We start from the raw sequence: 256627 nt of genomic DNA on the forward strand, positions 1-256627 counted from the left end.
CAGGAGATCTTGGTAGTAGAATGAGCTACAGGTAACTTCAGGACAACTTGGGGGGGACAGAGGGGGACTTTTGTGCAGATCCTTAGCTCCAAACGGGCTCAGTAAGGGCTATCAGGTAAAATACCTAGCAAGGGACTATCGGGCGAGAAACAGCTGGCTGAGCAGCTCCTTGGCAGAAACTGTCCGTTCTGCAAAACAAAACTCATTCCTTCCCCACCTTTGTCCCTTCCCTCCCCTCCTTCCGCTGCTGGCTTTCAGCCCTCCGATTTGAGTACCTCCCCCTTGCATCCCAGCCAACAGAACAGCTGAGTGGTGAAGAGTGAGGGGTCTGGGGTCAGACTCCTGGGTCTGGACCCCAGCCCAGCTGCTTACTAGCTCTGGATACGCATGCACGTTGCTTAATCCCCTACGCCTCAGTTTCCTCATCTGTAAAACAGAGAGGATGATAGTTCTTACCACCCAGAATGGTTTTTTGAGGACTAAATGAGACACTATAGGCAAAGCACTTAGATGATCGCCTGTTACATAGGTCACCCTCAGTAAATGCTAACTATTGTCCTACTGCTGTCATCATCATGGTCGTCATTGGGACCACTGTTCTGGGCAGCCAAGCAAACAATGCCAGCTACTATGTTTATACGTGTGTATGTGCATACATTGATGACGAGGGGGCGTGGGGCAAGCTGAGGGCAAAATACAGGCTGGCACCCCCACCCCCACCCCCTCCAGGTGGAATGTGTGTGACATTCCTCGGACAAACCTGACCACCCAAGAACAAAGGGGCTCAAGTGCTTGCCACGGCAACGTGGGCAACTAAGGCAAATGAAAAATTAAATTTCCTTGCTGCCTACAGTCCATTGAGAAGTCCTTGAAACAGAGTGACCTGCCTCTAGGAGCTCAGCTTCCTGGATGATGACGCTTTGCTAGGGGCAAAAGGGAACCTTAGCTTAACTTGTCCCAACCTCGAGGATCCTGTAAGTCCACTTCCTTTATCTCAACTCCCCCAAGATACATGCTGGCCATTATACTCCAAGCTTATGGCCCCCCCGATATACATCTGAAGGGTCTCATGACTGAGGTTTTATTAAACAGTAATAAATGCCATTTCCCTAGCAAGAGCTAGCCCCTCAAGATGCTGGAAACCTTGCTTCCAAAATTCCTTAGAGACTTACTCCATCCCTGACCCCTCCCAACCGGAGGGTATATAACGAGTTGCCCGGCACGACCCCATGCAGCTCTTCCTGCCCACGGGGACTGTCCCCGTGCTTTAGTAAAATCACCTTTTTGCACCAAAGACGTCTTCAAGAATACTTTCTCGGCCATTGTCTCCAGACCACCCCACCATCGCCCCCAAAACTTCATCGTTGAGATGCATGTAAAAAAAATAACGACTCTGGGGACACCTGGGTGGCTCAATCGGTTGAGCATCTGACTTCAGCTCAGGTCACGGTCGTGAGTTTGAGCCCCACATTGGGCTTGTTGCTGTGGGCAACAGAGCCCACTTAGGATCCTCTGTCCCCCTCCCCCTGCCCCTCCCCCGTTTGCACACACTCTCTCTCAAAAATAAATAAACATTAACATTTTTTTAAATGAGTGCGTGTGTGCATAGTTTTTAAAAGAATAAGGACATGAAAATGGCAACCGTATTTCCTGAGACCTTTACCCCTTGCTGTTGCTTATGATCCATTCAGGAGTGATGATGTGGGTCGTTGGACCCAACCCCTCTGAGTGCACGTCGCCCTAAGGTACCCAAAACAGAAGGCTTCTGCAGTCAGTTGTGACCCAGAAAGAGACCAGGGGCTCATCGGGCTTTTCGAACATTCTGAGCAACAAAATCCCGTCTGCAAATCATATCTTCCGAAAAGCTCTATGTGTAACGTACGAAGTTTACGTTAGCATAAATGTATAAGTTCCAAGGTTCACTTGTTAGCAAGGCAATTACGGACAGCAGTGGGGCTCTTCGGATAAAGACAAAACCTTGAAACCTGAAGTTAAATATGACAGACACTGTCTTCCATCAGCTTTACAAGCCACAAAGTTTGATTAGCAGCTGCTCCGGGGATCCTAGAATCCATTAGAAAAACGTTTGGGAATCACTATTAAGTGCTGATGTATTCAGGCTGAGTATCTGCAAAGTGTCACAAAAGTTTCCACCAAAAAAATACCCACACAACACACACGCGCGCGCACACACACACACACACACACACACACACACACTGTGTATGTGTAGATCTACACGCAGAGAAAGAACAAATGTAACAAAATGCTAATAATCGGTGAGTGTGGGTGAAGAGTATACGAGCGTTCATTGTTCAGGTCTTTTAGTTCTCATGGGTTTGAAAATTTTCCAGAAAAACAAAGATATAATGCTAAGTTGGAAAAAATTACTGTAATAGACTATTCCCTGTCGATTACCACCCAGCTCACCACTGCAGCCAAAATGTCCTTGCGAATGTTGGGCAGCCCAGAAAAGAGCTTCCAAGGCGCACGGAGACAATTCTGCTGCAGACAGTTCTAGATTTCAAACACTGATTCTGGTACGTAGGAGCTGTGTAATCTTGGGTAAGCTGCCTGGCCTCGCTGAGCCTCCGTTTCCCCACCTTACTGATGAGGATGGCAGAGATGAAGGCAAGTAATTCGATTGGATCCAGATGCGTGAGACCAGTTAGCACTGCTCTTGTTGTTATAACTGTTATTTCCCTAGATTAAGCCAAAATGCTTGCAGTAACTGAGCATTTCTGGTGCCTACATCTGCTCAGGTAGAGGAAGCCATTGGGTGTCATTGCCTGGGTTGGTGGCAGTGGCAGTCTGGCATTCGAGTCGGGGTTAGGGACAGGAATCGGGCTGGGAAGGAGATCCGATCAAACAGCCCAGCCTCTTCTATCTGAATCGATATCGGGAGAAAAGGTGAAAGCAGGATTAGCCTCTAAGCTATCAGGGAGGCCAGGAAGAACGAGCACCCCAGACATAGAGCGCTTGGGTATACGAGCGGGAGACTCACTACCCCCAGAACTGCTACAAACTGAAAGTGGCTTGCTTTGGTTTTTTTCTAAGTTTTATTTATTTAATTTTGAGAGAGAGAATGAGCAGGGGAGGGGCAGAGAGAGAGAGGGAGGGAGACAGAGGATCCGAACCGGGCTCTGTGCTAACAGCACAGTGCCCAATGTGGGGGCTCGAACTCACGAAATGTGAGACCGTGACCTGCGCTGAAGTTGGAAGCTTAACCGACTGAGCCACCCAGGGGCCCCAACGTAGCTTGTTTTTGAAGGTCCAAATAAATTAGGATTTTTTTTTTCAAATAAATTAGGATTTTAATCTGTTTGGCTGGTCTACCTACTCAAGGAAGTGGTTTTATCCACCCAATTCAGTCTTTATTCCCTGCTGAGGGTCAGCTGTGGCCCACTGGAGGGGCAGAGACCTGGGAGTCAGAGAGACTGGCTGGAAACCCATTGTTGCTTTTCACTAGCTGTCGTGGCCTTGAACAAGCTTCTCTGAGCCCCCGTTTTCTTATCTGTAGGAGACACACGATCGCTATCCTGCAGGGTGTTGTACTGTGAGGATGACATTCCTTCAAGTAGGCAGGCATGGAAGTTGCTTCTGCGGCCTCTCCCTTCCACTCACCTTCACTACACACACACACACACACACACACACACACACGCACGCACTCTCGCACACATAGCATCTTACCTGGCTCACACAGGGAGGTTAAGCCATTTGGGATCTGGTGTTAGAGTTGAGAAAGTGGCCGTGGTGGAGGGCAGGACAAGGTGGCCGGATGGGAGAAGCCGATGGTGGGGAATTGGCACCAGTGGTAGCCAAAGAAGCAGGCAAATAGGTCTCATGGGAGGTAAGACCCAGGAGAGGAAAACATTTCTCAAAGAAAGGCTTTGGAGCTGAGAAGTAAACCTGGAGGTTTCTCAAATACCCAGGCTACCAGCAGCCTGGAGGATTCATGCCAGTCCCCCGGCTGTCCTTTCTGCCCTGTGTTACTCTGTTTCGTTCAAGATTCTGAGTAAACCAGGGGCGCCTGGGTGGCTCAGTCGGTTGAGCATCTGACTCTTGGTTTGGGCTCGGGTCGTGATCTCAGGTTCATGGGATCGAGCCCCGTGTTGGGGTCTGTGCTGACAGCACGGAGCCTCTCTCTTTCCTTCTCTCTCTGCCCCTCCCCTGCTTGCGAGCTGTCTCTCTTTCAAAAATAAACAAATAAACTTTTTTTAAAAAAGATTCGGATTCAACCCTTTTCCCCACGGCACCCCCAAACTCTACTTCCTTTTCCCACCCTCTCTCACGGTTTGAAGAACCCCAGAAGGGGCCAGTTCTGCTGCCCTAACATTGAACCTGAGTCTCTGCTGGTTCCTGCCCCCCACAGCCACCTGTGGAGCTCAGCCAGCGGAAGCCAGGAAAGGACTCGGTACCAGTACCGAGTGGAAGGGTGTGGGATGAAACCCCACACCCCAGGCTGTGCTACGGCCAGCTACATGCCCCTGGGCAATTCACATGACCTGCTCCCCTTCTGTTAAATGATCATACTTCTACCTAGCTCACAGGTGAGTGTCAGGGTCAAATGAATGTATTACTTAAAGGGCACTTTATGATGTATGAAGAGCTATACAAGTATTGTTATGATCAGAGAAAGTGGGAAAGCTGCCACCTTTTATCACCAGCCCCCCCCCCCATCATGTGATGTTACAAAGTTAAAAGAGAAAAGTCTTTGTTCCTGAGAAGTCAGTGAATTTCCAGGTTGCCCGTTTGCCCTTTGACTTCGAAAAAAAGCAGGTGGAAAACAAGGACATTGACTAGACATGTTTTATTATCCCGAAGGGGGAGAACCCAGACAGCACAGAAAGTTCTAAACTTAGCCGAAATAGCTGAATTCCCAAGGAGACAGGGTTCGCCTGGGGCGGCCAAAAATGTCTTCCTGCTTGTACTAAAATGAGTAGGCACCCGCTATTGGTATTTGGAGAGCAGAGCAGGTGAGGCAGAAGAGATGGATGTAAACCAGTGGTCCTCAAACATACATATGCTTCAGAATCCCCTACAGGTCTTATTAAAGCAGATTGCTAGGCTCGGCCCCCAGAGTTTCTGATTTCTAAATCCAGGCTGGGAGCCTGAGAATTTGCATTTCCAGTAAGTTCCCGGATGGCACCGATGCTGCTGGTGGGGAAACCATACTTTAAGAATTCAAAATCTGTGGGGCGCCTGGGTGGCTCAGTCGGTTAAGCGTCGGACTTCGGCTCAGGTCATGATCTCACCGTTCGTGAGTTCGAGCCCCGCGTCGGGCTCTGTGCTGACAGCTCGGAGCCTGGGGCCTGCTTCGGATTCTGTGTCTCCTTCTCTCTCTGCCCCTCCCCCACTTGTGTTCTGTCTGTCTCTCAAATAAATGTAAAATAAAAAAATTTAAAAAAAAAGAATTCAAAATCTGTGAACATAACTTTGTTTTAAACGTAAACACAGGGTCTCCTGCCTGGCTCAGTCAGTGGAACACGTGACTCTTGATCTCGCAGTCTGTGAGTTCGAGCCCCGCGTGGGGCTCTGTGCTGACAGCTCAGAGCCTGGAGCCTGCTTTGGATTTTGTGTCCCCCTCTCTCTCTGCCCCTGCCCTGCTCATGCTCTGTCTCTCACTGTCTCAGAAATGAATAAACATTAAAAAATAATAATAAATAAATAAATTTTTTAAAAGGGTAAAAGTAAACACAAATCCTCGATTCTTTCCAAAGTTATTACTGTGTGTCCTTGACCAAGTTACATGGCCTCTCTGAGCCACCCGTGTTTTCCTCTTCATTCCATAAAATAGGGGAAACATTATCTATCTCACAGGGCTGCAAAGATTAAATAAGAAATGGTATTCAAAGATAGTACTTGAGGGGAGTCTGGGTGGCTCAGTCAGTTAGTTAGGTGTCCGGCTCTCAATAATGGCTCAGGTCATGATCTCATGGTCCGTGAGTTCAAGCCCCATGTCGGGCTCTGTGCTGACAGCCCAGAGCCTGGAGATGCTTCAGATTCTGTGTCTCCCTCTCTCTCTGCCCCTCCCTGCTTGCTCTCTGTCTCTCTCTCAAAAATAATAAACATTAAAAAAAATTTTTTTTTTAAATATCACTGCCTAAATACTGGAGCATGCTGTGGGAAAAATAAAATTTAACTTCAAAATCAAGCTTGAAACTGATTGAATGAAAGATGGGGCAAAACACGGAGAGGAGGGCCTTGAAAGTATGGCTGGAATGGGAGAAAGGATGACAAGGGTTTTTATGGAAACTTCTGGCAAGTGCATTATAACTTAAAGAGGCCGAGAACATGGAGTTGCTACAACTCAGAGCACCTGAGATAGGTTAAGGGGTTCACTGCAGTCTGACTGTAACAGCTTTAGTAGGATCCTTTGAAAATTATGTTTTTATAAACACTTTTTCCCCCAAGGAAACAGAGTCACAACATTAATTAATTTAGGGGAAAAGATTTTTAACCTCAAATGCCTGATCACTGCTATGCTGACCCTGAGTCCTTATTGGATTACCCGTCTGCCCTCTTCTTTTCCAGAACCTGGTGGCCTCCCTTCAGGGAGACTGTGGATTTTCTCAGCAAGACCACAGACAAACCAGAAATGAAGATAAAGACTAAGCATGTCCCAGCACAGACTGGCCGGCCGGTCATTCTACCTGAGCCATACACGGTGTCCCCTGCATGTGGGTATCAGCTACACACGGTATGGTGACCCTCCTGCCCCACCGCCACCGTGACGCGTCGTGGGTGTGGAGGGAGGGGAGTCCTGCTCAAATCGGATGGACCTAGGAGAAGCAGGAAATGGGCAGGCTAGCATTTCCTCCACTTGTGTCTTTGGCTAATGGGGCTGCAGTGGTGACCCCCGAAATGGGGACAGGTGGTTGTAGAGACGGGGAGCAATCCGATAGATGGTCAGTCAACAACACAATTCAAAACTCAAGATGGCCTGAGAAAACATCACATTAGAAGCAGTACATCAGGCAAGGAAATGAGGGAGGAAATACTGCCTCGTCTCTTATTGTCTTGAATCGTGGATTACTGTTCAGCTCTTCAGATTCACTTTTCACTTCAATTTTTTTTAAGTTTATTTCTTTATTTTGTGAGAGACAGAGGCAGGGCGAGTAGGGAGGGGGCAGAGAGAGAGGGAGACAGAGCTGTCAGTGCAGAGCCTGACGTGGGGCTCGAACTCACAAAACCGTGAGATCATGACCTGAGCTGAAACCAAGAGTTGGAGGCTTAACCAGGCGCCCGTTCACTTCAATGTTAAATCAACTTCTGTGATCCAAGGGTACAGCTGGTTATCTTCCGGGTCGCTATATCTTAGTGCCCAGCCCAGCAGCTTGCATGTTATAAATACATAACATATATTTCAACATACATGTTGAATCAATTTGATTTGAGGACGGTCATTCCAAAAACATGCTGAACATGTTAAAGAAAGAAGGGTTCCACGAATGGGCCCAAATTTGTATCTTATCATTTCATCATGGATCTTGGGCGGATGTGGGAATTGACTCAGATTCCATAACATTCCTGGAAAAGAATGCCATGGGCACTTGAACCTCAAAAAGTTGAGACAAGAATAAATTACGTAGAGGCTAACATTGCATTCTGACCCTACGCTCACAAAAATGGTTTAGTAATGGAACAAAACAATCACGCACCAAAAGGAGCTCCTGATGAGTTCAGATGGTGTTTCCAAGTGCGTCTACACAATGGAAGAGGAAATAAATGTAGGTAAATACGGAAGAGTGCCCCACGCTCACACGGCTTTGGGGAAATGACGGAATATAAAATAGGCCCTGTTTTTGTTTTTGTTTTTTTAATTTGTTTGTTTTAGGCAATTTCAGTTTGGGGACCAAGAGTAAGGAAAAAGATATACCCATCAGTTGAGGCAATGACAGAAAGAAAGTAGGTATTTCTAACACTCAGTTTTGCTTTGATCTTTTTTGGGGGGGGGGTGGGGGAGAGCAGAGGAAGGGCAGAAGGAGAAGGAAAGAGAGAACACTTAAGCAGTTTCCACACCCAGCGAGGAGCCAGAAGCAGGGCTTGATCTCACAACCCTGAGATCATGACCTGAGCCAAAATCAAGAGTCAGACGCTCAACTGACGGGAGCCACCCAGATGCCCCTGTTTTGATCTTTCATATCAAGAAGGGAGGTGTTGACACTGAAACTGAACGGACAAAGAGAGCTGGCTGGGAAACGAAGTTCGAGTCACAAAGGGTTCCTTTATAAGAGCTCAAGCATTCTGACTTAAACAAATCACATCTCATGACCCTGACCCAGTTTACCAATGTGACCAAAAGCCAGGCGGTAACCTTCAAGACATTAAGAAAAGTGTAGAGGATGGGGACACGTAAAAGTGTCTTAATTTCTAAGGAGAAAAATAAGGTGGATTCTGGAAACAACACACTCATCCACTTGGATGTGAACTCACGGCAGAATCCTAAAGTGGTTTAATGAAGGGGTCGGTGAGCATTTAGAAAATAAAGCAGCCAATACCGACAAACCTCAGTGGTTCGGCAAAAACTGGCCAGGCTGATCTCGTTTTCTCTTTCGAGAGCATTGTGAGGCAGGTGAGCAAGGAAATGCGGACATGTCTTGGTTTTTGCCACTGGGAAAGTCCTTCCGGGTGTCTGGTGGACAAAGGACTAAAAGTGGGCTTTAAAAGTTGGCTACAGCCGTATACGGTTCTCCCAAAACATAACTTATTGAATAACTACACCCAAAAGGTATTGACCAGGGGCTGCGAGATTCCGTATTTTAGCCTTACCCTAATCAGTATGGATCCACAAGATTAAGACTTCAGAAGAAAAGTTCACCAATTCCATGGGTGACACCAGGCTCGGAAGGAGTGCCAGCCTATGGGACGCAGAATCGTGAATCAAAGGTATCTCTGGAAGCAGCAATGATGCAACAATATTTTAAATTCAAATAAAAAATGAACTCAATAAATTCCAATTTTACAAAATTTCATCGAAAATTCTAATCCTCCACTGTATAGACCCTTGGATACAAACATAGGACGGGGTCTCTGGAAACAAGTCAAGGGACCATCAGACTGTCAAAGAGGACGATAACTTGCCTTGACACAGGTCACAGGAAAAGACCCAGAAGTTATGAAGGGAAAGTGGGAAACGTAGGGTGAAAACAAACTTCCTTGGAGGATGTGCGTGAGAACTGCCTTCACACAGTTGAAGGTCTGTCCTCTGAATGAGAAATCAGACAAGTCCACATAGTCAAGGGGAGACCCCTCCTCGGAGGTCACAGGGACTAGGACTTGGACTCTATTAAAACATTTCTTCTGGGAGCACCTGGGTGGCTGAGTCGGTTAAGCGTCTGACTTGGGCTCAGGTTATGATCTCGAAGTTCATGAGTTCAAGCCCCGCCCCGCATCGGGCTCTGTGCTGATGGCTCGGAGCCTGGAGCTGCTTCGGATTCTGTGTCTTCCTCTCTCTCTCTGCCCCTCCCCCACTCGCACTCTCCCTCTCTCTCAAAAATAAATAAACATTTTTTAAAAATTTTTAGGGGCGCCTGGGTGGCTCAGTCGGTTAAGTGTCCGACTTCAGCTCAGGTCACAATCTCGCCATCCGTGAGTTCGAGGCCCGCGTCGGGCTCTGGGCTGATGGCTCGGAGCCTGGAGCTGCTTCGGATTCTGTGTCTCCCTCTCTCTCTCTCTGCCCCTCCCCCACTCGCACTCTATCTCTCTCTCTCAAAAATAAACATTTAAAAAAAAATTTTAAAGACATTTCTTCTAATCTTCACTATCCAAAACTACGATGAGCTGCTGTGTGAGGTAGTGAGGTCACTGCCACTACGCAGCTGAGTGGCCCAGCCTGATGGAGTGGATGCTAAGACACTGAAGGTTCGAGACACTCGGTGTCCATGCCTGGAGTTCATCATGTGGCTTATTCCCTTACCCACGATACCCATGATCTAATGAGGAGGGCAGCGTGGGGGACTGGTTAAAATCTCAGCACCGACCTGCCCAGGTTCGAGTCCCGGCTCTGCCACTTGCTCACCATGTGATCACAATGACTTTGAGCAAGTTAACTGACCACCACCCCCCCACCCCCGCCCGAACCACAGTTTCCCCATCTGCAAAAGAGGAGGATATGAGCTGCTGTGAAGGTTAAGTGAGTTCATAATGGCCTCACGGCACCCAGACGTGCAACACAGAGCTTGCGATCTATTCTGATTACTCTGCAATCTTTTGGGATCACTCTGAAGGTTCCCGGCTACTGAATCTAGGCACCTGAGCAGACAGGAGAATATCACTAGAAGGTGAGAAAGAGGAGGCAGGTGCTTAGGGATTACTGCAAACAGAGAGAACAGCACAGCAGGGAGCGGGAGGGAGGAGCCAGAGACCTTTCTCCTCTGGTGGAGATTTCCATCCCCGGGGCCACCCTTAAGACGCAAGCCGCTGTCCCGTCTTTTGTGGTCGGTAAGAGTCTGAGGGACGGAGGCTGGGTCTAGGGAGCAGCCTGCACTGAAGTTGGCATTGGCTTCTCGGGCTCCTCTCCCAGATCCATGATGCGGATGGCGTTTTCCTTCTTGGAAAGCCAGAAGGCAGGGTAGACCGGCTCCGAAAACTTGCACTCAAACTTGTGAACCAGAGTCATGGCGTCAGACTCCACGCCGTAGAAAGACAGGATCCCTCCCGGAAAGTCGACGTAGATCCCCAGCCTCCGGAAAGGTCTGGCTTTGAGCGGGGTCTCCGTGTCACTGTGCCAGGCTGTGAACTCCTTCCCATTCCAGTGGAGGCTCCAGGAGAAGTCGTTCCCAGAGATGCAACCGTTGCGCTCATCCCCCTTCCGGTCGATGCCTCTGCAGGTGAGGCCAACATAGGTGCCCGCCCCGGAGGTCTCTACCTCAAAATAGTACCTGTGCAGGTACAGGCTCTGCTGCGACAGCACCTGCCGCCAGTGCACAAACCTGCTGGGGAGGTCCGGGTAGGGATGCTCCCAGGGCGTGGTGTTGGTGACCTTGCGATTGTCCTCCTGCAGCCGGAGATACCTGTGGGCCGTGTCCGGGTCAAACGAGATGTCACATGCATCTGGGGAGGTACAGAAGGGCAGGAACTGACGGCGGATTCGGACGGAACACTTCAAACCCAGCCTCCCAAGCATGAGAAAACACCTCTCTCTGCCTCTCTGTTTACTGGGGCGACTGTCCAGCCCCCCACCCCCCCACACCCCCGGGAAAGAGGTGGGCGAAAACCAAAACAGAAAGAACTCAAATCACTCCACTTCCTTCCTTTCTGAAGATCAAATCGCCGGGCATTTGCTGTATTATTTGCTGAGCTGAATCAAGACACAAAATCCACGGATTCATTCACTCTCTCGCCCATTCATTCATTCATTCATTCATCCAACAAATATGTGTCGAAGGCCAGACACTGTTCTCGGTGTGGGCCAGGGCTGGTGGAAATACGCACTCACCCACCCACACGCGATTCTTTCGTTATGTATTTATTTATTTTTAGATGTGCATTTATTTATTTTGAGAGAGAGAGAGCGAGCAGGGGAGGGGCAGAGAGTGAGGGAGACAGAAGCCCAACCAGGCCCCGCGCTGTCAGCACAGAGCCTGACGTGGGGTTCGAGCCCATGAACCGTGAGATCATGACCTGGGCCAAAATCAAGCGTCAATGCTTAACCCACTGAGCCACCCAGGTGCCCCTTTTCATTTTTTTTTTTTTAATTGACCAATATTTAGCCTGGTGATTGCTCAAACATTCCCTCAAAACCATCCTCTCGTCAACCCCGGAGAATAAAGATAATAATGGCACCTCCAGGCACCCAGTTGCTCAAGTCACACTCAAGTTATTTTTGAAATGTCTCTGCCCCCATCCTCACCCCCCACCTGGCTCCTCCCTCCTCTCCACCCGCCCCCACCCACAGGCAGCATCAAGCCCTGTAGATCCCACTTCTGTCCAGCCCGCTGCTTCACCCCCGATCTAGTCCGGAACAGGCTCTTTGCCGGCCCCTCGGCCGTGACCCCCTTCCGGCCCTTCTCCACAACAGAGCCACAGGGTATGTTTCAGGGTACAGGCTAAGGTAAATCATGTCACCCCAGCTTAAAGACCTTTGATGGGGCCCTCTGCCCACAGAATAAAGCAGTGACCCCCTCACCCCCACCTGCACAGCCACGCGTGACTGGCCCTGGCCCGCGTCTCCAGCCGCATCTTCTGCCCTCTGCCCCTTGACTGCCACACTCCAGCCACCCTGACCTCAGAAGCACACAACACTGAGCCCTTTAGCACAGACCATTTCCATCTGCGACATGATCATCGCCGACCCTGAGCCTAGGTCATTCCTACCGATCCTTTCAAATGGTAGCTAACGGTACATGTCCTCAAAGAGGCCCTCTGTGACCATAATCTGGGGCAGATGACTCCCCATCACTTTCTCTCGGAGCACTCTGGCCGTTTAAACTTCATGGTGCTCAACAAAATGTGTATAATCCATTTATTTGTGTGTTTGTTTCGTGCCTGTCTTCCTTCCAGTCTATAAACTCCACATGTCACATGGGACTCTATCTTGGGCTCTTATATTTTCCAAGTGAATTGGCATATTCAAGCCTATTTAAATTCCAGGGACGCCTGGGTGGTTCAGTCGGTTAAGCACCTGACTCCTGATTTCCACTCAGATCATGATCTCATGGTTTCGGGGGATGGAGCCCCATGTCGGGCTCTGCGCTGACATCCCTGCTTGGGATTCTCTCTCTCTCTCTCTCTCTCTCTCTCTCTCCCTCTCTTTCTCTGCCCCTCCCCTGCTTGCACTAGCTCTGGTTCTCTATCTCTCTTTCAAAAATAAATAAACTTTTTTTTTTTTTTTAAAAGGGAGTCATTTGGTAACTAACCAGGATCTTCAAAAGTGCCAAGGTCACGAAAGACAAAGAAAAACTAAGGGACTGGACCCAGACTGGGAGAGACTAAGGAGGCATGGAAACATTTGTGATCCTGGATCAGACTATGGGCCAGAAAAAGGACACTGGTTGGAGCACTTGGTGAAACACTTGAATAAATTCTGTAGATGAGCTTATAGCAGTGTGCCAATGTCCGCTTCCTGGTTTCGGTCAACGCGCTGTAATTACACAAAGCGTTAACGTTTGGAGAAGCTGGATGAAAGGTCGACGGGAATTCTTTGTCCTATTTTTGCAACGTTTTTGTAAATTTGAAATTGCCTCAAACGTGAAAAGTAAAAAAATAACTTTTTCATTAAATTGTTTATATGTCCCATTTAGGGATACACCTGGGGTTGCGAGAACCTGAAACTTAGTGAGAGATGGTGTTCTTGGGGCGCCTGGGGGGCTCCGTCGGTTAAGCGTCTGACTTCGGCTCAGGTCACGACCTCATGGGTTCATGGGTTCGAGCCCCGCGTCGGGCTCTGTGCCGACAGCTCGGAGCCTGGCGCCTGCTTCGGATGCTGTGTCTCCCTCGCTCTCTGCCCCTCCCCCCCTTGTGTGCATGCTCTCTCTCTCTCTCTCAAAAATAAACACTAAAAAATTCTTTAAAAATTTTTAGAAGAACAAAAGAGAAAGATGGGGTTCGTGCTTCACCAGAGCATTACGCTGACGTCGATGAGTGGGGAAGAGGAAGCTGTTCACAACTTACACTGGAGGAACTGGTGCCGGGTGCTGGGCTCAGGTTTTGAGGTCCAGTACTTGCGCTGGACCACGGCAGACACTTGAGTTCTGATATCATATTCCTCTAGAAAAATCAGAGGGTTATGAATGCACACCTGTCCAGGTGGTCAGGAGAACCTAAGAAGCAGGACCTCCCAGCCACTCTTCCCCGGGCTCCCTGGGGGAAGGACTGGACTCCAGTCATGTCAGAGAGAGCTCTGCCCAATGGGCCACATTTCTCTCATGGGTGAAGCATAATACGCTGGAGAAAGATCCCAGACTGGCTTGGATTCCACTTAGAAGTACAGGCATTCACAACCTCAAAAACGCAAGCCAACTGCACGATGTAACGAACTCGACGTCTCTGGGCCTCAGTCGCAAAATAAAATCATCAAAGTAAGCGTCCATTAGCGACGTGGCCCGGCCCAAGGACGGCTTTGAAAATGAGACACTCCCCCTGATTTCCCCCGCTCTCCCCTGGCCGTCCCTCACCTTCCCCACCAACCACTCTGAGAAACACTCATGCCACAGCCCACGGCCCGGACAGCTTCTCACCCTCCTTGGAGAAATCCTGGAGCTGGGCCTTGTAGTTCTGTAGCAACTGGATTAAGTGATCAGTGGAGTCTGTGATGACCTTGCGGATGCCCGAGAGCTTATCCTTGAGTCCTATGTAAACACTCGGGAAGGCACCGTCCTCAGTGTTCTTAACCTTGCAGTACTCCTGCAGGTGAAGAAAACACGGCAGAACGTGCCTTGATCTCTGCATTTCTGACACTGCTCTCATTACCCCACTGGCTGCATCTGTAAAATGGGTTGATGGTAAGGTGCCCTTCAGAGAGCAAGTCTATGTAACACATCTAGCTCAGGACCTAACAACACAGAAGGTGTTTCTTTCTTAAACCGGGGACGTGGGCTTTTAAAAATCAAGAGACACCGGGGCGCCTGGCTGGCTCTCTTGGTGGAGCATGAGACTCTTGGTCTCGGGGTTGTAGGTTTAGAGCCCTATGCGGGGTGTGGAGGTTACTTAAAAATAAAACTTTCAGGGGCGCCTGGGTGGCTCAGTCGGTTAAGCGTCCGACTTCGGCTCAGGTCGTGATCTCGCGGTCTGTGAGTTCGAGCCCCGCGTCGGGCTCTGTGCTGACAGCTCAGAGCCTGGAGCCTGCTTCACATTCTGTGTCTCCCTCTCTCTCTGCCCCTCGCCCGTTCATGCTCTGTCTCTCTCTGTCTCAAAAATAAATAAACGTTAAAAAAAAATTTTTTTTTAATAAAACCTTGAAAAAAAAAAAAAAAGAATAGGGGTGCCTGGGGGGCTCAGTCAGTTAAGCATCTGAACTTCAGCTCAGGTCGTGATCTCACAGTTCATGAGTTCGAGCCCCACATCGGGCTCTGTGCTGACAGCCTGGAGCCTGCTTGGGATTCTGTCTCTCCCTCTCTCTGCCCCTCCCCTGCTTGTGCTCTCTCTCTCTCTCTCTCTCTCTCTCTCTCTCAATAAATAACTTAAAAACAAAATGTCTTTTTTACAAGTTACACATTTTAACATTGTATGTGGAGTTTAGCACCATACATGAGAAAAGTGATATTTTAAATCAGTGGGGGCAAAAGTGGGTTATTCGACACATGCTGTCGTTTCAAACGGGTCGCAATTTGGAGAAGAAGAAGTTGCCTTTCTACATAAATAACTTACACGCAAATATATTTCATGCATCTTAAAGTTTTTAAGTTAAAGTCCTACAAGGAGGAAAGAAAAAAGAAAAATTCTGTCCTCTCTGGGGAGACTCGCGACGTGAGAAGCCAAACATTCATTCCTAGTTTCTTTGTTTTGATATTGGAAAGCAAAGGAACTGACAAAGACATTCTGTTAGTATTTTTGTCTTTCTCTCCCTGCTTTTCTTTCTCGTTAAAGGGTTAACTATGGTTGTCCTTGGGTGGTGGGAGCCTGGGTGATTGTTTCCTTTCATGTTTTCCAAGAGTTTTTTTTTTTTTCCACAACAAACATCTATATTTGTCGTAACTAGAGGGGAATTGTTTTCAAAAGTGCAATCAGTGGGGCACCTGGGTGGCTCAGTCAGTTGAGCAAACGACTTCGGCTCAGGTTATGATCTCGCGGTCCGTGAGTTCGAGCCCCGCATCCGGCTCTGTGCTGACAGCTCAGAGCCTGGAACCTGCTTCGGATTCTGTCTCTCTCTCTGTCCCTCCCCTTCTTATGCTCTCTCTCTCTCTCTCTCTCTCAAAAATAAATAAACATTAAAAAATTTTAAAGAAAAATTATTTGGGGGCCCCTGGCTGGCTCTGTGGGTAGACCATTTGACTCTTGATCTCGGGGTGGTGAGTTCGAGGCCCACATTGGCCATAGCGTTTACTGAAGAAAAATAAATCAAAACAAATTTTTTTCAGTTATTTTTAGGGATATTAGACTAGCAGGAGCCTCGAAAGTTATTGACTCTGAGCTGATTATCTGGTAAATGAGAAATTTGAGACCCAGAAAAGTTAACTGACTTGGTTATAAGCTGCCCGGCTATCTAGTGACAGATCTGGGAGGATGGAATTTACACCCAGTCCCTGGAAGATGACATGTCCTCAGGTCTGGCCCTAATAGCACGTGGCTTAGCGAATACTGCGTGGCCCCGTGATGAAAGTCTCGTCTCTTCTGCCTGCCCAGCTTTCCTCAATCAACCAGCACACGCAGCCCCTCTCTGAAAGGCAAGAGGTTCCCCAGCCTCACCCCTGCCGGGCATACTGATACCAGCTCACTCCTCTCTCATCTGAAATTCTCCACTGGTGGTGTTGGTGACTTCACATAGAAGAACAAAGTTCTCTCGCAGTCAGATGCCTGCCTGGCCCCGTGAGCCTCGTTTCCATCACTATGTGCCCAGCAGCCCAGGCCCCTCCTTGTGAAAGCACCTAATTCCCCACATCAGTGGTGCTTTCTTTTTTATTTTTTTATTTTTTTTTAATGTTTATTTATTTCTGAGACAGAGAGAGAGAGAGAGAGACAGAGCATGAGTGGGGGAGGGGTAGAGAGCGAGGGAGACACAGAATCAGAGGAAGGCTTCAGGCTCCCAGCTGTCGGCACAGAGCCCGACGCGGGGCCTGAACCCACGAACCGTGAGATCGTGACCTGAGCCCAAGTCGGTCGCTCAACCGACTGAGCCACCCAGGCGCCCCGGTGGTGCTTTCTCAAACCTCCCTGCCTGAGCACAGGCTGTTCTGTCTCTTTGGACATGACTTCTCTTCCATGACCCAGTTCCAGTCTCCCACTCTGGGGAGTCTTCCTTTCCGCTCCTGTATTCCTGTTCTCTGCTAACACCTACTTCTCTCCGGTCCCACAGCGCCCCGTGCACCCCATTTATCGAATAGCAGTTCTAGGGGCTCCCGGGTGTCTCGGTTGGTCGAGCACCAGACCCTTGTTTTAGGCTCAGGTCACGATCTCGCGCTTCGGGAGCTCCAGCCCCGCGTCAGGCTCCGCGCCTCCAGCACGGAACCTGCTTGGGATTCTCTCTCCCTCTCTGCCCCTCCTGCTCTCGCTCCTCTCTCCCTCTCAAATAAAATAAAGAAGTAAGTTTTAAAAAGAGCAGTTCTAGTCCCGCATTCCCCACATCTGGCACAGACCCAGCAGAGCGAGGGTGCTCCCTGGCACCAGGGATGGGTGCCTCGGGCCCCACCCCCGCCTGCACCTCCAGGAAGAGGACGGTGTTACTGATGGAGGCAATGCTCTCCAGCTCCTGCCTCCTCCTCTCCATCTGTGTGCTCCTGTGCTCCAGATGCGTCCGGATGCTGCTGGCCTGGCTCAGTGCGGCTTGCTCCTTCTCCTCCAAGAAGAGCATCACGTCGGTCTGGGCCTTCCTCACGGCAGCAAGCAGCTCCCCAAACTGCTCCTCGGCCACCGCCTTCACCTCCGACACTGACACCTGGTGAGGGAGGGGGCGGCGAAGAAGATGTTAGCAAGGCTTCGACTTTATCAAAGCTTCACACACAGACCCGTAAAGCCGAGCAACCCACAACCTGGGGAGCAATTTTCTATAACAAAAGGCGGCCTTGGGGGCGCCTGGGTGGCTCAGTCGGTTAAGCGTCTGACTTTGGCTCAGGTCGTGATCTCGCGGTTGGGGAGTTCCAGCCCCGCGTGGGGCTCTGTGCTGACCGCTCAGAGCCCGGAGCCTGCTTCAGATTCTGTGTGTCTCTCTCTGCCCCTTCCCTGCTCGTGCTCTCTTTCTCTATCTCAAAAATGAATAAACATTAAAAAAAAATTTTTTTTAAGCAGCCTTGGGGCCCCTGGGTGTCTCAGTCGGTTAAGTATCCGACTTCAGGTCAAGTCGTGATTTCGCAGTTCGTGGGTTCAAGCCCCGTGTCGGCTCTGTGCTGACAGCTCAGAGCCTCCTGGAGCCTGCTTCAGATTCTGTGTCTCCCTCTCTCTCTGCCCCTTCCCTGCTCGTGCTCTGTCTCTTTCTCTATCTCAAAAATGAATAAACATTTAAAAAAAATTTTTTTAAGCAGCCTTGGGGCCCCTGGGTGTCTCAGTCGGTTAAGTATCCGACTTCAGGTCAAGTCGTGATTTCGCGGTTCGTGGGTTCAAGCCCCGTGTTGGGCTCTGTGCTGACAGCTCAGAGCCTCCTGGAGCCTGCTTCAGATTCTGTGTCTCCCTCTCTCTCTGCCCCTTCCCCGCTCGCATTCTGTCTCTCTCCCTCTCAAACGTAAATAAACATTAAAATAATTTTGTTAATAAAAAATAAAAAAAATTTAAAAGGCAGCCTTTTATTCTCATATGAATCCTAGGTTCCTGGAAAAAAAAAGGATTTACTTTTCAGGGTGCAGGTACTTACACACCATCATCTCTCTTACGTTTGATGATCTCTGAGACCCGCCCCCGCCCCCCCCCCCCCAAACCCCCAGCTCTGACAGTCTGGGGTTACTGTTCAAGTTTCTGAAACTGATTTTCCTACCAGGGCAGTGCATGCATACTTGAGAATTACATTTCTGGTGGTAAACTACTAGGTTGGCCGCTTTGTACAAGTCAGTAGCGTGAATTCGCTCTCTCAGGATTTCATTACGTCGGGTTAAACCGCCCGCTGAGCCCATCAGAACCAAGAGCACATCCATCTAAGCGTGTGGTGTCTCCTCCAAGCACAAAATGTTTAGGGGCTTAGGCACCTGAGCACAGCAGGATGAGCATCCGTGTGTAGAACGGAATGTGACGTCCGAGTAAAATACAGACCAAAGCCCCTGTGATGAACAGGAAGGGTTTGCACGACGGTATTTGTGCGTGTCTGCACGTGCCCTCTATCCTTCCAGAGGAGGAACAGCCTTTATAAAATGCCTTCAGTCAATATCGTGTTTCTAACCTCAATCCAAGTGCAAATCGTTCCTCGGCACCGGTGCTGACAGCCCCCTCTGATGCTGTCCCATTTCATCTCATTGCACAAACATGATCACCTTACTAAACTTCATCTAGCGGTCTTGGACACACTTTCCTTTGCTCCTATTCCCTTGACCTCACGCCACAGCCCAGAGCTCGTTCTCTGCCTGCCTCAGTCTCCCCCATTGTCCCCACCCAGGCTGATCCCATCTGAGAGCAATGTGAGCAACCCCTCCAGGTGCTCTTTTCTGTTTCTCCTCCTGAGAGCGAGAGTAAGGACGCTCCCTGGGCATCCACGGGGAGCCAAAACAGGTGCCTCAGCACTCAGTCCCCCGGCAGGGAAGATGGGGGGAGGGGAGGAGGAGAATAAGGGGGGGACTGGTAAGGAAAGGACTCCAAAAGGATGACGCCCTTGGTCCAGGGCATGTGGAAGCCTTAGGTTTGGAGGGAGATGGGGAGAAATGATGACACCAGGTAACAGGACCTCTGCTTGGACAGAGACCCTGCTTGGCCAAGACTCAGGTACGCAGCCCACAGGAATGCCTAGTGGCGGCTGAATCTTTGATCTGATGGTGAAAGGAGGAAGGAGGAGGGGAAAGGAAGCAAGGGCCATCTTAAATTAACTAGGGGTGGGGAGCTGGGTACAGCCTCTCTCTACATTGTCATTTTTATGCCAACTGCCCCATCATCTATTGGCTTCCTCCACGTTGGAGCAGCTGAATGGAACTGGAAACAAATGAGCTGGTAATCGGGGCTAAGTAAGAAGGCAGATGGGAAGGTCTTCTCCAAACTCAAGCACAGACCGGAAAGAGCCCGTGGAGAACAGCAGCTGTCACATACATGCCTGACATTAAGTTTGTCGTCCCTGAAGCGTCCATTTATTTTTATATGTTCATTTATTTATTTTTAAGGGAGAGAGAGTGAGCAGGGGAGGGACAGAGAGAGAGGGAGACAGAGAATCTCAAGCAGGCTCCACAGTGACAGCACAGAGCCCAATGCAGGGCTCACATTCATGAGCCATGAGATCACGACCTGAGCCAAAATCAAGAGTTGGCAGTTTAACCGACTGAACCACCCGGGCGCCCCTGAAGCATCCATTTCAAAAGACATCCGCCTGGAATAAACATTGCCAGCTGTGTGGCACGGCTTCAAGCAAAACAACCAGATAAGGAATCAGGCCACCCTCACTCAGGAAGCTCCCCCTTTCAGAAATCCCTGGCAGAACCGAAATAACTGCCCCTTGAGTGACCTCACTTCTTCCCGAGCCCATATTCCTATTCTCATGCTTTAAATAAGCCAGTAAGGAGTGAACCGCGCATGACACCCTAGACACCACCCTTGACCCCAATAAAGGCAGACCCCAGGTCTGCAGTTTCTCCCCTCCTCTCTCTCTGCCGGCCACCTCATGGTGTCACCATGTGACCTTCAGGCAGCAGTCTGTGTCCTCCATGACCTCCGAGTAATAAATCTTGTTCTTCAAAATTCCCTGATCGGGGGTGCCTGGCTGGTTCAGTTGGTTAAGCATCTGACTCTTGATTTCGGCTCGGGTTATGATCCTGGGGTCATGGGATCAAGTCTCGCATCAGACTTCACACTGAGCATGGAGCCTACTTGGGATTCTATCATTCTCTCTCTCTCTCTCTCTCTCTCTCTGCCCCTCTCCCCCATCCAAACTCTTTCTTTTTCTCTCTCTAATAATAATAGGAAGAAGACAGGGGAGGAGGAAGAGGAAGAGGAGGAGGAGGAGGAGGAGGAAGAGGAGAAAAGAAGAAGAAGAAGAAGAAGAAGAAGAAGAAGACGAAGACGGAAGAAGAAGGAGGAGGAGGAGGAAGAGGGGAAGGAGAAGGAGAAGTAGTAGTAGAACCATGACAAGTTTCTCATAGAAGTCTAAAGACAGACTTCAGGGTCCCAATCCCCTCTCCTCCACCAAGGCCTTCCTGAGAAAGGGCGGTGGAGGAGAGGCCTCAATTGATGTTGGCAGACTGACTCTGCTGCTGTCCTATGTGACCTCTCATTCCTAAACTGTTTCATGGAGAAATACTTCTTCCTTGCATGTAAATGGAATGTGCAAAGCATATCACTTACTGCCCAAATGATGACAAATGAAGACTAAAGAGAGGAGGGGCCACAAACCTACCAAAAAACCAAAGTTAATGGTTTAAAGAGGTTGAGGACGGTGCACAAGCCTGTACACGTCCCGAGTTTCTTAGGTCCAGGGAGAAATAATGCCAGGTCGTCCTGTTCCATCCATCTGGGGGCACCAGGCAAGTCTTGTCATCTGTCTGTGTGTTCATGTCCCTTATACTTGGTGGCCATTGTGATAACTACCTCCCCAAGTTACCACACAATTATGAGACGAGCTGAGTAGGGATCAAACTGTCTGAAAAATAAAGGGCTAGAGAAAAGGCAAGATGCTCCATGTGGTTCTCTAGATTATCCTGAGCCTGGAAATCAACAATTCTGAAGGTGTATAAGACTTTAAGGGAACAACTATCTTTCTTCTTTTATAAGTTGATGTGGATGCGAAAGAGGTATTGATCGTTCACAGCTAGTTATTTGTAAACATTGAGAAGGAGAAAATTAAGTTGAAATGGATGGATGGATGGATGGATGGATGGATGGATGGATGGATGGAAAGATGGATGGATGGATGGATGGATGGATGGATGGATGGATGGAAAGATGGATGGATGGATGGATGGATGGACAGAAGGAAGGAAGGAAGGAAGGAAGGAAGGAAGGAAGGAAGGAAAGATGGATCGAATCATTCATGGTATACAAAGATGCTGCTGCTGACTCACTACCATAGCTTAGGCGTTTGGGGTTCTCTTCTGAGTGATGGTTATTGGCTTTCCACTACTGAGAAATATTTGTGGAACTGTTTGGCTCTATTTACACTGTATATGGAAAATGGCCATATACGAGACAGACTAGAACTAAGTCGCCGGGCACACCATTGGCCGTATCAAGTCACCATCCACTAATCAAGCAGTTCTCCACTCTTTTTTCTGGCTGCCAGGACACAGGACTGGTGACATTCACGTGCAAAACACTCTCCCATGATGGAAGAAACCCAGACTCTGCCTGATTCCTGGAGTTCTACCCCCTCTGCTCCTACACACACCCCTTTCTCCTAGTCAGAAAAGCATATGCAAATGTAAAAACAGGAATGTTGTTATTATAGGATTAGACTTGCTCTACTCTGTATTATTAAAAACTCAATCACTTGCCAGTCTAGAACCTTAAACTAATTTCATAGCAAAAGCTGACAGCGAGGTGAGGCTATCCCGTGGCGTAGCCAATCGTATCCATACCTATAATCCCCATCCGCCGAGAAACGCCAAGGTGCCCATGGACAGGGAGGCTGGGCCTGTGACCCCATGTCCCACAACCCCAGATGGGCCAGCCTTACCAAAACGGATTTGTGGTTGGCTTGGAGCCTGGCGATGGCGTTTTCATTCAACCTGAGTTTCCGTCCCAGCTCTAACTGGGTGTCCCGAAGTTCAGCCTGAGGAGAAGGAAGAACAAGTCACAGAGTGCACCCAGAATGTCCCCCGGAGCGATGTACTATTCACTCTTGTCCCATGGAAAGGAGACTCTGACCTTGGGAGCTGCCTCAGAAGCCAGCCTGGAGGGCCCGAAATCCACAGGAAGGGTAAGCTGTGGGCCAGCACCTCCTGGGGCCGAACTTGGCACAGATCCCCTAAAAAGGCGGTGAGCACGTCTGCTGTGCGGCAACTGGCCGTCACTTCAAGCATTTAGGTGGATCACCTCCTGTCGTCCCGAGCACACCCACAGCAGGTAAACAACCATTACCTCCATCTCACAGATGATACCGTGAAGCCACCTAATCAAGGTCACACAGTCCATCAGTGCGGTGGAGCCCAGCCCCCCTGCCCCCGGAATAACCGTACAAGGAGTACGAGCTGGAGCCAAGGGCAGGGACCCCAGGTTTTCTACTTGGCAGTGGAAAATCTACTTAGCGCCTCTTGACTTCCACTGCCTCACCTGTGAAATCGGGATAACTGAGGCACCTCACTCATGGGGGTTTTGTGAGGATCGAATGACACAGCGGGCGTGACTGTGAACTTGCCCCTGTAGCTGGCACGCTGCTCGTGCTCCACCAACGTCAGTGAGGCCTTCGTGGTGACCCCTTCTTGTCCCGGGTGGTGCCACCATGGCTGTGTCCCATCACGCGCTCATCACACCTGGAGGCAGGCAGAGCGAGCCCTCCCGCCCAAGCCAAGTGCCTGCCCGAGAACCTCGGGTTTGCCCACCCCGATCCCCACCACCTGCTTCACTCTTCCTGCCGGAGACTCCCCGAGCACCTTTCTGCCAAGAAGTGTGCCAACACATAAAGCCGAAACCTTTGCAACCTTCAAAGGCCCGACCACAAGGGCATGAATCGGCACAAAAAGAATAGTTTTAACTGCTTTCAACAGGTTCTGTCTGCGTTTGAAGCTGTGTGTCATTTGGCCCTAAGGGAACTCAGAGGGCATAAATGCTGTCTGCTTTTTCCTACAGAAACTTGGGGGCGGATTCCAGGCCCCCTTGTGAGGGTATAGGGAGGCAGGAAGGAGGCTTTGTCCCCCACTGCAAGGGGCAGGTAACTCCTTTGCTTTGTTTTATTTTGTTTCCTTTTGCTCAGGACCTGGGATGCTGACTTGGAACTGAGGGAGCCTCACGGCCTCCCCACCCCAGACCTATTTGGAGGCGGAGGGAAGGTCTGGCCTTTTGGGAGCAGTCATGGAATCCTGGTCTATCTAAATGGCTTACACAGGGGCGCCTGGGTGGTTCAGTCGGTTAAGCGTCTGACTTCGGCTCAGGTCATGATCTCACGGTTCACGGGTTCGAGCCCCGCATCCGGCTCTGTGCTGACAGCTCAGAGCCTGGAGCCTGCTATAGATTCTCTCTCTCTCTCTCTCTCTCTGCCCCTCCCCTACTTGTGCGCTCGCTCGCTCTCTCTCTCTCTCTCTCTCTCTCTCTCTCTCTCAAAAACAAATAAACATTAAAAGAAGTAAATAAATGAAAGGCTTATACAGTGACCTGTCCCAGGGAAGGGGAGAAATGTGACGTGCTTGTTTAAAGGTGGTAGGAGACAGAGCGGAAACACAGCCTGGCAGCGGACGACACGGGCAGCCCCAACCTGATGTGGAGCACAGGGACGCTCCCAGAGAGGAGCCGGGGAATGGGCCTTCTCCGTTGCCTGCAGACTGCCATAAAAGGAGAAAAGGACTCCTGACTACCTAAGTGGGGACCTCTCTGAGTGAGTCACCCCAGGGGAAGGCGCTGGGATTACCACAAAAGGTGGGGCCGCTTGGGGAGACCTGTATCTCCAGTTAATCCTGTTCCTAGAAAATGACAGGGTGCCCCAGGCTCTGGCTTTAGGGTTTCCCAAGATGTCATCTGTACACACTTCCGGGGGTGGGGGGGCCAGGGTGGACCCCGCACAAAAGCCAGACAGTGGCGTCAATGACTGAAGACAGTCCTAGACAGGATGGCACTGTCTACATCAGCAAGGTAATGACAAATGTACAAGAGGCACAGTATTTGGAGTGTTGAGACCCGCCATTGCTGGTTATGTGATCTCTCCATGTCAGTGCATTTTTTTTTAATTTATTTTGTTTTTATTTTCTTTTTGAGAGAGAGAGAGAGACAGACAGAGACGGAGCGCGAGCAGGGGAGGGGCAGAGAGAGAGGGAGACACAGAATCCGAAGCAGGCTCCAGGCTCCGAGCTGTCGGCACAGAGCCCGACGCAGGGCTCAAACTCATGGACCGTGAGATCATGACCTGAGCTGAAGTTGGATGCTTAACTGACTGAGCCACCCCGGCGTCCCTCCCTGTCAGATCATTTAGCTTCTCCTCTGGTTCAGGGCCACAAGAATAGGTTAACAGAATTGTTCTTGTGGAAGGTAGCACCCAGAGCTCAGGGGTCAGACTTCAGGTCAGGGGTGCAGGTAGGAATAGCGGAGGGAAGGCGAAGGGAGAAGAAAATTCCAGGTGGTGTCGGTTCCTTTGTATTTCCATCCACACAACGTTGGTTGGTCATTCTGGAGAGTTTGCACTTGGTAGCACAAGAGTTCTACCCGGGCTGACTTCATTCCTCAGTGGATTGGTCAGAACCTACTACATGCCAGTCCAGCCAAACAGAACATCCTCCCTGAGATATACACCCTGGTAGAATGTCTAAGGAAAAACAAGTTATGTAATAATACTGAGTCCAAAACATTTCTCAGAACTTCCAGAAGAAATTCTTTTCCTGAGTGGCCTCCAATCATCTGCCTTTTGGCTACCGGAGAATGGGCCAAGGACAATGCTGGTTCGTGTGGCTCACAGAAACTTGGCTCCTGCTCTCCCTGGAGACTGTCCGTGGGCCACGTCCAGTCCTGAGCTTTCTGGAACCAATGCTGAGGCTGAATGTAATGGCCTGTCACTAGTGGACGCATGATCCAAGACAGGACGTCCCCCTCTCTGAGAACCCTGCCCTGGCCTCATTCCTGGTGACAACTCTGTCCTTGGAACATGTAGCTGTTCTGCTGCCTCAGCCCTCTGGCACTCCAGGGAACCGTGGAACACTCCTTGGCTTCCTCGTTAGAGTCCAAGCTCCCCGAGGACAGACAGTGTGGTCTCACGCTTAGCCCATAGGAAGCAATCAATGATGGTTTGATAAGCTTGAGGGAGAACAGGAAAGAAGCACGTGCACTTCCTGGGTCAGGAAGCGTTCACCAGGCATGCACACACGCATGAACACACGCACGCACGCACGCACGCACGCACCCAGTTTCGTTCTCGTGTCAGCATGCCCGTGATTCAGAGAAGGTACGGGAAATCAGCAGCCGGTGCACAAGGCCAACTGCACTGAGAGGCCTCAGGAAGCCGGCCCGGGGCGGAGAGAAGTGTCGAGGGGTCCCCATCAGGAAGAGCCGGGCTCTGGAAGCCCAGCAGGACGGAACATATAGCAAAGAACACCCAACTCCCCGAATCCTGAGGTTTTGCCCCCACTGGCGTAGCCGGAGACCCGAGGAGCCTCAGCAGGGGCTCCCTTGGTTAAAGGAGAAATCAGTGGCTCTGTCACTCTGATGCAGGATCTCAGCTGCTTTTGTGTCCTCGTGGCTGACCCTGTCGTTTGCACTTTCCTGAAACAATGTGCCTGCTTCAGTAATTAGCCCTCAGCACTACCCAAAGTGACCTTCGCTGCAAAGGACTCCATCAGGCCGGCGCTAGCTGAAGGGCATACCAAGCTTCTGGAACCTTAATGATGTCTAGTACAACTTTCAAAATAGTCCCGGTGGCGGTTACAGCCTCATCGAGCCACTGGGTCTTCTGGGCTGGTCTCTTGGGCTCCTTTCGAGAAAGCTTTTGGCTCCTAAGATTTGGTAGAGCCAACAAGAGTCTGGCTGGACTTAGGACGTAGGCTTGCTCTCTGAGCTGAAAACAAGGGCACAGGGTGGAAAGGACAAGAGCTCTGTCGTGCAGACCGGCAAGGCGGAGGTTTCGAACTGGGGCCTTCCCCACAAGTCTGGGGGGTGGGGCTGTTGCATTGTACCTGTAACCGTGACGGCTTTTCGGCACCAAAAAAATGACTCTAGAGCTCCTTTACCGAGTTTTTATTTCACCTTACACAGCTCTCCCCTAGGATGTCTGAATCCGGGGTTCCAAACACGCTTTACGCAACTGTTCCCTGCTCGGAACTACAATTACCCTCCCTGTGGTGCACCAGTTTTCATTGTTTAAGAGCCAGATTGCGGGGCACCTGGGTGGCTCAGTTGGTTAAGTGGCCAACTCTTGCTTTAGGCTCAGGTCATGATCTCACAGTTCATGAGTTCCAACCCCACACATGGTATGGAGGCTGCCGGGAATTCTCTCTCTCTCTCTCTCTGCCTCTCCCACTCTCAGTCTCTCTATCTATCTCTACCTCTTTCTAAATAAACTTTAAAAAAATTTTTTTAAATATCCATATTGTATCCCTTGCCAGTACAGACACAGAATATTTCTGAAAGGAAACAGAAGAAAGTCGAGATAGTAGTGTTTAACTGAGGAAGGAAGCGAAGGGATCCAGGATGGGAGGGAGACCTTTTCCTGATATGGTCTATTGCAACCTTTAGTGGAGACTGGTTTTCAACATGTACACCCATCACTTTTTCCAGGTAAACATAACAATATCCAGACATTTATACCCACAGAGAACAGCAGGACACTTTGTACTAATATCTCTACTATATGTGTGGCAGGATTTCGGTACCAAACAGAAAGTTACAGTATTGTGATCTTGGTTAGGGTCCTTCACTCATGTTCCCCGAGTAGGGTGGCTTCCCAAAAGCTTCCATGCCTCATCCCATGACTCAGTTGCCTGTATGAATTTGGGAAAACGTGGAGGCGATAAAAAGAAATGACACCCCATAGAGTGATCTGAGGATTGAAGGAGAAAATCTACAGAGTATTTAGCACACGGCAATACTTACTGAAGCCCACTTGGCTCAACTATGTAGAGCTTTTTCCTTTGACCTGTTGATAGAGAGCCTCTCCAGGATTACGAAAGAGCCTCATTCATCCTGGTCATGAGTGGCAGTGACCTGCTTTCCTGACTTGACATTCTCTAACCCTGGAAACACTGGAGGCACTTGGCAAGTGCCTTCCTGAGCTGGAGACGGTGACTCATTGACCCCTGGGCTACAGAGCTTTCCAGAACAATTCCCATTAACCCTGGAGAAAATCTGTGCCTGAGAAAGGACACGGAGGAGGGACTCTGGCAAGTAAAGCATTCTTCCCAGAAAGCCCTTCCCTTTGCTGCCCAGGAACATTGGACTGAGGAGGAGTTGTGGTGGGTCTCCAGCCCTGTGTAAACAGGGAGCTGTCAGCAGTATGAACATAAGGAATGTGGGAGAAAAGTCAACTGCACTTCCCTACTGAAGGAAAAAAAATTAAAAAGCGCTCATGGAGAGTCAAAGTATGAGAAACAAAGAATACACAGTAACTAAACCCATTCTCAAGAACTTCTCCAGGCTATCAGCTTTAGGGCAAAGAAAAGCCAGTTGTTCTAGAAACAGTCTCTCTATCTGATGGGAATAAAATTACAGGCTCTGTGCGTGGTGTCTCTCAGCCTCTCCTGGCGCCCCTATCTGATGAGGAACTTCCATTTTCCCTCAGTTAAGCCGTCCTTGACATCGGACCTGAAGGTAAGTGTCCAATTCTATGCTACCTTGGCATTTTTTTAAGCTCTCAGATCAGACTTCACACCGGGGGTCTCTAGAGGGGCACTTTCTACTGGTCTCCCGGGTGGGGTAAAGGGGAAAAGAGAAATCAGGCGAAAGGTTTGACTTTTTTTTTTCTCTCTTGAACTTCTGCCAAGGTGTGCATTTCATTACTTGCCACACAGATCCAGCCAGGAGACGTCACTGCCCAAAGCTCTCCAACGCCAGCACGCTACACCCAAATGCAGATCCACTGCAGAAAGCTGAGAAATGGCAGCAAGCTAGCAAGCGTGGACACACACACACACACACACACACACGCACACGCACACGCACACGCACACACACACCCAGCATGGGGACGGCGGGAGGGAGACAGGACCAGAGTGACCTGTTCCAAGTGCCCAAAGGCAAGTGCAATAGGTATTTACGCTGGACCAACAGCCATAGTGAAGTCGGCAGCCCCAGGAGCTGCAATGCGGGGTGGGGGGTGGGGGGGTCCAGCCTCTCCCCGGGACACCATCTCCCCACCTCCATCTCCTGGATGGACCCCAGCACTCGCCTCCTTGTCCCTGCGGGCGGCATCCAAGGAGACCAAGGCGTGGCCCCTGTGCTCATCCTGGCCGCACTCCTGGCAGACGCACTGCCCATCGGGGCGGCAGAAGGCGACCAGCGGGCTGCGGTGGGCAGGGCAGGTGCGCAGGTCCCGGTCCTTCACGGGCTCGGTCAGCTGGTGGCTGTGCAGTTTGCTGTTCTCCTGGTGAGGCCGAAGGTGCTCCTCACAATAGTTCACCATGCAGGTCAGGCAGGACTTGACCGCCTTCACCCTGCAGGTGCCGAGACAGAAGTCACATAGGACCTCCTCCTCCTCCTCCTCTTCCTCCCCAGCAGCGGCGCTATCTGGAGCCCCCTGCCCTTCAAAGCCGCCGTCCTGTGCCTCTGGCTCCCCCTGGGGGCTCCCCAGGGAGCCCGTGTCCTCTTCTTCGGCCGGGCTGGCCGACCCAGAGTCTGGGCTGACAGTGGCCAGAGGGTGAGCGCTGATCCCGGGCAGTGGCCCTGGAGCCATGAGGTCCAGCTCGGCCATCTGGAAGACTCTGGCGGCGAGGCTGTCCTTCCTCTGCCCCTCGGGCCGGGATCTGCACAGCCCGAGTCAGACGAGAAAACCACGCCTAACTGACTGCAGCTGTCACAGGAGTTGAACTGTTTCCGCCCTCCCGGAGGAAGCCCAGTTAGTCATTAACTCTGCCCGGGGCTTGGCCGGCAGCCAGGGCCGTGATGACGAGGCGAGGCGGCTAGGTTATTCGGGCTGCCCGTGGCCACTCAGAATGTCTCCCCATGGGCTCCGGCCCCTCCTCGGGTCCAGCCCCAAAACTTCTATTCTTGCGTGAATCATTGGAACCCCATGGGCTCAGCCGAAGACCACGTGTGTCTGTGGCTGCTCCGGAAACAGAGATTCCTGAGCTCTGCCGTAAAAAGCCTGCGTCGCTTTACGTGGCTTGACAGGTTAAATTTTTTGTTTGCATTTTGTTTTGTTTTGTTTTTTTGGTTTATTTATTTTGAGAGAGCGCATGCGCAAGTGGGCTAGGGTCAGGGAGGGAGAGAGAGAAACCCAAGCCGGTTCTGGGCTATCGGCGGAGAGCCCCATGTGGGGCTCGATCTCGTGACCCATGACATCGTGACCTGAGCTGAAGTCAAGAGTCAGATGCCTAACCGACTGAGCCGCCCAGGCACCCCTATTGGCATTTTTTAAAGGGATCTAAACTACATTTTTAGAAGTCCTTACAAGGACGTCAACGATATGGCAGGCCCTTCCCATCTCATAGAACCAGACATGAGGCATCTAGGAAAAGGAGGATATACGCCTCTGACCCTGACCTTGGCCACATCACCTTCTCACAAAAGTGTGTTCAGAGGGGATCAGAGAGTCAGGGAAGAATGTGTCTCCTTCAACATAAAGCTCCATTCAGACAGCTCTCCCAGGCCATGCCTCCCACCCCATGGTTCCTAGAAAGAGGTATGTCCCAAGAAACAGCCCCTTTGCCCACTCAATAAAGTGTTGCTGGACACAGCGTGTGAGTTTCCCCACACTGCCATAACAGTAAGTACCACAGACTGGTTTGATATAAACAACAGAAATTGTTTCATGGTTCTTTTGGCTAAAGGCGAAGATCAAGGTGTCAGCTGGGTTGGTCTCTTCTGAGGTCTCTCTCCTTGGCTTACAGATGGCCGTCTTCTCCCTACGTTTTCATATGGCCTTCCCTCTGGGTGGGTCTCTGTGTCCTAATCTCCTCTTCTTATAAGGACACCAGTCATATTGAATTAGGGCCCACCCTAGTGACTGACTCTTCATTACCACTTGATTTTTTTTTAATGTGTTTATTTTTGAGAGAGAGAGAGAGAGAGAGAGAGAGAGAGAGAGCATGAGCATGTGTGAGCAGGGGAGAGGCAGAGACAGAGAGGGGGACAGAGGATCTGAAGCGGCCTCCACACTGACAGCAGAGAGCCCGATGCAGGGCTCGAACTCACAAACCAGGAGATCAGGACCTGAGCTGAAGTCAGACACTCAACCAACTGAGCCACCCAGACACCGCTTCGTTACCACTTGAAAGACCCTGTCTCCAGATACAGTCATCATCTTATGAGGTACTGGGAGTCAGGAATGCAACATATAAATTTGGGAGAGAAAGACACAATTCAGCCCATAACCCATGGCCAGAGGATGAGCCAGGAAGCATCCAACTCCTTAAAAGAAAGGCGCTCCCAGGCATCGCCACTGGGTGGGGATACACATTATTCTTCGTATCTGCCAGATGGGCAGCCGTCCCAAACATTCCAGAAATCCAGAGGCTGCTCGGAGTTGGACAGAACGGAGACTGTAGAAATCCTTCTCAGCTGCAGCCCTGTTGTATTTTCCACATGCATCGAATATTCCCATCATGATTGCCTACAAGCAGCCCTTTCCAGCAATATAAAGTTTCCAAAGTGTCCCTGTCCTGAATACTGTCATCCACTGTTGAAGAGCCCCCCCCCCGCCCCCCAAGAAGAGGTTTCCCTGTATTTAACTGCATGGTTGGTTTTTAGACGCCCTCAGCCAGGAGGGAAAGGAACTGGCTTCTGCGGGTTCACACTGTTCTCAGAACTTTCTCCAGTATTAGCGGACAAGGCTGCCTTCCTTCCTATCCTTTTTGTAGAAAGACAGTTCCACTGCAGCGGAACTGGTCCACCCACAAGCTTAGAGCCTTTGATCTTTCTCGGGAGGAGGAGGGAAAGTGGCTTGCCTGACCCGTTCCACAGCCTCCAGGGCTGATCAGAGGGCACTGAGACAGCCAGCCTGGTTCCCACCTAGCCTCTCTCCCCTGCCTCCCATTCTTTCCTTTGCCTTCTCCTTCCCACCCTCTCTCCTTCCTTCCTTCCTTCCTTCCTTCCTTCCTTCCTTCCTTCCTTTCTTCCTTCCTTCCTTCCTTCCTTCCTTCCCTTTCTTTCTTTCTTTTGAAACAGAGACGGAGAGCATGAGCAGAGGAGGGACACAGAGGGAGATACAGAATCCGAAACAGGCTCCAGGCTCCCAGCTGTCAGCACAGAGCCCGACGCAGGGCTGGAACCCACGAACCGTGAGATCATGACCTGAGCCGAAGTTGGACACTCGACCCACTGAGCCACCCAGGCGCCCTCCACCCTCTCTCCTTTTATGCAGTTTCCCTGCCTGCCCCATTCTCTACCGCCAACCCTAAAGGGCAGTTGTGGGCATACTCAGCCCTTCTCTGCCTCCCCACTGGAGCCTAAGGTAGCAGAGGGTCCATGGCGGCCTGGAGGACAGGAAATCTGAGTTTCAGTCCCAGCCTGGCCTGAGAATATATTTTGTCCCCACAAAACGTGAGCTTCCCCATGCATAAAATGAGCATGTCAGCCTCCGTCAGGTCTAGCAAACAGACGCCTGGTTGGGCTCTCTGGGGGAACTGTGTTGCCTCTGAGTTCACGTCCGAGCTTACTGGGAGAGTGGAGGTCCTCTGGGGGCCTGCGTCTAGCCCTCTGGGGACCACAGGATTCTCCACGGCTTCTAAATCCCCTGCACCCCCCGGCCTTGAAGCAGAACCTTCCAGATGACAGTGGTGGCCCTGAGCTCTGAGCCTTCTTCCTGGGGAGGTGACGCGTTTCACTAGGCCTCCAATACCCTGGCTCAACACTTGGGCACCAGAAGATTGGGGCTGACGTCCTGAGGATCTCTGAAACCCGCAATTCCCTGCTGAACCAAGCGTTCCCCATAACCACCCCTCTCCTCCTGCTGCAGCCCGGGGGCACCCCAATATCCTCAGTCTTTCTCAGACAGTTCCCTCTGCCCATTTGACCTAACTTGCATTGGGCTTGTCCCAAAGTCTCCTGCCACCTCTCAACTAGCTGTGTTCCTTCTCTCCCCTTCACGAGCCAGGGCCGGGTGGGCATCGTCCATGCTCCCCAATCACAACACGCAGACGGCTGTCCCCCCCAGCCCTCCTGTCTACTGACCCCCACACACACACTCAGCCGCCGGCCTCTACCCACCTCTCCGCCATGCCCCTTGTTCATGGGACCCTGCAGCTCCTGGACCACAGCCTCCGTCTCCAACCCTGCCCTGCCGCCCTTCTCAGAGCCTGCACCCCTGCGTGTTTCTGTGGCCACCTCATGGCTGAGGACCTTTTCGTCAGCTGCCCACTCTATGGTCACACGTGGATTTTTTTTTTTTTTTTTTTTTTTTTTTTTTTTTACTGTGGTAAAATACACGTGACATCAAACGTGCCCTCCTTAACCGTTTTGGTGACGTTAAGTACATCCGCATTTTGTACCGCCCTCACCGCCATCTGTCTGCAGACTCCTTCCCTCTTCCCCAACTGAACCTGTCCCCATTCAAGCCTAACTCCCCAACCCTCTGCCCCCACCCCAGCCCCCCCCCGCAGCCAGCCTTTGACGTTCTGCCTCTGTGGATCTGATGATTACAGGTGCCCCCACATAAGTGGACTCATACGGTCTTCCTCCTTCTGGGTCCAGCTTGTGTCCCTCGGCATAAGGTCCCTAGGGCCCATCCCTGGTGTAGCCCGTGTTAGAATTCCCTTCCTTCCTCACCTACGCGTTTTGCATTCACCAGAAACCTCTGTCTCCAAAATCAGGAATGGGAAAGTTTATGCTCTGACTACACCTGTAAGCTCCCTCGCTTAAATGCCCCATGGGGTCGCCTGGGTGGCTCAGTTGGTTGAGCGTCCAATTTCAGCTCGGTGGGGATCTCACGGTTCGTGAGTTTAAGCCCTGTATCGGGCTGTGTGCTGTCAGCCCGGAGCCTGCTTTGGATCCTCTGTCCCCCACTCGCTCTCTGCCCCTCCCCCGCTCAAGTTATTTCTCGCTCAAAAATAAATCAACATAAAAAGGAAAAAAAGCAACGCCCCTTGGAAGAAGGCGCCTCGGGTCCAGCAGGCCAATAATGCACTGCCCCTAGCCAGGTCCTCTTTGTCATCCCCTGCCTCATGTCTTCACGTTCCTCTCAGCTTCTTTTAGATTCCATGACTCGGCACAAGCACGGTCCCCTTTCCACCCTCCATGTCAGCCTCCTGGCAACCCCCAGAATGCCAAATAGGCCCCCTTTCCACCTTCCTTGAGCCTGCATTTCAAGGTGAGGGTCATTGGAGTAAAATCCCCAACTGCACAGAGAGGCACCTGGTAAATTCAAGATGGATGGATCCATGGATCATTAGTTACCCTCCAGCCCCACGCCCCCTCCCACCCCCCATTGCATAGCCATCCTGCTGTGTTCTTCTAGGTATGCTGTCTCTTCCCTCCCTCACTTCTCAACCCTCTTCCTTCTTCCTACCTCCCCTTTGTGCAGAGGATCTGGGCTCATGCTTTCCGTGCAAAGTGCAATCGAAGTCACTGCTCCTGTCGCCTCTCCCCTCCCTCCCTCCCTCCCTCCCTCTGCAGTGGCAGCGCGGTCTCTAGGTCTATAAAAGTCTAAGTCCTTCCTCAAGTGCAACGGACTCTCCCCTCTTCCACTCGCCTTAGCAGGGACTCTGCCCTTCCGTTACACTCCTTCCTGCGCCCTTATTCTGGCCCTCTCCACTGGATAGCTGCCGTCAATTTGCAAACATACTCTAGTATTTTCCATAAAAAGAATTTTTTTTTTCTCCTGAACTTACGTGCCCTTAACAACTCAGACCGACGGGTCTCAACTTCATGCCCCGCCCCCAGCAAAGTCTTGCCAGACCACTGGCCTTTTTACCCCGCCCCCCACTGTTTATCCAGCACCTGTCACTTGAGTGAATGAGTGAATGACTATGTATCATTTGTGCTATAGGTCTGCTGAACGCGTGCATGAATGAATGAATGAATGAGGGACCCTGTATGGCTCGCCTGCCCCTACAGGCTCCTCTGATCTGCCTAAGGTCCCTTCTAACTAGAAGGTGGACTCTTTCTGACCCTCGTCCGTTTCCTGTTCCAGGCTCTTGTGAGGAGCCGGGGCTCTAACCGAAGCCATCTGCCTTCCACGGTCACTGAGAGAGAGTCTTGCTTGACCCCTCCAGCAGCAAGAAGTGACCCCGAAGTTCTGGGTGCCATTCTCTTCCCACTCCTGACTGTGGTCAGTTCAGCTCTGACCTCCAAGTCCTGTGGGGCATTGTGACGGCTGCAGGGCGTTGTGACGGCTCCTTCCACCAGGATATGATTCTACGCAATTCACTGAGATCAATTCAGGCAAAGGGATAGTCCTGTGGCGGCAAGGCTCGGTCCAGGGTTAACTGGACACCACTCACATCCACCCCAAACTTTTGCCCTTGTATATAGTAGAGTGTCTCTCTCTTCTTTACAAAACTAACATGATGTCGCCTAGGTATCCTTTTCTGAGTCAGACCTGCCTCCAGGAATGTGAGAGCCAAGTGGTGGTTTGGTATTCCTTTCCAGAATTAAGGGAGGTTTCACTACCTAGAATTTTGAGGATTTGAATTCTAACAAGCCATTTTCTAACCAATTTGTAGGTAGGCAGGTCATTATTAATCTTTCTTCTCCAGCTGACTTTGTGACAAATAATCCCACAAACTGGCAAACTCCCTAAAAGGTATGTAAACAATAAATGCCAACTGATTCCCTCCAGTTTGCCGGTTTAAGGTCATCACCTTGGGGAATCTGGAATAGTTCAAAAAGAGCTTTCTCAACCCAAGGACTCTACATGGCAGTTTCTGACTAAAGAAACTCCTCAAGCTTTTCTCCTAAGCAAACAGCTTCCCATTTGTCTCTTCAAAAATCTCACCAGAGGCACCTGGATGGCTCAGTCAGTTGAGCATCCGACTCTTGATTTCAGCTCAGGTCATGATCTCATGGCTCACGAGTTCAAGCCCCGTGTCAGGCTCTGCCCAGACAGTGCATAGCCTCCTTGGGATTCTCTCTCCCTCCCTCTCTCTCTGCCTCTCCCCTGCTCTTTCTCTCTCTCAAAATAAATAAACTTTTAAAAGAAAAAACAAAAATCTCACCAGATTTTTTTCATTTGCGTCTCTGCTGAGCCACACAGAGCTGTGATTCACAAATGTAGATAATATCTGTCCATGAGCCTGTAGAAATTAAGAAAAATCAGTCCATCAGACTGAGAAAATACAAATAATATAATGAAATCGTCATAAATCTGAATTTGATTCATTGTAAGGGATTACACTTTATTGAGCTTGTGTCCTGTGCCCTTTTCTGGAATGAAACCCCTCATCTTTTATGAAACTCTGGTGATAACAGCGTGGGTGGAGGTATCTGGAAGAGTTACGTCTAAGACAACCCTCCAAATTCACTCTGCCATTTTTCTGCCAAAGATCCCAACGTCTGGGAACCACGGAACCAGAGGATAGATCATTCTTCCAGAAACCAGCTCACAATGTTCCTGGTTCACCTGGGGATGGGAGCCCCATGGACTTTCTGGCCTGGGATCGTTATCAGCAAACTGATCCCCAGCCCTCCTTTTCTCCTAAAATCAGAAGATGGCCTCTTGGATTGTGTTTGGTGGTTGGTTCTTGCTGGCAAAACAAGAGAACAAACTGAAAGGTAGAACAGAGCTTAAGGACCCGAACGATCATGGCACTTAGTTTTGGCACATGATGGTTATAAGCAGCCCTTACCCCAGCCCCCTAGCCTCCTATCTCTTTGTGGTCTCCTCGGGAAGGAAGGGCTGCCCCAGGGTGTTGCACAAACCTTCTCTAAGTCCCAGGGACATCCATGTTGGTTCGGAAGATAGGGTTGCACACTCAGATAGGGTCTGTCTTGCCCAGCGCCCAGCGAATGCCTGAAGGCCTCCTGCTTTGGCTGGAAAAAAACAGCCCAAATCAGCTTCAACTCCCCTTTACCTACAGACAGCCTCCAACTGTCGGCGACGCAGAATTTCCTCTGCCCTTCAAGTCCCTCTAGCCAGACTAAAAATCAAAGTAACACGAGGCTGATAAACAGGAGATCAAATTAGCTTTTGTACACACGGGGCATCCAGGCAGACTTGGAAATTGCAAAGACAGTCAGGCAAAGTGAGGTGTGTATGTCATTCTGAACTAAGGAAAACGGGGTAGGGAGGAGTCTGGGGCTTAAAGGGAAAAGAAAATGCAATTCAGAGGAAGATGCCAAAGAGTTAGTTAATGTTTGGTAAAGAAGTGTTTGCTGGGCCACTCAGAAACGATGGCACGTAGAGGACTTTGATCAAACAGGTCTTGCCAGGTCCCTCTTGTCCACCGTGCACCATGCCTCCCCATTCATATCATTATGCAGCTCTCTGCTCTCCTGGAGCTTTTAGGCTGAATTCTCTTAGGCAGTTGTGGGGGGAGGTAAAAAGCTTCTCCTGAATCTGCTGGGGTTTTTTACTGCATTTTTTTAAATGTTTATTTATCTTTGTGAGAGAGACAGAGAGAGAGAGAGAGAGAGAGAGAGAGAGCACAAGTGGGGGAGGGAGCAGAGAGAGAGAGAGAGAGGGAGACACAGAATCTGAAGCAGGCTCCAGGCTCCAAGCTGTCAGCACAGAGTGCAAGGCGGGGCTCAAACTCAGAAACCACGAGATTGTAAGGGTTAAACTGTAGTGTAGGGCTAACCTGTAGCTGGAGAGATAACAGCTTCGTTTTGACACTGAAGGTTATGAGATAACAGCCTTCCTTTACTCTTGTAAATTACACTTCATACTCTTTTTTTTTTTTTTTTAATTTTTTTTTTCAACGTTTATTTATTTTTGGGACAGAGAGAGACAGAGCATGAACGGGGGAGGGGCAGAGAGAGAGGGAGACACAGAATCGGAAGCAGGCTCCAGGCTCAGAGCCATCAGCCCAGAGCCCGACGCGGGGCTTGAACTCACGGACCGCGAGATCGTGACCTGGCTGAAGTCGGACGCTTAACCGACTGCGCCACCCAGGCGCCCCCACTTCATACTCTTGTAAATTAGGCTTCACCAGCTAAGGAAACAAAAGTTCAAAGCATCAGAGGCAGGGTCAAGGAGATCCACTAGTTGCAACTTAACGGCAGAAAGTCTAAAATAATCACCCCATCCGGGAACTGTTTCTAACTCATCTGGGAACTATTTCTTTGTTCTGTTCCCAGGTGATGATAAAACGATGTGATCGGCTATAAAAACTCTGTACCCCGGCTGTTCAAGGCTGCACTCTGATCAAAAGTGTTGGTCCCGATCAGTCAGCCTTGCCTCTCATTGCAATAAACTTTGTTGTGACTGTCACTGGTGCCCCTAGCATTCTGTTTCAGGAGTCGTGTGGATGCAACAAGATCATGACCTGAGCTGAAGTTGGACACTTAACCAACTGAGCCACCCAGGAGCCCCAACTGCTTTTTTTTTTTTTTAATTTTTTTTTTCAACGTTTATTTATTTTTGGGACAGAGAGAGACAGAGCATGAACGGGGGAGGGGCAGAGAGAGAGGGAGACACAGAATCGGAAACAGGCTCCAGGCTCTGAGCCATCAGCCCAGAGCCCGACGCGGGGCTCGAACTCACGGACCGCGAGATCGTGACCTGGCTGAAGTCGGACGCTTAACCGACTGCGCCACCCAGGCGCCCCCCAACTGCTTTTTAACTCAAGGTAATCTCCGTGCCAAAGTGGCCCATCTTGGGGAGGCCTGCCCTCGGCCCCTATACAGCAAAGCAAGTACATCAAGGTTGTTTCTTCCCTAAGCCACAGAAGGGCTAGTACTGGGTTGTCCCCAGGCTCCTTCTTGTTTGCCAAAGAGGTGTGGCCAGGGTGCACCTTGACCACCTCTTCTCAAACCCTGGGGCCACCAGGGGCCACAGCTGGACCTCATCATGGGGAGTCTCCAGTGGGCTGGAAATGGAGAGCTGAGGAATTTGACCATACTCCCCGGTTCTTAATAGATTTCAGACCCTTCTGTGGTATACAGTTAGCGCATTCATCTGACTATGCTCTGTTGAATCTCGGTATCAACCTCCGTAACAACTCCAAGAACCGTGGTATAATAAAGCCCAAAGCAATCACGCAAGTGAAATTCTCATGGTCTTCATGGGTTAGGCCTACAGTGGCAAAATAACCTGCCTGACAAGAGAAATAAATCTTTTTTTTTTTTTTAATTTATTTATTTTCAGAGAGAGAAGGGGGGGAGGTGGCACAGAGAGAGAGGAAGAGAGAGATTCCCAAGCAGGCTCTGCATTGTCGGCACAGAGCCTGACATGGGGCTTGAACTCACAAACTGTGAGACCCCAGCCCGGGGCAGAAATCAAGAGCCAGATGCTCAACCAACTAAGCCACCCAGGTGTCTCATGAAATCAGTCTTTTAAAGTAACGAATGTTCTCCCTTGCCCTGGAGATGGAAGGTGGGTTCCCAGTTTGGCTTCCCCAGAGACCCTAAGCCGACTGTTGTTTTGGTTACTGCTGGCTTTCTGGAAGTTAGATAGCCCGTCCAGGCCCAGTCAAAATGGGAGCCGACACACTGAAGAAACAGCAGCTCAGTAAAGCTAATGGCCAGGGCAGTCAGGCTTCTGGACGGGGAGGAGCCAAGCAGTGTGCAGGGCCAGGAAGGGGGGGGGGGGGCGCTCTTTGATTTACTAGTGAGGTGCAGACCTTCAGAGATGGAAGGAACCTTAGAAAATCATCCTCTCCACACTCCTCCTTCCCAACATTTATGAATAAGAAAACTCAGACCCAGAGAACACAAGTGTCTGATGTCAGATAAATGAAAAAGATGTACGGATGGCAACATGGGGGAGCCTCAGCATCCTGACCCCCAGAGAGCAGAGTGAGTGGAAAATAGGGGCACCTGGGTGGCTCAGTCAGTTGAGTGTCCAATTTCGGCTCAGGTCATGATCCTCACAGTTCGTGAGTTCGAGCCCCACATTGGGCTTCCGTACTGACAGCTCAGAGCCTGGAGCCTGCTTCGGATTCTGTGTCTCCCTCTCTCTCTCTGACCCTCCCCAGCTTGAGCTCTGTCTCTCTCTCTCTCAAAACTAAATAAACATTAAAAAAAAAAAAAAGGAAAAGGAGTCAAAGCATTGACCACAGTCTGTGTGCCTGTGGGCATGTATGGGACTAGAAGCGCTGGTTCTGATCAAAGCAGGGCTTAAAAATCACCCAAACCCAGCAACTCCCAGGGAGCTGCCAGTCAGCCCAGAGGTGGACACAGACTTGCCAAGGGACAAGGAGAACAAAAATGGGCATCTGGGCTGTGGAGAGTGAGTCTGGGATGCAGTGGGAGCCCATGTGTCATGAAGGGAAGGAAACATTCTCCCACTACCCTCAAGGTCTCCTGGCTGGACCAAGAATTAAATTTGCATGAGACAGATTAAGGGGGGGGGGGTGCAGGGGAATCAAGGTTTTATCATGTGCACGGGGAGACCCAGTGCACAGTCTGGGTCTAGTGAAACTGAGATCTAAAGAAATGACCAAGGCAGGAAGTTTTTATACTTTTTTTTTTTTTTTTTAGACAGAGACAGTAAATCTGTGAGGAATTGACAGGACAAAGAAAACTTAATTTGGGAGCCTCAATTAGTGAGAAATTCTAAGCAGAATTTGGGCTGGGGGAGGAAATGAGTAAAAAATAACAAGGGTTGTTTATACAGAGTTTCTCGCTCTAAAGTTCCCACCTCTGGTGATAAGGGTATCTCTGACTTCCTGATACAGGGAGGGTGCCTTTCACACAGGAGATTTATTCTGCTTTCAGGGGGAGGGTCCTTCTTGAATAGGCTGTCTCTTAAGTAACTTTTACTTAAAATAACCAATATATCAAAGTGGCACTTCTGGGGGCAGCCGGCCCTTGGTCCCTATAGTTGTCTACAAAGAGAACCAGGCCTGGTCCCATGGGCAAGCACTGCCAGGCACCACACAGACAGGGAAGAAGGGGTTTCCCAAGGAGAGAGGAAGAATGGGAGAAATGGGGTTCCTGCAAGAAGCCAGAGCTGCCAGAAGTTCCAGAACCTTCCTTCATCAGCTCAAGCAGAGAGTGGTAAAGGGGACCACGAGGGGGCCTGGGCAGCACAAATAGGACATTCAAAGCAATCCAGAAAATGTACGGCCCTAAGCTGGCTGATGCATCTCTGCATGTGGGCTTGGATGAGGCTCAAAGTCTGTACACTATTGTTAATACTCCTATCAATATCAGTGCTAAGGGCTTTACGTATCTTATGTGAGCTAATCTTCACAGCCACCTCCAGGGAGAGGTGCTATTCCTATTCCTATTTCGTAGCTGAGGAAATTAAACTAGTAAATTTAAGCCAATTGGGCTTGTATCACCTGCCTCCAGCCGCTATGCTGGCTTCTGAACGAGCCGGGATTTGAACCTAGCAGGCTGACTCCGGAGCCTGTGATGCTAACTGAACACGTCTACAATCTCTTTGAGAATGTGCGTTTTGTTAGCTCTCCCCCAGCAATCTTACAATCAGCTCCATTCATTCATTCATTTATGAGAAAGAGAGCAGAGCGAGGTAGGGGCAGAGAGGGAGAGAGAGAATCCCAAGCAGGTTCTGCACTCTCACCATAGAGCCCGGTGCAGGGCAAACCCACGAACTGTGAGATCATGACCTGAGCCAAAATCAGCCACCCAAGCACCCCTATTTTTTTTTTTAATAAGAAGTAAAGACTACTGACCTACATTCCCTGAACAAAGGAAGGAAAAAAATTTTTTTTTCCTTTCCAAAGCCAAAACCTGCCCCTCCCTCCAAGGATTCTTTGTGGCCATCCGAGGACAATGATTTGGTTTCTCTATAAATAATAAACTCACTGCTTGGGGAAGTCCTCTCCCTGGGGGAAGATGCTAGGTTTCAGGAGCCACTGAAGCTTTCGTCTTAATTCCACTCCCCCTGGGGACCCTCCTTTGCTCAAACGGTTTCAATTTCCACCTCATTGTTGCAAACCAGATGGTTGCAGAATGCTCTGTATTTCTGTAAGCTGACTGGGCGGAGGGAGCCTAACATCTGTGCATTTGGCTTTCCTGGAATTGAGGGGGCAGCCTTCCTCCAAAGCAGGATGCAGACTCAATGACTAAAGAAAACATCAAGAGTGCTCAAAAGAAGACATCGGATCTATTACCTCCATGAGAGTAAAATAAAGACTGTCTCGTGTTTTAGTAGGAAGGAAACAAGCTTATTAAACAGGGGACTTGAGTGTTTTTGTTATGGGAGGAATCCAGATAGAGTCAGAAGTGTCAGGTGGTTAACGGTCTATCCCTCTGGCCTAGCACCTACCAGCTGTGTGACCCTGGTAAGTATTTTGACCTCTCGGAGCCTTAGTGTTCTCATCTGTCAAATGGGGATGCAGTATCTGCTCCTACTAATTTACATTTTTGAAAACATTTTTAATGTTTATTTTTGAGAGAGAGAAAGCGGGGGAAGGGGAGGCAGAGGGAGAGGGAGACACAGAATCCTGAGCTGTCAGCACAGAGCCCGATGCGGGGCTTGAACCACAAACCATGAGCCCCTGACCTGACCCGAAGGCGGACGCTTAACCGACTGAGCTGCCCAGGCACCCCAATTTTGTGAAAAAATTGAAAAAGACATCCTATAAATGCAAGTAGATTTATACACACCAGGTATTTGATGAGCTAAGGCTCCCTCAAAGGAGTTTTGTTAAGCTGTGACACAAGAAACAGGCCAAGGATGACGTTCTGTAGAGGGTTAGGCCTGTAGAGGGTCTCTGCCTGACGTTCAGGCAGAGAGGGTTAGGGGTCCCCAGAAAAAGACAAGACATAGCTTTCTTAACATTTTAGGCCCCCAGGCATTTTGTGATCCATGCTTGACTGCTTGCTGGAACACATTTCCTCCAGACCTTCCTGGGATATGTTAAAATTTCAGAAAAACAGACCTCAGTAATTAATGATTTTAAGGGAATAGAAAAATGTAAAAACAAACAGCCACTACGGATGCAGTTTGAAGCCGGGTGCGGGAGCCAATGGCCAAGAATGAATTCTTGAGCCGTTTTTTGGTGCAAAAAGGTGTTTTTATTATAGCACAGGGACAGGACCTATATGAGCAGAAAGGGCTGCATTGTAAGTGAGAGGACTGGCTGATGATGTAAAATTTTCTATACTCTGGAGGGGAGGGTGATGTTAGGGCTCCAGGAAATTGAGTCTGTAGGTTTCTGAAGGTCTGGTTATTGCTAAGATGGCTTTTTTTCTTGTAAATCATTAAGACAGTGGCAAACTGGGGGGCGCCTGGGTGGCTCAGTCGGTTAAGCGTCTGACTTCGGCTCAGGTCAGGTCACGATCTCGCAGTTTGTGGGTTCGAGCCCCGCGATGGGCTATGTGCAGACAGCTCAGAGCCTGGAGCCTGCTTCGGATTCTGTGTCTCCCTCCCCAGTCCTTCCCCCACCCCCCCCCCTCATTCACACTCTGTCTCTCTCTCTCTCTCAAAAATAAATAAAAATAAAAAGACAGTGGCAAACTGATGGAGATTCATGTCCTGGGTGACTGTGATGTCTATCAGCTGACCATTTGTTTGTCCCCTGCCTTTGTTTTGGGGCAGCCGGGAGTGCCTGAGGAATGTCACACATATCCCACTTGGTTGGGGGGGTGGGCAGGGGGATTGCTGGGTTGCTGGGTGTTAGTTTGTGCTTTGCCCTCAGCTGGCTTTTTGCTCCCTCATCAACTACCAGATCAGGACATACGTAACCAGTATCAGAGACAATAAGTCGGTGGTAACACCGGCCCCCAGTGCTGTTTCAAAAGACTGCCCCTGAAGCACATTCTTGAGTCATTTTTGCAGGATTTAAACGCCCCCTGAGCACTCAAACACCAGACTGACTGGAGCCAGAGAACTGATGTCCCCAGCCCTTGCTGGCCCCACGACTTCAGTCTACCAGGACCTGGATTCTGTCGACTCAGGGCGACTTTTGCCCCAGTTCTAGATTGCCACCATCTATTCATGCCTCGCCATGAATATCCACACACGCTTAGCTTAAGACTCCCCGATTTTGTTGTTCCAGGAGACGCTGCTTTGGGAAATCGCCCCAGCGCTCTCCTTACTTGGTGCAAGTAAAACCCTTCTTTCTCCTTCTCTTTGGCTTGATTGTGTCTTTTGGCTCCACTCCCACCAAGAGGCGAAGCCTGTGTCGGGTGACAAAATCTGGCAACCTAGGTGGGACCTCTCACCTAATGCCCTTGAGCTGTGCTGGCTCCAAACAGGTGACGCGGTGGGCAACGAGAGCCGGTCACCGGGCCACCTGGTCTATGTCGCTGGGGGTCCCGGAGGAAGGGCACTAAGAGAATCCGTCCCGATTGGCACTCGATGTACCAGTCCGTGCAATGGGTTCAGCGGCCACTCTGGACACTGTGATCAGAGTCCCTTCAGAGCGGTGACAGGCAATTACCCCACAAATCCCACAAATCGGCTTTCTGGCTCCGCCCCTATCTCAAGCGGGGAGAAAAGGAAGGGCTTGAGGTCTGGGCAGAGATCTGCTCTGTTCTGGAGGGGGAGTCTGAGGGATCCCAACACTCCTTTGTACCCTCGAGTCCTGGAGGCTGACTGGGGGATACCTGATCCTGAAGGCCTCAGTGAGATAAATCTCAGATTCTGGAGACGGAGAGGCCCCCGTCTGGTAGACCCGAACAATGGAGTGCGCGCTTTTAAATTCTCAGCTGTAAGAGATTTACTTACCAACTCTCTAGAGAAGGAAATTTTCAGTGGGCTAAGAACAGTCGAATCTGTGGCCCCACCAACCTTTATGAGAGACCCCTTGGCAGGTGGAGACAAGCCCTTAACAGAGATCCAAGTTCAGGGGAAAGGTTTTTTTTAAAAGGGGGAGCCTGGGTGGCTCAGTCGGTTGGGCGTCCGACTTCGGCTCAGGTCATGATCTCACGGTCCGTGAGTTCGAGCCCCGCGTCGGGCTCTGTGCTGACCTCTCAGAGCCTGGGGCCTGTTTCAGATTCTGTGTCTCCCTCTCTCTCTCTCTGACCTTCCCCCATTCATGCTCTGTCTCTCTCTGTCTCAAAAATGAATAAATGTAAAAAAAAAAAAAATTTTTTTTTTTAAATAAAAAACAAAAAAAAGAAGAAAGGTCCCCTTGGGAAATGCTCTGGGGGACCGAGTGCTCTGTAGGGTTGAGCCTAGAAAACCTGGTAGAAGGCGGATGACACTATGTCCCTGGAAGCTTGCAGCCCATTCAGGTTACTGGGATAAGAAAATTTTTAGGATTCTATTAACTACGATTTTAATGCTCAAATGGCCTAAGTGAGGATCCTTTGAAACACCTACTAAGCCTATTTGGACACCCAACTCCGGAAAATGGCTGTTAACTAAACAATCCGAGTGGGATGCGTATTCTGCTCGGCGTTTAGAAGCTTCTAAAAAAACACTGACAGGGTACCATCCGTGTAAGAAACTAATAAGAAACTTTCTGAAATAGTGACAACACTGAGCCCCCAAAATATCAACTCCTGAAGAAACATTTACTACTCTACCTTTATCTTGCCCTTTAAGTGAGACACCAGGGAATGGGGCATTAAAATCAAAATCCTTCTCCCTCAACATGATAAGGCAATGATTATCTGTGGCCAGAAATTCGCCAGATTTGAAGGTGATATTCAGAGACCGATAGGAATTTTTCTTAAGACCTTACTCCCTAAGTCCAAATCAGAACTATGCAGAGGGCAAGAAGTGAATTAAAGAAAATGTAATGAGATGGGTAGGTCAATTTCAATGTCATTGAAACTGCAACCCAGCTCCTCGAAGGAGTGAAAAGCCTCTGTCCTTATATCGTACATCTTTGCAAAAACTAGAAATATGGCCCCATTAATAATTCAAAGTCCTTCAACCTCTCTGGGAACTTTTACCCAGATCATTCCCCGTTCCCAAAACTGAAGGAAAAAAGGTGGAGGTGGGGGGTAAGGGGAGAGGCTTTTTGAAAATATAAATAGCTAGGGGCACCTGGGTGGCTCAGTTGGTTAAGTGCTTGACTCTTGTTTTCGGCTCAGGTCACAACCTCGCGGTTCCTGAGTTCAAGCCCCGCCTGGGGCTCCACACTGAATTGGAGCCCTTGGAATTCTCTCTCTCCCTCTCTCTCTCTCTCTCTCTATCTCAAAATAAATTTAAAAATTGGGGCGTCTGGGTGGCTCAGTCGGTTGAGCGCCTGACTTTGGCTCAGGTCGTTATCTCCCGGTTTGTGAGTTCGAGCCCTGCATCGGGCTCTGTGCTGACAGCTCAGAGCCTGGAGCCTGCTTCGGATTCTGTGTCTCCCTCTCTCTCTGCCCCTCCCCCACTCATGCTCTGTCTCTATCTCAATAATATAATAAATAAATGTTTTAAAAATTTTTAAATAAATACATAATAAATAAATACAGAAATAAATAAACCTTAAACTATAATATAATATAAATGGCTAGAGGGGTGCCTGGCTGGCTCAGCCAGAAAAACCTACAACTCTTCATCTTGGGGTTGTGAGATCAAGTCCCATGTTGGTGTAGAGATTACTTTAAAAAAAAAAATGCTTTATAAATGGCCATATAAAAGCCCTGTAAATGGCTAGAAAAGCACGCTTGTTCAAAACCTAGCCCACAGTTTCCATAAGTTACTTGTCAAGGTTACTATAAGGTTTTTGTTTCTGTCTGTGTAAATGTGGTATTTTTCTCCCTCCAGATGGTATGGCTAAAAATTGCCAAACAGTTCTGTAATTAGTTGGTTTGAAGACAACTGCTTACGAGAATTGAGTATTCTAAAACTCAGAGAGATGGAAACTAATCCAAATGTTTTTCAGGCTCACATGATCTGGGATAATCTCTGGTAAATTAAAGTTTACATTTGTTGGCTTAATTCAAATAGGTATGTCTTTGGGAGTTCCCAACATCGAACATAATCATTCCACCCAAATTTATTAGTTAAATTCATGTTGTATCTGTTGCAATTTGTCACCAAAAATGACTTAAAATGATGGTAGATTTTGTCTGTTTCATGAAGTTTTCATGGGTAATTGTTAAAAACAGGTTAAATAAATGAAAAGTTTAGGTAAATTTTTTAACTTCTGAAATCTTCTTAGTAACTTACCTTAAAGGGCTTAAGTAAATAATGAGTTAAGCTAAATTCATTGCAGATCTAGATCCTTTCCAAATACTGTAACATTAATTACTAAATTAGATTTATCAGGATGTCTGGGTGGCTCAGTTGGTTAAGCTTCCGACTCTTGATTTCTGCTCAGGTCATGATCTCATGGTCGGGGGATCGAGCCCCGAGTCTGGCTCCACACTGGATGTAGAGCCTAAGATTCTGCGCCCCCCCCCCCCACCTCTCTGCCCCTCCCCTGCTGGAGCACATGCTCTCTCTCTCAAAAATATAAATAAATAAACATAGATTCATCTACTTTTTCTTCCTATTGCAGAGAAACTAAAGATACCTATCAGTAAACATGGTTTGTGCCATGCCAAGGAATTTACTTTAAAAAGGCATGTTTCTAAAAATTATTAAAGGTGTTTATAAATTTGCTGATCCTAAGAATTCTGGTGTAACAGCTCACAATTGCTTACTACTTAGTTTTTACCAGAAATTAAGGTTTCTAGGCATTAAGAATGCTAATAAATGTAATCAAGACTACCGAAAATAATAATAAGGAAAACAGCTCGGTATGCAAGGAAAGTTAGATCTATGTTTTTGGTAAGAAAGATATAAGAAATAGGAATACATTTTTGTGGAGGGAAAAGAAAATAATTTTGTCCTAAAATGAGACTGGTTGCCTTTTTTTTTTTTTTTTTTTTTTTTTGGTTGTTGTTGTTTTGAGACTGGTTGTTTAATGAGTGAAAATTTAGGACAAAATCTGAATGGCAAAGAACGCTGTAGAAAGTGTGTGAAAAAGGAATCTTTGGAAAGGAATTTTGTAAATGGTCAGAACTGACTAAGATGGGAATAAATGAGTTTTAATTTCAAAAGTACAACACTATAAGATTAGAATTTGGTTTTTCCTTCTGTTAAAATGACAAAGCTTTCTTAGATTATTGGTCTATTCTTGATTTAAAAAATGTAGGGTGCCTGGGCGGCTCAGTCGGTTGGGTGTCTGACTCCTGATTTGGGCTCAGGTCATGATCCCAGGGTTGTGGGATCAAGCCCCATGTTGGGCTCCTCACTGAGTGTGGAGCCTGCTTAAGATTCTCTCTCTCTCCCTCCCTCCCTCTCTTTCTCTCTCTCCCTCTCCCCCTCTTCCCCACTCACATTCTCCCTCTCTCTCTCAAAAAATTTTTTTTAATTTAAAACAAAATTTTTTTTAATTTTTTTTTTTTTTTTGAGAGAGAGAGACAGAGCGTGAGTGGGGGAGGGGCAGAGGGAGAGAGGGAGACACAGAATCCGAAGCAGGCTCCAGGCTCCATCTGTCAGCGCAGAGCCCAATGCTGGGCTCGAACTCACAAGCTATGAGATCATGACCTGAGCCGAAGTCAGACACTTAACCGAACGAGCCAGCCAGGGGCCCCTCAAAAAAAAATTTTTTTTTAATTATAAACAAAGACTTTTTTTTCTTTATCTGCCCAGGATAAACGAAGTTTCTATGTTTTGTCTTTATCAGGTCTTTGATTATTTAAGAAAACCAAATCTTCTCAATATTAAAAGAGCTGAGTTTTGCTAACATAACCTTCTGGAGAATCCTTATGCTTCTCGCTCTGTAGGCCACACAGAAAGATCACTAGTCTGAGACCTCATAATGGAAGCTCCACAAAAATGTATGTACTGTGTTTAAAATGATGTGCAAACTGGGGTGGCTCAGTCGGTTAAGCGTCCGACTTTGGCTCAGGTCATGATCTGAGGGTTCATGAGTTCGAGCCCTGCCTCGGGCTCTGTGCTGATGGCTCAGAGCCTGGAGCCTGCTTCGGATTCTGTGTCTCCCTCTCTCTCTGCCCCTCCCTAGCTCACGCTCTCTCTCTCTCTCACTCTCACTCTCTTGCTCTCTCTCTGTCAAAAACAAATAAACTTAAAAAAAAAAAAGATGTGCAAATGAACTCCCCCTGTCCCACCTGTAGCCAAAGCTACACAAAGAGGAACTTTACCTGGGAAAGACTGGCAGGTACATTTTACAATGATGCCCATCCTGGCGGAGGATATGAATAACTCCTGGCTTCACAGATCCTTTTACCGGGAGGATGGAAGCTTTTCCTCGCAGAACTGAAAAAAGCAAAGGAGGGAGTCAAGGGGTCACTTGAGCAGGTGATTCCTAGGTTTGGTCTTCCCTGAACAATGCAGAGTGATAATGGACCAGCATTTGTTTTTAAAATAACCGCTGGGAGGGGCGCCTGGGTGGCTCAGTCGGTTGAGCGTCCGACTTCAGCTCAGGTCACGATCTCGCGGTCCATGAGTTCGAGCCCCGCGTCGGGCTCTGGGCTGATGGCTCGGAGCCTGGAGCCTGTTTCCGATTCTGTGTCTCCCTCTCTCTCTGCCCCTCCCCTGTTCATGCTCTGTCTCTCTCTGTCCCAAAAATAAATAAAAAACGTTGAAAAAAAAAATTAAAATAACCGCTGGGAGGGGCGCCTGGGTGGCTCAGTCGATTGAGCGTCCGACTTCAGCTCAGGTCACGATCTCGCGGTCCGTGAGTTCGAGCCCCGCGTCGGGCTCTGGGCTGATGGCTCAGAGCCTGGAGCCTGCTTCCGATTCTGTGTCTCCCTCTCTCTCTGCCCCTCCCCCGTTCATGCTCTGTCTCTCTCTGTCTCAAAAATAAATAAATGTTAAAAAAAAAAATTATTAAAATAAAATAAAATAACCGCTGGGTAACAGGCCCAGGCTCTAGGGATACAATGGAAGCTACATGCTGCCCGGAGGCCACGATCATCCTGGAAAGGTTGGAAGATGTAACAGAACTTTAAAGAAAAGTTTAGCTAAAGCTTTCAAAGGACTCAGGAGAACTGGTCGAGGCTGCTCCCCAAAGTTTTAACTGTAGTTAGGGCAGCCTCAAAGGGAAGGCCTGCACCAAGCACATCTGGAGATGCGGATGGCCTTTTCCAAGCAGCTGAGGGAACCTTCATTTGCCCAAATACTGAGACTAAACAAGCAATAAACCACATAATTCAACCAGGGACTGCTGTGGCCGCCCTCAACAATTATGCAAATAGGAGCCTCCCTTTATCAAAGGAAATTAAACTCCATCCCTAATGAGGCAAGCGACTGGGTGTACTTGAACACCTGGCAATGAGGGTCAGCTCGGGATCAGCTCAGCCCTGTCTGGACAGGACCCCACTTGGTGCTGTTAACCACCTACTCTTCTCTTGAGCTACAAGATGTGGCTCCCTGGATTCAACAGTCTCAGGAAGCCCGCAGAGCCAAGTCAAGATGTTCCTGAAGCTTATCCGTGTGAGCTGCTGACGGACATGAAGTTCCTGTTCAAGAGGCAGTAACTGTCAGACAAATACATCTTTGCTCAGATGCTCGGTTGTGCACTGTGAAACTGCGTTAAGTATTGAGGATAATCTTTTTGTGGCCAACAGTAACAGCTGTAATCCTAACCTTCTTCTGTCGCTCGGGGACCAATGTATTCAGTCGATACGTTAACCTGCTAGTAAAATTTGCCTCTTCTCGGATGCAACAGTCCCATATAAATCACACGATCCAGCAGGGATATGAAAAACTGCAGCCCAAACCGTCTAACCCCAAAATTTACACTGGCAGGAGCAAGGGATCTTCACTGCTCTAACCCCTGACAGCAGGAAGTAGCTACAGAAGACTGACCACCTTTTAAGAATGAAGAGGAGAATATCTCAAGGGGGTACTTTGTAGGCAGATAGGGTTAGGGGGTCGTTGGAAAAAGGAAGACGAGACATAGCCTTCTTAACATAAGAGACGAACGAAAGGGGCGCCTGGGGGGCTCAGTCGGTTAAGCGGCCGACTTCGGCTCAGGTCACGATCTCGCAGTCCATGAGTTCGAGCCCCGCGTCACGCTCTGTGCTGACAGCTCAGAGCTTGGAGCCTGTTTCAGATTCTGTGTCTCCCTCTCTCTGACCCTCCCCTGTTCATGCTCTGTCTCTGTCTCTCAATAATAAATAAACATTTAAAAAAGAGAGAGAGAGAGAGAGATGAACGAACATCACTTCCACCAACCCCTCGAGAATGCATTTCCCCTACCGCTCTGGACTCGTGTATGTGGCTTCTAGATCTCTATCAGGTTTAAAACCCTACCTTGCCTGGTTCCCAGACTGACATTCACACTGACCTGTTGGCTTTGTTACCCTCGCTTGAGAACAGGGGCATCTGTAAGCTTCATCTCGGAAATATGGTGTGCGTCCGTCTTAGCGATCTGGGGAAAGTGTGTTCATTCTGTCCCCATAGGCTAGAAACATACCTGTGGGGTAGAACCACGGACCTGGGTAAGGTCAGGTGGGGTTGAGGCATACAGAGCATGCCCTCTAGGGTTACAGGGGAGCAATGACAATTATAAACCTGAGTCATGGGGACTTTAGGTTCTGTACCACTATTCACTCTCTGCGAAAGGGAACATGTGTTTTGGCTTCAGAAAGCAGCATATGAAGAGGGACAGGCAGGCAGGCAGGAGGGTAGTATTTTAAGTCATCTACCCACCATGATGTGTTTGCTTCTGGCAAATTGTTCTGTTTGCTTTCCTAAGATTCTGCCGAGCAATTCCTTCAAAACCAGTTTTTCATTGCGTAATGGCATGAGGAAAGGGTCGAGGTGCATTATGTTTCTAAAGGAAGATTATACGAGGGACGGTACGCCAGGAGCCTAATTATACCAAAGAGAAGAGCTTCAAGGGCATGAGCACGGACACAGGTGGAAGAGGGCTGCACGTGGAAATTATTGCAAGTGGTTACCTTTTCACGCCTTCTCGTACCTCCCAACGTTCAAAATATCAACCGATCATTTACACGAGCGGAGGACGGCACCTGTCAAAAACAAATCCGTGTGTTGACACGCCCCCTCCGGCAGTTCGGTGACGGCATGTTCACGAGTGGTGCCGCCCGGGGTTCCGACGTCAGAAGCCTTGGGTTTTTATGCCAGCTCAGCCCCGTTTATTAGCCACTTAACAGATACCATTTGCTTTATCGGCCCCAGGGTTTTTCCACTTATAAAACTCGGAGTAGTTGGCTTTGTATAACTCACGGGGTGAGTGTAAGCTTCCAGATTTTAGAACAAGGTAAAGTATCAGAAACCTAGATAAACGAATGGGCAACATGCAGGTGACAGACGCCACATTCTCCGGGTGGCCCCCGCGGATGTTACTTTTCAGCCTGCCTTCCCTGCTCCTCTGGTAACCTGGCTGTTAAACTGAGAGGTTCTCTGAGGCCTTAACCCGAGACCTCCTCCTCTTCCCCACCTCTCTCTCTCTCTCTCTCGCTCCCTACGTGATTCACTCATTCCTAAGACTTCAGTTTCCGCTGGTGCAAATGACTCACAGGTTGATGTCTCCAGCCCAGACCTGAAATGCGAGATTCCGTATGACATAGGAGAACCTGGCTTTCTCACGGGCGCCTCGAACCTAATGCATCCAAAATTAAACTTTCCGGATCCCACCACAACAAAGCTGGCCCTCTTCACGGTTCTTTTCTCTGAGATGGCCACCAGCTCCCGGCCAGACGTGCAAACAGAAACGTGGGCGGGCGGGGGGGGGGGGGGGGGGGGGCATCTCTAACTCTTCCCTTTCCCTCATCCCCCATACCCATTCCATTACCATTTTACATCCCAGATATCTCCAGAACCTTTACCCTTCATGTTTTCCCTGCCATGACTGTAGTCCAAACCACCGCTGTCTCTTACCTGCATTATGGCCACAGCTCCAAACTAGGATTCCTACATCTGTTAGTTCTTCCCTCCAGTCCACTCTCCATATTGCATCCAGGGAAAGCTTTCTTAAAAATCACCGTCACTGATGGGGTGCCTGGGTGGCTCAGTTGCTTGAGCCTCCCTCTCTTGATTTCAGCTGGGGTCGTGGTCTCAGTGTCATGGGATCAAGGCCCACATCAGCCTCCGTGTTGAGCATGGAGCCTGCCAAAGATTCTCTCTCTTTCTTTCTCCCTCTGCCCCTCTCCCCGGCTCACACACACACTCTCTCTCTCTCTCTAAAATAAAATGACATAAATTTTAAAAATAAATAAAATCTTTAAAATAAGATAAAATGAGCCTCTTGTAGGCATCATATAAGTATTATTTTTTAATCCAGTTTAATGACCTCTGCCTTTGGCAATGTGGGAGAAGGAGTGGAGTGGGAATGGGGGGGGGGAGGAAGAAAGCTAGTGGATTTCATTAATGGGATAAGTATAATAAGCATAAAATATGTGTAAGGACTTGCCTTCATCTTCCAGAAACTCTGGATGCCTGCCAGGAACCCAGTGGTTCCAAACGTGTGGTCTGGACTCCTGGGGCCCAGGGAGACCCTTTCAGGGAGTGTGTGAGGTCAAAATTATTTTCATGTTATTACTAGGATATTATTCACATTTTTCACTCTGTTGACATTGGCACTGGTGATGTAGAAGCAATGGTGGGAGAAACTACGGGGGGCTTAGCATAAATAAAGGCAATATTACCGAGTTGCACTAGCAGTCACAGGGCTCTCACGCACAAAGAGATCTAAAAATAAATAAATAGGGGCGCCTGGGTGGCTCAGTCGGTTAAGCACCCAACTTTGGCTCACGTCATGATCTCGTGGTTCGTGAGTTCGAGCCCCACATCGGGCTCTGTGATACCAGCTCAGAGCCGGGAAACTGCTTCTAATTCTGTGTCTCCCTCTCTCTCTCTGCCCCTCCCCCACTCACACTCTGTCTCTCTCTTTCTCTCTCTCTCTAATATGAGTAAACATTAAAAACTGTTTTAAGGGGCGCCTGGGTGGCTTGGTCGGTTAAGCGTCCGACTTTGGCTCAGGTCATGATCTCACGGTCCGTGAGTTCGAGCCCCGCGTCAGGCTCTGTGCTGACAGCTCAGAGCCTGGAGCCTGTTTCAGATTCTGTGTCTCCCTCTCTCTCTGCTCCTTCCCTGTTCATGCTCTGTCTCTCTCTGTCTCAAAAATAAATAAACGTTAAAAAAAAAAATTTAAAAACTGTTTTAAGTTTATTTATTTATTTTGACAGAGAGAGAGAACAGGGGAGGGCAGAGAGAGAGAGAGAGAGAGAGAGAGAGACAGAGAGAGAGAGAGAATCCCAAGCAGGCTTCCATGCTGTCAGTGCAGAGCCTGACTTGGGGCTTGATCCCACGAACTGTGAGATCATGACCTGAGTGGATGGAGATCAAGAGTCGGACGCTTAACCGACTGAGTCACCCAGGTGTACTTTGTATAGTATCTCTTAATTGAGATTTGTCTCATGCTCTTCTCCTGATTACACTGGGGTTATGGGGAGGTTTTGGAGGAAGACTTTAGAGGTAAAGTGCCATTCTCACTGCATCCTCTCAAGAGCATGAACAATCAACAGGACGCATCACTGTTGTTGTCACTCTTGACTACCTGGCTGGGAGGCTGTTTGTCAGTTTTTACCACAACACCATTTATTGAACGGTCTCCTTTTTAACTGAAATGTTTAGTCCATTTACACTTATTGTGATTATTGATATGGTTGTCTAACTCTATCTTCTTGGTATTTGTTTTCCCTCGTCCCTTCTACTTTTTCTTCCTTTGTTTCTACTTTTCTGCCTTTCTTTGAGTTATCTCAATATTTTCAGTGCTCAATCTTATTTCCTCTATTGGCATCTTAGTTGCAATTCTTGTTATTATATTTTGAGCGATTTTTCTAACACTAACAATATGTGTCCTTATTAATAGATCAGGGGGCGCCTGGGTGGCTCAGTCGGTTAAGCATCCAACTTCAGCTCAGGTCATGATCTCACGGTCCGTGAGTTCGAGCCCCGCGTCGGGCTCTGGGCTGATGGCTCAGAGCCTGGAGCCTGCTTCTGATTCTGTGTCTCCCTCTCTCTGCCCCTTCCCCGCTCATGCTCTGTCTCTCTCTGTCTCTCAAAAATGAATAAACACTAAAAAAACTAAAAAATAAACTAATAGATCAGGTTCTTTTAAAACCAACATTGGGGTGCCTGGGTGGCGCAGTCGGTTAAGCGTCCGACTTCAGTCAGGTCACGATCTCGTGGTCCGGGAGTTCGAGCCCCGCGTCAGGCTCTGGGCTGATGGCTCGGAGCCTGGAGCCTGTTTCCGATTCTGTGTCTCCCTCTCTCTCTGCCCCTCCCCCGTTCATGCTCTGTCTCTCTCTGTCCCAAAAATAAATAAACATTGAAAAAAAAAATTTTTTTTTTAAAACCAACGTTGTACCTTGTTCCTCTCCACACTTGATTCATGTAAACTATTCCACACTTCCTACTTCATTTCACATTCTACACACTTCACACCTGACTCTGCATTTCACAAATGGATAACCCAGCAAATATTTCATTGCATTTATCCCCACTTTTATCATTGGTGCAATTGTTGTTACATCTTTTACCTCTACATTTGTTATAAACCCCCACCTCACAGTGTTATTGTTTATACTGTAAACACCTTTTTAAAGAAAATGGGGCACCTGGGTGGCTCAGTCAGTTAGCCTCCGACTTTGGCTCAGGTCATGATCTCACAGCTCATGAGTTCGAGCCCCACGTCAGGCTCTGTGCTGACAGCTCCGAGCCTGGAGCCTGCTTCGGATTCTGTGTCTCTCTCTCTCTGTGCCCCTCCCACGCTCGCACACACGCACATGCACACTCTCTCAAAAATAAATAAACATTAAGAAAATATTTTAAAGAGAGAAAACATAGTCTTTTGTATTTACCTACTTTTTTATCGTTTCTGGCGCTCTTCATTTTTTCCTGCCGTTCTGAGTTTCCACTTCATTATCCTTTCTCTCAAGCCTGAAGGACATTTATTATTTTTCATTGTGCAGTTCGTTTAGCAACAAATTCTCTCAGCTTTTGTCGGAAAATGCCTTTATTTTTTCCTCACTTCCACAAACATTTTGTTTTTTAAGTAGGTTCTATACCCGGCATGGGGCCCGAACTCACGACCCTGAGATCAAGAATCACGTGCTCCATCGACTGAACCAGCCAAGCACCCCTCAAAGAATATTTTTTGATAGATACAGAATTCGAGGGTGGCCATTGCTTTTCCGAACTTTAAAAATATTTTACTGTTTTCCTCTGGCCTCCATAATCTCTGATGAGAAGGGAATGGGTTCTTCTTTTCCTAGTCCCTGAATATATATTTTCCTCTGGCTACTACAAAGGTCTTTTTATCTTCAGTTTTCAGAGGTTTATGATGTGCTGAAGTCAGATAGACAGGGAGGGAGGGAGAGAGAGAGAGATCTGTCTTACTGGCTTTACTGAGCTTCTTAGGTCCATAAGTTGGTGTTTTTCAGCAAATTTGGGGAGTTTTCAGTCATTGTTTCTTCAAATGCTTTTTTTCTGCCCACATTTCACTCACTTCTCCCTCCTCCTGGGCCTTGAAGTACATGCATATTAGATTGTTTGACATTGTCCCCCATGTCTCTGAGGCTCTGCTCAATTTTCTTTAATCCCTTTTCTGTGGTTTCTCAAACTGATCTGTCTTTAAGTTTATTGGCTCTTTTATCATCTCTAATCTGCTGCTAAGCCTTTCCACTACATTTTTTGTTTCCATTATTTTTCTTTTCAATTCTAGAATAGAATTCTAGAATATCTAGAATATCAATAGATACCTAGAATATCTAGAATATCAATTCTAGAATATCTAGGGGCACCTGGGTGGCTCAGTCAGTGAAGTATCTGACTCTTGATTTCAGCTCAGGTCATGATCCCAGGGTCACGGGATTGAGCCCCGCATCAGGCTCCGCGTGGAGCATGGAGCCTGCTAAAGATCCTCCCTCTCTGCCTCTGTCCCCCTCTCCTGCTCATGCTCTCTCTTTAAAATAAAATTTTAAAACATTTCAGATAAAGCATTAATAAGCAAAATGTATAAAGAGCAACATCAAACTGATAAAAAAGAAAACTTGTATAAAAATGAGAAAGGGAGGGGCACTTGAGTGGCTCAGTTGGCTAAGCATCTGACTCTTGATTTGGGTTCAGGTCATGATCTTATGGTTCATGGGCTCAAGCCCCGCATCAGGCTCGGCACTGACGGCACAGAGCCTGCTTGGGGTTCTCTCTCTCCCTTTCTCTCTCTGCCCCTCTTCCACTCACTCTCACTCTCTCACAAAAATAAACAAATTTTTTTAAAAATGAGAAAAGGATGGGGTGCCTGGGTGGATCAGCTGGTGAAGCACCCCACTTCGGCTCAGGTCATTATCTCATAGTTCATGAATTTGAGCCCCACTTCAGGCTCTGTGCTGACAGCTCAGAGCCTGCTTTGGATCCTCTGTCTCTGTCTCTCTCTCTCTCTCTCTCTCTCTCTCTCTCTCTACCCCTCCCCTTTTTGCTTACTCTCTCTCTCTCAAAAATAAACATTTAAAAACAAACAAACAAAAACAAACACTATGTATCTTGAAAAACAATGAGAAAAGGAAATGAATGGGCAATTCTTGGGCTGATAAATGTGAAAATAAACATATAAAATGATGAATGCCTAAGAATGCAGTATAATATAAAATATACATTAAAATAATAAAATATTGATAGTATAATGTAGGAAAGAGGACGGGGAAATAGGTACACTGTGAGAGTACAGATTAGTATTGCCAACTCATCAAGATTCTAAATGTATGTATTCTAAATCCCAGCTCTCATGTTTCCAGGAATCTATCCTACAGAAATAACAGCAGGACCACAAAACTGCTTGGATCAGCAAAAAAACTGGACAGAACCCAAATGCTTATCAGTAAGAGTATATATAAATATAGTGCATGCATATATCAGAACACTAAGCATCCATTTAAAAAATGAAGTAGACTTAAATTGCTTATGTCCACAGGATAATGTTGAGAATTAAAAGTGAATTGCAAAACAAAAGAAACAGTAAAATACTAGCTATATGTGTGTGTGCATACACATATACGTAAGAATCTGGTCAGTCAGGTACACATCAAACTTAATTCTAAAGGATAGGAATTGGGGCGCCTGGGTAGCTCAGGCGGTTAAGCGCCTGACTCTTGATTTCAGCTCAGGTCGTGATCTCACGGTTGACGAGTTCAAGCCCTGATTCAGGCTCTACGCTGACAGTGTAGAGCCTGCTTGGGATTCCCTCTCTCCCTCTCACCTGCCTGTGCTCTTTCTCACTCTCTCAAATAAATAAACATTTAGGGGCGCCTGGGTGGCGCAGTCGGTTAAGCGTCTGACTTCAGCCAGGTCACGATCTCGCGGTCCGTGAGTTCGAGCCCCGCGTCGGGCTCTGGGCTGATGGCTCAGAGCCTGGAGCCTGTTTCCAATTCTGTGTCTCCCTCTCTCTCTGCCCCTCCCCCATTCATGCTCTGTCTCTCTCTGTCCCAAAAATAAATAAACGTTGAAAAAAAATTTTTAAATAAATAAATAAACATTTAAAAATAAATAAATAGTGGGAATTGAAGGGGGAACAGAAGAACGCTTACTTTTTATTTTATATACTTCTGTATTGTTTGAGTCTGTTGCAAAAAATATTTCACTTTTGGGTTTCTTTTTAAATTTTTTTTAAATGTTATTTTGTTTTTGAGAGAAAGAGAAACAGAGTGAGCAGGGGAGGGGCAGAGAGAGAGGGAGACACGAATCCAAAGCAGGCTCCAGGCTCCGAGTTGTCTGCACTGAGCCCGACTCGGGGCTCGAACTCATGAACTGCGGGATCATGACCTGAGCCAAAGTCAGACACTTAACCGACTGAGCCACCCAGGCACCCCCCAAAACATTTCAGTTTTGTAATTTAAAAACAATTTGTGTGGGGGCGCCTGGGTGGCCCAGTCGGTTAGGTGTCTGACTCTTGGTTTCAGCTCAGGTCATGATCTCGTGGTTCATGGGTTTGAGCCCCACATGGGGCTCTGCGCTGACAGTGTGGAGCCTGCTTGGGATTCTCTCTCTCCTCTTCTCTCTCTCTCTCTCTCTGCCCCTCCCCCAGCTCGTGCTCGCACGTGCATTTTCTCTTTCTCAAAATAAATACACTTAAAAATAAATGCATAAATAAATAAATAATAAAACGATTTGTGTAAGATTAGATGGACTATTCCAGTCTACTACTACTGGGGAGGTCCTTTAACGTCTCAGCAGCAGGCATGACTGCCACCTGGTGGTCACCTACAGCCATGGTAAATTGCCTAGCTGAGGGTTTTTCAACCTCCACACAATTGTCATTTGGAGCCAGATAAATGGAGGTGGGCGGGGGGGGGGGGAGGTCTGTCCCGTGCATTGCAGGATGTTCAGTAGCACCCCTTGCCTCTATGTTCTAAATGCCAGTGACACCCTGTCTCCAAGTTGTGACAACTGAAAAGGTCTCCAGACTAGTAATTGCCCCCTCCCCCCCCCCCACCAGGAGATAGGGCAAAAAACCACCCTGGTTGAGAACTCCTGATCTAGAATGGAAGTCTCGTGAATATACAAAATGTGCTCATTCATTCACTCACAGAATCACAGTAGACAAAACGTCTTTCTGAGATACTTTGTTGTTGTTTTTTTTTTAAGTTTATTGATTTACTTTTGAGAGAGAGAGAATGAGAGAGCGGGGTAGGGGCAGAGAAAGAGGGAGGCAGAGAATCCCAAACAAGCTCTGAGCTGTCAGCGCAGAGCCCGACGCGGGGCTTGAGCTCACGAACCGTGAGATCATGACCTGAACTGGAACCAACAGTCAGCCGCTCAATCACCTGACCCACCCGGGTGCCCCTCTGAGACACTTCCTAACGTCAGTTGGGATCAGTGATCTCTTACCCATGGTTGCTCTCACACAGAATTCTTTGCACAGCTTTGTGATATTCTGAGGTTTCAGTTCAGTAGCAGGAAAAGCGATTCGCATCCAGCGAATCCCCAAGTGCCTCAGGCAAAGCCTGGCGCACACGTCCCACACTGCACTCACAGACCTATGGCAGGAAGTCACAGCAGCCCCAGCCCAGTGCTCCAGTCAGTGAATGCCACCAAACAGTCAGTAAGCCGGTCCCCTCCTGTCCCTCACTCAGCCCACTGATCTCCCCCCTCTGGAATCATCTCTCTGTCCACTGTACCCATGGCATTACTGCCTTATGGTCTATATGTCACCAAGAAGTATTTGGGAGGAAAAAAGTCTGTAGATGGGCTGCCTGGGTGGCTCGGTCGGTTGCGCATCTGACTTCGCTCAGGTCACGATCTCGCGGTCCGTGAGTTCCAGCCCCGCGTCGGGCTCTGGGCTGACAGCTCAGAGCCTGGAGCCTGCTTCAAATTCTGTGTCTCCCTCTCTCGCTCTCTGCCCCTCTGCCCCACTTACTCTCTGTCTCTCTCCCTCTCTCTCAAAAACAAACATAATTTTTTTTTAATTCAGCTCTGCTATTGACTAACACCCCCCCCCCAAAAAAACACACACAGAAACAAAAACATAAAGCAAACATGGCCTGAGCATATTATTTAATCTCTCCAGACCTCTATCTCCTTGTTTATAAAACACAAGATCTATACTAGATATCTGAAGTTCCCTTTCAGTTCTAAAATCTATGCTTAGAAAGGACTGGAAATGAGCCACTATAGGCTTTGCTATTCCTACTGAAATATAAGTATTTTCTCCAGTAAGGATTTTCCTGTATACAATTAGGCTGGTGTTACTGGAGTCTTTTGTATACTTACTTAAGTTACAGGGTTTGGTGTCCTATAAAATCCACAATGCTAAGCATAGAATTCCAAGCAATTGCTTCACAATACATTGATTGTATTTCTAGAGTTTGTTGTTTGTGCCAGTGTGCATTATCAGATATCAATAATCTATGGGTAGACATTGTCCCAAATATTCCCACTTTCATTATATTTATATGTTCTGTTTTATTAACATCACATGTGCATTGTCTGATGCAGATTAAGGTGAACCGAACACAGAAGGCTTTGCTGTATTTTTAGGATTTCCCTGGGGTGAATCTGCAGATGTAGAGTAAAAGCCTAGCGACGACGGGTCCCCGCAAATTCACGGCCTTTTTAAAGTTTCTTTTCGGTGTGAATTCTCCCACGAAGAGTGAATGAAGCTAAGACCAGAGGCTTTGGCACCTTTGCCGAGTTCACATCCTTCTCTCTGGTGTGAGTGATGGAGTGAAGAGTAACAGGTGTGTCACAGCCAAGGGTCCTCCACTTTTAAGATATTCGCAGGGTTTCTTTGCCGTGTGGATTATTTTATATCAATTAGGTTTCAGTGATTACTGGGGGCTCTTCCATACTTACTACGCTATATGGCTTCTCTCTGGCAAAAGTTTTTTTTAAGTTTATTTATGGGGGAGGGGGATGGCGCTGGGGGCCAGAGAGGGAGGGAGGGAGGGAGAGAGAGAGAGAATTCCAAGCAGGCTCCGCCCTGTTAGCGCAGAGCCGACGGGGGACTTGAGCTCACAAATCGTGAGCTCACTAACGGTGAGACCGTGACCTGAGCCAAGATCAAGAGTCTGACACTCAATCCACTGAGCCACCCCGGCACCCCTAGCATGAGTTTTGGTGTAGAGTAAGATATCTGTCTATATCTATATCTAGACCTACATATATAAAATGGCTGAGAGCTATGCACATATATCATGGCTCGTACGTTATGCGCTATATAAAGAATATATAATGACCGAGCATTACCTTATATTTGGGAGCTAAGCAGCAGTACTGGATTTTAAACCTAACGTTAAAACAAAAACAAAAACACATTACATCCCTAGCATTTGTGCAATTTGGGGCTTTCATGAGGACAACTGTTAATTGCCTGAAACCTCTCTTGAACAAACGACTTCTCTGCATCTTTCCTGAAGTGTTCCTATACATTTCTAACCAGTTCCTATTATCTTCACAGTCTTCTTCTTTTTTTCATTTAATGTACTTTTATTGAAAATGCCAGTAGAGTTAACATACAGTGTTATGTTAGTTTCGGGTGTTCACAGTCTTTTTCAAACATGGAGCCCAAAGAGACATTCCCCAGAATCTTTCCACTACTATTTTCTCCTCTATGGGACTCCAGGGGGGCACGATTCATATAGATTATGGTGCGACTGTCACTTGGATCCTTTAACAGTGGTCCTGCTAACAGGATCAGCTGGAGTTAGAAAATAGAAGCTCTTTGAGAGTAGGGGTTATGGAGACACTCAGGAAAATTTCAAAGTATTTGAAACGCCTACGAAATGCTGCCCTCTTTTTCCTCGTGGTAAGTAGATGGAACTGACAGAATGTGACTAATAACTATTTTTTTTAACATTTATTTTTGAGAGACAGAAAGAGATGGAGTGTGAGCAGGGGAGGGGCAGAGCGAGAGGGAGACACAGGATTTGAAGCAGGATCCAGGCTCTGAGCCGTCAGCACAGAGCCCGATGCAGGGCTTGAGCTCACAAACCATGAGATCATGACTGGGGCCAAAGTTGGATGCTCAACCGACTGAGCCACCCAGGCACCCCATCTCTTTTTCTGATAAAATAGAACCCCCCCCCCCAGTGGTGTGTTAGAGCCACCGGCACCACTCCCAAGAGCCAATCACGCCCATTTCTTCCCAACTCAGTGCTATTGGTAACTTGAAATCAGCATGAGGGGACTATTTGCACCCCAGAAAATGGCAAATACTACAGATCGGTCTCTCCCCACTATCCCTCCTGAGAGCTACTCATTGAAAATTTACCAGTGGGTATACAGAGTGCCACATGTGCCTCTCAGTGAGAGAGGCCACATCTTTGCAATGAAGAACATGTAAAATCAAGATCCCCCAGCTTATATATGTGGAGTCTAAAAAACAAAACAAATGGGTGCCCAGGTGGCTCAGTCGGGTAAGTGCCCGATTCTTGATTTCGGCTCAGGTCGTGATCTCACTGGTTCATGTGAGCCCTGCCTTGGGCTGTGTGCTAATAGCACAGAGCCTAGTTCTCCCTCTCCCTCTCTCTTTGTCCCTTCCCCACTTGCTCTCTCTCTCTCTCTCTCTCTCTCTCAAAATAAATAAATACACTTAAAAAAATACAAATCAACAGGGGTGCCTCCATGAGTTTGAGCCCCACGTCGGGCTCTGTGCTGACAGCTCGGAGCCTGGAGCTTGCTTCAGATTCTGTGTCTCCCTCTCTCTCTGCCCCTCCCCTGCTCGAGCTCTGTCTCTGTCTCTCTCAAAAATAAATAAAAACATATGTTTATTTAAAAACACAAATGTTTTTACGTGGGGGAGGGGCAGAGAGAGAGGGAGACACAGAATCCGAAGCAGGTTCCAGGCTCCAAGCTGTCAGCACAGAGCCTGACGTGGGGGCTCGAACCCACGAACCGTGAGATCATGACCTGAGCCGAAGTCAGACGCTCAACTGACGGAGCCACCCAAAGTTTTTTAAAGTTTCCCTAGCTTCAAATCCTCTAAAATGGAAGCACGCTTGGTTTATTATGTTCCTAAAAAAAGAATCAGGAAGTTTGTCCCCCAGGGTCTAAATAAGGTGAAAGAACATGGTCACTGAAATTATCCTAACTTGCCATCTCTGCCCTCTGTGAACAAGAAGAGATGAAAACACTCTTCCCCTTGGCCTAGATCCTACCCTCATGGTAGCCTGGCCTATCCACTGAGATACCCTTGTCACAATCAGTCCTTCCATTTTCTTCCCCCATTGGCTAAGGGTGCAACACCAGCTGTGGGGGAAGGTAAACAGGTGACTTCTGGGTGGGCAACTTGACAACAGGTGTTCAAAATATGGGTACAATTTGACCAACAAATTCCATTTCTGGGACGTTACCTTAAAGATACAATCAGTTAGGGACACCTGGGTAGCTCAGTCAGTTAAGCATCCAACTCTTGATTTCAGCTCAGGTCATGATCTCACGGTTCAGGGGATCGAGCCCCGGGACATGCTCTGTGCTGACAGAGTGGAGCCTACTTGGGATTCTCTCTCTCCTTCTCCCTGCCCCTCCCCCACTCGTGTCACACAGGCTCTGTCTTTCTCTCTCTCAAAATAAACATTTAAAATGAAAAGATACAACCCGTTCTAGCGCAAAGACGTGCAGAAGTACCGGGCAGTTAACACTCCCAAAGCAAACCTCAACCAATGAGGAATGGAAGTTGGTGAATATATATCCAGCTTCCTGGACCCTCGTTGGGACAAGTCTGAGATCCGTTCTACACAATCTCTCAGGGGGTCCCCAGAGGCACTGAGCCTCAATGGTCCTCTGCTCATTAACTGCTCTTTATAGACTTTTCTACCTGTTTCACTTCCCCAGTCCCTCACCATGCTTGTTAGGATCACCTCCAAATTAACTATTTACCTCCAAACACTTGTCCGAGTCAGCTTTGGGGGAAGTCCATGCTAATACTGTGTGTGTGTGTGCACGTGTGTGTGTGTTTAAACCCAAACCACTAAGTTATTCATGGGTTCTTATACTGACTTATCTTTCTCCTCACCACACACACACACCCAGGAAAAAAATAAGAAGGAAAAAAATGGGGAGGGGGGGGGCCCTGGGTGGTTCAGTTGGTTAAATGTCTGACTCTTGATCTCGGCTCAGGTCATGATCTCAGGGTTCGTGAGTTCGAGCCCCACGTCAGGCTATGCACTGTCCACCGTGTAGAACCTGCCTGGGATTCTCTCTCCCACTCTCTCTCTCTGTCCTTCCCCACTCACACTCTTTCTCAAAAATAAATAAACTTTAAGGAAAAAAAAAAAAAAGGAAGGAAGGAAAAAATGAGGGTTATTTTTTAAAGCATTACTCGATACGAACCAGTCTGTAAAGTTACAGACCAGACCCCACTCATCCCTGAGTGAAGCCCGCCGTGGGCTTAAGGCCAAGCTGGCATTCTTGGTAGACAGACCTTTGGGTTATTGTGCAAACCCAGCATGATTGTGGGGTGCAGGGGCTGTTTGTCTTGGGGGCTGATTGCCTTCAAGAGACAAAACATTGGTAGCCTCAATGCTCATCATCTTAGGTTGATTTCTGTGGCCTAGAAAGGGTCTTTTTGGCTAGGGCCAGCCCACGGTGATCCCTGCAGTCTCTGAAGGCCTGCAGCCCACACAATGGCTAAAATATGGCAGGTTATGCCAACTACTCACTTTGAAGTGGGCCAGGCTCCTAACAGGGCCTGGCGATCCAACCTGGCTAATCACTGGGAGGAGGGAAACTGAGGCAGGAGGCAGATACCTGGGTTTGCAGAGGGATAGGTTCAGCCCAGGCCCCAAACACCCCTACCCCAAGCTATCAAGGTGTGCAGCAGGAAGGAGCTACGCTGCCAGGGGGTGGGACACAACCCAGGCTCCCTCTGGGGTGTTGTTCCCTTCCCCTGTGTTGTAAGGATCCCTCCTGCCTGGGAGCTTGTTCTTCAAAGGGTGCTGGACCCAAAGTGGCCACGGTCAAGTGCTCCCACCCCAACGGCCTGTTACAGGGTCTTCCCTTGGAGGAAGGGGAACCATGCCCCTTCCCTCCGTCTCTGCAATGGGGGGACATTTACCCGGGAAGCAACTGTGTGGCTTCCTAGCCAATCAGCAGGTGTAGTGTTTCCTCCCCGCCCCCCTCCTACCCTCCTAGTCCCAGTTTGGTCTCCATGACAACTCCCAAATGTCCCTCAGTACCCACCCACCCCCCACCACCCCCCCCCCTCCCCGTGCGGTCAAGTCAATGTCAAAGAGCAGCTACGCCAAAACAGGAAAGGCAGGAGAAAGGTGATTAATTTCTGTCTTCATCACCTAAACAGGTAGGGCTGTCTAAGGGGAAATGTGTTTCACGCCTCCACCTGGTTCGTGAACAAGAGATCACAGTGAGAAAGGTTGGGTTCGTCCAGAAACAGGAACAAGACGCCAGTGAACTAAGTGCATGTGAGCATTCTCAAGAAAGAAAACCTGAGGACACATTTTAAAAGTGAAAAATAATCACTAGCAACTCTTTTTCGGGGTCCACAAGGAAAGCGGGCTAAAGGGATACAAAAAAGAAACATCCTCCCCAAAGAGCAGAGAAGTTGGACAACCTTTATAGCCAACAAAGAAAGCAAAGAGCCTTTCGTGAGAGGGAAGGGAACTAAAGCATTAAAAGACACTGCCTGCAACTTGGATCAGCTTTGGAGGAAAGGACTCCCCTAACTCATCTGTGATTTTCAAGCCTTTTCCTCCTCTGTTGGAGACCTTTCCCCTCCTCATGAGCAGGGGATAATGACATAAATCCACACAACCCTGGATTAGGAATAATTTCGAAGCATCACAGGAAGCACAGGCCATACTCTTAAAATGATGAGAAATAAAAGGAAAACAAATCTCAAGGATTTCTGCGTTCTTTTCCTAAGTTCTTGGAATTCATCTCTGGCCTCTTGAATTTACGCCACAGAGATGCCTCTGAATCCCTTCTCATGTGTGGTTATTGCTAGGTCAATCATCAAGTACAAAGGAGGGCTAGGGGCCACGATTCAGAAGGCTCTCTTCAGAAAGAACAATCAGTACTCTTTTTTTTTTTTTTTTTTTTTTGAAATGCAGGGCTTGAACTCACAATCCTGAGATCAAGACCTGAGCTGAGATCAAGAGCCCAATGCTTAACCAACTAAGCCACCCAGCCCCCTGCCTCTACTCTTAAGAGGCTCCTGACCTTGTCACAGTCATGAGTCGTAAGGACCATGTAGGAGCTGTCAAAAACGTTGGCCTCTCTAAAAAGGGCTAGTTAAGTAAATTTGGGCTGTTCTATCCAAGGAAAACCACTCTCTGATTTTCCGGTATGCTATTTAATACCTTATTACACTTACAGCAGTTGCCTAAGAAGGCATTATAACCTGGATTATATTAGAGAGGGCACCTTGGTCCAGAACACTCTCTTTTGGAGCCTGGATAGGAACAAATCCCAGAGAAGACTGTCTCATCCAATGAGGCTCCTTTCGGATGGTATCTTTTTTTTTTAATGTTTATTTATTTCTGAGACAGAGAGAGACAGAGCATGAGTGGGGGAGGGCAGAGAGAGAGGGAGACACAGAATCCGAAGCAGGCTCCAGGCTCTGAGCCGTCAGCACAGAGCCGGATGCGGGGCTCGAACTCACAGACCGCGAGATCACGACCTGAGCCCAAGTCGGACGCTCAACCGACTGAGCCACCCAGGCGCCCCTGGATGGTATTTAATGTGAAGCGCACTCTCACTCAGAGCTTAGCCTCTAAGCCAATATAGAAGCTCTCTACTCTTGGCAGCTTGTCTTCCCTAAGGCTACCGGGTTGTGTAACACGGAGAAAAGCAAGTTCTGAGATCTGTAGTCCCATCCAGTCACTTACGCATCCGCATCCTTACCTAGCAAGTAGTTCCATTAAGTTACCACATGCCCCGGTGACTGGCATGCCCAGCAGCCTTCCTCAACTGATCTCAGGGCCACACATACATCCCACACGTGCAAAGAGGCAGCATCGCAAAAGGGTTAAGAGCCTTGAGCCAGACTACCTGAGTTTAAGTCTCAGCTCCACGCCGCTTCTGAGTAGGCCAGTGAATTTCCTTTTCTGAGCAGTGGTTGTCCCCTCTAGAAAACAGGGATAAGAGTACCTATCTAAGAACACTGTTGGGAGAAATGAATGAGTTGATGCATAGAGGTGCCTGAACAGTGCCTGGAGTATAAAAAATCTTCACAAGTATTAGCTATTACTGCCAGGGAAATCTTCTGAAAGGGGTTTGGGGAGACCTAAATACAAACAAAAAAAACAAATGGCAGTTTGGTCATTGACTTCTACCTTACCTTATGCTTGTAAAAGGAAAAGAATGGATTTTTTTTAATTTTTTTTTTCTTTTTGAGAGAGACAGAACGTGAGTGGGGGAGGGATAGAGAGAGAGGGAGACACAGAATCTGAAGCAGGCTCCAGGCTCCGAGCGGTCAGCACAGAGCCCGACATGGGCTCGAACTCTCAAACCATGAGATCATGACCTGAGCCAAAATCAAGAGTTGGACGCTTAACTGAGTGAGCCACCCAGGTGCCCCAATATATAAATTTTTAAAACCATGTGGGGACACCTGGGTGGCTCAGTTGGTTGAGCACCCTACTCCTGACTTTGGCTCAGGTCACGATTCCAGGGCTGTGGGATCAAGCCCTGTGTCGGGCTCCGTGCCGAGCATGAAGAGCATGAAGCCTGCTTAAGATTCTGTCCCTCTGCCCTGTTCTTGTGCGCTCATGATCTAAACTTAAAAATTAAAAAAAAAAAAAAAAAAAAAAAAGTGTGCAAGTATTTTGTTTAAAGTCAACAATAAAAGACCTAACATGATAGTTACTTTCCTCATGGGGAGAATTGTGTTAAAGCCGGAGAGAAAGCCCAATACGAAGATAGAACTAAAAATAGATTTTATAGGCATATATGAGGGATATAATGAGTGGCACAGGTTTTCAGAAGAGCAGAGTATTTTCAACTGTGGTGGTCAGGAACAAGGTGACACTTTAAGTTGGGTCTTAAAGAAGACTAACTTGCAAATTAAAGAGTGATAATGGAACAACTGCCTCTTTTTTTATTTTTTTAATGTTTATTTTTGAGAGAGAGAGACGGAGTGTGAACATGGGAGGGGCAGAGAGAGAGGAGACACAGAATCTGAAGCAGGCTCCAGGCTCTGAGTTGTTGGCGCAGAGCCCAACATGGGGCTTGAACTCACAAACCGTGAGATCGTGACCTGAGCCGAAGCAGGGCACTTAACCGACTGAGCCACCCAAGCGCCCCACAACTGCCTCTTGATTAAAAAAAACAACAACCCTAAAAAACAGTAATGCCTCCTCAGAAAAGGCAGAAAGCCCTGCTTTAATCAACAAAGATCTGGTCCCGCGATCCTCAAATCAAACCTGGAGTCAACATACAATGAGCTCATCACAATAGTGAAATCTATCCAAGCTTCTTGGAGGAGTTTTGAGATATAACATGTATATTCATTTTCCCTTTATTCAACACAAGTAAGTCAACCATGAGTAGTTTTAACCACATAAATTTGTTTTAACAATATAAACTTGTTCTAAACCAGATTATCTATGATGAGGCCTCTGGCGGTAGGGCAAATGTTTCTCCACAATCCAAACCACTGGCTCCAAAGAAAAGCTTTTGAAAGGACCTTGCTACCTAAGGGGTTATTGAACATTATTTTAAGGGCTCGGTTTCTAGTAACAGATACTGTTATGGAGGACTCTTTTCCCTCACCTGGAATTTCTGAAAGGTACTAAAAAATTCATGTATTTCAATGATTATTTCCAGATGTCACCATTCCATCAGAGTATTTTGTCTTACAATTTTCGGAAGAAAAAAATCCTTTTTTTTTCTCTATCTTCAGTTGTGCTTTTCAGCTCTGAAACTCAAGCCCTGTTGAACTTGAAGCTGTAGCTAACACTATATAAGCACTTTAAGTAGAAGGATAGGAAAGTCAGTGAGAAGGGAGAGTTCAAAGGAGCCCTTTTCGTGAGGACAGTGTTGCTAGGGGTAGGAATAATTGTATAGTAAGGCAAAGATTCATAGAAAGGTCGCTGAATATACGATCCACCATGAGTCGACTGAACTTGGACACGGCAGTATTCCGGTCAGTACAAGGAGGAGCAATGGGCTCAATTCTGAACTAGAACTCCTTTGCGTGTTGGAACAGCCTATCCCTGGGGCCAGGGGGAAAAAAAATCACTTCCTGGTGACATCAGTCATTTTCAGGTACAGATGAAAATACACACATACACGCACACACAGAAAGTCTGACGGTTGGAGTCTCTTGGGCTACTCCAGGTTTCAGATCAGCGTTTCTTCCTGTGGATCTGTGGTATTCCGGCAGCTAATTCTTTGCAGGAGGAAATGGGAGCACTTTCAGCATTTGGAGAAAAAAAAAAAGGATCACAATTATAATAACCCATGAGAGTATGATTCTTTGGTATTTAACAAAGTGAAGAGTCTGGATGACACGTTCAGAGTGACTCTCCACTATGAAGTCTTTGATGCCTAATGAGGGCTGAACTACACCTGAAAGCTCTCCCACATTCATTACACTCACAGGGTTTCTCTCCAGTGTGAATCCTCTGATGTTGAGTAAGATGGGCACTTCTGCTGAAGGCTTTCCCACACTCAGGACAATCAAACGGTTTCTCTCCAGTATGAATCTTCTGATGCTGAGTAAGAGACGAACTCTGGCTGAATGCTTTCCCACAATCTTTACAGGTGTAAGGTTTCTCTCCTGTGTGGATTTTTGTATGTTTTATGAGAGTTGAGCTCTGACTGAAAGCTTTACCACATTCCCTACACGTGTAGGGTTTTTCTCCAGTATGAGTTCTCTGATGGCGAATAAGGGCCGATCGATCACTAAAGGCTTTCCCACAGACATTACAGGTGTAAGGTTTCTCTCCAGTGTGAGTTCTCTGATGTTGATAGAGGTGTGAGCTCTGACTAAAGACCTTGCCACATTCACTACATTCATAGGGTTTCTCTCCAGTGTGAATAAACTGATGGACGATAAGGGACGAGTTGTGGCTAAAGGTTTTCCCACATTTACTGCATTCATAGGGCTTCTCTCCAGTATGAATAAACTGCTGTTCAATACGGGATGAATTGTGACTGAAGGCTTTACCACATTCGTTACATTCAAAAGGTTTCTCTCCAGTATGAATTCGCTGATGTTGAATAAAGTGCATTATCTTAATAAAAGCCTTCCCACATTCATTACATTCATGGGGCTTCTCTCCAGTATGGATTCTCTGATGTTGAATAAGAGAGGCACTATGATTAAAGGCTCTCCCACATTCATTGCATTCATATGGTTTCTCTCCGGTATGAATTCTCTGATGTACTGTAAGGGCTGAATAATTACCAAAAGCTTTTCTACATTCACTACATTCATAAGGTTTCTCTCTGTATTGGGTTCTCTGATGCTGAATAAAAGGTGCATTCTGAATTAAGGCTCTTTCATGCGCGTTATATTCCTTCCCACCATGAACACTCTGACGATGTTTGGTAAGGTACGAGTCCCAGATATAGCCTTTCCTATCTTCATAAGACTTCTCTCCAATATTGGTTTTCTCATGTTCAGTGTGGTGTATGCCATGGCCAAAGGTCTTCCCATACTGATTACATTCCAAATTTTTTTCTCCACTATGAGCTATACAATGTTGCACATATACTGAGTGATCACTGAGTAGTTTACTACATTCATTACACTGAAGAGCTTTCTCATTTGTGCTATCTTTCTGATGTCTTGCTAATTCTGAATTCTGTTTAAAGATCTTTCCCTGAGCATCACATATATATGGTCTTCTTTAGGATGTCTTGATTGTGTAACAAAGTCTGACTTTGGACTAACATGTCTGCCAGATTCAATACATTTGGGGTTACTCTCAGCTACAGAATTTCTTTTCTTGAAGATAACCGTTGCTTCTTTCCAGAGTCTATCTTGAGCATCCTCTTTGAACTCTGTATATCCCCAGGCTTCTTTCAAACTTACATCAGCCTCTGTGTTTTTCTCCATACTTATCCCCTGGTATGATTCTTCTTCAGAAAATACATTCTTTGGGCTTAATTTTCTGGTGTCCAAATCTGCAGGGGAAAAGTAAAAATGTTCCCTGTACTAGAAGAAGGAAATGGCTACAGCAGGAATGAGATAATAATTGCATAAATACTATTGGTCACGAATATAAGTCTAGTAGTCAAAAAATAATTTACGGTGGGCACTTGGGTGGCTCAGTCGGTTAAGCGTCCGACTTCAGCTCAGGCCGTGATCTCAAGGTTGGTGAATTCAAGCCAAGCCCCGTGTCGGGCTCTGTGCTGACAGTTCAGAGCCTGGAGCCTGATCCAGATTCTATGTCTCCCTCTCTCTCTGCCCTGCCCCCACTCACGCTGTCTCTCTCTCTCTCTCTCTCTCTCTCTCAAAACTAAACATTTTTTTAATTTATAAAATTATGAATTTTATTTATAAATAAATAGATAAATAAAATAATTTATTGAATACCTATTATGGGCTAGGACTCAGTGATGAACAAAGACATAGTACAAATCTGTTTTGAGATTTGTAGTCTATTGGGGAAGATAGGTATTAATCAAATAATTTCAAGAATGATGACGCTGTAAAATAATGTGTTATGGAGATTTCAACTGTGAGGTGATCAGTGTAGGAATGATACCTGCCCCTAGCCTCTGAACTGCTAGAATCTTCCCTTGCTTTTGCTACTGTCACCACCAGCAGTCCCCAAGCCCCTCATCTGGAGTTCACTACAGCTAGGGTCATTCTTCAGTGCTACATCTTCTGTTCCCACTGGTCTAGTTCCACAGTAACCCTCTTTGATGATGTCTGAGCTTGCTATCAGATTCAGTAAGATCATTTCCCATATTGTCCTTTGCTACCATGAATGTTACCATTTGCCAGAGATCTCCTTTAGCTTTCACTTTTTTCCTTCTCTCTGGGCCTCCAAAAATACACACACACACACACACACACACACACACACACACACACACACAATCAAAGACAAAGAGGGGCAAAGCTCAGGAGAACGCAGAAATTTTAGGAGGATCTGGGATTAGGCTTACTACTGGTACTAGTTCAGCTTCCTTATAAACTACACATGACATACATTTCAATTGTAAAATTGGGGCTTCGTACTTGGGGATCTTGTAAGTACTTGTTCTACCTTACTAAGGGTCGAACAGAGCATACATGTTTTGCAAGCTGGACCATTTTCAAAGTAATCTTGTATGTGGCTTATATGATGTAGGAAAATGAAACTTAAAAGAAAGCAATGGAAGTTAAGCAGGGGACAAGAACAGTAGCAGGGGGACTAATCCACTATCGGAATAGCCGAAAAGAAGGAATGACCTATTAAGTCCAATGGATACTCTTCAGGTCTTCTTCTCTTGATCTCATAACGCTATGAGCACCTCCTCTCCTTGAAATGTTCTTTTCTGTTGGCTTCAGTGACAAAATCTGACCTGGTTTCCTCCTACTCTGGCCACCCTGTCTTAGTATCCTTTTTAGATTTTCTTTCCTTCATTTACATTGATAAAATTTGTATGACATATCTTTACTGCCATCACCCATTATTAGGGGCGCCTGGGTGGCACAGTCGGTTAAGCATCCGACTTCAGCCAGGTCACGATCTCGCGGTCCGGGAGTTCGAGCCCCGCGTCAGGCTCTGGGCTGATGGCTCGGAGCCTGAAGCCTGTTTCCGATTCTGTGTCTCCCTCTCTCTCTGCCCCTCCCCCGTTCATGCTCTGTCTCTCTCTGTCCCAAAAATAAATAAAACGTTGAAAAAAAAAATTTTTAAAAAAATTATTACCATTTTATTATTTTGATACCATTTTCCTCCTGTGTTTATTTTTGAAAAATTACACAAGTGATATAGATATATACATAGACAGACAGATAGCAGATACTTAAATGTGTATGTTCATTGGGCTTCTAGGTTCTCTTTCAACTTTTCATGCTCTCTTTCTCTATTTTCGTATTTCATCCACTCCCGCGACTTCAATTACCATCTATTATTCTCAGATGATTCTCAAATCTGTACAACCAGTTATGATCTCTTTCCTTCACCAAAATCCATTTGACATCTCTTTCTTATATTTATCTACTTTCCAGACACCCCTATTTAGGCCAGAGTTTCTCAACTGCAGCACTACCGGCATTTTGGCAAGACAAGTCTTTGTGTGAGAGGTTGTCTTGTGCATTATAGGATATTTAGAAGCATCTTTGGCCTCTACTCACTAGATGCCCATAGCACCCTCCCAGTCTTCAGACATGTCACCTGGGGGCAAAACTGCCAGTCTTTCAGAACTACTGGTGTAGACCTACCATCGACTCTTCAAACAACTCAGAATAAACAGAACTTATCTTCCACGCCCATCCCCAAACTTGCCATTTCTCATGCGTTTTCCATCTCAGGGAAAAGAACTTCCATCCACCTACATCACCAAGCCAGAAACCTGGACATCATCTTTGTCTGTTTCTCCCTCACCTCCCACATATACTCAGCAAATTCTATCAATTTTACAACCTTAAAATTGGATGTAAGATCACATTGCTTAAACTTACATTCAAACTCCTTCATACCCTTCATACTTTTTAGGGAGGACAAAAACCAGGTGCAATGAAAACAAAGTAAATGAAGGAGAGACTCCAGCAACTAGACAGGAAAAGGGAATGACCTCATACAATGCCTGGAGTGAGGCACAACAGTGATCTCTGCATCGAGTGTCAGGGCTATAACTTTAAGGAGGAAGTACACCGTTCTTTGAGTCTGGGAAGGAGCAGAGTTAGGCTAACAAGACTCTGATTATGTCCAAATGAAGATGAGACTTGAGGAGGCCTCAACATTTTCTATAGGCCGGAGAATTTGGGGAAGAACCCCTAACTCCTATTTCAAATGATGCTGTCTGCCTTGTTTCCACTTACGTGTGCAGCTGCTTCTCAGTACCTCTCCCTCCTGCATCCATGGATTTACTGCTTGTTCCAACTGGGAGATGATACCAGGTTTAGAAAATGGAAATCCTACTCAAGGAAAAGAAACGGAATGTGATGATCGGTTTCAAAGACCGAGGACCACCCCGTTTTCAACCCTACTCTTGCATTTTTAAGGGCAGAAAACAAAATAACTAATTGCCAAAAGCAATTAAATATTTTCAACCAAAGTGGGGTGAGAAACAGTTTAAGGATCTGCTCTGGCAACTGGAGGGAAAAGTTAACCAAAGCCTCCTTTGTGATCTTCCCCTAACAGGAGCAAGGGAATCTTTAGAAAGCAAGGGCATCCCAAAAGGCCTACCTGAGGTGAGGACCCAACCTTACCCAAGGAGACCAGGTTCCTGTAGTTCTCCAGCATTACATCCCTGTACAAGACTCTCTGCACAGGGTCTAGTTCTCTCCATTCTTCCTCAGTGAAGTTCACAGCCACATCCTTGAATGACACAAAGTCTTGAAACACCGGCAAGTGGTTCTGAAGGGATGGATGAATAAGGCAGAATTAGGGGAGACTGAGGGAAATGGAGAGGAAATGGATCCAACTATGTTCACAGTGTCAAAAGCATACTGACTTGTAGGTTAAGGAGTCTTAAAATGTATATACCCTTTTGACATGCCAATCGTATAACTAGAAATCAATTATAGGGGCGCCTGGGTAGCTCAGTCGGTTGGGCGTCCGACTTTGGCTCAGGGCATGATCTCACAGCTTGTGGGTTCGAGCCCCACATCGGGCTCTGTGCTGACAGCTCAGAGCCTGTGCTGACAGCTTGGAGCTTGCCTCAGATTCTGTGTCTTCCTCTCTCTCTGCCCCTAACCTACTCGCATTCTGTCTCTGTCTCTCAAAAATAAATAAACATTAAAAAAAAAAAAAAAGAAATCTATTATAATAAAATGGTCAGAGACATGACAAAAGGGCTATAAACAGATTCTTATTTATAACTTACGATAGCACAACAGTTCTAAATAACCTAAATGTCTGAGGAGAGTGGCAGAAACTGCTAACTACACTTCCCCTCCTCACCTTTCTAGGTAGACAAACGTTCCCAATCTCCTTTGCAGTTAGATGGGGCCACGTGACTGAGTTCAAGCCAAGAGAACGCACCACATGCAGGCCTGACTCATACATTCCTCCATGCTGCTCTCCCCTTCTGGCTGGCTAGTATGGTGATGAACCCAAAAGTGAATTTGGGAGCCATGTGGTAGAGATATCAGAGCTTCAGACAGCTCAAGGCCCTGAATGGCGACACTATCAACCCACTGACCCAGTCATGGTTGATGAAAGAAACTGATGAAAGAAACAAGAACAAGAAAGAAACTTCTATCTTACCGCAGCCCTTATACATTTGGGGTCTATTGGTGACACCAGTTACAAGTTAGCCAATCCTAATTAATTCAGAAACTAGCACCTTGAAGCGGAAGGTATCATAACAAAAACCTCAAATATACCGGGGCATTGGCTGACATTAAGGCAGCGAGTTTGAAAGAAATGGGTATTTAAGGCTGGAATGATGTAGACTCTTGACACACACTGGCAAAGTAATTAAGAGCCATGAAAGCAACACCAAAAGTTCACTGAGCCTGTAGCTCTGGGGGAAGAAGTAGCAAAGAGCCAGAATGCTAGCTTGTGCAGGAGGCTTCTGGATACACTTGGCAAAGAAAACAAAGACTTGCGCTCTGAAAGGAATTTACCGACTTTCAAGCTAAAATAAAATGGAGTCCCCAAATTGGGGGCTTCACATGGTTGGAAAAGCAAACAGTTTCTACACCTCATACAAGAGGAAGTAAATCTCAGAAAGGCTTTGAGCGACAAAGGCCCATTAAAACTTCTCAGCTAAACAAAGTAACTTAACCCAATAAAAAAGATTGAGTTAAGGATAGGGTGTTCCCATTCAAGCCTATTGTTCAGCAAGCCTTAAGATTATCTTCATTAAGAAAGAGACACAGTAGGGGCACTTGGGTGGCTCAGCTGGTTAAGGGTCTGACTTCAGCTCAGGTCAAGAGGTCATGAGGTCATGATCTCCCGGCCCATGACTTCAAGCCCCGTGTCAGGCTCTGTGCTGACAGCTCAGAGTCTGGAGCCTGCTTTGGATTCTGTGTCTCCCTCTCTCTCTCTCTCTCTATTTCTCTCTATTTCTCTCTCTCTCTCTCTCTCTCTCTCTCTCTCTCTCTCTCTCTCTGCCCCTCCCCTGCTCACCCTCTGTCTCTCAAAAATAAATAAAAACATTAAAAAAAAAATTTTTTTTTAAAAAGAGACACAGTAAGTAAGAAACAGAAGTATACCAAGCTTGAGAATTAAATCTAGGAAAGAACTTTGGGTGTGATTATTAGTACATGGCAAACAGATCAGAAGCTTCTTAAGTTCTTTAAGTTTTTATATCCATGATTTCAATGGACTTCCTTTCTTCCTGTCTCAGAGGAAGCAGTACGTCTCCTCAGTTCTAAGCTGCTTATGTCACTGACTTCCCAAATATTTCTTCTCAAAAATCTACTCATCCTTCAGGCCCCATTTCAAATCTCACTGCTTCTATTAGCTGGGGGCTCCTTAAAAGGGCTTAAAAGTGCCGACTGAATGAACAAAGCCTTCCCCAATCTCTCTTAGCCAGACACACTTGCTCACTCTCCTCTGAAATCATACATTTTCCCTAAAGCACTCGGAGGAGGCTCTCCATAAATTTACTGATCTGTGCCACACAGATTTGTGTTCATGTCTTTTTACCCCACAGAGAACATTCTAAGCAGGTGGATACCATAGATATTTCATGGGTCTTTGCTGATCTAAGCCAAATGCCTCAAAGGGACAAAAGGAGGCCTGACTCTCACCCAACCATGCTCCCAGACCTCTCCCTCCCCATGCCCTCTATTGCCAACTGATGGGAGAGACCATGTCGTTGGCGGTCCATCCCACCCTCTTGATTCCATCTTTTAAAACTACTGATGCGGACAGGGCTGACGAGCTTCATGTGAAGAGAGAGAAACTTATTTGCTTCAGGAATTAAAATGAAGTTTCAGGGAGGACAGGAAAACCCCCGACTCACCTGAGACGTTGCTGCCCCAACAGCAGCCATATTCTCCTCAAGAGACCTCTTTTAGAAAAGGGCAGAGTCCCAAGATGGCAGAACTGGAAGGAAAGTATGAAACAGTAATACAGTTTATTTTTTTAACTTTACTCATTTATTTTGGGGCGGGGGGGGAGAGAGAGAATCCCAATCCCAAGCAGGCTCCGCACTGACAGTGAAGAGCCGGACAAGGGACTCGAACCCACGGACCAGGAGATCATGACCTGGGCCGAAACCAAGAGTCAGACGCTTAATGGACTGAGCCACCCAGGTGCCCCAGGATCCCATTTATTAATATGTATCTCAGACCTGTTATTTTGGAAATAGCCTCTTCTGACAAAAAGTACCTCTGACCTTGGCCTGTCACATGGTTTGAAGGATTCCCGCAGACATCCACATTATGAGGCTTCCCAGATAACCTTAGAGAGTAGACTGAATATGAACTTAGGGAACGGTATGATCATTAACTGGGTTCAGGACATACCTGAGCCTGTTCCCTGAGAATGAGGATCCCTGTGACACACACCACAAAAAGCACACACTGTTAGGCTTGGCAGGAAGCTAGCTTACAGATCTCCTGCCTCCTTTATTCATAAACAGAGAAACTTTCCAACTTCACAGAACAAGAAAAAGGGGCCACAGAGGAAAAGGGCAACGGTACCCAACCTGGCGGTCAAGGGCACCGGAAGCATCAGCTACCAGATCGTGAGTGTTCCAGGCCCCCACCAAGTCTACAGCCATCCTAGGTTCGTTCCATCGCACAGGTGATCCACTGAGTCATCGTCCGTCATCTCAGCCTCCCCTGCATCCCAAACACCCAACATAGTATACCAGACGGCAACAGGCCCAAAGGGTTGGGAATGAATTAATGATCCCCTAACTTCTTTGTCGGACCCCATGCCCATCAAGCACCCTCCTGTTCGCGATTGCCTTCCCCATTTTGATTTTTTGCCTACTGGGAGAAAACCAATAATATTAACTTTGAGCACTTCTTTGAGCTTGTCTCTGGATGGGACGGTTACACACCTATTTATTTTACTCCATATATAATTCGGTTGTCCTAATACTCTACAGTTTATTATTCAACTCTCACCCTCCACCACCACCAAAAAGGAATACGTAAAGCCCCTTGTGGATTTGTTTGGGGAAGAAATAGGAATTTCAAGCCCTTATCAAAAACAGTTTAGTTTCATGATTAAAAAAAAAAAAAAAAAGTATGCCCGCCCCTAAATGTTTTCTCACTAGAACACTGCCTCTGGGGGCCGCCTGCCAGCTTTAAATCCTGGGCTCTGCACGGCTACAGGCAGGTTTCTTCTGTGCTTCAGTTTCCTCACGTGAAAAATGGGAATAATAATAGTATCCGCTGCGAAGCATTGTGCATTAACGTATATAAAGGGTTCAAATCAGTAAGCATTCAGTAAAGGTCATTTGTCAGTTAATTCTTATTACTATTTTCTGCATATCACCACTAACCAAAATTTTATGGGATTTTCTTTCTAGCCTTTGTTTTATGAAAACAGAAGGCATAAGCAATGTATTTGGTCATACCCCAAACCCCGACTTCCCCACAAGATGCCTGTCCCCTCCCTGTGCTGAACGCTGAAAGATAGGGTAGAGACAGGAACCGGTAAGTTTCAGGGCCTTGAGGGGCGCCTGGGTGGCTCCAGGGGGTTAGGCGTCCGACTTCGGCTCAGGTCGTGATCCCACAGTTCGTGAATTCAAGCCCCACGTCGGGTTCTGTGCTGACAGCTCGGAGCCTGGGGTCTGCTCTGGATTCTGTGTCTCCCTCTCTCTGCCCCTCCCTCGCTTGCACTCTTCTCTCTCTCTCTATTTCTCAAAAATAAATAAACATTAAAAAAAAAAAAAAGTTTCAGGGCCTTGAGAAACCAGAGGGGTTGCAGGCAGGATGTCTGAGAAAACCAGACCACAGATAGACCACGGAATCCCCTTCTAACCCGGGCCATCCCTTTGTATCTCCCTCCTTAAGAGAGAATACTTCAGAGAGTCTGAAAGGAGTCCTACCAGAGCGGGCAATGGGCCCTGCAGACACAAGCACCTGAGCTCCCCCAAGTGCTAGAATGCCAAATCAATTCATCAGCCTCTCCCTGCCCATTTCCTTCTCTCCATCCAAGGAGTCTGGCATGCCCCCTTGTCCTCCTTCGGAGAGGCATCTGGTATAACAGAAAGAGGATGGAGGGTGAGAGGTCTTACCCTTTGGAGCTTCAGGTAAAAAGGGAATGATGTTAATAAAATTACTACTACTCACGGCACTCACCATGGACCCGACGCTTTCCATAAATCACTTGTTACAAATGGGGAGGGAAGTTGATGACGCGGGTCAGACCTGCCCACACACATTTTACAAGGCTGCTGTAAAGACAAACCAAAATGAGGTTATGTGCGCGCACTGAAGGTGCCCAGCTAACAGCAGAAGCCTGTCTCCCTTGTAGATCTTACCTCTGTTCTGGGGTTTGCGGATCTGCTGCTCCAGAACCACAGCCTCCACACCACCATCTCCGTAGAGCGACCTCACCCAAATCCTCCATGCGTCCTCCTGGGGATTTACCAACATTCTCCCAGGAACTCCCGCAAGAGATTCTGGACTGAATTCTTCTTTTTCATGCTCTGAGACCCCCCTCGTCACAGTAATCAGGGAGTCTGAAGCAGTCTATTTTGAGCGAAGACTAAAGCCAAGAAGTTCAGCCGTCACTCAGGCTTCAGGAAGCCCTATTCACAGGGGAGTCTCAATGTAACCTTTACCCCAGGGCCCTGCAGAGACAGACACCCAGGAACATAGCTCATCACAGACAAGTGAAGATACCGTTACCAACATGCCTTTAGGACACACAAGTGCAGGCCATGATGGCAAGCGGCCCACCGGGAGTGAAGGCACCCGGGTTCTCATTTCTACTATGTACCAGCTGGCTCGGTGACCCAGAGCAAGTAACTTTTCCTCCCTGGGTTTCTGTTTCTTTTTATGTACAAGTGGGAAGGGGGATACCTACTATTAATAATGGCTACTACTGATCCAGCCCTTACTTAGTGCCTGGCGCTGTCTCAACTGTCCCGTATCACATTTCCATCTAACCTTCACAATCACCACTTAAAAGGTAGGAACAGTAAACTTCACTTGACGGATACGACACGGGGGGATGCAACGTTCGGTATGCTTACGGTTCCATCAGTATGCAATAACCGCTTTCTCGAGCTGTAGACACACAGATCCCTTACGTCCACAGCGTCTCACGTCAACACTGAGTCTACGCAATGGTTCCACCACGCCGTGGGTTGCAAAGGCACAAGGGCAGGCGCGCGTTGGTCTCCGACCTGGGAGCACGGAGAGCCTTGGGCCCTACCTGCCTCGCCTTCCAGCCAAGCGCTTCAGGCCATGCGGGCGCGCAGCCCGTTTCCCAACAAAGGACCTGAGGTATCCCAGACGTTAAGCACACGTACACACCACCGTCACGTACACACAAAAGCCAGAGCAGAGGGGCAGGGTCGAGGTGGCCGAGCCCAGACAGACGGCACCCCGACTCCAGAAGAAGGGATTATGGTCAGGTCAGCAGGCCCTGGGAGAACCCCAGTGGGACGCGGTGAGACCCCCCCCCCACGCCTGACAATCCACTGCTGGACACCCCCCCCCCCCCACCTCGTCCAGCGTCTGCTCCTCCCCGGTCCAGACACCGAGCAGGTCACTTTAAGGGAGCACCGCTAGGACAGAGTTGCGACGAGCAAAGCCCGTGCAGACAAAGGAGCCGGAAGCGGAAGTGTGCGCGGAGGCTTCTGGGAAATGTAGTCCCTCCCTGCCCCGCGCGGGGACGGCCTGCCTCCGCCGTGGCCTCCCCGGCTCCCGCGTGTGCTGCGCTCAGAGACAAGCCGTCGCACGGCCCTAAGAAGGTAGGTTAACGTTGGCGGCCCCGGGAAAAGTGGACAGGAACCATTGGGGGCGTCTACTAAGCCATCTATGACTGTCGAGAGTATTTGGGGGCGGGGCGGGGTGCACCCGAAGAGCAGAGGTCTCGTCCGGTGGACTGGTCCCTTTGGTCACTTGTCATAGAATGAGTGGAGCTGCAGCCCTGCTTCAGAAAACCCGACACAGCAGTCCCACGCGTGAGGTTCCGCGTCATTACCGGAATCCGGGCGGATACCCTGTGCTCTCACATTCTGTGGCCAGATCTTCGGTGGTTCCGACGCTCCCACATCCTCAGCCCAGAGCACGCGGTCGTTTGACGGCCTTTAGGGTTCCTGTCACCCAAGTGTAGTATTCTGATACGTGGAGAAGTGGGACCCTCCCCAGGCGAGGAACAAATCTAACGTGTAAGGCTGTTCTTAGCACCATGACGTTTACATGTCCCTGTCCAGAGATGTGCAGCATTGTCCCCGTTAGTTCCTGTTTCTAGCCACTTTCATAGGCATGACAGCCCTCTGGATCCCTTGGTTGATTGATTTGATATGTATACACATGCAGTTAATTTAATTTCTTGGGGGTAAATTCTACAGCCAACCTCTCCATGATAGGCCCATCAGAATGTGCTTCTACTCGGTTCTACTGGGACAAGACTGAAGCTGGTTGAGCTGTTGGTGTCTTCGTTGTCACTTCCAGAAGCAGAAGGTGCTGAGAAGGTGAATACTCCAACTTCTAGAACAAACCCGCAGGCTTACCACGGCCTTTACCACCCACCCCGCTTCCATAGAGGAGGAGAATCTCTATGCAAATACAGCCTATTCCGTCTTCATATCTATGCCCTGGATCCTGTCTTTCTAAGCTCTTTTCTACCCAGAATACAGTGGGAATCCACAAAAATCCTACTACTGCAAAAAAAGCAAACCATGACATACTTGTGCTGGGATTTCAGAAGAAATGCTGAGGCCTCTGTTATTTTGGGGGAGGGGTGTTTTTTTAATGTTGGTTTACTTTGAAAGAAAGACAGGGAGAGAGCAGGGGAGGGGCAGAGAGAGAGAGAGAGAGAGAGAGAGAGAGAGAGAGAATCCCAAGCAGGCTCAACACTGTCAGCACAGAGCCGGATGTGGGGCTCAAACCCATGAACTGTGAGATCATGACCTGTGCCAAAACCAAGAGTCAGATGCTTTACCAACTGAGCTACCCAGGCACCCCTACAATTTGGGATTCAGTAGGGAGATCCCACAGAACATTCTACCAGCTGGACTCTCTCATCCCCACACTATCTCCACCCCCAAATCCCAAAGCCCCCAGTTGTCTAATGGTCCGTTTTAAATGTGTGAGCTGATGGATGCAACAAGAATGGAAAATTGTTGAAAATTGTTGACAGTGGATGACAGATAAATGAGGGCTTATTAAGCTATTGCCTCAACTTTCGTGTGTTTGAAATTTCCATAAATTTTAACAGTATAAATTAAGTTAAAAAATAAAGCAGGTTTGATCATATCTCTCCTATACTCAGAGAATTTTTAGTTGGCTTCCCATTGCAGAATAAAATCCAAAGTTCATACTACTAAGGGTTCTTGTAATCAGTTTAGTGCCACACCACCAGCATTTTTAGAGTGATATAGAACACAAAAGAAGAAAAACACTAGAGTGCATTACATGTAGTAAGAATATGTCTTGTTCGATGCAGTGTTCTGTGTATTTGCGTATTTGATTATGATGGTGTGTGTGTGTGTGTGTGTGTGTGTGTGTGTGTGTGTGTGTTCTGTGGGTCATATCAATAAAGTTTCAAATTATTGCTGTAGTGATCCAATCTCCAACCTCAAAGCCTGCGTGGGGGAGGGGCAGAGAGAGAGAATCCCAAGTTGGGTCCCTGCCACCAGCACAGAGCCCGACTCGGGGCTGGAACTCACAAACTTTGAGCTCATGACCTGAGCTGAAATCAAGTCGGTCGCTTAACCAACTGAGCCACCCAGGTGCCCCTGCCCCCGCCTTTATACTTTCTTAATAATAGTTATCTCTACTTGACATACATTTGTGGTTATCTGTTTACTACCTTCCTCTCTCCTCTCCAAAGGGAAGCTCCTCCGTTTTGACCAATGTTGTATCTGAAGTAGACACTTAAGAAATATCTGTATTGTCCTGGGCATTCTTTATTAGGTTGACACCTAGGTATTTTTGTTGAGCTTGTGATGGGCGTCGTACAACATTGGCCCCTTCCACCATGTGAGGACACAGCAAGAAGTCCACAGTCTGCAGCCTTGAAGAGGACTGTCACCAGAACTCAACCACACCAGCACCCTGATCATGAACTTCCAGCCTCCAGAACCATGAGAAATCAATTTCTATTGTCCGTAAGTGACCTGTTGTATCCTGTTACAGCAAAACAGGCTAAGACATGTTTGTTTTTATTCTTAGCATTTGAGAAGTAGGCATTATATCAAACATTTAAAAATGATACTTGGTGGCGGGTGGGGGGGCGCGCAGTGCACCTGGGTGGTTCATTCGGTTAAGCGTCCGACTTTGGCTCAGGTCATGATCTCACAGTTTGTGGGTTCAAGCCCCATGTTGGGCTCTGTGCTGACAGCTCAGAGCCTGGAGCCTGCTTCAAATTCTGTGTCTCCTTCTCACCCACTAGTGTGCTCTCTCTCTCTCTCTCTCTCACTGTCTTTCAAAAATAAATAAATGTTAAAAAAAATTCTTTTAAATGATATTTGGGAGTGCCTGGGTGGTTCAGTCGGTTAAGCATCTGACTCTTGGTTTCAGCTCAGGTCGTGATCTCACGGTCATGAGATCGAGCCCCACGTTGGGCTCCACGCTGGGCATGGAGGCTGCTGAAGATTCTCTCTCCTCCTCTCCCTCTCAAAAAGTATATTGGGGCGCCTGGGTGGCGCAGTCGGTTAAGCGGCCGACTTCAGCCAGGTCACGATCTCGCGGTCCGTGAGTTCGAGCCCCGTGTCGGGCTCTGGGCTGATGGCTCAGAGCCTGGAGCCTGTTTCCGATTCTGTGTCTCCCTCTCTCTCTGCCCCTCCCCCGTTCATGCTCTGTCTCTCTCTGTCCCAAAAAAAAAAATTAAAAAAAAAAAAATTAAAAAAAAAAAAGTATAAATGAAGTATACATTAAGTTAAAAAATAAAGCAGGTTTGATCATCTCTCTCCGATACTCGGAGAATTTTTAGTTGGCTTCCCATTGCAGAATAAAATCCAGAGTTCATACCACTAAGGGTTCTTGTAATCAGTTTAGTGCCACCCCGCCAGCCTTTTTAGAGAGTGATATAGAACACAAAAGAAGAAAAACACTAGAGTGTATTAGGTATAGTAAGAATCTGTCCTGTTCTCTCCCTTCTCAAAAAGAAAAATATTTCAAATATGGTCATGGTATGAATATTATTAAGAAAATATAATATATTTTAATACAGCTACACAAAAATCATTACATAAATTATAGAGCCCTCGGCAGCAGCTTTTAGTGTTTTCCCAAAGGGAAGTATTGTATTTCATTGTAGATTATTTTTGTGTTCTACAGAGCCCCTGTGCATACACACTCCAGGAGGAAAAACAATCCGTATTGCAAGTTGCAACTAGCATAGCATGGAATTGTTTTTTTTTTATTTTCACTGGTAGTTTACAGCCAAAAATCGTTTCATTAGGAACAACATACAGAGTCTTGAGTAAGACCATCTTCATCATCCTGAGTTCTATTTTACAAAAGAAATCTATCTGGAAGAAATATAGTGACGTATAGTAGCTTATGGTTTACTTATTTCCCAGATAGGAAAAGAAGAAAGAAATTAATATTTAATGGCTGCTTTCCAAGTGCTCAGTTCACCATGCTTTATATATATATTCTTATTGCTTTATATATATATATATATATATATATATATATATATTCCTTTTTTTTTTTAAGTTTTATTTATTTGAATAATCTCTACACCCTATATGGGGCTCAAACTCACAACCCTGAGATCAAGAGTCACATGCTCTTCCAACCAAGCCAGCTGGGTGCCCCAGAATGTTCCCATTTTAAAGATAGGGCTGAGGTGCCTGGGTGGCTTAGTCGGTTAAGTGCCTGATTTGGCTCAGGTCAAGATCTCACAGTTTGTGGATTCGAGCTGGTATCGGGCTCCGTGCTGATAGCTCAGAGCCTGGAGCCTGCTTCGGATTCTGTGTCTCCCTCTCTCTCTGCCCCTTCTCCACTAGTACTCTGTCTCTCTTTCTCTCAAAAATAAATAAACATTACAAAATTTTAAAAAATAAAGATAGGAAATATTTCCTTTTTTTTTTTTAATGTTTATTTTTGAGAGAGAGAGCACAAGCAAGGGAGGGGCAGAGGAACAGGGGGACAGGAGATCTGAAGCTGGCTCCATGCTACAAGACAGCCCGTTATGGGGCTCGGACTCCAGAACCCTGAGATCATGAAATCAAGAGTCAGACACTTAACTGACTGAGCCACCCAGGGGCCCCTCATCATCTCCTTTTAAAGACAAAAAAGTGGAGGCTCAGGGAGTTACAGTAAATAGTCCAAAGTCACACCAGTGGAAAAAGACATTCAAGCTAAGAACCAGGTACCATTTAATCCACAAATCGTGTGATATGTTCACTATGTTCTGCCTAATTGAGAAGAGATGATCACTTTCTGATGAAGATATAATTATATAGACTATTAAAATATCAAAGCACTTGGTCTGGTTGAGCGATAGCTCATGTAGAGTCCCCTTCAGCTGCCTCCCAGAGACTATTTTTGGGAATAGAGGCACTACTGAGTGTTTAAGAGCCGGGGTTGTAGAATCTGAAAGCTTGCATTTGAATGTGGGCCGCTACCATTAATAAATCTTTCTACGTCTGGGTTTTCTCATCTATAAGACAGAGATAATAGCATCCAACTTAGTTTGTTATTAGGAATGAATGCAATAATACAGAGCTCTTAGCATGATTCCTGGCGTGTAAAAAATGTTCAGTAAATATTAGCTAATTGATTTGTGTAGGAAATTTTATTTTCCAACAGTAAAGGGAAGGAAAAAGCTTTGGGAAGAGAGGAACCTGAATAAAATGCAATGGGATAGAATGGTCCCTGGGATTTAGTGATTAGATGGTAAAGGCCAGCAGTCAAAATGCTGTTATGGGGCACCTGGGTGGCTTAATCAGTTAGGCATCTGACTCTTAATTTCAGGGCAGGTGAAGATTTCACAGGCGTGAGATCAAGCCCTGCATCAGGCTCTGTGCTGAGCAGGGAGCCTGCTTGGGATTCTCTCTCTCTCTCTCTCTCTCTCTCTCTCTCTCTCTCTCTCTCCTCCCCCTTCCCAGCTTATGCTCATGCACTCTCTTTCTCTCTCAAAATAAATATATATGGGGGAAAAAAAAGATTTCTCTATCTTAAAAAAAAAAAAAGACAACCTGTCTTGTGTAGAGGCTTTATATAAAATCAATCAGCAGGAGAACCCCTCCGCATCCAGCTGACCGGCAAAGAAAAAGCCATCCTTCCCCACCTCTTCATGAACTTAGTACCTTCTAAACACTGTGAAGATTGGCAACTTGGGAGTACCAAGAAGTAGAACAGTAGAATAGTCCGTGGTTTTCTTTACTACTGGCAATAATGAGTCTCCTTCAACATTTGAGCAGGCCGTGAATGTTCTCCAGGGGAGCCAGAGCATGAACAGGAGAATGAGGTGAACCCCCACGTCTGGTTTATGCCCGTGTAGCTTCTAGAACCTCACTGTGCACTCCCAGAAATGCCTGGGGTGACCTTGAAGGAGGGAATACAAGAACAGAAGGCAAGAGCAGCAATTCGGGATTATCAATTGTAACATGGTATAATAGCATATCTTCATGGTGTAAGATCTGACACTTTTGGTAGATTTTAATATTTATATTATATACACACATAGGTTTATATAGATGGATATATTGGCATCATGAACTCTTTCTTCTGCAAATTCATTAATTAGCCCCCCCCCCCCCGCCAAATAAATGTAATATAAATGTATAATGCGTTGGGAAAGCGAATTTTGTAGAGCAAAGAATTATCTAAATGACAGAACCCCTGACTTCCACAAATTATCTTTAGGTTGTTAGAAAATAGGAGAAAAAAGAACTCCCTTTAAAAAAATTTTTTTTTAAATGTTTTTATTTATTTTTGCGACAGAGAGAGACAGAGCATGAGCAGGGGAGGGACAGAGAGAGAGGGAGACACAGAATCGAAGCAGGCTCCAGGCTCTGAGCTGTCAGCACAGAGCCCGATGCGGGGCTTGAACCCACAGACTGTGAGATCATGACCTGAGCCGAAGTCGGACGCTTAACCGACTGAGCCACCCAGGCGCCCCAAGAACTCCCTTTTAAAAGCTTATGATATAAATATGACACATGCACATGAATGCATACTGCTTCAAATAATAGTAAAACATGCCCGTGTACCTCCTACCCAGCTTGACATTCTGTGACCGGTATGTTACTTTCTGTGACAGTTGGTGTAGAGGAATGTTACTGGTATCAGTAAACCAACTGAATCTAGAAACTTGGCTAACCGATTTTTTACGGTTTTAAGGATTTGTTGCTTCTTTCAGGTTTTCTCCGTAGATATTCGTATCCTACTACATCATCCGCAAAGAACTAAATAAAATACATGTGAACCCATTTAACCCTCACCTGTATAACTCATTTATCTTCACAACCATCAGCGAAATAGGTATTACTTATTGTCCTCACTTTACAAAAAGAGAAATGAGGTATAGAGAGGTTAAGTAACGTGCCTGAGGTCAGACAGTATGCAGCAGAGTCAAGATTTTAAATTTCAAACCTGGCAGTCTGGCTCTAGGGTCTGTATTTTAACTTCTATGTATATAAGTAATTGCTATTCAAATTTTGTCTTTTCCAGCATCCTAACCAGCCCCTCCTCCCTTCCCCCCCCCCCCTTCCTATACTGGAGAGTACTGTACTCCCTCTTCTGTATTTAACATCAACAGTGCTAACATTCTCGTCTCATTCCCTCCCAGGCTGAAGGGACTACTCCTAAGCACCTGTGTTAAATTCACGTTTGCTCTGGGCTTTTGGTAAATAGATTTTACCAAGTTAAGGAAGCTTATCTGAGTTTTTAACCTAATCATTTATAGATAATGAACTTCACCAAATGAAGTTTCGGCTTCTGTTGATTTCATCATTTTATTTAATCATGTCATCATTTTATTCTTATCCTTTAGAGTCCATTAATGTAGCAAATTGCATAGCTAGATTTCCTGATGTTAAACTCCATTTGATCATGTACCAGACAAATTCAGTTGCCTTAAGATACTGTAGATATAGGATTTTTGCATCTCTATCGAAAAGTTGAATTAGTTTATAATTTTTGTGTTCCACATAGTGTCCTTATCCCTTTTAAGAACGAAGATGATCCTGAGTCACTAAAACAAATGCAGCAGCTTTGTCTCTTTGTTTTCCTGTTTTTAGAACATCTTGTACAAGATAGAGATTTGTTCCTTGAAAGTTTGGTAGAATTTGCAGCGTGGTCTCTTATTTCAATTTCTTTTATGGTAATTGATTTCCTAAAGTTTCCAATTTGTGTACCAATATTTTTTCATTTTATATTTTCCTAAATTTAGCTACTTTATGTTTTCAAATGTATCATTTAATAATTTCCATTGTGTCTCTATTTCTGCTGCTTATTTCATCTGTCTGCTTTCTCTTTTATTCCTTTTTTTAAAGTTTGTTTGTTTGTTTGTTTAGAGAGACAGAGCATGTGCACAAAACCGGGGGAGGGGCAGAGAGAGAATCCCAAGCAGGCTCTGCATTGTCAGCTCTCAGCCCCTACACAGGGCTCAATCTCACAATGAGATCATGACTCAGTTGAAATAGAGCTGGACGTTTAACAGATTGAACCACCCAGGCACCCCCGCTTTCTTTTTTAGATTCATCGTTCTCTCTGGAGATTTGCGTAACTTATTAATGTATTCACCAAACCAGTTTTAGTTTTTGTTTTTTTTTTATTAATTAATTGTTTGTAAGTAATCGCTACAGCCAACATGGGGCCATAATTCACAACCCTGAGATCAAGAGTTGCACACTCTTTGAACTGAGTCAGGTAGGCACCCTACCAGCTTTAGGTTTTGATAATTTTCACTACTGGTTTTGGGGTCTAGTAGTTCATTTATTTTAGCTCTTTATTATTTCTATATTTCTTATTTCTTTGGCTTAATCCATCCTTCTTTTTAGCTCCTTGAACACACTCCTTAGCCCACTTGTTTCTAATTTTTCTAAAATGTGTTTCAAATTATATGTGTATCTCTGGGGGTTCCTGACTGACTCAGTTGGTAGAGCTTGCAACTCTTGGTCTCGGGTTTGTGAGTTCAAACCCCACGTTGGGTGTAGAGATTACTTTAAAAAAATCTCTAAAAAAATTATATGTGTATCCTTTCAAGTATTCTTCTAGTTATGTCGTCCAATATTTTAATGAAAATTTTCAGTGTGGTTCAGTTCTATGTATTTCTTTATTTTTTTTTCATTATTTTCTCTTTAACCCAAAATTTATTAGTAGTATATTTTATTTTGCTCTTAATATTCAGAAGTAGAGAATTTTTAGCTCCCTTTTCAATTTTTATTTCTATTTTATCACATACAAAGAAGAGAGATCTGTGCTATCCAATATGATAGCCAACAGCCACATGTGGGTACGGAGAACTTAAAATGTGCTTAATCTAAATTGAGGCGTGCTCTCAGCATACAATACACAACAGATTTAGAAGCCTTAGGACAAAAATGTGAAGTGTCTTATTAATAAGTTTGATACTGATTAAAAGTTAAATATATTGGATACGTTGAATTATTTAAAAAAAAATTTTTTTTATTTATGTTTTGAGAGACAGAGCGTAAGTGGGAAAAGGGCAGAGAGAGAGGGGGACAGATGATCCAAAGCAGGCTCTGCGCTGACAGGCCGACAGTAGCGAGCCCAATGTGGGGCATGAATTCATGAACCGCGAGACCATGACCTGAGTTGAAGTCGGATGCTCAACCCACTGAGCCACCCAGGTGCCCCTGGATATATTGAATTAAATAAGTATATTTATTTAATGCATTTTGCCTCTTTTTTTTTTAATTTTTTTTTAACGTTTTATTCATTTTTGAGACAGACAGAGACAGAGCATGAACGGGGGAGGGGCAGAGAGAGAGGGAGACAGAATTGGAAGCAGGCTCCAGGCTCCAAGCCATCAGCCCAGAGCCCGATGCGGGGCTCAAACTCACGGACTGCGAGATCGTGACCTGAGCCGAAGTCGCCGCCCAACCGACTGAGCCACCCAGGTGCCCCAATGCATTTTGCCTCTTAAAAAAAACCTTAAAAAATATGACTATTAGAAAATTTTCAATTACATATGTGTCTTGCATTCTATTTCAATTATCTATAATATATGTAGTAACATAGATATCTGATACTCATTTTGTTTATTTATTTATTTTGAATTTTTTTTTTTTTTTAAGGAGACTCCACACCCAGCATGGAGCCCAAATCAGGGCTTGAACTCATGAGTCTGAGATCAAAACCTGAGTTGAGATCAAGAGTCAGGTGCTTGGGGCAGCTGGGTGGCTCAGTTGGTTAAGCATCTGACTCTTGGTTTTGGCTCAGGTCATGATCTCACGGTTTCATGAGTTTGAACCCCGCATCCGGCTCCATGCTGATGGTGCAGAGCCTGCTTGGTATTCTCTCTCTCTCTGCCCCTCCCCCACTCACGCTATCTCTGTCTCTCTCAAAACAAATAAACTTAAAAATATATATATTAAAAAAAAAAAGAGCCAGATGCTTAACTGACTGAGCCACCCAGGCATCCCTGATATCTAATTTAATTGAGGCATCTTCTGTATTTGAGCATATAGTCAGTTTTTCTGAATAATGCATGTATGCTAGAATAGAATGTGTATCTGTTTGTTGCATGACAAGTTGCTGTAAATCTATTATCTTGGGCTTCTTAATCCTGGTATTAAAACTTCTATAGCTCTCCTTCCTCTTGTCTGCTTGGTGTATAATTTCTCAGGGGTTATGTAAAACTTTCCTACTACCATTACTGACTTTTCTGTCAGTCATTCTATCTACTTGATCTCTCATTCATTTTTTTATAAGTATATAATGGGTTCAGACGAGAGGATACGTAGACTGATTTCTCCCTGATCCTTCCTGCTGAGTTCATTATAAGTGCTAGAAATAACAAACGAGAGGTCTGATAGGTAGAAAGAGGAGGGTGGACTGGGTAGAGAGACAGACCTCAGGACTAGAGGAACCCCACGGTGGCAGAGCAACTCACAACCCAAACCTAGCATGAGAAGGTGGCCCAGGTAGACTCATTCTTTTCCCAGATCAAATAGAGGCCCTACCTACAATACCAGAGGAGCCTGATAGCACTTCCTTATTGGAAGGCCCACTGACCATAAGAACCAGGGAAAGCATTCTCTTTCCCTATAAGCCTGACTCTCCTCACCCATCCAGAACACCAGCTGTATGGGGAGCACCTGCAAGTGGGGAGAGGGGAGGCCTGTCACAATCACACAGCCAGGAAGCCTCTTTGTCCCTTGGACCTGAAACTCCCCTCCCCCGCCTAGAGCTGAAGTAGGAGGGCAGTGTCACTTAGAAGAAATGGCACTGACAAGGGGGATCCCACCACTACAACTGATTGAGAAGCTTCCATGTTCCCCCAAGCCTGAGACCCCTCTCACGCACAGAGAGAAAACAGGCTTTAATCTGCACATACTGGGGGATCTGACCAAGACAATCAGCTGGCCCAGAAAGCACTCTCTGTCCCAGCCAGCCCTGGGAATCTCCACCTCCACACCCAGCACACATCCACACTCACATCTGGAGACCCCAGGTGGTTGGACCAGCAGGGGAATGCCACCACATGAAGGGCCCAAACTAGGAAGCACTCTTTTCCCCCGTGAGCTGGAGACCCCTTTCCCCACCTTAGCCCAGCCTGCGGAAGCTCTTTCTACCCACTCAGGCAGCACCAGCAAGGACCAGTGGGAGCCCCAGCCAGAGCCAATAAACCAAGCAGACCAAAATAGTATCACAAAGGCTCTGAATGTTAAATGCTTATTGAAATCACAGCCCACAAAAGTAGGCCAAGACTTGTATGCTAAACCTAAACAGGGTGACAGCGGTCTAAAACAGAAGATTTAAATAGGACCCAGAGTCTCCTAACGTAATCGACAGAATATCCAGGAATCAATACAAAATCACTCATCATACCAAGAACCAGGACAATCACAACCTGAAGGAGAAGAGACAGTTGACAATGTCAGCGCTGAGAAGAATCAGATTTTTGATTCCTCCAACAGGGATTTAAAGGAGCCATCATTTGAAAAAAATATTTCAGTAAGAATTTACAAATTCTCTCAAAACAAATTTAAAAATTTTAAATCGTAGCCAAGAAAAGAAGTTATACAGAAACAAATGAACATTATAAAACTAAAAAATACAAATACTGAAATAAAAACCTCACTGGATAGGCTCAATAGTAGAGTGGAGATGACAGATAATAGGATCTATGAACTTAGGTACAGATCAATAGAATGAACTCAATCTGAAAAACAGAAAAACACACTGACAAAAAAAATGAACAGAGCCTCAGGGACCTGTTGGGACAATGACAAAAGATTAAGCAATGTTAACGTGAGTCCCAAAAGAAGAGGAAAGACAGGGTGAAGCTGAAAGAGTATTTAAGGAAATAATGGCAGATAAGTTCCAAAACTTGGTAAAAGACATAAATTTACAGATTCAAGGAGCTGAACAAATCCCAAATAAATAAACATAAATAAATCCTGAACAAGACACATCATAATTAGAATTCTGCAAACTAAATGCACAGAAGAAATCTTGAAAGCAGCAGAGAAATGTCACATTACCTATAGGGGCACACCACTGAATGACAGCAGGTTTCTCATATTTGGAACCATAAAAGCCAGAAGAAAATGGTACATTTTCAAGTGTGTCAATTTGAAGGGAAAGAATTGCCGACCATGAATTGAATACCCAAAGAAACTATCCTTCAGGAATGAAGAGGCATTCCAGACATTCTCAGATGAATGGTAACAATGAGAATTTGTCACTTAGCAGACCTACCCTTAAAGAATGGCTAAGAGAATTTCTAACAACAACAACAACAAAAAAGACATGATAAAGGAAGGACTCACGGAGCATCAGAAAAGAAGAAAGAACAATGGAAAGAGTAGAAATATAGGCCAATACAATAGATTATACTTCTCATGAGCTTTATAAGTATATGGGGTCCCTCTTTTGTCCATTATGTTGTTTTTATCTTGAGTCTAATTTTATTAATAATAACGTTTTATCTGGGTATTCTTTTAGTTCTTTGCCTGGTATATCCTTTGCCATCACTTTGTTTTTAATACTTCTCTGTTGTTTAGTTTCCAGTGTATCTTTTGTAAAAAATATATTGCTGCATCTTGGGGTTCATGTTAGTTTTTTGTTTGTTTTTAATTCAGAGATTCTCTGCCTTTTGACGGATGGGTGTGACTCATTTACATTTATTGTGATAAATTCTATAATAAGTCATTCAATGTTTTCCCTTGATCATACTTTATTGTTGTTTCTTGTTTTCCTCTTGTCTGGGTTTCCATTAAATAATCAATTATTTTCTTCTGGTTTGAATGTTACATCTACTTTTACTCTCATGGTACTTGTACCTAACTTATTAAAACTCACACCTATGTTTTCCCCCCAATTCCATCCATTTATTAAGCTTGTGAATATGTGTATTCTCCCTGTAATCAAGACAAGTAACTTAATTACCTCACTTTTGCATTTCTACTTCCCACCCTCATCCCCAATGGTATTAAAATTTTAGTACTGGATCGTTGGGTACTGACACGTAGTTGGTGTCACCCTGTCTTACTACCTCTGTTCCTTCGTTAAGATGATGATAAACTCTTTACTAAATTCTTTCCAAGATGATGATAAACTCTTGGCTAATTATTTCTCTTTATTTATATCTTGAAGCATCTTCTTGAATTTTTTCTTCTTGCAGAAATACTTCGTCCAAGAATATTTCCAAGGTCCTGTATGCATAAGAGCATCTTTATTTTGCCTCAATTACATGGTACTTAACTAAAATTCTAAGTTTTATCTTTTCCAACTTGAAAACACCATTACACTTTCTTCTGCAGTCAGTACTACGATTGAACAATCAGATTTATTTATGCGATTATTATTTACTGAAGGGCCACACAATTCCAGGTGCTGTTTTTGACACTGGGGATTTAGCATTGAACTTTGTTTTGTAGGTGATCTGTTTTGTTTCTGGGAGTTTTTAGAGTTTTTTGTTATTTATTTTGGAAGAGATAATCAAGAGTGACTGCCAGTTGAGCTGTGAGTTAGACCCAAACAATGGGAGGCTCCTTGCCCCCTCCCTTGTCCTTGGAAATATATATTCTGCCCACCATTGCCACAGTAAGGGTCATTTTGGGGATGCAGCCTTTAGAGAGTAATGTGTTATTGAGACCATGTGGACTGAATATGTGACTGAACCCAGTTAAGGCCTCTTTATAAACTTTAAAGATTCTGGTGGGTGGGTGCAGAGATAAACTTGTCTTGCAGCACTCAAGACAAGCTGGTATATAAGTTCCTTTGCTTATTAAAATTGCTGCTTATTGGGGCACCTGGGTGGTTGTCGGTTAAGCATCCAACTCTTGATTTCTGCTTTATATGTTATAAATTGTTCAGTTTATTTTCTTTTTATAGCAATAAAATTCTTCAGATATCTCCCCCCCCTCCCCCCATGGGCCCAACAGGTTATAAGCCGATAATAATAGGGAGGGAAGAGAACCAAGCCCTGGAGTGTTTCCTTTATCCTCTTCAACTTACCAGGAAGGGCACAAGCTGTAGATCATACGTTTGTCTGTGGAGATGGCAAGGGGCACTTAGGGGGATTTGAGTTATTTTTAAAGCAGAGAATCTATTGCGGTAACATTTGGGCAAGGTCACTCCCCATATACCACCCTCTCCCTAACAGATTACCTTATCCCTCAGAGGACCTATCTCTACCTCTTTTTTTACAATAATCAGCTGGCTCACTCTGTGTGTGTGTGTGTGTGTGTGTGTGTGTGTGTGTGTGTGTGTGTGTCGGGGTGGGAGAAAGCTGAATAAAATCCTTTGAGATGAATATACTTGCATCTATCAGTACCCACTCTTCTCCCAGCCCAGCTCTAAGGCTACCCTGTGAAATGGTGAAGGAGTAGGCAAGGAATTACCCAGCTCAATGTGAGAGTAGATGGAAAGGACCAGAAAAAAGCAAAAAACAAAAAACACTAAAAAGCAGCCCCACTCCCTATAGCACCTACCTGCAGTCTCCTTTTGGCATCTGTCTTCCACTGCTGCTGCCATTCTATCCCCACCTACACACACACACACACACACACCCTAGGACCAACCGTAGCCATTAGTGTTCCAGAGGGTTTCCAATCAATTTTTCAGTAGTCTCTCAATCCAACAACCTCCCTCCTGCCACAGGATATCCAGGTTGGGTTTGGGGAAAGGAGCTAGACATTTAAGTTAGGATGCTGTATTAGTTAGCTTTTCTTTGCATGACAACATTGCTATACATTTAGTGGCTCAAGACAGCATGCATTTATCATCTCGTACTGTCTTCAGGTGAGGTCTGAGGACAGCTTAACTGGGTCCTCAGCAGCCAGCTATTAAGCTGTCAGCCAGGGCTAGGTTCTCGTGTGTAGACTATCCTAGAAATGATCCACTTCCAAGCACCAGGGGGTTGTTGGCAGCGTTTGGGTTCTTGCTGGCCACCCACAGTTCCTTGTCATGTGGGCCCCCTCCCCAACACCAACCCTTTTTATATCAAAGCCAGCAAGGAGTCTTCTAGCAAGAAGCATTAGAATCACGTCACCTTGTCGTGTGCAATTGTTTAACAGTGAGTCACCGGTCCTACCCACACTCAAGACGGATTACACAAGGGTGTGAATGATGGGAGCTATGCCGGATAACGGGGGCCAGAGAAGGGGTGCCTTCTTGCGGGGACTAAAAATCATTTTTCCCCAAAGTTTTTGAAAACCATTTCAAAAGATTTTGGCAATAAAGTAACGTTATATTCTTGCTTTAGAATGATCCCTGACCAGAAAGTGAGCAGAATACACTGGTGGGAAAGAAAACTTGAGTTAGGGACTTGGAGATAGACCGTGGAAAAGAAGAGTTGAGCATATTCTGGTTCTGGCTTTTGCAGAGGGGTTTGTGGGCAAACGACGAATGAAAGTCATTCGTCGAGATGAGGAAAGGCAGTTTAGAGGTTTTAGAGTTTGGTTAGTTAGAGGTTAGTGAAAGAATACAATAAAAGACTAACCACTCTCCCTTGGGCAAACAACCTCTTTTGATAAATTTCAATTAATTGTTATGGCTGCAAAGAATCTGCTGCTCCCACTTGTTGAAACTGGCCGAGTCTTTTCAACTCATCTATCTCACAGAAGTCAGTGTTCTGCATCACAAGCCGTCTATGGACGCACAAACAGCGGTTTGGGGACACAACCCGCTGTTCCCCAAAATACACCTTTCACATTGTTTGAAGGCAAAGGAGGAGTTTGGGAGGACAAAAATACGGGGAAAGCCACATGCCCTCATATAATCTGACAGCTGAGTCGTCAGGGTTGAAGTCCTCAGCGGCCCTAAGCACTGCGCGGCGGTCCCACGAGGAGACAAAGCGCGGGTACCCGCCGACGCGGCGCAGCCTCTCGGCGTCCGCGCTCTCCCCGGGGAGAGTCCGACACGAGCGTTGCGGCCCGATACTCTCGCGAGAGGAAAGGAGACCACAGCTCCTTCGAGTCTCCCAGCCGCGCCACGTGTGCTCCCACCTGCTGAGAAAAGGAGTCTGGCAGCGCCCAGAGGCTTCTGGGATTCGTAGTTCCGGGGCTGGCTGAGGCCTGCCAGCCTTGCCCCCCCCGCTCCTTCTTACGCATGCGCGACTCCGAGCTGGCCCAAGAAGTTCGTAGCCTTTGTCAGGCCCGGGATGGGAGGTGAGTTGGCCGCTCGCCTGCCGCTCTTCTCCGCCCAGCCTAGATGGTGGCCCCTGGGGCATCCTTCCGTGCCGAGTCGGGGCTGGAGTGCGCGTTTGTGGAAGGGGCCTCGAGGGAGGATCATGAGCCCCATCCCTTCGCGCTCCGGGCCGAATCCCTCCCGCGGTGCCGCCTCCCCGGGACGCGGGTGCGAGCGCGGTGCGGGCGGGGGCGCGACGGGCGGGGCCGCGGGGCAGGCGCGGGGCTTCGGGGAGAGGCCGGAGCGCGGCGGGGTTTGTCTGCGCGCCTGCTACCTTGGCTGGACCCGTGCAGCCGCTCGGTGCCCCCAGGGACAGCTGCGAGCTGCAGGGACAGGCACCTGGCACCCAGCCTCAGGGATGCTCTCCCCGGGTTTCCAGGTTCCAGCCTCGCGGCACCGAGCCAGGCTCGAGAGTGAGGAAGAAACCCGACCCGACCAGATCGAAACCTTTCAGCGGAGCCCCCCGAGGGAAGGCAGGAGGGAGGACGACGAGGCCACGGAGGCTTCTCACTGTTCGGCCCGGAGAAGTCTGAACTGGCGGGGGAGATCGGAACCGGGAGCAGGTGGTGATCATGGAGACCGATGTGCACGAGAAGAGAGGTGAGAGTTGCAGAAGTATTGAACTTGTGTTGTGGAAGGGCCGAATTCCTTCCTCCTGAAGGGAAATCAGTTGGCCTCACAGGAGGTGGCTCTTGGTTGAGAGTGCTGTCCGTCTCCTTTGTCTGGGGGACGGATGGCCTCTTTGAGTGAGCAGGGAGGGCTTGGTGTGGGATCCATGCCCCTTTCCTCTCCAGCTGGGCGCACAATGGACCCTTCAAAGCCACCCCCAAAGTCCGAGCGGAATGTTAGCTTCTAAGGCGTGAACATAGCCTCGATTACTTTTTCACCCACCTTCTTCTTCCCAGATGATTATGCCATCCTAGCCTCAATCATCGGTCTGAGAACTTAGCTTTTTGCTTGGCAAAAGTATTTCCCATACCTTTGATGCCTTTTTGTCTGGACAACAGCCCTATGATTTCAAAAAGCAAGGGATTTTTGTGTTATACAGGAGAAAACAGGCCTAGAAGTCCGTGACTGACTTCCAGTGCTACTAGAACAGTCTTTGTTGAAGTTCGGCTTCCTACATCAGAATTACATGCCCGGGTGCTTGTTAGATTTCTAGATCGCACCACAGACTCAACTAACGATAATTATTTGGAGATGGGATACAGCAGTCTCCGGTTTTCAGTAAGCTTGCAGGATGCTTTTTGCAAACCAGTTGAGTCTGTTTTTCTGATAGGGACGTTCGGCTCAGGGATCAAACGGACTTATTTTGTTTTCGAGATCAGAGAGTGCCATCTTCCAGAATGTGTTATAATTGTAGCAGTGCTTCTGGACATTGGCCGTGACGCTGGGATCCTGGGTTGTTTGGGGCTCCCTTCTGTTACGGTGCTGGTAGGGAGCTTCATTCGTATGGTGGGGTGGGGGGGGGGGGATTTGGCTGATCCGAGTCACAAGATGGATTCAGGCCCTATCATCACTGCTTTCTTGCCCTTAGCTCTGTCTTCCCAGGATGCTCCCCTTTCCCAAGAGCGGAGCACAGAAGAGGGGGAAGTGGCAGCTCTGCGACTCACAGCTAGATCCCAGGTGAGTGGGAGTCCCTACCGATTATTGAAAACGCCGCCTGATTTCTCAGAGTGCACACGTACCCCCTTGTTTTTAGGGTGGGCTTTCGTTGTCCGCTAGAGCTCGAGTAGAGAGCTGGGTTCCAGTTCTAAGAGACTTGCTTGGGTATATAATGCACTCCGTAGAAAATGTCTTCTACTTACCCCAGTACCCTCTCCATCTAGTATTTATTGTCATTCAACAGGCATAGGAGGAGCATTGTCCTTCTTGGACTGTTTATGCTCTTTCTGTGCTTGGTAACTTAGGGAACTTTTTTTTTTTTTTTTTTTTTTTTTTTTTTTAAGGTTTTATTTATTTTTGAGACAGAGAGAGACAGAGCATGAATGGGGGAGGGGCAGAGAGAGAGGGAGACACAGAATCAGAAGCAGGCTCCAGGCTCTGAGCCATCAGCCCAGAGCCCGACAGGGGGCTCGAACTCACGGACCGCGAGATCGTGACCTGAGCTGAAGTCGACACTTAACCGACTGAGCCACCCAGGCGCCCCAGGAACTTATTTTATTTTTAAACATTTATTTATATCTGAGAGAGAGAGAGAGACAAAGTGTGAGCGGGGTAGGGGCAGAGAGAGAGAGGGGGAGACAGAGAATCCGAAACAGGCTCCAGGCTCCGAGCTGACAGCACAGAGCCCCACCGTGAGATCATGACCTGAGTAAAGGTCGGTTGCTCAACGGACTGAGCCACCCAGGCACCCCCTGAAGGCTTAATTTATTATTATTTTTTTTTTTTAATTTTTTTTTTTAACATTTTATTTATTTTTGAGACAGAGAGAGACAGAGCATGAACGGGGGAGGGGCAGAGAGAGAGGGAGACACAGAATCGGAAGCAGGCTCCAGGCTCTGAGCCATCAGCCCAGAGCCCGACGCGGGGCTCGAACTCACGGACCGCGAGATCTGACCTGAGCTGAAGTCGGCTACTTAACCGACTGAGCCACCCAGGTGCCTCTAATTTTTTTAACGTTTATTTATTTTTGAGACAGAGACAGAGCGTGAACAGGGGAGGGTCAGAGAGAGAGGGAGACACAGAATCTGAAACAGGCTCCAGGCTCTGAGCCGTCAGCACAGAACCCGACATGGGGCTTGAACCCACAGACCGCGAGATCATGACCTGAGCTGAAGTCGGACACTTAACTGACTGAGCCACCCAGGCGCCCCTGAAGGCTTAATTTAAAGAATTAGAATCCAGCCCTCCAAATTGATGAATGTTGAAGTATTTTAGAGGTGAACTGTTACGTCTGCAGCTTACTTCCCGATCCACCCCCCTTCCCGAGGGAAAATACTAAGAATTGTTGAATTCGAGTGGTGGTTGGACTGTGTGGGCAAACAGTGTATTAGTCTCTTAACTATTTGTATTTTGAAAAGTTGGGGAGAAGACAGAGCTCCCCATGATGTGCGTGGCGTACCTCAATTAGCCTTTCTTTTTGCTACTATAATCCGAAGCGAAAAAGTAGACACTGGCACATTCGTACTGTTTGAAAAGTGACTTCTCAGGATCCTTTTTTTTTTTTTTTTTTCTTAAAGTTTTTTAGTTTTTTATTTATCTAAGCAATCTCTACACCAAACATGGGTCTCGAACTCACTACCCCGAGATCAAGAGTCACACGCTCTTCGGGCTGAGCACCCCTTCTCATGATCCTTCTGTATACTTGCTTGTCTCCCTTGGTTTCTCCACTGCCTTACATGAATCTCAAAGCGTGTATTAGTCAAGAAGTTTTAAGATGCAGCTCATGAAAACTCAAAACTGGCTTAAGCAAAAAGAGTTATTGACTAACATAAGTGAAACATCCAAGCGTGGTATGGAGTTCAAACAGTATTATTAGAACTTACTCTATCCATTTCAGTGACCTTTTTTTCCCTCCCTCATTGGGTTTTGCTGTCAAGCAGACTTTCTTTTCCTAGTGCTGGCTCCTAACATATTTAGGCTTACATCTTCCCATGTTGAAGACCAGAGGAAAAAAAGGCATTTTCTCTCCTATTCGTTCCAACAAGTCCTGGAATTAACTCTTTAATGGGCACTAGGCACATTCTGGCACCATTATTGGCCAGATCTGATGGTAATTTTCCAATTGGTTAGACCTAGGGGATATGCCTGCACACACCCTTATAAATACATGTCCCACCCATGAGTCAGGGATGGAATACCACCTGAACTATACTAAAAGTAGCCAAGCATAGCAGCCAGAGGAAAATCGGGGTATAGGTACCAAGGGAAAGGTGAGCGCTTTATATATTTCAACACTTTGGTAATGGATTCAGGATTGTTATCGCTTCCGGGTGTATTAAACCTTTTATGGAATTTTTTTTTTTAAATGTCTTTTGCAATGCATTAGATTTTGCTTGATGCCAACTTTGCAACTTTCTTAGTAGAATTTTCCTGGGCTATTTTTTGTCTTTAACTTACTAGATTTCTTAAAACGTTAAAGTTTTAATTCTTGCTCACTGTAACCAGGTGAACAGCACAGACATTTATAAAGATAAAGGTAATATTACTTCCTCCCATTCAGTCCCCCACTTCTCCCTACTGAGGATAACAGTGTGATGTATATTTCACTTCCCTCGCATCCCAACTTTGGATTTTTTTTTTTTTTGAGAACCCTTTCTGTAAAGAGGATGCAACATTTAAAAAAAACAAAAACAAAAAAACCCCACCTTTTTATGAGGTAAATTAACTAATTCATATTAATTACTTGTTATGTTTCAGATTTTTACCACGTGATTTTTATAATTCTGTTTGCTATGCTTTGTTCTTTTGTATTGTTTCCTGCCTTTTGTGCAATAGTTGGCATTTTTCTGTTTTTTTTTTTTCTTTTAATCTGGAAATTAATTCCCGTTGAGTGTCATTTCAGCTATAGATATGCAGATTATAGGACCAAGTTCATTTTTTACTCATAATATCTTGTCTGTTTAGTGGCTACTCAATGATTTTTATTTCATTTTATTTTTCAAGGACAATTCTTGTTTTTTTTTTATTCTTGTTATTTAAATCTCAGATCATTTCCACTTTGGAAACGTTATTTTGAAGTAATTTTAGACTTAAAGAAATGTTGTAAAAAGAGTTTTCAAATACTCTCCATTGAGATTCTCTGAAAGTTAACATTTATCTCACTTGTAATAATTCATTACAGCTTTTATATATTTTGTGTTATATAAACTTAATCCTATGATATTTACAACGTTTATAAGTTATATCTGTGCCTTCAGTTTGTTGCTGGTAGTTTCCAATTTAATGCTTTTTGCCTTGAATTCCATGCCTACCTGGATTTGGTGCCTTTTGCCAATCTTTTCGTTCCGTAACTTCTTCCTTTGCAAGTTTTGCATTTCAGTTCATCTTCTGATTGGCTAGGTTAATTCTTTGAGTTTTTATTGAGGACTCACCAGGAGAGTTATGCAGACATGCATCATTTTTCCTCTGCTCTTTTTTTGTTTACTTTGCCAAATTGCATTGTTGACTCACTGGTTCATGTTTCAGCTCTTCATTTCCCAGAAGAACTGTGGTCTCGATGGAAAAACCACAGTCTGTCTTCTTTCGGTTCTCATATTGAATCTAGGACATAGGTGATACCCAGTGACTTTGGAGTATTCCGAATTTGAATACATGACAAGGCTTGTCATTTATCACAACCATTCCCCTCATGCATGTATTTTACACATCTACTCTAGGGCCATCAGAAATTGGGGGGGTGAAATTGAGTCTGTTGAGTGAAAGATGTGAACAAAAGTATGTTTGTGTCTTAGGCATCAGTGACATTCAAGGATGTGGCCATGGACTTTACCCCAGAGGAGTGGGGGAAGCTGGATCCTGCCCAAAGGGAGGTGATGCTGGAGAACTATAGGAACCTGGTGTCGCTTTGTAAGGATGGGTTCTCATTGTGACTCAAATCTGCTTTGGGGACGTCATTACTTTATTGAAAGTGAAATAGCTTAACAAAGCATTCACTTTTGCATTCAGAAATCATGAAGTATTGATCCCTTTGGGCCCAGAGAAAATCTATTTCTGCCCTTGGTTCTTGGTGAAATGTCTGTGCTTGTTTTATATCAAAATTCTTTGGATTCAAATGACAGAAACCTATTTCACACTAACTTAAAGGGCATAAGGATCTTGGTTCAGGAAATTATAAATATGGTCAGATATCTCCTTTATTTTGTTTTAATCACGTGGCTTGGCTTTGCCCTATATTAGCTTTATTCTCAGGCTCTCCCCATGCGGCAAAGATGGCCATCGGCAGCTCTAAGGTGGCATAAGTCTCTCAGAGAGAGAAATTACTGTCTGGCCAGTGTGGATCTTACGCTCACTTCCGTGAAGGGTGTGTGGGTGTGGGAATGTGCGAATGGGTACTCCCACATGTATGTGTTCTTTCGGGGGTAGAAGGAACTATGTTATCTTCTCCCGGTGATATTTACACATGAACATTCAGAAGTTCTATTTGTATCAGTAATTTGTTGCCATCATTTTCTAATTTAGTACTTTTTGCCTTGAATTAATTTTATGCTTGTGTAATAAATTCCCTAAGAAAGTGGGTTCTGATAAATGAAGAAGGAAGAAAGGGAAATACTATTAAAAAGGAGACAAAAACTCTAGTCGCCACAGGGCACAACTTTTTGGTGCTGCCACTGAGGTCCCACTTTCTCTACCTCTTCCCTAAGCTAAGGACTCACCTGCGGTGTCTCTCTGGAACTTCCTCAATAGAAAAATAAAGAGAAATTGTCTTCTTCCTTTTTAAGTAAGCGCTACACCCAACGCGGGGCTTGAACTCATGACCCTCAGATCAAGAGTCATGTGCTCTCCCCACTGAGCCAGCCAGCCAGGTGCCCTGAGAAATTCTCTTCTTTTTGACCGGCAGATACATTTGCCTTTTCCAGTGCATATAAACTCCTTACCAGACCCAGACTCTTGCTGCAGATATTTTGAGTTCCATTCAAGGTCCATCCTCCCTTATTTCTGATCTTCTTTTAATATCCTATCTTTGTAGATCAAGGGGTTGGGACTGTGCTCTAGAATAGACCTTTGTGCCCATCACAAATAGTTAAGTCCTGTTTCTTTTTGTTGTTGTCCTTTCCTTTCCTTTCCTTTCTTTCCTTCCTTCCTTCCTTCCTTCCTTCCTCCCTCTCGTTCTCTCTCTCTTTCTTTCTGTGAGCAGGGCTTCCAGTTTCCAAATCTGAGAACTACAATTTGGAGAGCGGAAAAGAACCACTGATGCTTGAGAGAAAAGCCCCCAAAAGCAGCTATTCAGGTGAGTCAGATGCATGGGAGTCTTCAGAAACAGTAACGCCACAGGACGGCGAAAAAGTGACACTTTTCCGTGCTTAAAAAAGAATACTGGCAATACCCACGCGCTTTTATTTTTTTAATATCTTATTTTAAATTATACAGCTTTTTAAATAATATGAAAGTTGAGAAAATAAAATAACACATGTGTTCACTGTCAAAACCAGACATATGCCAATACTTTGCTTTTTTGCCTTTGTTTCTTTATTTTGCAATGCAAAATAGAAATATCATAACCGTACAGTTCTTCGAATTTTCGCAAATGAACACGTTCATGTGACTACTGCCCAGATCAAGAAGCAACCTCACCAGCCCGGAAGCACCCTTGTCCCTTCATTCCTTCCAAGGGTGACCTTATCCCAACTTCTAACACCATAGAACTTGTTCTTAAACTTCATTTAGACAGAATCCTATTGTATATTCCAATGTCCGGCTTTCTTCACTGAACATGACCGTGAGATACATCCATGTTCTCGCATGTACTTACAGTTCATTGTCTTTGTTGTGCCATCTTTCATTATGTCAGTATACCAGTTTATCCGTTCTCTTGAGATGGGCGTGTGGGTAGTTTCTAGGTTGGGGCTAAATGAAGAAGACTGCCCTGTATATTCTTTTACATGTCTTCTGGTGAACCCATGCAGGCATGCCTTGGAGATACTGTGGGTTTGGTTCCAGACCACCAGAGTAAAGCAAGTGTTGCAGTAGAGGAAGTGAAATGAATTTTTGGGTTTCCCGTTGCATGTAAAAGCTATGTTTATATTACGCTACAGGGTACAATAGCATTATGTCTAAAAACCAAACAACACGCATACCTTAATTTAAAAATGTTGTCTAAAACTCGTGTCATATGAGCCTTCAGCAAACCGTAATCACTGATCGCAGATCGCCATAACAAATACAGTACTAATGAAAAAGTTTGAAATACCGCAAGAATTACCAAAATGTGACCCAGAGGCACCAAGTGGGCAAATGCTGCTGGAAAAATGGCGTTGATGTACTTGTTTGATGCAGGGTTGCTACAAACCTTCCATCTGTAAAAGGCAAAACACAAGGCAGTATCTGCGAAGCACAATTAAGTGGAATGAAACAAGGTATGTCGGTATATGCATTTCTGTTGGACAAACACACAGGTAGAATTGTTGGATCCTGGGGCCGGTATTTTGGTAGATGGCACCATATTAGGCTTCCAAAGTCATTGTCTTAATTATAGTTACCCTCCCACTAGCAGAGTATGTGAGTTGCCCCACATCCTCACCAGCACTTAATATTGTCTGTCTGCTTCATTTTAGCCATTCTTAGAGGTGTGTGATATCTTTTTAAGAAGTAAAAAATGGGACAGATTTAAAGTCCTTTTATTTGCTCTGTCCCTAGAAGTAACTAGTTGGGGTGAATCATTCTAGTGTGTGTGTGTGTGTGTGTGTGTGTGTGTGTGTGTGTGTGTACTCACACATATACATATACACACGTCAAAGAACAATTGTAGGGGTGCCTGGGTGGCTCAGTCAGTTAAGCGTCTCAGTCTTGACTTTGGTTTAGGTCACGATCTCAGGGTCATGGGATCCAGCCCCGTGTCAGGCTCTGTTGAGTGTTTCCTCTCTCCTACTCTGTCCCTCTCCCCTGCTCACACTCTCTCTCTCTCCCTAAGATAAAAAAAAAAAAAATAGTAATAATTATGTGTGCATAGTATTATGTTGTACTTTTTATTTTGTAATCCAATTCTCTTATAGCTTCACACTGTATTTTGATAGTACCTATCATGTGAATTGTGTTCATACATGTGTTAATACATGTGAATTGTGTTCATTTTAACTGCTGTGGAGTAAGTCCATTGTGTAAGTGAACTGAACAGTTTAATTTCTCTGCTGTTACTAAGACAGTTGCAACGATCATCCTTTTATTGAGTCTTTATATTCGTCTTGAGATTTGGTTTAGGTACGTAACCAGGATAAGATGGACTGAATCTTTTTTTTTTTTTTAATTTTCTTTTTCAACGTTTTTTATTTATTTTTGGGACAGAGAGAGACAGAGCATGAACGGGGGAGGGGCAGAGAGAGAGGGAGACACAGAATCGGAAACAGGCTCCAGGCTCCGAGCCATCAGCCCAGAGCCTGACGCGGGGCTCGAACTCACGGACCGCGAGATGGTGACCTGGCTGAAGTCGGACACTTAACCGACTGCGCCACCCAGGCGCCCCAAGATGGACTGAATCTTCAAGTATCACATGTTTGGCTTCGTTAGGAACTGCCAAGGTCCTACCTTCATCCGGGCCAACAGGTGATGCTATCAGATGTAGTAATTTGTGTCAGTCTGATGGGTGTGAAATGAAATTTCATGTTTTTTAATTTATGGTTCTCTGGTTACGAGTTTTAGTAATTCATATATTTCATTAGCTACTCAGGTTTCCTCTTTTGTAAATTACCTACTTACATTCTTTGCCTTATTTTTTTTTTTTTTTTTTTTTTGGAAATTGGGCCATTCACACCTTTTTCTTGATTTGTTGGAGTTATTTACATATTTTAGATACTAATATAAATGGATTTATCTTTTTTTTAAGTTTATTTATTTATTTTGAAGGAGGGGTGCAGAGAGTGAGGGAGAGAAAGGGAATCCCAAGCAGGCTCCATGCTGTCAGCACGGAGCCAGCCGTGGAGCTCGAACTCACAAACCACGAGATCGTAACCTAAGCCTAAATCAAACCTCAGGCACTTAACCAACTGAGCCACCCAGGTGCCCTGTCTTTTATTTTTTTTTTTAATATACTTTATGCTTTTTCTGAATTGTCTTCTTATTCCAGCGCCAGGAAGATAATCTATACTTTATTCTAAAATGTTCAAGTTTTATCTTGCAGGTAGATACTTGGGGTTTGCATATTGTGTGAAATAGGAACTACTTTTCTCTTTTTCCATGTTTAAAACTGATAATTCAGCATCTTTTTATTGAAAAATCTATATTTTGTCACAGATTTGTAACCCTAACTCTGGTAAACTCTGGTCCCATGTATACTTGGGTCTGTTTCTAGGCTCTCTGGTCTTACTTATCTGTCCATGCTGCAATAATATGTTTTAATTATCACAATAATTATTTTAATTATACTTGATAGTATGTATATCTCCAAAAGGAAATCTTGTCTTAATATCCTTTTTTAAATCCTCTTATTCTTTGGAATACTGAGAGTTCTAAAATCTTCCCCTGTGATTATAGATTCATCTTTTCCCCATGTAGGCATATCACTTTTTGAGCCTTGCGTATTTGTAACCCTTCTCCCTTTTTTTACAGGAGATCTTGCCATTTTCTAAATGAGCTACAAGAACTCTTCATACATGAGGCATTTAATCCTTGTCAGACGTTTTTTCTAGGTTTTGTTCTTCAGTTTTGGGTGCTTTTTAATGTACAAATTTAATGTATTACAATCTTCTAAATATTCCAGTTTTTTTTAAGTTTATTTATCTTTGAGATGGAATAAGCAGGGGAGGGGCAGAGTGGGGGGGGGGGGGGGGAGACACAGAATGCAAAGCAGGCTCCAGGCTCTGAGCTGTCAGTGCAGAGCCTGATGAGGGGCTCGAACCCACGAGCCTTGAGATCACGACCCGAGCTGAAGTCAGATGTTTAACTGACTGAGCCACCCAGGTGCTCCTAAATTTTCCAGTTTTTGATTTGTGCTTGGAAAGATCTCTCTCTGGCGTGCTTGGGTGGCTCAGTCGGTTAAAATCAATCCAACTCTTGGGGAACCTGGGTGGCTCAGTTGGTTAAGCGTCCGACTTCGGTTCGGGTCATGATCTCGCGATTTGGGAGTTCGAGCCCTGAGTCAAGCTCTGTGCTGACAGCTCAGAGCCTAGACCCTTCTTCAGATTCTGTGTCTCCCTCTCTCTCTGCCCCTCCCCTGCTCGCTCGCTCTCTCTCTCTCTCTCTCTCTCTCTCTCAAAAGTAAATAAAACATTAAAAAAAAGATCAATCCAACTCTTGGGGCACCTAGGTGGCTCAGTTGGTTAAACATCTGACTTCAGCTCAGGTCACGATCTCAGGGTTTGTGAGTTCGAGCCCCACGTTGGGCTCTGTGCTGACAGGTCAGAGCCTGGAGCCTGTTTGGAATTCTGTGTCTACCTCTCTCTCTGCCCCTCCCCTGCTCACTTGTGCTCGCTCTCTCTCTCTCAAAAGTAAATAAAACATTAAAAAAAAAAGTCTATCGAACTCTTGGGGCGCCTAGGTGGCTCAGTTGGTTAGGTGTTCAACTTTAGCTCAGGTCATAACCTTGTGGTTTACACGTATGAGCCCCATTTTGGGCTCCGTGCTGACAGCTCAGAGCCTGGAACTTGCTTCAGATTCTGTGACTCCCTCTCTCTCTCTCTCTCTCTCTGTCCTTCCCATGCTTGTGCGCTCTCTGTCTCTCAAAAATAAATAAAAACATTTAAAAAGAGGGGCGCCTGGGTGGCGCAGTCGGTTAAGCGTCCGACTTCAGCCAGGTCATGATCTCGCGGTCCGTGAGTTCGAGCCCCGTGTCAGGCTCTGGGCTGATGGCTCGGAGCCTGGAGCCTGTTTCCGATTCTGTGTCTCCCTCTCTCTCTGCCCCTCCCCCGTTCATGCTCTGTCTCTCTCTGTCCCAAAAATAAATAAACGTTGAAAAAAAAAATTAAAAAAAAAAAAACATTTAAAAAGAATTTAAAGTCAATCCAACTCTTGATTTTGACTCAAGTCATGATCTTGCAGTTTGTGAGTTCAATCTCCGCTTGTTAGGGTCTGTGCTGACAGTCTGGAGCCTGCTTGGGATTCTCTCTGTCTTTCTCTCTGCCCCTCCCTCCCACTCTCTCTCTCTCTCTCTAAAAATAAATACATAAAACTTAAAAAAAATCTGTATAAATAGGGTGGGCCAAATACAGTAAGTCTGAGGGTCAGATTTGTCCCACTGGTCGCCTGTTTGCAGCCTCTATTTTCTCCCACAACCAAATGATCATCACTATCTAGATGAATCCCAAATTTGTATTTCCAGCCTAGACCTCTTCTTGGGCCAACTGTTCTAAACATTTGTGTAACTATTTGATGTCTTTATTTGCTTATGTTAAAGACGCCTCAGTACAGCGTGTTTGAAACTGGTTGCCTGATATATGCCCAAATTCTCCATCCACCCAGGAGAATCCTTTTCCAATCATTGTCTTAATGACACCCGCTGTCTTACCAAATTGCACAAGCCAGAAATCTGTGAACGGTTTCTACCCCTCCCTCTCTCTCCTTTTCCAATTTGTCACTGCATTGATCTAATTTTATTGTAAATATTTCTTCATTCTTAGCCTCCCTCCGTCTCCCTTTTGTTTGCCTGGACTACCCAGATAATCTCAGTTCTACCTTTGCCCCCATAGACTTCCACCATTCTTTATATTACAGTGAGAGTGATGTTTTCAAAATACAAATCTGATGGTGTCATCTTTTTGCTTGAAACATTGAAGTGTCTTCCTGTTGCTCTTAGAAAACAATCAAAATCCTTGAGGTCGACAAAGTCTTGTAAAGTCTGGCTTTTCGTCATCATTCCCACCTTATCTCACACGTACTCTCCCTGTTTCTGTACCCGTAGCAGTTCTTAGGTACTCTGGCGTCAAAGGATCCAGTTTAAGATTATTGAGGACCCTCACGAGCTTTTGTTTATGTGGTTTATATTTACCAATGCTTCCTGAATTAGAAATGAAACTGAAAGCAATTTAAACTATTAAGTTATTCATTTAAAAATAACAAAAATAGGGGACGCCTGGGTGGCTCAGTCAGTTAAGCGTTCGACTCTTGGTTTGGCTTAGGTCATGATCTCACGGTTTTGTGAGTTCAAGCCCCGCATCAGGCCCTGCACAGCAGGCAGGGCAGAGCCTGCTTGGGATTCTCTCTCTCTCCCTCTCTCTCTGCCCCTCCCCCACTCACACTGTCTCTGTCTCTGTCTCTTTCAAAATAAATAAACTTTAGGGAAAAAAAATAGGGGCACTTCGGTGGCTCAGTGGGTTAAGCGTCTGACTTCGGCTCAGGTCACGATCTCACGGTTTTTGGGTTCGAGTCCCACATCAGGCTCTGTGCTGATAGCTCGGAGCCTGGAGCCTGCTTAAGATTTTGTATCTCCTTCTCTGTCTGCAACCCCTCCCCCCCCCACACACACACATTCTATCAAAAGTAAATAAACATTAAAAAAATAATAATAGAAAAAAAATAACAATTACACGGGCACCTGGGGGGCTCAGTCAGTTGACTAGCTCTTGATTTTCCAGGGTCATGCATTTGAGCCCCATGTCGGGCTCCGTGCTGAGCGTGGAGCCTGTTTAAGATTCTCTCTCTCCCTCTGCCCCTCTCCCCCACTCATGTGCACTCTCTCTCTCTCTCTCTCTCTCTCTCTCTCTCTCTCTCTGTCTCTATCTCTAAAATAAAAAAAAAAAAAGGGATGCCTGGGTGGCTCTGTTGGTTAAGCATCCGACTCAGCTCAGGTCTTGATCTCACAGTTCGTGAGTTCGAGCCCCGCATCGGGCTCTGTGCTGACAGCTCGGAGCCTGGAGCCTGCTTCAGATTCTGTGTCTCCCTCTCTTTCTGTCCCTCCCCCACTCGCTCTCTGTCTCTCTCAAAAATAAATACTAAAAAAATTTTTATGTAAAAAAGCAATTATAAACCCATTACATGTTAATGCAAATGATATAATTTTTATGAAAACAACTATTTGCTGCCAAAAAAAAAAGTACTGAAAACACACTGTTTTACATTTTTGTAAACCTGTATTCTCCTGCTTCTGAATGCAGTTTGCTGTGATAATGCAGTTTGCTGTGATATGTTGTTCTGGTTGATTTGTGTGAAAGAAATCCAGCCTCACTCCAATATATAGTTGGAAAAGAGAGGAGTATTTTATAGGTGTTTTCAGATAAGTGTGGCTGTTCTGATCCACACTGAAACTGGACAAGCGGTAGTTTCTTAAAGATGAGATACAATGTGGTATCTGAAATCAGATCCGTGAATTTTTCGTACTCTTGTCAAAATCTACTGATCTTTTCAAAAATAGTGGTTCATCGAGTTATGCAGATCTTCTGAGTATTGAGACATTACATCATACAATTATTTTTAAAATCATAACTTAAAAAAAATTTTTTTTAATGTTTCTTTTTGAGAGAGAAAGCGTAAGCAGGGGAGGAGGGGCAGAGAGAGAGGGAGACAGAATCTGAAGCAGGCTTCAGGCTCTGAGCTGTCAGCACAGACCCTGATGCCAGGCTCAAACCCACGAGCCATGAGATCACGACCTGAGCCAAAGTCGGACACTTAACCACCTGATCCACCCAGGCGCCCTTAACTTGATTTTCTTCTAAATGTTTAATCAGTTGTCATAGCGCCATTTGTTGGAAAACAAATTACCTTTTACTGACTGACTGAAATATCACCTTTGTATTGTTTTTAGCCGCACATCCTTGACTCTTTCGGAAGTTGCTCTCCTGTTTGATTGACCAATCTATTCCTTTGACGCACACTCTTTAAATTATCTTAGCTTTATGAAGTAGTTTTGTATTGGATACAAAAATTCTAATATATTTAGAGAGATCGAGCTTCCATCCCTGCCCTCATCTATTCTGATACTGTCCCCATAGGCAACCATTTTTCCTAGTATTTCATTAATCTGTCCTTGGTTTTTGAAGATATAACTAAATATGTATGTATATTTGTATCTCCCTACCTCCCCCCCTTTTTTCCTACACAAAACTACACAAAAACTATACACAAAAACTATACACAAAACTATACACCCTTACTTGCAGCCTGCTGGGTTTTTTTTAAAATTATTTACTCTATCCTGGAGAGAACTTCATACCTATATATGGAAAACCTTTCTGACTTTTTAAAAAGTTGCCTAGTACTCCATTTTATGTCTACATCATAGCGTACTTAATGAGTTCTCTACAGTAGAATATTAAGATTTTCCAGTTGTATGTCTACATCATCATGTGTTTAATGAGTTCTCTGTTGTATAGGTAGGATATTAAGATTTACCAGTCTTTTGCTGTGTCAACTAGTGTTATAAGGAGGAGTCTTGTGTAAGTATAATTTCATATATTTGCCATTATATCTTTGGGCGATCATAGATTTTTGATCAGAGGTGTATTATAAAAGCATTGTTAGGGAAGATTAGACTGGAAATGGGATGCATATTTGGACACGAGTAGGACTGGATGTCTGGAAACCTAGACGTCATGACCGTCCTCTACACTAAAGTGATAACCGTGTATTTATTACAGAAGTCGATGTTCAGTAAGAATTTGTTTCTCCCTTCTGCTGATCTAGTGTGCTCAGTACCTGCTCATCCAGTGATGTATTGCTCCATCTGAATCTCTCCTTCTCCTGTATTTCTGGTCATCTTTATCCCCTTTTGACTGTCCTGGATAAGGTCTCCTCATTCTCTCCACGTCTGTGCATTTGTTTCCTTTCATTTGCTTCTCTTTGCAAATCATCTTATGAAAGTCAAATCCACCTACTCCTCAAAAGCATGCGTTTCATCTTCATTAGCTGTTACAGAACTGCTTTTTGTTGAGCACTGAAAACGAAGGAAATTTGCATTTCCAATTTCTTTCAGACCTGGAGGCTAAACCCGAGGGCAAAGATTCAACTTCAGCGCAAGATATTTCCAAAGAAGAATCATGCCAAGCCGCAGTAATAGACAGACTGACAGGAAACGGTGTCTATGACTCCAGCTTGGAAACAACTCTTGAATGTGAAAATTGGTTAGAGAATCAGCAAGGAAATCAGGAGAGACCCTTGAGAGAAATGTTCACCCATGTGAATTCACTCCCCGAAGAAGGAGCTCATGAGCATGACGTATATTGGAAAAACTTTGGTCAGAAGTCTGTTCTTCTCACTCAAGACAGAGTTCCCAAAGGATCCTATGCCTTCCATACACTTGGAAAAAGGTTGAAACCGAAATCAAACTTAATGAAAAAGCAAAGAACCTGTAAAGAGAAAAAACCTCATAAATGTAACGATTGCGGGGAGCTCTTCACTTACCATTCAGTGCTTATTCGACACCAGAGAGTCCATACTGGAGAGAAACCCTATAGCTGTAATGAATGTGGGAAATCTTTTAGCCACAGAGCTAATTTAACTAAACATCAGAGAACTCATACCAGAATTCTCTTTGAATGCAGTGAATGCAAGAAGGCCTTCACAGAAAGCTCATCCCTCGCGATACATCAGAGAATTCACATTGGGGAGAGACCGTATGAATGCAATGAATGCGGAAAAGGTTTTAATCGAAGTACACATCTGGTACAGCATCAGTTGATTCATACTGGAGTGAAGCCGTATGAATGTAATGAATGTGATAAAGCTTTCATTCATTCCTCAGCTCTTATTAAACATCAAAGAACTCATACTGGAGAGAAACCCTACAAATGTCAGGAATGTGGGAAAGCCTTTAGCCACTGCTCATCCCTTACTAAACATCAGAGAGTTCATACTGGAGAAAAGCCATATGAATGTAGCGAATGTGGAAAAACCTTTAGTCAGAGCACACATCTTGTTCAGCATCAGAGAATCCATACTGGAGAGAAACCCTATGAGTGTAACGAATGTGGGAAAACCTTCAGCCGGAGCTCAAATTTTGCTAAACATCAAAGAATCCATATTGGAAAGAAACCGTACAAATGTAATGAATGTGGGAAAGCCTTCATTCATTCATCAGCTCTTATTCAACACCAGAGAACTCATACTGGAGAGAAGCCTTACAGATGTGACGAATGTGGGAAAAGCTTTAAGTGCAGTTCATCCCTCATCAGACATCAAAGAATTCATACTGAAGAGCAACTCTGAAAAATTACTGAATGTGAAGAAATGTAAGTTGGTTTTATCACTGTGTTAAATACCTGAGCATTTAGGTGGAATACCCATAAAATGCTGCTGGAGGACCAATCGTGTATGCATCTGATTTTACTTGCATAATACATAGTTTTGAGCCATAAACACAATGTTCCTTCTATCTACTGATTGAATCAGTATGAAAGCTTCTAGCTAGGGATCTCAAATTTTGATCCCCTTCCCCCCCACCCCCACCAAATACCCTTTCGTGGAAATTCAAGAAATCCTTGGGAGTGGATAGCAATATCATTGTGGTGAGATCTGGGTCCTCCCTCTCTTTGTCACATCAAAGCCCTGTTTATAGCTTCTCATTCTGTACGGAAATTCTTGTTTGTTAACTTAGGCAGAGGACCCATATCTTTATCATCAGGAAGGCACAGAGTTGTTCCTCTTTGGATCCAAAGTAGATCTCCAGATAATACAGGTAGTGTCATTTCTCCAGAGAGGGTCATTTCTTTTATATTAGCTATAAAACTTAAAGGTTAAAAGTTGAAATATGCTTTGGATCCTCTCCTTGCCCCAAAGGCTACTGTCTCATTTGATGCACATAAATAGAATGTATTTACAGCAGGTTCCAAGTCGCATTCATTTAAGATTATGCTGGTCATCAGTTTAGATAATTGTTACCCTCTACTGTGTAGATCTTTTTCTACTTCCTTGGAATTACCCTGAAGTTGAGAATGGAACAACCTCTTAACTGTAGTTTTCAGTCAAATGCCTCTTTTCTCATCTTTGGCATTGAAGGAATCCTGGTTGGTTGGTTGGTTGGTTTGTTTGTTTGTTTGTTTGTTTTTATACTCACATGAAGATTTCATTTCTTTACATTATTCTGCTTTCTGTAAACTATGTCACATTGAGAAAAGGCCCCTGGGATGTTGAGGGTCTGAAAAGTTGAGGAGTTCGATGTGTTATTATATTTAGGGTCCCAGTCAAGAGGAATAATTGAAGCAACTGTGAGACACAAGGACACACCTTCCTGTCAGATATGGAAATTAGTTCACAAGGCAGTGACTCATTGGAGGATAAGCAGCCTCCCTCCACAAAGAAGAGGTTGCCATTTCTCTGGCTCTTAAAAGTCTGTCCACACTTTTTGTTGTTATTACTGTTCTCGCTAGATATGTGTTGGTCTTTGCTACATCCCAGAGCCCTAAAGAAGGTAGAGGGGTGCCTGAGTGGCTCAGTCGGTTAAGCGTCCGACTTCAGCTCAGGTCACGATCTCACGGTTCGTGAGTTCGAGCCCCGCGTCAGGCTCTGGGCTGACAGCTCGGAGCCTGGAGCCCGCTTCGGATTCTGTGTCTCCCTCTGTCTGCCTCTCTGCTGCTTGCACTCTGTCTCTCGCGTTGTCTCAAAAATAAACATACATTAAAAAAAAATTTTTTTTTTTTTAAAGAAGGTAGAAAAGACATGAAACCACAATGATAAGATAAGTTACTTGGGTGACCAAAAACCAGCAGTGGGATTGGAAAAGCAAAAGTTGAAATAAATATTTAGCCAAACGCTATGCAAATGTCAGTTTTTATTGTTACTCTATTGTATGACAAGAAAATTCTAGAAAAGGTAGAAGGAAAGTAGTGACAGATTTCTTTTCTCTTCTAACTTCTATCCTTTATGAACATTTCAGCAGCCAGTCCGTGCTCTTGCCTTCTCCACCCTGTCCTTGTTACTGTAATTCCTTCTCTGTAAACCTTCGTTGTATTATTGAAAAAAAGTAGAGGAAAAGAGTTTAAAGAAGTGGTAGTGGAGAGCAAACAAGATGGTTAAGGATGAAGGAGTTAAATCCAGCAGCAATGAAAATCAAAACAATAGGATATGGGGCCGAAAGGGCTGGAAAGAGGTTTTGGAAAGAACAAAAGATACGTTGAAAGGGTGGAGGCTGGTGGGAAGGCTCAAGGTCTGAGAGGTCAGACTAGGGGGCTGGCACCGGAACAAGGGAAAGGCGCTTAATCCTTTCACCACCTCAGTGCTCCATATTCATGGTCTAAAGTAGGAACTGACAGACTGTGGCCTGGACCCATGGACCAAGTCCAGCCTTCTGCCTGTTTCTCCAAACACAAGGCTTAGTTGGATCTTGACCACACTCATTTGTTTATGTTTGTTGGTGCTGCAACGGCAGAGTCAAGGAGTTGCCGTAGAGATTGTATGTCCCGCACAAGCCTACACTGCCTAATATTTCTCAGCGTGCCCAACACTTGAGTGAAAATAAGGTCATAATTTGGGGGCCCAAATTTGACTAACAAAATAAGACCCACGTGGGATTTTCAAAGTTGGGATTGAATTCTGCCACCTTCACTTGGCATTTATGTGACCTTACTGAGTCTCGGTGTCTTTATCTGTAAAATGGGAACAAGTCATCCTTCTCTCATAAGATTGTGAGGATTAGATAAGAATGCATGTAAAAGACCTGGCACACGATAAATTATGTGGAAAACCTCTATATGTATATGTATGTTTGTAAATATATATATATATATATACACACATATGTATATATATGTGCGTATATATACGCATATGTATATATATATATATGTGTATATATATATTTACTTTTTTTTTCTCTTTAATGAAATGCCAGTCCATTTGGGCTGCTAACCAAATAACTCGCCGTAGACTGAGTGGCTTATAAACAACATTCTCACAGTCCTGGAGACTGGGAAGTCCAAGATCAAGGCCTCAGCACATTCAATGTCCGGCGAGGGCCTCCTTCCTGGTTCTGGGACAACCATCTTTTTGCTGTGCTTTCTGGTAAAAGGGCAAGAGGGCTCTCTGGGGCCTCTTTTCTAAGGGCACTAACCCTATTCAGAAGAATTCTGCCCTCGTGACCTTCCAAAGACCCCACCTCCTAATACTATCACTCTGGGGATTAGGTTTCAAGATAAATTTGGGGAGATAAAATCTCAGTCTATATAGTAAGTGGCTAAGCATCAATCAAGCAGAAATTACTTAAGAATGAATGTATCTGACACCTCTCGTTTACCGGTCAAGAACTGTGACCATCCTACTGTCTAGCTCATCATAGAGAAGGGGCTTCTCTATTCTTCCTTCCATCTGGTGCTGCTCCCTACAGAGCCTCCTTGAGACCTTGGGGAATCTGCTTTTTTCCCTTCTGCATACCACTCTACTGGGAACTATCTGACAGTTCCAAAGACTCAAGTTCGTAATCTATTTACAGTTTCAACAGCATTGAGAGACGTGCTCTAAGTTCGTTTTGCTGAGAACTCTGATCCTTTACATTTCAGTATTTGTTCTGTTTATGCTCGATGTTCGACCTGTGTTGTTTGTACTCCAGTGTGATTGTTGGAAGTTTTAATGTTCCATTTTTCAAGTGTTTTTGGTTACGTATAAAACCAAATTGACTGCTCTTACCAGTCCACTGTCAATAAAGATGTTGTTTATATATATATATATTGTCAGAAACTTTTGTAAATTGCTTCGAAGTTTTCCTAATTTAAGCATATTTTAAGAGGCAAAGAAAGACCTACTGTAAAATCCTTCAGGAAAGTTCATCTGGGCTCCACCACTTGTCAGACAGGGGATGGGGGAATTCCCTCCATGGCCCATGGATCTGCAAGAAGGTTAAAGAGTAGAGAAAGGTCGTTTCTACCAACTGGTGTTGAGTCCTCAAGCCAAGTGCAGGCTCCACTCCCTTAGCAGGGGGTAATGGAGAAAAAAGGGACCACTCATTTAGCAAGAGTACCTATAGGAAGTACAGTTACAACTAGACAAGATCAGATAGACCGATTTAGCATAAATCTTAAACTACGTCTGGCTTTTGGGAGGACAGTGTAACCACCCAAAGAATAAAAACAATAGTACTGTATAAGAACACCAAACAGTACTCATATTCATTGGCAATTAACCAGTTCAATTGTCTATTGAAAGTTTCTAATAACTTTGTTTTCCTAGGTGAGTCTTTACTTTTTAATATTTTTTTTCTTTTTTTTTTTTTTTTAATTTTATTATTGGGACAGAGAGAGAGCATGAACGGGGGAGGGGCAGAGAGAGAGGGAGACACAGAATTGGAAACAGGCTCCAGGCTCCGAGCCATCAGCCCAGAGCCCGACGCGGGGCTCGAACTCCCGGACCGCGACATCGTGACCTGGCTGAAGTCGGACGCTTAACCGACTGCGCCACCCAGGCACCCCTACTTTTTAATATTGCAACAGGACTCAACAGGAAGCTCTTTGTCCCTGCTTTGTCCTTTCCTTTACCTTTTTAGGCCCCAACAGGGCAGTCTTGGAATCCAGAACCACATGAGCTATCTCTCACCATAGGCTTTATTGGCAAGGGGAAAGCGTGTGCCCCTCTGGTAATACATATAAAATGACATCTGTGGATTACCTTCTAGTTCCAATTAACGCCCTCAAAAAATCAGATGTTTTCATTGAATTGTTCTTTACATTTTTCACAGTGGTAGCCTCTGTTAGTCCATAAAGCAGATAGTCTGCCCTTTGAGTAGACTGTACATAAAATGTGCATACTTTACTCTCCCCCACTCCTGCCAATTCACCCATAAACGTTACTACCATGTCAGAAAAGTTCACGTGTCTGGGGAATTGAAGGGTTGAAACCAGAGACTCAGGCATTGCTTGGTCAAAGACTTCCATCTCTGCTCTGTTTTTTGTGGGTTTTTTTGTTTTTTTTTTGTTTTTTGGTTTTTTTGGGTTTTTTTCTGTGTGGGCTATATTCTATCTTCTCCAGTGATGACAAATACATCTACTGGAAATCCCAAGTTAGTATGGTTCGAAACATTTGCAATCCCAAGAGGAATACTTCTTTCTAAATAGCTCTGGCAAAATCCACAAGGCTACTTCTCGGCTTTGCTTGAGATCATGCTGATTGATCACCGAGCCATTTGCTGCTTTGAATTGCGATCTTGTCATTGAGCAGGCCGAGTCCCTGTAAAACCGCAGAGCAGGGGAGGGTGAGGCCCATCCCACTCAACTTGCACTGCAGTGGGAAAGGGCTGCTTCCCTAAGAGAAATCCAAGGATGGTAAAACAAACAGGTCCATTGCAATTGGTAGCAACCTTCAGTATGAACAAGTCTCCATCTGTGTCCCCAAAAGAGCTGTTCTTCAAAGATCAGTGACACACTGATAAAAAAAAAAAGGCCAAAACCCAAAAATATTTACAACATTGACTTCATAGGATTTCTGTGAGGGTTGAATATGTGAAAATGCTTTGTAAGCTATAAACGTGTTGCAGAGTTACATTGTTATGAAAATGGTCTATTCTTTGATGTCAGGCTCTGGTATATATACAGTAAGCATGGACTTCTCACCAGAGTGCCAATTATGGTTTTTTGTTTTGTTTTGTTTTGTTTTGTTTAATGTTTGTTTATTTTTGAGAGACAGAGACAGAGCATGAGTGGAGGAGGAGCAGAGAGAGAGGGAGACACAGAATCCGAAGCAGGCTCCAGGCTCTGAGCTGTCAGCACCCAGCCGGATGTGGGGCTCGAACCCACAAACTGTGAGATTGTGACCTGAACCGAAGTCAGATGCCCAACCAACTGAGGCACCCAAGTGCCCTGCCAATTCTGTTTAAAAAAAAAAAAAAAAAAAAAAAAGTTTATTATTTTGAGATAGAATCCCAAGCAGGCTCCATGGTGTCAGTACAGAGACCTACTTGGGGCTTGATCCCATGAACTATGAGATCATGACCTTAGCTGAAATCAAGAGTCAGATGCTTAACCGACTGAGCCGCCCAGGTGCCCCCAGAGTGCCAGTTCTTTTCTTTTTTTTCTTTTTTCTTTTTTTTTAATGTTTATTTATTTTTGAGAGAGAGCACAAGCAGGGGAGGGACAGACAGAGGAAGACAGAGAATCCAAAGCAGGCTCCAGGCTCCGAGCTGTCTGCATGGACCTGAGCCACCCAGGCACCCCCAGAGTGCCAGTTTTTAATGCTAACTTGTCCTATCTGTCTTTCGTGGGTTGGCAAAGAGTCTTTGCTCATCAATAGTTATGTTCCCGAGGTGATATGTTACTTTTACCATAGCAAAAATGTGGTTATTTTACGTGGAGTTGAACTCAATTCCCAATTTTATGACCCATGCAACTCATGTTATAGTGACTTAAACCTACTGAACTACCCAGGACTCTAATCAGTGAAAACCCATTTCAAGCAAGCATAAACAAAAGGGCTACCATGATTAATGTGTTTAAGGGCTAGACATAAGATATGACTGCATCCAGGGGTTCAAAGATGTCATCAGATCGTGCTCCAGATTCGTTTTATTCTCAGGCAGACAGCATGGCAGAGATGGCCATTGGCAGCTTTTGGCTTGAGTTACCCTGGCAGCTGTTGATGCCAAAGAAAATATTTTATTGTCTATGGGGCCATTCAAAGTTTCAAGGTAGATTATGGCTGAATGGCTTGGATCACGAACCCATTGAACCAATCACTATGGCCAAAAGAATTGGGTATTCTGACATGGGGCGAGGTAGGGTGGAATTTAGCCTTATCCAAAATGGTAGCATGGGTTTCCCACAAGGTCTCTGTTACCAGAAGGGGAGAAGGGAATGTGTGCTGAGCAGAAAATAAAATCCACTATCTCAGGATCTAGGCCCACCCAATCCAGGGACATGGGCTTAACTTACTAAGTACAGGATGAGGGCATTATGCCTACTATAGACCTGGAAGGAGGTAGAGTGAGAAAACAAGTAGTGTGAACATGGATTTGTCCTCTTCGGGATCTGTAGTTTCCCTCAAATTTATGGCATCTCAGAAGGGTGGAAGAACTTGGCTTTTTACCTCCAGGGATCTTATTTCAAAGGACCTCATGTACACATGGACATAAATATTGAAACAAAAATCTTTCATGCCCCCACAGAAAAGGACAGATTTAAGTGGATTTTAGCCTCTTAGTTTGTAAGTCCTTAATTACATCTCCTTTTATATTTAGAGCCATGTATACGTAACAACTCAGCTTAAGTCCCATTCTATCGTATGTGACAGGCACAACCGAGGGAGAGGGAAATCTAAGGTTTACCTGGTGGGGGTGGAGACTGACTACATCTACTTCCAGATACTCTCAAGCAGTAGGAATGCTAAGAAGAGAGAGAGAGGATGTGGAATGTGATATTGTCCCCCTGCATTGAGATCAGAGAAAGCTCTCCCAGATTTCCCCCCCTCCCCATCGTATAACTGGATTGTGAGGTTAGCAAACCACAGCAGTATCATTGTTTTCGCCTACTCACTAGAACACCCATTCTCGATGCTTGCTTGTGTGACCTATTCAGTGTGGGCTGGCAGGAAGGTTCTCCTCGTTATAATCATTCAGAAAGCCAAGCTGATGAAGCAGCCATCATCTCAAACACTGCTTTTGCCATGCTAGAAGGAGAGGAAGGGTCTAAAGGGTCTTGCACTGACACATTTCATTTCCACTCACGTTTTATTTCCCTGAACAGGTCATGTACCCCAATCCAACCTCAAGTGAGGACCAGGAAAAACTATCTCCTTTGCAACACTTTCCTGGAAAGGAAGCCCACTCTCCTACTCCACTCGTTGTAGGATTAGTAGAAGGTGGCATGGCATCCTTGTGTGTCTTAAGCCTTCCTCATCACCCCTCATATGTAAACACCTTCTCTGAGCCTCTGACTATGTAGCATTTCTTACCTTTTGCTGCCATCTCTGACTCCCTGCTCACTTCCCCATGTTCATTGAGCCTTTGGTCTCCTATCTTTTACCATTGCTCCCAATATCTACACCCAGGATTGTTCAGCAAGGACTTTGGAGCAACTGTTCTAGGTGCCAGGTACTATATGCTAGGCCTAGTATGTGCTAGGTGTCAGGGATAAAATGAGGAGCCAGACACAGACTCTGCTTTTAGCTAAGAGACTTGGCCAAGTCAACAAGCGATCACAATGTGGTGTGATAAGAGCTGTCATACAGACGTGTGTAAGAGACCCAGCCTTTCTTGGTCAGAGAAGTTGGCATCCAAAAAGCCAGGAAGATGTCACCGTAGCTGAATCTCAAGGAAAGGGAATCACATGCTGAAGAAGTTAAGTGGGAAGGCATGACATTGCAGGCAGAGGGAGCCATGTGTGAGGTAGAGAATGGCGTATTTCAGGAACTATGTGTGGTTTAGCATGTTGTGCCTAGAGCTTAGAGACGAAGAGTAGCACTGGTGGTAATTGAGGATGTAATGACCATCAACAGGCAGATCTTGAAGGGTCTTGTAAGTTCATCTGGAGTTGATTCTGGAGTATGGATATGGAAGGGAGAGAAGAGGCTTTCAGTTGCTATGTTTAGCAAGTGAGAGTTCATATGTGAGAGATTCCCATGACTGTGGTGTGGCGAATGCACTGGAGAGGGGTGAAATTGACGGCCAGGAGCAAGTTCAGAGGTTGTGCAGCGGTAATGTGGGAAAGAGACAGTGACTCTAGATTAACCTTTCTCCCTGTCCCACCCTTCTGAGTAGGGTTATTCATGTTCTTCCATTGCTCGTCTAGGTTTCAAAGCTATGATTAAGGGCTCTTAAAGGTACAGATACACACACACTCCTTTAGACATTATTCGTATTTTTATTATCCCACTCTTGGAACAAAACCGGTGTACGCTGTCCAGTACAGAAACAGAAGCATTACATTTTGCTCTTTTCTTCCGCCTGGGAGACAGGATATGTTAAATTTTTGTTTTTAAGTTAAAAGTATGACTGTTCTATAGTAAGCCTGTGATGAAGATTTATTGGACTCATTAATGAGGGAACTACCTGGCTAATAATGCTGGTTCAAAGATGCATACCAGAGACGGTGTATAAACGGTCAGTGAAGGAAAGCATGTTGGCATAAGCTTGCTAAATGAGACACAAAACTGGCCAGTGTCGTACAGGGCAATAAAACCACAAACTCTGAGGTCATCTTTTCTACCAAGTAGAAATCCTTTGCAACTTATCAAGGGTTTTGCTTTTGTTTTTAACAGGGCAGCAAATGGCTTCACAGAGTTAGGCCCTAGTCAATAGTAAATAGTAAGTCAAACAAAGCTATACTACCCCAAGGAGTCAGATAGCCTTTTCTTTTTTTTAATGTTTATTTATTTTTGAGAGAGAGAAAGCATGAGCAGGTGAGGGACAGAGAGAAAGGGGGACAGAGGATCTGAAGCGGGCTCTGCACTGACAGCAGTGAGCCCAATGTGTGGCTTGGTCTCACCAACCTCAAGATCATGACCTGAGCCAAAGTCAGACATTCAACCGACTGAGCCATCCAGGCGCCCCCTGAAGAGCCAAATCACCTTTCAATGGGCTTTTCAGATAAAGTTGCATTTTGATGTTCACATGTAACCAGACTTTTGCCTTGTTTCCAAGTTTTGGATAAAATTTTCTTAACAGTCTGCCCTGTGTTCATAGATGTTCTCTACAGATTTTTTTTTTTATTAAAAAAAAACAGATTCATTGTGGTTTTGTTACTTGGCTTCATTTACATGGTACAGCTATAGGGCACTTTGTTATGATGCCAGCAAGTCTCAGGCCGTCTGGTTCTGAGCAACTACTAAGGCCAGAAAACACATTTCTCATTGGAGACTTTATAAGGAATTTGGGGTTCCATCCTCAATGGTTTCCATCATTCTAGAGATTTTTCTAATGTTTTTAAATGTTTATTTTTGAGAGAGAAAGAGAGACAGAGTGAGTAAGGGAGAGGCAGAGAGAGAGGGAGACAGAATCGGAAGCAGGGTCCAGGCTCTGAGCTGTCAGCACAGAGCCCAACGCGGGGCTCGAACCCACAAACCGTGAGATCATGACCTGAGGCGAAGTCGGACGCTTAACCGACTGAGCCACCCAGGTGCCCCTGGAGATTTTTTTTTTTTTTAATTTTATTTATTTTTATTTTTTTTCAACGTTTTTAATTTATTTTTGGGACAGAGAGAGACAGAGCATGAACGGGGGAGGGGCAGAGAGAGAGGGAGACACAGAATCAGAAACAGGCTCCAGGCTCTGAGCCATCAGCCCAGAGCCTGATGCGGGGCTCGAACTCACGGACCGCGAGATCATGACCTGGCTGAAGTCGGACGCCTAACCGACTGCGCCACCCAGGCGCCCCCTGGAGATTTTTTTTAAGATTGCTTTTATTTGTTCTTCTGTTCCAGGGCTAGAAAACTAAACCCAATGGATTCATCTCTATCAAGTTCCACCTGTAATACCTGTAAATATGGATGAATTCCGCTCCTTTTGCGGTTCCCCAGATCTGTTACAGCTCCTGTTCTACCGGAGAGTGACCTTCTTTTCGACTTGTAGGGCTGGGATCTTGAAAGCCATAGCATAGGTACCATAGATATTTCCTAGACGGCTTCTCTAGGTATTGATTCTATATACGAAATAAAACATTCTTCCTTAATGGTGGACTGCTCATGGCTGAGCAGGATAGATTCTTAAATATAACTCCAAAGCTGTGTTTGCATAATTGATTTATTCAGTTTTATCTTGGTAAAAAGGAGGACGAATGCTTTTTGTAGTTACTCTATACAAATAACTGCATTGTTATGAAAAGAAAATAGACTCCATAAAAGTATATGCTCCTTAATTCTGAGTGATAATGAGAACAAAATCCCATTTAAGCTTTAAATTTTCACACTTTAAGGGATATTTTATTTCCATTTGCAAAGGCACAGTCTACTAAATTGAGCGTTAGAAACAGATCAAGAAGAGAAAGGGCTTCCTCATATGTCTATCAGATAGAATATTTTTTAAATTACCAAAATGCTCTAAACAGATAATCACAAATATATTTCATCTAACAGGTCATTCATTCCTCCTCAATTAACTCTTTGTCCTCCACTGAATCATCGGTTAACAGTCTGATCTCATGAAGTAATCTGCTTCCAGACAAAAAAAAAAACAAAACCAAAAAAACAGAATCCCGGAAATCTGACAGTTCTCTAAGCAACGTCAGCTTTGGCTTGGAAGTGTGCACCCATGAGTGTGTTCTTTGAAGCAGCGATAGCTGATATCCGGTGAGGTTATTTCCACCGAATGTTTACATCTTCCTTCTTTTTTTAAAGACTCCGTTTCTGGCTTGTAGCTTATAGAAGAACCTTCAGACAAGGAAGAAAGGAAAACATAAACCACTTATTCAGAATCAGACTGGCTAGCCCTGCTTAATTTATTACAGTAACCAACAATATCTCAATAGAGGAGAATAAAATCCTTTCTTGGTGTATAATACATGAGTCTTTCAAGAAGCAGTTGATCAGTGTTTCCCCAGAGGTTAAGAACATATTAAGGGCCATGAGGACCATCTCCAGGGATTTCAACCATAAATAAAGTGTACAACCTCTGAAACATACTTATCTTAATAACATATTTGTATCAAGTTAGTCTCAAGAAGGCTTATATTCTCTTGTATTTGGTATCTCTTCCCATAAGCTGAGCAGCTGTCAGTAATTCTCAGCTAATTAATAACTATGAAACATACCAAACAAACCTAAATATTTCTCGCATTTCTCCTTTTGTGGGTGCCATATCACAGGCTCCTAGGTAAGGGACTATTTGGGGCCTGTTTATTTTTTTTAAATCAAGAGTATGACAAAGTTAGCACAAAGCACAAAACATAATTCTGGTGAGAGACTGAATCTGTAGTATGTGGGCAGATTATGCAGAAAGTTAAGAATGATTTTTCACCTCCTCTTGTTAAGAGCGGACTATCACTGACACAAGGGTATAACCAAACTCTGATGTTATATAAATATAATATTTAGAGTTAAAGATTTTGGGGGCACCTGGCTGGTTTGGTCAATGGAGCATGTGACTCTTGATCTCGGGGTCATAACTTTGAGTCCCACATTGGGGGTAGAGTTTACTTAAAAAAATAGAATCAAAGATTTTGCAAACATATAACGAATAAACCCATCAAAATCAAGCCAGTTTTTGTCAAAATTTTTAACACATTTTATTGCTTCTTTTCAGTATTTGCAGCCATTATAAAGTACAACAAATAAAGTTCACTTTTCCTCAGACCTTCTAAAACTTACTGTATCCACTCTAATTTTGTCTCTTACTATCTTTTCACATCCTAGAACAACCAGACTCTAAGAAAAAAGTATTTGTGCGGCAGCTGGGTGGCTCAATCATTTGAGCTTCTGACTTCGGCTCAGGTCATGTTCTTGCGGTTCGTGGGTTCGAGTCAGGCTCTGTACTGACAGGTCAGAGCCCGGATCCTGCTTTGGATTCTGTCTCCCTCTCTGCCCCTCTCCCACACTCTCTCTCTCTCTCTCTCTCTCTCTCTCTCTCTCTCTCTCTCTCTCTCAAAAATAAATAAGCATTAAACATTTTTTTAAAAGGAAAAATTACTTTTTCTCTTGAAAAACAGAAGCAACATCCCATTCTCTTTTATATATGTCGGGGGGGGGGGCCCAACATGACCCCCAGCCTCAATGATTGGCTAGAAGGATTAACAGGGTTCAGCATATTGCCATACTCGTGGCTGTGATTATTACAGTAAAAGGATACAAAGCAAAATTGGTAAAGGGAAAAGGTGCGTGGGACAAAGTCTGGAGAAAACAAGGTATAAGCTTCCAAGAGTTCTCTTGGCACTAGAGTCACACAGGACATGCCCAATACCCCCTGCAGTGAGTCGTGATAACATGTGAAATATCGTTTACCAAGGGAGTTCACTAGAATCTCAGTACCCAAGGTGGTTTTTTAAAATATTCTTTAAGTTTATTTATATTTTGAGAGTGAGACTGTGCGTGGGGGAGGAACAGAGGGAGAAAGAGAGTCCCAAGCAGGCTCTGTGCCGTCAGCATGGAGCCCAACGGGGGCTTGATCCCACAAACCAAGAGATCATGACCCGAGTCGAAATCAGGAGTCAGACGCTTAACCAACTGAGCGACCCAGGTGCCCCAGTACCCTTCGTTTTTATTGGCACCCTCTGTCTAGCACGTACCAAAACTACAGACTCCTAGAAGGAAAACAGGTGTTCAGCATAAACCACGGTGTTTCTACACATAGTTTAGGCACAGCGGCCACTCTTATCAGCTCTGGGAATGGTGGGAACCATCCCCAAGTCAGAAGCCCCAGACGCCAGCCAAGGGTCTACCTTGTCAGCAGCACTTTCTAAAAATAACAGTCTTGCACTTGCCATGTTAACTATTTTTCTGCACAGTTTTGTTGCCATTATTATTCCAATATAGTCTTTTAACCACTTACATTAATCACAACTTTGCTAACCAAATTACCTAGGAAATAGATGATTGAGAACTCTCTGTTATACACAAGCAATTTATCAGATAAGCAAAATTCACAAACATCCACATTTGGCCTCCTTAGCTACACATCGCTTTTATACCTTCTTAACATGGGAAAATATATTGTTATATATAGATGTATACATACATATATATATTAGCTCTGTCCACTGAAAGGGACTAGAAACAATGACACCCAAGTTGCAGTGAGCTCAGAGCTTGATTGGATACCATTCAACACGAAAAAAGAAAAGAAAAAAAAAAAAAGAACCAGGGTTCCTCAGAGAAATGGCTGATTCCAAGTCTGAAGGAAGGTAGTTACAAGAAGAGTCTGGAACATCTTATTCCAGAAAATAAAGTAGGACTCAAAAAATGGTGAGAGTAGGTCAGAAAGGCAAAGGAGCCAGCTTGGCGTGGCCCTCACTAACCAAGTCTGGGACAAATTGAGTACCAAAACAAGACAGTAATGAATTATTCAACCGTCGGGAAAAAATAGTGCTTGCGTTCACATTGACAAGAAGTAAGTAAACAGGGGCGCCTGGGTGGCCCAATAGGTTAAGCATCTGACTCTTGATTTTGGTTCAGGTCATGATCTCACAGTTGGTGAGCCTGCATCAGGCTCTGGGCTGACTGTGTAGAGCCTGCTTGGGATTCTCTCTCTTTCCCTCTGTCTCTGCCCCTCCTCCACTTGCTCTCTCTCTCTCTCTCTCTCTCTCTCTCTCTCTCTCTCTCATATAGGAAGGAAGGAAGAAAGGAAAGAAGGGAGGGAGGAAGGAAGAAAGAGGTAAATAAACAAGGGAGAGCAGAGGCCCTTGCTTGCAGTAGAATGCCCAATGCAAACTGGTAAATGTGAAACTGGAAAATCATCATTTTGCAGCCATGACAATCAAGATTGGTCAGACAAGAATCATCAATGGGTGGTAAATCCAAAAGGGGAAAGTGTGATGAGGAACAGGATATTTGCATAGTATTAAAGTATCTTCTCCATAAATTGCTCGTTACAATGGGCAATTGCAAGGGAAAAAATTATATACTAATAATTTTATCCTACTATATGGGAAGCACCCTGATTACATGATCAAAATTAATATATTGAACAAGTGGCAGATGGCAATTGTGTGCCTCAGATGTGATACCATGGGGACACAACATAATTTATGTAATATTAGAGAATGCATAACTGGAATCCAATCATGAGGAAACATTCAACAAACCTCAAAATGAGGACTATTGGCAACAAAAGATTGGGGCACCTGGGTGGCTTAGCCAGTTGAGTGCCCGACTTCAGCTCAGGTCATGATCTCATGGTTTGTGCGTTCAAGCCCCATGTTGGGCTCTGTGGTGACAGCTCAGAGCCTGGAGCCTGCTTCAGATTCTGTCTCCCTCCCACTCTGCCCCTCTCCCACTCATGCTCTGTCTGTATCTCAAACATAAATAAAGGTTAAAAAAAATTTTTTAAAGATTGCATTCTTTAAAAATGTTACTGACCTAAAAGACAAAGAAAGGTTGAATCCCTGTTCCAGGTTAAGAACTAAAGACGTGATGACTATATACAATATATTATCCTTAACTGGATCCTACGCAGGAGAAAAAATACTATGAAGGACATATTGGTTCCGTTTTTCAAAAGTGCAATACAAGCAGTAGAGTGGATAAAAGTATTACATCCATGTTAAATTTATTGAAGTTGATAACTATACCATGGTTATGTAAAATAATATCCTTACTATTGGGAAATGCACATTGAAGTATGTAGAGGTAAAAAAGCATAATGCATGCAATTTGCTCTCAAATGATTCAGAAAAAAATATATGTATATATAGAGAGGGTACATGATAACACAAAAAGAATAAGATGTTAAGAATAAGTGAATCTTGGGGCACCTGGGTGGCTCAGTTGGTTAGGTATCTGACTTTAGCTCAGGTCGTGATCTCGCAGTTTGTGAGTTTGAGCCCCACATCGGGCTCTGTGCTGACAGCTCAGAGCCTGCAGCCTGCTTCGGATTCTGTGTCTCCCTCTCTCTCTGCCACTCCTCCACTCATGCTCTGTTTCTCTCTCTCTGAAAAATAAACATTAAAAAATAAATAAATAAAATCATCTTCAGTATTGCTTTCTCTAAGCTCTTAGGAACCATATTAAGTCAATAACTGAACATCGTGGTAATGCCCAGCACATACAAGATTTTTTTTGTTACATTATGCCTAAAGGCAGCTGTAGTTTGAATTAGGCCAAGAACTAATTTATTTTTTTTTTAATTTTTTTTAACGTTTATTTATTTTTGAGACAGAGAGAGACAGAGCATGAATGGGGGAGGGGCAGAGAGAGAGGGAGACACAGAATCGGAAGCAGGCTCCAGGCTCTGAGCCATCAGCCCAGAGCCCGACGCAGGGCTCGAACTCATGGACCGCGAGATTGTGACCTGGCTGAAGTCGGACGCTTAACCAACTGAGCCACCCAGGTGCCCTGGCCAAGAACTAATTTAACTTAAAATGATCTCATTCTAACCCTCTACAAAAATGTGGAATGGTTAGACACTATTTTTTATTATGTTCAAGAGTCTTGTTCATTAAGTTTGACAACAACAAAGCTGAGTAAGAAAAAAAATCTTCAAATAAAAATATAAAAACATGGTTGGTTGACTGGGTGGCTCAGTCAGTTAAGTGTCTGACTCTTGACTTTGGCTCAGGTCATGGTCTCACAGTTTGTAGGTTCAAGCCCCATGTCGGGCTCCATGCTGGCAGCATGGAGTCCTCTTGGGATTCTCTCTCTCCCTCTCTCTCTGCCCCTCCCCTGCTCTGTCTCTCTCTCAAAATAAACTTTAAAAAATATATATAAATATAATTTTTAAACATTTATTTATTTAGAGAGAGTGGGGGAGAAAGGCAGAGGGAGAGAGAGAGAGAATCTCAAGCAGGTTCTGTGTTGAGCCCAATGTGGGGCTTGACGTGGGGCTCAATCTCACAATCCTGAGATCATGACCTGAGCTGGAGTCAAAAGTCTGACACTTAACCATCTGAGCCACCCAGGCGCTCCTAAAAACACAATTTTTAGGGGTGCCTGGGTGGCTCAGTTGGTTAAGCATCTGACTTTGGCTCAGGTCATGATCTCACAGTCTGTGGGTTCAAGCCCCACATCAGGCTCTGTGCTGACAGCTCAGATCCTGGAGCCTGCTTCAGATTCTGTGCCTCCCTCTCTCTGCCCCTCCCCTGCTCATACTCTGTCTCTCTCTGTCTTAAAAATAAATAAATAATAAAAAACATTAAAAAAACACACACAATTTTTAATCCCAATTCCGGTCAAAGTACAGAACAATATTTTTAGAATAAATTTCTCCCACTCTATTTTTGAAATCCTGGTGCTATACAAAAGACTTGGAAACAAGACTTTGGATATACATAAAAGAAGGTGAACATGTATACATGTAAATCACTAACAAAAGTAAGGAAACGCCCTAGAAAAGAACAGTGACTGACGATTGCCATGTCACTTTTTCCAAGGAGTCATATTAGAATGCAAAAGCAAAGAACGATTTCTATGATTTTTTTTTTTAATGCTGGTAACAATCACCTGGAAAGAACTTTAAGGTTGTAAAGTCTTATATGTGTAGTACTTTTTAAAATGCACCTTTGAAAAATATTGGTATCATAGAACCACCTATTTTAAGTGGTCACAAATTCCATTTTGGTGGAACGTGTAGATGATGACCAGGTTGCTTTTCTATAGTTCTAATTATGTGAAATATTTTTAGTTACAAATACGCTGGGGTTATGATGACACCACCACCCAAAAAATGTGATGAAATATTTATGAAAATGGAATCTGATAATTCACTATCGTTTGAATGCCCAATCTGGAGCTACTGCAGACATTTGTACTTCCTGGAACTGGGATGGAGACAGCTTTGACTTTCAAGTGGAATGGATTTGTATGGCACAAGAAACGTACGTATTTTCTACAGAATCCAGGAAAAAAAAAAATCCATCCCCATGCCCTGATGGGTTCCACCATGAAAAACTAATGCCCCTCCTGGGAACCCAGCTCCTCGTCTCTGAAACGAGCATCCGAGGTTTTCTCAGCTATGGATATTCCGAGCAGCTCTGCCACTGCCAAGGTGCAAGAGAGGACAGTCCTTCTGATCCTTCTGTGCCTGGCAAACCTCTTCATGCACTTAGTGTCTGCACATCTTCAAATAAAGACCGTCTGTCGCCATTGCGACCAGAAGGCACTTGCTTGACTCTCTACTACATACTGGGAATTTTTTTTTCTAGATCATCTATTTTAACCCATGATGTTTCTCATTCTTTCACTTTTAGCTTCTCTTCCAGTTTCTCTGCTTTAAATTATTGTGTCATCATCAAATAGTTTTTGGTTCATCTTCAGGAAGAATGCTATCACACTTTATATCTAACAATATGTTTTCTTGTTCCAATGTACCTTTAAATTGCAGTACAAGGGGAGAAACATGAGGGGAAGAATTTTTGCTGCATTGTCACTGATTAAACTCAGATTCTGGATTTACAGTTATTTTCTTTCAGCACTTGAGAAACGTTGTTTCACCTACTTCTGGCCTCCATGTTTCCTGATAAGAAGTCCACTATCATTTGAATTATTTTTCTGTTGCTGATATGGTATCCCTTTTCTCTTGCCGCTCCCAGGATTTTTCTTCATCTTTTTTAGTTCTCAGAAGTTTGATTATTAGCTGTCTTATTAGACTGCATATCTTTGTGTTTATCCTGCTGGCATTTTCTTAGATTCTTGAATCTGAAGACGTATGTCTTTAGTCAAATTTGGAGACACTTTTGAGTACTATGATACTCTGGATTTTTATGTGAATCTTGTGATTTAGCAGGCTTCTCCTGACATCACTCTGGTGGGAGAAGGAAGTTCACCACTGAGCTGTTAGCATTAGGTGGGAATGGAAGTCCAAGATACTCAGCTTCTTTTGACAGCTCTGGGGAGGGGAATTTGTTACTGCTGGGCAGAGGTCGAATTTCAGGCTCCCTATTAGACCACCACCACTAACAACACCTCGTTGAGGATGGAAGAGGCATTCTCTTACCTACCACATAGCTGTCACTGACACTGTGTGGGGGGAGGCTCAATACTACCAGCCGGGTGCAAATGAAAGTCCCAGCTCCCCATACTGTCTTCTCTGACATTATCCTTGCAGGGACAGAAGAGTCCCTCATTGCAATCTTTGCTGTTGGGGATGAGATGGGTCCACAGTTTTTTCTGTGGTGTTTGGCTGGAGTAGAGGTTATTTTCTTAAAGGTTTTCTGTCATTCTAGACTATCCTTTTCTTGGTCCTTTGGCTGGAGAGAGACAGGCTCTTCTTGGAGCCTTTTTTTAATCTGCACCCACTGGCATATTGTGTTGCCAGCTTCTCCAAGCACCCAGGCCAGAGTATATGAGGCAAAACAAAAATGTAGAAAAGTTATCACTGTGTCTTTCTTCACGTTGCACGATTCCTAGCTGGCCTGCCTTTGGTCCAAATTTCAGAGTCTTCTTATATGTGTTTTATCTATACAATATCAAGGGTTTTTAGCTATAATTAATGGGGGATACAGGGAGAAGCATGCCTATTCCATCTCAGCCCATTATCTGTTCACCTTCATATATGACACTATTTTAATGGGTATAAATTTCTGGGCTGACAGGGTTTTTTGTTTTTTTTTCTTTTTCCTTTTTTTTTTTTTAATGTTTTTATTTATTTTTGAGAGAGAGAGAGAGAACGAGTTGGGGAGAGGCAGAGAGAGGGAGACACACAGAATCTGAAGCAGGCTCCAGGCTCTAGGCTATCAGCACCAAGCCTGACCCAGGGCTCAAACTCATGAACCACAAAGTCAGAAGCTTAACGGACTGAGCCACCCAGGTACCCCTCTTCTTTCTTTCAGTACTTTAAAAGTGCTCCACTGTCCTCTAGCTTGCTTTTTTTCTTTCTTCCTTTTCTTTTCTTTTTTTTTTCCTTGTGAAAAGTAATTATTTTAGAACCCAGTAAATACAGACATTTTCTCCTCTGTTTTTAAGATTTTCCTTTATTAGTGGTTTGTAACAATTTGATTATGATGTGCCTTGGTGTGATTTTTTCACATCTTTGAATTTCACTGAGCTTCTTGGATGTGTGGGGTTATAATTTTCATCAAACTTTGAAAGTATCTAGTCATTATTCTAACTAAAATTTAAATTAAAAAAAGGGGGGAAACAAACATATTCAGTCATCCCTCACTCTCTCCTTTCCTTCTAGGATTCTAATTGCACTATAACTCTCTGGTGCTCCATTCATTCTCTATTTTCTCTCTGTGTTTCATTCTGGGCAGTTTCTATTTTTATGCCTTTGAATGAGTGATTCTTCTCTTTTGCAGTGTCGAATCTGCTCTTCGTCCAATTTTTTTTTTTCATTTCAGCTATCATATTTAGTATCTCTAGTAGTTTGATCTCCCGCTTATATTTTTTTCCTTTCACAGTTCAAGAGTCCCTGCGTTATGTCATATTTCCTCCAAAGGTATCCATTGGCTCTTTGTGATCCCAAGAGCCCCCCTTTACAGGGTTGCTTCACGGAGATTTATATTTCCCTGCAGATCCCCATAGGTAGGGGCTCACCCTGGTGGGCCTCACACACAAACAAAGCAGCAGAGAATCCAAGTCACAGAGCGTAGGGGCAGGTTAGGAAGGAAACGGTGTCATTGAGGGAAACTGCTCTACAGCCCCAATGGAGTCTGTTTCACTATAGAAAATATGCCCTCCGAGTATTAACACCACGGAATTGAGGCAAAGGAAAACACGCCTTATAATATATATATTATAATCTAAGATATAATAGCCTTAATATAAAGACTTAGAAAAATAAATGTCTATTTAGATTAATATCAATCTCAATATTAGTTAAACTTTTGTTTTTATTATTTTACTATTACGATTTGGATGCGCTGATTAAGGAAGCTCTAGTTCAAAGAGCCAGAGATTATAAGGAAGGCATCATCGCTTCTTCAGTCAAGAACTTGAAAGACAAGCACAAGGGTGCACACGCGCTCACCAACTCCACCGGCATCCGAGGTTTTCGCTAATTTTCAAAAGGCCCGTATCTTCTATCAATGACTGGGCCTTCAGCCACACTGAAATGGTCAGTGGCAAGAGCTGGCGTCATTCTTTTTTGCGTCGCTCGTACCTGATGGTAGCGCTTGACAGGTAGTCGCGGCCTCTCAATACAAGTTTGTTCGATTTGATTGGATTTTTTTTTAGGTCACCCAAATTGTCGACAAACACAGGCCCATTCCCGCTTAAACGCAGACAAGAGGGAAAAGGGGGAGGGGGAAAAAGGAAAAAAAAAAAAAAAAAAGCTCTGGCGCTGAGGATTCTGGGCGCTGGAGTTCTGGCGCCCCGGCCGCGCAGGCGCATTGTCTTGCCTGGCGGCCGGCCCCGCCAAGCCGGCGCCATTGCTGGAAGCGTTCCCGCCCTGCTCTGCGAGTGCCCTCAGTTGTCCTCAGTTCGGCAGCCAGGTACTCGTTGCCCCGGGCGCCGGGCCCCGGTTCCCCGCCGCCCCTCCCTCGGCGCTGGGCTCCTGGCGGCGTCCGGGGCGGGGCCGTTCCCTCCAGAGCCCCTGTCCCTGAGCCGACACGCCCACCCGAGAGGCGACTGGGGCTGGGCCTCCTGCCTGGCTGTCGGCGCGGTCTCCCCCAGGCTTGGCTCCGGGGCTGGCGGTGCCCTCGGCGGCGGGCGCGGCGCTGGGGTTGGGGAGCACGGGGCGCGGCCGTAGGCTCAGTGGGGTTCGACTAGGGCCTGCTGGCCTCTGACCTGACTTTCCGCCTCTTCCCAGTCCCGCGCCTTTGATGGAGGAAGCGGGGGGACCCCGGATGGGCACTTAGGGAAAAAGGGCGAGGCTGGAGGAAGGACAGTCTCCGTCCTGGCTTCTGAACCCGCAGGGATGGAACGATTTCACACCTGATGGCCTGACAGGTGGATGAACTCCTGTCCTTTCGGTAACCGAGGCAGCTTCCCCCCCTCCCCCCGCCCCGTCTCATTTTATGGCATTTCACGGAATCACTTTCAAATCACCTGTCTCTCCCAGACCTGACAATGGCATTATTGCTTTGGCTGGGAAGTGCTGGATTGGTCCGAGGCGCTGAAGTTCTCAACAAGAACATGGACCCCTTCGTTATTTTAAAATAACAAAGCTAGCTGAGGACCCACAGCAAGTGACGTTTTTCAAGTCTTTGATACTTCCGCAGTGCTTGGGAAGACAGACAGGGACACTATCCAGAAAAAAATATCTAGGCGATTACGACTATGGAGAAATGTCGGCCTGGATTAGATATCTTCTGCATAATGGCAGAGGTGAAAGGAGAAACAGTGCGGTAAGCCTCATTCGCTAATAACGTGTGCTCAAATGATTTTGCCAATGGACACATTTCTACAGTAGCTAAACCAAGGTTAGAACCGGGGGGAGGTGGACAGCCACTCTGGAACTTTATTACTACACCAGACTCCTATGTATATGTAAATACTTCTTATTGTCTACTTGGAAAGTGTAGAAAAGTAGGAATGTAAACATCACAGGCCCAGGTCTCCGAGGTCACAGTGGACTTCCGTTTGTTGACTTGCTGTCTTTTTCTCTATGCGTTCTTTTTTACACAATAGAGATCAAGCTGATCTCGATTAAATAGCGTTGGCTATTCTGATTATAAAATTTAAACAGATGCTTATTGCCCAGTTTGGTATTAAACGTATTTGACTAGCATTATCTATATGGCATATTGCCAAGGAGGAGTTCATTAATCTTTAAAAATTTATGGGATGCCTGGGTGGCTCAGTCGGTTTTGCATCCTACTTCAGGCTCGGGTCATGATCTCACTATTCGTGAATTTGAGCCCCGCAGAGGCCTGCATCGGGCTCTGTGCTGACAACTCAAAGCCTGGAGCCTGCTTGGAATTCTGTGTCTCCCTCTCTCTCGCTCTGCCCCTCCCCACTCATGCTCTGTCTCTCTAAATAAACAAACAAACGTTGAAAAAAATTTTTAAAAAGAAGAGTATTTAATTTGGGGTTGAGGAATTAGTTTGCTTTAGGACAATATTTATCAAGGTAAATGTTTGAGGTGCTTGTTGACAATGTAGATTTCTGTGTCTCATACCTAGAGATGGTGATCAGATCTTGGATGGAGCTGAGGAATTTCCTTTTTTTTTTTTTTTTAAGATTTTTTTTCAGTGATCTCTACACCCAAGGTGGGGCTTGAACTCTCGACCCTGTGATCAAGAGTCACACACTCTACCGACTGAACCAGCCAGGCGTCCCAGAATTTCCTTGTTTTTCTTTTCTTACTTTGAGAGAGAGCATGAGCAGGGGAGGGGCAGAGAGGGAGAGCAAGAATCCCAGGCACTGGGAGCACAGAGCCTTATTCGGGGCTCAGTCCTGCGAATCTTGAGATCATGACCTGAACTGAAATCAAGAGTCAGATGCTCAACCAACTGAGCCACCCAGGTGCCCCCAGAATTTCCTTTTTAATGAGCTTTTTGCATCCTCAGATTTAAGATGTGGGAGTTTTCTAACTATATGTAGGAGTTTTCTGGGGAAAAAATCATTTTCATTAGATTTGCAAAGGAACCCATGACCTAAAATAAGGTAGAGAAACACTGAAGTATGGGAAAAGCACTTTTATTAACTCTGAGACTTAACTATAAAAATCAAGAGTCAGGGGCGCCTGGGTGGCTCAGTTGGTCAGGTGATCGACGTCCGCTCAGGTCATGATCTCACAGTTTGTGAGTTTCAACCCCACGTCGGGCTCTGTGCTGACAGCTCATAGCCTGGAGCCTGCTTCGGATTCTATGTCTCCTCCTCTCTCTACCCCTCCCCTGCTCACGCTCTGTGTCTCTCTGTCTCTTAATAATAAATGTTAAAACAGATTTTTTTTTGTTACATCAAGAGTAAGATGTTCAACTGACTGAGCCACCCAGGCACCCCAAGAAAGACTATTTCTTTCTCATGAAAGTCTGAGTTTTCAGGTGACTGGCAGTGATAAGGGTGGGTAGGGGTAGGCAGCTCTATGGCATTAGGTCATCTAGAAACCCAGGTTCCATTCCTCTTTTTGCTTCAGCACCTCCTAGGGGCTGTTGTCTTTCCTATGGTAGAAGCTGGCTCACTTTCATACTGTTGCATTACAAGCCTTTTGCAGGGGGTGGGGGGGGTAGGGAACAAAGAACTGGAGGACAGACAGCTCCCTGGTAAAGATGTGATGTCACCTGGGGGCACTTGGGTGGCTCATTTGGTTAAGCGTCAGACTCTTGATTTCGGCTCAAGTCATGATCTCACAGTTCGGGTGTTCGAGCCCTTCATTGTGTTCCGTGTTGGGGTCCATGTTGGGCTCCTTGCTGGGCTCCATGCTGGTAGTGCAGAGCCTGCTTGGGATTCTCGCTCTCCTTCTCCCTCTGCCCCTCTGCTGCTGACACAGGTATGCTCTCTCTCTCTCAAGATAAATAAGTAAACTTTAAAAAGATAAACTAAAACTCCTTTCAAAAAAAAAAAAGATGTGATATCAACCCTTTTATTCAAATCCTGTTTGTTATAATTTACCGACCTGGGCACATCTGCCTGCAAGGTGGCTGGGAAATGTCTGTAGTTGGGTGGCCTTGTGGCCAGCTGAGATTTCAAACCTTTGTCAAGGAGAAGGGGAGACTGGATGTTGAAAGGCAATTAGCAGTCGCTACTGCATTGGCCTGCCTAAGTTTTCTGCTGCTTGAGTCAGTCTTAGAATATTTTTTAACAAAACTTGTTCTTTGGAAAATTTTAGTTTTATTGACCTACAATTTTAAGATGATTTATATGTTATAGCCCCTTTGTTGTTTCTATTTTTGGTTTATTGGTATTTTTTCTTCTTTAGCCAGTGGCTTATATGTTCATTATTTAGAGAATCACCTCCTTCCGTTCTCAGCTGTTTTGTTTTCTAATTTATTAGTTTCCTTGTTATTTCTTCCTTATGGTCTGCTTGTAAATTATTTTTCTTATTTAGTTGGATGTTTAATATTTTTATTCTTTAAAAACATGTTAGTTGTGGGGCACCTGGGTCACTCAGTCAGTTAAGCATCCAACTTGAGCTCAGGTCATGATCTCAAGGTTCGTGAGTTCGAGCCCCACGTTGGGCTCTGTGCTGACAGTGTGGAGCCTGGAGCGTCCTTCAGATTCTGTCTCCATCTCTCTGCCCCTCCCCTGCTCGTGCTGTCTCTGTCTCTGTCTCTCTCTCCCTGTCAAAATATAAATAAACATTAAAAACATTTTTTAATGTTAGTTGAATGCCTTTAGGGATATAAATTTTATCTTTTTAAAGTTTTGGCAGGAATCAATGAGTTTTTAATCTATTATTCTCTCACTTTCTAATTCACTGGCAATTAAAGTTCTGTCTTAGACTTAATAGGTATTCAGGAGGGTTTATTTTATTTTCATTCCCTGGTGATTGAGTTTTTCCCTTCCTCCCTTCAGACTTATGTTTGTAATTCTACCACATCATGGTTAGAGAATGTCATGTATTCAGTTTCTTGGTTTTGATTGAGATTTTCTTTATTGTCAGTAGTCTTTGCAGTATATGATTAATATTAGCAAATGCTCCTTGAATACTTGAAAATAACTTTTGAATATGTTCCAGTATACTCCATATTTATTTTAATTTCATCTCTAGAATTTATAACAGCCATGCTTTATACAGTTCTTGTTTTTCAGAAGATACTGGTTAATTATTGCAAGTATCATTTCGGATGAGCTGATTGGCACAAACTTTAAGATTAGGTTAATAACGTTCTGCTGTTTATTAAGCCAAAGCTCCTCAATCTTATGTGAAGTAAGGTGTTCATTCAGGACAGGAGGACACTGAGCATGCTTATTAATCATAACAGAGTCCCTAACTGAGGGTCCATGCAACTGCTGGTAACACATTTTGCACAAAGTAGGGTTTCAGAACTTGGTATGTCACTGGCCTTTTTTATACATGAAACTGCTATTACCATGTTGGATGAATTTATATTAACAATCTGTACCATTGGGTGTAAGGAAATCTCATTTATCAGGCACACCTGGTTCTTGAACCAGACTCCGCATTAGCAAGGTCACATCCTCATTTAAGAAGGGGGCTGGGAAGGGAAACGGTGCCTAGGTGTCTCCACTGGCTTAGTGGATGGTCATATATCTAGCCATCAGGTTGCATATGTTTGTTTTTTTGATTCGCTACCGGTCAGCTAAGTCATATTTGTAGATAAGTATTCTCTTACTTTTTATTATTTGTACCTTTCTGTCTCATCATAAACCTGTGGCCTTTCTCTGTTAACCATATTCATTGTTTCTTTCTCTTTTTATTATATTCTGTATGTGTGCTATTCTTCTTCTTTCCACCAACTTTGATGAATGCTATTATATGTTGTCATACCAGTGTGTTTAAATTGCACTGCCAGTCCCAAATTTAGGTGTCTTCATTTTCTTTTTGTTGTTGTTGTGAATTGTGGCTTGAATATTTTGGAATGTATCCTGACATAATGATCTGTTTGAGTGTGTGTGTGTATTTGTAGTGAGAGCTTTCTTTTGTTCTTTTTTTAATCCACAAATATACTTATTACTTCATTTTTTAATTGAGATATAATTGACATATTATATTAGTTTCAGGCATACAACATGCCATACAGCGTGGTTCAATATGTGTATATATTGCAAAGTGATCACCATAAATCTAGTTAACGTCCATCACCACACCTAGTTACAAATTCTTTTCTTGTGATGAGAACTTTTAAGATTTACTCTCTTATCAACTTAAGATATACAATACAGTATTATTGTGAACTTTAGTCACCATTATATATATTACATCTCCAGGACTTACTTATTTTATAAGTGGAAGTTTATAGCTTTTGACCACCTTCTTGCCACTGTTGATCCCTGCCTCTGGCAACCACCAATCTGTTTTCTGAACCTATGAGTTCAAGTTTAGGTTTGGTTTTGTTTTGTTTTGTTATATTCCACATAAGAGTGAGGTCATACTTGTTTACATCTGTCTGACTTGTTTCACCTAGCATAGTGCTCTCTTGGTGCATCCATGTTTTCACAAATGGCAAGATTTCCTTCTTTTTTTATGGATGAATAATAGTCCTGTGTCTGTGTCTCACATTATCCATTCATCTGTCAACAAACACTTCCATTCCTTGGCTTTTGTAATTAATGCTACAGTGAACCCATGGGTGTGGATATCTTTTTGAATTAGTGTTTTTGTTTCCTGTATGTAAATGCCCAGAAGTGAAATTGCTGGGAAATGTAGTACTATTGTGAGTGAGTGTGTGTGTGTGTGTGTGTGTGTGTGTGTGTGTGTGTGTGTGTTGGGAAAATGCAGTACTATTTTTGAGAAACATTTAAGGAAATTTTAGGTATTATTTCTAGTTTTGTGAAAAATGTTGGTATTTTTATAGGGATTGCATTAAATCTGTAAATTGCTTTGGGTAGTATGAACATTTTAACAATATTGGTTCTTCCAATGCACGAGCACAGAGTATTTTTCCATTTAGTGTCTTATGGTTAAATCTTATGTATAGATCTTTCACCTCCTTGGTTAAATTTATTCCTAGGTATTTTATTCTTTTTTGATAAAATTGTAAATGAGATTATTAATTTCTCTTTCTTACAGTTCATTGTTAGTGTGTAGAAACACAGCTGATTTTTATAAGTTGATTTTGTGTCCTGAAAATTTACTGGATTTGTTTATTCAACAGTTTTTTGGGAGAGTCTTTAGGACTTTCTATATATAATATTATGCCATCTGCAAATAGTGACAGTTCTTTTCCAATTTGGATACTTTTTATATCTTTTTCTTGCCTAATTTCTCTAGCCAAGACTTCCAATGTCATGCTGAGTATAAATGATGACAATGGACATCCTTGTCTTGCTCTGTTCCTGATCTTAGAAAAAGTTTTATCATTTCACCATTAAGTGTGTTAGCTGTGGGCTTGTCATATATTGCCTTTATTATGTTGCATTATGTCCTCTCTATACCCCCTTTGTTTACAGTTTTTATCATAACAGATGTTGAATTTTGCCAAATGCTTTTTCTGTGTCTGTTGAGATGATCATACGATTTTTATTCTTCATTTTGTTAATGTGGTGTATCACATTGATTGCCTTGCAGATATTGAACCATCCTTGCATCACTGGAATAAATCCCAGTTGGTCATTGTGTATGATCCTTTTGCTATATTGTTGAATTGAGTTTGCTACTATTTTGTTGAGGAATTTTGCATCTGTGTTCAACAGGGTTATTGACCTCTAATTTTCTTTTCTTGTGTCCTTGCCTGGATTTGGAATCCAGGTAATGCTAGCCTTGTAAAATCAGTTTGGAAGTATTCTTTCCTCTGTTTTTTCAAAGAGTTTGAGAACAGTTGGTATTAATTCTTCTTAAATGTTTGATAGAATTCAGCAGTGAACCTACCTAGTCCTGGACTTTGTTTTTTTGGGGGAGATTTTTTATTATTGATTCCATCTCCTTACTAGTAATCGGCCGTCAGATTTTCTCAGTCTTCACGATTCTGTCTTAGTAGATCACATGTTTTAGGAAATTACTTGTTTCTTCTAGCTTGTCTAATTTGTTGGCATGATCTTTTTTAGATCCATATTGCCTTCAGCTTTCATGTGTGCATATGAATCAACTAGGGATCTTATGAAAAAGCTCATTCTGATTCAGTAGGTTCTGTAGTTGAACCTCAGATTTTGTATCTTTCACAACCTCCCCAGTAATGTTCATGCTGCTGTTCTTCAGACTACCCTTGTGAATACAAACCTCTTGGATGCATATTCTTTTTAAAAAAATTTTTAAGTGTATCTATTCATTTCAGGAGAGACAAAGAGAGCAAACGGCTGAGGGGCAGAGAGAGAAGAAGAAAGAGAGTCCCAAGCAGGCTCTGTGCCATCAGTGCAGAGCTTGATACAGGGCTCAAACTCATGAGCCACAAGATTATGACCTGAGCTGAAATCAAGTGTTGGACACTTAGGCTGATTGAGCCAGCCAGGTGCCCCAAAGTGGTTCATTTTTAGATGAGTCGATGATTGTGGCAAAGGAAGATTGAATTATTTTTTTTTCACATCACACAGCAAATTGATTTAGTGGAAAAGGTGTGAGCATTGGAATTAGACTGATTTGAGGTCATATATGGCCTCAGGTAAATAGTGTAGTTTTTCTAAGCCTCATTTTCTTCACAGTGGAATGGGAATATAATTACCATTGGGTTGATGTGAAGTTCGAATAAAAAGGTATTTTTAGGGGAACCTGGCTGGCTCAGTACAGCATGCAACTCTTGATCTCGGGGTCATGAGTTCAAGCCCAATCTTGGGGGTAGAGTTTACTCAATAAAAAGTAAATAAATATTTTTTTTAAAAGAAAAGATATATATATATTTTTTTTTATTGTCAAGTTAGCTAACATACAGTGTATACAGCATGCTCTTGGCTTTGGGAGTAGATTTCCATGATTCATCATTTACCTACAATACCCAGTGCTCATCCCAAAAAATGCCCTCCTCAATCACCCATTTTCCCCACCCCCTGGGTCCCCAACCCCCATCAACCCTCAGGTTGTCCTCTGTATTTAAGAGTCTCTTATGGTTTACGTCCCTCTCTGTTTGTAGCTATTTTTTCCTTCCCTTCTCCCATGATCTTCTGTTAAGTTTCTCAACCTCCTCCTATGAGTGAAAACATATGATATCTGTCTTTCTCTGACTTACTTCATGTAGCATAATACCCTCCAGTTTCATCCACATTGTTTCAAATGGCAAGATTTCATTCTTTTTTGTTGCCAAGTAGTATTCTATTGTATGTATGTGTGTATATATATATACACCACATCTTCATCCATTCATCAGTTGATGGACATGTGGTCTCTTTCCATAATTTGGTTATTGTTGATAGTGCTGCTATAAACACTGAGATACATGTGGCCCTATGAATCATCACTCCTGTATCCTTTAGATAAATTCCTAGTAGTGCATTGCTGGGTTGTAGGGTAATTCTATTTTTAATTTTTTGAGGAACCTGCATGCTGTTTCCCAGAATGGCTGCACAAGTTTGCATTCCCACCAATAATGCAAGAGGGTTCCCCTATCTCCACATGCTTATCAATGTCTGTTGTTTCCTAAGGTTTTAATTTTAGCCACTCTCATTAGTGTGAGGTGGTATCTCAATGTGATTTTGATTTGCATTTCCCTGATGACAAGTGATGTTGAGCATTTTTTCACGTGTCAGTTGGCCATTTGGATGTCTTCTTTTTTAGAAGTGTCTATTCATGTCTTTTGCCCATTTCTTCACTGGATTATTTGTTTTTCGGGTGTTGAGTTTGGTAAGTCTTCATAGATTTTGGATACTAACCCTTTATCTGATATGTCATTTACAGATATCTTCTCCCATTCCATTGGTTGCCTTTAATCTTGTTGATTGTTTCCTTTGCTCTGCAGAAGCTTTTCATCTTGATGAGGTCCCAGTAGTTCAATTTTGCTTTTATTTCCCTTACCTTTGGAGATGTGTCAAGTAAGAAGTTGCTGTGGCTGAGGGCAAAGAGATTGTTGCCTGTTTTCTAGGATTTTGATGGTTTCTTGTCTCGCATTTAGGTCTTTCATCCATTTTGAATTGCAAGAAAGTGGTCCAGTTTCATTCTTCTGCATGTTGCTGTCCAGTTCTCCCAGCATCATTTGCTAAAGAGACACTTTTTTTCTATTGGATACTCTTTCATGCTTTGTCGAAGATTAGTTGGCCATACATTTGTGAGTCCAATTCTGGGTTCTCTGTTCTTTTCCATGTGTCTGTTTTTGTGCCAAATACCATACTGTCTTGATGATTTCACCTTTGTAGTACAGGCTAAGGTCCAGCCAAGATTGTGATGCCTCCAGCTTTAGTTTTCTTTTTCAACATTACTTTGGCTATTTGGGGTCTTCTGTGGTTTCGTACATATTTTAGGATTGTTTGTTCTAGCTCTGAGAAGAATGTTGGTGCTATTTTGATTGGGATTGCATTGAATGTGTAGATTGCTTTGGGTAGTGTCAACATTTTAACGATATTTGTTCTTCTAATCCATGACCATGGAATGTTTTCCCATTTCTTTGTGTCTTCAGTTTCTTGCATAAGCTTTCTATAGTTTTCAGTGTACGGATCTTTTACCTCTTTGGTTAGGTTTATTCCTAAGTATTTTATGGTTCTTGGTGCAATTGTAAATGAGATCAGTTCCTTGATATCTCTTTCTGTTGCTTCATTATTGGCAAATAGAAATGCAACTTGATTTCTGTACATCGATTTTATATCTTGTGACTTTGCTGAATTCATGTATTAGTTCTAGCAGTTTTGGGGTGGAGTCGTTCGGGTTTTGCATGAAGAATATCATGTCATCTGCAAAAAGTGAAAGTTTAACTCCTTTGCCAATCTGGATGCCTTTTATTTCATTTTGTTGTCTGATTGCTGAGGCTGGGACTTCCAACACTATGTTAAATAAAAGTGGTGAAAGCGGACATTCCTCTCGTGTTCGTGATCTCAGGGGGCAAGCTCTTAGTTTTTCCCCATTAAGGATGATATTAACTGTGGGTCTTTCATATATGGCTTTTACGATGTTAAGGTATCTTCCTTCTTTCCTGACTTTCTTGAGGGTTTTTATTAAGAAAGGATGCTGTATTTTGTCAAATGCTTTTCCTGCATCTATTGACAGGATCATATAGTTTTTATCCTTTCTTCTGTTAATGTGCTGTATCACATTGATTGATTTGCGAATATTGAACCAGCCCTGCAGCCCAGAAATGAATCCCACTTGTATTTTAAAAGATCCTTGTACAATGTCTGACCTACTAGTTGTGACTACATTTAATGGTATTAAAATGTCACAATATCCAGGAGCAAGGATCTTTTTTTTTTCTCACTGATCTTGGGGGTTAATCTTGTGTCCTTTAGTCATGCTTCCTTGTAATGTCAGGATTCCAATGAGGTAATTCTGAGATTTCCAAGGCAGGATTGATTTTCATTGCTTATTTCTCTTTCTCAGCCATGTCTTTGCAGGACCCCACTCTCGGCAGAGAGGGGAACACAGAGGAAGAGATTATGGCTGCTGTGGTTTTTTCTGTTGGACCTCTGGTAAGTTGGGGTTTCCTCTAGTCCTGACCTGCATCTTGGTTTAAGAGCATGTCTATTTTTCCTGAATTCTGTGACTTCTGTATCTCACCCAGACCCCTTCCGGTAACTGAATCAGATGGTTTCCCCCATGAAAATTGGGTTTATCATAGTGAAGCTTGTAATCTGTAAGAAGTTTCACTCTACATATGGAACCAAATGTCAAGACACATGATCTTTCAAAAAATACTTTCGCTATTTTTTTATAAACAGTCTAGGAAATTTACTTTTGATGTTAAATTTGTATTGTTCCCAGGAAATTTCAGTTATTTGTGGGGTAAAAGAATCGAATATTTTAAATTGGAAATATTGCTTAGGAAATTTTGGGGAAAGTATGTACACACAGACACACCCACACCCTCTTAATTAAGAGGGACTGTTCCCCTTGTGCCCACTCTCAGTGATCTCCTCTTTTCTACCCATTAAGAAGTGACCAAGCTTAATAGATGACATGGAGAGAAAGAAGATGTTTAAGACACAGAGCTTGGCTGTAGGGTGCTTACAGTCTCATTGAGGTAAGGCCTACAAAAGAAATAGTTACATAATTTTTTTAGGTGAATGATAGTTCCTGCATCTGTTGCTAGGAATTTTGCTAATGATGCTTAGCTGTATGATAAACATGATGAGTGCTATGTAAGAAAAGAAATGGACATTAGTATGGGCAAAACTGGTCACAGAAAGCTCATGAGGACAGTTAGACTTAGGTAGTACTCACAAGTGGGATTTAAGTTGTCGTAAAGTATTTATAAGGGTACTTCAGTTGAGAAGGGAGTTTAAGGGCAAGAGAACAATGGGGTGAGCTAGTGATTCCAGCTGGAAAGCATGGAAGATAGTACTGGAAATTAGATATTGAAGCTGAATCTTTTAATGTTTCCCTGAAGACATTTAAGTATATATATATATATATGTATGTGTGTGTGTTTGAGGTGGGTGTCAGTGAGGTACAAGCCGTGTCTTAGCAGTGACTTTTTGAAATAGATTCCGAAGAAAGGTAATACCAACAAATACAATTTGTCTAGTCGTGATCTGCGGTAACCTATAGTAGTGACCTTTCACTCTTTATAGCCAGGATGTATAACGTGTAAATAGCCCTTAAAACATACCCTTGAAAAGGTAAATAAAAACCAAAATGTTACATTTGATCAGCATATCTGAAATATTTGTCTAGTATTGACATGGTCAGACCCATCCCTAATTACCAGAGGTTGATGTTCACATCATTAATTTTCTGGAAGCTGAATGTTTTTATTTTTTAGATAAGAACTTGGAAGGGGAGAAATAAGATAACAGTTTTTCTCAATGGACTTTCAGTAGTTTTATTACCCATAGTTTTTTTAAATGGCACACACAAAACCTAAAATCATAAGTACTAATCGAAAGAGGTAGTAAAATACCATCTCATTTATAAAATCAGGCCCTCATAGGGATACAGCTTATAAGGTTAAGAAAATAATGTAGTGAGAAGTCCCTGAAATGCTACCTGAGTAACTACAAGACGTTCCCCCTGACCCCCCACAACACTGAAATGATTTTCAACTGTACAAAGTACATAGTGTTAGTAGGTTTTGAATACTATTCTTAAGTTAGATACTTTCTGAGAAATACATTTCAACTCTATATGAAAAGGGAAAATTATGTAGGATCTGAAGGCCTCTTACTATAAATCTATTTTTTTTGTTACAATAGGTTCTTTGTTGGAAGCCTCCTTTAAAAACTATGCGGTTGTATCTTTCTCAGTCTTGTGTTTGTCATTGTCTCAAACAAAGTTGAAGAAGATGATTGGATGTTACTATGGGACGGTAATTTCAGCGCTAAATTAACCAATAAAAGGGGCCACCCTGTTAATTTCAGCCCTAAATCAAACAATAAAAGGGATCATCCCATGTATGCCACATCCACAGTGGACCGTTGGTACTTGAGGCTCTGCTGAGTCATCAGCAGCCTATCACTGAGTGATTGTATCCTGTATCCCTTCAGAATCCTGAAGTTTCCAAGCCAGATGAAGACCTTCACCTTCAGGCTGAAGAACCAGAATTGGAAAAGGTAATGCCTAACATGTTACATGACGGGAATAAAGTGCCTCTTTTACTGTGCCTGGTTCTTAATGTTCCTAGTGCCTTGCAAGTTTGCAGTGAATATCATCTTGCTTGATAGGTGTAGTAACCCCAGGGCTGGCCGCATCAGTTTGATGGATTTCATTTCCCTTGGTGGCAGCCCTAGTGTGGCAGGTCACATTGTAACTACTGATGATAAAGTATCCTATATCACATGCTCTGATTCTTGCTTTGCATCGTGAGACTCAACACCATAAAAATATCAAGAATACATGAACATCAGTGGAGATATTTAAGGTGTGTTTAAATTGGTTTAGGTTTTTTATTTCATTATATTGTTAAGCTGACTTTTTTTTTTTTTAACGTTTATTTATTTTTGAGACAGAGACAGAGCATGAACGGGGGAGGGTGAGAGAGAGGGAGACACAGAATCTGAAACAGGCTCCAGGCTCTGAGCTCTCAGCACAGAGCCTGACGCGGGGCTCGAACTCACGGACCGTGAGATCATGACCTGAGCCGAAGTCGGCCGCTTAACCGACTGAGCCACCCAGGTGCCCCCTGACTTTCTTATTCATGAGTATAGAATTCAGCTGATTTTTCCAGGAAATACCAAAGTCAGAAATGTATGAAATATGTTAAGAAAAGTTATCTAAAACTTAGAAATAAGGCAAAAGGTAAATGTATGCCCTTTCAGTGTCCCATTAAACCATTGTCTAACCAGCCTGTGTAAGGGTCACCTGACATAGCCCGGAGAGTTACGTTGTTTGATGTACTAGTTACTGTTGGTTAATACCCAGAACATTGAAAATTTGCAAATTATTTTACCTAGGAGAAAAAATAACCCCCAAATTTATGGTTTTATTGTCCTTGTAGGACATTCACCAGGTTTCTAACTAATTTTGCAGTCTTATTCCAGCATTCTTTTTTCTGCAGTCAGTAGACAGCTGTTTTTGTGTCTCCTTTGAACCAGGTTTGTCAGGCAGCTGATCTCTCATTAATGACCTAAGTAAATCTTTGGCATGTGTTGACAATACTTTTAGAATTACAGGGGTTAAGTTTAAAAAAAAATTTTTTTTGAAGTATGGTTGACATACAGTATTCTATTAGTTTCAGTTGTACAGCATAGTGATTGGATAACTGTACATCACACCGTGCTCATGGCAATAAGCACAGTTACTGTCTGTTACCATACAAAGTTATTACAGTGTTATCAGCTATACTCTCTGTGCTATACTTTTCATCTCTGTCGTTTATTTTATAACTGGAAGTTTGTACCTCTTAATCCCCTTCACCTATTTCACCCATCCTCTCACACCGCCCCCAACAACCACCATTTTGTTCTCTGTATTTAGGAGTCTGTTTCTGTTTTTTGTTCTTTTGTTTTCTTTTTTAGATTCCACTTATAAGTGAAATCATATATTTATCTTTGATTTATTTCACTTAGCATAATAACCTCTAGGTCCATCAATGTTGTCAGGAATGACAAGGTTTCGTTTTTGTTTTTTCTTTCTTATGGCTGAGTAGTAGTTCAGTGTGTGTGTGTGTGTGTGTGTGTGTGTGTACGTGTGTACATACCACATCTTCTTTATCCATTTATCTATCAGTAGACACTTGTGTTGCTTCTATATCTTAGCTATTGTAAATAATGCTACAATAATTATAGGGGTGCGTTTATCTTTTTGAATGAGTGTTTTTATTTTCTTTGGGCAACAACCCCGTGGTGGAATTACTAGATCATATAGTAATTCTAGTTTGAATTTTTTGAGGAACCTCCACACTGTTTTCCATAGCAGCTACACTAGCTTGCATTCCCACCAACAGTATACGCAAGTGACTCCTTTTCTCCACACCCTTGCCAATTCTTATTATTTCTTGTCTTTTTTATTTTAAATTTTTTTTTTTAACATTTATTTATTTTTGAGACAGAGAGAGACAGAGCATGAATGGGGGAGGGGCAGAGAGAGAGGGAGACACAGAATCGGAAGCAGGCTCCAGGCTCTGAGCCATCAGCCCAGAGCCTGAGGTGGGGCTTGAACTCACGGACAGTGAGATCGTGACCTGAGCCGAAGTCAGCCGCTCAACCGACTGAGCCACCCAGGCGCCCCATTGTCTTTTTTATTTTATTTTATTTTATTTTATTTTATTTTATTTTATTTTATTTTTTTCAACGTTTATTTATTTTTGGGACAGAGAGAGACAGAGCATGAACGGGGGAGGGGCAGAGAGAGAGGGAGACACAGAATCGGAAACAGGCTCCAGGCTCCGAGCCATCAGCCCGGAGCCCGATGCGGGGCTCGAACTCACGGACCGCGAGATCGTGACCTGGCTGAAGTCGGACGCTTAACCAACTGCGCCACCCAGGCGCCCCCAGTTTCATTCTTTTATATGTAGCTGTCCAGTTTTCCCAACGCCATTTTTTTTTGAAGAGACAGTCTTTTTCCCATTCTTGCCTCCTCTCTTATAGATAATTGTGTTTTTTTTTTAATTATGTAGAAGTTCAGCTCCTTTTTTTTTAGAATTACGTTTTGAAGTTTTTTTAAATTATACTTTGAAAGTTGGTTTTATTCTAAGAATGTTTTGTGTAAAACTGGGCTTTTCTTTTTGCTTTTAGGAGAAAATACATTCTGACACTCAGTCGTTCACATAATTTTTATATAGGTTTTGTTTTTTTTTTTAATTTAGTACTGGGCCAATCATCCTTAAAATTGTCCTTTAACATATGATAGTTTAGACTTAAAATTTTTAAGGTAAAAATATTAATAGTTTCAGACTTTGAGTCATGAACTGTAGGAAAGTGCCATTATTTTTGACCTGGTGAATAATTCATATGGTTTATTTTTGTTCTTCTGACAGGAAATCCCTGACAGAAGAGTAATTCTGTGTGGCTCTTTCTTAAATTCTACATCCTGTTGATAGGTACTGAACTTAGTTTTATTTAACTTAGTTTTATTTAACTTTAATTCTAGTAAAACCAGTTTTTCAGTGATAATTTTTAACATTTCCATATCTGCAAAAGGTGCAAATAGAATTTTCAGGGGCGCCTGGGTGGCTTCATTGGTTGGGCGTCCGACCTGAGCTTAGGTCATGAACTGATGGTCTGTGGGTTCGAGCTCCGCATCAGGCTCTGTGCTGACAGCTCAGAGCCTGGAACCTCCTTCAGATTCTGTGTCTCCCTCTCTCTCTGCCCCTCCCCACTTGCTCTCTGTGTCTCAAAAATAAATAAGCATTAAAAAAATTTTTTTTAATTAAAAAAAAAAGAATTTTCATAGCACGTGTATTGAATCTGTTGATCAATTTGGGAAATATTAAAGTCTTAATATTAAGTTTTATAATAAGAATATGGAATGTTTTCCCATTTATGTAGGTATTCTTCAGTTTCTTTCAGTGATGTTTTGTCATTTTCAGTGTACGTGGCTTGAATATCTTTTGTTAAATTCATTCCTAAGTGTTTTATTCTTTTTGCTATTTTATTTATTTATTTTTTTTTCAACGTTTATTTATTTTTGGGACAGAGAGAGACAGAGCATGAACGAGGGAGGGGCAGAGAGAGAGGGAGACACAGAATTGGAAACAGGCTCCAGGCTCTGAGCCGTCAGCCCAGAGCCTGACGTGGGGCTCGAACTCATGGACCGCGAGATCGTGACCTGGCTGAAGTCGGACGCTTAACCGACTGCGCCACCCAGGCGCCCCTCTTTTTGCTATTTTAAATGGATTTTTTTCTTAATTTCTTTTTTGGAATGTTCATTGCTAGTGTATAGAAATGGTTGACTTACGTATATTGATCTTGTGTCCTGAACCTTGCTGAACTAGTTTATTGTTCTAGAAGGGTTTTAGTTTTTGTTTTTGTTTTTGCATGGGCATGTGTGTGGATTTTTGTTGGGTTTTCTATATGCAACATAATATCATCTGTAAGTGGAGATTATGTCATTTCCAAATAGAAATTTACTTCTTCCTTTCCAATCGGATATTTCTTTTTCTTCTCTAGTTTTTCTTGCTAAAACTTACAGTATAATGTTGAATAGAAGTGAGGAGAGGGGACATCTTTGTGAGGTTTATGATCACAGAGGGAATGCATATGGCCATTCACTATTAAGTATGATGTTTGATTTGGGTTTTCATAGATGGTCTCTATCATGTTGACGAAGTTTGCTTCTATTTCTAGTTTGTTGGGTTTTGTCACATACTTTGTTGGGTCTATTAACATCATTGTGTGAGTTTTCTTTATTCTATTAATATGGCGTATTGCCTTGATTGACTTTAAGATATTAAATGAACTTTGTACACATGGGATAAATCCCATTTGGCTATGGCGTATATTATGTTTTCTTTGTTTCTGTTTTCAAACTGAATCAGACTGAATTAATTCTGTCTCGCTCTTCCTTAAATTCTACATTTGTCTTATTTTGGTAATACTGGCCTTACAGAATGAGTTGAGAATGTTTCCTTGTGTTTTTTGGAAGAGTTAGTGAAAGATTGGTATTAATTCTTGAAATGTCTGGTGGAATTCACTGAAGCCACTTGAACCTGGGTGTTTATTCGTGGGAAGTTTAATTATAATTTTCATATTTTGTGTCTTCTTGAGTCACTTTTGGTAGTTTGTGTCTTCCTAGGAATCTGCCCATTTTATCTAGGTTTTTCTAATTTGTTGGCATACAGTTGTTCATAGTATATTCTTTTATAATCCTTTTATTTCTGTAAGGTCAGTACTAATGTCTCCTTTTTCATTCCTGATTTTAGTAATTTGAGTCTTCTCTTTTTTCTTAGTCAGTCTACCTAAGGGCTTTGTAATTGTTATCTTTTCAAAGAACTGACTTTTGCATTAGTTGATTTTCTCTATTGTTTTCCTATTCTCTGTTTGGTTTATCTCGATTCTAGTATTTATTATTTCCTTCTGCTTTAAAAAAAAATTTAGTTTGGGGCACCTGGGTAGCTCAGTCGTTGAGCGCCAACGTGGGTCATGATCTCACGGTTTGTGGGTTTGAGCCCCACATCGGGCTCCGTGCTTACAGCTCGGAGCCTGGAGCCTGCTTTGGATTCTGTGTCTCCCTCTCTCTCTGTCCTTCCCCTGCTCATGCTCTGCTTCTCTCTCTCTCTCTCTCTCTCTCTCTCTCTCTCTCTCAAAAATAAAGAAACATTTAAAAAATGAACAGGAGGGTCATTACCTTGGTGAAGTGTCCCTTTAAAAAAAAAATTAGTTCACTCTTCCTTTTCTAGTTCCCTAAGGTATATATTTAATTTTTTATTAAGTTCTTAATTTAAATTCCAGTAGAGTTAACATACAGTGTTATATTAGTTCATGCCTCACTTTTCTTATTAGCACCTTCCTTATTGTGAGGATTCAGTCATTATGTAACAAGCCCTTATTAGATCAGTACCTGACAAATATTATGCACTATACATATACATGAATCCATTTGCACCTGTTGCCTGCCTCCCAATAATTATTGGTCCATGGATAATAATCATGTTTCATTTGTAATCTTACCCTCTCTCACTAATTATTTTGAAGCATATACAAGACATTATATAATTTATCTATAAAAATCTCATTATATATCTATAGAAGATGTGTTTTAATGTTACATATACTATCATGGTTACAGCTAAAAAAATCAGCAGAAAGCCTTAATATCAAATGTGGAGTTGGTATTTGTTTCCCCAATTGATTCACATGTTATGATTACTTAATGTTGTCTCTTAGGTCACTTTTAGGCTAGAGGTCCCCCCCCTTTTTCCCCCTTGTAATAATTCATTGAAAAACCACGTTATTTGTACTTTAGAACTGTGTTGTCCAATACAGTAGCCACTAGCCACATGTGGCTTTTGAGCACATGAAATGTAACTAATCCAAACTGAGATATGCTGTCAATTTAAGATGCACATCACTTCAAAGACTTAATACAAAAGATGGAATCTCATTAATAATTTTTACATTGATTGCACATTGAAATTATATGTGCACTAGTCTGAATATATTATTTAAAATAATTTCACTTGTTTTCTTTTATGTTATTTATTTACTTTATTCTGAGAGAGAGAAAGAGAGAGCATGAGCAGGGGAGGGGCAGAGAGAGGGAGAGAGAGAGAGAGTCCCCAGTGCATGGCTTGAGCTCAAAAACTGTGAGATCGTGACCTGAGCTGAAACCAAAAGTCAGACACTTAACCAGCTGAGCCACCCAGACGCCCCTCACTTGTTTTCTTCTTAACGGGGCTACTAGAAAACCTTACATTACATATGTGGCTTGCAATATACTTCTTTGGACAGCATTGATTTAGAATTTCACACGATTTGGATTTTATTTATTGTGTCTCCATGGGGATATTTAACATGTTCGTCTGTTCCCTGTATTGTTAGTTAGATCTAGAGGCTTTATCAGATTCCAGTTTGACTCTTTTAAAAATGTTTTTGACAATAGTATTTCATGTATCTGGTGTATACTACCAGAAGGCACCTATGCCTGGTCGAGAGGCCTCTTTGATATATTAGCAGCCACTGATGACCCTTTAATTCGTTAAAGGTTACAAAATGATGATATTCTAATTCCTTTATTTCTTTTCATGTATTAGCTGGAATCCTTCCATAAAGAGAAATCTCTCCTCATCAACAATGTGATCATACTTGATAACCATAAAAATTATAATATTTTACATGGGAAAAGGACAAAAGGTTAATTCTTTCTCTTTATTTGCCAGTTTCAAGGCATCCTCCAAAAATGATCAATGAGTATTTTTATAGTATTATTATGAAAGCGTGAGCTTAAAGGTATATTTTTGAAATCCATTGTAATTTATTATTCTTACTGATGTTCAAATTGTCCCAGTATTAGCTAGGGGGAGACTCTTCAAATAGTGTTTGATAGCTTGTTTGCATTTTGGTATCGCAGAAAGTTCCAGGCCCTGATTCCTTTTAGTGGAAGGTAAAGTCTAGCTTACATAATGTTACTTTATTAGCTATTGTTTTTATTTTTAGGACTTTTCAGTGGATGAAGCTAGGAAAAATATTTTTCTTTCCTAAAAAATAAAATAATTCATGAGTTTATACTGATACTTCCAATTCAAATTTGGATCTATGGAATTACTGTATAATCTCATCAGTATTACATTTATATCTTCTTTCTCCCCTGCCAAATTTATCTCTTCTCAATGACAGCAACATAATAATTTGTTTTATCAAACACTACACACATAGCAGTTACAAAATACCATTTTCATCATTACCACCAACAATCAGGCTATTTATTGAAAACATACAGTTTTTGCAGTACTTTTTCTTCTTGGGGTATATCTCACAAAGGATGAACAGAAAAATTGCTATGTTTTAAAGTTACTTAAAATAATTTCTCTTTGATGAATGCATATACTTCTAACTGGTTGCCTTTTACTTTTAATTTTTGGGAATGACTTTTTAAATTGGAGATTTTTCTTTTATAATAATACATTTACATGGTTCAAAAGTAAAATGTAAAAAACAAGAAATATTCAAAAGAGTCTAGCCTCTATTCCAGTCCTCTCCATTTTCATGCTCAAAGTGAGAGCTTACAATATTCTGTATCTGCAATCTGATTGATAAACTGCATCTTTTATGAAGCCATATTCTATAGATTTGGAACTGAAAAAGAGCTGATATTGTAGATACCTGTAGATAAGCCAGGGTTTTGAGGGAGAAAAGATCATTTGGGTAGAAACTACTAGCTGTTATCAATATTAAGACTTTCTAGAGAAGGAGGAAACCGTGCTGTTTGATTCCAGATAATGTAGTAAGACCAATATTTCAGAGTTAGAGAAAGCCAGATTTGAATTAGTGTGAAAAGAACATTTTCACAGGAGGAGTAAAACTCCTCTTGTGGTTTTGAGTTCTTGTCACTGGAGAGATTCATCCTTTAAGGGCTGAACTGGTTGACTTCAGTGGTCATTTAGTGGCCATGAGTTCCGGAAGTTTCCTCCAGTTTTGTATGTGTTATTCTGCCCAACAGGTCTTATTATATAGTCCCCAGGTGACCGTAGTGTATTTATTTTAGGATTCTGTGACATTTAAAGATGTGGCTATAGACTTCTCATTAGAAGAGTGGAGGTTGATGGACCTTTCCCAGAGGAACCTGCACAAGGACGTGATGCTAGAGAATTACAGGAATCTTGTCTCCCTGGGTAAGAATAACTTCTTTGTTCGTTTACTGACCATTTGACCGGGTTTGCTGAAGACAGAGAACCTTCAAAGTACTTAAATGAATTTGGGGTTAGAGCTTAGGCATTAAACTGTTATATTGTGGGGATGTTGCTGGGAGCCATGCCATCCCTTGTGCTTAACTAAGGGGTCTGCCCATTGTAAAGTAAGAAATACACATTTCGTTGGAATCTTGGAGATTGTTGACAGTCCCCAGATTTAGGACTAAAGTGTTTTCTGATCACGTTTATAAGTGAGGGCTCTAGTTATCAGTACCTCCAGAAAGAAAGACACAAATGCATTCATTTTCTTCCTAAACTCAGATTACTCCCATGTTCTATTATCCCAGAAAACCTGGGATCATCGTGTTGAACTCCTTTGAGATAATGTTTGTAATTCTCTATAACTCCAGTGTACAATAGAATGTTCTGCTGTGATGGCAATGTTCTGTATCTGTGCTCTCCAATATGGACACACTAGCCACTTGAAGCTACTAACAGCTTGAAATCTGGCTAGTACAACTGAAGAACTGAATTTTAAATTTTACATAGTTTTAACTAATTCAAATTTAAATAGCCACCTGAGAGTACTGAAAAGTGTATTGGACAGTCCGTCTCTAGAACTTACCATAATAGCCACTCTGCACAGAGGATTAAGAGCTGAGACTGAGTTTGGCAATAGTTCTTACTCCTAAACACAGTCAAATCCTATTCATTCTTCTCTAACAAGGGCTTGCAGTTTCCAAACCAGACATGATATCTCACCTGGAGGATGGCAAAGGACCGCGGGTGGTAGTGAGGGAAATTGCAAGAACCCCCTATCCAGGTGAGTTCAAAAGAACCAGGAGGATTGGATTTATTGCAAGTTAGTAGGTTATGGCTGGAGCAGAACATCTGAAATACTTGGAGCAGTATCATCTCTCCCCCACGTTGCCTGCTCTCTCTTTTTGCCTCTCTCTCTGTTCTCTACTTTTGGTTCCTGTCCCATCCTATGTTGCTGTCTTGAGGACATGATTTTCATAATTATTTCTTCACTCAAACATGCATGAAACCTCCCTTTCAGTTCTATCCTCTCAGTTAACTTTACATTTTTCTCATTTGTTTAACCATTATCTGACCTTTCTTCCTTCGTTAATCTTCCTAAAAATGCTTTGTTAAGGGTCACCCCTGATTTTAATGTTTATTTATTTATTTTTGAGAGAGAGAAAACACAAGTGGGGGAAGGGCAGAGAGAGAAGGAGACACAGAATCCAAAGCAGGCTTCAAGCTCTGAGCTGATAGCAGAGAGCCCCATGTGGGGCTCAAACCCACGAACCGTGAGATCATGACCTGAGCCAAATTCAGACATTTAACCTACTAAGCCACTCAGACACCCCTCTGCTGATTTTTTTAAAGTTTATTTATTTTGAGAGAAAGAGAGAGAGGGAAAAAAAAACGAGTCGGGGAGGGGCAGAGAATGAGGGAGAGAGAATCCCAAGCAGGCACTGTCAGCACAGAGCCTGACACAAGGACTAGATCCCACAGACCGTGAGATCATGACCTGAGCTGAAACCAAGAGTCTCATGCTTAACTGACGGAGCCAACCAGATGCCCCACCGTGATTTCTTTTAAGCTAAACCTGTTTACTCATTATTTAACTTGCAGGTGAACCTGCAAGCCTGCCAAAACTTTGGGGGAACCCTCCTGTTCTCCTCCAGTTTCTTAACTAATTGAAAATACAAACTAGGTATCAGTTGAGAATTAAATACAGTATTTATTCATATATTTAATTGATATTTACCAGACATCTCTTTCCTGCGTACTGGGTTAGGTACTAGGTCGACAACAATGAGTAAGATGGACCAGGTCCCTGCCGTCATGAAGATTATATTTTAAGAAGTTGACAAGTATATAAATAAAAACAAGCTAAATAGCAGATATAACAACCTTCAGTTATGAGATAAACTGGGTGAGATATGAGATATGAAAGAGTGACTGGGATGGGGATGAGGGTACCTCCCTCAGAGAGTGTGGTCAGAAGGCTTCTGAAGAGGGGCTTTTAAGCTGAGCCTTGAAGATTCAGAAACAACCGGCCAAAGGAAGAGGAAAGGAGAAGCATTCCAGACAAAGGACCTGACACAGAAAAGAATGAAATGTGTTCTAGAACTCGAAAGGAGGCTGCTGTGAGAGGGAGGCTGGTATCAGAGCTAGGCAACAGCTTGCCCATCCAGGGCTTTGTAGGTGACGATAATGAGTTTGGATTTTAATCAGTGAGTGTGAAGGCATTGACAGACTTTAATCAAGGATTTTAGGAAGTAACTCTGCAGAGACTGAACTTGAGGGCATAAATCAGGTAATCAGTTAAGAGGTTGTTACAATGGTATGAGCAGAGATGATAACTTTGATTAAAGTAATAGTGGAGATGGAACAAAAGAAATGGATTCTAGTTCACTTGAACATTCATTTTATCATGATGCCGTGCGTAACTCACGTATGTGTTACATATATTCTTTTCATATGTCAATATGTATTTTTTGTTCAACTATAATATATAGGTTTCTTTTTATTTTTTTATTACGTTTCTTTATTTTTGAGAGGAAGAGAGAGCCAGCATGAATGGGGGAGGGGCAGAGAGAGAGGGAGACATAGAATCGGAAGCAGGCTCCAGGCTCTGAGCTGTCAGCCCAGAACCTGACGCGGGGTTTGAACCCATGAACCGAGATCATGACCCGAGCCGAAGTCGGACACTCAACCGACTGAGTCACCCAGGCGCCCCAACATATAGTTTTATATGAATTTCAGGTGCACAGTATTATGATTCAGCAATTCTGTACATCTCTTAGTGCTCGTGAAGATAAGTGTATTCATAACCCCCTTTATCTATTTCCTCCATCATCTCACTCACCTACCCTCTAGCAACCACCAGTGTGCTCTCTGGGAGTCTGGGAGTTTTTTGCCTCTTTTTTTCTTTATTCATTTGTTTCTTACATCACACAATGAGAGAAATCATATGGTATATGTCTTTCTCTGACTTACTGCACTTAGCATTATACCCTCTGGGTCCATCCGCATTGTTGAAAATGGCAAGATTTCACTTTTTTGATCACTGAGTAATATTGCATTCTATATATACACCACATCTTCTTTATCCATTCATCTATTGATGGACCCTTGGGCTACTTCCATATCTTGGTTATTGTAAATAGTAGTGCAATAAACATAGGGGTGCGTGTATCTTTTCAAATTAGTTTTTTTGTTTTATGTGAGTAAATACCTAGTAGTTGAATTACTGGATCATATGGTATTTCTGTTTTTAATTTTTTTGAGGAACCTCCACACTGTTTTCCATATTAGCTGTACCAGTTTGCATTCTCACCAACAGTGTGTGAGGGTTCCTTTTTCTTCACATCCTCACCAACATTTGCTATTTATTGTGTTTTTTATTTTAGCTGTTCTGACAGGTATAAAGTGGTATCTCATTGTGGTTTTAATTTGCATTTCCCTGATGAGTAGTGGTGTTGAGCATTTTTTCATGTGTCTGTTGGCCATCTGTATGTCTTTAGAAAAATATCTCTTCATGTCTTCTGCCCATTTTAAATTACATTATTTGTCTTTTGGGTGTTGAGTTGTATAAGTTCTTTATGTATTTTGGATAGTAGCCCCTTATCAGATAACGTCATTTGCAAATAATCTTCTTCCATTCAGTAAGTTGCCTTTCTGTTTTGTTGGTGGTTTCCTTTGCTATGCAGAAGCTTTTTAGTTTGGTGTATTCCCAGTAGTTTAATTTTGCTTAGATACCCTTGCCTGAGGAGACAGATCTAGAAAAATGTTTCTATGCCTGATGTCAGAGAAATCACTGCCTATATTTTCTTCTAGGAATGTTTCGGTTTCAGGCCTCACAGTTAGGTCTTTAATCCATTTTGAATTTATTTTTTGTGCATGGTGTAAGAAAGTGGTCCCGATTCATTCTTTTGCATGTAGTTGTCCAGTTTTCCCAGCACTGTTTGTTGAAGAGACTGTCTTTTCCCCATTGTATATTCTTGCCTCCTTTGTTATAGATTCATTGACCATACAACCATGGGTTTTTTTCTGGACTCTATCCTGTTCCATTGATCTAGGTCTGTTTATGTGCCAGTGACATACTGTTTTGATTACTGCTGTATCGTAATATATTTTGAAATCTGAGATTGAGATACTCCCAGCTCTGTTCTTTTTCAGGATTGCTTTGGCTATTTCTGCTTTTCTGTGGTTCCATACAAATTTTAGGATTATTCTAGTTCTGTGAAATATGTTGTTGATATTTTGACAGGGATTACATTGAATCTGTAGATTGCTTTGGGTAGTATAGACATTTTAACAATATTGGCTCTTCCAACCCATGTATCATCTTCAGTTCCTTTCATTAACGTTGACTGTTAAAAATACTATATATTTTTAAAAGAGTGAATGAAAAGTAGACATTGGAGACAGTTTTAGGTGACTCTTTAGAGAAGGATTTCCCCCTCCCCCCATGAAGAGGGAAAGAGAGATGGGGCAGTGGCTACAGGAAAGTGTGGAATGAGGGAAAAAACTCTTGTTTTGTATTTAAGATGGGAGTATTTATGGCATGACTGAGTAATAAGAAAGATACCCTGATGGAGAGGGAGAAATTGACTTTGGAAGACCAGTGGGCTCACTGAAGAGTTCACATGTCTGAGGAGGTTAAAGAGGGTAAACTCAAGAAAGGAAAAGGAAGGAGGGCTTCACCTCTGATAGGCAGAGAGGCCACCTTTTCTGTTATAACACTAGGAAAGATGGAGAAGGCAGGCGTAGATAAAAGGTCAAATGGTGGTGAGAAGATCAAGGCATTCGATTTTAATAGGCTCTGAATTCTCAGTAAAATATGAAGCAAGGCCACCAGCTTATAGTGAGGATAAGAAAGAGTTGTAAGAGAGGGAAAGATACATATAAAAAAGCTTAAAATTAAAAACAAAAAGATACATAGATTTCACTAGGGAAGCCACATTGACCTCATGCTTTTATTAGGGAAGGAGTTTAATTATAGTTTCTATTCCTTCTGTAGCTATAGGACTATTAACATTTCCTATTTCTTTCTGTTTTAGTAAATTATATGTATCTGGGAATTGATCCATTTACTCTAAAATTTAAATTTATTGGCATACTGTCCTCTCCTTTAAATGTCTATGTGGATCTGAAGTAATGTTTCCCTTTTCATTCCTGGTACTGATTTTTTTTTTTTTTTTTTAATCTTCTCTCTGTTTTCTTATTCAGTCTGTGTGGAGCCTGATGTGGGGCTCAAACCCACGAACCAGGAGATCATGACCTAAGCCAAAGTGCCCCAATCTTATTTGGCTTTTAAAATAACTTTTTTGTGTATTTGATTTCTCTATTATTACTTTCTTCTCTTTATTTTATTATTTTTAACCTTTTTAGCATTTAATTTGCTGATCTTTTTTAACTTCCTGAGTTGGGTACTTATATCGTTGATTTTCAGCCACTCTTTTTTTATAGCTTATTTAAGGCAGTCTAGACTGCATCACACCCCATTAAAAGACAAGAGAAAATTCTTTTTGACAACACCAAAAAAAGAAAAGTAGACTACATCACATCTTTTTTTTTTAATGTAGCAACTTCATAATTATTGAGTTCAAAACATTTGATAATTTCCATTGTGATGTCTCTGTCCCTTGTGCTCTTTAGAAGCATTTTTCTTAATCTAGTACCATCTGGGATTTTCTAGTATTCTTTTTTTTTTTTTTTTTTAGGTTTATTTATTTATTTTGAGAGAGAAAGAATGAGTGGGGGAGGAGCAGAGAGGAAGGGAGAGAGACAGAATCCCGAGCAGACTCCACACTGTCAGCGAGGAACCCAATGCGGGGCTCGAGCCCACAAACCCGTGAGATCATGACCGGAGGCAAAATCAAGAATCAGGCACTCAACCAACTGAACCACCCAGGTGCCCCAGGAAAACAGATTGTTATGAACTTATGCAAAGAACTATAATTGCTATGAAAGAAAGAATACACACTGAGATATCTGAACTCTGAAGTTCAGGGAGTATTCTTGTTACCTTAATTTTTCCTGTGGTCAGAAAACATGCTATGGATGATTTTAGTCTTTATAAGTTTCTTAAAATTTGCGTTACCACACGGCCAATTTTTGAAAACGTTGTATGTGCACTTGGAGAAAATGTGTAGCCTATTGGTACTAAGTGCAGTTTTAGTTATACCAAATATATTATGTTGCTAAAATCTATGTGCTTACTGATTGTCAGCTTATTCTGTCAGTTATTAAGGTTTTTCAAAGTCTCCCAGTAAGACTGTAAACTTGTCTGTTTCTTATTTTAGTTGCTTTAATTTTTGCTTTATGTATTTTGAAGCTGTCCTATTAGGTAAATACAAAGTTATAACTGCTACATCCTTCTGTTAAAATGGACCTTTTATCCTCATGAAGTGTCTTTATCTCTGTACTGGTTTTGCCTCATCCTAATATTATAGCATCTTTCTTCTGGTTATTGTTTTATCGTATATCATTTTAATTCTGTTCACGGTCATCTTTTATATATCCTTGTATTTTGTTTCTCTGATAAGTAGCATATTGTTAGATTTTTCTTTTAACCAATCTGACAGTCTGTATCTCTTGGAGTATTTAGTTCCTATACATATAATTCAGTTACATAATGTTTAAATCTATCATCTAACTGTGCAAGTGTCTTGCACGTTCTGTATTCTTTTTTCCCCCATTCATGCATTTAGATTTATTATCTTATTTTTCTATTTACTTGGTAATTATAAATTTCCAAAATTAGTTGTGTAGTGGTTAACTCTGAGATTAAAGCATGCATCCTTCATTCAGCAGCCTAATGTAAATTGTCCTTCTTCCTAAACAACACAAGAATCTTACAACCACTTATTTCATTTAACCTGATTTATATGTTGTTGAAATTATGTATTTTAACTGTGTCTATATGTCAGATCTCATAAGAGCATTATTAATGTTCTGTTCCGTCAGTGTTCATTTAGATTTGCCTATGTTTTTGCCTATATTTTCTCCTCCTATTTCTCTTCATTTCTGAGCTTGTATCTAGGATTATTTTTCTTCTGTTTAAAGAGTACCCTTTAGGGGCGCCTGGGTGGCGCAGTCGGTTAAGCGTCCGACTTCAGCCAGGTCACGATCTCGCGGTCCGTGAGTTCGAGCCCCGCGTCGGGCTCTGGGCTGATGGCTCGGAGCCTGGAGCCTGTTTCCGATTCTGTGTCTCCCTCTCTCTCTGCCCCTCCCCCGTTCATGCTCTGTCTCTCTCTGTCCCAAAAATAAATAAACGTTAAAAAAAAAAAAAAATTTTTTTTAAATAAAAAAAATAAAAAAAAAAAGAGTACCCTTTAATATTTTATTTTACCCACGTCTTCTAGTGTCATACTCCCTCCATTTTCTTTTTTGTCTAAAAATATCTTCAGTCTTCATTTTTAGATAATAGACTTCTAGGTTGGCATTTACATTCTTTCAGCATTTTGGAAGGTATCATTCCATTGTTTCCTGTCTTACATCGACTCCCTTGACAAGTCAGTCATCTGTCTAATTCAGGAGTCAGTAAACTTTTTTCTGTAAAAGACAAGACAGTAGATATTTTAGGCTTTGTAGAGACATAATACCTCTGTTGCAACTACTCCATTCAGCCATTGTAAGTGCAAAAGCCTCCAAAGACGAAATGTTAACCAAAGAATGTGGTTATATTACACTGAACTTTATTTAGGGACCCTGAAACTTGAAATTCATAGTTTAATGTGTCACAATATATTATCCTTTTAATATATTTTTCAACCATTTAAGAATGTATATTCTTATCTTACTGGCCACACAAAAATGTAATGGGACAGATTTGCTGTAGTTTGCAACTTCTGATCTGTTGGTGCTCCTTGATAGAACTCTTAAAATTTTTTGTTTTTTAATGTTTATTCATTTTTGAGAGAGAGAGAGAGAGAGAGAGCAGGGGAGGGGCAGAGAGAGAGGGAGACACAGAATACAAAGCAGGCTCCAGGCTCTGAGCTGTCATCACAGAGCCTGACACGGGGAACTGCGAGATCTTGACCTGAGCCTAAGTCAGACACTCAACCCGCTGAGCCACCCAAGTGCCCCCAAAATCTTTTAGTTTCCATTATTTTTTCCTTGTATTTCTCCCACTTGGAATTCATTTGGCTTCTTTTTTTTTTCTTTTATTTATTTTTTCAATATATGAAGTTTATTGTCAAATTGGTTTCCATACTTCATTTGGCTTCTAAAATCTATGGCTTGGGGCGCCTGGGTGGCGCAGTCGGTTAAGCGTCCGACTTCAGCCAGGTCACGATCTCACGGTCCGTGAGTTCGAGCCCCGCGTCAGGCTCTGGGCTGATGGCTCAGAGCCTGGAGCCTGTTTCCGATTCTGTGTCTCCCTCTCTCTCTGCCCCTCCCCCGTTCATGCTCTGTCTCTCTCTGTCCCAAAAATAAATAAAAGTTAAAATATATGGCTTGATATTTTTTATTCTGTTTTGGAAAATGCTTCAGCATTATTTCTTTGAATTTGATTTCATCCCATTCTCTCTCACTTCTCTTTCGAGCTTTCTGGGACTCTTTCACATCTGTGATAGACCTTACCACTCTATCCCATGTGTCTCTAATGTCTTTTGAAATTAAGTTTTCAAGTTTTTCATCATTCTGTACTTCAATATGCATATTTTCTACTGACCTGTTTCCCGTTTTGCTAACACTCATGTGTCAAATCTGTGTTTTTCAGCCTATCCTTTGAGTTATTTTCCAGTTCTAGAATCACCATTTGGTTCTTATTTTATACTTTCCAATTATTTGGTGAAATTACTGGTCTTGTCTTATTTTCTTGAATATACTAATCATGATTATTTTGTAAGTTTATGTCTGAGACCCCAACTGTCTGGATTCCTTCTAGATCTGTTTCTTCTCTTGACTTTTTTTCTAATTAGACTTTTGTCTCCTTGTATGCCTATTATTTTTCACTGTCAAGCATTGATATGAAAACCTATAACAATAATTTGAGGTTCTGGATTGTGTAATCTTTTTTTCATAGAGGATTGTTTGCTTTTGGCAGGCTGCCAGGATAAAGGTTCTAACAGTCCTCAGTTACCTTAATTCAATTAGACATTTAAAAGAGCTGGGTTCTAGAGTTGTCCTCTTTGGTGGCCCTAAACCTAAAACTTGGCCTATTTTGAAAAAGATTACACTGCAGGGTGGTGGTCTTACAACTTGTTTGTATATACAATGTAAAATTTTACTATTATATTTCCTTTAAATTTCTAAACATGGGTACCTGCATGGCTCAGTGAGTTAAGTGTCAGACTCTTGGTTTCAGCTCAGGTCATAAACTTGCAGTTCATGAGTTTGAGCCCCACATTGGGCTCTGTGCTGACAGTGCAGAACCTGCTTGGGATGCTCTCCCTCTCTCTCTCCCCCTCCCCCCCCCCACTCATGCTCTCTCTCAAAATAAACTTAAGAAAAATTTATAAATTTGCAAACTATAAGTTTGCAAATTCTATAAATTTGCAAACTCATTTACAGGCAATTTTTTCTCAATGTTTAAAAAAACAAATTGGATCAAAACCTTTTGTGGATAGTTTTTTACTTTAAAATTCAAGGTATAAGTAGTTTTGATCCAATTTTTGACAGACATACAGGAATGTTGTTAAGATATAAAAAGGTTTCGGGGCGCCTGGGTGGCGCAGTCGGTTAAGCGTCCGACTTCAGCCAGGTCACGATCTCACGGTCCGTGAGTTCGAGCCCCGCGTCAGGCTCTGGGCTGATGGCTCAGAGCCTGGAGCCTGTTTCCGATTCTGTGTCTCCCTCTCTCTCTGCCCCTCCCCCGTTCATGCTCTGTCTCTCTCTGTCCCAAAAATAAATAAACGTTGAAAAAAAAAAAATAAAAAAAAAAAAAAAAAAAAAAGATATAAAAAGGTTGCAAAACTACCCTCGGTGATAATTATTATCACTATTTAGAATATTCATAGCTATAAATACTAATTTTTACTAACTTACTGTTAAGACTACTTTTTGAAGAATCAAAGTATCTTTTTCCATAAACATTTGATTTAAAAGTACATACAAAGACTTGAATAAGCTGATCTCACATGAAAATTTGAGAAAGCCGTCGTACAAAAAAAGCTAGCAAACAAAGAATGAAAACAAATAGAAAGTATGGTTGGAAACAACTGCCTGGTTTGTAGAGTAAATGGAAAGAAAGGAAGTAGTCGTGACTATGAAGAATGCTCTATAAATGCTGACTATAAAGGAAATGAGAAAAGAAGTATTTGAGAGGCTTAGATTCTAGGGGGTTACCATAAATGAATTTGTTTAGTAGGGGAAAAACTCTGAATTTGTTACTTTGGTTCCTGGCTCAACCAGTCTCCCTCAAACCTGTCTCCTCCTTAGAAAATAAGGCCAGTTTAGAAGCAGTTAAAACTTTATATTCGTTATCAGCTCATCTTTCCCTTTTATTATCCTGTTTACTGAGATCTTCCTAACTTAGGAAATAGGAGTCATTTGATTTGATTTTTATCTTTTTTCCCCCCAGAGCTGGAGACCAAACCTGCAGCCAAGAATGTTGTATCAACAGAAAATACTTCTGAAGATGTATCACAAGAGACCATAATAGATAAACTCACAGAGAACAGTCTGTGGAACCCCAGAATGGGAGGATTATGGAAATGGAATGAAAGGATACTGAGATTGCAAAATAGTCAGGAAAATCATTTGAGTCAAAGAATAGTTACTCACAAGAAAATTTCCACTGGTCAAAGAGGATTTAGATTTGGATCTATTCTTTTTCCAGAAGCGGGAGTTATCACAGAAGGGCCCCACGGCAAATGCCAAACACGTGAAAATTTCACTGAGAATTTAGATTTGATTACAGATACCCATCTAGGAAAGAAAATCTGCAAGGATACAGAAGGCAGCAAAGCTGTAAGGCCTACTTCAGAACTTACTTTAGGAAAAAAATACAATAATAAAGAAAAACCCTATAAATGTAGTACCTGTGAAAAGTCCTTTCGTTACAGGTCATTACTGATTCAACATCAGAGAACGCACACTAAAGAAAAACCTTATGAATGTAATGAATGTGGGAAAATGTTCAGCCAGCCTTCATATCTCAGTCAACATAAAAAAATTCATACTGGAGAAAAACCCTACAAGTGTAACGAATGTGGAAAGGCCTTCATTGCTTCTTCATCACTTATGGTACATCAGAGAATTCATACTAAGGAGAAACCTTATCAGTGCAATGTCTGTGGAAAATCTTTTAGCCAGTGTGCTCGCCTTAATCAACACCAGAGAATTCAAACCGGAGAGAAGCCCTATAAATGTAGTGAATGTGGGAAAGCTTTCAGTGATAAATCAAAACTCGCAAGACATCAGGAGACTCACAATGGAGAGAAACCCTACAAATGCAATGATTGTGGGAAAGCCTTTAGGAATAAGTCCTATCTTAGTGTACATCAGAAGACCCATACTGAAGAGAAACCATATAAATGCAATGAATGTGGGAAATCTTTCAAGAATACCACAATTTTTAATGTTCATCAGAGAATTCATACTGGAGAGAAACCCTTTAGATGTAATGAATGTGGGAAAGCCTATAGAAGTAATTCAAGCCTTATTGTACATATAAGAACTCATACTGGGGAAAAACCTTATGAATGTAATGAATGTGGGAAAGCATTCAATCGTATAGCAAATTTCACAGAACATCAAAGAATTCATACAGGAGAAAAACCCTATAAATGCAACGAATGTGGAAAAGCATTCATTAATTATTCATGCCTTACCGTACACCACAGAATGCATACAGGAGAGAAACCTTATAAATGTAATGAATGTGGAAAGGCCTTCATGCGTTCTTCATCCCTAATTATACATCAGCGGATTCATACTGAAGAAAAACCTTATCTATGTAATGAATGTGGGGAGTCTTTCAGAATAAAATCACACTTAACTGTGCATCAGAGGATTCATACTGGAGAGAAACCGTATAAATGTACTGACTGTGAGAGGGCATTTACCAAAATGGTAAATCTCAAGGAGCATCAGAAAATCCATACTGGAGTGAAACCTTATAAATGCTATGATTGTGAGAAATCTTTCAGGACTAAGTCCTACCTTATCGTACATCAAAGGACCCATACTGGGGAAAAACCATATAAATGTAATGAATGTGAAAAGGCTTTCACTAACACATCGCAACTTACCGTACATCAAAGAAGGCATACTGGAGAAAAACCCTATAAATGTAATGAGTGTGGGAAGGTTTTCACAAGTAACTCAGGCTTTAATACCCATCAGAGAACACATACTGGAGAGAAACCATTTAAATGTAATGACTGTGGGAAAGCATTTAGCCAGATGGTACACGTCACAGAACATCAGAAAATCCATAGTGGAGAGAAACCCTATAAATGTGATGTCTGTGGAAAAGCCTTCAGGAGGGGTTCCTACCTTACAGTGCATTGGAGAACACATACTGGAGAAAAACCCTATACATGTAAGGAATGTGGAAAAGGTTGTATCACTCTATCACAGCTAACTCTTCATCAGAGAATTCATACTGGGGAAAGGCCCTACAAATGTGAAGAATGTGGAAAAGCCTTCAGAACCAACTCAGATTTTACTGTACATTTGAGGATGCATACTGGAGAAAAACCCTATAAATGTCACGAATGTGGAAAAGCCTTTAGGAGTAGCTCAAGCCTTACTGTACATCAAAGAACCCATCAGAGAGAAACTCAATTAATATAAAAAGTAACAAACCATTCATCCAGATGTCAGCTCTACAAGGAGAATCTTATAAACTGTGTCTTTTATGAATGTGGGAAAACTTTCAGGAGCAATTCACCAGAAAACACACACTTAAGGGATACTTTATAAACATAAAAATGTGGAAAACTCATATTAAATCTTAGAAGTCACAAGCAAATTCACAGTAGAGAAAAATAGTGGACAAATGAAAGCCTTCACCCAGATTTCATACTTTGTTCACTTAAATTATCTTCAATGAATTGCCTATAATTTTTTACCTATTTTTCTATTGGTTTGTCTTTCTTACAAATCTGGAGGTGCTCTTTATATACTTGAAATATTAATCCTTTGTCATGTGTGTTTGAAAATTTTTTAATCTAGCATTTGTTTTTATGCTTTTTTATATGGTAAAAGAAGTTGCCACATTTTAATTTTTCACAGATACTTATTTTCCTTTTTAGATTAATTTACTCTTTTAGTTAAAAGAGTCTCCTTAATCCCTAGGTTATACATAGTGTTCTAAATTTGTTTCTAAGATTTTGTTAATTTTATATTTTATATTAAAGTCTTTAATCTGTCTGAACTAGATGGCTAGTCATAGAAGAGCAAATTGCCATTAATCTCTGAAAATATTATGAACCTAAGGTAGTACTCAGGGAAATGCAAATTAAAACAACCAATGAGATGTCACCTCCACTAAATGGAGTTAGCAAAAATTAAGAGATCTTTTGGTAGTTGGATTTGGGAAACCATGTACTCTTAACACAAACGGTTATATCAACTTCTATTTCCACCAGCAATTAAGCAATATGTATACAAATATTTTAATAACATTTCAAAATAAAAATACTTTGACCTAGCAGTCTCACTTTGGGGATCTTCCCCACAGAAATAACAGCATCAGTGCATAAGAATACACATAAGTCAGGATTTTTGTTGAAGTATTGTTTGTAGAGGCAAAGTAGAAAACCAAGTGGAGACTAAGTGAATGCCCATTAATTGGGAAATGGTTGAATAAAGTGTGATATAGCCATTCTATGGAACAGCATGAGAGTAATTTTTAAAATTAGTTATATATACACTAGTTGATCTCAAGGTATTGCCACAATTTTTAATAACTAATTGCTTTATTGCAGAGCTTTATGTGTACAGGATTTCATTTTTTGTTAAATGATCATTCCCATTTATGTATATATGTGTATGTGATGAGCATGGAAACAAGTATATATACTTGGCTGAATATATACCAAGCTGTTAATATTGGTTACCTTGAAGGAAGGGAGAAGAGAAGTAGGGGAAAGGACTAGAAAAAAAAAATTTTTTTTAATGTAAGTGCAGCATGTATGGTATAAAATTCTATATAAAACTGTATTTGTATGAACTTTTGAGAACTACGAATGAAGGATGGTCTCCAAAAAGTTAGATTGTTTTAGAGTTGGGGGAGTATGCAGTACTTTTTGTCCGATTACTGCACTTCTATGTATTTTATAAGCTTTCCTTCCCAACAAGCATGTGATACTTAACATAAACAGGAAACACCTATTTTACTTGTGAAGGTAATTTACTGGACACCTGTTATGTACCAAGAATTACCCTAATATATTGGCAGGGTAGGGACAGTCAGGAATCTAAGAGCATGGGAATTTGTTCTGATGCTGCATAGATTCCAAACAAGTTACCCAGCACCTCATTACACCCACCCTCTCAGTTTCATTTAGAAGAGGTAGTAATTTCAGACAAATGAGAAACGTACCCAAGAATATCTGGAACTTGTGTTCAGGCTATAAACCAGAAAACTGCAAGCCTCAAGAGAAGCTCCACCTTCAACATGGCACCAAAGAAAAGGTCACAGTGATGAAAAGTTCCATGTACAGCCTCATAGAACATTACATGATGGAATAGAGAGAGGGGAAACAGCCAGACACCCAAGTCCATAAAAAAGGAAGTCTTGGGAGTTCTGGAAATACTAAGAGTCCTGGAACAAAGATGAGAACCAAAAGGCTATGGCCCTGATATCAGAAGGCCATAACAAACCATGGACCTGATACCCAAAAAGGACAAGACATGATGAGCTATACTTCAGTGGAGGCTGAAGAAAAGAGAATCCCAGTACTCCTCCCACAATGTTGGAATATGTATATATCCAATATTGGGGAGGAGATATTGGATAAATGATAGGAGCTACCTCCCATTACAAGTAAATAATTTGACACTGGTTAAAATGACCATTTCTGATTGAATTTTAATAATGGAATTTATGAATTGTTACCAAGAGACATACCTCCTTTGGATGTAATGTATGGGTTTCTGATTGGAAAGTTTAGAGTTACACCTTGACATACTATCCTTAAGAAACCTTGCTGTTAAACAGTTGACATGACTTGATGCCTACTCTGTCAGCTGCTTCTTTCTACCTCCTAACCCTCACCACACATAAAACCCTCTGCCCTGCTTTAGAGCCAAACATTTCAAGAAGAGGAGCATCGTCAGCAGGTTCAAATGACATAACTGAAAAGTGTCCACAGGATTAGGGGACGGAGATGGCACAGGCTACCTTTACAAGAGCAGTTTCGGGGCACCTGGGTGGCTCAGTCGGTTAAGCGGCCGACTTCGGCTGGGGTCATGATCTCGCGGTTCGTGAGTTCGAGCCCTGCGTCGGGCTCTGTGCTGACAGCTCAGAGCCTGGAGCCTGTTTCAGATTCTTTGTCTCCCTCTCTCTGAACCTCCCCCGTTCATGCTCTGTCTCTCTCTCTCTCAAAAATAAATAAACGTTAAAAAAAAAATTTAATACAACAGCAGTTTCAATGGAGAGGTAAGCCTGGTTCTAATGTATGGCAGTATCTCATTATAGGTTGAATTTGCATTTCCTTTATGGCTAATGATGTTGAGTCTCCTTTTAGGTGCTTTTTGAATATCCTCCTTTGAGAAGTGCCTGTTCAAGACTTTTGCCCATTTTGGGAGGCACCTGGGTGGCTCAGTTGGTTAAGCGTCTGAGTTCAACTCAGTTCAATGGAGTGCAGCCTGGAGCCTGCTTTGGATTCTGTGTCTCCCTCTTTCTACCCCACCCCCGTTCGTATGCTGTGTCTCTCAAAAATAAACGTTAAAAAAAACTTTTTTTAAGACTTTTGCCCATGTTTTAAATTGGGAACTCTGTTCATTTGTAGGATTCTTTCTATATTCTGGGTGCAAGGTACCTTTTTTTAATATTTTTTGGGGGGGAGTGCAAGTGGGGGAGGAGTAGAGCGAGGGGGACAGAGGATCTGAAGCAGGCTCTGCACTGACAGACTGACAGCAGTGAGCCCAATGTGGGCTTCAAACTTGCAAACCACAAGGTCATGACCTGAGCCGAAGACAGACACTCAACCAACTGAGCCACGCAGGTGCCCCACAAGGTACTTTTTAGATAACTTACATCACAAACATCATCTCCAGCTTACCTTTTCACTCTCCAAATGATGTCCTTCAATGAACAGATGTTTTTAATTTTAATAAAAAATAATCTATTCGTGCTTTTTGTGCCTAGTTTAAGAAATCTTTTCGTAATCCAAGGTCACAAAAGGTATTTTCCTACATTTTCTTCTACATTTCTACTATTTTACTTTTAATTTTTAGGTCTACAATCCATTTGAAGTTAATTTTTATGTGTGGTCTGGGGTAGAGGTCAAATTAATATTTTCCATACAAATATACAACGTATTCAACATCATTTATTGAAAAGACATTCTCTCCTCCCCCTCGGGTTGTAGTGGTATTCTTACGATAAATCAAATGATTATGTTATATGGGGGTCTATTTCTAAATTATTCTGTTACATTCTAAGGAACACCAGATGTTTTTAGTGTAAGCAGATTTATAGCAAGTCTTGGTGTCTGGTGGTGTGTGTCTTCTAATTTTGTTCTTGTTCAAAGTTGCAATTCTAGGTCCTTGGCATTTTCATGCATTTTTGAATGATTTTTTTTCAATTGCTCCACACCAAAAAGTTGAGGTTTTAATGAGCATTACATCAAATACATAATTGTGGAAGAATGCATACTTTAACAATATTGAGACATCCAGTCTGTGAGCATGCTTTTCATTTATATACATCTTTTGATCTCAGCAATTTTTGTATTTTTTCAGTGCAGACGTTTTGAACATTTTTATTAAGTTAGTCCTATGTATTGGGGGTTTTGATGTTATAAATGCTATTATTTTAGTTTTCTGATTTTTGCTAATATTTATTAAATACATACAGTTGGTCCTTGAACAATATGGGTTTGAACTGTCCAGGTCCATGTAATAGATGGGTTTGTTTGGTTTTTTTCCCCAATAAATGTATTGGAAAAATTTTTAAGAGACTTGCAACAATTTAAAAAACTCACAGATGAACCATGTAGCCTAGAAATAATTGAAAATTTAAGAAAAGGGTACAAGTGTACAAAATATATGTAGATAATAGTCTATTGTATCACTACCATAAAATATACACAAATCTATTGTAAAAAGTTAAAATTTATCAAAACTTCTGCACACAAGCAGACCATACATAGCACCATTTGCATTCAAGACAAATGTCAACAAAAAGCCGCAGCAGCAAATGAGAACTGTGTAAAATTAACTGTAGTACATATTTTACTACTGTAATAATTTCGTAGCCACTTCCTGTTGCTGTTGAGTTGAGCCCAGTGTAGTGAGTATCCACTTAAAATGCCTGTGACACTAATCGTCACTGAGCAGTTCATCTCCCAATAAGTTGTATATCACCGTGAAAAGTCATCTGTCCTACTTCTCACATATTTTTCATCATGTCTAAGTGAAATACTGTAAACCTGGAGTAATACCAGGGGACCCATATGGAGCACCACTAATGATGTGGCAGTGCTCCCCAAAAGCAAAGAAAGGTTATGAAATTATAAGAAAAAGTTGAATTTCTTGATACGTATCAGTGATTAAGGTCCACAGTTGCAGTTGCCTGCCATTCCAAGACAAATGAATCCAGTATAATCCTCAGGAGGAAGGAAGGAAGGAAGGAAGGAAGGAAGGAAGGAAGGAAGGAGGGAGGGAGGGAGGGAAGGAAGGAAGGAAGGAAGAAAGGAAGGAAGGAGAAAAGAGAAAGGGAGGCAGGGAGAGGAAGGAAGGAAGGAGAAGAAAGAAAGAAAAAGAAAGAAAGAGAAAGAAAAAAAAAAAAACTTTCATGAAGCCATCACTGCCCCTAAGCCAGCCAGTGTGAGGACTTTGCACTTTTTGTGAAATATGTTTTTATCCTACTGAAAATAAAGCTTTTTTTAAAAAATATTTTGAGAGAGCACAGGGGAGGGGCAGAGAGAGGGAGAGAGAGAATCCCAAGCAAGTTCCGTGCCATCAGCACAGACCCCGATACAGGGCTTAAACTCATGACATCATGACCTGAGCCAAAATCAAGAGTCAGATGCTTAACCGACTGAGCCACCCAGGCACCCCAAAAATGCAGCTTTTATGTGGGTGTAGAATTGTTAAAAGAAAGGCATACCTATAGACTCTACTATGATTTGAGAAAAAGCGAAGTCCATATGGCAACTTTAAAAAAAAAAAGAAGGTGAAGGATCTAAAGCTGGAGAATTTAATGCCAACAGTGGATGGTTTGATCATTCCAGAGATTTGGCTTTTAAAATGTCAACAGAAGTGGCTTCTGCCTACCAAGAGGCAGTAGATGAGTTCCTAGACACCATTAATGAAATCATCGAGAAGAAAGAATGTCAGTGAAACTTTTTAATAAAGACAGAAGTGCCCCATTCTGCGGGGGCGGGAATCCACATTATTAGGAAGAGAATCGAGCACCAGGATTTAAGGCATGAAAGGGTAGGCTAACTACGTTTTGGGCAAATGTAGTTGGGTTCATGATCAGGACTGCCCTTACCTATAAACTGCTAACCTTTATTGTTTTTTTAAATGTTTGTTTATTTTTGAGAGAGAAAGTGTGAGCAGGCAAGAGGCAAAGGGAGAAGGAGACACAGAATCCGAAGCAGGCTCCAGGCTCTGAGCTGTCAGCACAGAGCCCCACGCGGGGCTCGAACTCATGAACCTGAGATCATGACCTGAGCCTAAGTCGGATACTTAAGCAACTGAGCCACCCAGACACCCCAAAGCTGCTAGCCTTTGAAAAGCTATTTAGCAGCTGCCATTCTTTTGGTTGTACAGCAAGAAGGTCTGGATCCCCCCCTTTTTAAAAAAAAAAAAAACTTCTTTTATTGGTTCCAACAGTATTTTGTCCCTGAAGTCAGGAAACACCTTGCAACTAAGGAAACTTCCTTTTAAAGTTCTTTAGAGGGACACCTGGCTGGCTCAGTCAGTGAAGCGTCCAACTTCAGCTCAGGTCATGATCTCACAGCTCCTGAGTTCCAGCCCTGCATTGGGCTCTGTGCTGACAGCTGGACCCTGGAGCCTTTTTCAGATTCTTTTTTTTTTTTTTTTAATGTTTATTTATTTTTGAGAGAGAGAGAGAGAGTGCAAGCTTGGGAGGCGCAGAGAGAGAGAGAGAGAGAGAGAGGGAGACACAAGAATCCAAAGCAGGCTCCAGGCTCCAAGCCGTCAGCACAGAGCCTGACGGAGGGGCTTGAACTCACGACACGCGAGATCCTGACCTGAGCCGAAGCCTGACGCTCAACTGACTGAGCCACCCAGGTGTCCCAAGATTCTGTGTCTCCCTCTCTCTCTGCCCCTCCCCAGCTCATGCTCTGTCTCTATCTCTCTCAAAAATAAAAACATTTAAAAATTTTTTTAAGTTCTTTTTTTTTTAATTTTTTTAATGCTTATTTATTTTTGAGAGACAGAGCACAAGTGGGGAAGGAGCAGAGAGAGGGAGACACAGAATCCAAAGCAGGCTTCAGGCTCCTAGCTATCAGCACAGAGCCCAATGCAGGGCTCACGAACCATGAGATCATGACGTGAACCAAAGTCAGCGCTTAACCGACTGAGCCACCCAGGCACCCCTTAAGTTCTTTTGATACTGGACAATGTCCCTGGCCATCCAGAACCCCATGAGTTCAACACTGAAGGTGTCTAAGTGGTCTTTTTTCCCCAAACACAACAACATCTAGATCAGGGGGTCACAAGGGCCTTTAAGGCTCATTGCACATGGTACTCTATGGAAAGGATTGTCAGCTGTGGGAGAGTCCCCCAAGAATAGAATAAAAATCTGGAAGGATTACACCCCTGAAGATGCCATTGCTGTTATAGAAAAAGCTGTGAAAGCCATCAATCCTGAAACAATACATTCCTGCTGGAGAACCTGTGTATCAGCCTATCATCACAGGGAAGTAATTTTCCAAAAAATGTAACAATGTTTCCAATACTGTATCATGGATATGACTGTAATACTCTATGTCATAAGAATTTTATAGCAATTTATTCAGTAATATACAAGCTAAGCTACCATGAAACAATCATGCTGGGCTACCAATAAGGCGATCATATTGCTGCTTTTTTGTTTTCAGTGCATGATTTGTAATACCTGTAAATAAATGTACATTTTTTTTTCACATTTCATTTTTGAGATATGTTAGTAAAGCATATAGCATCACAGTGTTTTGTATCCTATAAGACAATATTGACAGGTACTGACAAATGATTCATCTTGTAAACAGACCATGTAAACTTACAGTATCAGTAATTTTAGTTCTGTAAAGGTATTTTCTCTTATGATTTTCTTAACACTTAATTTTCTCTTAGCTTACTTTATTATAAGGATATAGTATATAGTATAATATACAAAATATGTGTTCATCAACTGTTAATGTTATCAGTAAGGCTTCTGGTCAACAGTAGGCTATTACTAGTTAAGTTCTTGGGAGGTCAAAATTTATATGTGGATTTTTGATTGGGGGGGCAATACCCTTAACATCCACATTGTTCAAGGTTCAACTGTATAAATGATATACATATTTTATATATTACATATTGTAGTATATTATATATTATAATTTATTATATATAACGTGTAATAGATTCATATTATACCCAAAGGAATGAACAAAGCTACGTAATAATTATAATTATTATAACATATTATATTACAAACTGACCTTCTATCCAGTGACCTTGATAAATTCACTTGTTAATTATAATTAAGTTTATTTTATTGGACTTTGTATACAAAATGTCATCTGCAATAAAGTAAAATTTTTTATTTCATCCCTCCAATTTTTATACCAGTTTTTTTTCTTGCTTTTTGCACTGGCCAGGGCCTCCAGAAGTAGTGATTGTGGGCATCTCTGCGTTTTTCCCAGAATCTAAAAGAAAACCCTAGACGTTTTACCATTAGGTGTCACATGAGGTGTAAATTTGTAGATAATTTCTATCAGATTAAGAAAATTTTCCTCCAATCTTAGTTTGCTGAGATTTGTTATCATGGGGAGGGGTTAAATTTCACTAAATACATATTTTGCATCTATTGATGGTTTTCTCATTCTGTTAATGTGCTTGAGTTACATGGATTGATTTTTTTTTAATTAAAAAAATTGTGAAATGCACACAACATAAAATTTACCATCTCAACTATTTTTTTTAACGTTTTATTTATTTTTGAGACAGAGAGAGACAGAGCATGAACAGGGGAGGGGCAGAGAGAGAGGGAGACACAGAATCAGAAGCAGGCTCCAGGCGCCGAGCTGTCAGCCCAGAGCCCGACGCGGGGCTCGAACTCACGGACCGCGAGATCACGACCTGAGCCGAAGTCAGCCGCTTAACCGACTGAGCCACCCAGGCGCCCCTCAACTATTTTTAAGCCTATAGTTCAATGAAATTAAGTGCATTCATATTGTGCAACCATCACCATGATCCGTATCCAAAACTTTTCATCTTTCTAAGCTGAAACTCAATACCCATTACACAGTAATCCTCTGTGCCCCCTCCCCTCAGTCTCTGGAAACTACTGTTCTATTTTAATTATTTTGAATTGGACTACATTAGGAACCTCATATAAATTTTTGTTCTTTTGTGACTGGCCTTATTTCACTTACCATAATGTTCTCAAAGTTTGTCCAATGGATTGATTTTTGAATGTTAAGGCAATCTTCCATTCCTGGAAGAGATACCATTTAGTCATTGTATATTATCTTTTTAATATATTATTGGCACCTGGGTGGCTCAGTTTGTTAAGCACCCAACTTCGGCTCAGGCCATGATCTCACCATCTGTGGGTTCGAGTCCCGCGTCAGGCCCTGTGCTGACAGCTCGGAGCCTGGAGCCTGCTTCGGATTGTGTGTCTTCCTCTCTCTCTGCCCCTCCCTTGCTCAAAAATAAGCATTTAAAAAAATTAATATATATATATATATATTATTGAATTAGATTTTTTTTTCAACGTTTATTTATTTTTGGGACAGAGAGAGACAGAGCATGAATGGGGGAGGGGGCAGAGAGAGAGGGAGACACAGAATCGGAAAGAGGCTCCAGGCTCTGAGCCATCAGCCCAGAGCCCGACGCGGGCTCGAACTCGAACTCACGGACCGCGAGATCGTGACCTGGCTGAAGTCGGACGCTTAACCGACTGCGCCACCCAGGCGCCCCTGAATTAGATTTTTAAGTTTTTATATAGGATCTTATGTCTACGTCCTTGTTGTTTTGTATGTTTCCTTTCTTGTAGTAGCTTTGTCAGAGATTAGTATCAGAATAATGCTGGTCTTATAAAATTAATTGGGAATCACTTCCCTTTTTTGTCCCCCAGAAGAGTTTGTGTAAGACTGTGCATTATTAGTATTGGTATTCTTTTTCCCATAACTATTTTCTGTAAAAATCATCAGTAAAGCCATCTGGGCTAGGAATTTTCTATTTGGGAAAGTTTTATGTTTTTATTTTTATTTAAAAAAATTTTTTTTAAGTTTATTTATTTGAGAGAGAGAGACAGAGTGAGCAGGGGAGGGGCAGAGAGGGAGGGAGTGAGAGAGTCCCAAGCAGGCTGTTTACTGTCAGCATGGAGCCCAACACGGGACTTGAACTCCTGAACCATGAGTTCATGACCTGAGCCGAAACCAAGTCAGATGCCTAACCAACTGAGCCACCCAGATGTCCCTGTGTAGAAAAAATTTCAATTATACATTCAATTCCTTTGATAGACATAGGACTATTGATATTTTCTGTCTCTTGTGTCATTTTTGGTAAATATCATTTAATCTCCATATCATTTCATTGAAATATCTAATTATTAGCTTTAAATAGTTTATATCTGCTTGTTATATTTTTAATATCAGTAGAATCTAAAGTGATATTCTCTTTTCTGTCTCAGTATTGGTAATCTGTGAGGTCTCTTTGTTTTCTTGATTAGGCATTCTAGGGATTTAACACTTTATTAATCTTTTCAAAAGGTCACCTCTTAACTACTATATAATTGATTTCTTTTTCAGTGGTTCATGCTCTTTTCTAAAAACAACCTAATTCAAGTGAGCAAAACTTGCAAATATTTCACAAAAGAGAAATATCAACGACCATTAAACACACGAGCCTTTCTATTTGATTTGAGTTTAATCCACTGGGGTTTTTTTCTAGCGTCTTGAAATTTAAGTCTTAGATAATTGATTTTTTCCAACCTTTCTTTTTGGCTAATATTTTCATTTAACAATCTAAATTTCTCTATACGAATCCATTTCACTGCATCCGGTAGAGGTTTTTATCACCTTTATTGAGTCATAATTATACATATAATAAGTTGCACTAAATTTAACTTTACATTTTGATGAGTTGGGGTAAATACACACTTTAATATAACTACCACTAAAATCAAGAAATATAACATTTTCGGGGCGCCTGGGTGGCGCAGTCGGTTAAGCGTCCAACTTCAGCCAGGTCACGATCTCGCGGTCCGTGAGTTCGAGCCCCGCGTCAGGCTCTGGGCTGATGGCTCGGAGCCTGGAGCCTGTTTCCGATTCTGTGTCTCCCTCTCTCTCTACCCCTCCCCCGTTCATGCTCTGTCTCTCTCTGTCCCAAAAAAATAAATAAACATTTAAAAAAAAATTAAAAAAAAAAAAAAAAGAAATATAACATTTTCATCACCCCAAAAATGTTCTATATCCCTTTCCAGACGATTCTCCCCACCTGACTCCAAGAAACCATTAATCTGCTTTCTGTCACTATATGTGAGAACTGTCTTTACGAGAATTTTATACCAGTGGAATTACATTGTATATACTGTTCTGTGCCTACTTTCTTTCACTCAGCTTAAATTTTGAGATTTATTTATGTTGTGTATGTCAATATTTCATCCCCCTTTATTGATGAGTGGCATCCCATTGTATTAATATGTCACTATTTATTTATGTACCCATTGATGAACATTTGGATTGTTTCCACCTTGGAGCTACTATGAATAAACCTGCTATGAACACTCATGTATAAGTTTTGTGTAAACATATTTTCATTTTTATTGTATAAATAATATACATCGCTGGGTCATATGGTAAATGTATGTATATCTTTTTTTTCTAATTTTTTAATGTTTATTCATTTTTGAGAGAGAGAGCACGTAAGTGGGGGAGAGGCAGAGAGAGACGGAGACACAGAATCCAAAGCTAGCTGTAGGCTCTGAGCTGTCAGCACAAAGCCGGATCTCGGGCTTGAACCCATGAACTATGAGATCATGACCTGAGCTGAAGTTGGGCACTTAAATGACTGAGCCACCGAGGCATCCCTTAGAATAGCCTTTTATTTAGTTCTGACATTTAGAACTATGGGGATATTTTACAAATGCAAAAATTTAAAGAAAGCAATGAAAAACAATTGAGGTATGTATGTGCATGTGAACCTGAAATGGAATACAGAAGTAACAACAGCCTACTGTATTACAAATGAATAACATAACCAAGAGTGAAGGGCTCAGGAAAGAGACCTAACTGAAATTATTTTTGCAAAACAATGTCCTGTCTGTAAAGCCGAAGACATCAAGAGCTGTACAAATGTAAGGTAATCGTCTTTTTTCTTAAGCTATTGTGTTGGGTTTTTTGTTTTTTTTAATTTATTTTGCAAGAGAGAGAGCACAAGTGGGGTAGGGGCAGAGAGAGAGGGAAGAGAATCACAGGCAGGCTCAATACGGGGCTCGAACTCATGAACTGTGAGATCATGACCTGAGCTGAGATCAACGCTTACCGGACAGAGCCACCCAGGTGCCCGAAGGTAATCCTTTCAATGAATCTTTTCTTACAGGTATACACACGAGTAATTCTGAAACACACACATACGCACACATGTATAAATACACAGGCATACATATACGTATATATTTACAGTAAGTACATACATTATAACTAATGAGAGCTGGGCTTCTCAGGGTCAAAGAGAGAAGTCACAGATAAGGAAAAGGGAAATGACTCCAAACTTCAATGGGCACACCTGACACCCAGATCTTGATTTCAAACACCACTCTCCAACAAGAACCAGGGCCCCTAGGAGAAATGGTTGATTCCAGGACCCACAAGGGAAACATACAAGATGAACACGGCATATCTTGTGCCACCAAGTAACGAAGTGCTCAAAAGAGGATGGTAGGGCATCAAGCAAACAAACAAAAAAACTCCTGAGCCAACCTGAAGGAGCTCATGACGACCAAAGCTGGAATAATATTGGAAACAAAATAAGAAATGATATTCTGTGGATTAAACCCATAGGATTAAAGAATCCCCGGGCGCCTGGGTGGCTCAGTAGGTTAAGTGACCAACTTCAGCCCAGGTCATGATCTCACGGGTCGTGGGCTCGAGCCCCCGGTGAGGCTTTGCACTGGCAGCGAGGAGCCTGTTTCAGATTCTCTCTCTCTCTCTGCCCCTCCCCTGCTCTCTCTCTCTCTGTCAAAAAATAAACATTAAAAAAAAATACATAGGGGCACCTGGGTGGCTCAGTCGGTTGAGCGTCCGACTTCAGCTCAGGTCACGATCTCGCGGTCCATGGGTTCGAGCCCCGCGTCGGGCTCTGGGCTGATGGCTCAGAGCCTGGAGCCTGCTTCTGATTCTGTGTCTCCCTCTCTCTCTGCCCCTCCCCCGTTCATGCTCTGTCTCTCTCTGTCTCAAAAATAAAAATAAAAGGTTAAAAAAAAATTTAAAAAGAAAGAAAGAAAGAAAGAAAGAAAGAAAGAAAGAAAGAAAGAAAAAGAAAGAAACCACAAGTCTGTATTGATGCAAATGAGTAATGGAGTCTATAATGTGTTAAGTAAATGGGAGAGAAGAACCAGCTCTTTCTTATGGAAGGATTATGATGATAAATGTAGAAGGAAAAAAGAAATAGAAAATCACCATGAGGCAAACACCACAGTAATCATTGCTGCAGTCAAGATGCATGATAAACATTAGCAGGTGCAAGTTGGAGGAGGGAGAGGATATTTGCGTGGTTTCAGAGCACTTACCCCGAATAGTTTTGTGGGTTTTTTTTAACGTTTATTCATTTTTGAGACAGAGCATGGGCGGGGGAGGGGCAGAGAGAGGGAGACATAGAATCCAAAGCAGGCTACAGGATCTGAGCTGGCGAGCACAGAGCCAGTCCTGGGGCTCGAACTCACGTAACCGTGAGATCATACCCTGCGCTGAAGTCCGCGGCTTAACAGACTGAGCCACCCAGACCCCTCTACCCCCAGGTGGTTATTAATTACAAAGAGAGAAACAGCATAACGGTAGAGAAACAGCAGAAACCACGTTAAGTAAATGATCTAAGTCATAAGACACACTGGGAGGTACTGAGGTCACGACGTCATTTCATTGGGGTTGGGGGGACGCTGTGAAGGGAAAAGGGAGGGAGGGGGAACCACCAGCCGATGAAAAGCGACTTTAACATCAAACCAAAGGAAGCTGCAGTGTTTACGCATGCGCGTTTGGGTGATAACAATATACAAAAAACTTTTTTTTTAATCTTTATTTTTGACAGAGAGAGCAGAAGCAGGGGAGGGGCAGAGAGAGACGGAGGCACGGGATCTGAATGAAGCAGGCTCAGAGCCATCAGCACAGAGCCCTGAGCGGGGCTCAAACCCACGTAGGGTGAGCTCGTGACCTGAGCTGAAATCAGACGCTCAACCGACTGAGCCACCCAGGCGCCCCTGGGTGACAAAGGGTGTAAAGAAAAGCCGGGAAGTGATTAGCATAAAGGCGGAGAGTGGTTGCTGCCGCGGGGAGACGGGGCGTTCGTGGACACCCGCGGACCTTGCGGGTGGCGGGCAGTTTCTGTTTCTTGACCTGGCTGGCGGTGGTCAGGGTGTCCTCTTGGCGATGATGATTCATTAAGTCGTGCCTTTGTTTTGTGCAGCTTTCTGAAACGGTGGTGCACTTAACAGTCACCGAGCTTTAAACGTTGGGCATTTGTGCGGAGCCGGGAAGAAGGAAATGGAAAGAAATACTTCCAAAGACTCTCCAAGAAATCATGGGTTTCAAGTTTTATTACCCTTTTCTAGAAGAGCCAAATTTTCAAAACTGAGACTTCGTTTCATAGCTGGGGGCGGGGGAGGGGCTCGTGAGCATTCTCTCTCTATGCCAAGTTCCAAAGTCACTCGGGTTTTTTTTTGTTTTTTTTTTTTCCCTTTACTCCTGTCCGTGGGGACGAGCGTCCTCCCAACCCTCGCCTCTTGGCGCTGACCCGGTTGCGGGTTGTGCGGCCGCTTCCTTCCAGCTGCCCGCCCCCCCGGGGACCGGGCCCCCGCCGGGTCCCCAACTCTGGTGGCCCCCGGAGACAGCAGCCCGGCCCGCTCTGGGGCCCCTGAAGCCGCCTGTCCCAGGCGGAAATCAAGCACCACGACCGGCAGGTGGCGGCGGCGGCCGCGGCTCCGGGGATACTGGCCCTGCGGCGGGGGAGCCCTGGGCCTCGCGGGGTGCAGCCCTCGGGCCGCGCCTGCGCCCTGTCCGTCCTGCGGCCCCTCCCGGGGGGCAAAGGAGCCAGGCAGGTACGAGGCCGGGAGGTGTAGGACGGAAGAGTCTTAGAAGATCAAAAGTCACGGGAGCCCGATGACCTCGTGGCGCAATGGTAGCGCGTCTGACTCCAGATCAGAAGGTTGCGTGTTCAAGTCACGTCGGGGTCACGGCTCTCCGTTTTCTCTCCAACGCAAGGAAATACGAGGTGTGTTTGTAATTCCGACCCCTCCTTGACTCCCGGTCAAATCCCGCTCCTTAATTCCTTTGCAGCAGACCAGCCAGAGACCTGAGCTTCAGGAGAGGAGCGGTGTCGTTTTCCTAGTTCGTGGGGGCTGGTCTGGGGACAGCAGGAGGCGCCGCTCGGTGGGGACTCCCCTGAAGGGCACCCCGGCCACTTCCCGGTGCACCTTGCCCCCCCCCCCCCGCCACCCCCTGTCACAGAACTTGCCACCAGAAGAGAGGTGTTTTTTTTGGTTTTTTTTTTTAAGGCCAACAACAATAGAAAACAGGTACAGGACAAAACTAGTTATCAGAAAATGAAATGTAAATTGTTTTTAAACATAGGAAAAGAAACAACTCCCATAAATAAATAAATAAATAAATAAGCTTTCAATGAGTTCTTTTTAACCTATGAGGTTGGCTAACCTATGATCAAAAAACTCTCATTAAATCGCATTGCTCACGACCCTGACGCGGGGACGGAGAACAAGGACATTAGCCCAGGAATGGAGGAAACTAAAATAGTTGTAAGAAATAGGTTTCATTCAGCCATTTTAGTAAAGTTTTCTGCTGTGTTTTTCCACTTTGCTTCTGTTCTTTTTTGTTCTAGACTTTTCCCATAAATGCCATCCACCCCTCCATATGGTGGCTAATTAGCACCATGTGGACAGATACTTACGCTTCTCTGTACTCTGCATCTGTAATCTCTCAAAGTGTTTCCTGTGTTTTCCCATTTTCCCCACATTTGGGGGGTATCTTCTCAGATTTGTCTGTCATCCGGGATTCCATTTTCTGCAGTTTCACTTCTGCTCTTTAAAGAGAGGGCATTGTGGGAGGCCTGGGTGGCTCCGTGGGTTAAGCATCTTGACTCTTGATCTCAGCTCAGGGCTTGATCTCAGCGGTCGTGAGTTTAAGCCCCACATCGGGCTCTGCACTGGGTGTGAAACATAATTTTTTTTTTTTTTAAACAAACAACACTTGCTTTTACCTCTTCCTCACTGAAATTAGACTCAGCAAGTCAACTGGGAATGTGGCTAGCTTGGTCCTGCTCTCCGCCCTTTCTCAGACTGATCAGCTAGAGGGCAGGTTGAAGGTGGAGCTCTCAACCCCATTTCCAGAGTTTAGAAGCCACTGCCCTAGGGGTGCCTGGGTGGTTCAGCGGGTTAAGTGTTGGGCCTAGGCTGTGGGCTTGTGGGTTGTGGGTTTGAGCCCCTCATCAGGCTTCGTACTGGTTTTATTGCAGTGATATCTTCTCCCCCTTTCCTGTGTTGTCCCCTTGCTGTTGTGAACCAGTAAACAACCACGAAATCAGTACTTGAGATCCCGCATCTCAACATGAGTTTTAACTTGAACGTCTGAAATGGATCGTACCTCCTTGGCTAGGACAGAAAACACCTTTCTGTTCACTTAAATCTATAATTAGCATTTTAATTGAACGCAAACAAAAACTTGGAAACACCTAGGTTCCTTTCAAGAATTTTACACCCAAAGAACCTCTTTTGTAGATATTACAGCCTAAGAATTAGTTCCGTGCAAACCTTATTAATCTTAACATTTTCCCAATGCCCTTCAAGTCTCATGTGAATCAACAAAATTCTCTTTTCGTACATTTATGAATCAAATTTTAAAAGGTCTACTTGTTAGATAACATTTGACCATGACAATCTCCTTTTGTATTATAAAAGCAGCTCTTCGGCCATCAGTTTTAACCCTCAGCTCATTTATTGCAGATGAACAAGTACCTATTCCTCCAACATTGAGGAAACAGAATCAGCGTAAACTTCTAGAAAACCCGAGGCAAGAGTATTTTTTTTTTTTTCTGGGCAAAGTATCATTTCCTAGAAAGAAAAGGTACAGAAGAGTAGGAAGACAAAGTTGGGGAAAATGCCTTACACTTACTTTCAAAGGTTTGTCCCACCTGACCCAACACATTGGATTTTTTTCTTTTTTCTTTTTTTTTTTTTTTTTTAATTCCTCTAGGGACGCCTGGGTGGCTCAGTCGGTTAAGCATCTGACTTCAGCTCAGGTCATGATCTCACAGTTTGTGAGCTGAGTTCGAGTCCTGCATTGGGATTCTTTCCCTCTCTCCTTCTCTGTCCCTCCCCGACTTGCGTGCTCTCTCTCAGAATAAATAAACTTAAAAAATTTTTGTTTTTAATTTTTTTAAATAAAGGAAAGGAATGGGGCGCCTGGGTGGTGCAGTCGGTTAAGCGTCCGACTTCAGCCAGGTCACGATCTCGCGGTCCGTGAGTTCGAGCCCCGCGTCAGGCTGTGGGCTGATAGCCTGGAGCCTGTTTCTGATTCTGTGTCTCCCTCTCTCTCTGCCCCTCCCCTGTTCATGCTCTGTCTCTCTCTGTCCCCAAAATAAATAAACGTTGAAAAAATAAATAAATAAAATAAAATAAAATAAATAAAGGAAAGGAAAGGAAAGGAATGGAAAGGAAAGGAAAAGAAACTTTAAAGATGGCAGAGTATTTCCACACAGTATTTGATCCATTTTGTGGCCCGTGGTCCCTCCCAGTGAGGGTGCTTACTTAGCTCCAGCCAGCCTGGGACTCGGGAACTGCTTCTTTAGCCAGAGAAATGCTCTCCTGACACGACCTAAGCCAACTGCTTTTGAGCTCCAAGGAATCTGGATTGGATATAAACGGAACTCGGTATTCGCTTTGGAGGGCGTTCTAAACGGGCACCGGCGTGAGATAAAAATCATAGAGTGACTTTGTTTTCTATCATTCCTTAAAATATGTATGGTTTGCTAGTTTCCCTCACGGTGACGGAGCGAAAGGGGGGTGGGGAGAGGGGAGGGGAGTGAGGGACAGTTGCCACGAACTTTCTGGTCACTTTGTGATGAGAACCGCTCCCCAGGCTATGACGACAGCATCCATCCATCCGTGTAATAGTCAGGGCAGGTAGTGTCATCGGCAGGGGATCCTACTCTTGGGGACTCATGGAATTTGGAGGGACCCCCTCCGCGCCTATGTTTCGCTTAGCCCGGATGAACACATTTTTGTTTCAGCTGCTTGTTCTTTATTGGGTCAACATCTAAGTTTGTCCCCTCATAGATGTGATCGGCCCTCCAGGCTGCCCCTGTAGATAGCACCTAAGAAGGCACACAGATCATGTCTACACCACGAGAAGAACTCGTGTGTCTCTTGTCTCCCAGTACGTCCCCCCAAAGGTACGCAGACGCCTTCTTTCCACCTGACTCTCTCTTGCCCATTAGGTTTCCTAAGCAAAGATATGCATCAGGCCACCGAGACTCCCAAATCCTGCGGACACATACCAAGCTGTCCAGGGGCACTGGCCTAGCCCCTCTCACTAGGTCCGAACTGTGGCGTGAGCAGCCTCGCCTCCCCTTTGGGCAGCTCTCTCCCAAAGTTCAGAAGCCACATTCAGTCTCTTCTCGGATCCCTTCGATGCTCTCAGTATGGGCGAGGACCTTACTCGGCTCACGGTTTCTCGGCCACTACATTTTTTTTTTCTTTTTTTGCCAGTTCTGCGGTGACTCACCCCTCAACTCACTTTAGCTCTATGTTCTCTCTTGTTAGAGTCTCAGCACAAGCTTCCATTTGAACAGCGTGCTGCACTTGAGCGGTGGAAGGGAAGGACTGGGGTGGAGGCAGGGGCATTTCTCTTCTCTGCACAGGACCGGGGTCCCCCCAGGGGTCCAGGCCTGGCATGCTACTCCGGGAGGGCAGTAAGAGGGTCCTAACACGTACATCTCCAGCTGTCTACCCTCTGCCTCTGCCCGGTCAGCAGAGCAGGGCTGTGCTCTGACAGAGGAGACCCTCAGTGACCCTCCACCTTGCCTCCCGGACCCAAGCTCTGGTGGAGGGAGTGAGGACACCCGTTTTGGGGGGGCTCAGTGCTGCGGCATCTCGGTTCTCTCCACCCTCGAAGGAAGTGGCCCACTCTCCATTTCCACGTGGCCCGAAATCCAGACCCGGGCCACACAGACCCAATTATTGCCAGCGACCCTCCACTGCCCTCAGCCTTCTGACCACTGGGCCTTTGAACCAGAATCTCCTGGGGAGGCCGACCTTCCCTGAGGAGGCCCAGAGAGAGCCAATGGCTCTGTGAGAGACTCAGAGGGTGAGAAATGGAGCAGAGCCCCCCCTTCTAGAACCCACTTCCTAGAACAGGTACACAAAGGACATCCTCACCAACCTCAGACCTTTCCGAGTTGTGAGAAGGGGCTGGACCTAAGGGAGCACCTCCCACTTTCTAGGGACTCGAGAAAATTCCTCAATTCCTCGCCCGCACCTTCCAAGCCAAAAAGACACCTCCTCTAGTCCCAGCCGACTCTCAGCTGCGTGGACACTCCCATCCCTTGCCCCCAAGTCTAGGCAGGGAGATCATTCAGGCATCCCCAGTGAAGGGGAGAGAGAAACTCTGGATCCAGACTCTTGTCCTGGAGCGTGTCGATGGCAAGGTTGCCTTGGAACTTTTGCAGAATCTGGATGGCAGAGATGTTGGGGAGCACGAAGAAGACCAGTGCAGCTCCTATAGGCAGCGACCAATTCAGAAAGGAAGGGGCTAAGGGAAGCCAGCGTGGGAGCTGATGGCTACCACCGAGCCCCCCAGTACTCATCAGCTCCCCTCTCCCTGGCTGCCCCTGGGACACCACCCCACACACACACACACACACACTTTGCAGCAGTCCACACTTCGCACCTCCTTAGTTGGCATCAGCCAGCGATCAGTGTGCGACCAGAAGGGAGACGGGGTCGTGGTCGAGAAAAAAGGGTTTGGAGAGAGTGTCCCAAAGGAGCCTGCATCTGGCTCTCAGGTGGCTGGGCAAGGGTCGCTTCTAGAAGCCAGGAAGCTGGGGCTCCTGGGTGGCTCAGTCGGTTAAGCGGCTGACTTCAGCTCAGGGCATGATCTCGCGGTCTGTGAGTTCGAGCCCCGCGTCAGGCTCTGGGCTGACAGCTCGGAGCCTGGAGCCTGGAGCCTGCTTCGGATTCTGTGTCTCTCTCTCTCTGACCCTCCCCCATTCATGCTCTGTCTCTCTCTGTCTCAAAAAATAAATAAACGTTAAAAAAAAAAAAAATTAGAAGGCGGGAAGCTTCCCAGGGGGAACGGAGTCCAATCACCACCAGGTGGCGCTCCAGTGGAAGACTCCCGCAGGTGCAGGATTGCTTGTTTGTTTGCTTCAATATAATTTATTGTCAAATTGGCTTCCATACAACATCCAGCGCTCATCCCAACAAGTGCCCTCCTCAATGCCCATCACCCATTTCCCCTCTCCCCCACCCCCATCAACCCTTAGTTTTTCTCTGTATTTAAGTCTCTTATGGTTTGCCTCCCTCCCTCTCTGTTTGTAACTATTTTTTCCCCTTCCCTTCCCCCGTGGTCTTCTGTTAAGTTTCTCAAGATCCACAAATGAGTGAAAACATATGATGTGTGTCCTTCTCTGACTGATTTATTTCACTCAGCATAGTACCTTCCAGTTCCATCCATGTTACGGCAAATGGCATGATTTCCTTCTTTCTCATTGCCAAGTACTATTCCATTGTATGTATAAACCACACCTTCTTTATCCATTCATCAGTTGATGGACATTTAGGCTCTTTCCATCATTTGTCTATTGTTGAAAGTGCTGCTATAAACATTGGGGTACACGTGCCCCTATGCATCAGCACTCCTGGATCCTTTGGGTAGATCCCTAGTAGTGCTATTGCTGGGTCATAGAATAGTTCTATTTTTAATTTTTTGAAGAACCTCCACACTGCACCAGTTTGCATTCCCACCAACAACGCAAGAGGGTTCCCCTTCCTCCACATCCTCGCCAGCATCTATAGTCTCCTGATTGGTTCATTCCAGCCACTCTGTCCGGGTGTGAGGTCCCAGGATTGTTGAAGCATCCCCAGGACGAGGTTTTGTAAGATGGGGTATTGCAAAGCATGTTGCTGGACCCTCACGGCTTGCATCCTTCTTTTCCCGGGAGACCAGCTGGAAAGACGCACTTCAGAAGTCCTAAGTCCTAAGCCACACACAGGCGAGGAGGTAGTTCAAGCCTTCACCCTCATCTATGTGGATCGTATTCAGGACATGCATTTACTTACTCAAGAGGGCAAGTCCTTGGTGGGAAAACATCTTGATATTAACCCAGGGCCAGACGGTTATTTTGAAATGTGTAATTTTGTTACGCCTTAATATAGATCACGTTAACAACTGACTTGATGTTTTTAATTGAAAATTGTGTTTTCCCCTGCTTCATTGAGGCATCATTTGCAAATCGTTTTGCAAACGTTTTTGTTTTAATTTTTTTAACGTTTATTTATTTATTTTATGTTTTTATTTTTTTTTTATTTTTGAGAGAGAGAGAGAGACAGGGTGAGAGTGGGGGAGGGGCGGAGAGAAAGGGAGACAGAATCCGAAGCAGGCTCCAGGCTGTGAGCTGTCAGCACAGAGCCCGATGTGGGGCTCAAACTCACAAACTGCGAGATCATGACCTGAGCCGAAGTCAGATACTTAACCAACTGAGCCACCCAGGTGCCCCAAGATATACTTATTCTTAACATTTTATTCTTTTTGGGTTATCATGTACCCTTTTTATATATACATATTTTGTTCTGAATCATTTGAGAGCAAATTGCATGCATTATGCTTTTTTACCTCTACATACTTCAATGTGCATTTCCCAATAGTAAGGATATTATTTTACATAACCATGGTATAGTTATCAACTTCAATAAATTTAACATGTATGTAATACTTTTATCCACTCTACTGCTTGTATTGCACTTTTGAAAAACGGAACCAATATGTCCTTCATAGTATTTTTTCTCCTGCGTAGGATCCAGTTAAGGATAATATACTGTATATAGTCATCACGTCTTTAGTTCTTAACCTGGAACAGGGATTCAACCTTTCTTTGTCTTTTAGGTCAGTAACATTTTTAAAGAATGCAATCGTTATTTTTTTTAATTTTTTTTTACGCTTTATTTAATTTTGAGAGAGACAGAGCATGAGTGGGAGAGGGGCAGAGAGGAAGGAAGACAGAATCCGAAGCAGGCTTCAGGCTCTGAGCTGTCAGCACAGAGCCTGACACAGGGCTCAAACCCACAAATCACGACCTGAGCCGAAGCTGGATGCTTAACTGACTGAGCCACTCAGGCACCCCATTTAGCAAAAGTTTTTTTTTTTAATTTTTTTATGTTTATTTACTTTTGAGAGAGAGAGAGAGAGAGAGAAAGAGAGCATGAGCAGGGGAGGGGCAAAGAGAGAGGGAGACACAGAATCTGAAGCAGGCTCCAGGCTCTGAGCTGTCAGCATAGAGCCTGACGTGGGGCTAGAACTCACAAACCACAAGATCATGACCTGAGCCGAAGTTGGACGCTTAACCGACAGAGACACCCAGGTGCCCCTTAACAGAAATTTTAGTTAAGTATTTGGCATTGTTATTCGGCAATTTCATGGCTATGAAAAATCATAACATGTAAATGAAATTAATTTGTGGGTTCTGTTCCAGACACAGCAATAAAGTCAGCCACATGAATTTTTTTGGTTTCCCAGTGCCTATACAAGTGTGTTTATATTATATGTAGCCTATGAAGTGTGCAATAGCATAATGTCTTAAAAAACAACGTATATACCTTAATTTCAAAATACTTTATTGCCGGCCACCTGGGTGAGGCGTTAGTTGAGCGGACGTCCGACTGTTGACCTTGGTTCAGGTCATGATCTCACGGTTCATGGGTTCAAGCCCTGCATCAGGCTCTGAGCTGATAAGAATTCTCACTCCCTCTCCCTCTCCCCAACTCGAGCGCTCTCTCTCTCTCTCAAAACAAAATAAATAAGCTTTTAAAAGTATATGAAAATACTTAATTACTAAAAATGCTAACCATCATCTGAGCTTCCAGCAAAGCAACATCACTGCTCACAGATCACCACAACAAATATCACAATGAAAAGGTTTGAAATATTGCAAGAATTACCAAAATGTGACACCAAGACAACAAGATGAACAAATGCTGTTGGAAAAAATGGCATCATTAGATTTGCCACGAACCTTCAATTTGTAAAATACACAACATCCACAGGGGTGCCTGGGTGGCTCAGTCGGTTAAGCATCTGACTCTCGGTTTCAGCTCAGTCTCAGGTCATGATCTCACGAGTTGGTGAGTTCGAGCCCCACATCAGGCTCCGCACTGACAATGCAGAGCCTGCTTGGGATTCTCTCTCTCTCTCTTTCTCTCTCTCTCTCTCTCCCTGCCCCTCCCCCCACTGGCATTCACGCTCTCTCTCTCTCCCTCAAAATAAACTTAAAAAAAATAATTTAATACTGATGATTATAAAATAGACACACAGATAGATGTGGAATGACCCCCTCATAAAGGAATCAAGGGCCAACTTGTAAACTTGAGGAAATTACTAGTGTTGGAATATTATCGCTTTGCCATCATCATAGTAAAAATGGATCATGCAAGAATCATCCATGAATATTAAACGTTAGGGAACCAGCGGGAAATTATACTGAGGAGCAAGATGTTTATACTGTCTTGAAGTATCTCAAACACACACTTCTTATTAGTTGCAGGCAAAAAGACATTATAACTTATAGATATGGGATAAAACTTTCACTGGGTAATCAAAGTTATTACCAAGGAATTTTTTTTTCTTTTTACCGACTACCGTGAGGGACAGATGGACGTCGTGTTCCTCTGTAGGCGAGGCAAAACTTTACCTCTACCCTCTTAGAGTCTTTGGCTGGACCTGAGAATTAAATTGAGACAGATTAAGGGGGGTGGGGGGATGCGGATTTATTTAATGTAAATTTCACGTGCCCCCCCCCCCCCCAGCTCTCATAAGAAAACAAAGACCCAGAGAAATGGCAAAATCTAAATGCTGTTTAACTAGGTTAAATTGTGGAACAAAGACAAGCAATTGTGGAAAAGTAGCTAAAATGTAGGGGGAGGTTAAGGGAAGATAAGAATTATCAACAAGGTCTGTTTGCAAAGAATTCTCTCCGCCTTGACTCCCAGTCTGTGGTGCTAAAAATGTCTCGTTCCTCCTCCTGTAGGGAAGATATCTTTCACATGGGTTTTATCGTCTATTTCCAGGAAGAAAGGGGGGGGGGGGGTAAGTGTCAGAGTCTTATACCTGCTGTTTAGCAGCATATTTTGGGTGACATATTCTGCCGCCCTTCACTTCCAATTGTCAAACCCTGACAAAGAACCAGGATCACCCATCTTGTCTTTCTTTTTTTTTAAATGCTTATTTGTTTTTCTTTTAATTTTTTTTTTAGATTTATTTATTTTTGATAGAGAGACAGAGCACAAGTGGGGAAGGGGCAGAGAGAGAAGGAAGACACAGAATCCGAAGCAGGCTCCAGGCGCTGAGCTGTCGGCAGAGAGCCCGACACGGGGCTCGAACTCACAAACCATGAGGTCATGATCTGAGCTGAAGTCGGACGCTCAACGCTCAACCGACTGAGCCACTCAGGCGCCCCAGAATTTTCTTTTTTTTTTTTTTTTAATGTTTATTTATTTTAAGAGAGAGGGAGTGCGCATGAATGGGGAAGGGGCAGAGAGAGAGAGAATCCCAGGCCAGTTCTGCACTGCCAGCTCAGAACCTGATGCGGGCTCAACCCCACAAACTGTGAGACCATGACCTGAGCTGAAATCAAGAGTCAGACACTCAACCCACTGAGCTACCCAGGCGCCCTATAGTCTATACTGGGTTTTCACCTCTCCGATCAATGATCTGAGATCCCTCCCTCTTTCCATGATAGCCTTCCAGCTTATTCCTACAGTCCCAGGTTCTCTGACCACATGGGAACTCCCAGGGCATTGAATTCACTTCTCAAGAACGAGTTCCCACCTCTCCTCTTTTTTATTGCCCACTTTCATCCACAGTTATCTGGAAACAAACTCTAAGTGGACCATGACCTCCTTTTGAGAGAGTTCTTTTTCCCCTGCGTCCTTTGACATCTCAGGCTCCTGACTGTCCTCAAGCTACCATAAACACTTCTTGCCAGTGTCTGCTGCAAGGCCCGTCTCAAAAGGACTAGTTGAACCATTCCAAGATTGTCCCCACCCCTGTGCTCTCCTCCGACTATACAGGATCTTGGAAATCTCGTGCATTTCTTCAACTGCGTCAGTTTCTTCCATTGTTATCTCTCTGGTGACAGGGTCTAAACACTCAGGTTTATACTTCCTTCCTGCAGTGCTATATCTACACAAAGTTAAAATGAAATGTATCCCAAACTGAACCTTAACTCCCTCCTCTACACAAATACAATCCACCGCTGCTGTTATCTCTACACAGAGCTCTATTGTGATCAGTTCATTTCCACACCGACACCCAAACAGTTCTCCCACCCCATGTTCATAACACCTCTTGGGTCTCAGATTCAACGTCAGCTCCTCGAGCAATGCAATCGTTGGTATTGAAATTTAAAGGATAATGTTTCAACCTCCAAAAAGCAATTGGAAAACCGATTTCACCCATTTCTTTTTCACATGAGGGAGTGGACTTGGTAACATAATTTCTAACCACTACCGGTCACAATGCCTCCCCCCCCCCCCCCCCCCAAGAGAGAAAGCTGAAAAGCTGAAATTAATGAAGTCATCTGAGATTGTCACTGGGTCATGAGCAATCTTCAAACATGTCAATCGTGGCAAGTGAACACGAGGTCAGGTTAAGAAGTATACTTTTAAAGTAGTAATTGATGAGTTTGTTTCCATTAAAGCCAGGAGGGTCCATTTATTATCAATTTTCTTTTGCTATAAGCTGAATTTAAAATCACGTGACTTTTAAATCCTCTGCCTTTGCAACTTTTCAATCCGTTCCCAAGCGCTGCGGCGTTCCCCCCTCTGAGAGCGCTGGGCTCCCCTCGGGTTCGGGGCTTACTTGGGACGGGGAGGCACGACACTTCGCCCACTCCCGCCACCGCCGTCCGCCCTGCTCCCCACTCTGCATTTTGCAGACACTCCCAGGGACGTTTTTCCAAAACAGCGAATGCAGAAGCTTTTATTTTTCTGGAGTGTCCTCGTGTGTCCTGTCGTATGCTTCCTCACGTCATAGTTTATCAAGGCTTGCTTTATAACAGCAGCCGTTCACCGAGGCGTGTGAGACGAGGGACAGAGCCCCGCACTCAGCCGCGGGGGCTGGGTGGACGGACACCCAGCACTTTCCTCCTGTCCAGGGGACAGAGCGCCCAAAGCCCTGGCCGAACGCGCGGGCGCGCTCCGCGGATCAGAAAGGGCGAGTTCGCGCGCCCTCTTGTGGCCGTCGGGGCTCAGCGCACGGAGTTTTACAGTGTTGGCGTGTGCCCCCTGCTGGCTGTCTGCTGAATCACTGGACCTGAACTTTCCATTTCCTCTAGAGGACTCCATTTGTGGGTGTGCGTTATTCACCGTAGTCTCTTACAATCCCTTTCCGTCGTGTAAAGTGGAAAGCAAGCATGCGCAACCGTTTCCCCCAAACATGGAGCCTTACCTGAATCGGGATGAGGGAGTGGTGGGTTCAGGTGGGGCTACTGGCTGTGCCCCTGCGTGCGGCCTATCCGCATATCCCACCCCCCACCCCCCAAGCGTTCGCCTGCCCTTCACTCCAGGAGACCGTCAGGCAAATTTTTACCTGCCAGGGACTGCGCATCTTCTACCAAGACTCTGTGGGTGTGGTGGAAGTCCTGAGATCGTTGTGCTTTTACGTGGCTTTCCAGCATCCAGCTCTGATTGGTACGAGATTTGGAAGGTCCGACCCTAAGGTTTCATCGAGTGATCACCCTTGATTTCCCGAGCTTTGGCTTTAGTGACAAACGGAGACCACATCACTATTCCATATTTGAGCACGCCAGCATCGTGCAGGCACGATGTGGCCCCTGGGGGCGACAGAACCGCAGGGTCAAGCTTATGTCTCCTGATTGTGGAGATATCGCTGCTCAGGAGCCGCTCTGCAGGTTCGGGCAGAATCGAGCCGGCGGACTTACCATCAAGAGACTCTCTGTCAAATGGAGGTATCTTTGCTGAGACTCGCCGGCGTCACCTTCTCCAACAGCTTCTCCAGGATGGGGGTGTGCTCTCACCCCTCCTCGCGCGATGTGTTCTTTGTATTCTCTCGAGGTCTCACCCCCGTCTTTGCGCCTGCCCCTCCCCCCTCCCCGAGGGTGAGCCGTGGGACATGTGGGCAGGGATCTGCCACAATAACGGAAACTTAGTTGTCGATGGTCTCTTACAGGACATCCACCAGAGGAGCAACTTTAGAAGACCCTGGGTGGGAGCTCTGGCTTCTGTGACGATTCCCAGACTGGTGATGAGCATATAGTAAAAAGCCCGCCGATGCTCAGGCTAAGGATGGCCCTGACAGTCCGCCTCCATTCTTCTAACATCTGAGCCAGGGTATGGACTTGCCTTGGTGTGCTATTAGAAAATCCTGATGAGGGGCGCCTGGGTGGCTCGGTTGGTTAAGCATCTGACTTCAGCTTAGGTCAGATCTCGTGGTTCGTGGGTTCGAACCCCGCTCGGGCTCTGTGCAGACGGCTCAGAGCATGGAACCTGCTTCAGATTCTGGGTTTTCTCTCTCTCTGCCCCTCCCCCCTCATACTCTGTCTCTCTCTCTCTCAAAATAAATATTTTTTTAAAAAAATTTAAAGAAAAAAAGAAAATTCTGATGAGCCCTACTACTCACAGCTACAGAAAGACGGACGTTCCTAAAAGTCTTTTTAACAATTCTGTGGACTTTTCTGGAATATTTAGAAATGTTCATTTCTGGCCCAGCCTCGATAGGAATCCTATGGTAAAGAGTGAGGAGAGGGTGTCTCCTTACCCGTCCTCAAATGGCATTAAGGGCACATGCTTTTGTAAGTTGTCTAAGCAACACAGCTTAGTGACAGTGACTCTCCCTTGTCATAACTTTGGATTTCATTCCATCAGCTGCTTTTTTTTTTTTATGTTTATTTTTGAGAGAGAGAGAGAGAGAGAGACAGAGCATGAGTTGGGGAGGGGCAGAAAGAGAGGGAGACACAGAATTGGAAGCAAGCTCCAGGCTCTGAGTTGTCAGCACAGAGCCTGACATGGGGCTCGAACTCACGAACTGTGAGCTCATGACCTGATCCAAAGTCCCATGCTTAACTGACTGAGCCACCCAGGTGCCCCTCAGCTGCTTTTAACTATAGGCATTTTGTGGATCTAGGTTTGGGTTTGAATATGCAATATTCTAAGTATATTTTTAGACTCTGATATACCTGCATCCATTATATACATATTTTTAAGGATACTAAACCAACAGACATCCTGGTAGAGTAGTGAACCTCATTCGCCAGGTTTAATTTCTGAATATATTGAATTAAATCCAAACTACGGGGCCGCCTGGGTGGCGCAGTCGGTTGAGCGTCCGACTTCAGCCAGGTCACGATCTCGCGGTCCGTGAGTTCGAGCCCCGCGTCAGGCTCTGGGCTGATGGCTCAGAGCCTGGAGCCTGTTTTCGATTCTGTGTCTCCCTCTCTCTCTGCCCCTCCCCCGTTCATGCTCTGTCTCTCTCTGTCCCAAAAATAAATTTAAAAAACGTTGGAAAAAAAAAATAAAAAAAAAATAAATCCAAACTATGTACAGAATTTCCTAAAATCACAGGATGTTAAGGGCCAGTAACATCCGTGCCAGAGATTTACTGCTATTAGCTAATTCTAACAGCAAATAACAGTCTGACTCTTCATACGTCAGGGCTTGGAAGCAAGTCCCTCCTGAGCTGGAGGGGGAGGGGATTGTTGTATCGTCCGAGTTACCCTGCTGAAGGTGCATGGACTCCTTTTACGATGACTGCTTAACGTCTCATTGGTTGTCCTAGAGAAGCTTCCTCTTGCAGCTCAGTAATTCCTGTACTTTCCAGACAGGAAAGTTCCAGAAACTTTAAGAATAATTTCTGAAAGGCCTGCGAGCAAATAGTGCTGAATACTTTTGTTTAAGCCACAGCTTCACTGTCTTAGTCAAAACAGGATGATTGAGGGGCCCCTGGGGGGGGGGGGGGGCTCAGGTCAGGATCTCAGGGTTGGTGAGTTCGAGCCCCGCCTCGGGCTCTGTGCTGACTGCTCAAAACCTGGAGTCTGCTTCAGATTCTGTCTCCCTCTCTCTCTCTGCCCCTCCCCCACTCGTGCTCTGTCTCTCTCTCAAAGATAAACATTAAAATTTTTTCTTAAAAAAAGAGGGGCACCTGGGTGGCTCAGTCACTTGAGCGTCCAACTTCGGCTCAGGTCATGATCTCAAGGTTCACGAGTTCGAGCCCCGTGTTGGGCTGACAGCTCAGCGCCTGAAGACTGCTAAGGATTCTGCGTCTCCCTCTCTCTCTCTCTCTCTCTCTCTCTCGGGCCCCTTTCCCACTCATACTCTGTCACTTTCTCTCTTTCAAAAATAAATAAACCTTAAAACAATTTTTTTTTATTTTAAAAAAGAGTGAAAACAAATGAGAGGTGGCTTGGGGAAGGGGGGGAGGCCACGGGGACAGAAAGACTACAAAAGCGTCCCTAGGAAACATTTGAGGGTGACTGTGCTGATGGCTTCACAGGTATGTCCGTACATCAATACCGAAATTGTGTATTTTAAGCACATGAAGTTCACTGCCTGGCAATTATGCCTCAGTGAAGCTGGTTTTTAAAAATTCTCACCAGATTTTCTGATCATTCATTGCAGGCACTTTCATGAACCTGTGGACATAAGATGTACTTATACGAAAGGTAAGTCAAATAATCACTCGCAAACAAAAAACGAGAAGAAAAAACGAGAAAGAATTTTACAAGGTGCAGGCAGTTCGGACCCCTGGGTGCCCCAGACTGAGCCTGGGTAGTGGGAAGACTTGCTGAGCCCCCAGCAAACGGGTCCTTCTCCGCCGCTGTGGGCACTTCGAGGGATTTTCTGCAAAGGAAGTGTCGCTATTTGAGCTGACTTTAGAACTTAAGTCTCTATAAAACAGCCTTTTGTAGAAAAACAAATTTCAATGCCGTGACTGCTGGGATCACTGCACGGATGGGTGTGAGAGCTCAAAAGGTATCTTAATTCTTCTCCTTTTCCTGTTTCGGGCTCACTCTGTCAGCCCCTGAATCCTGGTTATGGAGGAACACACCTGCTCCCACGGCCTTACACAGCTGGAAAGGGACGATGGCTCCAGACGTCCCCAGCCTGGATGCTGGCCTTGCCCCTTCTGCCGTGTGGCTGTGGGAAAGTCCTCGCCTCTCTGGGCCTCCTGTATGAAACGGAGGATCCTTCCACCTCTGTTGCAGGGTTGATGTCAGACTAGAAAAAAAAAAATTGGTGAGGATTTGACAGGGTACTAATCCTGCCACCCGAGCCAGCCGAGTCGAAATCTACCTGCTGCACCCAGGTTGATGCTGATAACCCAAGCTATTAAAACCTAGTTTTGCTTCTATTTCCATTGACAGGGACGGAGAAATCGAAGCTGTGAAAAACGGGTCTCTCTTGCAGTGGAGGGCGGGAGGCCAAGCTCCGTGGTCCATGGGAGAGGGGCGGGACTGGAGCTGGGACAGAAGCCTCACAGGTACACTGACTTCTGGAGTTGGTATATTTCCATTCTCCATCATTACAGCTGGGAATTTTTCCTGGGTTTTTAAAAATTTGCTATCTAAGCATTCTAGCGTCTCCTCTGACCCTTCTTTTAATGAGTGCAATTGATTTACCTCCCGTTCCCACCGAAGGCACGATGGCCACGTGAGAAGATTTTCCAAAGCCACCGTGTTTGTAGATACGGGTAACCAAAAAAAAAAGAACAGGGCTAGGCTTGGAAGTAGCACTGCAGGGTTCAAGGCCGGGGTCTGCACCTAAGCCCTGGAGGTTGGTTGAGTCACACTATCTCTCTGAGCCTCCCTTTCCTCCGTCTATAAGTGGGATCACCGCCCTCAGCCTACAGCATGAAAGAAAATGCATTGATTCAGTCTCATGACTGCACAGACCTCACATCTCAGGAGAGGAAGGGAAACAGTTTGCACCCATGGGTCCTCACCTCCCTGGTCTCTCACTTCCCCCCTGGGAGGCGGCCCTGGGCCCTAGTGCTCCTGGGAGTTGAGTCAAGGCTGCATCCATTTCTACCAGACCTCCATCTAATCTCATCATATGAAGTCTCTGCTGAAGTACGGGCACATAATCCCTAAAGACAAACACTAGGGGAAACATTGTCCCGTCCTACCGAGACGGTTAGGGACCAGGGGAACCAGCAGCCCCAAGCGGTAAACATCATACATCTGGGGCGTTTGATGTTGGGTATTACTGCTAAACAGCCTACCTCTTAGAGAGAAGCAGGATGCGGGCCCATACACAAGCCGAATTTAAAACGGAGGCTCGGCTCCAAAAACCACCAATGAGCTGCCTGAGTGGCCTGCCAATAACAACCAATCGGGGTGAGGCCCTTCTGACCAATCAGGACGAGGCCCCTCCAGCCAATCAAGACAAGGCATTTTCCTCTCTCCACCCCCCCCCCTTATTAGCATATGGGACGTGTAGTGGGAATTTTCTCTACTGAAGCAGAGCGTGCCCAGGCCAGTGCCTTAGATTCGGGGGCGGCCCCGTTTCAGTCGTTGGGCGCAAGAACCTGCCTCTGGTAACACTACCCTAAAACTTTATGTTTACAGCCTTTGGGTGAGGGTGAGAAGGTTTGGGGTATAATTGATGTTGTTCTGATGAATTAAAGGGCTCACTAAAATTTTTACCATATAGGCTTTCTCTCCATTATTTTATTTAATATTTTTTGCTCTCTGTTATTTAGATAATCTTTAATGTTTCTCAAAATCGTTGACTAGTTTTCTCCATAAAGTGTTTGCCCAAACGGTGTCTTATTCATGCCTTCCTAGGTTCCTATTTTTGTTTTTATTCTGCAACTTTTTCTTTGGATATAAGGTTGAAATTCTTTCCTGGGGGGAGGGGGAGGGGCGGCGGGGGGAGGCACCTGGGTGGCTCAGTAGATTAAACATCTGTCTTTGGCTCAGGTCATGATCCCTCCGTTCAGTGGGTGGGTTCGAGCTTTGTGTCGGCGGAGCACGCTTCGGAACCCGCTTCGGGTTCTGGGTCTGAACACTGACTAGGATCTGGAGATGGGGCAAAAGATTGTGACATTGGATTAACCTCAGCCTCTTGATCATTCATCTTTCATTGCATTTGATTGTATATAATGAAGCACTAGCCCCTGTCGTCTGCCCGTATGGCTCATGCCTGTAGAGACGCCACACCCTATTGTCCCCACAACTCTCTGAAGATAAAGCACTCTCCCCTTCCACTTTTTAAAAAAATGTTTTATTTATTTTTGAGAGAGAAAGCGCACGCGCTGTAGGAGGGGAAGGGGAGAGAGGATCCGAAGGGGGCTCTGCAGTGAAAGTAGTGAGCCCCACGTTGCAGGGCTCAAACTCATGAACCATGAGATCATGGCCTGAGCCCAAGTCTGACACAACCGACTGAGCCACCCAGGTGCCTCATGCCAGAGTATTTAAATCCTGTCTCACAGGAGTGTGCTCCTTTTCGTTTTCTTTTTAATAAGAAAGCGACATTCTATTTTTTTTTTAATTGAGATATAATTGACATACAGCATTATGTTAGTTTCAGGTGTAGGACATAATGATTCTATATTCGTAAATTTTGTGAAATGGTCACCACAATAAATATAGTCCATCCATCATGGACTATATCCATCCATCCATCATGACATAAGTACAACCTTTCTCATCAGAACTTTTAAGATCTAGTCTCTTAGCAACTTACAAGTCTACAACACAGTATTCTTAAGTACAGGTTCCATGCAATACATGACATCCCCAGGACTTACTTATGTTATAACTGGAAGTCTGTGCCTTTGGCTAACCTTCACCCATTTTGCCCATCCCCACCCCCACCCCCAATCCACCCCTTACCAATCTGTTCTCTGTATCTCGGAGTTCAGATTTTTGTTTTTGTTTTTTTTTTAGATTCCAAATATAAGTGAAATCCTATAGTACTTGTCTTTCACTGTCTGTTTCACTTAGCATAATGCCCTTAAGGTCCATTCATCTTGTCTCAAATGGCAAGATTTCCCTCTTTTGTGTTTTTTTTAAAATTCTTTTTAATGGTTTAATAATATTCCATTGTTTTGTATTTATAGAATACATATATATGTACACACACATACACATACACCACAACTTTTCCATCCATTCATCTGCTGATGGACCCTTGGGTTGCTTCCATGTCTTGGCCTTTGTAATTAATGCTGCAATGAACATGGGTGTGTAAATATCTTCTTGAGTTAGTGCTTTTGTTTCCTTTGGGTAAATACCCAGAAGTGGAATTGCTGGGTCACGTGCTAGTTCTGTTTCTAATTTTTTGAGGAACCTCCGTTCTGTTTCCATAGTGACCACACGAGTTCATATCACCACCAACAGTGCACAGGGTTCTCTTTTCTCCACATCTTTGCCAACATTTATTTCTTGTGTTTTTGATAATAGTCATTCTAACGGGTGTGAGGTGATAGCTCATTGTGGATTTTATTTGCACTTCCCTGATAATTAGTGATGTTGAGCATCTTTCCATGTACCTGTTGGCCATCTGTATGTCTTCTTTGGGGAGGTGTCTATTCAGATCCTCTGCCCATTTTTTTTTAATTGGATTGTGTGTTTCTTTGCTATTGAGTTATATTAGTTCCTTGTATATTTTGGATATCAACCCCTTATCTATGGTTTGCAAGTGTTTTCTCCCGTTCACTCACTTTTCAATTTGCTGATGGTTTCCTTTGCTGTGCAGAAGCTTCCTAGTTTGATGTAGTGCCACTTGTTAATTTTTGCATTTGTTGCCTTTATTTTGGTATCAAATCCAAAAAAAAAAAAAAATCATTGCCAAGACTGATGTCAGAGAGCTTACTGTCTCAGTTTTCTCCTGGGAACTTTATGGTTATGGGTTTTAAGTTCAAGTCTTTAATCCATTTAGAGTTGGTTTTTGTGTATGGTATAAAATAGTGACCTACTTTTATTCTTTTGCATGTGGCTGTCCAGTTTTCCCAACACCATTAAAGAGATGGTTCTTTCCCCATTGTACATTCTTGGCTGCTTTGTTGAAAATTAATTGAAGGGCGCCTGGGTGGCTCAGTCGATTAAGGTCTGGCTTCGGCTCAGGTCGTGATCTCACGGTTTGTGGGTTCGAGCCCCGCGTTGGGCTCTGTGCTGTCAGCGGGAGCCTGCTTCAGACTCTGTGTCTCCCTCTCCTCCTGCCCCTCCCCTACGTGTGCTCTGTCTCCCTCCCTCTCAAAAATAAACAAACGTTAAAAAAAATTTAAGAAAATTAATTGACCATATCTCTATATGTTCCTTTTCTCTTTTTTTAAAGATATTTATTTCTTTTTGAGAGAGAGAGGGCACGAGAGGAGCAGAGAGAGAGGGAAACAGAGGATCTGAAGCAGGCTCTACACTGACAGCAGAGAGCCAAGTGCGGGGCTCGAACTCACAAACCATGAGATCGTGACCTGAGTCGAAGTCAGACGCTCACCCAACTGAGCCACCCAGACGCCCCTATGCTCCTTTTCAGTAAGTTCTCCAGCACTCGCTATATGTTCTGCCCTCCTTGATCCAGCCCCCTCAGGATCCAGACCCACCAGCTTCAGAGGATATTCCTTTTCCTACCTTATCAGGACCAGAATTTCTCCTGTTGGGTTTTGTGGTCACCTGACCCTATTAATGGATCTAGTGGTCAGGAGGGGAGGAAAGGACAGATCCTCAGAGGGGCACAGGCTTTATTGCAAAGGAGAAGCCTCTATGTGCATCATCTTCAAGCCAGCCTGGAGGGAGTGGGCCACTTTTGCGGGCCCAGAGAATTCAGAGGGATGGGTGTTTGCAGGTGTTTGCCTGTATCAATCCAAATGTCCCATCCTGAGTCTCGGGGCTCTACAGGGGTACTGTTAAGTAGTGTTCTCTAGAAAAATAACCTGTAACGGAGTGATGTAAGGAGGACTGGGCCCAGGAAAAAGTTGAAATGCTGTATGATTGCAACCGGGGCCTCATCTGATCCTACGGGAAGCTCAAGCCAGGATGGCCCTTTAGAGAAATTGCACGTCGAAGCAAGGGGACCAGGTCTTCGAACCCCTGCAGTGACGCCACTGGGTGTGGACTGCTCTGGAGGGGAGAAACCTGGGACAGGCAGCTCTGTTCAGCCAGGACAATTCCCAGAGAGGTGTTCTGTCATGAGCTGTTGGCAGCCAAACACACTAGCAACCAAGGGAACAGGTGCCCCAGCCCTGAAAGGGGATCCTGGCAGCCCAGCACGGTGGCTCTAGAGGGTGTGTTAAAGTTTCCAGCTTCAGTTGTTAATTTATGTTTTGCGCCCCGCAGTTATCAGTTACTGCTGGTATCTCTTGAGGCCTTATCGTTACGGACATACCTCAATGGTGGCTATATCGTCTTTGTCAATTTTTTTTTCTATAAGTGGATAACATGCTTATGTATTCCCTTGTGATTGTTTAAAATTCCATCTTGTCAGTTATTGGGATTATTACCTGTATCAGTCAGGGTTCAGCCACAGAACAAGAACATATATGCTAAGAGATTTTTTTTTTTTTTACAAGGGATTGGCTTAATTGTGGGGGCCAACTAGGCAAGATCAAAATCCATAGGGCAGGGGCGCCGGGATGGCTCAGTCGGTTGAGCACCTGACTTGTTACCGGCTCAGGTCATGATCTTGAGGTTGTGAGACAGATTCCCATGTCGGGCCCTGCGCTGAGCATGGAGACTGCTTGGGAGTCTCTCTCACTCTGTCTCTGCCCCTCCCCCACTTGTTCTCTTTCGTTCTCTCTCTCTCAAAATAAATGAAATAAACATTTAAAAAAATCCATATGGCAATCCGTAGGAAGGGCAAGCTAGTAGCTTTGTCGACAGTTTCTTCTTCATCAGAGAAACCCCAATTCTGCTTTTAAAAAGGGCCTTTCGGGGTGCCTGGGTGGTTCAGTCGGTTAAGCGTCCGACTTCAGCTCAGGTCACGATCTCACATGAGTTGAGCCCCGCATCCGGCTCTGGGCTGATGGCTCAAAGCCTGGAGCCTGCTTCCGGTTCTGTGTCTCCCTCTCTCTCTGCCCCTCCCCCTTTCATGCTCTGTCTCTCTCTGTTTTAAAAATAAATAAACGTTAAAAAAAATTAAAAAATAAAATAAAATAAAAAGGGCCTTTCAACTGATTGAATCAGGCCCACCCAATTTATCTAGGATAATGTCCCCTCCTTAATTCAACTGAGTTTGTGGACTTTAACCACATCTACAGAATACCATTACAGCAACACCTAAATTCGTGTTTTGCTGAATATCCGGAGACTGTAGCCTAGCCAAGTGGACACATCAAAGACCATCACATTCCCCAGTTTCTTTTTGTTCAAATGTGCCTATTGTGGTAATATTAAGACTCTATGACACTCCTCCCGTCAAGAGATGGAATCTACATTTGCCTCTACTTGATTCTGCACAGACTTATGACTGCTTTGATCAAATGTGTAACAGAAGTGATGCTATGTGACTTCCAAAGCTATGTCGTCATCAGCCATGGAGATTTCTTATTCACTAGAACATGTGCTCTTGAAGCCAGAGACACCATGTAAGAAATCCAACGAGCCTGAGTCCTTCACATGGAAAAGGCCACTGTGTTCAAATCCAAACTGAGCTCATCCTTAAGCCATCTCAGCCCATCCATAATACATGTAAGTGAAGAGGCCATCTTGGAAATGGACCCTTCCTGCCATCAAATCATCTCCACTGAGCCCCCAGACACAGTGGAGCAGTGAAGAGCCGTGCCCACTGTTCCCCTTCCAAATTCTTTACCAATGAAATCCATGAGCATAATAAAATGGTTGTTCTTTAAAACCATTTAGTTTTGGGTGGTTTGCCAACACAGCAGTAGACAACAGGAACACCTGGAATGTTTTTCTATCCTTTTATTTTCAAGGGTTTTATGGGGGTTTGTTGTGTCTCTATAAACAACACGCTCTCTATCCCTTTTTCCGATCTGAGTCTCAAGATCAGATTCCTTAGGAGGGACTCAGAACATTTAAGAGTGAATGTGTACACACAGTAAAGCCCGAAAACGCACTTTGGGTTGTTCTACCTTTAGACCCACATCTTGTCTGCCCATCCTTCCTGTAGGAACTCTGGCACCAGGTTTTCTCTAGTTAATTAGCACGGAGCTTTAACCACCCATCCGCAGCCGCCTCGCCCAGATGCTAGCTGCTCCCCGACCTCCCAGTCATCTACCAGACCTGCTTCTGACCAGGGAAACTTTAAAGTTCCCTTCAGACCCTTGCAGCCTAAACGAGCAAGTCGCAGTGATGGGTGGAGGAGGTTACCATGGAGACAGGTCCAAGGAATGAGGCTCCGGCGGGAGGGAGGGCCGGGACGCGGCTTCCGATTGGCTCAGCGGGCGCGCAGCGTTCTCCTTGCGCACATGCGCAGTGGCGCTGAGGCGAGGTCGCGGCGGAGCCGAGGCGCGGCGCGTTCCGGGCCAGGCTTCTCAGGAGCGGGCTGGAAGGTGAGGCTCCCGGCCGAGACGCGTCGTGCTTTCCGGGTTAGGGAAGTGGCGGAGCCAGAGGCCCCTCTGCAGCGCGGGGCTGAGCTCGCCACGCAGGCGCCCGCGCCCCCGCCGCCATTGTTGCCCCGGGCCTCTCGGGCCGCTCCGGCTGCGCGTCCGCCGGGTCCCCGCGACAGGTAATGATGTCGAGGGCGCCGGGCGCGAGTGTCCGCGCGGTCAGGCCGGAGCCCCAGCCCGTCCACGCGCGGGAGCCCGTGCTCGCGGCCTGCGGAGAAGACGAACGCGGGGTGGAGGTTGCTGTGGGGGGCCCGGTCCCAGCTCAGCGCGTCGTCGGGTCCCCACTCGCTCCCCCGCTGCCCGCGACCCCCCGGCCGAAGAGGTGTTAGGGAGACCCGACCGGGAAGGGCAGGCGACGGGTGAGGCCGGCGCGTCTCCCCTGCAGGGCCTGGTACACAGTTGGCTTTGGTTACACGACTGAGCTTTGAGGAGGGCTCAGAACTGGGGCCCGCGGACAGGTGGTGTCCGTGCTCCAGGTCTGGCCTGTTCCGAGGTTTTCTTCGGGAATCCCGGTTTCATATTTATTCCTAAGGAATTGTCTCCTGTAGAAGCATTTAAAAGGGCTTCAAATCACACCAGCCTCTTCTACTCCCCCCCCCCCTCCGCCCCCCGTCCTACCGGCTTGTCTCCCCAGCCCTCTGATAGCTAAAAGCTAGAATAGTCTGGCATTAATATGCAAAGCAGGTAAATGGCTTGCCCTTTTTTCCTTGACAGTTTCCTAGGGAACCTTGAGCACTTTATTAAGAAGAAATTCTCAGGTATCGTTCTAAGTACCTAATAGATTCGCTCTGTTGTTCTTGAGAGGTAGTTCCGTCCTTTACAGCTTCTGTAAGTAACAGAAAAATACTGAAGCTTTCTTGCCCCCTCTGTAAAAGTTTAATTTCTTTTTCAACAAGTTAAAAGTTTGATCTGTTGTTTGGCTCATGATCCAGGTCTTTGCTTTTATGACCACCTTTTTTTTTTTTTTTTTTTTAATTCTTTAGAAATATTTTTTTTTAATGTTTATTACTGAGAAAGAGACAGAGCGCGGGTAGGGGAGGAGCAGAGAGAGAGAGGGAGACACAATCCACAGCAGGCTCCAGGCTCTGAGCTGCCAGCACAGAGCCGACACGGGGCTCTAACTCAGGAGCCAGCCGTGAGGTCATGACCTGAGCCCAAGTCAGACACTTAACCAACTGAGCCACCCAGGTGCCCCTCTGTTACCACCTTTTGATGGCAGTCCCATCCGCTGTCCCCAACAGATTGCACTTATACAAATCTAAGGATGTAGGGGAGGAAGACCAAGGTAAAGTCCGATTGTGTTTATCTGCACAGACTGAGTAGGCGATCTCTGTTGGTGTATGCGCATAGCAAAGAGCACCAGGAATTCTTGACTTTGTGGTCTGTTCTTGTGTTTTAGGGTCTCTTAACCATCCCTGCAAGTTCTGGGCTCCAAATTTGTAACTAAGGCTGCTGACTCTACCTTGACCTTGTTCTGCCCCTGGCTGCAGCAGCCCTTGAGAGAATGTCTTTGTGGCTCTAGCATGAGACTTCAAGCAGTTGGCTCACTACTGGAAAAATAAAGGATACTGCCAGACTGACCTTCCTGTCTGTGGCAATGTTCTCCCCGTGCAAGAGGATGACCAGTTCTTCACGCTCCCAAATCCTTCTAATGTGGAAGCCAGACAAGGTTCAGAGTGGACCCCACAATGTGGAGAAGGAAACGCATGCTTTGAGACTCTTGCGTGACACTGAGACCTGTCGACAGAATTTTCGAAATTTCCCATATCCAGACATAGCTGGTCCTCGAAAGGCATTGAATCAACTCCGAGAGCTCTGCCTTAAATGGTTAAGACCTGAGATTCGCTCCAAGGAACAAATCTTGGAGCTGCTGGTGCTAGAGCAGTTCCTGACCATCCTGCCTGGGGAGGTTAGGACGTGGGTGAAGTCCCAGTACCCAGAGAGCAGTGAGGAAGTGGTGACTCTGGTGGAGGATTTGACTCAGATTCTAGAAGAGGAAGGTGAGGATTGTAGGGCAGAGAGGGGAAGAGTCCTGGGTGGTTGGAGAAGACTAACCGGGACTGTCACAGAGCAGCCCTTCAAAGAAACCGGCGAGAGCAGAGCTCAGTGAGTGAGAACACACTTGAACGTGCGCCCCGTCCTGCCTGGTGTGCCCCTGCCAGACTGCTGGAGACCACACACACATATTACCCGAAGGCTTAAACCAAATTACCCCTGTGGGAGCCCTCAGGAATTTCACCTGCAGAGGTTTGAACCATTCTGCAAAGAAACCATTTGCTTTTGTGAATCAGGTTTTACAATAACATGCTTGCAGAAAGGTAGAAAAGGGTCCAGAAAACATTTCCTTGTTCAGACACAACACACAAAATTTACATCACATGACGCTTTAGTAGAAAATTGTGAATTTAGTACGTATCCTTAGCCGTCCCAGAACAGACTTGTTTTTGAAGCCTGGTTTGACATCTTAGGACAAATCATCGGCCCTTCCCTCTGCTTCTTTGAAGTGTGGGTGCTGGTTTTGGTTTCTTTCTCACTTCTCACTGTAGGAAAGTGTAGGCATCTATCTGGTGAAGAATTTCGTAGGCTGTTCAAACAGGACTAATCTCCATCACGGTCTCCCTTCTTCCCTAGCTGCTCCTCAGCATTCTGCCCTTCCCCAAGAGACCCCAGAGGAAGACCCCAAAGGAAGACCTGCTTTCCAGGCAGGATGGTTAAATGACTTGGTGACCAAAGTAAGTGTTGGTTTCTTCTGTGATTTTAAAATGGCTTATTAAGAGGTGTATGTATGAGGACGTTTTCTGTCCTGGCCCTGTAACTTCTTTGCCTCCTAAAGCCCAATCTAGGACTTAAACATCAGTTTCTCTCTTTAAATCCACCCTGTTTGTTAAGGTAAGTGACTGCCCTGTGTAGGAAATAGGCTCCCCAGAGCCTTCCCCAGATATGCCCTTCCTCACTTTTTGACTGTAAGGCAACAACCATAGAGGTTAAGGGATTGACCTCCACAGCCAGATGATCAGATTGGTTCCTGGTTCTGAACCTGTGATTTGGAGCAAGATACTTGACCACACTTGGCCTGAATTATTAAACTCTAATAAATAGCATTTACCTGTTAGATTGGGAGGATTAAATACTATGCGACTTGTGGTTAGCCTGGACTACAGTAAGCCATCAATAAGCAGTGTTGCTAATGTTATTTTTCTCATTAACAAGTAATTAAAGGCCATGTGTTTCGTGGTATAATGTTGATCGTAAGTCTGTTACGTCAGGCCATCTTAAGAGAAAGTTTTACTGTAAAAATACACACCTGACACTGGCAGCCTGGGGCCTGCTTCAGATTCTGTGTCTCTCTCTCTCTACCTCTCCTCTGCTCGTGCTGTGTCTCTCTCTCTCTCTCTCTCTCTCTCTCTCTCTCTCTCTCTCCAAAATAAATGTTTAAACATCACTTTTGTACATACACATTAAAATCAGGCAGATGTTAAGATGAAATAAAAGATTCCATGCACAGGGGCGCCTGGGTGTCTCAGTCAGTTAAGCGTCAACTCTTGGTCTCAGCTCAGGTCATGATCTCATGGCTCATGTGTTCGAGCCCTGGGCTCTATGCTGCTAGCATGGAGCCTGCTTGGGATTCTCTCTCTCCCTCTCTCTGCTCCTCCCCTACTCACTCTCTCTTTCTCTCTCTCTCTCTCTCTCTCAAAATAAACTTAAAAGCAAAAAAAGATTCCCCACCCCCAAAATTTAAGATATCTAGGACTAAGCATAATATAAATTTTATAGTACATCCATATCGTGTATCATTCTGTAAGACATGAAAGAAGCTTTAAATACTATAAATCGTCTGTTCTCCCGAAATTATAAATTGAAAATGTTATTCGAAAACCCAATATAATTTTTTTAAGAAACGTAAAGTTCATTTGAAAGACATGGAGAAGTAATCAGTTTTGTGTAACAAAAGGAAGAAAAGAGCCAAGAGGAATACTAACCTTGCCAGCTTGAGAAATGTATCTAAAAGTATAACAGTTCAACAGTGTGAGTTTTGGTCCCAATTTTAAAGATTTTTAGATGTTTTTTAATGTTTATTTATTTATTTTGAGAGAGAGGGTGGGTGGGCAGAGAGAGAGAATCCCAGGCTATCCGCACAGAGCCCAAGGCAGGGCTCCAACTCAACAACCAGGAGATCATGACCTGAGCCAAAATCAAGAGTCAGATGCTTCACCGACTGAGCCACCCAGGCGCTCCTAAAGGTTTTGTTTTTCAGGAATCTCTACACCCAATGTGGGGCTCAAACTTAGACATCTGAGATCAAGAGTCAATAGGCTCTACCTAGTGAGCCAGGCAGGTACACTTCATGTATGTATGAACTACATACATTCATATATACACTTCCCAGCTCTATCCACTGGAAGCAATGGTACCCATAATACCATTCAATTTTATTTTGAAAAGGAAGGAAGAGCTCTGCATTTCATCGTAGGACACACAAATATAGCTTAAAGTTTCAAATTACAGCACATTGAATTCTTTCTTCTTTTTTAGAGAGAAAGACAGCATGCATACTCGTGTGAGCGAGGGAGGAGGGGCAGAGGAAGAGGGAGTCATGGAGGGTGTGAGACAGAGAGAGAGAGAGAATCTTCAGTGGGTGGGCTCAACGTCCAGTGCAGAGCCCCACACAGGGCTCGATCTCACAAGAAATCATGACCTGAGTCGAAATCAAGAGTCTGATGCTTAACCGACTGAGCCACCCAGGCGCCCCAATAACACACTGAATTCTTGAGGCAAAGCTCAAAAAAGCACAACCATTCAAGGGTGTCGTCTTCGTAAAGCCCTTTCTTCTTTAAGATGCGGTCACCAACGCATGCGCCAGGGCCAGCCGAAAATGTGATGATAAATTCTGCTTTATTTTCAGACTCCCCTGTAGGACCATTCAGGTGTTCTCGTCCATAACTCGGGTGAGGGTGTTAACTAGACCTTCAGGGTCTTACTGAGGCTCAAGATTCTGCGAGTCCCCTCGCCACACACACACTTGGCATTTTCACTGTCCTCATTCTACCAGTTCTTGAACCAGGTTATATTGGATGTTTTAGGAATCAATGACATTCAAAGATGTGGCTGTGGATATCACCCAGGAGGACTGGGAGATCATGCGTCCTGTACAGAAGGAATTGTACAAGACTGTGACATTACAGAACTACTGGAACATGGTTTCTCTGGGTAAGCATCATCTACGCCCACTCCTGCCAGCGTACCCTCCAAGTCTCCTTTCCTCTCTTGTTAAAAATGGGTTGGTCTCTAAAGTACTTTGCTAAGAATGGGGCCTAGAGGTGAGCGTGCTCATCCCGTTCAGGCACAGAAATGTTTTCCCTTTTCCCAAATAAAAGGTTTCTAAGTGAAGGATCATTGAGAACTGTGATGCCCGGCTTCCCTGGGCTTCCACACAGCACTGCGCCTTGCCCATTTCCTACCTTTCCTGTGATCTCCTCCCGCCATGATCTCTATGCACATATCCTCTTGGGTGGCAGGAAATGTTCATTGTAGCTCTGGAAAGCACAGTGATCTAATTCTCCCACTGCATCCTGTCCGTGAACCATTGTTTTCCTGTAGAAGTCTGTCCTCACAAATAAGTAGAAGTCAGGTAATAAAATTCGAACAACCGTTTATCTCCGGGATAAAACTCCTTCTGTTTCCTCATGAACAGGACTGACCGTGTACCGACCAACTGTGATTCCCATGTTGGAAGAACCATGGATGGTGATAAAAGAAATCTTAGAAGGCCCTAGTCCAGGTGAGAGCACAGCTGGCATGGGATTGTTTGTCCTTCAGAGCCTGACTGCAGTGAGATCTGTTTTTTAAGTATGGCCAAGGCATCCCCACAAAGACATCCCAGCCTGTCAAGGGCACTGAACTGTTCGGCGTTGCTTCCTGACAGATGCCATTTTCAGGAAGAGACACAGTTTGTTTATTTTGAGAGAGACAACACAAGCAGGGCAGGAGCAGAGGGAGAGAGAGAGAATCCCAAGTAGGCTCCGCGCTGTCAGTGCAGAGCCCGGTGCGGGGCCTGATCCTGCGAACCACAAGATCATGATCTGAGCCTAAATCCAGAGTTGCACGCTCAACAGATGGAGCCACCCAGGCACCCCTCCCGCCCTCCTTTTTAAGCATACATGAATATCCCTAAGATTTGAAGTTTCAAACCTTCTTTTTAAATTTCTTTTATTCTGTTTCACCAGCAAACCCCTGTAGCCTCCTGCCTCCACTTTCCTAACTTACTCTGTTTTCTAATTTAAAAATGTATAAATTCAGAAGATTCAAAAACGTTCTTTCGTTGTATAGCACGTTCACCCAGTTCCTGCTTCTCCCAGCACCCAACAACTGGTGCTTGTTTCTAGTTGTTTCTGTTAAGGTGTTTTGTTTGCGTATCAAGTCAATATAAAAAGGGCTTCCTCAGGGCGCCTGGGTGGCTCTGTCATCAGTAAACGTCTGACTTCGGCTTAGGTCATGATCTCGCAGTCCACGAGTTTGAGCCCAGGCCCTGTGTCAGGTTCTGCTGACGGCTCAGAGCCTGGAGCCTGCTTCAGATTCTGTCTCCCTCTCTGTCTGCCCCTCCCCTGCTCGCCCTCTGTCTCTCTCTGTCTCTCTCTGTCTCTCTGTCTCTTTCTCTCTCTCTCTCAAAAACAAATAAACGTTTAGGAAAAAAAAATTTTTTTGTAATGTCTTCTCCATTTTCTAACAGAAATGGTAGCAAAGTACACACAGTTTTGTACTTTGCTTTTGTTTACTTAAAAGTATATCTAGGGGCACTTGGGGAGGCTCAGTCAGTTGAGCGTCTGACTCTTGATTTCTGCTCGGGTCCAGGTCCCAGGGTCGTGGGGTCAAGCCCCACGTCAGGCTTCACACGTGAAGCCTGCTTGAGATTCTCTCTCTCCCGCTCTGTCCCTCCATCCCCAAGCCCTCTCTCTCTCTCTCTCTCAAAAAAAAATTTTTTTAAGTATATCTTGAAAAGTGTTCCAAGTGAGGATATAAAGAACTTCCTCATTGTTTTTTTTTTTAAATATCTGCATCACATTTTATTGTGTGTCTCTTAAATTATTGAACCTGTTTCTTGTTGATGGGCTTTTTGGTGTTCCCATTCCTGGCTTCCTCCGCAAGAACTTCAAACCTACAGAAAAGTTGCAGAATCAGTACATTGAACACCTGTGTAATTGTCACCTGGAACTACCAGCTACCATTATTTAGCCACTTCTGCTTTTTATCTCTACACACACACACACACACACACACACACACACACACACACACGCACACTTTGCTTTTGCAAAGAACCATCTGAAAGTTAGTTGTTGCAGGGATCATGACATCCCCCCCACGTATTTCTGCATGTATCTCCCATTCTTCGACATAGGCTCATCGTTCTCTCCCCTCACATATTTCACACTTATACAAGATGTGTATCTTGTATAGTCCCGTATTCAGACTTCCCCCACTGTCCCCAAATATCATGCAGTTTTTCTCCCCCTTCCAGGATCTCCTGTCAGGAATCCTGTGCTCCACTTAGTTATCCTGTGTCTTTAGTCCCTTTTAGTCTAGAATTGTTCTCCGCCTTTCCTTTTCTTTCTTTTCTTTTTGTTTGTTTTCTCATTTCTTTTCTGTTTTCTTTTCTCTTTCCTTCCTACCTTCCTTGGAGCATTTTTTGAAGGATCCAGGCCAGGTTTTTTTTAATATATTTTTTAATGTTTATTTATTTTTGAGAGAGAGAGAGAAGCAGAGTGTGAGCAGGGGAGGGGCAGAGAGACAGGGAGGCACAGAATCCAAAGCAGGCTCCAGGCTCCGAGCTGTCAGCACAGAGCCCGACATGAGGCTCGAACCCACAGAGCATGAGATCATGACCTGAGCTGAAGTTGGATGCTTAACTGACTGTGCCACCCAGGCACCTCAGGCCAGGTTTTTTTTAGAATGACCCACAATGTAGATTTGCCTGATTGTTTCCTTATGTTTAGATTCAGATCAAATATTCTTACCAAAACAACCTCAGGTGTGTACTTTGCATTGCCATTTGTCTCATTAGTGATACTCGTTTTGCTTAAGGTGCTGTTGGCCAGATCTCTCCATTTTAAAGGTGCAGGGTTTTTTTCTTTATAATCAGTAAGCAATCTGTGGAGTGATACTTAAGAGGCCACATGACTATTCTATTCCCTGGTAATATTTTATTTAAGCATTTTTGGCCTCCATTGTTGATTCTTGCTTTATCGTATTGCTGGTTGCAAGATGGTGATTTTCCGATTCAGTCCTCTCTTCTCAAGGATTACTAGCATTCTCCTGTAAAGCACAGTTCTTCTTCTGTCTCATTTTTATGTGTACATAGCACTGTAGACTAATGGAATTTTTCCAACTACAGGGTGTTATTAGTCCACTAATTCCTGGTTTGTTTTGTTTTTTATTTTTCATGCTCATTTGTCCCCAATTTGGGTAATAGGAGCCCTGCAAACCAAGTCCAGTGTCCTTTAGACAGGTCCCCATTAGTCTTTAATCCTTCCCTTGCTTTCTAGCACAACAGAATGTTCTTTTGACTCACCTTGTGCCTACCTTAGACCTGGAGGCTCTCCAAAGTACCCTGGTTCATTTTGATAGGGAATAGTACTTAGAAACCAGAATGTGGGCAGGAAGTGTGCTCACTACTGTGGGTACCGTTGCTTCCAGTGGATAGAGCTGGGAAGTATGCATATGTATGTATGTGGTTCTCTTAATCACGAGTTCACGCTGATAACTCTAACTGATACCGTCTTGTATTTCCTTTTCCATACGGTGAACAACCTGGTTCTCAAGAGCACTAGTATATATTGATTCGCCCTGTCATGTAACACACAGAGAAATGGTTTCAGAATTAGGTCACTACCTATCACTACCAATAACAAACTGGGTAACGTTCAAAATTTCTTCAAAGTCCTTTCTATCCTTAAAGTATATCCCACTAAGGGTATACAGAATACTAAGTTCAAAAGTTCCTTCAGTTCTTTCCTTTTAGCTGTCTTAAGGGTTTGCTGTACAGCTTAAGGGTTTGTTTGACTCTATTTGTATTCAGTTTCAGTGTTTTCTTGTTTTCTGGTTTTTAATCTTCCATTTTTGAGTATGTAGAAACATTAACTTGGTTCAGAAGTCAAAACTGTGTAGAAAGGTATATGCTCCCATCCCTTCTGCTCTGTTCCAATCTACCCCCTATTTATTTCTGGTTTTTCCTTCCGTGTTTCTCTTTGCAAATAGAAATCATAAAGATATTCTTACGTGTCGTCCTGTCTACAAGAGAAGTGCACTAGACTCTTGATTCTTGCTTGTCTATTGCCTTTTTTTTTTTTTAAGTCACTGACTTCTAATACTTGTTAACTTACCTGGCCATTAGATATTTTAAGGGTCACGCTATTTGAAAAGCTAATTCTTCTCATAATTTATAGCAGAATGACCTATATATACCTATAGCACAGAACGTGCCTCTACCACAGTAAATTCTTCGTGGAATGATTTTGGCACACTCTAGACACTGAGAAAATATGCATGACATAATGGAAGTGAGCCTGAACTAGAAGTCAGGATAGTCTTCTGGAGGGTACTGCCAGTCTGGGACCGCTTGTTTTTTTAATGTTTATTTATTTTTGAGAGAGAGAGCGTGCGTGTGTGAGGGGCAAAGAGAGAGGGAGACACAGAATGTAAAGCAGCCTCCAGGCTCTGAGCTGTCGAACTCACGTATTGCGAGATCATGACCCGAGCTGAAGCAGGACGCTTAACTGACTGAGCCACCCAGGCGCCCCTGGGATCACTTTAATTTGAACTTGAGAAGTTTTTTAGATTGACTTTCAGGTAGCATGCATTGGCACTGTAAATTCACAAGAGGGGACAGTTTATGGTTATGTATTTTAGGAGGAGAATTTTCTTCTTCCAAAGAGCACCAAGGCTGAGAAAAGATTATGTAGAAGTGAGGGTTTTTTTTTTTTTTTTTTTAAGTTTTGTTTGGTTTTTCTAGCCAGTCCTTCAGCAGAGTGTAATCCTCTATGCTCAGGAGTCCTGTGAGCACCCCCTCCTTGTTAGGGCCTCAGGCTTTGTTTTTTGGCCCTTGGGCCCTTGCCCCTCAAAATGGAAGTGTAAGGTCAGTAAACAGATGGAGGAGCTGTCTCCGTCAGCTCTTGCTGATTTCCTGTCTCCCTGCTTTTGCCTGAGTTTTGGCCTCTGAGGATTTTCCTTTCTTACCAGCGTAGAGATACATCCTAAGTTGAGCCTTTGGTTTGGATACCTGATTAGTCATGCTTCAGGAAACGGAAACTTTGACAATTCACAAATAGAACAATAGTATTGGTCTTCACTGGCCACTCCTGTCTCAGAACTTTGATAGTTGTTTATTCAGGACCTATAGCCATTCTTTCAGGTTCCACTCCAATCCTACCTCCCCCTGAAGCTTTCTTTGGTTACCTAAGTCAACACTGATCTCATCTGCTAGAAGTATTGCACCATTTTTTGGCCCTGTTGACTAGACACTCAGCACTTCCAACCGACCCTTTCCGGTTAAATACATAGATTTAAGCACAGTTTAATAACATGGGTTTTTGAATTTCCGGTAAGCTGATTGGTTTTAAAATGTATATTATATCCATTTCTTCATGGTCATGATTCAGCCTTGTTATTTTAAGCTTGTTCTCGCTTTAGTACTTTTCAGGTATACGGTGCACTCTGCCATAGACTGTCCGGTTTCCTGGAATCAGAATGAAACTCAGCTTCTGGTCCTCTCATTTGTGTGTGTGTGCCTGCACGCCTCTACCTGTACAGTCCCTTAACGTTCTCATTTTGTTCTTTTGGACGGGAGAGTGACAAATCCTGGTTTGAGAGAGTTGTGTTTAAATATTTTTGTTATATAAAAATAATATAACTACATTTCTAGTACTAAATAGCAATAAAAGTCATATATCCAATTTATTGAAAATTGGAAAGTATTTTTTAAAAACCTGTAATCTTGTTAGCACTTTGATATTTGTCTAGTTCCAGTGCATTTTCATGCTAGTTATGATACTACTTTTTTCATTTAACATCACTCCCAAGCATTTTCTAATGTCAACTATGATGTTTGTGTTTGAATCAAAGTAATAAAAGTCATTTGTAAATTCAGTCAGTACAAGGAAGGAAAATGAAGTATTTGTCTACCTCTCCTCACCCATTACCAGGATTTTCACCCCTTAGATTGTTACTCTCTGTGTATGTGTATCTATATTACATATAGCACATCCTTACACAGAGTGGATCTTGCTCTACATAATGTGTCCTATACACCCTTACATGTCAATGTATGTGAACCTACCTAGTTATCTTTATCAGTTATCAATATTCCATTATCCCTACTCTCGTCATTTATTGATTGATGGCAGCTCTTTTTTTTTTTTAATTTTTTTTTTTTTAACATTATTTTTGAGACAGAGAGAGACAGAGCATGAACAGGGGGAGGGCCAGAGAGAGAGGGAGACACAGAATCTGAAGCAGGCTCCAGGCTCTGAGCTGTCAGCGCAGAGCCCGATGCGAGGCTTGAACTCACGGACCGTGAGATCGTGACCCAAGCGAAGTCGGACGCTCAACCGACTGAGCCACCCAGGCGCCCCGATTGATGGCAGCTCTTATTTTTAATGACTGCATATGAGTCTATGGAATGGATATATTAAGGTTTCTTTTATTTTTATTTTTTTTTAATATATTTATTTTTGAGAGAGGGAGAGAGCGCGCACAGGAGAGGGGCAGAGAGAGAGGGAGACACAGAATCTGAAGCAGGCTCCAGGCTCTGAGCCGTCAGCACAGAGCCTGATGTGGGGCTCAAACTCGTGAACTGTGAGATCATGACCTGAGCCGAAGTCAGATGCTCAATCAAGTGAGCCACCCAGGCGCCCCATTTGTAAGGTTTTTATACTTTGGTCTGCATCTTAGAAAATTTCTGAACTACCCGGCATCACTTTTGCTATATTATAAAATCCATATTTGATTATATTCCATTACACAATTCTTAATATTTGGAAGTCCTATGTTTTTTACCTGATTTCAAGGGAAAAAGATACCATAATTTAAATTTGTTTTACACCCTCCTGCTGGAAACAATAGGCGTCAGTACCTATGATTGCTTTGCAGCTAGGTTTGAAGTCAGGGGTTTTTGTTGTTGTTGTTTACTTTGTTTTTGTGTGTATGTGTATGCTTTCATTTGGTTCACCTTTTTACAACAAATTATTGTCATTTATTCCAGCAATTCAGTTGAGTGGGCACCATATCAAGTCTTGGGCCATTTTCTGAAGGAAGCATAAAAGAAGCATAAGCCTTTCCCAGAGTTTGTGTCTAAGTTGGAAATAAAAGAAACACACAAAGTTCTGAAGTAATAATGCAAGGCCAAGTGCTGAATGGCCCCGACATTATATATGGTTGAATCATGAGACTGCTGGTATTTCAGTCATGTTGACCTATATAGAAAGGCAAGCTCATATGATTCAAGCTAATGTGTACTTTAGGATTCCTAGAAGGACAAACAGCAGCTGGGCCGTACCATTGTTTTAATGGGTAGAGAAGTTACCTTAAGAGAATGCCTAAGTCTGGTTTTCATATGGCCCCCGTATGAGGTGCTATGAGGAAGTAGCTTGAAGTTACGTGGAGAATTTAAATGTTAAGCTAACTATGCAGTTTGGTAGAAGATACAGTAGAATAGGCAAAGCTGGATTATTTAGGGACAGAATATGTCAAGTGGAGGTATTTTGAACTTTTTAAACGTTTCTCCTTTAAGCCACTGGTCCTCAAACCTTAGTGCACATCAGAACCGCTTGGAGGGCTTCCTGAAACAGGTGGCTCAGCCCTACCTCCAAAGTTTCTGATGGGGCTTGTCTGGATGGGCGCCAGTTTAACACACTCCCAGGTGATAGTGATCCGCTTATGCTGCCGGTCTGGGGACTGTACCTTGAGAACTATTACTAGGAGAGATTTACTAGAGATGTTTGAGCCTGGAGAGCACTCCATGGAATTGCTTTTGGAATATTATGTAGGATTGTGCTGAGCAGGCTGGGAGGAGTTAATGAGAGTTAGCATCTACTTTATACGAATCAGTCCATGAAGTGAGGCCACGTTATCCCAAGTCTTACTAGTGTTTTCACTTCTCGTAATCCTGTCACCTGACCTAACCTATTTTATTGCACTGTGCCCATGTTGAATAGTGAGGAACCTCTCCTTTTTCAACGGTTTGGTCTTCCGGTTTTCTGCAGTCACTTGTCCCAAGTTTTGTTTTGTTTTGTTTTGTTTTGTTTTGTTTTGTTTTGTTTTTTAAGATCTTATTTATTGAGGTGCCTGGGTGGCTCAGTTGGTTAAGCGTCCGATTCTTGATTTCGGCTCAGGTCATGATCTCACGGTTTGTGACTTCAGGTCTAGCATTGGGCTCTGCCCTGACAGTTCGGAGCCTGCTTGGGATTCTCTCTCCCTCTGTCTCTGCCCCTCCTCACTTGTACTCTTTCTCTTTCTAAATAAAATAATTTTTAAAAACTTAAATAAGGATTGTATAATAAAATTAAAATAATAATTGTAAAATTATAATAAAACCTTTATTTCTTTTTAGAGAAGTGGGGAAGGGTAGAGGGAGAGAGAGACTCTTAAGCAGGCTCCCTACCCAGCACAGAGCCTAATGTGGGGCTCGATCTCACCACCCTGAGATCATGACCTGAGCTGAAATCAAGAGTCGGTTGCTCGACTAACTGAGCCACCCAGGCGCCCCTCTCTTTTCCCAAGCTTTAAGTACCACATTGTGAGGTTGTCCAGGCCATAGTCTTTTTAGGCATTTTATTCCCATTCAGTATCTTGTTTCTGTTTTGGCAGTTTCCTTTCTCCAAATAGAGGATAACTTTTTATATTTTTATATTCTTTTTATTTCAGAATGGAAAACAGAAGCCCAAGAGTGTACTCCAGTTACAGATACTTCTAAGTTCACAAAGACTGGTACTCAGACCATCAAGTTGGAGGAACCATATGACTACGATGACAGATTAGAGAGGCAAGCAGCAGATACCTTCAGGAAAATTCCCACCAGCGGAAGAAACTCCCCTTTGAAGTCCGTCCTCTCGCAAGAAGATGACCCTATGGAAGAGTGTCTTAGTAAATATGATATATATAGAAATAGTTTTGAAAAGCATTCAAACCTAATTATTCAGTTTGGTGCCCAATCAGATAATAAAACTATGTATGATGAAGGCAGGGCAACCTTCAATCATGTCTCATATGGTATTGTACATAGAAAGATATACCCTGGAGAGAAGCCTTATAAGTGTAACGTGTGTGGCAAAAAGTTTAGGAAGAACCCGTCCTTCGTGAAACACCAAAGTACCCATGCCAAAGAAAAATCTCATGAATGTGAAGAATGTGGGAAAGAGTTTAGGCATATCTCATCCCTTATTGCACATCAGAGAATGCATACTGGAGAAAAACCATACGAATGCCACCAGTGTGGTAAAGCCTTCAGCCAGCGTGCACACCTTACCATACATCAGAGAATTCATACTGGAGAGAAACCCTATAAGTGTGATGACTGCGGAAAAGACTTCAGTCAGCGTGCACACCTGACTATACATCAAAGGACACATACTGGAGAGAAACCATATAAATGCTTGGAATGTGGTAAAACCTTCAGCCACAGTTCATCGCTGATTAATCATCAGCGAGTTCACACCGGTGAAAAACCTTACATATGCAACGAGTGTGGGAAAACTTTCAGTCAGAGTACACACCTTCTTCAGCATCAAAAAATACATACCGGGAAGAAACCATATAAATGCAATGAGTGTTGGAAAGTGTTTAGTCAGAGTACTTACCTTATTCGACATCAGAGAATTCATTCCGGAGAGAAGTGTTATAAATGTAATGAATGTGGAAAAGCCTTTGCTCATTCCTCGACTCTCATTCAACACCAGACTACTCACACTGGAGAGAAATCCTATATATGTAAGATATGCGGAAAAGCCTTCAGCCAGAGTGCAAACCTCACTCAACACCACAGAACACACACTGGGGAGAAACCGTATAAATGCAGCGTGTGTGGAAAAGCATTCAGCCAGAGCGTACACCTTACTCAGCATCAAAGAATTCATAATGGAGAAAAACCCTTCAAATGCAATATATGTGGGAAAGCATATAGACAGGGTGCCAATCTCACTCAACATCAGCGGATTCATACCGGAGAGAAGCCGTATAAGTGTAATGAATGTGGGAAAGCTTTTATTTATTCCTCGTCACTTAATCAACATCAGAGAACTCATACTGGAGAACGGCCCTATAAATGTAATGAATGTGATAAAGATTTTAGCCAGCGAACATGCCTTATTCAACACCAGAGAATTCACACAGGAGAGAAGCCCTATGCATGCCGTATATGTGGTAAAACCTTCACCCAGAGTACGAACCTCATTCAGCATCAGCGTGTTCATACTGGTGCCAGACATCATAATTAATGGATGTGGCAGATGACTTCACTTAGGTTTTACAGTTCACCCGAATTTTATTTTGTGCTCCGTTAAAACATTATTCAAAAGAAGTGCAATATATGTTAGATATCAGCAGAAGTATCAGAAGTATCAGAATTAGTAATGTGGATATAAGCTATTTAAATTTAATGTGAAATTTAAAAAGAAAACTTTATTCACTTCTTAACCTTTATTTGATACTAGTCCAATTCATTCCAGAGAGAAACCCAATCTGTAACTCATCAACTCTTAGTGTATTTGAAGTACTTCTTAGTGAGACCTTATGAATGTAACTTGGGAAAGCTTCCATCAAGTAGGGATTTCACACTAGCAAGGAATCTTGGGAGAGTTGAAAAAGCTGCTTTAAGGCCTTTATTACTTCCCAGCTTTGAAGCCTTAAATACATAAGGGGTTCCCTTCCCTTTTCCTATGAATGCCATAACTGCCATGTGGAGCCAGTAGGTTTGCAAAATATATACAGTGGAAAGGATCTTTTTAATTTCTATGTGACAACTGTGTAATTACATTTTCCTTTATTGAAATATTCAAGGAAGAGAAGCTTAATGAAACATGATCTGTTAGGATAACTAATGTATATATAACCTTTAGACGTGTACAAATTAAACAGGCAAAAATTAAACACCCATCCTTAAATTCACCTTTAAAACATATTAGCCTTAGTGTCACTAGGTTTTGACATCTGTCATCCTAAAGGAAAAAATAAGAAAGTTACCTTTTTTTTTTTCACCTGACTCCTAAACTCATAACTTGAGGTTCCCCTGTGGCTATTTTGCCATAGAAAGCCCATTTCCATTGAGACCCATTTCTCGAGTGCCTACTGTGCTCAGGGCCCAGACTTCCCAACTGGATCTTCACAGGGCTTGTGCTGAAAACCACAGCTGATTTAACAACAGAAAGCTTACTAAAGTAGTGAAATGTGACAAAGGACATGGTCTTAACTATTAAGTACTGTCACAGAATGACATAGGAAGCATACTAAAATGGGTTGCCAAATGCGATCCCATATCCCAAGACAAAGCAGTAGTGAAAGCAGCTATTTACATAGTGTGAGGGAAAAACAAGTCATGGAAAATAGATTTAAGTTCACTACAGAAAGCGGGTCAGGGAAAAAAATCAAGGGTGAAAACTTAGCAGTGAAGAAAGAATACACGGGTAACTTCCAACATGAACCATTGTCGGACTTGGGTTACCTCAGAAAGTAAGAGTGGCTAATTAAGACCAAATTCAGCCTGTTTAGAAGAAAGAACTAAAAATGAAGCAACTGATTTTAAAGGAATAATTGGAATTGGTTCTTTTTCATACATGTAAGTAAAATAGGGATTACTCTTAAAATGTCAGAAAACATTTACTGGAAAAAGCATTGGTGCAGAAACTGTCATTGATCCAACAATCACTAGGCAATATTAACTAAGTTTGTGGGGTCCTGAACATAAAAGGAAAACAGGCAGAAATGCAAATAGAAACAGGTAAAGATACTGTTGTGCTTAATATCCACAGCATTCCACGATCAGAATATAAGACCATATTCTGAGAGCTGAGATTTCATCTTGCTCTTAATTGTTTCTTCAGTGCCTTGCGTGTAGGTTGTGGTCGATCTGTGTCGGTTGAATTAATAAGTAGGTAAGTTAGAATTGAGTAATAAGGTATAATTAACGGATATGGAATGAAGGTGCTTGAATTTAAAATACTTTTGTGCACACATGCGAAGAAATACTTAACAAATACTGGTCATTCGCTGGGTAAGAGGAACTACTTAAAATTGAAGAATCAGAATTCTTAACAGTGGGGATATTCCTAAAGAAATCATGGGACGTCATTGCACAGGAAGTTTTCCTGAGCTAGATGAAGAAAAACTGATCTAAATTCTGGTGCCATAACTACCATTTTAAGCATATGATTGACCATTGCAGTCTCGTTTGGATGTTACTGTTGATAGCAAACGTCCTGCAGACAGGTGCCGAGGGAAAGACCTGGGGTGCTAGCATCTTCAAGGCTTTCTTGTTGAGTGTTTTCTTCAAGAAGCTACTGCTTTCCCTTGTCTTCGCCTCAATTAACCCTGATGTCATGGAATCATCCTTCACAAAGTGTAGATTGTCTTCAGGTTGCATAATACTCGAGTTAGGCTTATGCCATAGTTACCATGTTAGAAATAACTGTTGTACTTAAGATGCAATTTTTATTTATAATGCCACTTCAAATCTTACACAACACTTTTTCCCCTCCTGGCATGAATGTGTGGAGTATTGCAGTCCATAGCGCCTTTTTTCGCTTTAATTTGTATTTCCTGCCTTTGTTTTATGTAAATAATGCATTTATAAAGTCTTCCACTGATACGCTGAGGCAATGGATGCCCTTAGACAGTAACAGAATAGTGGAGAGTCATGGATCTTTGTGTATTTTTCCCACTTTTTACAGTTGTCTGATCCACATGTAATTCAAGTTTTTTGGGTTTGTTTTTTTAGCAGATAGTCTTATTTTCCACAACTTTTTATTACAAAGATGTTGAAATATACAGAAAAGTTAATAATAAAATGAACAGTATATCTACCACCTAGCTTTAAAATTTTAACATTTTTTACTGAACGACTGGAAAGTTACTTAGATGTGACATTTCACCCCTAAATACTTCAGCTTGCATCTCATAAAAATAAGGACTTTCATGGGGCGCCTGGGTGGCGCAGTCGGTTAAGCGTCCGACTTCAGCCAGGTCACGATCTCGCGGTCCGTGAGTTCGAGCCCCGCGTCGGGCTCTGGGCTGATGGCTCAGAGCCTGGAGCCTGCTTCCGATTCTGTGTCTCCCTCTCTCTCTGCCCCTCCCCCGTTCATGCTCTGTCTCTCTCTGTCCCAAAAATAAATAAACGTTGAAAAAAAAAAATTTTTTTTTTAAATAAGGACTTTCACATTACCACATACATTACATACCTTGAAAAATGAATAAGAATTCTCTAATCTTTAATGTTTCATGTTTAAATTTTCCCTGCTGATCCCAACAAGTTTCACACATTATGTTCAATTACTATGTCTGTTTCATCTGTCCAGGTGTCTCCACTTCTGATTTTCTCTAGGACTTTTTTTTTTTTTTTTAATAAAGCAGGTCAGTTGTAGAATGTCTCACATTCAGGATTTAACGGATTGTTTACATATGGTTTATCTTGTTCCTGTACCCCCTGTGGCTTCTGTAAATTCGTATTTATGGCCAAAGCCTTGATTGGATTCAGGTTAAATATACATGTTTAATATTAACACTTCACCGATGTGTCTCCTGTTGCATCAAATCAAAAGTCTTATTAGTATCTGGTTGACCATCCGTGATGTGAATCATGGTAATCACCGTATCTTCCCAATGTGCAGATGTGTTTTTTCCGTTGCAGTTAATCCGGACTGACGCTGACAGGGTGTGGATAGCTTGTTCACCAAGAACTTTTCACCTGGTACTTGTAGTACCCAGTGATGACGATCGTTCCCCAAATCAGTTATTTCATTAAGATTGGCAAAACGGCAATTTTCTATCATTCTCTCAACGTTTCCTGATGCGTAAGTCTGTAAGGCAGAGCTTTCTGTCATTTGGAAGTGCACTAGAGGCAAGGTACTACTTAAATTCTTTACTTACCAGTTTTCAGAGTGAGGAGTTGGCAGTGATGACAGATTATTCCATGTGTTTATGTCAATCATGGCCATTGTTTCTGTTGCTCAAATTGTCCCACATGTGGCCAGTTGGAACCCTTCCAGTAGCTCTTATGTCCCTTGTCATTCCTTCTCTAGCCTTTGGGGACTTCATTGCCTTCTGACACAAGAGATCTCAGGTTCAATGCCCCAGATATGGAATGAGCCATGTCTCCCGCAATCCCTGGCTAAGTCAGCAACTATTTAGAAACCAAGATCTGGACGCTAGGTATGCTCGTTGCTGCTGGGGTGTCATTAGCAGGTAGCCTTTGGGTCTTAACCATTCAACTTAGTTCTTGTAAAGGCAACTCTTTGCACTCATTTCATCAGTTACAGAATCTCTAAGAGCCGTCATTACATACTGGGACAAACTGGGGAGCAAACAACTTAGCCTTTTAAGCATACGACTAAACTGGAGAGGACGGAAGTGATATGTATACTAGAAAGCAGCAAGCGCAACCCCAAGAGGTCTTGTACCAGGACCAGCAGAGTTTAAGGAAGGGAGCATGTCAGTTAATATGTGGTACCTAGTATGTGTTAACTATTACATGTCTTGGTAATTCATGTATTTATAAGCTAATCATCTTTCCCATCACATTCCTTAAGGCAGGTTTCTGATAAGATCTAAATCTGAACCCTGAGGATCTGTTTCCTGCAAATCTAAGTGCTAGTTTTTCTTGCTAAACTTTTATTTGGTCTTCAAAACTAAGAGTGTTAGGTTTCATTCTTCAACTGTATCTTCTGGTATCGATTCACTTGCATGTGCCTGTAAATGTGCTTAGTCCTCTATTTTGTTACTCTCTTCCTGGCTCTATATTTCACTACAGTTACTAGCCCCTTGGAACACTGTAGCCATTAAGAATGGCAAGCATGTGCACTACAGTGATCTGTGTGAATATGTGTGTGCACTCGCAAGCAACGCCAAGTCCTCTGTATGGATGGGGAAAGTGATACCCATGATGCTGAAGTGTCTTGCCTGAGGTCATACAGTCCTATAGCGACAGAATAAGGGTCCGGACCCATGCCTCCGGCACTTAGTTGAATTCTTCCTGTAAAATTAAGGCTAATGGAAATCCCGAGCACAAACAGTATGTACCTACAATTTTATAAAACTGTATTTTGATGAGATTAGAGCATGGAAAGTTTATTTTTGTCTCCCCTTCTCTATAGTTTCCTAAATTCAGATCTTTCAATGAGACTAGCCCCATCAAGAATGCACTCCTCTCTACCCTCACTTCAGTTTTGGTCTCCCACCCAGATCTTTCCCCAGCTTCAGAACCATATAGTCAATGTTATCATCTGGAACTATCTCAAAAGTACCTTCAGTGGTTTAATCTAAAACAGAACTTTCATCCCCAAATCTCTATGTTAATTCACGGTAACTTTGAGAGGCTAGTTCACCTGTAGTTACAATCCTATTGGCTTTACTTTCCATGTGTTCCAGTCCAGTCTCTTCTCTATTCCCACGGCCACTACCTCATTTCAGGCTTTTAATCAGCTTTCGTTTTGACTTTCATAACCAGGTAAATGTTCATCCTGCCCCTGATCTACCCCTTTCAGTGTATCTGCCACACTTTGCTCAAGTCATGTGAAAACGTGTGAGGCCACCACATAACAGCTCTGCAGGTTGAGTAGTGCATTTGACCACGTCGCCATTTGCTCGACACGCTACGATATCCTCTCATTGTCAACGGCAGTGGATTCTCACTCTTAGCTGCACATTGAAACGACCTGGGGAGCTTCTACAATTACCAACGCCCGGGCGCCACGTCGAGGGATATTGACTTACTTCATTTGGGATGGAGAATTATCCATCTGAATTATCAGTATTCAATTCCCCAGGTGATTCTAATGTCTTAAAGTGCAGCAAGGGCAGAAGCAGGAATTCCAGTGATTCGGAGGAGAAATGGTGGTTGCAGCAGAGGTGGTAAGAAGTGACCCAACCCAGGATGTATTTTGAAAGTAGAGTCTCTAGAACTTGCTAAGGATTTGGATTGGGAGTGAGGGGCATCAAGAGTGACTATCTTAGGGGCACTTGAGTGGCTCAGTTGGTAGAGCATGCAGCTCTGGACCGCGGGGTCGTGAGTTTGAGCACCACGATGGGGGCAGAAGTGACTTAAAAAAAATAAAAAACCTTCAGAAGAATGACCATCTTTCCAACTAGAATATATGCTCCTAACAAGGCAGAAGGCTCTATTAGACTCATTTCTGTAGCTCCACAGATGGGCCCAGATGAGTTCCAGCACAAACAGTGGGCTGCCTTACAGGAAAGCAACGCTGAGTTGGGGGAATCACTACTTTTATAGCGAATTGTAACCAAACCTGCTCCTTGCCTTCCCTGACCCCCCTCCAGCCCCTGCTTTGCCTGTTTGCTTGCTGTGGACACAAGGCTGAGAAATGGCCCAGGTAAAGCACGATTAAGACCTCGCAATCTTGGCATACCCAACAGGAACACCTAGGGAAGTGCAGGGTCCTTGGCATATCGCCTCTCCCGATATTGTCCATTCTAGTGTAGAAGAGGGGAACTCTCCCACCAAGAATTCGGGGGCGGTTAGGGCTTATATGTAGGAAGGACAGAAACTCAAAAGAAGTTGCCTGTTTCAAGACTGCAGAGTAGAGGTCTTTCCCTGAAGAAGAATCTTTGGTCATCCCAAATCTGGTCCATAGGCAGAGGTTGAAAAGTAATGATCTCACTCCGCGGTACACTGATTAAAAACTACATCTGGGATACTCATTCATTCATATTTTACACTGGAGTAGAATATACTACATTTAAAATGGTTGGGGGGAAAAAGGATTATTTCCTGACCCATGAAATTCAAATTTCAGTGTTAATAAAGTTTTATTGGAACACAGCCATATTCATTTAAGTCCGGTTTTTGCCCGCTTTCCTGCAACAACCTCAAAGTTGTGAAACCCAAAGAGACCGCAGAGCCTAAGATACTTACCGACCTTTTATGAAACAAGTTAGCCAGCTATGCGTCCACACAGTGGAGTGGGGGTTTAGGTCTACTGGCTGAGCCAAACACCAGGCAGATTAAGGAAAGGAGCAAACGCTCATCGGACGTGTGGGAGAGGGGCGAGAGTGTCAGTAAATAAAAGAGCTCTGAGGCGTGAAAGTAAAGGGATACGAAGGCACAACGCCAGGAGTCCGTCCGGTCCCGAGGGACAGAACCCTAGCCCTGAGGAAGCAAGCGGTCAACGCTGCCCTCTGCCGACCACACTACGCCTGTGCGCCTGTAACCCTTCGTCTTAAATCAGAGGAGACACCCGGTAGGTGGGGAACGTGGGTTGAGAGGTCTACCTAAGCGGGTTCCAGGTCTTCCCTTTCTGGAGTTTCCAGTGTTCACGTACTCGTGTTCCAGTCTTGCTTAAGGGAACGTGGGTTCAAGGCTAGCACTCGGTTCCTAACCACCGTGTGTCTCGGGCATCCTCCCCGCCCTAACTTCGGTCGCTCACTCAAACAAGACCGCAGGGAGGGTAGCTTCTGGGAAATGAGCCCTCTTTGAAACTCCTTGTGACCCGCACTCCGCATCGGCATCCAACTTCCTCCCGCCTCTAAGAGGCTGCAAGTCCACACCCGTGTGGCGGGGCGAGCCGCCGTCTGGCTGACTGGGAAGTGACAGCCAAAGGACCAAGCTCGCCTCCTGCAGGAGGGGCTCGGGTCTAAAACCCGGCCAAAAGGGGCCCCGGTGCAAGAGCTGCCGCTCCCCGAACTATGACGCCGCTACCCGCAGGACACACAACTCCGCAGCCCAGAGAAGGCCAGGCAGAAGCCAGGCTCCGGCTTGGAAAGGATTCTGGGGCACTGGGCGGGGCCAGGCACGCAAGCGTTCCTGGGAAATGTGGTCCGTAGCCTCCGCGGCGCGTGCGCACCTGCCCCCCTTGGTGGCCGCGGCCGTGCGTATCGGAGCGCACCTGCGCGCGCCCTCCGCTGGCGAGGAAGAGAAGCGGCGGTGGGAGCGGAGGTCCGGAGCTGACGGTCCACCAGCCGCTTTGGGCGCGCCCCAGGCCGCCTGCAGCTGAGCTGCTTTAGGAAGCTCAGCTTTCAGGGACCGAGGGACTTGTTGACGCGGTCTCTTCAGGTGTCTGCGTTGGCAGCCATTATAGCAGCTACCATCGTCTCCTTCCAAGAATGCCGCTGCCTTCTCATTGGCGCCCCCACGCGCCCTGGCTGTACCTGCCCACCAGCTTCAAAGGTCATCCCGTCGCGTTCGATCGATAGCTCGCCGCGGTTCCACCACCGACACACACCGTCCCCTTTATTTGGGAGCACGTCTCAGCATCATATTATTTTACGTATAAACGCTAAAGTTCACATTTCTAAAGATGACCCTTGAAACAGTGACATACCTGTATTCGTTTAAAACAAACATAGTCCCGGGGTGCCTGGGTGGCTCAGTCGGTAAAGCACGCCACTCTGGATCTCTCGGCCCAGGGTTCAAGCCCCACGTTGGGCATAGAACCTACTCTAATATATAATTAAGTCCTAATGTTACTAAAAATCAAGTGATTGTTGAGATTCTCCTGCCTGCTGTAAATTTCTTTGCATTCTTCACAGTTTGAGTCAGGATCCAAATAAGTTCTACACTTTGCAGTTAATTGGTATGTCACTTGAATCTCTTTCTATAACTCCCCCTGACATTTATTTCTTTTAACATATTTCTTGGAAAAACTAGGTCTTTTGTCCTGTCAAGTTTCCTACAATCCAGATTTTGCTCACTAACTGGGACGATATGTTAATGTTCTTCTGCTTTCCTGTGTTTCCTCTAAACTGACGGCACGAGAGGCTTGATCCCATTCAAGTTCGATTTTTTGGCAAAAATACTCCATAGGGGACTTGTGTTCTTCTATCGGAAGGCACGTGTCTGGATTTCTCTCTTCGCTGGTATAAGCACCTGCTGATCATTACCTAGGAGTTGCGAGACAGCACCTGCTGATCATTTATTAGGAGTTGCGAGATAGTTATATTTTATAATCTGTAATTCCTTCCTTTATAAATGGATTGTTCCTATAAAAAGAAACTTCTCATCAACTATTGGGCTACCCTGGGGTACAGTTTGTTCCCTAGGGTGCTCCAAAGGTGACCAGTGAGGTTTTTGTTTATTTAGTTGCTGTGTATTAAATGCAGGGTGGTGTCTAAGTAAAAGATCATCTCTTACTTCCCATCAGAATCCAAACTAGGAGAGAACTCCGAATGCCATGAATGTAGGGTGTCTCTCAATGTTTACAAAATCCGATGTGAACATTAGAAAATTTACAGTGGGCAAAACCTTATGAATGCATCACCTGTGAGAAAACCGTCACTTAGAGCATTGAATTTATGCTCTGGTTGAGTGCTCGCACCAGAGAGAGAACTTATAAATGTCACAACTGGGGTGCCTGGGTGGCTCAGTCAGTTGAGCGTCGGACTCTTGATTTCAGCTCAGGTTCTGAACCCAGGGTCGTGAGATCGGGCCCTACATTGGGCTCCACACTGAGCATGGAGGCTGCTTGGGCTTTTCTCTCTCCCTCTGCTGCTCTCCCCTGCTCTCTCTCTCTCTCATTAATTAACTAATTAAATTAAATAACCGTGAAAAGCCTTAATCATACCACTTCCTTCATTGCCATCAGAGGAGTCCTTTATGGGAGGAAAACCCTTGAGATGTCCTGAACGTGGGAGAGTTGTCGAAGTAGATACCTTATTGAGGACCAGATCAGAGATGGTGTGGCCCCTGGAGAAACAGTATGGAGGTTCCTCAAAAAATTAATTAGAAATGCCATAAGGCCCAGTAATTCCACCACTGGGGATTTGGGGAGAGAAAACGAAAGCACTAATCTAAAAAGGTCTATGCACCCCTATGTTTATTGCAGCATTACAGTAGCCAAGATAGGGAGGCGCCCACTGATAAAGGAATGGACGAAAATGTGGTGCGTAAACACAACGGAATAGTACGCAACCGTAAAAAAGACTGAAGTCTTGCCCTTCGCAACAACATAGATGGACTTAGAATCACTTGTGCGAAGGGAAGTAAGTCTGACAGCGAAAGACGAATACCATGCGATTTCACTTAGCTGTGAAATCCCCAAAACAAAACAAAGGAGCGAACAAACCAAAGCAGAAACAGACCCGTAAATGCAGAGGGCAAACCGGTGGTTGCCAGAGGAGGGTGGGCAAAATGGGCGAAGGGGAGAGGCCGTTCCAGGCTTCCAGTTCCCCACCCCACCACACCAGCCCCCCACACACTCACGCTCTGTTCATAGCTGCCTCCCTCTTCCTTCTCAGCTGCCCGACTCTTATCATAGATTTTTGTCTCCAGAAATATTTGGAGAACGGTGCCAAAAGGAAATACACTCCATCTTCTTCTTCAGTTTTGCTAATACTGGCCAGTGTACCAGACAGACCTTGACCAAACGGCTTTGACCCCTTCGTGGGATCGCTCTTACTGAACTGCATTTGGCATCATGCCCTGGGTAGGCGTCCAGGCCGGCAGGAAGCAGCGGTCATGGGGAAGGACTGTCGTTTTTTATTGAAACGATGTTGTTAGATGTGCTGTTTATCGGTGTCTTCTTTAAGACTCCCCAAAGAGACATTTCTGGTAAGTTTAGACCAGGAAAAGCTGTCCTCGGCAACAACTGGTAGGTTTCTAACTTACAGACCCCAGGCATCTTCTGACTGCCGACTCACCGAATACTCCAGTAAATAAAATCTTTTTAAGGAAATAGCCAGAATACGAGATGTTCACGTTCCTGCCGACTAATGTCATCAAGTTAATGGGCTGCAATTGATCTTAGAATAAGATTATTCTCTGTCGCCGATCCTGAAACCTTCCAGAGACTTGAACTGTGATGGAGAGAAGTGTTTGGTTTGAAGCATTTCCATTTATAAGAGATATTGATGCTTCCAAGTAGATGAGGAGGAGGCTTTATTTTTAGGACATTTTTGCCTCTACTTTTCCTTCTCTCACCTACTCATATGATTTCAAGGATTTTTGCTTTTAGTTAATGGACAAGAAATTAAAGGTGATGAGGAGGTAAATGATAAATGTAGAAATTCTGCTGGTGGTAAGGCAGAGTGATTTCTCAGATAAAGAAAGGAAATAAATCTCAGGGACCATGAGGGTCCAGAGATTTTACTCTAGGTATTGAAATGTTCATTGGCTGATCTACTTTGTATCGATAACGATTAATTAATGTGTAAACACTGGCATGATCACCTAAGCCCACTTTGACCTCAGGAAAGTTGTACTGAAGACAAAGCCCATGAAGTATGTGCAAAAGCCTTCAGCCAAGATTCGTATCTTACTGCATATCTGAAGATTAATTCATATCCATTGCTTATCATCATGTAATATGTGGTGGAAAGAACTTCTGTGATGGTATTGAATGGCACCTGGCTGGCTCAGTCGATGGAGCATGGGACTCTTAGTCTCAAGGTTGTGAGTTCAAGCCCCACGTTGGGTGTCGAGATTACTTACACATAAAATCTTTTTTTTAAAATAAACTAAAGTGGTATTGAATGTAAGAAATCCCCAAAGATTTTTCTCCTCTATAGTATGCTCCCAGGTAGAGTTGAATAAATCAGAGGGAAAAGGGCTATTTTGTAATGTACCTTTGTGAAAATCCAAACTTCCCATAAAATCAGAAATGTATTATAATATTAACAATCTTAAACTTAAAAATAAAATAACCTTTTAGTGCAAAAAGATATATACACACATTAACCTATAACCACGTTTCTAATATTAGATCATTTCCCAATCTGATTACTAAAACTTTTTATTCCATTGAAGAAATGAATAGCCTTTAATGTTATGGTAAGTTTTGAAGTTGTGTTTGGCCCAAAATACAGTAGTCATTTTTTTAAAGATTTTTTAAAGGTAATTCCTACCCACAAAGTTGGGCTTGAACTTATGACCCAGAGATCAAGAGTTGTACATTCCTCAGCTGAGCCAGTCAGATGCCCCAATAGTCATTTTACATTTTTTAAAGTTTTTTAAGTTTATTTATTTATTTTGAGACAGAGAGAGAGAGAGAGAGAGAGAGACAGTGTGAGTGGGGGAGGGGCAGAGAAAGAGAGAGAGAATCCCAAGCAGGCTCCACACTGTTAGTGCAGAGCCTAATTTTGGGCTCGAACTCCTAAACCGTGAGATCATGACCTGAGCCAAAGTCAGATGCCTAACCGACTGATCCACTCAGGTGCCCCCAGTCATTTTTTTTTTTTTTTAAGTAAATCTGGGACTCAAACTCAAGACGCTGAAATCAAGAGTCGCGTGCTTTACAGACTAAGGCAGCCAGGCACCCCGATTTTTTTTAATGGGGGCTCAAAATCTAGGAAGTTTATAAAGAATTCCTAGATCACCATTCAGAACTTTTTTTTGGGTGTCCATTAAAGTTCTATAATCACTCTTTCATTCTAGTGTCTAAAACTCCTAGATTATATCATATAAATTGTTCACGAAATCATCTTTTTTGCGTGCAATCAAAATATTAAATAAGAGATTAATTTACAACTAATTGATCATAGCCAGTTACAGATTTCTTTGTTCCTTCTCCACTGCTTCACTTGACTACCTTGGGGGAAAAAAAGAGAAAAAAGAAGAGATTAATGGAAAATTCTGGAATTGCTTAACATTTCAATATTTTAAATACAGTCAGTTCTTTTTTTTTAATGTTTATTTATTTTTGAGAGAGAGAGACAGAGCACAAGCAGGGGAAGGGCAGAGAGAGAGAGAGACAGAATCAGAAGCAGCCTCCAGGTTCTGAGCTGTCAGCACAGAGCCAAAATGGGGCTCGAACTCCAAGATCATAACCTGAGCTAGAGTTGGACGCTTAACAGACCAAGCCACCCAGGCGCCCCAGTCAGCTCTTCCATACTTGTTTTGAAAGCACAGATTCGTTCCACCACAATTGCTACATAGGGCAACATTTGAGTTTGAGTATGTGTGATTTCAGGGCGCCTGGATGGCCAGTTAAGCATCCAGCTTTGGCTCAGGTCATGATCTCACAGCTTCTGAGTTCAGCCCCATGTCAGACTCTGTGCTGACAGCTCAGAGCCTGGAGCCTGCTTCGGATTCTGTGTCTCCCTCTCTCTCTCTGCCCCTCTGTCACTCATATTCTGTCTCTCTCTCTCTCTCTCTCTCTCTCTCTCTCTCAAAAAGAAATAAACATTAAAAATGAACAGTAATGAACAGGGATCTGAAGACGGAATCATGTGCAGAGATTGGTAAAATCCAGATAATGTGAGCATGTTGACTTTTCCCAGAAGGGAGATGCAATTAATCGCCTTGTCTATTATATTTCTCTTTGTCTCTCTTTCAATTCACTGCTCCTCTCTGTCTGCCCAAGTGTCAAGTTTACCCCGTCTATAGACTAATTTCTAAAACTTCAGTGACTTTTTCTTTCCACGACTGGAAGATTTCAGTTTGTTTCTTTTTACCATCACTTGTTCCTACTTTGTTTCTGATGGCTTTTTATTTTTTTAAGACTTTTTAATTTTTTTATTATTTTTTTTAATGTTTATTCAATTTTTTGAGAGACAAAGAGAGACAAACAGAGTGTGAGCAGGGGAGGGGCAAAGAGAGAGGGGAAAACACAGAACCCAAAGCAGTCTCCAGGCTCTGAGCCATCAGCACAGAACCCTATGCAGGGCTTGAACCCACAAACCGTGAGATCATGTCCTGAGACGAAGTCGGACGCTGAACCGACTGAGCCACCAGGTGACCCAACTTTTTAAAAAGATTTTATTATTTAGGGGCGCCTGGGTGGCTCAGTCGGTTGAGTGTCTGACTTCAGCTCAGGTCATGATCTCACGGTTCGTGAGTTCAAGCCCTGCATGGGGCTCTCTGCCTTCTGCTCAGAGCCTGCTTTAGATCCTCTGTCCCCCACCCCCACCCCTCCCCTGCTCACTCTCTCTTTCTCTCTCTCTCTCAAAAATAAATGAACATTTAAAAAAATAAAATTTTATGATTCAGTGATCTCTACACCCATCGTGGGGCTTGAACCCACAACCCTGAGATCAAGAGTCGCACGCTCCATCGACTGAGCCAGCCAGGCACTCCTCTGATATCTTTTTAAATAATTTCTTGCTCTAGTTTAAAACAGAAGTCATTCCTTTTTGTATCTCCCTGAGCATGCCACATACATTTATTTTGAAGTCATTATCAGTCTGTTCCAGAGGGTGAACTTGGAGTGGATTCAGATTCCAATTTTTTATTCTCTTGGAAAGCTCTCTGTCTCTCTCTCTCTCTCATTCTGGGCTCACATCCCCACCCATCTAGTCTTTATGCAGTTGCTTCCACCTGCCCCCTGGCCAAGCCATAGTCTTACAATGACGTTTCAGGACTCCCCTGTCCCCTCGCGGTCTTCACGTTATGCAAAATCGGGTAACATGCCAACTGGTGACTGTGTTCTGAGGCCATCTCTGACTTCCTACCTTGTGGCTTATAAATGCCACCTCCCCAGGTGGCGGTCGGCCAGGGTTGTTTCTTTTTTTCCCCACTTCCTTTCATGACCTAGTCTGCCCCTCACTTCCAGCAGTGCGCCCGGCGTGAAGGCTCAACATTTTTAGTTCTCTCCAATCATTCCCACTGACTTCCAACCCCCCCCCCCCAAAAAAAAACCAGCAAACCCGGGGCTGCGGTGTGCTCTCTGCTTTACATTTCCGCCCTTGCCATATTCCACCTCTTCCCCGCTTGATCTTTTCTATCCTCCAGCATCGTCTTACCTTTGAGCGTATCCAGGCATTTGGGGTTTTCTGTTTCAATAGTTTATGTGTCGCTGCTGTATGTTTGGAGCAGAGAGGGTCCATCAAAGCATGAGCTCCTGATCTTATCCCTTCCCTCTCTTCTCTGCCCTGGGTTTTCGTGCCTAGCGGCTACAATGCAGGGGAAGTTTGGGGTCTATTGACGGGATGGCGCATCTAGGCGTGCCTTGACAACCCATCGCTTACCAGCTAGTTTAATGAACTGCCAGATCTTTGACGAGATACATAAGGAAGGCTTCTCACGGTTAGATTATCTCTGAGATTCTGCAAGATGTTAGATTTTGCGCCAACTCTCTATCTCACGCCCGGAACCACCAAGAGACCTTGGGTAACGAAACTGGAGTGCTCTCAACCGGATTTAAATGATCTCCCATATTCGGTCATTACTTCAGAGGAGTGCATAGCAACCACGTTCTTCCTGAGTGGTTTTGTAATCACGAAACTTGATTATGAGTTTATGAGGTCATCGCGTCCTGGGATATAGAACCCGGAGAAACATGTTACAGCGTCGCTGCGGAAGATCCGAGCCTGTGATGGGCCGGGTTGAAGCTAGTCACAGACAGCTGACCTTGGTGACCACCTACAAGTAGGAGGCCGCTTATTCAGGAAGTTCTTTTCCCCCCAACCGAAGGCGGGGCCCTTCACCCACCAGAGCGAGGGAGCCTGCCGCCCTTCCGGAGAAAAGCCAATATGGCACAGAACTCCAAAGCATGGATTTGGGGACCGGGTTGGCTTTATGAAACTGGCCAATTGCCTTCATTTGCTTATCTCTTGAGAAAGGAATATCGTTCTTCTCCCTCCTAGGATTATCATGAGCGTTCAGTGAAATTGTGTATGTAAAATGCTGTCCTGGAACAGTATGTCTGTTTCTTTAAAAAACTAATCAACGTGGGGCGCCTGGGTGGCGCAGTCGGTTAAGCGTCCGACTTCGGCTCAGGTCACGATCTCGCGGTCCGGGAGTTCGAGCCCCGCGTCGGGATCTGGGCGGACGGCTCGGAGCCTGGAGCCTGTTTCTGATTCTGTGTCTCCCTCTCTCTCTGCCCCTCCTCCGTTCATGCTCTGTCTCTCTCTGTCCCAAAAATAAATAAACGTTGAAAAAAAAAAAAACTAATCAACGCAGGGGCGCCTGGGTAGCTCCGTCAGTTAAGCATCCGACTCTTGATTTCAGCTCAGATCACGATCTCCCACTTCTTGAGACTGAGCCCCACACGGGGCTCCACGGCGTGCAGCCTGCTTAAGATTCTCTCTCTCCCTCTCCCTCTCCCTCTGCCCCTCCCCTGCTCACTCGCATGCCCTCTCTCTCAAAAAATAAAAATAAAAATAAACACAGAATTATAATAGCACACGCAGAATTACCATATGACCCAGCAATTCCACATCTGGGTATATGCCCAATAAAATCGAAAGCAGAGACTCGAACAGCTATGTGTATACTCATGTTTACAGCAGCATTGCTCATAATGGCCAAAAAGTGGAGGCAACCCGGGCGTCCCTTGATGTACGAATGGATAAACAAAATGCGCTATATCCACACAATACAATATTATTCAGCCTTGAAAAGGAAGGAAACTTCTGACACACAACACCACACGGATGAACCTTGAGGACGTGACGCTCGGTGGAAATGAGCCAGTCACAAAGAGACAAATAGTGTATGATTCCACTTGTGGGAGATGCCTAGAATATGGGTCTGTCAGATTCATGGAGACAAACAGAAGAAAGGTGGCTGCCAGAAGCTGAGAGGGGAGAGGCATGGGGAGTGACTAAGATGAGGGGCACCTGGGTGGCTCAGTTGGTTAAGCGTCCGACTTCAGCTTAGGTCATGATCTCATGGTTCATGGGTTCGAGCCCCGTGTCGGGATCTGTGCTGATAGCGTGAAGCCTGCTTGGAATTCTTTGTCTCCCTCTCTCTCTGCACCCCTTTTTCTCTCCAAAATAAGGAAATATTTTTTTTAACTTTTTTTTTAATGTTTTATTTATTTTTGACAGAGAGAGAGAGAGCGACAGAGCATGAGCAGGGGAGGGGGCAGAGAGAGAGGGAGACACAGAATCGGGAGCAGGCTCCAGGCTCCCAGCTGTCAGCACAGAGCCCGACGCGAGGCTCGAACTCGCAAACCGCGAGATCGTGACCTGAGCCGCAGTCGGACGCTCAACCGACTGAGCCACCCAGGCGCCCCGTAAATATTTTTTTTTAAAGAAATAAATAAATAAAATGATGAAGACAAAAATAAATTAAGTAAATAAAATGATTAAGATGGTGAATTTTGTGTTATGTGTATTTCGCCACAATTGAAAAAAGGAAAGAGCCACATGACAGAAATTTCCGTTCATTGCTCTGCTCAATAAACTTCTATTACACAAACATTCTCCAGATCCTCTGTTAGGCACTGTGGCTCCCAAGAGGACTTAGACACTGGCCCTGACCTCAGAGGAGAGGCAAGGCAGACATCTAAACAATGTGTGAAATAAAGTGCAGACAGGGGTCTGGGTCATAAAGTCCTATCAATGACATGAGGGACCCAGGGGAGCGAGTGGCCATTTCTTCTTGAGAAGCCACAGTGAAAGTCAGGAGAGCTTTCTAGAAAGCAGCACATGTGGCCTGAATCCTGAAACCTGCAGAAGTAGTCATCAAGCTTTGGGGGGTTTGAAAGGGAGAAGTTTGAGCCACGCCGGGGGCCTGACATGTCCTGGTGCACTCGTGGCCATGCACTTGGCATTGCTGGTTCTAGGTGACAGAGGCATCCTGGGCTGGCAGCAGATACGGCTCTAAAAGGAGCCACAGGGGGCTTCTGGGCCTGGCGAGGTATTTGGACACTCACTTGCGGGCAATGGACAGTGACTGGGAGGTGCTGAGCGGGGGACTGACTCAATCATATTGGAACGAGAGCAATCACTTGGTAACGCAAGACTAGCGATCCTATTTGTTCGTTGTTTCCAGGCTAAACAGCAACTGATAAGTAGCCAGAAGTCTAGTGTTTTCAGGCCTGCTCAGAAAGGATGATACACGTGGGCCTGTGAATCTTCAAATGTTTATTCAGACCCACATTGCTCATAATTGGAAGGAGGACTTAGGTCATGATCTCACGGCTGATGGGATCAAGCCCCGCGTTGGGGTCTGTGCTGACAGCACAGAGCCTGCTTGGGATTCTCTCTCTGCCCCTCCCCCAAATTAACCATCTTTGCTTAATGTTCAAGAGCCTTGCATATTGCCAGTGAATCAGGAAATGAATACTTTGTACTGACAGCCACACACAAACCTGGAGTTCCCTGTCTGGGACTGCAGCCCAAACGCTGAAGCTCTTCCCAAAGATCCCCACGGAATGTGAAGGAATACCCATCCGCTGTAACCAGAAAAGCCATTTCCTCTGAAGTCAGAACAGCGCTGTTGGGTTTCTAGAAGATAAAACCAAAAACGTTTGGCATCCTAACGCTTTGCTGGATGACAGTACCTCCTGTTTTTACCAGGCTGCAAGGACTTCTCACCAGTTTTTCCCAGACACCCCATTTCCAGAAAACAAATATCCTTCTTAGGCGTCTGCCCACCCTCTTGTTTGCCATCTCCACACAGAACAGGGACTTTCCAGATGCTGACACACGTTGTCTCACGTTAGGCAAGGTATCCAAAAACAAAAACAAAAACTTATTTCTCACAGAAATTTCACAGAATCTGCACCAAATAATCCAGAAAGTGTGTTCTTTGCAAACAAGCTGGTATGGCTTTGAGATTCATATTGAGTGAAGTGAAAAGACTTAATAAAGCACGTCTCTGCGTGCTGCTGTGGCTGTGACGAGCACTTGGGGATCTAGCATGATTCTCGTCCTGGGCCTGGAGAGCCTGAGGGCTAGAGTTTGTATCACTCTGTTCTCTCTGGAACTTCAAGTCAGCCCCTCAGCTAAGCTGTCTGTCAATTTTGTGAGCAAAAACGAGCAGCGACTCCGTGAGTTTTCCAAGGGACAAAGTGTGGGCAGGTTGTTTCATTGCAGTTTTGTCCCAGGTTGACAGAAGATTCTGACTCATGCTCTCGTTGTCTAGAACAATGATTCTCAACTGGTGGTGGTGGTGGGGGGGGGGTAATTTTGTGCCCCAGGGATATTTGGCAATATCTGGAGACATTTTTTATGTCATGACCGGGGCTGGGGGAAGACAAAGGAAGAAGTGTTACTGGCATCGGGTGGGTAGAGGCCAGGGATGCTGCTAAACGCCCTGCAATGCGCAGGGCGGCCTCCCTCCCTCCGTCAAAGAATTATCCAGTCTCCAATGTCAATGGCGTCAAGATCAAGAAATCTGCGTCTAGAATTAGAATCCAAACACCAGAGTGCCTAACATTTAGTGCTCTCAGAAAGTCAAACTTTCCTGCCCACCAAGATCATTCTCTCGTTTTGTAGTCATGGGGGTTATAGCAAAGTGCAAGGTTAGACTACACTTCCCAGCCTGCTTTGCAGTTCAGTATGAGCGTGTGACTAGTTCTCACCAATAGCATGTGACTTGAAGAGATTGCAAGATACGGCTTTGAAGAATTATCTTTCCCCTTCTGCTGGTAAGATGTAGATGATAACTAGGCTATGTTAGAACCATATATGGGATCCTGGGTCCCTGAGTCGCCCTATGGGAAAGAACCACCCATCAACTAAAGAGCACTTGCTGCAGTCTGCTAGGTGAATGAAAAACAAACTCTTCTTGTGTTTGAGCCAATACATATTTTTGGGTCTTGTTTGTCATGGTCACTTAGCTCATCCTAGCTGATAAAGAGCCATTCCCCACAACCCCATTTTGGCCCTAGATGCCGAGACCCCTGAATGGGGCAAACATGGTGGGGATCTCTGCCCCTAGGGTTAGCTTGGGGTTCCCCCTCCTCTAAGTGGTAGGGCTGCATGTGTCAAAGCCCACTGTTGAGGGGTCCTTGCTTTGCTGTGTACAGTATTGACTCTTGGAGTAACCTGTGATATGATCCCAGCTCTATGTGACTTTGGTTACATCTGGCAGAACCTCAACAAGAAGCAGCTTTGGCAAAAAAAAAAAAAAGGGGGGGGGGCAGGGGGAGAGACTCAGGCAACCAAACCACAGGAAGCATCATGGCGGACCTGGCTACCAAGAGAGCAGGACTCTCTGTCTCCACCTCTTATCTCCACTGCTCTGGGTGTGTTGGCTTCATTCTCTCCTTCTGCAGTTAAACTTCTTCACACAAAGGGGAAGAGGCACCATCATCCTTGAACTCGTATCTTCACAGTTGCCAGTCCAGAGAAGAAAGATCCTCCCTGCCTCCAGTTTGAAAAACTCTGGGAGGAACTTGGGTGGAGCGTTCCTGCTGTGGCTGGAGGCCAATGTTATCAGCAGGAGGTGAGGAATGGTGTTGCTCCTACACAAACCTTAGCCAGGTGCACCTTCTATTAACTTGAAATCTTCCCAAGGGCCCATCTTGCCTCTGATCCCTGAGCTAAGGAATCAGGGGGTAGCCTCAGGGTGTGAGCGGTTCACAGAATTCTTTTCCCACCACCGCTCCCCCAACTCCTACCTTTGGCAGCGAAGGTTGTCCCAAAAGTGACAGGGGAAAATTCTCTGCGCAAGATATGATAAATCATACAACACGATGGCTCCTGAAATCTGCTGTGTGCCAAAGCTGGGGATTTTTCAGCAAGATAAACCATGTATCTCAATCAATTTGTCTCCAGTTTCTACTGGTTCACCCTAGTCTGTTTCATTCATGGCGTATATCACACTTGTTTCTTGTCCATCTGCCCTACTAGAATGTAAGCTCCCTCAGGGCTGGGATCTTGTCTGTCTCGGTCCCTGCCTTGTCCCTCACGTTCGTCACGGTGCCCGGCATGACCCCTGCTTGTGATGTGTGCAAGAGAGTGAGCCTTTTGCCAAAGTTTGGAGCCTGCCGTGTTTCGCTGAGGGTCCATCCGCCCTTTCCTCTGTGTGTCGTGACTTAAATGTCTGTGGGATCTTCTTTGAATCTACTCTCGTTTGCGTGAACCCTTGCAGAAGTCTCTCTCTCAGACCAATGGCAGCTTTCTCCTTATTCTGGTGGGATTTCCCACTACTTTTCATCATTTCAGCGATAACTTGGGAGAAGGGGGTTCCTGGTACAAACAGAGGAGTCGAGGTTAGAGAGATACAAACTGATAAGACAGTGGCCACTCTTTGGAGATGGTGTTCATAGTCTCACCTCCCAAGTTTCTTCCATTCATTCCATATTTATTTAGGGGCGGGACCTCAAGTCACTCTCTGGAACCCGAAGTTCTAAGTCCTCGTGCTGACCTGTTCCCATCTGGTACTTTCTCCATCTGTGACTCCCACAGCACAATCGTCCTAACCCTGGGGGTTGGGTTTCTATCTCTTATTGCCAATTGTTAACTAGGGGGCGGAATATTCATTACTTAAGACAGGGATGCAGGATTTCATGCTTTCTTCCTTATTCGGTCGGGGGTTTCCTGTGAGGGCGCCCGCCATCTTGGGCCCATTTGGTTTGATCCGGCTCCTTGGAGAGTACTGCTCTGACCGGCCTCTGTCCTTCCGGAAAGCTGGCCGGTATTTCCTCCTTTTGGCTTCCAAGTGCCCTGTCAGAACCTAACTGCCTCCTCCAACGGCTTTGCTATCTTCACCCTTTGACATCACCTCCAGATGCTCTTCCAAGCTTCCCCTTCTTCCTCCAGCACATGAAGTGACACAATGCCCCACTGACCTGTCCTTGTCCATCTTCTCATCCCAGGTCACCTCATTCACTCACCGTTATGGCTAAATGTGGCCCTTCTCAACGGCACGTGTCCAGTTAGACCGGGGTCCGGCGTCTCCACAAAATGCGTCCCACACTCAACAGGTGTGGGACGGGAGTCATCTTCTCCCCACACTCTTGCTTGTTCCTCCAGCTTCTTCTCTTTCCCTTCGCATTTCCCTGCACCTCCATCCAACTTGTAGTCACGTCCTGTCAACACTGCATCCTCAGCATCTTTCTACGACCCTATGGCTCCCTCCTGGCTACCCTCCCTTCGGCTCCCGCCTGCCTTTCCATCTCCTTACCTCCAGTTCCGCACTCCCATTAGCCACCCCCACACCTCCTCTAGAATAATCTTCCCCCAACACAGGAGTGGCGTTTCGCTCTCTGACTTCAACTTTTCAACACTTCAGTACCTTGACGGCAGGATGAAGCACCAAATCCTTGTCCCCTAAGGCCTTTCGTGGCCAGGCCCCTGCCCACCTCTCCAACCTCCTTTCCAGCCCTTGCACCCATATTCCAACTCTGTGGGACTATTGCAGGTGCCCGATGTGCCTCATTGCAGAATGCCTCTCCTGAGTCAATCTGGAAAATGCCACCCATCTTTTTTGTTTTTAATGCTTTTTAAACAGTTTATTTTTGAGAGAGAGAGAGAGAGAGAGAGAGAGAGGCAGAGTGCGAGTAGGGGAGGGGCAGAGAGAGAGGGAGACACAGAATCCGAAGCAGGCTCCAGGCTCTGAGCTGGCAGCACAGAGCCCGACACGGGGCTCGAACTCATGAACTGCGAGATCATGACCTGAGCTGCCCAGGGCCCCAGTGCCACCCATCTTTCAAGTTTTATTTTGGGGGGCACCTGGGTTACTCAGTTAAGCGTCCAACTTTGGCTTAGGTCACGATCTCATGGTGCATGGGTTCAAGCCCTGTATCAGGCTCTGTGCTGACAGCGGGGAGCCTGGATTCTGCTTCAGATTCTGTGCAGGTGTGTGTGTGTCTCTCTCTCTCTGCCCCTCCCCTGCTCACATTCTGTGTCTCTCAAAAATAAATAAACATTAAAAAAATTTTTTTAATAAAGTTTTCTTTTTCTTTAAGTTTATTTCTTTTGAGAGAGCGAGCGAGCAAGGGAGGGACAGAGAGAGAGAGAGAGAGAGAGAGGGAGGGAGAGAGAGAATCCCAAGCAGGCTCCCCACTGCCAGCACAGAGCCCGATGCGGGGCTCAAACCCACAAACCATAAGATCACGATCTGAGCTGAAATCAAGAATCAGACGCTTCACCGACTGAGCCACCAGGTGCCCCTGATGTTATTTTTCATTTAAAGAACCTCTACCTCCAACGTGGGGCTCGAACTCATGACGCTGAGATCAAGAGTCGCATGCTCTACCATCTGAGCCAGCCAGGTGCCCCTCACCCATCTTTATTTTTTTTTTTTTAATTTTTTTTTCAACGTTTATTTATTTTTGGGACAGAGAGAGACAGAGCATGAACGGGGGAGGGGCAGAGAGAGAGGGAGACACAGAATCGGAAACAGGATCCAGGCTCCGAGCCATCAGCCCAGAGCTGACGGGGGGCTCGAACTCACGCGAGATCACTCGAGATCTCGCGAGATCGTGAACTCCCGGACCGCGAGATCGTGACCTGGCTGAAGTCGGACGCTTAACTGACTGCGCCACCCAGGCGCCCCACTCACCCATCTTTAATAACCAGTTCCTCGGAACACCTCTCCGGCACCCTCTTCCTTCTTTACGACTCACTGCACCCCACCCTGTGTTCATCCCCATCAGAGGCCCTGTAACACTTCATTTCACGTATTGGATTACAAGTCTGTCTGCCCTGCCGGACGATAAATTTCATGACACATAGTAGGCTTTCAATAGATGCGCCATGAATATTATACACACATGGACTCTGCGAAAGGGAGACCGAATACAAATAAAAATACACACACCCAGTGTATATCACGGACACGGATCCCAGACACCGACTTTCCGCGAGGTGATGAACCCGTGGAATTTTTCTTCAAAGCGAGCCCCCAAGGAGACATCACTTCTCCCTTCCCCTCAATGGCCAAACACCAGCAAAACAACGTCAACTGCCTCCTGGGCCTCCCGGATGACTCACTGGAGAGCTTTCTTGGGGAGGCGTGGGAAGAGATGATGGTTGACAAAAATAACCACAAACATTTGAAGCATCACCGACCGACGGAGCCTCTGTCTGTGGGGTGAACAACAGGGGCGGATCGCAAGGTTTCTCCCAGGCAGGGCAGCAACCCTCCTTCCAGCACAAGCGGTCCTCAAACTCTCACGTGGGCAGAGACCCAGACGAACATAGGGCAAGTGAAATTCAACGGCCCCTGTTCCTATGCAGTCAGCCACTCATGTTCAATGTGCCCGTTCTTGGTAAATGACGAAGGAAGCACCCGTGTGAGCAGTGATGACTGAACCTCATCAAGCTGATAATTCCCTCCGTGTCTTTTTAAGTTGTTTCGAAGGGCTTTCCCCACCCCGTACATCATCTCGTTCGAAGAGCACATCAACCAGGACAGAGGGGTGATTTTACAGACCAAGAAAAAGACTCAGGGAGAATCAGTGATTTACCTGCACAGAGCATGATGCAAAGTGGTCCAAAGACCGGCAGCATCGGCGTCACCTGGGAACCTGTTGGACACGTGACTTCTGAACCCCGCCCAGATCTACTAAATCCAAAAGTTTGCCACGGGGCCCAGTGATGTGTTGTAACAAGCCCTCCAGGTGATACAAGTCCATGTCCAACTTTGAGAACCACTGACCGAGGGTGTGCAGGTAGCAAGTTATAGACCCTGGGTGAGAACCCAAGGATGTCTTTAGGTAATAGTTGTCATCGGACTACGTGAATGTTAGTAAATAAGAGTTTCCTGCTTTTACTTGCTTCATGAAGCCCTGCAAAGACCAGCTCCAGCTATAGCTCAGCCTCTCTCCACTCCACTCTCCCTCCCACCGGCCTCCTCCATTCCTTAGACATGCCAAACTCTTTTCTGGCCCCAGGACCTTTGCACATACTGTTTCCGCTGCTTGGCACGCCATACCTCCCGGCTGGATTCTTCTCACTTTAAGTGCCGCCACAATGCCTAGCACAAGGTAAACACTCAGCAAACACGTATTGAATAAATAAACCACAAACTAGAGGCAACTCAGAAGAAGGAAAAGGCAATTTCCTCCATTCCTGCCTCCACTAAGAATGGCCAATCTAGGCTGTCCTTTGGGGAGGGGAGCATGGAAAGCAGTTAAGAGTTTGAATATCAGGGGTACCTAATGAAAGCTCCCGCATAGGACCTGGTTTCTAAAGATAAGCACATCAGTGGATTAAGCCGCAGTGACCACAGATGGGAGGGAAGGGAAGCTGGCTTTAGTTGGGAAAAGAAGAATGATGGGACCCAGGAAAGGGTTTGGCTTCCCTGAGACTCTCTTCTTAATTGTGGCAAAAAACATAGAACATGAAATCTACCCTCAACATTGTTTTTCACCCTCAACAAATTATTTTTCGTCTTTCGGCTCAGGTCAAGGTCTCAGTTCGTGGGTTTGAGCCCGGTGTTGGGCTCTGTGCTGACAGCTCGGAGCCTGGAGCCCGCTTCCGATTCTGTGTCTCCCTCTCTCTCTCTGCCCCTCCCCCACTCGCGCTCTGTCTCTCCCTCTCAAAAATGAATAAACTTAAAAAAATTTTTAAATAGGGGCGCCTGGGTGGCGCAGTCGGTTAAGCGTCGGACTTCAGCCAGGTCACGATCTCGCGGTCCGTGAGTTCGAGCCCCGCGTCAGGCTCTGGGCTGATGGCTCAGAGCCTGGAGCCTGTTTCCGATTCTGTGTCTAGATTCTGTGTCTCCCTCTCTCTCTGCCCCTCCCCTGCTCATGCTCTGTCTCTCTCTGTCCCAAAAATAAATAAACGTTGAAAAAAAAAAGAAAAAAAAAAAGAAAAAAAAATTTTTAATAAATAAATAAATTTTTATTTATTTTAGAGAGAGCGTGAGCAAGCAGGGGAAAGGGGCAGACGGAGACAGAGAGGGAGAGAATCTCAAGCAGGCTTCAGGCTCAGTGCAGAGCCCAATGCAGGGCTCGATCCTACGATTCTGAGATCATGACCTGAGCTGAAATCAAGAGTCAGACACCCAACTGATTGAGCCACCCAGGCATCCCTACCCTCAACAAATTTTTTTAATGTTTAGTTATATTTGAGAGAGAGTGACGCACAAGTGGAGGAGGGGCAGAGAGAGAGGAAGACAGAATTGGAAGTAGGCTCCAGGCTCTGAGCTGTCAGCACAGAGCCCGACATAGGGCTCGGACCCATGAACCTTGAGATCATGACCTGAACCAAAGTCAGATGCTTAACCGACTGAGCCACCCAGGAGCCCCAACCCTCAACAAGTTATTAAGTGTACAGGATGGTATCATTAAAATGTTTTATTTATATTTAAGAGAGAGAGAGAGCGTGCAAGCAGGGGAGGGGCAGAGAGAGAGAGACAGAATCTGAAGCAGGCTCCAGGCTCTGAGCTGTCAACAAATATCTCTTTGACATCTCGCTTTCAATTCTTTGAATAAATATCCAGAAGGGGGGTTGCTGGGTCATATAGTGGCTCTAGTTGTAGGTGTTTTTTTTTTTTTTTTAATGTTCATTTATTTTTGAGAGAGAGACAGAGTGTGAGTGGGGAGGGACAGAGAGAGAGAAAGAGAATCCGAAGCAGGCTCCAGGCCCTGAGCTGTCAGCACAGAGCCCAACGCGGGACTCGAACTCAAAAACCACTAGATCATGACCTGAGTTGAAGTCGGACACTTAACCGACTGAGCCACCCAGATGCCCCTACTTTTAGTTTTTCGAGGAGCCTCCATACTATTTTCCACAGTGGCGACACCATTTCACATTCCCACCCGCAGCACACAAGGCTTCCAATGTCTCCACATCCTTGCCAAATCTTGTTATTTTCTGCTTTTGCTTTTGTTTTTGAGAGCAGTCATCCTAACGGACATGAAGGGGTATCTCCTTGTGGTTTTGATTTGCATTTTCTTGTTTTTTAATTTTTTTTTAACGTTTATTTGTTTTTGAGACAGAGAGAGACAGAGCGTGAACGGGGGAGGGGCAGAGAGAGGGAGACACAGAATCTGAAACAGGCTCCAGGCTCTGAGCCGTCAGCACAGAGCCCGACGCGGGGCTCGAACTCGCGGACCTCGAGACCATGACCTGAGCCGAAGTCGGCCGCTTAACCGACTGAGCCACCCAGGCGCCCCTTGATTTGCATTTTCCTAACGAGTAGGGATGCTGAACACCTTTTCATCGGCCGTTCGCATATCTTCTTTGGAGAAATGTCTGTGCAAGGCCTTTGCCCATGTTTTAATTGGGTTTTTGCTTTTTGTGGCCATCCATGGAACCTTCTATCTGGCTCTTGATTCTGCCATTTATAAAGTACTACATGTCAGGTAGTGTGTAAAGCCAGTCACACGCGCAGCCTCATTTTATCCTTACGACAACCTTGAAAGGCAGGTACAGTAAGAATCTGCGTTTCACAGACGAGGTTCCAAAGCCCAGAGAGGTGCAGAGATCATGCCTGCGTCTCTCGGCACTTCAGAACTCGGGACTGTCTCCCCGCTGGTGGTGGAGACAGTGTCTTGCTTTCTGATGTGTCTCCTCAAACGCCCACAGGTGCCCAGCAGAGAGGGTGGGGAGCTGTTGAAACCCGGTGCTGGCCCCTCGGGGCAGGGGAGGGGGGGACTGGCCTCTACTGCCCGTCAGCGTTCAAGGGGCAGAGTCATGTTCTTTTACGTGGCTCTTCTTATACCAACCATGAGAAAGGAAAGAGAGCAGTGTGAGAACACAGGCAGAACAGTGGTCCCCCAGAGATGTCCACGTCCTGGTCCCCCAGAGCTACTGAATGTTACCTTACGTGGCAAAAGGGTTGCTGCGGATGGGATTAAGTTAAGGATCTTGGGATGGGGAGATTATCCTGGAATACCTGGCTGGGCCCAATGTAAACACAAGGGTCCTTATAAGAGGGAAGTAGGCGGGTCAGAGAGAGAGAGAGAGGAGATGTGACAACGGAAACAGAGGTCCGGGTGATGTGATGGCTGGAAAGGAGACGTGAGCCAAGGAATATGGGCAGCTTCTAGAAGCTGGGAAAGGAAAGGAGACAGATGTCCCTCCTGAGCCTCCACGGGGAGCGCAGTTCTGCCAACACCTTCGTTTGACCCAGTGAGACCCCCTCTGGACTTCTGACCTCCAGAACCGTAACTCAGGAAAAATGATGTTCTTTTAAGAACGTGGTGATTTGTTATAGCAACAATAGGAAGCGAATGGACCGATAGAAAATGGACCAAAAAACCCCAATAGAATATGGGCAACCCGACAGAAAATGGACAAAATGGGCACTTAACACACAAAGGAAATGCACGGGTGGGGAACCAAAGGAAGAGATAGTCAACATCAGCGATTGTTGTGGTTCGCCTGGGCTGCCGCAACAAAATGCCATAGACTGGGTGGCTTAGAATAGAAATCCCCCTTCTAAAAGGGGGCAATAGGAACAAAAAGGGAGGGGGTGATAGATCCCAAGCAAGTCCCAAACCTAGTCTATGGTATTTTGTTTGGCAGCCTAAGCTAAGACATCAGTAACTGAGGAGATGTAAATGAAGGCCCCTGAGATTACATTTTAATTGGAAAAAATGAATACATCTATCAACAACCAGCATGGGAGAGAAAATACGAATCCGGGGAGGGATCTCTCATATGGTGCCGGGGTGGGGCAGCACTTTGATGGGAAGCAATCCAGCATGAATCCTAAATGTTTTGTTTGTTTTTGAGAGAGAGTGCATGAGCAGGGGAGGAGTGGGGGGGGGGGGGGAAGAGGATCTGAAGCATGATGTGGGGCTCGAACTCATGAACCATGAGATCATGACCTGAGCCGAAGTCAGATGCTCAACCAACTGAGCCACCCAGGTGCCCCACAATCCAGCATTAATTCTAAAGCTTAACAGTTCCACTCGCAGAGCTCTACCAGGTGTAGGACAAGAATGTACAAGACCATTCATAAAAGCACTGTCCACAGTGGCAAAAGGCTGGAAACACCTGAATGGCCGCCGGTGGGTGAGGGAGTGGACAAATAAACCGAGGTATGCTCATAAATGGACTATTACACATCATCAAAATGAATTAACTACAGTGACGGGCAGCAACAAGGATGATACTTACCAACGCAATATTAAATTAAAACAGTAGCTCTGGGGCGCCTGGGTGGCGCAGTCGGTTAAGCGTCCGACTTCAGCCAGGTCACGATCTCGCGGTCCGGGAGTTCGAGCCCCGCGTCGGGCTCTGGGCTGATGGCTCAGAGCCTGGAGCCTGTTTCCGATTCTGTGTCTCCCTCTCTCTCTGCCCCTCCCCCGTTCATGCTCTGTCTCTCTCTGTCCCAAAAATAAATAAACGTTGAAAAAAAAAATTAAAAAACAAAAAAAACAAAAAAAAACAGTAGCTCTGAAAAAAATTGCACAGGGCAGCATACCCTTTGATAACGTTAGTGACAGCGGAAATAAAAAATAGATAGCCTTTAGGAACACATATGAATCCAATTCAACTCCCCAGAGGGTGTGGGAATAGAACAAAATGGACGAAACAAGATTGGGCATGATTTGAAAAGCTGGAATCTGGACAATAGGGGCATATGGGTTCACTTTATTAGACTCCCTAGTTTTGTGTGGGTTTGACGTTGCCCATTATACAAAGAAATTTTAAAATAATATAAAGAGGGGCACCTGGGTAGCTCAGTCGGTTAAGCCTCCGACTTGGGCTCAGGTCATGATCTCGCAGTTCGTGGGTTCAAGCCCCGCGTCGGGCTCTGTGCTGACAGCTCGGAGCCTGGAGCCTGCTTTGGATTCTGTGTCTCCCTCTTTCTCTGCCCCTCCCCTGCTCACGCTCTGTCTCATTTTCTCTCTCTCTCAAGAAAATAAATAAATAAAACATAAAATAAAATAAAATAAAATAAAATAAAATAAAATAAAATAAAATTAGATTAAATTAAATTAAAATAAAGAGGGAAGCATGGAAAGATGAACACAGGAATCAGGAGTTAGGACAAAGGTCTGGAAGAGAACCCTACGATGAAATGGCTGCCTTGGCTTTGTTCTGTGTTGGGTGTTGAGTTCGGGAGCACTGATTACATAACTAACTAAACAGCTAGATTAAAGCAAATCATGCATGGAGCAGGGGAGAAAGAATGAGAGAAGTGGAGGGGAAAAAGCAGGAAGTCAGCCTTATGAACAGTTCTCAGCCGCCCTAGGTGGATGCGTCCCTCGGGTGTCCTGTTTGCACGGAGGTACTTGCAACTCATGGAGACCTGGCCCCTGGCCCCACCGCTGGCTCTCCTCCTCGTCAGACGCCATTTCTCTGGCCATCTGAGAGTACCCTTTCTGGAAAAGGCCTGGGCAAGGTATCCCACAGCTCTGAGGGTCCTGAGAAGGGCTAGATCCACAGACTGGGATCTCACACAGGTGGTCGGCTTGACCCGGCAGGCTTTCGGACTAAAACGTAGGGGTTCACGTTCATCCCCGGCACATGCCGCCAGCCATCAGGGACCCTGGTGCATTTATCTGGTGGCCAAAAGAAGGCCCCAGGTGTCAGGAGAGCTGCTGAGAGAGTAAGCTAACTGGTCACCCTGGAAAGGAGGAGGGTTGTTCGAAAGAAAATGAACCGAGAGACAGAGACCCCTTTTGTGCGTGTGTGTGTGTGTGTGTGTGTGTGTGTGTGTGTTGTGAGTGTTCCCTCCGGGCCAGTTCTTTCAGTAACGCCTAAATTCCTCAGAGTCAAGAAATGCTTTTTCTGTCCCCTTTTGCAACCTTAATGAGCTCTCGGGAGACAACAATTTACCTCCTTCCTGCCCAGGCCCCAGCTCTTCCGGCTCTTCTCAAAGTTCCCAGACACACCTGACTGGCAGCATCAGTATCCCGGGGAAACACATTTAAAAAGCCGCTGCCCCTGATTTCCTGAATCAGAAATTCTTCGGGTGGCGCCAGGGGGATCTGTGTTTTAACAGGCCCTCTAGGGCACTCCGATGGGAGGGAAGGGGAGGGAAGGGAAGGGAAGGGAAGGGAAGGGAAAGGAAGGGGAGGGGAGGGGATGGAGGGGAGGGGAGGGGAGGGGATGGAGGGGAGGGGAGGGAGGGGGAGAAAAGGGGGGGAGGGAAGGGGAGGGAGGGGAGGGAAGGGAAGGGGAGGGGAGGGAGGGGAGGAAAGGGGAGGGGAGGGAGAGGAGGGAAGGAAAGGGGGGGAAGGAAGGGGAGGGAAGGAAAGTGGGGGAGGGAAGGGGAGGGAGGGGAGGGGAGGGAAGGAAAGGAAGGAGGGAAGGTGAGGGAGGGGAAGGGAGGGGAGGGAAGGGGAGGGAGGGGAGGGGAGGGGAGGGAGGGGAGGGAAGGAAAGGAAGGAGGGAAGGTGAGGGAGGGGAGGGAAGGGGAGGGAGGGGAGGGAAGGGAAGGGGAGGGGAAGAGAGGGAGGGGAGGAGAGGGGAGGGGAGGGAAGGGGAGGGAGGGGAAGGGAAGGAGGGGAGGGGAGGGAAGAAATCCCGAGGAGCTCCTCCAATGTCTCTTCCAACTGCAGACTTACCTGTGTCTTTCCCCTTCCTTTCCCCAAATCGTGCCAGAGTCCACCTGATTCTCGTCTGAGTCCAGCCACATTCTGGGTCACCTCCTACCCACCTCCCCAGGGGCCTCAGGCCGCCCAGCCTCCTGCCTCGTGTTCCTACCTACATCCTCTCCTCACATTCAAAGACAAACAGCAACTACATGGCAACAACATTTTCACACAAAAATGCTTAAGATATACATTGAGCATCTATATTCTCAAAAGCAGTGGGGACTTGGTTTTGAATTCCCGATCTTCAGTTCCTACCAAGGAGGCATTGGGCAAATTCTTATTTCCCCTAAACTTCAGCTTCTCTTTAAAAAGGGGCATCGGGGTGCCTGGGTGGCTCAGTCGGTTAAGCGTCCGACTTCAGCTCAGGTCACGATCTCGCGGTCCGCGAGTTCGAGCCCCGCGTCAGGCTCTGGGCTGATGGCTCAGAGCCTGGAGCCTGCTTCCGATTCTGTGTCTCCCTCTCTCTCTGCCCCTCCCCCGTTCATGCTCTGTCTCTCTCTGTCTCAAAAATAAATAAAAGTTAAAAAAAATTTTTTTAAATAAATAAATAAAAATAAAAAGGGGCATCATGGGGAGCCTGGGTGGCTCAGTCGGTTAAGCCTCCGACTTTGGCTCAGGTCATGATCTCAAGGTTCATAGGTTCGGGCCCCATGTCTGGCTCTATGCCGACAGCTTGGAGCCTGGAGCCTGCTTTGAATTCTGTGTCTCCCCTCTCTCTGTCCTTACCCTGCTCACACTCTGTCTCTCTCTCTGTCTCTCTCTCTCAAAAATAAACATTAAAAATTTTTTTTACAAAAAGGAGGCATCATGACACTTTTTGCAGTATTATTAAAAAATGATAAGTATAATCAATGTAAAACCTACTGCAGCAATAGAAGATTGCACTGTTTGATCCATACATTAGATATTTTGATTTAAAGATTTATGCAATCTGAATGATCTTCAAATTCCATTAGGCATCTTATACTTCAAGTTCTTACAACATGAGTAGAAACTGAAATGAATGTTCAAAGAGAAATCATGATGTGAATTCCTTAATTCCAGGCTTGAAGATGACAAAACACCAGTGCTTCTGATGTTATAAAAAATTACTTGCTTAGGGGCACCTGGGTGGCTCAGTCAGCTTAGCGTCTGACTCTTAGTTTCAGCTCAGGTCATGGTCTCACGGTTTTGTGGGTTCGAGCCTTGCGTGGGGCTCTGCACTGGCCCCACTGAGACTGCTTGGGATTCTCTCTCTCTCTCCCTCTCTCTGCCCCTCCCCACTCCTGCTGTCTCTCTCTCAAAATAAATAAATAAACTTTAAAAAAAATTACTTGCTAAAAGAGAATGACAAAAGGAGAAATTCCATGATTTTCTCTTAGTAAAGTGATCTATCTCCCTTTAAAAAAACAAACAATAGGGGGGCACCTGGGTGGTTCAGTCGATTAAGTGTCTGACTTTGGCCCAGGTCATGATCTCGCAGTCTGTGAGTTTGAGCCCTGCATCGGGCTCTGGGCTGACAGCCCCCTTTCTCACAAAGGGGGTGCTCTGCATCGTAAGGTGTTGGGAGGTGGGCTACTGGTACCATTAGTTAATTTAAAAGTGAATTAGGCATTTTCTAATGAATCAGCCTGGAACCTGCTTCCTATTCTGTGTCTCCTTGTTTCTCTGCCCCTCCCCCACTCTCACTCTGTGTCTCTCAAAAATAAATAAACATTAAAAAATTTTTTTTTAATAAAAAGAAGGGGTGCCTGGGTGGCTCAGTCGGTTAAGCGCCCGACTTCGGCTCAGGTCATGATCTCGCAGTCAGTGAGTTCGAGTCCCGCATCAGGCTGTGTGCTGACGGCTCAGAGCCTGGAGCCTGCTTCCTACTCTGTGTCTCCCTCTCTCTCTGCTCCTCCCCCACTCACACTCTGTCTCTCAAAGATGAATAAGTGTTTTTTAAAAATGCATTTAAAAAATAAATGAAAATTTAAAAATAAAAATAAATCAAAAATAAGAATAACCACCACCACCACCACAAAAATTACAGTCCCATTCACAAGTTTCTTTGAGAACAATCTCCTTAATTCTCTGCCAACTGATTTCCGGAGGCTCGTCAGTAGCTTCCCTGTCAATAAACGCAACCTCCGTTTTCGTGCTCTTTGTGGTCCGTTCAATCATTTTATCGAGCGCCTGCCATGGAGTGAGTTCCTGCCACTAGGCTAACACATTGGAGGTGGCCATGTGTGGTTTTGGGTTTTTTCTCATTCAACAAGTATTTTCTGAGCTCCTCCCGTGTGCCAGGCACTGTGCTCTGTGGGCACCGGGGGACACCCTGGCCTGGAGGTGAGCCTAGGTCATTACAGCTACCTCTGGCGCAGACAGTGAGACCCGAAGAACACGCAAGATGGACACCTAACTTCAGCCCGTGGGAGGCAAGGGAATCTCAGAGGCCATCCCCGAGGAAGCGACATCCAAGTTTAGTCTAAAGGATAAGAAGGGACGATGAAGAAGGAATCTCCGGGTGGAACAGCACAGGCCAATGAACAGTAGAAACATGGTACAAGCTATGCTGTGGTGGTCACAGGGAATTCGAGTCACACAGAGGAGGGCACGGGGGTGTTCAAGGGAGGTGACGCCTTACCTGGATCTTCAAGGATGATGAGGCGTCTCTTAAGGAGGCGAAGGATGTCCTGGAAAGACCATGCGGCGTGTGCAAAGGTACAAAGTATGGCGTCTTGGGAGAGGTGTAAGGGAGTACGAGATGATGGCTGAAGGGTGGGGCATGAGGACAGTGCAGCACCTGGGGGACACGAATGCCATATTAAGTAGTTTGGATTGAAAGTGATAGGGATTGCTGAAAAGAGGAGAGAGAGAGAGCGAGACAGAGAGAGTTAGTTCCCTTTTATAGTGATGGCTCCAGCTGCTACATGGAAGACACATTAGGAGAGCAACACCGGAGCGGGGGAGACAAGTTAGAAAGAAGACTATCGCGGGGCGCCTGGGTGGCTCAGTCGGTTAAGCGGCCGACTTCGGCTCAGGTCACGATCTCGCGGTCCGTGAGTTCGAGCCCCGCGTCGGGCTCTGTGCTGACCGCTCAGAGCCTGGAGCCTGTTTCACATTCTGTGTCTCCCTCTCTCTCTGCCCCTCCCCCGTTCATGCTCTGTCTCTCTCTGTCTCAAAAATAAATAAACGTTAAAAAGAAAAAATTTAAAAAAAAAAGAAAAAGAAAGAAGACTATTGTAATCCAATGATAAGGGTGAAAAATGACAGCTCCTCAACAAGGCAGTGGCTGTAGGATGTCAAATGTAAACAGCTGGTTCACTGATATAAAGGAATATTAACAACACGGGCTCTCAAGTCAGACCGCCCGAAGTGTGAATCCCAGTCCTGTCCCTCCCTATCTGTGAGCAAGTCACTTAACCTCTCGAGGATCCCATTGCCTCACCTGTGAAATCAGGACAATGATAAAGACCTCTGTTGTTGAAAGGGTGACAAAGCATAATATCCACGAGGAACGCAGCCTGAGGCAGCACTCGGTGAATGTGCACAAATGACAGTCACCGTCCTTAGCACCATTAACTGCATTTGGTTGACCAGATGTAGATCCTGAGAGAGACCAGAGACCGCAGTGACTCCAGGGTCTCTGGCTGGCCACAACTAACAGAAAGCAGAGAGAGGAGAAGGCAGGTGGGGAAGGAGGCCCGGGAGAGGATGCGCTCGTTTGTTGCGAAGGAAGTGCCCACCGTTGGAAGAGATAATCCTCCAGTCTTTCGCACCCTGGATCTTGCTGCGTGTGCCAAGAGGGCAAGACCCTGACCACTTGTTACCTGGGCCACTTCTCAGTGTTGTCTTTGTGGCGAGCAACCTTGAAAGATGAGGTCGTGTCTCCCTCTAGGCTTGCTTCCTGCTTCCTGCATGAGCGATGGATTCCCAAGTTCGATTCCCAAGTTCCCCCGTGATGCAAACCCACTGCTTGTGGAGCATCCCTCTGGGCCCGTCGTGCTGTCCCATGGGGACTCAGAGGGAAGGGAAATTGATGCAAATATGCAGCTTCTCATGCTGTGTGCGCCTGAGTAATGAAGTCCTGTGTCTCTGACCCCAGAGTCTCGTGTCTTCTGCCAGCATCGATGAATCAGTAACAGGTTAACTTATTAGCTTATGAGTTGGAAAGAGAGACCTGGAGACATCGGTGTGCGCATGGCAGGTAAAGCCATGAGTATAAATAACATTGCCTGGGAAGAGGTCTGGGGCATAGTCTGGGTAACACCAACAAGGAAAGGATGAAAGTAAGAAAAGGAGCTCCCGGATGACCTCAAGAAAGAAATCTAGAGGGGAGTAATGCCTTACAAGCCAAGGGAGTAGAGTTTCAATCAAAACAAAATAGGAAACAGGAAGACACGCTGCTTAAAAATCAAGACTGAAAGCAACCACTGAACTCAGCAACTAGGTGACTGGCAGAGACATTTCAATGACATAGTGTGGCCAGAAGCCGCCCCGCCCCCCCCCCCGCCCACTCCAGAAGAGGAGAGAATGGAGGTAAACATCTTAAATAAATGTCTCCAAAAAGCTTAGCTGAAAAGTTAAGAGAAAGGTGGAGCATTGGTGACTGGAGGGGATGCAGGCAAATGAAAGTTTTCCCTGTAAACAGATGGGAGAGATCTGAGCAGATTATACACGAAAGAGAACAAACAAGTCAGGAAAGAGGGAAAAGTGGAGTAAAAAAAAAACCAAAAAAACTCAGAGTAAGGAAAGATGGAATCAGGTCTCTGCAGAAGAGGAAAAGGATGACATTCAGACCCCAAGTGAGGGACTGGCCGGGACCCTCTTCCACTGAG

General features: G+C 44.5%; 5 protein-coding genes, 1 long non-coding RNA gene, 1 other non-coding gene and 1 pseudogene across 28 annotated transcripts; 6 read left to right on the forward strand and 2 right to left on the reverse strand.

Annotated features, from left to right (window-relative positions):
* Positions 1–9633: 9633 nt before the first annotated feature.
* TRIM16 (tripartite motif containing 16) lies at positions 9634–29554 on the reverse strand. 2 transcript variants are annotated; one of them, XM_047833570.1, is made up of 6 exons: positions 28733–29554; positions 22391–22486; positions 17303–17536; positions 14184–14349; positions 13618–13713; positions 9634–11058 (listed from the first exon to the last, which is right to left on the reverse strand). In XM_047833570.1, exons 1-6 carry the CDS (start codon positions 29252–29254, stop codon positions 10475–10477), a joined length of 1698 nt encoding a protein of 565 aa, XP_047689526.1. In that variant the 5' UTR covers positions 29255–29554; the 3' UTR covers positions 9634–10474. The 2 variants fall into 2 exon arrangements, with proteins under 2 accessions (XP_047689526.1, XP_047689528.1); XM_047833572.1 differs by having other exon boundaries at positions 28702–28959.
* Positions 29555–35660: 6106 nt separating this feature from the next.
* On the reverse strand, positions 35661–80644 carry LOC125151875 (zinc finger protein 70-like). 9 transcript variants are annotated; one of them, XR_007146970.1, is made up of 10 exons: positions 79445–80644; positions 79263–79357; positions 76967–77049; positions 74259–74406; positions 73869–73964; positions 66935–67010; positions 55301–55375; positions 51370–51441; positions 48604–48718; positions 35661–35732 (listed from the first exon to the last, which is right to left on the reverse strand). XR_007146970.1 is itself a non-coding variant. In XM_047833369.1 (7 exons), the coding sequence occupies exon 7, from the start codon at positions 70117–70119 to the stop codon at positions 69400–69402; it is 720 nt and encodes a 239-aa protein (XP_047689325.1). In that variant the 5' UTR covers positions 70120–71017; positions 73869–73964; positions 74259–74406; positions 76967–77049; positions 79263–79357; positions 79445–79714; positions 80162–80644; the 3' UTR covers positions 68204–69399. The 9 variants fall into 9 exon arrangements, 7 of the variants coding, with proteins under 7 accessions (XP_047689325.1, XP_047689329.1, XP_047689328.1 ...); XR_007146969.1 differs by lacking the exons at positions 35661–35732; positions 48604–48718 and adding exons at positions 49710–49923; positions 50754–50882; XM_047833369.1 differs by lacking the exons at positions 35661–35732; positions 48604–48718; positions 51370–51441; positions 55301–55375; positions 66935–67010 and adding an exon at positions 68204–71017 and having other exon boundaries at positions 79445–79714; positions 80162–80644.
* A 6-nt stretch (positions 80645–80650) lies between these two features.
* Positions 80651–83651, forward strand: LOC125151877 (uncharacterized). 2 transcript variants are annotated; one of them, XR_007146972.1, is made up of 3 exons: positions 80651–80884; positions 81488–81774; positions 83641–83651. It is a non-coding gene; the product is annotated as an uncharacterized LOC125151877 (long non-coding RNA). The 2 variants fall into 2 exon arrangements; XR_007146971.1 differs by lacking the exon at positions 83641–83651 and having other exon boundaries at positions 81506–81723.
* Positions 83652–96800: 13149 nt separating this feature from the next.
* Positions 96801–145007, forward strand: ZNF286A (zinc finger protein 286A). Of its 5 annotated transcripts, none has more exons than XM_047832454.1 (7): positions 96801–96901; positions 97300–97520; positions 98458–98546; positions 102317–102431; positions 103720–103812; positions 112417–113671; positions 144892–145007. In XM_047832454.1, the coding sequence occupies exons 2-6, from the start codon at positions 97493–97495 to the stop codon at positions 113646–113648; spliced, it is 1557 nt and encodes a 518-aa protein (XP_047688410.1). In that variant the 5' UTR covers positions 96801–96901; positions 97300–97492; the 3' UTR covers positions 113649–113671; positions 144892–145007. The 5 variants fall into 5 exon arrangements, with proteins under 5 accessions (XP_047688410.1, XP_047688414.1, XP_047688413.1 ...); XM_047832458.1 differs by lacking the exon at positions 144892–145007 and adding an exon at positions 130618–130769; XM_047832457.1 differs by lacking the exon at positions 144892–145007 and adding an exon at positions 123774–124226.
* ZNF624 (zinc finger protein 624) lies at positions 134282–173022 on the forward strand. 3 transcript variants are annotated; one of them, XM_047832451.1, is made up of 6 exons: positions 134282–134365; positions 144892–144980; positions 146994–147059; positions 155089–155215; positions 155961–156056; positions 165780–173022. In XM_047832451.1, the coding sequence occupies exons 2-6, from the start codon at positions 144894–144896 to the stop codon at positions 167996–167998; spliced, it is 2595 nt and encodes an 864-aa protein (XP_047688407.1). In that variant the 5' UTR covers positions 134282–134365; positions 144892–144893; the 3' UTR covers positions 167999–173022. The 3 variants fall into 3 exon arrangements, with proteins under 3 accessions (XP_047688407.1, XP_047688408.1, XP_047688409.1); XM_047832452.1 differs by lacking the exon at positions 134282–134365 and adding an exon at positions 134389–135220; XM_047832453.1 differs by lacking the exon at positions 134282–134365 and adding an exon at positions 135268–135295.
* A 9896-nt stretch (positions 173023–182918) lies between these two features.
* On the forward strand, positions 182919–182990 carry TRNAW-CCA (transfer RNA tryptophan (anticodon CCA)). Its single transcript has one exon. It is a non-coding gene; the product is annotated as a tRNA-Trp (tRNA).
* A 6846-nt stretch (positions 182991–189836) lies between these two features.
* Positions 189837–197751, forward strand: LOC125152113 (mesoderm-specific transcript homolog protein-like; annotated as a pseudogene).
* A 1761-nt stretch (positions 197752–199512) lies between these two features.
* On the forward strand, positions 199513–221819 carry ZNF287 (zinc finger protein 287). 6 transcript variants are annotated; one of them, XM_047833879.1, is made up of 7 exons: positions 199513–199590; positions 204454–204682; positions 206963–207563; positions 208195–208295; positions 210645–210771; positions 211256–211342; positions 219478–221819. In XM_047833879.1, the coding sequence occupies exons 3-7, from the start codon at positions 207161–207163 to the stop codon at positions 221043–221045; spliced, it is 2286 nt and encodes a 761-aa protein (XP_047689835.1). In that variant the 5' UTR covers positions 199513–199590; positions 204454–204682; positions 206963–207160; the 3' UTR covers positions 221046–221819. The 6 variants fall into 6 exon arrangements, with proteins under 6 accessions (XP_047689835.1, XP_047689831.1, XP_047689837.1 ...); XM_047833875.1 differs by lacking the exon at positions 204454–204682 and having other exon boundaries at positions 199520–199590; XM_047833881.1 differs by lacking the exons at positions 204454–204682; positions 219478–221819 and adding an exon at positions 216247–216427 and having other exon boundaries at positions 199520–199590.
* The last annotated feature ends 34808 nt before the right edge of the window (positions 221820–256627 follow it).

This window comes from Prionailurus viverrinus, chromosome E1 (assembly GCF_022837055.1).
Source record: "Prionailurus viverrinus isolate Anna chromosome E1, UM_Priviv_1.0, whole genome shotgun sequence".
In the NCBI taxonomy this organism is placed as follows: Eukaryota; Metazoa; Chordata; class Mammalia; order Carnivora; family Felidae; genus Prionailurus; species Prionailurus viverrinus.

What these genes read in the sequence shown, in the direction of transcription:
- LOC125151875 (XM_047833373.1), bottom strand. Translation starts at nt 70,119, where the DNA reads ATGCACTTTATTCAACATCAGCGAATTCATACTGGAGAGAAACCTTTT.
- ZNF287 (XM_047833879.1), top strand. Translation starts at nt 207,161, where the DNA reads ATGTTCTCCCCGTGCAAGAGGATGACCAGTTCTTCACGCTCCCAAATC. An exon ending in TCAGATTCTAGAAGAGGAAG is followed by an intron (nt 207,564 to 208,194) that starts GTGAGGATTGTA and finishes CTTCTTCCCTAG; the next exon opens with CTGCTCCTCAGCATTCTGCC. An exon ending in TAAATGACTTGGTGACCAAA is followed by an intron (nt 208,296 to 210,644) that starts GTAAGTGTTGGT and finishes TGGATGTTTTAG; the next exon opens with GAATCAATGACATTCAAAGA.
- TRIM16 (XM_047833570.1), bottom strand. Translation starts at nt 29,254, where the DNA reads ATGGCCGAGCTGGACCTCATGGCTCCAGGGCCACTGCCCGGGATCAGC. An exon ending in CCAACCACAAATCCGTTTTG is followed by an intron (nt 17,537 to 22,390) that starts GTAAGGCTGGCC and finishes CTCCCTCACCAG; the next exon opens with GTGTCAGTGTCGGAGGTGAA. An exon ending in CCAGGATTTCTCCAAGGAGG is followed by an intron (nt 13,714 to 14,183) that starts GTGAGAAGCTGT and finishes TGATTTTTCTAG; the next exon opens with AGGAATATGATATCAGAACT.
- ZNF624 (XM_047832451.1), top strand. Translation starts at nt 144,894, where the DNA reads ATGTCTTTGCAGGACCCCACTCTCGGCAGAGAGGGGAACACAGAGGAA. An exon ending in CAGGAATCTTGTCTCCCTGG is followed by an intron (nt 155,216 to 155,960) that starts GTAAGAATAACT and finishes TTCTCTAACAAG; the next exon opens with GGCTTGCAGTTTCCAAACCA. An exon ending in TGCAAGAACCCCCTATCCAG is followed by an intron (nt 156,057 to 165,779) that starts GTGAGTTCAAAA and finishes TTTTCCCCCCAG; the next exon opens with AGCTGGAGACCAAACCTGCA.
- ZNF286A (XM_047832454.1), top strand. Translation starts at nt 97,493, where the DNA reads ATGGAGACCGATGTGCACGAGAAGAGAG. An exon ending in GACTCACAGCTAGATCCCAG is followed by an intron (nt 98,547 to 102,316) that starts GTGAGTGGGAGT and finishes TTTGTGTCTTAG; the next exon opens with GCATCAGTGACATTCAAGGA. An exon ending in CCCCAAAAGCAGCTATTCAG is followed by an intron (nt 103,813 to 112,416) that starts GTGAGTCAGATG and finishes AATTTCTTTCAG; the next exon opens with ACCTGGAGGCTAAACCCGAG.